Below are 281,067 nucleotides of genomic sequence, written 5' to 3'. Positions count from 1 at the left end.
TTTCATGGTTGAGGTTGATGTTGTTGAATATTTTGATGCTTTTCATTGCTGAGGTTGATGTTGTTGAATATTTTGACGCTTTTCATTGCTGAGGTTGATGTTGAATTTGGTTGTGCTTTTCTATATTGAGGTTGTTTATCGAATTTATTGGTGTTGTTTTTATCTTTTTTGTATTTTTCAAAGTTGAGGTTGTTGTTGAATTTTTTGGTGTTTTTCATTGCTTAGGTTTTTGTTGAATTTGTTGGTGTATTTGAAAGTTGAGGTTGCTGTTGAATTTTTTGGTGTTTTTCATTGTTGAGGTTGTTGTTGAATTTGTTGGAGTTTTTCAATGTTGAGGTTGTTGAATTTTTTGTTGTTTTTCAAAGTTGAGGTTGTTGTTGAATTTGTTGGTGTTTTTCAATGTTGAGGTTGTTGTTGAATTTGTTGGAGTTTTTCAATGTTGAGGTTGTTGTTGAATTTGTTGGTGTTTTCCAATGCTCAGGTTGTTACATTTGTTTCTGTTTTCCAAAGTTCAGGCTGATGTTGAATTTTTTGGTGTTTTTCATTGTTGATGTAATTGTTGAATTTGTTGGTGTTTTTGAATGTTGAGGTTGTTGTTGAATTTGTTGGTGATTTTCAATATTGAGGTTGTCGTTGAATTTGTTGCTTTTTTCAATGTTGGGGTTGTTGAATTTGTTGGTGTTTTTCAATATTGAGGTTGTTGTATTTGTTAGTGTTTTTCCAAGTTGAGGATGTTGTTGAATTTTTTGGTACTTTTCATTGTTGAGGTTTTTGTTGAATTTGTTGGTGTTTTGCAATGTTGAAGTTGTTGTTGAATTTGTTGGGTATATTCAATATTGAGGTTGTTGTTGAATTTGGTGTTGTTTTTCAAAGTTGAGGTTGTTGTTAAATTTTTTGGTCGTTTTCATTGTTGAGGTTTTTGTTGAATTTGTTGATGTGTTTCAATGTTGAGTTTGTTGATGAATTTTTTGGTGTTTTTCATTGTTGAGGTTTCTGTTGAATTTGATGGTGATTTTAAATGTTGAGTTTGTTGTTCAATATTTTGGTGTTTTTCATTGTTGTGGTTGTTGTTGAAATTGTTGCAGTTTTTCAATGTTGAGGTTCTTGTTGAATTTGTTGGTGTTTTTCAATGTTACGGTTGTTGAAATTGTTGGAGTTTTTCAAAGTTGAGGTTGTTGTTGAATTGTTTGGTGTTTTTCATAGTTGAGGTTGTTGTTGAAATTGTAGGAGTTTTTCAAAGTTGGGGTTGTTGTTGAAATTGTTGGTGATTTTCAATATTGAGGTTGTTGTTGAATTTATGGGTGTTATCAAAGTTTCTTTTAAATTTTTTTGTATTTTTCAAAGTTGAGTTTGCAGTTGAATTTGTTGGTGTTTTTCAATCTTGAGGATGTTGAATTTGATGCTGTTTTTTAAAGTTGAGGTTGTTGTTGAATTTTTTGGTGTTTTTCATTGTTGAGGTTGTTGTTGAATTTGTTGGTGTTTTGGAATGTTGAGGCTGTTGTTGAATTTTTTGCTGATTCACATTGTTGAGGTTTTGGTAGAATTTGATGGTGATTTTCAATGTTGAGTTTGTTGTTGAATTCTTTGGTGTTTTTCGTTGTTGCGGTTCTTGTTGAAATTGTCGGAGTTTTTCAATGTTGAGGTTGTTGTTGATTTTTTTGCTGTTTTTCATTGTTGAGGTTGTTGTTGAATTTTTGGGTGTTTTTCATTGTTGAGGTTGCTGTTGTTGAATATTTTGATGCTTTTCATTGCTAAGGTTGTTGTTGAATTTGGTTGTGCTTTTCTATATTGAGGTTGTTGTCGAATTTATTGGTGTTATCAATGGTTTTCTTTTGTCTTCTTTGTATTTTTCAAAGTTGATGTTGCAGTTGAATTTGTTGGTGTTTTTCAATGTTGAGGTTGTTGACTTTGTTGGTTTTTTTCAAATTTGAGTTTGCTGTTGAAACTTTTGGTGTTTTTCATTGTTGAGGTTGTTGTTGAAATTGTTGGAGTTTTTCAATGTTGAAGTTGTTGAATTTGTTGGTTGTTTCCAATGATGAGATTTTTGAATTTTTTGTTGTTTTTCAAAGTTGAGGTTGTTGTTGAATATGTTGTTGTTTTTCAATGTTGAGGTTGTTGTTGAATTTGTAGGAGTTTTTCAATGTTGAGGTTGTTTTTGAATTTGTTGGTGTTTTCCAATGCTGAGGTTGTTACATTTGTTTGTGTTTTCCAAAGTTCAGGTTGATGTTGAATTTTTTGGTGTTTTTCATTGTTGAGGTATTTGTTGAATTTGTTGGTGATTTAGAATGTTGAGGTTGTTGTTGAATTTGTTGGTGATTTTCAATGTTGAGGTTGTTGAATTTATTGCTGTTTTTCAAAGTTGAAATTGTTGTTGAATTTATTGGTGATTTTCAATATTGAGGTTGTACTTGAATTTGTTGCTTTGTTTCAATGTTGGGGTTGTTGAATTTTTTGATGTTTTTCATTGTTGAGGTTGTTGTTGTTGAATTTTTTGATGTTTTCCATTGTTGAGGTTGTTGTTGAAATTGTTGGAGTTTTTCAATGTTGAGGGTGTTGTTGAATTTTTTGGTGTTATTCATTGTTGAGGTCGTTGTTGTGGAATTTTTTGATGTTATTCATTGTTAATGTTGTTGATGAATTTGCTGGTGATTTTCAATATTGAGGTTGTTGTTGAATTTATTGGTGCTTTAAATGGTTGAGGTTTTTGTTGAATTTGTTGGTGTTTTTGAATGTTCAGGTTGTTGTTGAATTTTTTGGTGTTTTTCAATGATGAGGTTGTTGAATTTGTTGGTTTTTTTCAAAGTAAACGTTGTTGTTGAATTTTTTGGTGTTTTTCAATGTTGAGGTTTTAGTTGAATTTGTTGGTGTTTTTGAATGTTGAGGTTGTATTTGAATTTGTTGCTGTTTTTCAATGTTGATGTTGTTGAATTTGTTTGTGTTTTTCAAAGTTGGGTTGTTGTTGAATTTTTTGGTGTTTTTCGTTGTTGATGTTTTTCTTGTATTTGTTGGTGTTTTTCATTGTTGAGGTTCTTGTTGTTGAATTTTTAGATGTTATTCATTGTTGGGGTTGTTGTTGAATTTGTTGGTGTTTTTCATTGTTAAAGTTGTTGTTGAATTTGTTGGTGTTTTGCAATGTTGAGGTTGTTGTTGACTTTGTTGGTATTTTTCATTGTTGAGGTTGTTGTTGAATTTTTTGATGTTAGTCATTGTTGAGGTTGTTGGTGAATTTGTTGGTGATTTTCAATGTTGAGTTTGTTGTTGAATTTTTTGGTGTTTTTCATTGTGGTGGTTGTTTTTGAAATTGTTGGAAGTTTTCAATGTTGAGGTTGTTGTTGAATTTTTGGTGTTTTTCATTGTTGAGGTTGTTGTTGTTGAATTTTTTGATGTTTTTCATTGTTGAGGTTGTTGTTGAATTTGTTGGTGCTTTTCAATATTGAGGTTGTTGTTGAATTTATTGGTGTTATCAATGGTTTTTTTTGAACTTTTTTGTATTTTTCAAAGTTGAGTTTGCAGTTCAATTTGTTGGTGTTCTTCAATGTCGAGGTTGTTGAATTTGTTGGTGTTTTTCAAAGTTGAGGTTGTTGTTGAATGTTTTGGTGCCTTTCATTGTTGAGGTTTTTGTTGAATTTGTTGGTGTTGTGCAATGTTGAAGTTGTTGTTGAATTTGTTGGTGATTTTGAATATTGAGGTTGTTGTTGAATTTGTTGGTGTTATCAATGGTTTTTTTTGAACTTTTTTGAATTTTTGAAAGTTGTGATTGCAGTTGAATTTGTTGTTGTTTTTCAATGTTGAGGTTGTTGAATTTGTTGGTGTTTTTCAAAGTTGCAGTTGTAGTTGAATTTTTTGGTGTTTTTCATTGTTGAGGTTGTTGTTGAATTTCTTGGTGTTTTTCATTGTTGAGGTTGTTGTTGAATTTGTTGGTGTTTTTTATTGTTGAGGTTGTTGTTGAAATTGTTGGAGTTTTTCAATGTTGATGTTGTTGTTGAATTTTTTGGTGTTTTTCATTTATTAGTTTCTTGTTGTTGAATTTTTTGATGTTATTCATTGTTGAGGTTATTGGTGAATTTGTTGGTGATTTCCAATATTGAGTTTGTTGTTGAATTTTTTGGTGTTTTTCATTGTTGAGGTTGTTGTTGAAATATTTGATGTTTTACATTGTTGAGGTTGTTCTTGAACTTGTTGGTGATTTTCAATATTGAGGTTGTTGTTGAATTTATGGGTGTTATCAATGTTTCTTTTAAATTTTTTTGTCTTTTTCAAAGTTGAGTTTGCAGTTGAATTTTTTGCTGTTTTTCGTTGTTGAGGTTTTGGATGATTTTGATGGTGATTTTTAATGTTGAGTTTGTTGTTGAATTTTTTGGTATTTTTCATTGTTGAGGTTGTTGTTGAATTTGTTGGTGTTTTGGAATGTTGAGGTTGTTGTTGATTTTTTTGCTGTTTTACATTGTTGAGGTTTTTGTAGAATTTGATGGTGATTTTCAATGTTGAGTTAGTTGTTGAATTCTTTGGTGTTTTTCGTTGTTGCGGTTCTTCTTGAAATTGTAGGAGTTTTTCAATGTTGAGGTTGTTGTTGATTTTTTTCCTGTTTTTCATTGTTGAGGTTGTTGCTGAATTTTTGGGTGTTTTTCATTGTTGAGGTTGATGTTGTTGAATTTTTTGATGCTTTTCATTGCTAAGGTTGTTGTTGAATTTGGTTGTGTTTTTCTATATTGAGGTTGCTGTCGAATTTATTGGTGTTATCAATGGTTTTCTTTTGTCTTTTTTGTATTTTTCAAAGTTGATGTTGCAGTTGAATTTGTTGGTGTTTTTCAAAGTTGAGGTTGCTGTTGACATTTTAGGTGTTTTTCATTGTTGAGGTTGTTGTTGAAATTGTTGGAGTTTTTCAATGTTGAAGTTGTTGAATTTGTTGGTTGTTTCCAATGATGATATTTTTGAATTTTTTGTTGTTATTAAAAGTTGATGTTGTTGTTGAATATGTTGGTGTTTTTCAATGTTGAGGTTGTTGTTGAATTTGTTGGAGTTTTTCAATGTTGAGGTTGTTTTTGAATTTGTTGGTGTTTTCCAATGCTCAGGTTGTTACATTTGTTTGTGTTTTCCAAAGTTCAGGTTGATGTTGAATTTTTTGGTGTTTTTCATTGTTGAGGTATTTGTTGAATTTGTTGGTGATTTAGAATGTTGAGGTTGTTGTTGAATTTGTTGGTGATTTTCAATGTTGAGGTTGTTGAATTTATTGCTATTTTTCAAAGTTGAGATCGTTGTTGAATTTTTTGGTGATTTTCAATATTGAGGTTGTAGTTGAATTTGTTGCTTTTTTTCAATGTTGGGGTTGTTGAATTTGTTGTTGTTTTTCAAAGTTGAGTTTGTTGCTGAATATTTTGGTGTATTTCAATGTTGGGTTGTTGTTGATTTTTTTGGTGTTTTTCATTGTTGAAGTTGTTGTTGTTGAATTTTTTGATGTTTTCTATTGTTGAGGTTGTTGTTGAAATTGTTGGAGTTTTTCAATGTTGAGGTTGTTGTTGAATTTTTTGGTGTTTTTCATTGTTAATGTTGTTGATGAATTTGCTGGTGATTTTCTATATTGAGGTTGTTGTTGAATTTATTGGTGTTATCAATGTTTTTTTTAAAATTTTTTTTGTATTTTTTAAGGTTGAGTTTGCAGTTAAATTTGTTGGTCTTCTTCAGTGTTGAGGTTGTTGAATTTGTTGGTGTTTTTCAAAGTTGAGGCTGTTGTTGAATTTTTTGGTGTTTTTCATTGTTGAGTTTGTTGTTGAATTTTTTGCTGTTTTTCATTGTTGAGGTTTTGGTGGAATTTGATGGTGATTTTCAATGTTGAGTTTGTTGTTGAATTTTTTGGTGTTTTTCATTGTTGAGGTTGTTGTTGAATTTGTTGATGTTTTTGAATGTTGAGGTTGTTGTTGAATTTGTTGGTGATTTTCAATGTTGAGGTTGTTGAATTTATTGCTGTTTTTCAAAGTTGAGATTGTTGTTGAATTCGTTGGTGATTTTCAATATTGAGGTTGTCGTTGATTTTGTTGGTGTTCTTCAATGTCGAGGTTGTTGAATTTGTTGGTGTTTTTCAAAGTTGAGGTTGTTGTTGAATTTTTTGGTGTTTTTCATTGTTGAGGTTTTTGTTGAATCTGTTGGTGTTTTGCAATGTTGAAGTTGTTGTTGAATTTGTTTGTGATTTTCAATATTTCGGTGGTTGTAGAATTTATTGGTGTTATCAATGGTTTTTTTTTGAACTTTTTTGTAGTTTTCAAAGTTGAGGTTGCAGTTGAATTTCTGGTTGTTTTTCAATGTCGAGGTTGTTGAATTTGTTGGTGTTTTTCAAAGTTGAGGTTGTTGTTGAATTTTTTGGTGTTTTTCATTGTTGAGTTTGTTGTTGAATTTTTTGGTGTTTTTCATTGTTGAGGTTGTTGTTGAATTTGTTGGTGTTTTTCATTGTTGAGGTTGATGTTGAAATTGTTGGAGTTTTTCAATGTTGAGGTTGTTGTTGAATTTTTGGTGTTTTTCATTGTTGAGGTGTTGTTGAATTATTTGATGTTTTACATTGTTGAGGTTGTTCTTGAACTTGTTGGTGATTTTCATTTATTAGTTTCTTGTTGTTGAATTTTTTGATGTTATTCATTGTTGAGGTTATTGGTGAATTTGTTGGTGATTTCCAATATTGAGTTTGTTGTTGAATTTGTTGGTGTTTTTCATTGTTGAGGTTGTTGTTGAATTATTTGATGTTTTACATTGTTGAGGTTGTTCTTGAACTTGTTGGTGATTTTCATTTATTAGTTTCTTGTTGTTGAATTTTTTGATGTTATTCATTGTTGAGGTTATTGGTGAATTTGTTGGTGATTTCCAATATTGAGTTTGTTGTTGAATTTTTTGGTGTTTTTCATTGTTGAGGTTGTTGTTGAATTATTTGATGTTTTACATTGTTGAGGTTGTTCTTGAACTTGTTGGTGATTTTCAATATTGAGGTTGTTGTTGAATTTATGGGTGTTATCAATGTTTCTTTTAAATTTTTTTGTCTTTTTCAAAGTTGAGTTTGCAGTTGAATTTTTTGCTGTTTTTCATTGTTGAGGTTTTGGATGATTTTGATGGTGATTTTTAATGTTGAGTTTGTTGTTGAATTTTTTGGTATTTTTCATTGTTGAGGTTGTTGTTGAATTTGTTGGTGTTTTGGAATGTTGAGGTTGTTGTTGATTTTTTTGCTGTTTTACATTGTTGAGGTTTTTGTAGAATTTGATGGTGATTTTCAATGTTGAGTTAGTTGTTGAATTCTTTGGTGTTTTTCGTTGTTGCGGTTCTTCTTGAAATTGTAGGAGTTTTTCAATGTTGAGGTTGTTGTTGATTTTTTTCCTGTTTTTCATTGTTGAGGTTGTTGCTGAATTTTTGGGTGTTTTTCATTGTTGAGGTTGATGTTGTTGAATTTTTTGATGCTTTTCATTGCTAAGGTTGTTGTTGAATTTGGTTGTGTTTTTCTATATTGAGGTTGCTGTCGAATTTATTGGTGTTATCAATGGTTTTCTTTTGTCTTTTTTGTATTTTTCAAAGTTGATGTTGCAGTTGAATTTGTTGGTGTTTTTCAATGTTGAGGTTGTTGACTTTGTTGGTGTTTTTCAAAGTTGAGGTTGCTGTTGACATTTTAGGTGTTTTTCATTGTTGAGGTTGTTGTTGAAATTGTTGGAGTTTTTCAATGTTGAAGTTGTTGAATTTGTTGGTTGTTTCCAATGATGATATTTTTGAATTTTTTGTTGTTATTAAAAGTTGATGTTGTTGTTGAATATGTTGGTGTTTTTCAATGTTGAGGTTGTTGTTGAATTTGTTGGAGTTTTTCAATGTTGAGGTTGTTTTTGAATTTGTTGGTGTTTTCCAATGCTCAGGTTGTTACATTTGTTTGTGTTTTCCAAAGTTCAGGTTGATGTTGAATTTTTTGGTGTTTTTGATTGTTGAGGTTGTTGAATTTGTTGGTGTTTTTCAATATTGAGGTTGTTGTTGAATTTATTGGTGTTATCAATGTTTTTTTTAAATCTTTTTTGTATTTTTCAATGTAAAGGTTGCAGACGAATTTGTTGGTGTTTTTCAAAGTAGAGGTTGTTGTTGAATTTTTTGATGTTTTTCATTCTTGAAGTTGTTGAATTTGCTGCTCTTTTTCAATGTTGAGGTTTTTTAAGTTGTTGGTGTTATTCAAAGTTGAGGTTGTTGTTGAATTTGTTGGTGATAATCAATATTGAGGTTGTTGTTGAATTTGTTGGTGTTATCAATTTTTAATTTGTTGAACTTTTTTGTATGTTTAAAAGTTGTGGTTGATGTTGAATTTGTTGATGTTATTCAAAGCTGAGGATATTGAATTTGTTGGTGTTTTTCAAAGTTGAGTTTGTTGTTGAATATCTTGGTGTTTTTCAAGGTTGGTTTGTTGATGAATTTTTTGGTGTTTTTTATTGTTGAGGTTTTTGTTGTTGTTGTTGTTGTTGTTGAATTTTTTGATGATTTTCATTGTTGAGGTTGTTGTTGAATTTGTTGGAGATTTTCAATATTGAGGTGGTTGTTGAATTTTTTGGTGTTATGAATGGTTTTTTTTAACTTTTTTGTATTTATCAAAGTTGAGGTTGCAGTTGCATTTTTTTGTGTTTTTCAAAGTTGTGGTTGTTGTTCAATTATTTGGTGTTTTTCATTGTTGAGGCTTTTGATGAATTTGTTGGTGTTTTTGAATCTTGAGGTTCTTGTTGAATTTTTGATGTTTTTCATTGTTGATGTCGTTGTTGGTGAATTTTCTGATTTATTTCATTGTTGAGTTTGTTGATGAATTTGTTGGTGATTTTCAATATTGAGGCTGTTGTTGAATTTATTGGTGTAATCAATATATTGCTTAAAACATTTTTGTGTTTTTGAAAGTTGAGGTTGCAGTGGAATTTGTTGGTGTTTTTCAATGTTGAGGTTGTTGAATTTGTTGGTGATTTTCAATGTTGAATTTGTTGTTGAATTTTTTTGGTGTTATTCATTGTGCGGTTTTTGTTGAAATTGTTGCACTTTTTCAATGTTGACGTTGTTATTGATTTTTTGGGTGTTTTTCATTGTTGAGGTTGTTGTTGAATTTTTTTTCTTTTTCATCGTTGAGGTTGTTGCTGAATTTTTTGATGTTTTTCATTGCTGAGGTTGTTGTTGAATTTATTAGTGTTTTCAATGGTATTTTTTTAATTTTTTTGTATTTTTCAAAGTTGAGGTTGGAGTTGAAATTGTTGGTGTTTTTCAATGTTGAGGTGGTAAAATTCTTTGGTGTTTTTCAAAGTTGAGGTTTTTGTTGAATTTTTTGGTGTTTTTCATTGTTGGCGTTTTTGTTGAATTTGTTGTTGTTTTTGAATGTTGAGGTTGTTGTTGAATTTTTCTTCTTTTTCATCGTTGAGGTTGTTGTTGAATTTTTTATTTTTTTCATTGCTGATGTTGTTGTTGGATTTATTAGTGTTATCAATGGTATTTTTAAATTTTTTTTGTATTTTTCAAAGTTGAGGTTGCAGTTGAAATATTTGGTGTTTTTCAATGTTGAGGTTGTTGAATTCTTTGGTGTTTTTCAAAGTTGAGGTTTTTGTTGAATTTTTTGGTGTTTTTCATTGTCGGGGTTATTGTTGAATTTGTTATTGTTTTTGAATGTTGAGGTTGTTGTTGAATTTTTTGATGTTTTTCATTATCGAGGTTGTTGTTGAATTTGTTGGTGATTTTCAATGTTGAGTTTGTTGTTGAATTTTTGGGCGTCTTTCATTGTTGAGGTTGTTGTTGAAATTGTTGGAGTTTTTAAATGTTGAGGCTGTTGTTCAATTTTTACGTGTATTTCATTGTTGAGGTCGTTGTTGTTAAATTTTTTGATGTTTTTCTTTGTTGAGGTTGTTGATGAAATTTTGGGTGATTTTCAATATTGAAATTGTTGTTGAATTTATTGGTATTATCAACGGTTTTTTTAAAAAACTTTTTGTGTTTTTCAAAGTTGAGGTTGCAGTTGAATTTGTTGGTGTTTTTGAATGTTGAGGTTGTTGAATTTGTTGGTGTTTTTCAATATTGAGGTTGTTGTTGAATTTATTGGTGTTATCAATGTTTTTTTAAAATCTTTTTTGTATTTTTCAATGTAAAGGTTGCAGACGAATTTGTTGGTGTTTTTCAAAGTAGAGGTTGTTGTTGAATTTTTTGATGTTTTTCATTCTTGAAGTTGTTGAATTTGCTGCTCTTTTTCAATGTTGAGGTTTTTAAGTTGTTGGTGTTATTCAAAGTTGAGGTTGTTGTTGAATTTGTTGGTGATATTCAATATTGAGGTTGTTGTTGAATTTGTTGGTATTATCAATTTTTAATTTGTTGAACTTTTTTGTATGTTTAAAAGTTGTGGTTGATGTTGAATTTGTTGATTTTATTCAAAGCTGAGGATATTGAATCTGTTGGTGTTTTTCAAAGTTGAGTTTGTTGTTGAATATCTTGGTGTTTTTCAAGGTTGGTTTGTTGATGAATTTTTTGGTGTTTTTTATTGTTGAGGATTTTGTTGTTGTTGTTGAATTTTTTGATGATTTTCATTGTTGAGGTTGTTGTTGAATTTGTTGGAGATTTTCAATATTGAGGTGGTTGTTGAATTTTTTGGTGTTATGAATGGTTTTTTATTTAACTTTTTTGTATTTATCAAAGTTGAGGTTGCAGTTGCATTTTTTTGTGTTTTTCAAAGTTGTGGTTGTTGTTCAATTATTTGGTGTTTTTCAATGTTGAGGTTGTTGAATTTGTTGGTGATTTTCAATGTTGAATTTGTTGTTAAATTTTTTAGTGTTATTCATTGTGCGGTTTTTGTTGAAATTGTTGCACTTTTTCAATGTTGACGTTGTTATTCATTTGTTGGGTGTTTTTCATTGTTGAGGTTGTTGTTGAATTTTTTGGTCTTTTTCATCGTTGAGGTTGTTGTTGTATTTTTTGATGTTTTACATTGCTGAGGTTGTTGTTGAATTTATTAGTGTTATCAATGGTTTTTTTTAAATTTTTTTGTATTTTTCAAAGTTGAGGTTGCAGTTGAAATTGTTGGTGTTTTTCAATGTTGAGGTTGTTGAATTTTTTGGTGTTGTTCAAAGTTGAGGTTGTTGTTGAATTTTTTGGTGTTTTTCATTGTTGGGGTTTTTGTTGTATTTGTTGTTGTTTTTGAATGTTAAGGTTGTTGTTGAATTTTTTGATGTTTCTCATTATCGAGGTTGTTGTTGAATTTGTTGGTGATTTTCAATGTTGAGTTTGTTGTTTAATTTTTGGGCGTCTTTAATTGTTGAGGTTGCTGTTGAAAATGTTGGAGTTTTTAAATGTTGAGGTTGTTGTTGAATTTTTACGTGTTTTTCATTGTTGAGGTCGTTGTTGTTTAATTTTTTAATGTTTTTCTTTGTTGAGGTTGTTGATGAAATTGTGGGTGATTTTCAATATTGAGGTTGTTGTTGAATTTATTGGTGTTATCAATGGTTTTTTTAAAAAACTTTTTGTGTTTTTCAAAGTTGAGGTTGCATTTGAATTTGTTGGTGTTTTTGAATGTTGAGGTTGTTGAATTTGTTGGTGTTTTTCAATATTGAGGATGTTGTTGAATTTATTGTGTTATCAATGTTTTTTTAAAAACTTTTTTGTATTTTTCAAAGTAAAGGTTGCAGATTAATTTGTTGGTGTTTTTCAAAGTAGAGGTTGTTGTTGAATTTTTTGATGTTTTTCATTCTTGAAGTTGTTGAATTTGCTGCTCTTTTTCAATGTTGAGGTTTTTTAAGTTGTTGGTGTTATTCAAAGTTGAGGTTGTTGTTGAATTTGTTGGTGATATTCAATATTGAGGTTGTTGTTGAATTTGTTGGTGTTATCAATTTTTAATTTGTTGAACTTTTTTGTATTTTTAAAAGTTTAGGTTGATGTTGAATTTGTTGATGTTATTCAAAGCTGAGGATATTGAATTTGTTGGTGTTTTTCAAAGTTGAGTTTGTTGTTGAATATCTTGGTGTTTTTCAAGGTTGGTTTGTTGATGAATTATTTGGTGTTTTTTATTGTTGAGGTTTTTGTTGTTGTTGTTGTTGAATTTTTTGATGATTTTCATTGTTGAGGTTGTCGTTGTATTTGTTGGAGATTTTCAATACTGAGGTGGTTGTTGAATTTTTTGGTGTTATGAATGGTTTTTTTTTAACTTTTTTGCATTTTTCAAAGTTGAGGTTGCAGTTTCATTTTTTGGTGTTTTTCAAAGTTGTGGTTGTTGTTCAAATTTTTGGTGTTTTTCATTGTTGAGGCTTTTGTTGAATTTGTTGGTGTTTTTGAATGTTGAGGTTCTTGTTGAATTTTTGATGTTTTTCATTGTTGAGGTCGTTGTTGGTGAATTTTCTGATTTATTTCATTGTTGAGTTTGTTGATGAATTTGTTGGTGTTTTTCAATATTGAGGCTGTTGTTGAATTTATTGGTGTAATCAATATATTGTTGAAAGCTTTTTTGTGTTTTTGAAAGTTGAGGTTGCAGTTGAATTTGTTGGTGTTTTTCAATGTTGAGGTTGTTGAATTTGTTGGTGATTTTCAATGTTGAATTTGTTGTTGAATTTTTTAGTGTTATTCATTGTGCAGTTTTTGTTGAAATTGTTGCACTTTTTCAATGTTGACGTTGTTATTGATTTTTTGGGTGTTTTTCATTGTTGAAGTTGTTGTTGAATTTTTTGGTCTTTTTCATCGTTGAGGTTGTTGAATTTTGTGATGTTTTTCATTACTGAGGTTGTTGTTGAATTTATTAGTGTTATCAATGGTATTTTTTTTATTTTTTTTGTATTATTCAAAGTTGAGGTTGCAGTTGAAATTGTTGCTGTTTTTCAATGTTGAGGTTGTTGAATTTTTTGGTGTTTTTCATTGTTGGGCTTTTTGTTGAATTTATTGTTGTTTTTGAATGTTTAAGTTGTTGTTGAATTTTTCGATGTTTTTCATTATCGAGGTTGTTGTTGAATTTATTGGTGATTTTCAATGTTTAGTTTGTAGTTGAATTTATGGGCGTCTTTCATTGTTGAGGTTGTTGTTGAAGTTGTTGGAGTTTTTAAATGTTGAGGTTGTTGTTGAATTTTTACGTGTTTTTCATTGTTGAGGTCGTTGTTGTTAAATTTTTTGATGTTTTTCTTTTTTGAGGATGTTTTTGAAATTGTGGGTGATTTTCAATATTGAGGTTGTTGTTGAATTTATTGGTATTATCAATGGTTTTTTTTAAAAACTTTTTGTGTTTTTCAAAGTTGTGGTTGCAGTTGAATTTGTTGGTGTTTTTGAATCTTGAGGTTGTTGAATTTGTTGGTGTTTTTAAAGTTGAGGTTGTTGTTGAATTTTTTGTGTTTTTCATTGTTGAGGTTGTTGTTGAATTTGTTGGAGATTTTCAATATTGAGGTTGTTGTTGAATTTATTGGTGTTATCAAAGTTTTTTTAAAAAACTTTTTTGTATTTTTCAAAGTAAAGGTTGCAGATGAATTTGTTGGTGTTTTTTAAAGTAGAGGTTGTTGTTGAATTTTTTGATGTTTTTCATTCTTTAAGTTGTTGAATTTGCTGCTCTTTTTCAATGTGGAGGTTTTTTAAGTTGTTGGTGTTATTCAAAGTTGAGGTTGTTGTTGAATTTGTTGGTGATATTCAATATTGAGGTTGTTGTTGAATTTGTTGGTGTTATCAATTTTTAATTTGTTGAACTTTTTTGTATGTTTAAAAGTTGAGGTTGATGTTGAATTTGTTGATGTTATTCAAAGCTGAGGATATTGAATTTCTTGGTTTTTTTCAAAATTGAGTTTGTTCTTGAATATCTTGGTGTTTTTCAAGGTTGGTTTTTTGATGAATCTTTTGGTGTTTTTTATTGTTGAGGTTTTTGTTGTTGTTGTTGTTGAATTTTTTGATGATTTTCATTGTTGAGGTTGTTGTTGAATTTGTTGGTTATTTTCAATATTGAGGTGGTTGTTGATTTTTTTGGTGTTATGAATGGTTTTTTTTAATCTTTTTTGCATTTTTCAAAGTTGAGGTTGCAGTTGCATTTTTTGGTGTTTTTCAAAGTTGAGGTTGTTGTTCAATTTTTTGATGTTTTTTATTGTTGAGGTTTTTGTTGAATTTGTTGGTGTTTTTGAATGTTGAGGTTCTTTTTGAATTTTTGATGTTTTTCATTGTTGAGGTCGTTGTTGGTGAATTTTCTGATTTATTTCATTGTTGAGTTTGTTGATGAATTTGTTGGTGATTTTCAATATTGAGGATGTTGTTGAATTTATTGGTGTAATCAATATATTGTTTAAAACTTTTTTGTGTTTTTGAAAGTTGAGGTTGCAGTGGAATTTGTTGGTGTTTTTCAATGTTGAGGTTGTAGAATTTGTTGGTGATTTTCAATGTTGAATTTGTTGTTGAATTTTTTAGTGTTTTTCATTGTGCGGTTTATGTTGAAATTGTTGCACTTTTTCAATGTTGACGTTGTTATTGATTTTTTGGGTGTTTTTCATTGTTGAGGTTGTTGTTGAAATTGTTGGAGTTTTTAAATGTTGAGGTTGTTGTTGAATTTGTTGGTGATTTTCAATATTGAGGTTGTTGATGAATTTATTGGTGTTATCAATGTTTTTTAAAAAACTTTTTTGTATTTTTCAAAGTAAAGGTTGCAGATGAATTTGTTGGTGTTTTCAAAGTAGAGGTTGTTGTTGAATTTTTTGATGTTTTTCATTCTTAACGTTGTTGTTGTATTTGCTGCTCTTTTTCAATGTTGATGTTTTTTAAGTTGTTGGTGTTATTCTAAGTTGAGGTTATTGTTGAATTTGTTGGTGATATTCAATATTGAGGTTGTTGTTGAACTTGTTGGTGTTATCAATTTCTAATTTGTGGAACTTTTTTGTATGTTGGACAGTTGTGGTTGATGTTGAATATGTTGATGTTATTCAAAGCTGAGGATATTGAATTTGTTGGTGTTTTTCAAAGTTGAGTTTGTTGTTGAATATCTTGGTGTTTTTCAAGGTTGGTTTGATGATGAATTTTTTGGTGTTTTTTATTGTTGAGGTTTTTGTTGTTGTTGTTGTTGAATTTTTTGATGATTTTCATTGTTGAGGCTGTTGTTGAATTTGTTGGTGATTTTCAATATTGAGGTGGTTGTTGAATTTTTTGGTGTTATGAATGGTTTTTTTTTAACTTTTTTGCATTTTTCAAAGTTGAGGTTGCAGTTGCATTTTTTGGTACTTTTCAAAGTTGACGTTGTTGTTCAATTTTTTGATGTTTTTCATTGTTGAGGCTTTTGTTGAATTTGTTGGTGTTTTTGAATGTTGAGGTTCTTGTTGAATTTTTGATGTTTTTCATTGTTGAGGTCGTTGTTGGTGAATTTTCTGATTTATTTCATTGTTGAGTTTGTTGATGAATTTGTTGGTGTTTTTCAATATTGAGGCTGTTGTTGAATTTATTGGTGTAATCAATATATTGTTGAAAGCTTTTTTGTGTTTTTGAAAGTTGAGGTTGCAGTTGAATTTGTTGGTGTTTTTCAATGTTGAGGTTGTTGAATTTGTTGGTGATTTTCAATGTTGAATTTGTTGTTGAATTTTTTAGTGTTATTCATTGTGCAGTTTTTGTTGAAATTGTTGCACTTTTTCAATGTTGACGTTGTTATTGATTTTTTGGGTGTTTTTCATTGTTGAAGTTTTTGTTGAATTTTTTGGTCTTTTTCATCGTTGAGGTTGTTGAATTTTTTGATGTTTTTCATTACTGAGGTTGTTGTTGAATTTATTAGTGTTATCAATGTTATTTTTTAAATTTTTTTTGTATTTTTCAAAGTTGAGGTTGGAGTTGAAATTGTTGGTGTTTTTCAATGTTGAGGTGGTAAAATTCTTTGGTGTTTTTCAAAGTTGAGGTTTTTGTTGAATTTTTTGGTGTTTTTCATTGTTGGCGTTTTTGTTGAATTTGTTGTTGTTTTTGAATGTTGAGGTTGTTGTTGAATTTTTCTTCTTTTTCATCGTTGAGGTTGTTGTTGAATTTTTTATTTTTTTCATTGCTGATGTTGTTGTTGGATTTATTAGTGTTATCAATGGTATTTTTTAATTTTTTTTGTATTTTTCAAAGTTGAGGTTGCAGTTGAAATATTTGGTGTTTTTCAATGTTGAGGTTGTTGAATTCTTTGGTGTTTTTCAAAGTTGAGGTTTTTGTTGAATTTTTTGGTGTTTTTCATTGTCGGGGTTATTGTTGAATTTGTTATTGTTTTTGAATGTTGAGGTTGTTGTTGAATTTTTTGATGTTTTTCATTATCGAGGTTGTTGTTGAATTTGTTGGTGATTTTCAATGTTGAGTTTGTTGTTGAATTTTTGGGCGTCTTTCATTGTTGAGGTTGTTGTTGAAATTGTTGGAGTTTTTAAATGTTGAGGCTGTTGTTCAATTTTTACGTGTATTTCATTGTTGAGGTCGTTGTTGTTAAATTTTTTGATGTTTTTCTTTGTTGAGGTTGTTGATGAAATTTTGGGTGATTTTCAATATTGAAATTGTTGTTGAATTTATTGGTATTATCAACGGTTTTTTTAAAAAACTTTTTGTGTTTTTCAAAGTTGAGGTTGCAGTTGAATTTGTTGGTGTTTTTGAATGTTGAGGTTGTTGAATTTGTTGGTGTTTTTCAATATTGAGGTTGTTGTTGAATTTATTGGTGTTATCAATGTTTTTTTAAAATCTTTTTTGTATTTTTCAATGTAAAGGTTGCAGACGAATTTGTTGGTGTTTTTCAAAATAGAGGTTGTTGTTGAATTTTTTGATGTTTTTCATTCTTGAAGTTGTTGAATTTGCTGCTCTTTTTCAATGTTGAGGTTTTTAAGTTGTTGGTGTTATTCAAAGTTGAGGTTGTTGTTGAATTTGTTGGTGATATTCAATATTGAGGTTGTTGTTGAATTTGTTGGTGTTATCAATTTTTAATTTGTTGAACTTTTTTGTATGTTTAAAAGTTGTGGTTGATGTTGAATTTGTTGATTTTATTCAAAGCTGAGGATATTGAATTTGTTGGTGTTTTTCAAAGTTGAGTTTGTTGTTGAATATCTTGGTGTTTTTCAAGGTTGGTTTGTTGATGAATTTTTTGGTGTTTTTTATTGTTGAGGTTTTTGTTGTTGTTGTTGAATTTTTTGATGATTTTCATTGCTGAGGTTGTTGTTGAATTTGTTGGAGATTTTCAATATTGAGGTGGTTGTTGAATTTTTTGGTGTTATGAATGGTTTTTTTTTTAACTTTTTTGTATTTATCAAAGTTGAGGTTGCAGTTGTTTTTTTTTGTGTTTTTCAAAGTTGTGGTTGTTGTTCAATTATTTGGTGTTTTTCAATGTTGAGGTTGTTGAATTTGTTGGTGATTTTCAATGTTGAATTTGTTGTTAAATTTTTTAGTGTTATTCATTGTGCGGTTTTTGTTGAAATTGTTGCACTTTTTCAATGTTGACGTTGTTATTCATTTGTTGGGTGTTTTTCATTGTTGAGGTTGTTGTTGAATTTTTTGGTCTTTTTCATCGTTGAGGTTGTTGTTGTATTTTTTGATGTTTTACATTGCTGAGGTTGTTGTTGAATTTATTAGTGTTATCAATGGTTTTTTTTAAATTTTTTTGTATTTTTCAAAGTTGAGGTTGCAGTTGAAATTGTTGGTGTTTTTCAATGTTGAGGTTGTTGAATTTTTTGGTGTTGTTCAAAGTTGAGGTTGTTGTTGAATTTTTTGGTGTTTTTCATTGTTGGGGTTTTTGTTGTATTTGTTGTTGTTTTTGAATGTTAAGGTTGTTGTTGAATTTTTTGATGTTTCTCATTATCGAGGTTGTTGTTGAATTTGTTGGTGATTTTCAATGTTGAGTTTGTTGTTTAATTTTTGGGCGTCTTTAATTGTTGAGGTTGCTGTTGAAAATGTTGGAGTTTTTAAATGTTGAGGTTGTTGTTGAATTTTTACGTGTTTTTCATTGTTGAGGTCGTTGTTGTTTAATTTTTTAATGTTTTTCTTTGTTGAGGTTGTTGATGAAATTGTGGGTGATTTTCAATATTGAGGTTGTTGTTGAATTTATTGGTGTTATCAATGGTTTTTTTAAAAAACTTTTTGTGTTTTTCAAAGTTGAGGTTGCATTTGAATTTGTTGGTGTTTTTGAATGTTGAGGTTGTTGAATTTGTTGGTGTTTTTCAATATTGAGGATGTTGTTGAATTTATTGTGTTATCAATGTTTTTTTAAAAACTTTTTTGTATTTTTCAAAGTAAAGGTTGCAGATTAATTTGTTGGTGTTTTTCAAAGTAGAGGTTGTTGTTGAATTTTTTGATGTTTTTCATTCTTGAAGTTGTTGAATTTGCTGCTCTTTTTCAATGTTGAGGTTTTTTAAGTTGTTGGTGTTATTCAAAGTTGAGGTTGTTGTTGAATTTGTTGGTGATATTCAATATTGAGGTTGTTGTTGAATTTGTTGGTGTTATCAATTTTTAATTTGTTGAACTTTTTTGTATTTTTAAAAGTTTAGGTTGATGTTGAATTTGTTGATGTTATTCAAAGCTGAGGATATTGAATTTGTTGGTGTTTTTCAAAGTTGAGTTTGTTGTTGAATATCTTGGTGTTTTTCAAGGTTGGTTTGTTGATGAATTATTTGGTGTTTTTTATTGTTGAGGTTTTTGTTGTTGTTGTTGTTGAATTTTTTGATGATTTTCATTGTTGAGGTTGTCGTTGTATTTGTTGGAGATTTTCAATACTGAGGTGGTTGTTGAATTTTTTGGTGTTATGAATGGTTTTTTTTTAACTTTTTTGCATTTTTCAAAGTTGAGGTTGCAGTTTCATTTTTTGGTGTTTTTCAAAGTTGTGGTTGTTGTTCAAATTTTTGGTGTTTTTCATTGTTGAGGCTTTTGTTGAATTTGTTGGTGTTTTTGAATGTTGAGGTTCTTGTTGAATTTTTGATGTTTTTCATTGTTGAGGTCGTTGTTGGTGAATTTTCTGATTTATTTCATTGTTGAGTTTGTTGATGAATTTGTTGGTGTTTTTCAATATTGAGGCTGTTGTTGAATTTATTGGTGTAATCAATATATTGTTGAAAGCTTTTTTGTGTTTTTGAAAGTTGAGGTTGCAGTTGAATTTGTTGGTGTTTTTCAATGTTGAGGTTGTTGAATTTGTTGGTGATTTTCAATGTTGAATTTGTTGTTGAATTTTTTAGTGTTATTCATTGTGCAGTTTTTGTTGAAATTGTTGCACTTTTTCAATGTTGACGTTGTTATTGATTTTTTGGGTGTTTTTCATTGTTGAAGTTGTTGTTGAATTTTTTGGTCTTTTTCATCGTTGAGGTTGTTGAATTTTGTGATGTTTTTCATTACTGAGGTTGTTGTTGAATTTATTAGTGTTATCAATGGTATTTTTTTTATTTTTTTTGTATTATTCAAAGTTGAGGTTGCAGTTGAAATTGTTGCTGTTTTTCAATGTTGAGGTTGTTGAATTTTTTGGTGTTTTTCATTGTTGGGCTTTTTGTTGAATTTATTGTTGTTTTTGAATGTTTAAGTTGTTGTTGAATTTTTCGATGTTTTTCATTATCGAGGTTGTTGTTGAATTTATTGGTGATTTTCAATGTTTAGTTTGTAGTTGAATTTATGGGCGTCTTTCATTGTTGAGGTTGTTGTTGAAGTTGTTGGAGTTTTTAAATGTTGAGGTTGTTGTTGAATTTTTACGTGTTTTTCATTGTTGAGGTCGTTGTTGTTAAATTTTTTGATGTTTTTCTTTTTTGAGGATGTTTTTGAAATTGTGGGTGATTTTCAATATTGAGGTTGTTGTTGAATTTATTGGTATTATCAATGGTTTTTTTTAAAAACTTTTTGTGTTTTTCAAAGTTGTGGTTGCAGTTGAATTTGTTGGTGTTTTTGAATCTTGAGGTTGTTGAATTTGTTGGTGTTTTTAAAGTTGAGGTTGTTGTTGAATTTTTTGTGTTTTTCATTGTTGAGGTTGTTGTTGAATTTGTTGGAGATTTTCAATATTGAGGTTGTTGTTGAATTTATTGGTGTTATCAAAGTTTTTTTAAAAAACTTTTTTGTATTTTTCAAAGTAAAGGTTGCAGATGAATTTGTTGGTGTTTTTTAAAGTAGAGGTTGTTGTTGAATTTTTTGATGTTTTTCATTCTTTAAGTTGTTGAATTTGCTGCTCTTTTTCAATGTGGAGGTTTTTTAAGTTGTTGGTGTTATTCAAAGTTGAGGTTGTTGTTGAATTTGTTGGTGATATTCAATATTGAGGTTGTTGTTGAATTTGTTGGTGTTATCAATTTTTAATTTGTTGAACTTTTTTGTATGTTTAAAAGTTGAGGTTGATGTTGAATTTGTTGATGTTATTCAAAGCTGAGGATATTGAATTTCTTGGTTTTTTTCAAAATTGAGTTTGTTCTTGAATATCTTGGTGTTTTTCAAGATTGTTTTTTTGATGAATCTTTTGGTGTTTTTTATTGTTGAGGTTTTTGTTGTTGTTGTTGTTGAATTTTTTGATGATTTTCATTGTTGAGGTTGTTGTTGAATTTGTTGGTTATTTTCAATATTGAGGTGGTTGTTGATTTTTTTGGTGTTATGAATGGTTTTTTTTAATCTTTTTTGCATTTTTCAAAGTTGAGGTTGCAGTTGCATTTTTTGGTGTTTTTCAAAGTTGAGGTTGTTGTTCAATTTTTTGATGTTTTTTATTGTTGAGGTTTTTGTTGAATTTGTTGGTGTTTTTGAATGTTGAGGTTCTTTTTGAATTTTTGATGTTTTTCATTGTTGAGGTCGTTGTTGGTGAATTTTCTGATTTATTTCATTGTTGAGTTTGTTGATGAATTTGTTGGTGATTTTCAATATTGAGGATGTTGTTGAATTTATTGGTGTAATCAATATATTGTTTAAAACTTTTTTGTGTTTTTGAAAGTTGAGGTTGCAGTGGAATTTGTTGGTGTTTTTCAATGTTGAGGTTGTAGAATTTGTTGGTGATTTTCAATGTTGAATTTGTTGTTGAATTTTTTAGTGTTTTTCATTGTGCGGTTTATGTTGAAATTGTTGCACTTTTTCAATGTTGACGTTGTTATTGATTTTTTGGGTGTTTTTCATTGTTGAGGTTGTTGTTGAAATTGTTGGAGTTTTTAAATGTTGAGGTTGTTGTTGAATTTGTTGGTGATTTTCAATATTGAGGTTGTTGATGAATTTATTGGTGTTATCAATGTTTTTTAAAAAACTTTTTTGTATTTTTCAAAGTAAAGGTTGCAGATGAATTTGTTGGTGTTTTCAAAGTAGAGGTTGTTGTTGAATTTTTTGATGTTTTTCATTCTTAACGTTGTTGTTGTATTTGCTGCTCTTTTTCAATGTTGATGTTTTTTAAGTTGTTGGTGTTATTCTAAGTTGAGGTTATTGTTGAATTTGTTGGTGATATTCAATATTGAGGTTGTTGTTGAACTTGTTGGTGTTATCAATTTCTAATTTGTGGAACTTTTTTGTATGTTGGACAGTTGTGGTTGATGTTGAATATGTTGATGTTATTCAAAGCTGAGGATATTGAATTTGTTGGTGTTTTTCAAAGTTGAGTTTGTTGTTGAATATCTTGGTGTTTTTCAAGGTTGGTTTGATGATGAATTTTTTGGTGTTTTTTATTGTTGAGGTTTTTGTTGTTGTTGTTGTTGAATTTTTTGATGATTTTCATTGTTGAGGCTGTTGTTGAATTTGTTGGTGATTTTCAATATTGAGGTGGTTGTTGAATTTTTTGGTGTTATGAATGGTTTTTTTTTAACTTTTTTGCATTTTTCAAAGTTGAGGTTGCAGTTGCATTTTTTGGTACTTTTCAAAGTTGACGTTGTTGTTCAATTTTTTGATGTTTTTCATTGTTGAGGCTTTTGTTGAATTTGTTGGTGTTTTTGAATGTTGAGGTTCTTGTTGAATTTTTGATGTTTTTCATTGTTGAGGTCGTTGTTGGTGAATTTTCTGATTTATTTCATTGTTGAGTTTGTTGATGAATTTGTTGGTGTTTTTCAATATTGAGGCTGTTGTTGAATTTATTGGTGTAATCAATATATTGTTGAAAGCTTTTTTGTGTTTTTGAAAGTTGAGGTTGCAGTTGAATTTGTTGGTGTTTTTCAATGTTGAGGTTGTTGAATTTGTTGGTGATTTTCAATGTTGAATTTGTTGTTGAATTTTTTAGTGTTATTCATTGTGCAGTTTTTGTTGAAATTGTTGCACTTTTTCAATGTTGACGTTGTTATTGATTTTTTGGGTGTTTTTCATTGTTGAAGTTTTTGTTGAATTTTTTGGTCTTTTTCATCGTTGAGGTTGTTGAATTTTTTGATGTTTTTCATTACTGAGGTTGTTGTTGAATTTATTAGTGTTATCAATGTTATTTTTTTAATTTTTTTTGTATTTTTCAAAGTTGAGGTTGCAGTTGAAATTGCTGGTGTTTTTCAATGTTGAGGTGGTAAAATTCTTTGGTGTTTTTCAAAGTTGAGGTTTTTGTTGAATTTTTTGGTGTTTTTCATTGTTGGCGTTTTTGTTGAATTTGTTGTTGTTTTTGAATGTTGAGGTTGTTGCTGAATTTTTCTTCTTTTTCATCGTTGAGGTTGTTGTTGAATTTTTTATTTTTTTCATTGCTGAGGTTGTTGTTGAATTTGTTAGTGTTATCAATGGTATTTTTTAATTTTTTTTGTATTTTTCAAAGTTGAGGTTGCAGTTGAAATATTTGGTGTTTTGCAATGTTGAGGTTGTTGAATTCTTTGGTGTTTTTCAAAGTTGAGGTTTTTGTTGAATTTTTTGGTGTTTTTCATTGTCGGGGTTATTGTTGAATTTGTTATTGTTTTTGAATGTTGAGGTTGTTGTTGAATTTTTTGATGTTTTTCATTATCGAGGTTGTTGTTGAATTTGTTGGTGATTTTCAATGTTGAGTTTGTTGTTGAATTTTTGGGCGTCTTTCATTGTTGAGGTTGTTGTTGAAATTGTTGGAGTTTTTAAATGTTGAGGCTGTTGTTCAATTTTTACGTGTATTTCATTGTTGAGGTCGTTGTTGTTAAATTTTTTGATGTTTTTCTTTGTTGAGGTTGTTGATGAAATTTTGGGTGATTTTCAATATTGAAATTGTTGTTGAATTTATTGGTATTATCAACGGTTTTTTTAAAAAACTTTTTGTGTTTTTCAAAGTTGAGGTTGCAGTTGAATTTGTTGGTGTTTTTGAATGTTGAGGTTGTTGAATTTGTTGGTGTTTTTCAATATTGAGGTTGTTGTTGAATTTATTGGTGTTATCAATGTTTTTTTAAAATCTTTTTTGTATTTTTCAATGTAAAGGTTGCAGACGAATTTGTTGGTGTTTTTCAAAGTAGAGGTTGTTGTTGAATTTTTTGATGTTTTTCATTCTTGAAGTTGTTGAATTTGCTGCTCCTTTTCAATGTTGAGGTTTTTAAGTTGTTGGTGTTATTCAAAGTTGAGGTTGTTGTTGAATTTGTTGGTGATATTCAATATTGAGGTTGTTGTTGAATTTGTTGGTGTTATCAATTTTTAATTTGTTGAACTTTTTTGTATGTTTAAAAGTTGTGGTTGATGTTGAATTTGTTGATTTTATTCAAAGCTGAGGATATTGAATTTGTTGGTGTTTTTCAAAGTTGAGTTTGTTGTTGAATATCTTGGTGTTTTTCAAGGTTGGTTTGTTGATGAATTTTTTGGTGTTTTTTATTGTTGAGGTTTTTGTTGTTGTTGTTGAATTTTTTGATGATTTTCATTGTTGAGGTTGTTGTTGAATTTGTTGGAGATTTTCAATATTGAGGTGGTTGTTGAATTTTTTGGTGTTATGAATGGTTTTTTTTTTAACTTTTTTGTATTTATCAAAGTTGAGGTTGCAGTTGCATTTTTTTGTGTTTTTCAAAGTTGTGGTTGTTGTTCAATTATTTGGTGTTTTTCAATGTTGAGGTTGTTGAATTTGTTGGTGTTGTTCAAAGTTGAGGTTGTTGTTGAATTTTTTGGTGTTTTTCATTGTTGGGGTTTTTGTTGTATTTGTTGTTGTTTTTGAATGTTAAGGTTGTTGTTGAATTTTTTGATGTTTCTCATTATCGAGGTTGTTGTTGAATTTGTTGGTGATTTTCAAAGTTGAGTTTGTTGTTTAATTTTTGGGCGTCTTTAATTGTTGAGGTTGCTGTTGAAAATGTTGGAGTTTTTAAATGTTGAGGTTGTTGTTGAATTTTTACGTGTTTTTCATTGTTGAGGTCGTTGTTGTTTAATTTTTTGATGTTTTTCTTTGTTGAGGTTGTTGATGAAATTGTGGGTGATTTTCAATATTGAGGTTGTTGTTGAATTTATTGGTGTTTTTCATTGTTGAGGTTTTTGTTGAATATGTTGGTTTTTTTGAATGTTTTGGTTGTTGTTAAATTTTTTGATTTTTGTCATTGTTGAGATTGTTGTTGAATTTGTTGGTGATTTTCAATATTGAGGTTGTTGTTGAATTTATTGGTGTTATCAATGTTTATTTTAAAACCTTTTGTATTTTTCAAAGTTGAGGTTGCAGCTGAATTTGTTGGTGTTTTTCAGTGTTGAGGTTGCTGATTATGTTGGTGTTTTTCAAAGTTGAGGTTGTATTGAATTTGTTGTTGTTTTCAAAGTTGAGTTTGTTGTTGAATTTGTTGGTGTTTTTCAAAGTTGAGGTTGTAGTTGAATTTGTTGTTGTTTTCAAAGTTGAGGTTGTTGTTGAATTTGTTGGTGTTTTTCATTGATGAGGTTGTTGTTGAATTTGATGCTTATTTTCAATATTGAGGTTGTAGTTGAATTCGTTGGTGTTTTTCAAAATTGAGGTTGTTGAATTTTTTGGTGTTTTTCATTGTTGAGGTATTTGTTGAATTTTTTGGTGTTTTTGAATGTTGAGATTGTTGTTCAATGTTTTGGTGTTTTTCATTGTTGAGGTTGTGGTTGAATTTGTTGGTGATTTTCAATATTGAGGTTGTAGTTGAATTTGTTGGTGTATTTCAATGTTGAGGTTTTTGAATTTGTTGGTGTTTATCAAAGTTGAGGTTGTTGTTGCCTTTGTTGTTGATTTTCAAAATTGAGTTTGTTGTTGAATTTATTGGTGTATTAAATTTTTTTTTCATCTTTTTGTATTTTTCAAAGTTGAGGTTGTAGTTGAATTTGTTGCTGTTTTTCAATGTTGAGGATTTGCATTTGTTGGTATTTATCAAAGTTGATGTTGTTGTTGAATTTTTTGGTGTTTTTCATTGTTGAGGTTGTTGTTGAATTTGTTGCTGTTTTTGAATGTTGACGTTGTTGTTGAATTTGTTGATGATTTTTAATATTGAGGTTGTTGTTGAATTTCTTGCGGTTTTTCAATGTTGAGGTTTCTGAAATTGTAGGTGCTTTTCAAATTTGAGGATGTTGTTGAATTTTTTGGTGTTTTTCATTGTAGAGGTTTTTGTTGGATTTGTTGGTGTTTTTGAATGTTGAGGTTGTTGTATCTGTTGGTGTTTTTCAACGTTGAGGTTGTTGTTGAATTTTTTGGTGTTTTTCATTGTTGAGGTTTTTTTTGAATTTTTTCGTCTTTTTGAATGTTGAATTTGTTGGGTTTTTTGAATGTTATGGTTGTTTTTAAATTTTTTGGTGTTTTTCATAGTTGAGAATGTAGTTGAACTTGATGGTTATTTTCAATATTGAGGTTGTGGTTGAATTTGTTCGTGTATTTCAATGTTGAGGTTTTTGAATGTGTTGGTGTTTATCAAAGTTGAGGTTGTTTTTGAATTTGTTGTTGATTTTCAAAATTCAGTTTGTTGTTGAATTTATCGGTGTATTCAATGTTTTTTTTCATCTTTTTGTGATTTTCAATATTGAGGTTGTAGTTGAATTTCTTCGTGTTTTTCAATGTTGAGGTTTTTGAATTTTTTTGGTGTTTTTCATTGTTGAGGTTGTTGTTGAATTTGTTGCTGCTTTTGAATGTTGATGTTGTTGTTGAATTTGGTTATGATTTTTAATATTGAGGTTGTTGTTGAATTTCTTGCGGTTTTTCAATGTTGAGGTTGTTGAATTTGTTGGTGCTTTTCAAATTTGAGGATGTTGTTGAATTTTTTGGTGTTTTTCATTGTAGAGGTTTTTGTTGGATTTGTTGGTGTTTTTGAATGTTGAGGTTGTTGTATCTGTTGTTGTTTTTCAACGTTGAGGTTGTTGTTGAATTTTTTGGTGTTTTTCATTGTTGAGGGTTTTTTTGAATTTTTTCGTCTTTTTGAATGTTGAGGTTGTTGAAGCTGTTGCTGTTTTTCAACGTTGAGGTTGATGTTGAATTTTTTGGTGTTTTTCATTGTTGAGGTTTTTGTTGGATTTGTTGGTTTTTTGAATGTTATGGTTGTTGTTAAATTTTTTGATGTTTTTCATTGTTGAGGTTGTTGTTGAATTTGTTGGTGATTTTCAATCTTGAGGTTTTCGTTCAATTTGTTGGTGTTTTTGAATGTTGAGATTGTTGTTGAATTTTTTGGTGTCTTTCATTGTTGAGGTTGTTGTTGAATTTGTTGGCGATTTTCAATATTGAGGTTATAGTTGAATTTGTTGGTGTTTTTCAATGTTGAGGTTTTTGAATTTTTTGGTGTTTTTCATTGTTGAGGTTTTCCTTGAATTTGTTGGTGTTTTTAAATGTCGAGGTTTTTGTTCAATTTGTTGGTGTTTTTGAATTTTGATGTTGTTGTTGAATTTGTTGGTGTTTTTCATTCTTGAGGTTTTTGTTGAATTTGTTGGTGTTTTTCAAAGTTGAGGATGTTGTTTAATTTTTTGGTGTTTTCATTGTTGAGGTTTTTTTTGAATTTTTTCGTGTTTTTGAATGTTGAGGTTGGTGAATCTGTTGTTGTTTTTCAATGTTGAGGTTGTTGTTGAATTTTTTGGTGTTTTTCATTGTTGAGGTTTTTGTTGAATTTGTTGGTTTTTTTGAATGTTATGGTTGTTGTTACATTTTTTGATGTTTTTCATTGTTGAGGTTGTTGTTGATTTTGTTGGTGATTTTCAATCTTAAGTTTGTTGTTGAATTTTTTGGTGTTTGTCATTGTTGAGGTTGTTGTTGAATTTTTTGATGTTATACATTGTTGAGGTTGTTGTTGAATTTGTTGGTGTTTTTCAATGTTGAGGTTGTTGTTGGATTTTTTGGTGTTTTTCATTGTTTAGGTTTTTGTTGAATTTGTTGGAGTTTTTGAATGTTGAGATTGTTGTTGAATTTTTTGATGTTTTTCATTGTTGAGGTTGTTGTTGAATTTGTTGGTGCTTTTCATTGTTGTGGTTTTTGTTCAATTTGTTGGTGTTTTTGAATGTTGAGATTGTTGTTGAATTTTTTGGTGTTTTTCATTGTTGAGGTTGTTGTTGAATTTGTTGTTGATTTTCAATATTGAGGTTGTAGTTGATTTTCTTGGTGTTTTTCAATATTGAGGTTTTTGAATTTTTTGGCGTTTTTCATTGATGTGGTTTTTGTTGAATTTGTTGGTCTTATTAAACGTTGAGATTGTTGAATCTGTTGGTGTTTTTCCAAGTTGAGGGTGCAGCTGAAGTTGTTGGTGTTTTTCAGTGTTGAGGTTGTTGTTGAATTTTTTGATGTTATACATTGTTGAGATTTTTGTTGAATTTGTTGGTGATTTTTAATGTTGAGGTTGTTTAATTTGTTGCTGTTTTTCAAAGTTGAGCATGTTGGTCAATTTGTTGGTGTTTTTCATTGTTGTGGTTTTTGTTGAATTTGTTGGTGTCTTTCAAAGTTGAGGATGTTGTTGAATTTTTTGGTGTTTTTCATTGTTGAGGTTTTTTTTGAATTTTTTCGTGTTTTTGAATGTTGAGGTTGTTGAATCTGCTGGTGTTTTTCAACGTTGAGGTTGTTGTTGAATTTATTGGTGTTTTTCATTGTTGAGGTTGTTCTTGAATTTGTTGGTGTTTTATATTGTTGAGGTTTTTGTTCAATTTGTTGTTTTTTTGAATGTTGAGGTTGTTCTTGAATTTGTTGGTGTTTTTTATTGTTGAGGTTTTTGTTGAATTTGTAGTTGTTTTTGAATGTTGAGATTGTTGTTGAATTTGTTGGTGATTCTCAATATTGAGATTTTAGTTGAATTTGTTGTTGTTTTTTAATGTTGAGGTTTTTGAATTTGTTGGTGTTTTTGAATGTTGAGGTTGTTGTTGAATTCGTTGTTGATTTTCAATATTGAGTTTGTTGTTGAATTTATTGGTGTATTCAATGTTTTTTTTTCATATTTTTTTATTTTTCAATATTGAGGTTGTAGTTGAATTTGTTCGTGTATTTCAATGTTGAGGTTTTTGAATGCGTTGGTGTTTATCAAAGTTGAGGTTGTTTTTAAATTTGTTGTTGATTTTCAATATTGAGTTTGTTGTTGAATTTATTGGTGTATTCAATGTTTTTTTTCATCTTTTTGTGTTTTTCAAAGTTGAGGTTGTAGTTGAATTTGTTGCTGTTTTTCAATGTTGAGGATTTGCATTTGTTGGTATTTTTCAAAGTTGATGTTGTTGTTGAATTTTTTGGTGTTTTTCATTGTTGAGGTTGTTGTTGAATTTGTTGCTGTTTTTGAATGTTGACGTTGTTGTTGAATTTGGTGATGATTTTTAATATTGAGGTTGTTGTTGAATTTCTTGCGGTTTTTCAATGTTGAGGTTGTTGAATTTGTTGGTGCTTTTCAAATTTGAGGATGTTGTTGATGTTTTTGGGTGGTTATCATTGTAGAGGTTTTTGTTGGATTTGTTAGTGTTTTTGAATGTTGAGGTTGTTGTATCTGTTGGTGTTTTTCAACGTTGAGGTTGTTGTTGAATTTTTTGGTGTTTTTCATTGTTGAGTTTTTTTTTTGAAGTTTTCCGTCTTTTTGAATGTTGAGGTTGTTGAAGCTGTTGCTGTTTTTCAACGTTGAGTTTGTTGTTGAATTTTTTGGTGTTTTTCATTGTTGAGGTTTTTGTTCAATTTGTTGGTGTTTTTGAATGTTGAGATTGTTTGTTGAATTTTTTGGTGTTTTTCATTGTTGAGGTTGTTGTTGAATTTGTTGGCGATTTTCAATATTGAGGTTATAGTTGAATTTCTTGGTGTTTTTCAATGTTGAGGTTTTTGAATTTTTTGGTGTTTTTCATTGTTGAGGTTTTTGTTGAGTTTGTTGGTGTTTTTAAATGTTGAGGTTGTTGAATTTGTTGGTGTTTTTCAAAGTTGAGGATGTTGTTGAATTTGTTGGTGTTTTTCATTGTTTAGGTATTTATTGGATTTGTTGCTGTTTTTGAATGTTGATGTTGTTGTTGAATTTGTTGGTGTTTTTCATTGTTGAGGTTTTTGCTGAATCTGTTGGTGTTTTTCAATGTTGAGGATGTTGTTGAATTTTTTGGTGTTTTTCATTGTTTAGGTATTTATTGGATTTGTTGCTGTTTTTGAATGTTGATGTTGTTGTTGAATTTGTTGGTGTTTTTCATTGTTGAGGTTTTTGCTGAATCTGTTGGTGTTTTTCAATGTTGAGGTTGTTGTTACATTTTTTGATGTTTTTCATTGTTGAGGTTGTTGTTGATTTTGTTGGTGTTTTTCAAATTTGAGGTTGTTGTTGGATTTTTTGGTGTTGTTCATTGTTCAGGTTTTTGTTGAATTTGTTCGTGTTTTTGAATGTTGAGATTGTTGTTGAATTTTTGATGTTTTTCATTGTTGAGGTTGTTGTTGAATTTGTTGGTGCTTTTCATTGTTGTGGTTTTTGTTCAAATTGTTGGTGTTTTTGAATGTTGAGGTTGTTGTTGAATTTGTTGGTGTTTTTCATTGTTGAGGTTTTTGTTCAATTTGTTGTTGTTTTTGAATGTTGAGATGGTTGTTGAATTTTTTGGTGTTTTTCATTGTTGAGGTTGTTGTTGAATTTGTTGTTGATTTTCAATATTGAGGTTGTAGTTGATTTTCTTGGTGTTTTTCAATATTGAGGTTTTTGAATTTTTTGGTGTTTTTCATTGTTGTGGTTTTTTTTGAATTTGTTGGTGTTTTTGAATATTGAGGTTGCTGGTGAATTTTTTGATGTTATTCATTGTTGAGGTTGATGTTGAATTTGTTGGTGATTTTCAATATTGAGATTGTTGTTGAATTTATTGGTGTTATCAATGTTTATTTTAAAATATTTTGTTATTTTCAAAGTTGAGGTTGCAGCTGAAGTTGTTGGTATTTTTCAGTGTTGAGGTTGTTGAATTTGTTGGTGTTTTTCAAAGTTGAGGTTGTAGTTGAATTTGTTGTTGTTTTCAAAGTTGAGGTTGTTGTTGAATTTGTTGGTGTTTTTCAAAGTTGAGGATGTTGTTGAATTTTTTGGTGTTTTTGAATGTTGAGGTTGTTGAATCTGTTGGTGTTTTTCAACGTTGAGGTTGTTGAATTTTTTGCTGTTTTTCATTGTTGAGGTTTTGGTTGAATATGTTGGTTTTTTTGAATGTTATGGTTGTTGTTAAATTTTTTGATTTTTGTCATTGTTGAGGTTATTGTTGAATTTGTTGGTGATTTTCAATATTGAGGTTGTTGTTGAATTTATTGGTGTTATCAATGTTTATTTTAAAACCTTTTGTATTTTTCAAAGTGGAGGTTGCAGCTGAATTTGTTGGTTTTTTTCAGTGTTGAGGTTGTTGAATATGTTGGTGTTTTTGAAAGTTGAGGTTGTAGTTGAATTTGTTGTTGTTTTCAAAGTTGAGGTTGTTGTTGAATTTGTTGGTGTTTTTCATTGTTGAGGTTTTTTTTTAATTTTTTGGTGTTTTTGAATGTTGATGTTGTTGAATCTGTTGGTGTTTTTCAACGTTGAGGTTGTTGTTCAATTTTTTGGTGTTTTTCATTGTTGAGGTTTTTGTTGAATACATTGGGTTTTTCGAATGTTATGGTTGTTGTTAAATTTTTTGATGTTTTCCATTGTTGAGGTTGTTGTTGAATTTGTGGGTGATTTTCAATCTTGAGTTTGTTGTTGAATTTTTTGGTGATTTTCATTGTTGAGGTTGTTGTTGAATTTTTTGATGTTATACATTGTTGAGGTTTTTGTTGAATTTGTTGGTCATTTTTAATGTTGAGGTTGTTTAATTTGTTGCTGTTTTTCAAAGTTGAGCATGTTGGTCAATTTGTTGATGTTTTTCATTGTTGAGGTTTTTGTTGAATTGTTGGTGTCTTTCAAAGTTGAGGATGTTGTTGAATTTTTTGGTGCTTTTCATTGTTGAGGTTTTTTTGAAATTATTCGTGTTTTTGAATGTTGAGGTTGTTGAATCTGCAGGTATTTTTCAACGTTGAGGTTGTTGTTGAATTCATTGGTGTTGTTCATTGTTGAGGTTGTTGTTGAATTTGTTGGTGTTTTTCATTGTTGAGGTTTTTGTTCAATTTGTTGTTTCTTTGAATGTTGAGGTTGTTGTTGAATTTGTTGGTGTTTTTCATTGTTGAGGTTTTTGTTCAATTTGTTGGTGTCTTTCAAAGTTGATGTTGTTGTTGAATTTTTTGGTGTTTTTCATTGTTGAGGTTTTTGTTGATTTTGTTGGTTCTTTTGAATGTTATGGTTGTTGTTACATTTTTTGATGGTTTTCATTGTTGAGGTTGTTGTTGATTTTGTTGGTGATTTTCAATCTTAAGTTTGTTGTTGAATTTTTTGGTGTTTGTCATTGTTGAGGTTGTTGTTGTTGAATTTTTTGATGTTATACATTGTTGAGGTTGTTGTTGAATTTGTTGGTGTTTTTCAATGTTGAGGTTGTTGTTGGATTTTTTGGTGTTGTTCATTGTTTAGGTTTTTGTTGAATTTGTTGGTGTTTTTGAATGTTGAGATTGATGTTGAATTTTTGATGTTTTTCATTGTTGAGGTTGTTGTTGAATTTGTTGGTGCTTTTCATTGTTGTGGTTTTTGTTCAAATTGTTGGTGTTTTTGAATGTTGAGGTTGTTGTTGAATTTGTTGGTGTTTTTCATTGTTGAGGTTTTTGTTCAATTTGTTGTTGTTTTTGAATGTTGAGATGGTTGTTGAATTTTTTGGTGTTTTTCATTGTTGAGGTTGTTGTTGAATTTGTTGTTGATTTTCAATATTGAGGTTATAGTTGATTTTCTTGGTGTTTTTCAATATTGAGTTTTTTGAATTTGTTGGTGTTTTTCAAAGTTGAGGATGTTGTTGAATTTTTTGGTGTTTTTGAATGTTGAGGTTGTTGAATCTGTTGGTGTTTTTCAACGTTGAGGTTGTTGAATTTTTTGGTGTTTTTCATTGTTGAGGTTTTCGTTGAATATGTTGGTTTTTTTGAATGTTATGGTTGTTGTTAAATTTTTTGATTTTTGTCATTGTTGAGGTTGTTGTTGAATTTGTTGGTGATTTTCAATATTGAGGTTGTTGTTGAATTTATTGGTGTTATCAATGTTTATTTTAAAACCTTTTGTATTTTTCAAAGTGGAGGTTGCAGCTGAATTTGTTGGTTATTTTCAGTGTTGAGGTTGTTGAATATGTTGGTGTTTTTCAAAGTTGAGGTTGTAGTTGAATTTGTTATTGTTTTCAAAGTTGAGGTTGTTGTTGAATTTGTTGGTGTTTTCCATTGTTGAGGTTGTTGTTGAATTTGTGGGTGATTTTCAATCTTGAGTTTGTTGTTGAATTTTTTGGTGATTTTCATTGTTGAGGTTGTTGTTGAATTTTTTGATGTTATACATTGTTGAGGTTTTTGTTAAATTTGTTGGTCATTTTTAATGTTGAGGTTGTTTAATTTGTTGCTGTTTTTCAAAGTTGAGCATGTTGGTCAATTTGTTGGTGTTTTTCATTGTTGAGGTTTTTGTTGAATTGTTGGTGTCTTTCAAAGTTGAGGATGTTGTTGAATTTTTTGGTGCTTTTCATTGTTGAGGTTTTTTTGAAATAATTCGTGTTTTTGAATGTTGAGGTTGTTGAATCTGCAGGTATTTTTCAACGTTGAGGTTGTTGTTAAATTCATTGGTGTTGTTCATTGTTGAGGTTGTTGTTGAATTTGTTGGTGTTTTTCATTGTTGAGGTTTTTGTTCAATTTGTTGTTTTTTTGAATGTTGAGGTTGTTGTTGAATTTGTTGGTGTTTTTCATTGTTGAGGTTTTTGTTCAATTTGTTGGTGTCTTTCAAAGTTGAGGATGTTGTTGAATTTTTTGGTGTTTTTCATTGTTGAGGTTTTTGTTGATTTTGTTGGTTCTTTTGAATTATATGGTTGTTGTTACATTTTTTGATGGTTTTCATTGTTGAGGTTGTTGTTGATTTTGTTGGTGATTTTCAATCTTAAGTTTGTTGTTGAATTTTTTGGTGTTTGTCATTGTTGAGGTTGTTGTTGTTGAATTTTTTGATGGTATACATTGTTGAGGTTGTTGTTGAATTTGTTGGTGTTTTTCAATGTTGAGGTTGTTGTTGGATTTTTTGGTGTTGTTCATTGTTTAGGTTTTTGTTGAATTTGTTCGTGTTTTTGAATGTTGAGATTGTTGTTGAATTTTTGATGTTTTTCATTGTTGAGGTTGTTGTTGAATTTGTTGGTGCTTTTCATTGTTGTGGTTTTTGTTCAAATTGTTGGTGTTTTTGAATGTTGAGGTTGTTGTTGAATTTGTTGGTGTTTTTCATTGTTGAGGTTTTTGTTCAATTTGTTGTTGTTTTTGAATGTTGAGATGGTTGTTGAATTTTTTGGTGTTTTTCATTGTTGAGGTTGTTGTTGAATTTGTTGTTGATTTTCAATATTGAGGTTATAGTTGATTTTCTTGGTGTTTTTCAATATTGAGGTTTTTGAATTTTTTGGTGTTTTTCATTGTTGTGGTTTTTGTTGAATTTGTTGGAGTTAGTAAACGTTGAGATTGTTGAATCTGTTGGTTTTTTTCCAAAGTTGAGGTTGTTGTTGAATTTTTTGGTGTTTTTCATTTTTGAGGATTTTTTGAATTTGTTGGTGTTTTTGAATGTTGAGGTTGCTGGTGAATTTTTTGATGTTATTCATTGTTGAGGTTGATGTTGAATTTGTTGGTGATTTTCAATATTGAGGTTGTTGTTGAATTTATTGGTGTTATCAATGTTTATTTTAAAACCTTTTGTTATTTTCAAAGTTGAGGTTGCAGCTGAAGTTGTTGGTATTTTTCAGTGTTGAGGTTGTTGAATTTGTTGGTGTTTTTCAAAGTTGAGGTTGTAGTTGAATTTGTTGTTGTTTTCAAAGTTGAGGTTGTTGTTGAATTTGTTGGTGTTTTTCAAAGTTGAGGATGTTGTTGAATTTTTTGGTGTTTTTGAATGTTGAGGTTGTTGAATCTCTTGGTGTTTTTCAACGTTGAGGTTGTTGTTGAATTTTTTGGTGTTTTTCATTGTTGAGGTTTTTGTTGAATATGTTGGTTTTTTTGAATGTTATGGTTGTTGTTAAATATTTTGATTTTTGTCATTGTTGAGGTTGTTGTTGAATTTGTTGGTGATTTTCAATATTGAGGTTGTTGTTGAATTTATTGGTGTTATCAATGTTTATTTTAAAACCTTTTGTATTTTTCAAAGTGGAGGTTGCAGCTGAATTTGTTGGTTTTTTTCAGTGTTGAGGTTGTTGAATATGTTGGTGTTTTTGAAAGTTGAGGTTGTAGTTGAATTTGTTGTTGTTTTCAAAGTTGAGGTTGTTGTTGAATTTGTTTGTGTTTTTCAAAGTTGAGGTTGTAGTTGAATTTGTTGTTGTTTTCAAAGTTGAGGTTGTTGTTGAATTTGTTGGTGTTTTTCATTGTTGAGGTTTTTTTTGAATTTTTTGGTGTTTTTGAATGTTGAGGTTGTTGAATCTGTTGGTGTTTTTCAACGTTGAGGTTGTTGTTGAATTTTTTGGTGTTTTTCATTGTTGAGGTTTTTGTTGAATACATTGGGTTTTTCGAATGTTATGGTTGTTGTTAAATTTTTTGATGTTTTCCATTGTTGAGGTTGTTGTTGAATTTGTGGGTGATTTTCAATCTTGAGTTTGTTGTTGAATTTTTTGGTGATTTTCATTGTTGAGGTTGTTGTTGAATTTTTTGATGTTATACATTGTTGAGGTTTTTGTTGAATTTGTTGGTATTTTTCATTGTTGAGGTTTTTGTTGAATTTGTTGCTTTTTTTGAATGTTATGGTGGTTGTTACATTTTTTGATGTTTTTCATTGTTGAGGTTGTTGTTGATTTTGTTGGTGATTTTCAATCTTAAGTTTGTTGTTGAATTTTTTGGTGTTTGTCATTGTTGAGGTTGTTGTTGTTGAATTTTTTGATGTTATACATTGTTGAGGTTGTTGTTGAATTTGTTGGTGTTTTTCAATGTTGAGGTTGTTGTTGGATTTTTTGGTGTTTTTCATTGTTGAGGTTTTTGTTGAATTTGTTGGTGTTTTTGAATGTTGAGATTGTTGTTGAATTTTTGGATGTTTTTCATTGTTGAGGTTGTTGTTGAATTTGTTGGTGTTTTTGAATGTTGAGATTGTTGTTGAATTTTTGAATGATTTTCATTGTTGAGGTTGTTGTTGAATTTGTTGGTGTTTTTCATTGTTGAGGTTTTTGTTCAATTTGTTGGTGTTTTTGAATGTTGAGGTTGTTGTTGAATTTGTTGGTGTTTTTCATTGTTGAATATGTTGTTGAATTTTTTGGTGTTTTTCATTGTTGAGGTATTTTTTGAATTTTTTTCGTGTTTTTGAATGTTGAGGTTGTTGAAGCTGTTGGTGTTTTTCAACGTTGAGGTTGTTGTCGAATTTGTTGGTGTTTTTCATTGTTGAGCTTTTTGTTGAATTTGTTGTTGTTTTTGAATGTTGAGATTGTTGTTGAATTTGTAGGTGATTCTCAATATTGAGATTGTAGTTGAATTTCTTGTTGTTTTTTAATGTTGAGGTTTTTGAATTTGTTGGTGTTTTTCAAAGTTGGGGTTGTTGTTGAATTCGTTGTTGATTTTCAATATTGAGTTTGCTGTTGACTTTATTGGTGTATTCAATGTTTTTTTTAAAATCTTTTTGTATTTTTCAAATTTCAGGTTGTAGTTGAATCTGTTGCTGTTTTTCAATGTTGAGGTTGTTGAATTTGTTGGTGTTTTTGAATGTTGATGTTGTTGTTGAATTTGTTGGTGATTTTCAATATTGCGGTTGTTGTTGAATTTCTTGGGGTTTTTTGAATGTTGAGGTTGATGAATTTGTTAGTGTATTTCACAGTTTAGAATGTTGTTGAATTTTTTGTTGTTTTTCATTGTTTAGGTTTTTGTTGGATTTGATGGTGTTTTTGAATGTTGAGGTTGTTGAATCTGTTAGTGTTTTTCAAAGTTGAAGTTGTTGTTGAATTTTTTGGTGATTTTCATGGTTGAGGTTTTTGTTGAATTTGTTGGTGTTATTGAATGTTGAGATTGCAGTTGAATTTGTTGGTGTTTTTCAATGTTGAGGTTGTTGAATTTGTTGGAGTTTTCAAAGTTGAGGTTGTTGTTGAATTTTTTGATGTTTTTCATTGTTGAGGTTTTTGTTGAATTTGTTGGTGTTTTTGAATGTTGAGTTTGTTGTTGAATTTATTGGTGTATTCAATGTTTTTTTTTTCATATTTTTTTATTTTTCAATATTGAGGTTGTAGTTGAATTTGTTCGTGTATTTCAATGTTGAGGTTTTTGAATGCGTTGGTGTTTATCAAAGTTGAGGTTGTTTTTGAATTTGTTGTTGATTTTCAATATTGAGTTTGTTGTTGAATTTATTGGTGTATTCAATGTTTTTTTTCATCTTTTTGTGTTTTTCAAAGTTGAGGTTGTAGTTGAATTTGTTGCTGTTTTTCAATGTTGAGGATTTGCATTTGTTGGTATTTTTCAAAGTTGATGTTGTTGTTGAATTTTTTGGTGTTTTTCATTGTTGAGGTTGTTGTTGAATTTGTTGCTGTTTTTGAATGTTGACGTTGTTGTTGAATTTGGTGATGATTTTTAATATTGAGGTTGTTGTTGAATTTCTTGCGGTTTTTCAATGTTGAGGTTGTTGAATTTGTTGGTGCTTTTCAAATTTGAGGATGTTGTTGAGTTTTTTTGGTGGTTATCATTGTAGAGGTTTTTGTTGGATTTGTTAGTGTTTTTGAATGTTGAGGTTGTTGTATCTGTTGGTGTTTTTCAACGTTGAGGTTGTTGTTGAATTTTTTGGTGTTTTTCATTGTTGAGTTTTTTTTGAAGTTTTCCGTCTTTTTGAATGTTGAGGTTGTTGAAGCTGTTGCTGTTTTTCAACGTTGAGTTTGTTGTTGAATTTTTTGGTGTTTTTCATTGTTGAGGTTTTTGTTCAATTTGTTGGTGTTTTTGAATGTTGAGATTGTTTGTTGAATTTTTTGGTGTTTTTCATTGTTGAGGTTGTTGTTGAATTTGTTGGCGATTTTCAATATTGAGGTTATAGTTGAATTTCTTGGTGTTTTTCAATGTTGAGGTTTTTGAATTTTTTGGTGTTTTTCATTGTTGAGGTTTTTGTTGAGTTTGTTGGTGTTTTTAAATGTTGAGGTTGTTGAATTTGTTGGTGTTTTTCAAAGTTGAGGATGTTGTTGAATTTTTTGGTGTTTTTCATTGTTTAGGTATTTATTGGATTTGTTGCTGTTTTTGAATGTTGATGTTGTTGTTGAATTTGTTGGTGTTTTTCATTGTTGAGGTTTTTGCTGAATCTGTTGGTGTTTTTCAATGTTGAGGTTGTTGTTGAATTTTTTGGTGTTTTTCATTGTTGAGGTTTTTGTTGATTTTGTTGATTCTTTTGAATGTTATGCTTGTTGTTACATTTTTTGATGTTCTTCATTGTTGAGGTTGTTGTTGATTTTGTTGCTGATTTTCAATCTTAAGTTTGTTGTTGAATTTTTTGGTGTTTGTCATTGTTGAGGTTGTTGTTGTTGAATTTTTTGATGTTATACATTGTTGAGGTTGTTGTTGAATTTGTTGGTGTTTTTCAATGTTGAGGTTGTTGTTGGATTTTTTGGTGTTGTTCATTGTTTAGGTTTTTGTTGAATTTGCTCGCGTTTTTGAATGTTGAGATTGTTGTTGAATTTTTGAATGATTTTCATTGTTGAGGTTGTTGTTGAATTTGTTGGTGTTTTTCATTGTTGAGGTTTTTGTTCAATTTGTTGGTGTTTTTGAATGTTGAGGTTGTTGTTGAATTTGTTGGTGTTTTTCATTGTTGAATATGTTGTTGAATTTTTTGGTGTTTTTCATTGTTGAGGTATTTTTTGAATTTTTTTCGTGTTTTTGAATGTTGAGGTTGTTGAAGCTGTTGGTGTTTTTCAACGTTGAGGTTGTTGTCGAATTTGTTGGTGTTTTTCATTGTTGAGCTTTTTGTTGAATTTGTTGTTGTTTTTGAATGTTGAGATTGTTGTTGAATTTGTAGGTGATTCTCAATATTGAGATTGTAGTTGAATTTCTTGTTGTTTTTTAATGTTGAGGTTTTTGAATTTGTTGGTGTTTTTCAAAGTTGGGGTTGTTGTTGAATTCGTTGTTGATTTTCAATATTGAGTTTGCTGTTGACTTTATTGGTGTATTCAATGTTTTTTTTAAAATCTTTTTGTATTTTTCAAATTTCAGGTTGTAGTTGAATCTGTTGCTGTTTTTCAATGTTGAGGTTGTTGAATTTGTTGGTGTTTTTGAATGTTGATGTTGTTGTTGAATTTGTTGGTGATTTTCAATATTGCGGTTGTTGTTGAATTTCTTGGGGTTTTTTGAATGTTGAGGTTGATGAATTTGTTAGTGTATTTCACAGTTTAGAATGTTGTTGAATTTTTTGTTGTTTTTCATTGTTTAGGTTTTTGTTGGATTTGATGGTGTTTTTGAATGTTGAGGTTGTTGAATCTGTTAGTGTTTTTCAAAGTTGAAGTTGTTGTTGAATTTTTTGGTGATTTTCATGGTTGAGGTTTTTGTTGAATTTGTTGGTGTTATTGAATGTTGAGATTGCAGTTGAATTTGTTGGTGTTTTTCAATGTTGAGGTTGTTGAATTTGTTGGAGTTTTCAAAGTTGAGGTTGTTGTTGAATTTTTTGATGTTTTTCATTGTTGAGGTTTTTGTTGAATTTGTTGGTGTTTTTGAATGTTGAGTTTGTTGTTGAATTTATTGGTGTATTCAATGTTTTTTTTTTCATATTTTTTTATTTTTCAATATTGAGGTTGTAGTTGAATTTGTTCGTGTATTTCAATGTTGAGGTTTTTGAATGCGTTGGTGTTTATCAAAGTTGAGGTTGTTTTTGAATTTGTTGTTGATTTTCAATATTGAGTTTGTTGTTGAATTTATTGGTGTATTCAATGTTTTTTTTCATCTTTTTGTGTTTTTCAAAGTTGAGGTTGTAGTTGAATTTGTTGCTGTTTTTCAATGTTGAGGATTTGCATTTGTTGGTATTTTTCAAAGTTGATGTTGTTGTTGAATTTTTTGGTGTTTTTCATTGTTGAGGTTGTTGTTGAATTTGTTGCTGTTTTTGAATGTTGACGTTGTTGTTGAATTTGGTGATGATTTTTAATATTGAGGTTGTTGTTGAATTTCTTGCGGTTTTTCAATGTTGAGGTTGTTGAATTTGTTGGTGCTTTTCAAATTTGAGGATGTTGTTGATGTTTTTGGGTGGTTATCATTGTAGAGGTTTTTGTTGGATTTGTTAGTGTTTTTGAATGTTGAGGTTGTTGTATCTGTTGGTGTTTTTCAACGTTGAGGTTGTTGTTGAATTTTTTGGTGTTTTTCATTGTTGAGTTTTTTTTGAAGTTTTCCGTCTTTTTGAATGTTGAGGTTGTTGAAGCTGTTGCTGTTTTTCAACGTTGAGTTTGTTGTTGAATTTTTTGGTGTTTTTCATTGTTGAGGTTTTTGTTCAATTTGTTGGTGTTTTTGAATGTTGAGATTGTTTGTTGAATTTTTTGGTGTTTTTCATTGTTGAGGTTGTTGTTGAATTTGTTGGCGATTTTCAATATTGAGGTTATAGTTGAATTTCTTGGTGTTTTTCAATGTTGAGGTTTTTGAATTTTTTGGTGTTTTTCATTGTTGAGGTTTTTGTTGAGTTTGTTGGTGTTTTTAAATGTTGAGGTTGTTGAATTTGTTGGTGTTTTTCAAAGTTGAGGATGTTGTTGAATTTTTTGGTGTTTTTCATTGTTTAGGTATTTATTGGATTTGTTGCTGTTTTTGAATGTTGATGTTGTTGTTGAATTTGTTGGTGTTTTTCATTGTTGAGGTTTTTGCTGAATCTGTTGGTGTTTTTCAATGTTGAGGTTGTTGTTGAATTTTTTGGTGTTTTTCATTGTTGAGGTTTTTGTTGATTTTGTTGATTCTTTTGAATGTTATGCTTGTTGTTACATTTTTTGATGTTCTTCATTGTTGAGGTTGTTGTTGATTTTGTTGGTGATTTTCAATCTTAAGTTTGTTGTTGAATTTTTTGGTGTTTGTCATTGTTGAGGTTGTTGTTGTTGAATTTTTTGATGTTATACATTGTTGAGGTTGTTGTTGAATTTGTTGGTGTTTTTCAATGTTGAGGTTGTTGTTGGATTTTTTGGTGTTGTTCATTGTTTAGGTTTTTGTTGAATTTGCTCGCGTTTTTGAATGTTGAGATTGTTGTTGAATTTTTGATGTTTTTCATTGTTGAGGTTGTTGTTGAATTTGTTGGTGCTTTTCATTGTTGTGGTTTTTGTTCAAATTGTTGGTGTTTTTGAATGTTGAGGTTGTTGTTGAATTTGTTGGTGTTTTTCATTGTTGAGGTTTTTGTTCAATTTGTTGTTGTTTTTGAATGTTGAGATGGTTGTTGAATTTTTTGGTGTTTTTCATTGTTGAGGTTGTTGTTGAATTTGTTGTTGATTTTCAATATTGAGGTTGTAGTTGATTTTCTTGGTGTTTTTCAATATTGAGGTTTTTGAATTTTTTGGTGTTTTTCATTGTTGTGGTTTTTTTTGAATTTGTTGTTGTTTTTGAATGTTGAGGTTGCTGGTGAATTTTTTGATGTTATTCATTGTTGAGGTTGATGTTGAATTTGTTGGTGATTTTCAATATTGAGGTTGTTGTTGAATTTATTGGTGTTATCAATGTTTATTTTAAAACCTTTTGTTATTTTCAAAGTTGAGGTTGCAGCTGAAGTTGTTCGTATTTTTCAGTGTTGAGGTTGTTGAATTTGTTGGTGTTTTTCAAAGTTGAGGTTGTAGTTGAATTTGTTGTTGTTTTCAAAGTTGAGGTTGTTGTTGAATTTGTTGGTGTTTTTCAAAGTTGAGGATGTTGTTGAATTTTTTGGTGTTTTTGAATGTTGAGGTTGTTGAATCTGTTGGTGTTTTTCAACGATGAGGTTGTTGTTGAATTTTTTGGTGTTTTTCATTGTTGAGGTTTTGGTTGAATATGTTGGTTTTTTTGAATGTTACGGTTGTTGTTAAATATTTTGATTTTTGTCATTGTTGAGGTTGTTGTTGAATTTGTTGGTGATTTTCAATATTGAGGTTGTTGTTGAATTTATTGGTGTTATCAATGTTTATTTTAAAACCTTTTGTATTTTTCAAAGTGGAGGTTGCAGCTGAATTTGTTGTTTTTTTTCAGTGTTGAGGTTGTTGAATATGTTGGTGTTTTTGAAAGTTGAGGTTGTAGTTGAATTTGTTGTTGTTTTCAAAGTTGAGGTTGTTGTTGAATTTGTTTGTGTTTTTCAAAGTTGAGGTTGTAGTTGAATTTGTTGTTGTTTTCAAAGTTGAGGTTGTTGTTGAATTTGTTGGTGTTTTTCATTGTTGAGGTTTTTTTTGAATTTTTTGGTGTTTTTGAATGTTGAGGTTGTTGAATCTGTTGGTGTTTTTCAACGTTGAGGTTGTTGTTCAATTTTTTGGTGTTTTTCATTGTTGAGGTTTTTGTTGAATACATTGGGTTTTTCGAATGTTATGGTTGTTGTTAAATTTTTTGATGTTTTCCATTGTTGAGGTTGTTGTTGAATTTGTGGGTGATTTTCAATCTTGAGTTTGTTGTTGAATTTTTTGGTGATTTTCATTGTTGAGGTTGTTGTTGAATTTTTTGATGTTATACATTTTTGAGGTTTTTGTTGAATTTGTTGGTCATTTTTAATGTTGAGGTTGTTTAATTTGTTGCTGTTTTTCAAAGTTGAGCATGTTGGTCAATTTGTTGGTATTTTTCATTGTTGAGGTTTTTGTTGAATTGTTGGTGTCTTTCAAAGTTGAGGATGTTGTTGAATTTTTTGGTGCTTTTCATTGTTGAGGTTTTTTTGAAATAATTCGTGTTTTTGAATGTTGAGGTTGTTGAATCTGCAGGTATTTTTCAACGTTGAGGTTGTTGTTGAATTCATTGGTGTTGTTCGTTGTTGAGGTTGTTGTTGAATTTGTTGGTGTTTTTCATTGTTGAGGTTTTTGTTCAATTTGTTGTTTTTTTTGAATGTTGAGGTTGTTGTTGAATTTGTTGGTGTTTTTCATTGTTGAGGTTTTTGTTCAATTTGTTGGTGTCTTTCAAAGTTGAGGATGTTGTTGAATTTTTTGGTGTTTTTCATTGTTGAGGTTTTTGTTGATTTTGTTGGTTCTTTTGAATGTTATGGTTGTTGTTACATTTTTTGATGCTTTTCATTGTTGAGGTTGTTGTTGATTTTGTTGGTGATTTTCAATCTTAAGTTTGTTGTTGAATTTTTTGGTGTTTGTCATTGTTGAGGTTGTTGTTGTTTAATTTTTTGATGTTATACATTGTTGAGGTTGTTTTTGAATTTGTTGGTGTTTTTCAATGTTGAGGTTGTTGATGGATTTTTTGGTGTTTTTCATTGTTGAGGTTGTAGTTGAATTTGATGGTTATTTTCAGTATTGAGATTGTAGTTGAATTTGTTCGTGTATTTCAATGTTGAGGTTTTTGAATGCGTTGGTGTTTATCAAAGTTGAGTTTGTATTTGAATTTGTTTTTGATTTTCAATATTGAGTTTGTTGTTGAATTTATTGGTGTATTCAATGTTTTTTTCATCTGTTTGTGTTTTTCAAAGTTGAGGTTGTAGTTGAATTTGTTGCTCTTTTTCAATGTTGAGGATTTGCATTTGTTGGTATTTTTCAAAGTTGATGTTGTTGTTCAATTTTTTGGTGTTTTTCATTCTTGAGGTTGTTGTTGAATTTGTTGCTGTTTTTGAATGTTGATGTTGTTGTTGAATTTGGTGATGATTTTTAATATTGAGCTTGTTGTTGAATTTCTTGCGGTTTTTCAATGTTGAGGTTGTTGAATTTGTTGGTGCTTTTCAAATTTGAGGTTGTTGTTGAATTTTTTGGTGTTTTTCATTGTTGAGGTTTTTGTTGAATTTGTTGGTTTTTTTGAATGTTATGGTTGTTGTTACATTTTTTGATGTTTTTCATTGTTGAGGTTGTTGTTGATTTTGTTGGTGATTTTCAATCGTAAGTTTGTTGTTGAATTTTTTGGTGTTTGTCATTGTTGAGGTTGTTGTTGTTGAATTTTTTGATGTTATACATTGTTGAGGTTGTTGTTGAATTTGTTGGTGTTTTTCAATGTTGTGGTTGTTGTTGGATTTTTTGGTGTTGTTCATTGTTTTGGTTTTTGTTGAATTTGTTGGTGTTTTTGAATGTTGGGATCGTTGTTGAATTTTTTGATGTTTTTCATTGTTGAGGTTGTTGTTGAATTTGTTGGTGCTTTTCATTGTTGTGGTTTTTGTTCAATTTGTTGATTTTTTTGAATGTTGAGATTGTTGTTGATTTTTCTTGGTGTTTTTCAATATTGAGGTTTTTGAATTTTTAGGTGTTTTTCATTGTTGTGGTTTTTCTTGAATTTGTTGGTGTTATTAAACGTTGAGATTGTTGAATGTGTTGGTGTTTTTCCAAGTTGAGGTTGCAGCTGAAGTTGTTGGTGTTTTTCATTGTTTGAGGTTGTTGTTGAATTTGTTGGTGCTTTTCATTGTTGAGGTCGTAGTTGAATTTGTTGCTGATTTTCAATATTGAGGTTGTAGTTGATTTTCTTGGTGTTTTTCAATATTGAGGTTTTTGAATTTTTTGGTGTTTTTCATTGTTGTGGTTTTTCTTGAATTTGTTGGTGTTATTAAACGTTGAGATTGTTGAATCTGTTGGTGTTTTTCTTGAATTTGTTGGTGTTATTAAACGTTGAGATTGTTGAATCTGTTGGTGTTTTTCCAAGTTGAGGTTGCAGCTGAAGTTGTTGGTGTTTTTCAGTGTTGAGGTTGTTGTTGAATTTGTTGGTGTTTTTCATTGTTGAGGTTTTTGTTCAATTTGTTGTTTTTTTTGAATGTTGAGGTTGTTGTTGAATTTGTTGGTGTTTTTCATTGTTGAGGTTTTTGTTCAATTTGTTGGTGTCTTTCAAAGTTGAGGATGTTGTCTAATTTTTTGGTGTTTTTCATTGTTGAGGTTTTTTTTGAATTTTTTCGTGTTTTAGAATGTTGAGGTAGTTGAATCTGTAGGTGTTCTTCAACGTTGAGGTTCTTGTTGAATTTATTGGTGTTTTTCATTGTTGAGGTTTTTGTTGAATTTGTTGGTGTTTTTGAATGTTGAGATTGTTGTTGAATTTGTTGGTGTTTTTCATTGTTGATGTTTTTGTTCAATTTGTTGGTGATTTTGAATGTTGAGGTTGTTGTTGAATTTGTTGGTGTTTTTCATTGTTGAGGTTTTCGTTCAATTTGTTGGTGTTTTTCAAGGTTGATGTTGTTGTTGAATTTTTTGGTGTTTTTCATTGTTGAGGTTGTTGTTGAATTTGTTTTTGTTTTTGAATGTTGATGAAAATCGCAGCCAGTACACAATAAAAGTCACTTCATAGAGTGCCTGAATGTAGATGTAAATGTGACATTAGAAAGGAAACTGATCACATTTAAAACAAATCAAGCACAAATGATTTATTTTTTGTTTCACTGGTGCAATTCAGAATAAAATTTCCCAACATACTTTTCATTACTAATTAGATATTTTATTTGGTAGACAGTTGCATGGTAAACCTTTTCTGAAACTTTCCCAAAGTGGAAGTTGAGTATATTTTTTATTTAAACGAGGGCATGTTTGGCACTTTTATGTTGATATATCAATTTATGTTGAATTTTTTGGTGTTTTTCATTGTTGAGGTTTTTATTGAATTTTTTCGTGTTTTTGAATGTTGAGGTTGTTGAATCTGTTGGTGTTTTTCAACGTTGAGGTTGTTGTTGAATTTTTTGGTGTTTTTCATTGTTGAGGTATTTGTTCAATTTGTTGTTGTTTTTGAATGTTGAGATTGTTGTTGAATTTTTTGGTGTTTTTCATTGTTGAGGTTGTTGTTGAATTTGTTGGAGTTTTTCATTGTTGAGGTTTTTGTTCAATTTGTTGGTGTTTTTGAATGTTGAGGTTGTTGTTGAATTTGTTGGTGTTTTTCATTGTTGTGGTTTTTGTTCAATTTGTTGGTGTTTTTGAATGTTGAGATTGTTTTTGAATTTTTTGGTGTTTTTCATTGTTGAGGTTGTTGTTGGATTTGTTTTGTGATTTTCAATGTTGAGGTTGTTGTTGGATTTTTTGCTGTTGTTCATTGTAAAGGTTTTTGTTGAATTTGTTGGAGTTTTTGAATGTTGAGATTGTTGTTGAATTTTTTGATGTTTTTCATTGTTGAGGTTGTTTTTGAAATTGTTGATGATTTTCATTGTTGAGGTTTTTGTTCAATTTGTTGGTATTTTTGAATGTTGAGGTTGTTGTTGAATTTTTGGATGTTTTTCATTGTTGACGTTGTTGTCGGATTTGTTGGTGTTTTTGAATGTTGATGTTGTTTTTGAATTTGTTGGTGATTTTCAATATTGAGGTTGTTGTTTAATTTCTTGGTGTTTTTCAATGTTGAGGTTTTTGTTCAATTTGTTGGTGTCTTTCAACGTTGAGGATGTTGTTGAATTTTTTGATATTTTCATTGTTGAGGTTGTTGTTTATTTTGTTGTTGATTTTCAATGTTAAGTTTGTTGTTGAATTTTTTGGTGTCTTTCATTATTAAGGTTGTTGTTGAAATTGTTGGAGTTTTTCAATGTTCAGCTTCTTGAATTTATTAGTGTTTTTCAAAGTTGAGGATGTTGTTGAATTTTTTGGTGTTTTTCATTGTTGAGGTTTTCGTTGACTTTTTTGGTGTTTTTGAATGTTGAGGTTGTTGCATCTGTTGGTGTTTTTCAAAGTTTAGCTTGTTGTTGAATTTTTTGATATTTTTCATTGTTGAGGTTTTTGTTGTACTTGTTGGTGTTTTTGAATGTTATGGTTGTTGTTGAATATTTTGATGTTTTGCATTGTTGAGGTTGTTGCAGAATTTCTTGGTGAATTTCAATGTTGAGTTTGATGTTGAATTTTTTGGTATTTTTCAATGTTTAGGTTGTTGTTGTTGAATTTTTTGATGTTATAAATTTTTGAAGTTGTTGTTAAATTTGTAGGTGATTTTCAATATTGAGGTTGTTTTTGAATTTATTGCTGTTATCAAAGTTTTTTTAAAAACTTTTTTGTATTTTTCAAAGTTGAGATTGTTGATGAATTTTGTTGTGTTTTTCAATTTGTTGGTGTTTTTCAATGTTGTGGTTGTTGTTAAAATTTTTGGGGTTTTTGAATGTTGAGATTTTTGTTGAATTTTTTGATGTTTTTCATTGTTGAGGTTGTTGTTGAATTTGTGGGTGGTTTTCAATAATGAGGTTGTTGTTGAATTTATTGGTGATATCAATTATTTTTTTAAAAACTTTTTTCTATTTTTCAAAGTTGAGGTTGCAGTTGATTTTGTTGGTGTTTTTCAATTATGAGGTTGTTGAATTTGTTAGTGTTTTCAAAGTTGCGGTTGTTGATGAAATTTTTGGTGTTATTCATTGTTGAGGTTTCTGTTGAATTTGTTGGTGTTTTTAATTTTGAGATTGTTGTTGAACTTGTTGATGTTTTTCATTGTTGATGTTGCTGTTGAATTTGTTGGTGTTTTCGAATGTTGATGTTGTTGTTGAATTTGTTGATGATTTTCAATATTGAGGATGTTGTTGAATTTCATGGGGTTTTTCAATGCTGAGGTTGTTGAATTTGTTGGTGTTTCTCAAAGTTGAGGATGTTGTTGAATTTTTTCGTGCTTTTCATTGTTGAGGTTTTTGTTGGATTTGTTGGTGGTTTTGAATGTTGAGGTTGTTGTATTTGTTGGTGTTTTTCAAAGTTGAGGTTGTTGTTGAATTTGTTGGTGTTTTTCATTGTTGAGGGTTTTTTTGAATTTGTTGGTGTTTTTCAAAGTTGTGGAAGTTGTTGAATTTTTTGGTGTTTTTCATTGTTGAGGTATTTTTTTCAATTTTTTCGTGTTTTTGAATGTTGAGGTTGTTGAATCTGTTGGTGTTTTTCAACGTTGAGGTTGTTGTTGAATTTTTTGGTGCTTTTCATGGTTGAGGTTTTTGTTGAATATTTTGGATATTTTGAATGATATGGTTGTTGTTAAATTTTTTGATGTTTTTCATTATTGAGGTTGTTGTTGAATTTGTTGGTGATTTTCAATCTTGAGTTTGTTGTTGAATATTTTGGTGTTTTTCATTGTTGAGGTTGTTGTTGAATTTGTTGGTGATTTTCAATCTTGAGTTTGTTGTTGAATTTTTTGGTGTTTTTCAAAGTTGAGATTGATGTTGAGTTTGTTGTTGACTTTATTGGTGTATTCAATGTTATTTTTTAATCTATTTGTATTTTTCAAAGTTGAGGTTGTAGTTGTATTTGTTGCTGTTTTTCAATGTTGAGGTTGTTGCATTTTTTGGTGTTTTTCAAAGTTGATGTTGTTGTTGAATTTTTTGGTGTTTTTCATTGTTGAGTTTGTTGTTGAATTTGTTGGTGTTTTTGAATGTTGATGAAAGTCGCAGCGAATACACAAAAAAAGTCACTTCATAGAGTGCCTGAATGTAGATGTAAATGTGACATTAGAAAGGAAACTGATCAGATTTAAAACAAATCAAGCACAAATGATTTATTTTTTGTTTCACTGGTGCAATTCAGAATAAAATTTCCCAACATACTTTTCAATACTAATTAGATATTTTATTTGGTAGACAGTTGCATGGTAAACCTTTTCTGAAACTTTCCCAAAGTGGACTTTGAGTATATTTTTTATTTAAACGAGGGCAGGTTTGGCACTTTTATGTTGATATATCAATTTATGTTGAATTTATTGGTGTTTTTCATTGTTGAGGTTTTCATTGAATTTTTTTCTGTTTTTGAATGTTGAGGTTGTTGAATCTGTTGGTGTTTTTCAACGTTGAGGTTGTTGTTGAATTTTTTGGTGTTTTTCATTGTTGAGGTATTTGTTCAATTTGTTGTTGTTTTTGAATGTTGAGATTGTTGTTGAATTTTTTGGTGTTTTTCATTGTTGAGGTTGTTGTTGAATTTGTTGGTGTTTTTCATTGTTGAGGTTTTTGTTCAATTTGTTGGTGTTTTTGAATGTTGAGGTTGTTGTTGAATTTGTTGGTGTTTTTCATTGTTGTGGTTTTTGTTCAATTTGTTGGTGTTTTTGAATGTTGAGATTGTTTTTGAATTTTTTGGTGTTTTTCATTGTTGAGGTTGTTGTTGGATTTGTTTTGTGATTTTCAATGTTGAGGTTGTTGTTGGATTTTTTGCTGTTGTTCATTGTAAAGGTTTTTGTTGAATTTGTTGGTATTTTTGAATGTTGAGATTGTTGTTGAATTTTTTGATGTTTTTCATTGTTGAGGTTGTTTTTGAAATTGTTGATGATTTTCGTTGTTGAGGTTTTTGTTCAATTTGTTGGTATTTTTGAATGTTGAGGTTGTTGTTGAATTTTTGGATGTTTTTCATTGTTGACGTTGTTGTCGGATTTGTTGGTGTTTTTGAATGTTGATGTTGTTTTTGAATTTGTTGGTGATTTTCAATATTGAGGTTGTTGTTTAATTTCTTGGGGTTTTTCAATGTTGAGGTTGTTGAATTTGTTGGTGTTTTTCAAAGTTTAGGATGTTGTTGAATTTTTTATTGTTTTTCATTGTTGCGGTTTTTGTTGGATTTGTTGTTGTTTTTGAATGTTGAGGTTGTTGAATCAGTTGGTGTTTTTCAATGTTAAGGTTGTTGTTGAATTTGTTGGTGTTTTTCATTGTTGAGGTTTTTGTTGAATTTGTTGGTGTTTTTCATTGTTGAGGTCTTTGTTCAATTTGTTGGTATTTTTGAATGTTGAGTTTGTTGTTGAATTTGTTGGTGTTTTTCATTGTTGAGGTTTTTGTTCAATTTGTTGGTGTTTTTCAAAGTTGAGATTGTTGTTGAATTTGTTGCTGTTTTTCAATGTTGACGTTGTTGCATTTGTTGGTGTTTTTCAAAGTTGATGTTGTGGTTGAATTTTTTGGTGTTTTTCATTGTTGAGGTTTTTTTTGAATTTTTTCGTGTTTTTGAATGTTGAGGTTGTTGAATCTGTTGGTGTTTTTCAACGTTGAGGTTCTTGTTGAATTTGTTGGTGTTTTTCATTGTTGAGGATTTTGTTCAATTTGTTTGTGTTTTTGAATGTTGAGGTTGTTGTTGAATTTGTTGGTGTTTTTCATTGTTGAGGTTTTTGTTCAATTTGTTGGTGTTTTTGAATGTTGAGATTGTTGTTGAATTTTTTGGTGTTTTTCATTGCTGAGGTTGTTGTTGGATTTTTTTTGTGATTTTCAATGTTGAGTTTGTTGTTGGATTTTTTGCTGTTGTTCATTGTAAAGGTTTTTGTTGAATTTGTTGGTATTTTTGAATGTTGAGATTGTTGTTGAATTTTTTGATGTTTTTCATTGTTGAGGTTGTTTTTGAAATTGTTGATGATTTTCGTTGTTGAGGTTTTTGTTCAATTTGTTGGTATTTTTGAATGTTGAGGTTGTTGTTGAATTTTTGGATGTTTTTCATTGTTGACGTTGTTGTCGGATTTGTTGGTGTTTTTGAATGTTGATGTTGTTTTTGAATTTGTTGGTGATTTTCAATATTGAGGTTGTTGTTTAATTTCTTGGGGTTTTTCAATGTTGAGGTTGTTGAATTTGTTGGTGTTTTTCAAAGTTTAGGATGTTGTTGAATTTTTTATTGTTTTTCATTGTTGCGGTTTTTGTTGGATTTGTTGTTGTTTTTGAATGTTGAGGTTGTTGAATCAGTTGGTGTTTTTCAATGTTAAGGTTGTTGTTGAATTTGTTGGTGTTTTTCATTGTTGAGGTTTTTGTTGAATTTGTTGGTGTTTTTCATTGTTGAGGTCTTTGTTCAATTTGTTGGTATTTTTGAATGTTGAGTTTGTTGTTGAATTTGTTGGTGTTTTTCATTGTTGAGGTTTTTGTTCAATTTGTTGGTGTTTTTCAAAGTTGAGATTGTTGTTGAATTTGTTGCTGTTTTTCAATGTTGACGTTGTTGCATTTGTTGGTGTTTTTCAAAGTTGATGTTGTGGTTGAATTTTTTGGTGTTTTTCATTGTTGAGGTTTTTTTTGAATTTTTTCGTGTTTTTGAATGTTGAGGTTGTTGAATCTGTTGGTGTTTTTCAACGTTGAGGTTCTTGTTGAATTTGTTGGTGTTTTTCATTGTTGAGGATTTTGTTCAATTTGTTTGTGTTTTTGAATGTTGAGGTTGTTGTTGAATTTGTTGGTGTTTTTCATTGTTGAGGTTTTTGTTCAATTTGTTGGTGTTTTTGAATGTTGAGATTGTTGTTGAATTTTTTGGTGTTTTTCATTGCTGAGGTTGTTGTTGGATTTTTTTTGTGATTTTCAATGTTGAGTTTGTTGTTGAATTAGTTGTTGTTTTTCAAAATTAAGGTTGTTGAATTTGTTGGTGTTTTTTAATGTTGATGTTGTTGTTGAATTTGTTGGTGATTTTCAATATTGAGGTTGTTGTTGAATTTCTTGGTGTTTTTCAATCTTTCGGATGTTGTAAATTTTTTAATTGTTTTTCATTGTTGAGGTTTTTGTTGGATTTGTTGGTGTTTTTGAATGTTGAGGTTGTTGAATCAGTTGTTGTTTTTCAAAATTAAGGTTGTTGAATTTGTTGGTGTTTTTCTTTGTAGAGGTTTTTGTTCAATTTGTGGGTGTTTTTGAATGTTGAGGTTGTTGAATCTGTTGGTGTTTCTCAACGTTGAGGTTGTTGTTGAATTTCTTGGTGTTATTCATTGTTGAGGTTTTTGTTGAATATGTTGGATATTTTGAATGATATGGTTGTTGTTAAATTTTTTGATGTTTTTCATTGTTGAGGTTGTTGTTGAATTTGTTGGTCTTTTTGACTGTTGATGTTGTTGAATCTGTTGATGTTTTTCAAAGTTGAGATTGTTGTTGAATGTGTTGTTGATTTTCAATGTTGAGTTTGTTGTTGACTTTATTGGTGTATTCAATGTCATTTTTTAATCTATTTGTATTTTTCAAAGTTGAGGTTGTAGTTGTATTTGTTGCTGTTTTTCAATGTTGAGGTTGTTGCATTTGTTGCTGTTTTTCAAAGTTGATGTTGTTGTTGAATTGTTGGTGTTGTTCATTGTTGAGGTTTTTGTTCAATTTGTTGGTGTCTTTCAAAGTTGAGGATGTTGTTGGAATTTTTTGATATTTTCATTGTTGAGGTTGTTGTTTATTTTGTTGGTGATTTTCAATGTTAAGTTTGTTGTTGAATTTTTTGTTGTCTTTCATTATTAAGGTTGTTGTTGAAATTGTTGGAGTTTTTCATTGTTCAGCTTCTTGAATTTATTAGTGTTTTTCAAAGTTGAGGATGTTGTTGAATTTTTTGGTGTTTTTCATTGTTGAGGTTTTCGTTGACTTTTTTGGTGTTTTTGAATGTTGAGGTTGTTGCATCTGTTGGTGTTTTTCAAAGTTTAGGTTGTTGTTGAATTTTTTGATATTTTTCATTGCTGAGGTTTTTGTTGTATTTGTTGGTCTTTTTGAATGTTATGGTTGTTGTTGAATATTTTGATGTTTTGCATTGTTGAGGTTGTTGTAGAATTTCTTGGTGAATTTCAATGTTGAGTTTGATGTTGAATTTTTTGGTATTTTTCAATGTTTAGGTTGTTGTTGTTGAATTTTTCGATGTTATAAATTTTTGAGGTTGTTTTTAAATTTGTAGGTGATTTTCAATATTGAGGTTGTTTTTGAATTTATTGCTGTTATCAAAGTTTTTTTAAAAACTTTTTTGTATTTTTCAAAGTTGAGATTGTTGATGAATTTTGTTGTGTTTTTCAATTTGTTGGTGTTTTTCAATGTTGAGGTTGTTGTTAAATTTTTTGGGGTTTTTGAATGTTGAGATTTTTGTTGAATTTTTTGTTGTTTTTCATTGTTGAGGTTGTTGTTGAATTTGTGGGTGGTTTTCAATATTGGGGCTGTTGTTGAATTTATTGGTGATATCAATTATTTTTTTGAAAACTTTTTTCTATTTTTCAAAGTTGAGGTTGCAGTTGATTTTGTTGGTGTTTTTCAATGATGAGGTTGTTGAATTTGTTAGTGTTTTCAAAGTTGCGGTTGTTGTTGAAATTTTTGGTGTTTTTAATTGTTGAGGTTTCTGTTGAATTTGTTGGTGTTTTTTAATTTTGAGATTGTTGTTGAACTTGTTGATGTTTTTCATTGTTGATGTTGCTGTTGAATTTGTTGGTGTTTTCGAATGTTGATGTTGTTGTTGAATTTGTTGATGATTTTCAATATTGAGGTTGTTGTTGAATTTCATGGGGTCTTTCAATGCTGAGGTTGTTGAATTTGTTGGTGTTTCTCAAAGTTGAGGATGTTGTTGAATTTTTTCGTGCTTTTCATTGTTGAGGTTTTTGTCGGATTTGTTGGTGGTTTTGAATGTTGAGGTTGTTGTATTTGTTGGTGTTATTCAAAGTTGAGGTTGTTGTTGAATTTGTTGGTGTTTTTCATTGTTGAGGGTTTTTTTGAATTTGTTGGTGTTTTTCAACGTTGTGGAAGTTGTTGAATTTTTTGGTATTTTTCATTGTTGAGGTTTTTTTTGAATTTTTTCGTGTTTTTGAATGTTGAGGTTGTTGAATCTGTTGGTGTTTTTCAATGTTGAGGTTGTTGTTGAATTTTTTGGTGCTTTTCATTGTTGAGATTTTTGTTGAATATGTTGGATATTTTGAATGATATGGTTGTTGTTAAATTTTTTGATGTTTTTCATTGTTGAGGTTGTTGTTGAATTTTTTGCTGATTTTCAATCTTGAGTTTGTTGTTGAATTTTTTCGTGTTTTTCATTGTTGAGGTTGTTGTTGAATTTGTTGCTCTTTTTGAATGTTGATGTTGTTGAATCTGTTGGTGTTTTTCAAAGTTGAGATTGTTGTTGAATTTGTTGGTGATTTTCAATGTTGAGTTTGTTGTTGACTTTATTGGTGTATTCAATGTCATTTTTTAATCTATTTGTATTTTTCAAAGTTGAGGTTGTAGTTGTATTTGTTGCTGTTTTTCAATGTTGAGGTTGTTGCATTTGTTGGTGTTTTTCAAAGTTGATGTTGTTGTTGAATTTTTGGTGTTTTTCATTGTTGAGGTTGTTGTTGAATTTGTTGGTGTTTTTGAATGTTGATGAAAGTCGCAGCCAGTACACTATAAAAGTCACTTCATAGAGTGCCTGAATGTAGATGTAAATGTGACATTAGAAAGGAAACTGATCAGATTTAAAACAAATCAAGCACAAATGATTTATTTTTTGTTTCACTGGTGCAATTCAGAATAAAATTTCCCAACATACTTTTCAATACTAATTAGATATTTTATTTGGTAGACAGTTGCATGGTAAACCTTTTCTGAAACTTTCCCAAAGTGGAAGTTGAGTATATTTTTTACTTAAACGAGGGCAGGTTTGGCACTTTTATGTTGATATATCAATTTATGTTGAATTTTTTGGTGTTTTTCATTGTTGAGGTTTTTATTGAATTTTTTCGTGTTTTTGAATGTTGAGGTTGTTGAATCTGTTGGTGTTTTTCAACGTTGAGGTTGTTGTTGAATTTTTTGGTGTTTTTCATTGTTGAGGTTTTTGTTGGATTTGTTGGTATTTTTGAATGTTGAGGTTGTTGAATCAGTTGGTGTTTTTCAAAGTTGAGATTGTTGTTGAATTTGTTGCTGTTTTTCAATGTTGACGTTGTTGCATTTGTTGGTGTTTTTCAAAGTTGATGTTATGGTTGAATTTTTTGGTGTTTTTCATTGTTGAGGTTTTTTTTGAATTTTTTCGTGTTTTTGAATGTTGAGGTTGTTGAATCTGTTGGTGTTTTTCAACGTTGAGGTTCTTGTTGAATTTGTTGGTGTTTTTCATTGTTGAGGATTTTGTTCAATTTGTTTGTGTTTTTGAATGTTGAGGTTGTTGTTGAATTTGTTGGTGTTTTTCATTGTTGAGGTTTTTGTTCAATTTGTTGGTGTTTTTGAATGTTGAGATTGTTGTTGAATTTTTTGGTGTTTTTCATTGCTGAGGTTGTTGTTGGATTTTTTTTGTGATTTTCACTGTTGAGTTTGTTGTTGAATTAGTTGTTGTTTTTCAAAATTAAGGTTGTTGAATTTGTTGGTGTTTTTTAATGTTGATGTTGTTGTTGAATTTGTTGGTGATTTTCAATATTGAGGTTGTTGTTGAATTTCTTGGTGTTTTTCAATCTTTCGGATGTTGTAAATTTTTTTATTGTTTTTCATTGTTGAGGTTTTTGTTGGATTTGTTGTTGTTTTTGAATGTTGAGGTTGTTGAATCAGTTGTTGTTTTTCAAAATTAAGGTTGTTGAATTTGTTGGTGTTTTTCTTTGTAGAGGTTTTTGTTCAATTTGTGGGTGTTTTTGAATGTTGAGGTTGTTGAATCTGTTGGTGTTTTTCAACGTTGAGGTTGTTGTTGAATTTCTTGGTGTTATTCATTGTTGAGGTTTTTGTTGAATATGTTGGATATTTTGAATGATATGGTTGTTGTTAAATTTTTTGATGTTTTTCATTGTTGAGGTTGTTGTTGAATTTGTTGGTGATTTTCAATCTTGAGTTTGTTGATGAATTTTTTGGTGTTTTTCATTGTTGAGGTTGTTGTTGAATTTGTTGGTCTTTTTGACTGTTGATGTTGTTGAATCTGTTGGTGTTTTTCAAAGTTGAGATTGTTGTTGAATGTGTTATTGATTTTCAATGTTGAGTTTGTTGTTGACTTTATTGGTGTATTCAATGTTATTTTTTAATCTATTTGTATTTTTCAAAGTTGAGGTTGTAGTTGAATTTGTTGCTGTTTTTCAATATTGAGGTTGTTGTATTTGTTGGTGTTTTTCAAAGTTGATGTTGTTGTTGAATTTTTTGGTTTTTTTCATTGTTGAGGTTTTTTTTTGAATTTTTTCGTGTTTTAGAATGTTGAGGTAGTTGAATCTGTTGATGTTTTTCAACGTTGAGGTTGTTGTTGAATTTATTGGTGTTTTTCATTGTTGAGGTTTTTGTTCAATTTGTTGTTGTTTTTGAATGTTGAGGTTGTTGTTGAATTTGTTGGTGTTTTTCATTGTTGAGGTTTTTCTTCAATTTGTTGGTGTTTTTGAATGTTGAGATTGTTGTTGAATTTTTTGGTGTTTTTCATTGTTGAGGTTATTGAATTTGTTGGTGTTTATCAAAGTTGAGGTTGTTGTTGAATTTGTTGTTGATTTTCAATATTGAGTTTGTTGTTGAATTTATTGGTGTATTCAATGCTTTTTTTTCATCTTTTTTTATTTTTCAAAATTGAGGTTGGAGTTGAATTTGTTGCTTTTTTTCAATGTTGAGGTTGTTGCATTAGTTGGTGTTTTTCAAAGTTGATGTTGTTGTTGCTGAATTTATTGGTGTTTTTCATTGTTGAGGTTATTGTGGAATTTGTTGGTGTTTTTGAATGTTGATGTTGTTGTTGAATTTGTTGATGATTTTCAATATTGAGGTTGTTGTTGAATTCCTTGGGGTATTTCAATGTTTATGTTGTCGAATTTGTTGGTATTTTTCAAAGTTGAGGATGTTGTTGAATTTTTTGGTGTTTTTCATTGTTGAGGTTTTTGTTGGATTTGTTGGTTTTTTTGAATGTTGAGGTTGTTTAATTTGTTTGTGTTTTTGAAACTTGAGCTTGTTGGTCAATTTTGTGGTGTTTTTCATTGTTGAGGTTTTTGTTGAATTTGTTGGTGTCTTTCAAAGTTGAGGATGTTGTTGAATTTGTTGGTGTTTTTCATTTTTGAGGTTTTTGTTCAATTTGTTGGTGTTTTTGAATGTTGATGTTGTTGTTGAATTTGTTGGTGTTTTTCATTGTTGAGGTTTTTGTTCAATTTGTTGGTGTTTTTGAATGTTAAGGTTGTTGTTGAATTTGTTGGTGTTTTTCATTGTTGAGGTTTTTGCTCAATTTGTTGGTGTTTTTGAATGTTGAGATTGTTGTTGAATTTTTTGGTGTATTTAATTGTTGAGGTTGTTGTTGGATTTGTTTTGTGATTTTCAAAGTTGAGTTTGTTGTTAAATTTGTTGGTGTTTTTCAATGTTGAGGTTTTTGAATTTTTTGGTGTTTTTCAAAGTTGATGTTGTTGTTGCTGAATTTATTGGTGTTCTTCATTGTTGAGGTTTTTGTTGAATTTGTTGGTGTTTTTGAATGTTGATGTTGTTGTTGAATTTGTTGATGATTTTCAATATTGAGGTTGTTGTTGAATTCCTTGGAGTTTTTCAATGTTGAGGTTGTTGAATTTGTTGGCGTTTTTCAAACTTGAGGATGTTGTTGAATTTTTTGGTGTTTTTCATTGTTGTGGTTTTTGTTGGATTTGTTGGTGTTTTTGAATGTTGAGGTTGTTTAATTTGTTGGTGCTTTTCAATGTTGTGCTTGTTGGTCAATTTGTTGGTGTTTTTCATTGTTGAGGTTTTTGTTAAATTTGTTGGTGTCTTTCAAAGTTGAGGATGTTGTTGAATTTGTTGGTGTTTCTCATTGTTGAGGTTTTTTTTGAATTTTTTCATGTTTTTGAATGTTGAGGTTGTTGAATCTGTTGGTGCTTTTACAACGTTGAGATTGTTGTTGATTTTATTGGTGTTTTTCATTGTTGAGTTTATTTTTGAATTTGTTGTTTTTTTTTAATGTTATGGTTGTTGTAAAATTTTTTGATGTTTTTCATTGTTGAGGTTGTTGTTGAATTTGTTGGTGATTTTCAATCTTGAGTTTGTTGTTGAATTTTTTGGTGTTTGTCATTGTTGTGGTTGTTGTTGTTGTTGAATTTTTTGACGTTATACATTGTTGAGTTTGTTGTTGAATTTGTTGGTGTTTTTCAATGTTGAGGTTGTTGTTAGATTTTTTGCTTTTGTTTATTGTAGAGGTTTTTGTTCAATTTATTGGTATTTTTGAATGTTGAGAGTGTTGTTGAATTTTTTGATGTTTTTCATTGTTGAGGTTGTTTTTGAAATTGTTGATGATTTTCATTGTTGAGGTTTTTGTTCAATTTGTTGGTATTTTTGAATGTTGAGGTTGTTGTTGAATTTTTTGATATTTTCATTGTTGAGGTTGTTGTTGAATTTGTTGGTGATTTTCAATGTTGAGTTTGTTGTTGAATTTTTTGGTGTCTTTCATTGTTAAGGTTGTTCTTCAAATTTTTGGAGTTTTTCAATGTTCAGCTTGTTGAATTTATTAGTGTTTTTCAAAGTTGAGGATGTTGTTGAATTTTTTGGTGCTTTTCATTGTTGAGGTTTTTGTTGAATATGTTGGATATTTTGAATGATATGGTTGTTGTTAAATTTTTTGATGTTTTTCATTGTTGAATTTTTTGCTGATTTTCAATCTTGTGTTTGTTGTTGAATTTTTTGGTGTTTTTCATTGTTGAGGTTGTTGTTGAATTTGTTGGTCTTTTTTACTGTTGATGTTGTTGAATCTGTTGGTGTTTTTCAAAGTTGAGATTGTTGTTGAATTTGATGTTGATTTTCAATGTTGAGTTTGTTGTTGACTTTATTGGTGTTGAATTTGTCGGTGTTTAGGTTTTTGAATTTTTTGGTGTTTTTCAAAGTTGAGGTTGTTGTTGAAATTTTTGGCGTTTTTCATTGTTGAGGTTTTTGTTGAAATTGTTGGTGTTTTTGAATGTTGTGGTTGTTGTTAAATTTTTTGATGTTTTTCATTGTTGAGGTTGTTGTTGAATTTTTTGGTGATTTTCAAATTTGAGGTTGCTGTTGAATTTTTGGTGTTTTTCATTGTTGAGGTTGATGTTGTTGAATTTTATGATGTTACACATTGTTGAGGTTGTTGTTGAATTTTTTGGTGATTTTCAATATTGAGGTTGTTTTTGAGTTTATTGGTGTTATCAATGTTTTTTTAAAAACTTTTATATATTTTTCAAAGTTGAGATTGGTGATGAATTTTTTCGTGTTTTTCAATGTTGAGGTTATCAATTTGTTGGTGTGTTTGAATGTTGAGATTGTTGTTGAATTTTTTGGTGTTTTTGATTAGTGAGGTTGTTGTTGAATTTGTTGGTGATTTTGAATACTGAGGTTGTTGTTGAATTTTTTGGTGATTTTCAATATTGAGGTTGTTGTTGAATTTGCTAATGATTTTCAATATTGAGGTTGTAGTTGAATATGTTGGTGACTTTCAAAGTTGGGGTTGTTGTTAAATTTTTTGATGTTTTTTTTTAAATCTTTTTGTATTTTTCAAAGTTGAGGTTGTAGTTGAATAAGTTCCTGTTTTTGAATGTTGAGGTTGTGGCATTTGTTGGTGTTTTTCAAAGTTGAGGTTGTTGTTGAATTTTTTGGAATTTTTCAATGTTGAGGTTGATGTTGAATTTTTTGGTGTTTTTCAATGTTGAGGTTGTTGAAATTGTTCGTGTTTTTCAAAGTTGAGGTTGTTTTTGAATTTATTGGTGTTATGAATGATTATTTTAATAACTTTTTGTATTTTTCAAAGTTGAGGTTGCAGTTGAATTTGTTTGTGTTTTTCAATGTTGAGTTTGTTCAATTTGTTGGTGTTTTTCAATGTTGAGGTTGTTGTTTAATTTTTTGGTGTTTTTCATGGTTAAGGTTGTAGTTGAATTTGTTGTTGTTTTTCAATGTTGAGGTTTCTGAATTTGATGCTTTTTTTCAAAGTTGTTGCAGTTGTTGAATATTTTGGTGTTTTTAAATGTACACTTTGTTGGTGATTTTCAATATTGAGGTTGTTGTTGAATTTATTGGTGAATTCAATGTTGTTTTTGGATCTTTTTGCATTTTTCAATGTTGGGTTTGTCGTTGAATTTTTTGGTGTTTTTCATTGTTGAGGTTGTTGTTGAATTTCATGGGTTTTTCAATGTTGATGTTGTTGTTGAATTTATTGGTGTATTCAATGTTGTTTTTGAATCCTTTTGTATTTTACAAAGTTAAGCCTGTAGTTGATTTTGTTGCTGTTTTTCAATGTTGAGGTTGTTGCATTTGTTGGTGTTTTTAAAAGTTGAGGTTGTTGTTGAATTTTTTGGTGTTTTTCATTGTTGAGATTGTTGTTGAATTTGTTGTTGTTTTTGAATGTTGAGGTTGTTGTTGAATTTGTTGTTGATTTTCTATATTGAGGTTGTTGTTGAATTTGTTGGTGATTTTCAATGTTGAAGTTGTTGTTGAATTTGTTGGTGTTTTTCAAAGTTGAGGTTGTTGTTGAAATTTTTGGTGTTTTTCATTGTTGAGGTTGTTGTTGAATTTCTTGGGTTTTTCAATGTTGATGTTGTTGTTGAATTTATTGGTGTATTCAATGTTGTTTTTGAATACTTTTGTATTTTTCAAAGTTAAGCTTGTAGTTGAATTTGTTGCTGTTTTTCAATGTTGAGGTTGTTGCATTTGTTGGTGTTTTTAAAAGTTGAGTTTGTTGTTGAATTTGTTGGTGTTTTTCATTGTTGAGGTTGTTGTTGAATTTGTTGGTGTTTTTCAATGTTGGGGTTGTTGTTGAATTTTTTGTAGTTTTTCATTGTTGTGGTTGTTGTTGAATTTCTTGGGGTTTTTCATTGTTGAGGTTGTTGTTGAAATTTTTGGAGTTTTTCAACGTTGACCTTCTCGAATTTGTTCGTGTTTTTCAAAGTTGAGGTTGTTGTTGAATTTATTGGTGTAATCAATGCTTTTTTTTAAAACTTTTTTGTAATTTTCAAAGTTGAGGTTGCAGTTGAATTTGTTGCTGTTTTTCAATGTTCAGGTTTTTGAATTTTTTGGTGTTTTTAAAAGTTGAGGTTGTTGTTGAATTTTTTGGTGTTTTTCATTTTTGAGGTTTCTGTTGAATTTGTTGGTATTTTTGAATGTTGGCGTTGTTGTTGAATTTTTTGTTGTTTTTCATTGTTGTGGTTGTTGTTGAATGTCCTGGGGTTTTTCCATGTTGAGGTTGTTGAATTTGTTGGTGTTTTTCAAAGTTGAGGTTGTTGTTGAATTTTTTGGTGTTTTTCATTGTTGAGGTTGTTGTTGAAATTGTTGGAGTTTTTCAACGTTGACCTTCTCGAATTTGTACGTGTTTTTCAAAGTTGAGGTTGTTGTTGAATTTATTGGTTTAATCAATGCTTTTTTTAAAAACTTTTTATAATTTTCAAAGTTGAGGTTGTTGTTGAATTTATTGGTGTAATCAATGCTTTTTTTAAAAACTTTTTTATAATTTTCAAAGTTGAGGTTGCAGTTGAATTTGTTGCTGTTTTTCAATGTTCAGGTTTTTGAATTTTTGGTGTTTTTAAAAGTTGAGGTTGTTGTTGAATTTTTTGGTGTTTTTCATTTTTGAGGTTTCCGTTGAATTTGTTGGTGTTTTTGAAAGTTGAGATTGTTGATGAATTTTTTGGTGTTCATCACTGTTGAGGTTGTTGTTGAATTTGTCGGTGAATTTCAATATTCAGGTTTTAGCTGAATTTGTTGCTGTTTTTCAATGTTGAAGTTGTTGTTGAATTTGTTGGTGTTTTTCAAAGTTGAGGTTGTTGTTGAAATTTTTGGTCTTTTTCATTGTTGAGGTTTTTGTTGAATTTGTTGGTGTTTTTGAATGTTGTGGTTGTTGTTAAATTTTTTGATGTTTTTCATTGTTAAGGTTGTTGTTGAATTTGTTGGTGATTTTCAAATTTGAGTTTGTTGTTGAATTTTTTGGTTTTTATCATTGTTGAATTTGTTGGTGTTAGTAAATGTTGAGGTTGTTGAATCTGTTGGTGTTTTTCAAAGTTGAGGTTGTTGTTGAATTTGTTGGTGTTTTTGAATGTTGTATTTGTTGTTGAATTTTTTGATGTTTTTCATTGTTGAGGTTGATGTAGAATTTGTTGTTGATTTTCAATATTGAGGTTGTTGTTGAATTTATTGGTGTATTCAATGTTGTTTTTGAATCCTTTTGTATTTTGCAAAGTTAAGCTTGCAGTTGAGTTTGTTGCTGTTTTGCAATGTTGAGGTTGTTGCATTTGTTGGTGTTTTTAAAAGTTGAGGTTGTTGTTGAATTTTTTGGTGTTTTTCATTGTTGAGGTTGTTGTTGAATTTGTTGTTGTTTTTGAATGTTGAGGTTGTTGTTGAATTTGTTGGTGATTTTCTATATTGAGATTGTTGTTGAATTTGTTGGTGTTTTTCAATGTCGGGGTTTTTGTTGAATTTTTTGTTGTTTTTGAATGTTGAGGTTGTTGTTGAAGTTCTTGGGGTTTTTCAATGTTGAGGTTGTTGAATTTGTTGGTGTTTTTAACAGTTGAGGTTGTTGTTGAATTTTTTGGTTTTTTTCGTTGTTGAGGTTGTTGTTGAAATTGTTGGAGTTTTTCAACGTTGACCTTCTCGAATTTGTTCGTGTTTTTCAAAGTTGAGGTTGTTGTTGAATCTATTGGTGTAATCAATGCTTTTTTAAAAACTTTTTTGTAATTTTCAAAGTTGAGGTTGCAGTTGAATTTGTTGCTGTTTTTCAAAGTTTGGTGTTGAGGTTTTTGTTGAATTTGTTGGTGTTTTTGAATGTTGAGATTGTTGTGGAATGTTTTGGTGTTTTTCTTGGTTAAGGTTGTAGTTGAATTTGTTGTTGTTTTTCAATGTTGAGGTTTTTGAATTTGATGATTTTTTTCAAAGTTGTTGTTGTTGAATATTTTGGTGTTTTTAAATGTACAATTTGTTGGTGATTTTCAATATTGAGGTTGTTGTTGAATTTATTGGTGTATTCAATGTTGTTTTTGGATCTTTTTGCATTTTTCAATGTTGGGTTTGTCGTTGAATTTTTTGGTGTTTTTCATTGTTGAGGTTGTTGTTGAATTTCTTGGGTTTTTCAATGTTGAGGTTGTTGTTGAATTTATTGGTGTATTCAATGTTGTTTTTGAATACTTTTGTATTTTTCAAAGTTAAGCTTGTAGTTAAATTTGTTGCTGTTTTTCAATGTTGAGGTTGTTGCATTTGTTGGTGTTTTTAAAAGTTGAGTTTGTTGTTGAATTTTTTGGTGTTTTTCATTGTTCAGGTTGTTGTTGAATTTGTTGTTGTTTTTGAATATTGAGATTGTTGTTGAATTTGTTGGTGTTTTTCAATGTTGGGGTTGTTGTTGAATTTTTTGTTGTTTTTCATTGTTGTGGTTGTTGTTGAATTTCTTGGGGTTTTTCATTGTTGAGGTTGGTGAATTTTTTGGTGTTTTTCAAAGTTGAGGTTGTTGTTGAATTTTTTGCTGTTTTTCATTTTTGAGGTTTCTGTTGAATTTGTTGGTTTTTTTGAATGTTGAGATTGTTGATGAATTTTTTGGTGTTTATCATTGTTGAGGTTGTTGTTGAATTTGTCGGTGAATTTCAATATTGAGGCTTTAGCTGAATTTGTTGCTGGTTTTCAATGTTTAGGTTTTTGAATTTTTTGGTGTTTTTCAAAGTTGAGGTTGTTGTAGAAATTTTTGGTGTTTTTCATTGTTGAGGTTGTTGTTGAATTTGTTGGTGATTTTCTATATTGAGATTGTTGTTGAATTTGTTGGTGTTTTTCAATGTTGGGGTTGTTGTTGAATTTTTTCTTGTTTTTCATTGTTGTGGTTGTTGTTGAATGTCTTGGGGTTTTTCCATGTTGAGGTTGTTGAATTTGTTGGTGTTTTTAAAAGTTGAGGTTGTTGTTGAATTTTTTGGTGTTTTTCATTGTTGAGGTTGTTGTTGAAATTGTTGGAGTTTTTCAACGTTGCCCTTCTCGAATTTGTACGTGTTTTTCAAAGTTGAGGTTGTTGTTGAATTTATTGGTGTAATCAATGCTTTTTTTTAAAACTTTTTATAATTTTCAAAGTTGAGGTTGCAGTTGAATTTGTTGCTGTTTTTCAATGTTCAGGTTTTTGAATTTTTGGTGTTTTTAAAAGTTGAGGTTGTTGTTGAATTTTTTGGTGTTTTTCATTTTTGAGGTTTCTGTTGAATTTGTTGGTGTTTTTCAAAGTTGAGGTTGTTGTTGAAATTTTTGGTGTTTTTCATTGTTGAGGTTTTTGTTGAATTTGTTGGTGTTTTTGAATGTTGTGGTTGTTGTTAAATTTTTTGATGTTTTTCATTGTTAAGGTTGTTGTTGAATTTGTTGGTGATTTTCAAATTTGAGTTTGTTGTTGAATTTTTTGGTTTTTATCATTGTTGAATTTGTTGGTGTTAGTAAATGTTGAGGTTGTTGAATCTTTTGGTGTTTTTCAAAGTTGAGGTTGTTGTTGAATTTGTTGGTGTTTTTGAATGTTGTGTTTGTTGTTGAATTTTTTGATGTTTTTCATTGTTGAGGTTGATGTAGAATTTGTTGTTGATTTTCAATATTGAGGTTGTTGTTGAATTTATTGGTGTATTCAATGTTGTTTTTGAATCCTTTTGTATTTTTCAAAGTTAAGCTTGCAGTTGAATTTGTTGCTGTTTTTCAATGTTGAGGTTGTTGCATTTGTTGGTGTTTTTAAAAGTTGAGGTTGTTGTTGAATTTTTGGGGGTTTTTCATTGTTGAGGTTGTTGTTGAATTTGTTGTTGTTTTTGAATGTTGAGGTTGTTGTTGAATTTGTTGGTGATTTTCTATATTGAGATTGTTGTTGAATTTGTTGGTGTTTTTCAATGTTGGGGTTGTTGTTGAATTTTTTGTTGTTTTTCATTGTTGTGGTTGTTGTTGAAGTTCTTGGGGTTTTTCAATGTTGAGGTTGTTGAATTTGTTGGTGTTTTTAACAGTTGAGGTTGTTGTTGAATTTTTTGGTTTTTTTCGTTGTTGAGGTTGTTGTTGAAATTGTTGGAGTTTTTCAACGTTGACCTTCTCGAATTTGTTCGTGTTTTTCAAAGTTGAGGTTGTTGTTGAATTTATTGGTGTAATCAATGCTTTTTTTAAAAACTTTTTTGTAATTTTCAAAGTTGAGGTTGCAGTTGAATTTGTTGCTGTTTTTCAAAGTTTGGTGTTGAGGTTTTTGTTGAATTTGTTGGTGTTTTTGAATGTTGAGATTGTTGTGGAATGTTTTGGTGTTTTTCTTGGTTAAGGTTGTAGTTGAATTTGTTGTTGTTTTTCAATGTTGAGGTTGTTGTTGAATTTTTTGGTGTTTTTAAATGTACAATTTGTTGGTGATTTTCAATATTGAGGTTGTTGTTGAATTTATTGGTGTATTCAATGTTGTTTTTGGATCTTTTTGCATTTTTCAATGTTGGGTTTGTCATTGAATTTTTTGGTGTTTTTCATTGTTGAGGTTGTTGTTGAATTTCTTGGGTTTTTCAATGTTGAGGTTGTTGTTGAATTTATTGGTGTATTCAATGTTGTTTTTGAATACTTTTGTATTTTTCAAAGTTAAGCTTGTAGTTGTATTTGTTGCTGTTTTTCAATGTTGAGGTTGTTGCATTTGTTGGTGTTTTTAAAAGTTGAGGTTGTTGTTGAATTGTTTGGTGTTTTTCATTGTTGAGGTTGTTGTTGAATTTGTTGTTGTTTTTGAATGTTGAGGTTGCAGTTGAATTTGTTGCTGTTTTTCAATGTTCAGGTTTTTGAATTTGTTGGTGTTTTTCAAAGTTGAGGTTGTTGTTGAATTTTTTGTTGTTTTTCATTGTTGTGGTTGTTGTTGAATTTGTTGGTGTTTTTGAATGTTGTGGTTGTTGTTAAATGTTTTGATGTTTTTTTTGTTAAGGTTGTGTTGAATTTGTTGGTGATTTTCAAATTTGAGTTTGTTGTTGAATTTTTTGGTTTTTATCATTGTTGAGGTTGTTGTTGAATTTGTTGGTGTTATTAAATGTTGAGGTTGTTGAATCTGTTGGTGTTTTTCAAAGTTGAGGTTGTTGTTGAATTTTTTGGTGTTTTTCATTGTTGAGGTTTTTGTTGAATTTTTTGGTGATTTTCAATATTGAGGTTGTTGTTGAATTTATTGGTGAAATCAATGTTTTTTTAAACTTTATTGTAATTTTCAAAGTTGAGGTTGCAGTTGAATTTGTTGGTGTTTTTCAATGTTCAGGTTTTTGAATTTGTTCGTGTTTTTCAAAGTTGAGGATGTTGTTGAATTTTTAGGTGTTTTTCATTGTGGAGGTCTTTGTTGGATTTGTTGGTGTTTTTGAATGTTGAGGTTGTTGGATCTGTTGGTGTTTTTCATTGTTGATGTTGTTGTTGAATTTTTAGGTGTTTTTCATTGTTGAGGTTTTTGTTGAATTTGTTGCTGTTTTTGAATGTTGTGGTTGTTGTTGAATTTTTTGGTGTTTTTCATTGGTGAGGTTGTTGTTGAATTTGTTGTTGATTTTGAATACTGAGGTTGTTGTTGAAATTGTTGGTGATTTTCAATATTGAGGTTGCTGTTGATTTTAATGGTGTTTTTGAATGTTGTGGTTGTTGTTGAATTTGCTCATTATTTTCAATATTGAGGTTGTAGTTGAATATGTTGGTGTCTTTCAAAGTTGGGGTTGTTGTTGAATTTTTTGATATTTGTTTGAATCTTTTTGTATTTTTCAAAGTTGAGATTGTAGTTGAATTTGTTCCTGTTTTTCATTGTTGAGGTTGTGGCATTTGTTGGTGTTTTTCAAAGTTGAGGTTGTTGTTGAATTTGTTGGGATTTATCAATGTTGAGGTTGTGAAATTGTTGGTATTTTTCAAAGATTAGGATGCTGTTGAATTATTTGATCTTTTTCATTTTTGAGGTTGTTATTGAATTTGTTGGTCTTTTTGAGTTTTGAGGTTGTTGTTGAATTTGTTGGTGATTATCAATATTGAGATTGTTGTTTGAATTTGTTGGTGATTATCAATATTGAGATTGTTGTTGAATTTGTTGGTGTTTTTCAATGTTGAGGTTGTTGTTGAATGTTTTGGTGCTTTTCATTGTTGAGGTTTTTGTTGAATTTGTTGGTGTTTTTGAATGTTGAGGTTGTTGAATCTGTTGGTGTTTTTCAAAGTTGAGATTTTTGTTGAATTTGTTGGTGTTTATCATTGTTGAGGTTTTTGTTGTTTTTTAGGTGTTTTTCATTGTTTAGGTTGTGGTTGAATTTGTTGGTGATTTTCAATGTTGAGTTTGTTGTTGAGTTTTTTGGTCTTTTTCATTGTTGAGGCTGTTTTTGGATTTGTTGGTGATTTTCAATACTGAGGCTGTAGTTGAATTTGTTGTTGTTTTTCAATGTTGAGGTTTTTCAACTTGTTGGTGTTTTTCAATATTGAGGTTGTTGTTGAATTTGTTGGTGATTTTCAATATTGACGTTGTTGTTGAATTTATTGGTTTACTCAATGTTTTCTTTTGAATCTTTTTGTATTTTTCAAAGTTGAGGTTATAGTTGAATTTGTTCCTGTTTTTCAATGTTGAGGTTGTTGCATTTGGTGGTGCTTTTCAAAGTTGAGGTTGTTGTTGAATTTTTTGGTATTTTTCATTGTTGAGGTTGTTGTTGAATTTTTGGTGTTTTTGAATGTTGAGGTTGTTGTTGAATTTCATGGAGTTTTTCAATGTTGATGTTGTTGAATTTGTTGGTGTTATTCATTGTTGAGGTTGTTGTTGAATTTGTTGGTGTTTTTGAATGTTAAGGTTGTTGTTGAATTTGTTGGTGATTTTCAATATTGAGGTTGTTGTTGAATTTGTTGGTGTTTTTGAATGTTGATGTTGTTGTTGAATTGTTGGTGATTTTCAAAATTGAGGTCGTTGTTGAATTTGTTGGTGTTTTAAAACGTTGGGTTTGTTGTTGAATGTATTGGTGCTTTTCAGTGTTGAGGTCATTGAATTTATTGTTGTTTTTCGATGTTGAGGTAGTTGAGGTAGTTGTTGAAATTGTTGGTGATTTTCAATATTGAGGCTGTTGTTGAATTTGTTAGTGTTTTTCAATGTTGATGTTGTTGAATTTGTTGGTGTTATTCAAATTTGAGGTTGTTATTGAATTTGTTGGTGATTTTCAATATTGAGGTTGTTGAATTTGTTGGTGTTTTTCTAAGTTGAGGTTGTTGTTAAATATTTTGGTGTTTTTCAATGTTGAGGTTGTGGTTCAATTTGTTGGTGATTTTTAGTGATGAGTTTGTTGAATTTGTTGGGGATTTTCAACATTGAGGTTGTTTGTGGACTTTGTTGGTGTTCTCAATGGTCTTTTTTGAACTTTTTTGTATTTTTCAAATTGAGGTTGTTGTTGACTTTGTTGGTGTTTTTCAATGCTGAGGTTGTTGAAATTGTTGGTGTTTTCAAAGTTGAAGTTGTTGTTAAATTTTTTGATGTTTTTCATTGTTGAGGTTTTTGTTCAATTTGTTAGTTTTTTTCAAAGTTGAGGTTTTTGTTAAATATTTTGGTATTTTTAAATGTTGAGGTGGTTGTTGAATTTGTTCGTGTTTTTAGAATGTTGATGTTGTTGTTGAATTGTTGGTGATTTTCAATGTTGAGGTCGTCGTTGAATTTGTTGGTGTTTTTCAATGTTGAGGTCATTGAATTTATTGGTGATTTTCGATTTTGAGGTAGTTGTTGAAATTGTTGGTGATTTTCAATATTGAGGTTGTAGTTGAATTTGTTGGTGTTTTTCAATGTTGAGGTTGTTGAATTTGTTGGTGTTTTTCAAAGTTGAGGTTGTTGTTGAATATTTTGTAGTTTTTCAATGTTGAGGTTGTTGTTCAATTTGTTGGTGATTTTCAGTGATGAGTTTGTTGAATTTGTTGGGGATTTTCAACATTGAGTTTGTTGTGGAATTTGTTGGTGTTATCAATGGTCTTTTATGAACTTTTTTGTATTTTTCAAATTGAGGTTGTAGTTGACTTTGTTGGTGTTTTTCAGTGTTCAGGTTGTTGAAATTGTTGGTGTTTTTCAAAGTTGAGGTTGTTGTTGAATTTTTTGATGTTTTTCATTGTTGAGGTTTTTGTTGAATTTGTTTGTCTTTTTCAAAATTGAGGCACTTGTGGAATATTTCGGTATTTTTAAATGTTGTGGTTGTTGTTGATTTTTTTGGTGATTTTCAATATTGAGGTTGTTGTTGAATTGATTGGTGTTATCAATCTTTTTTTTCATCTTTTTGTATTTTTCAAAGTTGAGGTTCTCGTTGAATTTGTTGGTGTTCTTCAATGTTGAGGTTGTTAAATTTCTTGGTGTTTTTCAAATTTGAGGTTGTTGTTGAATTTGTTGGTGATTTTCAATATTGAGGTTTTAATTGAATTTGCTGGTGTTTTTCAATGTTGAGGTTGTTGAATTTGTTGGTGTTTTTTTAATTTTTAAGGTTGGTGTTGAATTTGTTGGTGATATTCAATATTGAGGTTTTAGTTGAATTTGTTGGTGTTTTTTAATTTTGAGGTTGTTGAATTTGTTGGTGTTTTTCAATGTTGAGGTGGTTGAATTTGTTGGTGTTTTTCAATGTTGAGGTTGTTGAATTTGTTGGTGTTAATTAATTTTGAGGTTGTTTAATTTGTTGGTCTTTTTCATTTTTGAGGTTATTGAATTTGCTGGTGTTTTTCAATGTTGAGGTTGTTGAATTTCTTGGCGTTTTTCAAATTTGATGTTGTGGTTGAATTTGTTGGTGATTTTCAATATTGAGGCTTTAGTTGAATTTGTTGGTGTTTTTCAATGTTGAGGTTGTTGAATTTGTTGGTGTTTTTTTAATTTTGAGGTTGGTGTTGAATTTGTTGGTGATTTTCAATATTGAGGTTTTAGTTGAATTTGTTGGTGTTTTTCAATGTTGAGGTCATTGAATTTATTGGTGATTTTCGATTTTGAGGTAGTTGTTGAAATTGTTGGTGATTTTCAATATTGAGGTTGTAGTTGAATTTGTTGGTGTTTTTCAATGTTGAGGTTGTTGAATTTGTTGGTGTTTTTCAAAGTTGAGGTTGTTGTTGAATATTTTGTAGTTTTTCAATGTTGAGGTTGTTGTTCAATTTGTTGGTGATTTTCAGTGATGAGTTTGTTGAATTTGTTGGGGATTTTCAACATTGAGTTTGTTGTGGAATTTGTTGGTGTTATCAGTGGTCTTTTTTGAACTTTTTTGTATTTTTCAAATTGAGGTTGTAGTTGACTTTGTTGGTGTTTTTCAGTGTTCAGGTTGTTGAAATTGTTGGTGTTTTTCAAAGTTGAGGTTGTTGTTGAATTTTTTGATGTTTTTCATTGTTGAGGTTTTTGTTGAATTTGTTTGTCTTCTTCAAAATTGAGGCACTTGTGGAATATTTCGGTATTTTTAAATGTTGTGGTTGTTGTTGATTTTTTTGGTGATTTTCAATATTGAGGTTGTTGTTGAATTGATTGGTGTTATCAATCTTTTTTTTCATCTTTTTGTATTTTTCAAAGTTGAGGTTCTCGTTGAATTTGTTGGTGTTCTTCAATGTTGAGGTTGTTGAATTTCTTGGAGTTTTTCAAATTTGAGGTTGTTGTTGAATTTGTTGGTGATTTTCAATATTGAGGTTTTAATTGAATTTGCTGGTGTTTTTCAATGTTGAGGTTGTTGAATTTGTTGGTGTTTTTTTAATTTTTAAGGTTGGTGTTGAATTTGTTGGTGATATTCAATATTGAGGTTTTAGTTGAATTTGTTGGTGTTTTTCAATGTTGAGGTTGTTGAATTTGTTGGTGTTTTTTAATTTTGAGGTTGTTGAATTTGTTGGTGTTTTTCAATGTTGAGGTGGTTGAATTTGTTGGTGTTTTTCAATGTTGAGGTTGTTGAATTTGTTGGTGTTAATTAATTTTGAGGTTGTTTAATTTGTTGGTCTTTTTCATTTTTGAGGTTATTGAATTTGCTGGTGTTTTTCAATGTTGAGGTTGTTGAATTTCTTGGCGTTTTTCAAATTTGATGTTGTGGTTGAATTTGTTGGTGATTTTCAATATTGAGGCTTTAGTTGAATTTGTTGGTGTTTTTCAATGTTGAGGTTGTTGAATTTGTTGGTGTTTTTTTAATTTTGAGGTTGGTGTTGAATTTGTTGGTGATTTTCAATATTGAGGTTTTAGTTGAATTTGTTGGTGTTTTTCAATGTTGAGTTTGTTGAATTTGTTGGTGTTTTTTAATTTTGAGGTTGTTGAATTTGTTGGTGTTTTTCAATGTTGAGGTGGTTGAATTTGTTGGTGTTTTTCATTGTTGAGGTTGTTGAATTTGTTGGTGTTAATTAATTTTGAGGTTGTTTAATTTATTGGTGTTATTCATTTTTGAGGTTATTGAACTTGCTGGTGTTTTTCAATGTTGAGGTTGTTGGATTTCTTGGTGTTTTTCAATTTTGAGGTTGTTGTTGAATATGTTGGTGATTTTCAATATTGAGGTTTTAGTTGAATTTGTTGGTGTTTTTCAATGTTGAGGTTGTTGAATTTGTTGGTGTTTTTTTAATTTTGAGGTTGGTGTTGAATTTGTTTTGATTTTCAATATTGAGGTTTTAGTTGAATTTGTTGGTGTTTTTCAATGTTGATTTTGTTGAATTTGTTGGTGTTTTTAATTTTGAGGTTGTTGAATTTGTTGGTGTTTTTCAATGTTGAGGTGGTTGAATTTGTTGGTGTTTTTCCATGTTGAGGTTGTTGAATTTGTTGGTGTTAATTAATTTTGAGGTTGTTTAATTTGTTGGTGTTTTTCAAATTTGAGGTTGTTGTTGAATTTTTTCGTGATTTTCAATATTGAGGTTTTAGTTCAATTTGTTGGTGTTTATCAATGCTGGGGTTGTTCAATTTGTTGGTGTTTTTCAATGTTGAGGTTGTTACTAAATTTTTTAGTGTTTTTCATGGTTGAGGTTTTTGTTGAACTTGTTGCTGTTTTTGAATGTTGATGTTGTTGAAATTGTTGGAGTTTTTCAATGTTGATGTTGTTGTTGAATTTGTTGGTGATTTTCAATGCTGAGGTTGTTGTTAAATTTGTTGGTGTTTATCAATGTTGAGGTTGTTGAATTGTTTGGTGTTTTCCAATTTTGAGGTTGTTGTTGAATTCGTTGGTGATTTTCCGTGAGGAGGTTGAATTTGTGGTTGATTTTCAATATTGAGTTTGTTGTGGAATTTGTTGTTGTTTTTTTCAAAGTTGAGATTGTTGTTGCATTTGTTGCTGTTTTTCATTGTTGAGGTTGTTGTTGAAATTGTTGGAGTTTTTCAATGTTGATGTTTACGCTGAATTTGTTGCTGTTTTTCAATACTGTGGTTGTTATTGAATTTGGTGGTGTTATCAATGTTTTTTTTTGAACTTTTTTGCATTATTCAAAGTTGAGGTTGTAGTTGCATTTGTTGGTGCTTTTCAATGTTCAGGTTGTTGAATTTGTTGGTGTTTTATAAAGTTGAGGATGTCGTTGAATTTTTTGGTGTTTTTCATTGTTGAGATTGTTGTTGAATATGTTGGTGTTTTTGAATGTTGAAGCTGTTGTTGAATTTGTTGGTGTTTTTGAATGTTGATGTTATTGAATTGTTGGTGATTTTCAAAATTGAGGTCGTCGTTGAATTTGTTGGTGTTTTTCAACGCTGGGTTTGTTTTTGAATGTATTGGTGTTTTTCAATGTTGAGGTCATTGAATTTATTGGTGTTTTTCGACGTTGAGGTAGTTGTTGAAATTGTTGGTGATTTTCAATATTGAGGTTGCAGTTGAATTTGTTGGTGTTTTTCAATGTTGAGGTTGTTGACTTTGTTGGTGTTTTTTAAATTTGAGGTTGTTGTTGAACTTGTTAGTGATTTTCAATATTGAGGTTTTAGTTCAATTTATTGGTGTTTTTCAATGTTGAGGTTGTTGAATTTGTTGGTGTTTTTTAATTTTGAGGTTGGTGTTGAATTTGTTGGTGATTTTCAAAATTGAGGTTTCAGTTGAATTTGTTGGTGTTTTTCAATGTTGAGGTTGTTGAATTTGTTGGTGTTTTTCAATGTTGAGGTTGTTGAATTTGTTGGTGCTTTTCAAATTTGAGGTTGTTGTTGAATTTGTTGGTGATTTTCAATATTGAGGTTTTAGTTCAATTTGTTGGTGTTTTTCAATGTTGAGGTTGTTGAATTTTTTAGTTTTTTTAATTTTGAGGTTGTTGTTGAATTTGTTGGTGATTTTCAATATTGAGATTTTAGTTGAATTTGTTGGTGTTTTTCAATGTTGAGGATGTTGAATTTGTTGGTGTATTTTAACTTTGAGGTTGTTGAATTTGTTGGTGTTTTTCAAATGTTGAGGATGTTCAATTTGTTGGTGTTTTTTAATGTTGAGGTTGTTGTTGAATTTTTTGGTAATTTTCAAAATTGAGGTTGTTGTTGAATTTATTGGTGTTATCAATGTATTCTTTTGAACTTTTTTGTATTTTTCAAAGTTGAGGTTGCAGTTGAATTTGTTGTTGTTTTTCAAAGTTGAGGTTGTTGTTGAATTTTTTAGTGTTTTTCATTGTTGAGTTTTTTGTTGAATTTGTTGGTGTTTTTGAATGTTGATGTTGTTGTTTAATTTTTTGATGTTTTCAATTGTTGAGGTTGTTTTTGAATTTGCTGGTGTTTTTCCATGTTGAGGTTCTTGTTGAATTGTTGGTTATTTTCAATGTTGGGTTTGTTGTTGAATTTTTTGGCGTTTTTCATTGTTGAGGTTGTTGTTGAAATTGTTGGAGTTTTTCAATGTTGATGTTGTTGAATTTATTGGTGATTTTCAATACTGAGGTTGTTGTTGAATTTGTTGGTGTTTATCAATGTTGAGGTTGTTGAATTTTTTGGTGATTTTCTATGTTGAGGTTGTTGTTGAATTTGTTGTTGATTTTCAATATTGAGTTTGTTGTGGATTTTGTTGGTGTTTTTCAATGTTGAAATTGTTGTTGAATATGTTGGTGTTTTTGAATGTTGAAGTTGTTGTTGAATTTGTTGGTGTTTTTGAATGTTGATGTTGTTGTTGAATTGTTGGTGATTTTCAAAATTGTGGTCGTCGTTGAATTTGTTGGTGTTTTTCAATGCTGAGGTCATTGAATTTATTGGTGATATTCGATTTTGAGGTAGTTGTTGAAATTGTTGGTGATTTTCAATATTGAGGTTGTAGTTGAATTTGTTGGTATTTTTCAATGTTGAGGTTGTTCAATTTGTTAGTGTTATTCAAATTTGAGGTTGTTGTTGAATTTGTTGTTGATTTTCAATATTGAGTTTGTTGTGGATTTTGTTGGTGTTTTTCAATGTTGAAATTGTTGTTGAATATGTTGGTGTTTTTGAATGTTGAAGTTGTTGTTGAATTTGTTGGTTTTTTTGAATGTTGATGTTGTTGTTGAATTGTTGGTGATTTTCAAAATTGTGGTCGTCGTTGAATTTGTTGGTGTTTTTCAATGCTGAGGTCATTGAATTTATTGGTGATTTTCGATTTTGAGGTAGTTGTTGAAATTGTTGGTGATTTTCAATATTGAGGTTGTAGTTGAATTTGTTGGTGTTTTTCAATGTTGAGGTTGTTCAATTTGTTAGTGTTATTCAAATTTGAAGTTGTTGTTGAATTTGTTGTTGATTTTCAATATTGAGGTTTTAGTTGAATTTGTTGGTGTTTTTCAATGTTGAGGTTGTTGAATTTGTTGGTGTTTTTCAAAGTTGAGGTTGTTGTTGAATATTTTGTAGTTTTTCAATGTTGAGGTTGTTGTTCAATTTGTTGGTGATTTTCAGTGATGAGTATGTTGAATTTGTTGGGGATTTTCAACATTGAGTTTGCTGTGGAATTTGTTGGTGTTATCAATGGTCTTTTTTGAACTTTTTTGTATTTTTCAAATTGAGGTTGTAGTTGACATTGTTGGTGTTTTTCAGTGTTCAGGTTGTTGAAATTGTTCGTGTTTTTCAATGTTGAGGTTGTTGAATTTGTTGGTGTTATTCAAATTTGAGGTTGTTATTGAATTTGTTGGTGATTTTCAATATTGAGGTTGTTGAATTTGTTGGTGTTTTTCTAAGTTGAGGTTGTTGTTAAATATTTTGGTGTTTTTCAATGTTGAGGTTGTGGTTCAATTTGTTGGTGATTTTCAGTGATGAGTTTGTTGAATTTGTTGGGGATTTTCAACATTGAGGTTGTTTGTGGACTTTGTTGGTGTTCTCAATGGTCTTTTTTGAACTTTTTTGTATTTTTCAAATTGAGGTTGTTGTTGACTTTGTTGGTGTTTTTCAATGCTGAGGTTGTTGAATTTCTTGGTGTTTTTCAAAGTTGAGGTTGTTGTTAAATTTTTTGATGTTTTTCATTGTTGAGGTTTTTGTTCAATTTGTTAGCTTTTTTCAAAGTTGAGGTTTTTGTTGAATATTTTGGTATTTTTAAATGTTGAGGTGGTTGTTGAATTTGATCGTGTTTTTGAATGTTGAAGCTGTTGTTGAATTTGTTGGTGTTTTTGAATGTTGATGTTGTTGTTGAATTGTTGGTGATTTTCAAAATTGAGGTCGTCGTTGAATTTGTTGGTGTTTTTCAATGTTGAGGTCATTGAATTTATTGGTGATTTTCGATTTTGAGGTAGTTGTTGAAATTGTTGGTGATTTTCAATATTGAGGTTGTAGTTGAATTTGTTGGTGTTTTTCAATGTTGAGGTTGTTCAATTTGTTGGTGTTTTTCAAATTTGAGGTTGTTGTTGAATTTGTTGTTGATTTTCAATATTGAGGTTTTAGTTGAACTTGTTTGTGTTTTTCAATGTTGCGGTTGTTGAATTTGTTGGTGTTTTTCAAAGTTGAGGTTGTTGTTGAATATTTTGTAGTTTTTCAATGTTGAGGTTGTTGTTCAATTTGTTGGTGATTTTCAGTGATGAGTTTGTTGAATTTGTTGGGGATTTTCAACATTGAGTTTGTTGTGGAATTTGTTGGTGTTATCAATGGTCTTTTATGAACTTTTTTGTATTTTTCAAATTGAGGTTGTAGTTGACTTTGTTGGTGTTTTTCAGTGTTCAGGTTGTTGAAATTGTTGGTGTTTTTCAAAGTTGAGGTTGTTGTTGAATTTTTTGATGTTTTTCATTGTTGAGGTTTTTGTTGAATTTGTTTGTCTTTTTCAAAATTGAGGCACTAGTGGAATATTTCGGTATTTTTAAATGTTGTGGTTGTTGTTGATTTTTTTGGTGATTTTCAATATTGAGGTTGTTGTTGAATTGATTGGTGTTATCAATCTTTTTTTTCATCTTTTTGTATTTTTCAAAGTTGAGGTTCTCGTTGAATTTGTTGGTGTTCTTCAATGTTGAGGTTGTTAAATTTCTTGGTGTTTTTCAAATTTGAGGTTGTTGTTGAATTTGTTGGTGATTTTCAATATTGAGGTTTTAATTGAATTTGCTGGTGTTTTTCAATGTTGAGGTTGTTGAATTTGTTGGTGTTTTTTTAATTTTTAAGGTTGGTGTTGAATTTGTTGGTGATATTCAATATTGAGGTTTTAGTTGAATTTGTTGGTGTTTTTTAATTTTGAGGTTGTTGAATTTGTTGGTGTTTTTCAATGTTGAGGTGGTTGAATTTGTTGGTGTTTTTCAATGTTGAGGTTGTTGAATTTGTTGGTGTTAATTAATTTTGAGGTTGTTTAATTTGTTGCTCTTTTTCATTTTTGAGGTTATTGAATTTGCTGGTGTTTTTCAATGTTGAGGTTGTTGAATTTCTTGGCGTTTTTCAAATTTGATGTTGTGGTTGAATTTGTTGGTGATTTTCAATATTGAGGCTTTAGTTGAATTTGTTGGTGTTTTTCAATGTTGAGGTTGTTGAATTTGTTGGTGTTTTTTTAATTTTGAGGTTGGTGTTGAATTTGTTGGTGATTTTCAATATTGAGGTTTTAGTTGAATTTGTTGGTGTTTTTCAATGTTGAGGTCATTGAATTTATTGGTGATTTTCGATTTTGAGGTAGTTGTTGAAATTGTTGGTGATTTTCAATATTGAGGTTGTAGTTGAATTTGTTGGTGTTTTTCAATGTTGAGGTTGTTGAATTTGTTGGTGTTTTTCAAAGTTGAGGTTGTTGTTGAATATTTTGTAGTTTTTCAATGTTGAGGTTGTTGTTCAATTTGTTGGTGATTTTCAGTGATGAGTTTGTTGAATTTGTTGGGGATTTTCAACATTGAGTTTGTTGTGGAATTTGTTGGTGTTATCAGTGGTCTTTTTTGAACTTTTTTGTATTTTTCAAATTGAGGTTGTAGTTGACTTTGTTGGTGTTTTTCAGTGTTCAGGTTGTTGAAATTGTTGGTGTTTTTCAAAGTTGAGGTTGTTGTTGAATTTTTTGATGTTTTTCATTGTTGAGGTTTTTGTTGAATTTGTTTGTCTTCTTCAAAATTGAGGCACTTGTGGAATATTTCGGTATTTTTAAATGTTGTGGTTGTTGTTGATTTTTTTGGTGATTTTCAATATTGAGGTTGTTGTTGAATTGATTGGTGTTATCAATCTTTTTTTTCATCTTTTTGTATTTTTCAAAGTTGAGGTTCTCGTTGAATTTGTTGGTGTTCTTCAATGTTGAGGTTGTTGAATTTCTTGGAGTTTTTCAAATTTGAGGTTGTTGTTGAATTTGTTGGTGATTTTCAATATTGAGGTTTTAATTGAATTTTCTGGTGTTTTTCAATGTTGAGGTTGTTGAATTTGTTGGTGTTTTTTTAATTTTTAAGGTTGGTGTTGAATTTGTTGGTGATATTCAATATTGAGGTTTTAGTTGAATTTGTTGGTGTTTTTCAATGTTGAGGTTGTTGAATTTGTTGGTGTTTTTTAATTTTGAGGTTGTTGAATTTGTTGGTGTTTTTCAATGTTGAGGTGGTTGAATTTGTTGGTGTTTTTCAATGTTGAGGTTGTTGAATTTGTTGGTGTTAATTAATTTTGAGGTTGTTTAATTTGTTGGTCTTTTTCATTTTTGAGGTTATTGAATTTGCTGGTGTTTTTCAATGTTGAGGTTGTTGAATTTCTTGGCGTTTTTCAAATTTGATGTTGTGGTTGAATTTGTTGGTGATTTTCAATATTGAGGCTTTAGTTGAATTTGTTGGTGTTTTTCAATGTTGAGGTTGTTGAATTTGTTGGTGTTTTTTTAATTTTGAGGTTGGTGTTGAATTTGTTGGTGATTTTCAATATTGAGGTTTTAGTTGAATTTGTTGGTGTTTTTCAATGTTGAGTTTGTTGAATTTGTTGGTGTTTTTTAATTTTGAGGTTGTTGAATTTGTTGGTGTTTTTCAATGTTGAGGTGGTTGAATTTGTTGGTGTTTTTCATTGTTGAGGTTGTTGAATTTGTTGGTGTTAATTAATTTTGAGGTTGTTTAATTTATTGGTGTTATTCATTTTTGAGGTTATTGAACTTGCTGGTGTTTTTCAATGTTGAGGTTGTTGGATTTCTTGGTGTTTTTCAATTTTGAGGTTGTTGTTGAATATGTTGGTGATTTTCAATATTGAGGTTTTAGTTGAATTTGTTGGTGTTTTTCAATGTTGAGGTTGTTGAATTTGTTGGTGTTTTTTTAATTTTGAGGTTGGTGTTGAATTTGTTTTGATTTTCAATATTGAGGTTTTAGTTGAATTTGTTGGTGTTTTTCAATGTTGATTTTGTTGAATTTGTTGGTGTTTTTAATTTTGAGGTTGTTGAATTTGTTGGTGTTTTTCAATGTTGAGGTGGTTGAATTTGTTGGTGTTTTTCCATGTTGAGGTTGTTGAATTTGTTGGTGTTAATTAATTTTGAGGTTGTTTAATTTGTTGGTGTTTTTCAAATTTGAGGTTGTTGTTGAATTTTTTCGTGATTTTCAATATTGAGGTTTTAGTTCAATTTGTTGGTGTTTATCAATGCTGGGGTTGTTCAATTTGTTGGTGTTTTTCAATGTTGAGGTTGTTACTAAATTTTTTAGTGTTTTTCATGGTTGAGGTTTTTGTTGAACTTGTTGCTGTTTTTGAATGTTGATGTTGTTGAAATTGTTGGAGTTTTTCAATGTTGATGTTGTTGTTGAATTTGTTGGTGATTTTCAATGCTGAGGTTGTTGTTAAATTTGTTGGTGTTTATCAATGTTGAGGTTGTTGAATTGTTTGGTGTTTTCCAATTTTGAGGTTGTTGTTGAATTCGTTGGTGATTTTCCGTGAGGAGGTTGAATTTGTGGTTGATTTTCAATATTGAGTTTGTTGTGGAATTTGTTGTTGTTTTTTTCAAAGTTGAGATTGTTGTTGCATTTGTTGCTGTTTTTCATTGTTGAGGTTGTTGTTGAAATTGTTGGAGTTTTTCAATGTTGATGTTTACGCTGAATTTGTTGCTGTTTTTCAATACTGTGGTTGTTATTGAATTTGGTGGTGTTATCAATGCTTTTTTTTGAACTTTTTTGCATTATTCAAAGTTGAGGTTGTAGTTGCATTTGTTGGTGCTTTTCAATGTTCAGGTTGTTGAATTTGTTGGTGTTTTATAAAGTTGAGGATGTCGTTGAATTTTTTGGTGTTTTTCATTGTTGAGATTGTTGTTGAATATGTTGGTGTTTTTGAATGTTGAAGCTGTTGTTGAATTTGTTGGTGTTTTTGAATGTTGATGTTATTGAATTGTTGGTGATTTTCAAAATTGAGGTCGTCGTTGAATTTGTTGGTGTTTTTCAACGCTGGGTTTGTTTTTGAATGTATTGGTGTTTTTCAATGTTGAGGTCATTGAATTTATTGGTGTTTTTCGACGTTGAGGTAGTTGTTGAAATTGTTGGTGATTTTCAATATTGAGGTTGCAGTTGAATTTGTTGGTGTTTTTCAATGTTGAGGTTGTTGACTTTGTTGGTGTTTTTTAAATTTGAGGTTGTTGTTGAACTTGTTAGTGATTTTCAATATTGAGGTTTTAGTTCAATTTATTGGTGTTTTTCAATGTTGAGGTTGTTGAATTTGTTGGTGTTTTTTAATTTTGAGGTTGGTGTTGAATTTGTTGGTGATTTTCAAAATTGAGGTTTCAGTTGAATTTGTTGGTGTTTTTCAATGTTGAGGTTGTTGAATTTGTTGGTGTTTTTCAATGTTGAGGTTGTTGAATTTGTTGGTGCTTTTCAAATTTGAGGTTGTTGTTGAATTTGTTGGTGATTTTCAATATTGAGGTTTTAGTTCAATTTGTTGGTGTTTTTCAATGTTGAGGTTGTTGAATTTTTTAGTTTTTTTAATTTTGAGGTTGTTGTTGAATTTGTTGGTGATTTTCAATATTGAGATTTTAGTTGAATTTGTTGGTGTTTTTCAATGTTGAGGATGTTGAATTTGTTGGTGTATTTTAACTTTGAGGTTGTTGAATTTGTTGGTGTTTTTCAAATGTTGAGGATGTTCAATTTGTTGGTGTTTTTTAATGTTGAGGTTGTTGTTGAATTTTTTGGTAATTTTCAAAATTGAGGTTGTTGTTGAATTTATTGGTGTTATCAATGTATTCTTTTGAACTTTTTTGTATTTTTCAAAGTTGAGGTTGCAGTTGAATTTGTTGTTGTTTTTCAAAGTTGAGGTTGTTGTTGAATTTTTTAGTGTTTTTCATTGTTGAGTTTTTTGTTGAATTTGTTGGTGTTTTTGAATGTTGATGTTGTTGTTTAATTTTTTGATGTTTTCAATTGTTGAGGTTGTTTTTGAATTTGCTGGTGTTTTTCCATGTTGAGGTTCTTGTTGAATTGTTGGTTATTTTCAATGTTGGGTTTGTTGTTGAATTTTTTGGCGTTTTTCATTGTTGAGGTTGTTGTTGAAATTGTTGGAGTTTTTCAATGTTGATGTTGTTGAATTTATTGGTGATTTTCAATACTGAGGTTGTTGTTGAATTTGTTGGTGTTTATCAATGTTGAGGTTGTTGAATTTTTTGGTGATTTTCTATGTTGAGGTTGTTGTTGAATTTGTTGTTGATTTTCAATATTGAGTTTGTTGTGGATTTTGTTGGTGTTTTTCAATGTTGAAATTGTTGTTGAATATGTTGGTGTTTTTGAATGTTGAAGTTGTTGTTGAATTTGTTGGTGTTTTTGAATGTTGATGTTGTTGTTGAATTGTTGGTGATTTTCAAAATTGTGGTCGTCGTTGAATTTGTTGGTGTTTTTCAATGCTGAGGTCATTGAATTTATTGGTGATATTCGATTTTGAGGTAGTTGTTGAAATTGTTGGTGATTTTCAATATTGAGGTTGTAGTTGAATTTGTTGGTATTTTTCAATGTTGAGGTTGTTCAATTTGTTAGTGTTATTCAAATTTGAGGTTGTTGTTGAATTTGTTGTTGATTTTCAATATTGAGTTTGTTGTGGATTTTGTTGGTGTTTTTCAATGTTGAAATTGTTGTTGAATATGTTGGTGTTTTTGAATGTTGAAGTTGTTGTTGAATTTGTTGGTGTTTTTGAATGTTGATGTTGTTGTTGAATTGTTGGTGATTTTCAAAATTGTGGTCGTCATTGAATTTGTTGGTGTTTTTCAATGCTGAGGTCATTGAATTTATTGGTGATTTTCGATTTTGAGGTAGTTGTTGAAATTGTTGGTGATTTTCAATATTGAGGTTGTAGTTGAATTTGTTGGTGTTTTTCAATGTTGAGGTTGTTCAATTTGTTAGTGTTATTCAAATTTGAGGTTGTTGTTGAATTTGTTGTTGATTTTCAATATTGTGGTTTTAGTTGAATTTGTTGGTGTTTTTCAATGTTGAGGTTGTTGAATTTGTTGGTGTTTTTCAAAGTTGAGGTTGTTGTTGAATATTTTGTAGTTTTTCAATGTTGAGGTTGTTGTTCAATTTGTTGGTGATTTTTATTGATGAGTATGTTGAATTTGTTGTGGATTTTCAACATTGAGTTTGCTGTGGAATTTGTTGGTGTTATCAATGGTCTTTTTTGAACTTTTTTGTATTTTTCAAATTGAGGTTGTAGTTGACATTGTTGGTGTTTTTCAGTGTTCAGGTTGTTGAAATTGTTAGTGTTTTTCAATGTTGAGGTTGTTGAATTTGTTGGTGTTATTCAAATTTGAGGTTGTTATTGAATTTTTTGGTGATTTTCAATATTGAGGTTGTTGAATTTGTTGGTGTTTTTCTAAGTTGAGGTTGTTGTTAAATATTTTGGTGTTTTTCAATGTTGAGGTTGTGGTTCAATTTGTTGGTGATTTTCAGTGATGAGTTTGTTGAATTTGTTGGGGATTTTCAACATTGAGGTTGTTTGTGGACTTTGTTGGTGTTCTCAATGGTCTTTTTTGAACTTTTTTGTATTTTTCAAATTGAGGTTGTTGTTGACTTTGTTGGTGTTTTTCAATGCTGAGGTTGTTGAAATTGTTGGTGTTTTTCAAAGTTGAGGTTGTTGTTAAATTTTTTGATGTTTTTCATTGTTGAGGTTTTTGTTCAATTTGTTAGCTTTTTTCAAAGTTGAGGTTTTTGTTGAATATTTTGGTATTTTTAAATGTTGAGGTGGTTGTTGAATTTGATCGTGTTTTTGAATGTTGAAGCTGTTGTTGAATTTGTTGGTGTTTTTGAATGTTGATGTTGTTGTTGAATTGTTGGTGATTTTCAAAATTGAGGTCGTCGTTGAATTTGTTGGTGTTTTTCAATGTTGAGGTCATTGAATTTATTGGTGATTTTCGATTTTGAGGTAGTTGTTGAAATTGTTGGTGATTTTCAATATTGAGGTTGTAGTTGAATTTGTTGGTGTTTTTCAATGTTGAGGTTGTTCAATTTGTTGGTGTTTTTCAAATTTGAGGTTGTTGTTGAATTTGTTGTTGATTTTCAATATTGAGGTTTTAGTTGAACTTGTTTGTGTTTTTCAATGTTGCGGTTGTTGAATTTGTTGGTGTTTTTCAAAGTTGAGGTTGTTGTTGAATATTTTGTAGTTTTTCAATGCTGAGGTTGTTGTTCAATTTGTTGGTGATTTTCAGTGATGAGTTTGTTGAATTTGTTGGGGATTTTCAACATTGAGTTTGTTGTGGAATTTGTTGGTGTTATCAATGGTCTTTTATGAACTTTTTTGTATTTTTCAAATTGAGGTTGTAGTTGACTTTGTTGGTGTTTTTCAGTGTTCAGGTTGTTGAAATTGTTGGTGTTTTTCAAAGTTGAGGTACTTGTGGAATATTTCGGTATTTTTAAATGTTGAGGTTGTGGTTGAATTTTTTGGTGATATTCAATAATGAGGTTGTTGTTGAATTGATTGGTGTTATCAATGTTTTTTTAAAATCTTTTTGTATTTTCCAAAGTTGAGGTTCTAGTTGAATTTGTTGGTGTTCTTCAATGTTGAGGTTGTTGAATTTGTTGGTGTTTTTTAAAGTTGAGGTTGTTGTTGAATTTTTTGGTGTTTTTCATTTTTGAGGTTATTGAATTTGCTGGTGTTTTTCAATGATGTGGTTGTTGAATTTCTTGGTGTTTTTCAAATTTGAGGTTGTTGTTGAATTCGTTGGTGGTATTCAATATTGAGGTTTTAGTTGAATTTGTTGGTGTTTTTCAATGTTGAGGTTGTTGAATTTGTTGGTGTTTTTTAATTTTGAGGTTGGTGTTGAAGTTGTTGCTGATTTTCAATATTGAGGTTTTAGTTGAATTTGTTGGTGTTTTTCAATGTTGAGTTTGTTGAATTTGTTGGTCTTTTTCAATGTTGAGGTTGTTGAATTTGTTGGTGTTTTTTAAAGTTGAGGTTGTTGTTGAATTTTTTGGTGTTTTTCATTTTTGAGGTTATTGAATTTGCTGGTGTTTTTCAATGATGAGGTTGTTGAATTTATTGGTGTTTTACAAATTTGAGGTTGTTGTTGAATTTGTTGGTGATTTTCAATATTGAGGTTTTAGTTGAATTTGTTGGTGTTTTTCAATGTTGAGGTTGTTGAATTTGTTGGTGTTTTTTTTAATTTTGAGGTTGGTGTGGAATTTGTTGCTGATTTTCAATATTGAGGTTTTAGTTGAATTTGTTGGTGTTTTTCAATGTTGAGTTTGTTGAATTTGTTGGTGTTTTTTAATTTTGAGGTTGTTGAATTTGTTGGTGTTTTTCAATGTTGAGGTGGTTGAATTTGTTGGTGTTTTTTAATTTTGAGGTTGGTGTTGAAGTTGTTGCTGTTTTTCAATGTTGAGGTTGTTGAATTTGTTGGTGTTTTTTTAATTTTGAGGTTGGTGTGGAATTTGTTGCTGATTTTCAATATTGAGGTTTTAGTTGAATTTGTTGGTGTTTTTCAATGTTGAGTTTGTTGAATTTGTTGGTGTTTTTCAATGTTGAGGTTGTTGAATTTGTTGGTGTTAATTAATTTTGAGGTTGTTTAATTTGTTGGTGTTTTTCAAATTTGAGGTTGTTGTTGAATTTTTTCGTGATTTTCAATATTGAGGTTTTAGTTCTATTTGTTGGTGTTTATCAATGCTGGGGTTGTTCAATTTGTTGGTGTTTTTCAATGTTGAGGTTGTTACTAAATTTTTTAGTGTTTTTCATTGTTGAGGTTGTTGTTGAAATTGTTGGAGTTTTTCAATGTTGATGTTTACGCTGAATTTGTTGCTGTTTTTCAATACTGTGGTTGTTATTGAATTTGGTGGTTTTATCAATGTTTTTTTTTTGAACTTTTTTGCATTATTCAAAGTTGAGGTTGTAGTTGCATTTGTTGGTGCTTTTCAATGTTCAGGTTGTTGAATTTGTTGGTGTTTTACAAAGTTGAGGATGTCGTTGAATTTTTTGGTGTTTTTCATTGTTGAGATTGTTGTTGAATATGTTGGTGTTTTTGAATGTTGAAGCTGTTGTTGAATTTGTTGGTGTTTTTGAATGTTGATGTTATTGAATTGTTGGTGATTTTCAAAATTGAGGTCGTCGTTGAATTTGTTGGTGTTTTTCAAAGCTGGGTTTGTTTTTGAATGTATTGGTGTTTTTCAATGTTGAGGTCATTGAATTTATTGGTGTTTTTCGATGTTGAGGTAGTTTTTGAAATTGTTGGTGATTTTCAATATTGAGGTTGCAGTTGAATTTGTTGGTGTTTTTCAATGTTGAGGTTGTTGAATTTGTTGGTGTTTTTTTAAATTTGAGGTTGTTGTTGAACTTGTTGGTGATTTTCAATGTTGAGGCTGTTGAATTTGTTGGTGTTTTTTATATTTGAGGTTGTTGTTGAACTTGTTGGTGATTTTCAATTTTGAGGTTTTAGTTCAATTTGTTGGTGTTTTTCAATGTCGAGGTTGTTGAATTTGTTGGTGTTTTTTAATTTTGAGGTTGGTGTTGAATTTGTTGGTGATTTTCAAAATTGAGGTTTTAGTTGAATTTGTTGGTGATTTTCAATGTTGAGGTTGTTGAATTTGTTGGTGTTTTTCAATGATGAGGTTGTTGAATTTGTTGGTGTTTTTCAAATTTGAGGTTGTTGTTGAATTTGTTGGTGATTTTCAGTATTGAGATTTTAGTTCAATTTGTTGGTTTTTTTCAATGTTGAGGTTGTTGAATTTTTTGGTGTTTTTTAATTTTGAGGTTGATGTTGAATTTGTTGGTGATTTTCAATATTGAGAATTTAGCTGAATTTGTTGGTGCTTTTCAATGTTGAGGTTGTTGAATTTGTTGGTGTTTTTTAACTTTGAGGTTGTTGAATTTGTTGGTGTTTTTCAAATGTTGAGGTTGTTCAATTTGTTGGTGTTTTTTAATGTTGAGGTTGTTGTTGAATTTTTTGGTAATTTTCAAAATTGAGGTTGTTGTTGAATTTATTGGTGTTATCAATGTTTTCTTTTGAACTTTTTTGTATTTTTCAAAGTTGAGGTTGCAGTTGAATTTGTTGTTGTTTTTCAAAGTTGAGGTTGTTGTTGAATTTTTTAGTGTTTTTCATTGTTGAGTTTTTTGTTGAATTTGTTGGTGTTTTTGAATGTTGATGTTGTTGTTTAATTTTTTGATGTTTTCAATTGTTGAGGTTGTTTTTGAATTTGCTGGTGTTTTTCCATGTTGAGGTTCTTGTTGAATTGTTGGTTATTTTCAATGTTGGGTTTGTTGTTGAATTTTTTGGCGTTTTTCATTGTTGAGCTTGTTGTTGAAATTGTTGGAGTTTTTCAATGTTGATGATGTTGAATTTATTGGTGATTTTCAATACTAAGGTTGTTGTTGAATTTGTTGGTGTTTATCAATGTTGAGGTTGTTGAATTTTTTGGTGATTTTCTATGTTGAGGTTGTTGTTGAATTTGTTGTTGATTTTCAATATTGAGTTTGTTGTGGATTTTGTTGGTGTTTTTCAATGTTGAAATTGTTGTTGAATATGTTGGTGTTTTTGAATGTTGAAGTTGTTGTTGAATTTGTTGGTGTTTTTGAATGTTGATGTTGTTGTTGAATTGTTGGTGATTTTCAAAATTGTGGTCGTCGTTGAATTTGTTGGTGTTTTTCAATGCTGAGGTCATTGAATTTATTGGTGATTTTCGATTTTGAGGTAGTTGTTGAAATTGTTGGTGATTTTCAATATTGAGGTTGTAGTTGAATTTGTTGGTGTTTTTCAATGTTGAGGTTGTTCAATTTGTTAGTGTTATTCAAATTTGAAGTTGTTGTTGAATTTGTTGTTGATTTTCAATATTGAGGTTTTAGTTGAATTTGTTGGTGTTTTTCAATGTTGAGGTTGTTGAATTTGTTGGTGTTTTTCAAAGTTGAGGTTGTTGTTGAATATTTTGTAGTTTTTCAATGTTGAGGTTGTTGTTCAATTTGTTGGTGATTTTCAGTGATGAGTATGTTGAATTTGTTGGGGATTTTCAACATTGAGTTTGCTGTGGAATTTGTTGGTGTTATCAATGGTCTTTTTTGAACTTTTTTGTATTTTTCAAATTGAGGTTGTAGTTGACATTGTTGGTGTTTTTCAGTGTTCAGGTTGTTGAAATTGTTCGTGTTTTTCAATGTTGAGGTTGTTGAATTTGTTGGTGTTATTCAAATTTGAGGTTGTTATTGAATTTGTTGGTGATTTTCAATATTGAGGTTGTTGAATTTGTTGGTGTTTTTCTAAGTTGAGGTTGTTGTTAAATATTTTGGTGTTTTTCAATGTTGAGGTTGTGGTTCAATTTGTTGGTGATTTTCAGTGATGAGTTTGTTGAATTTGTTGGGGATTTTCAACATTGAGGTTGTTTGTGGACTTTGTTGGTGTTCTCAATGGTCTTTTTTGAACTTTTTTGTATTTTTCAAATTGAGGTTGTTGTTGACTTTGTTGGTGTTTTTCAATGCTGAGGTTGTTGAATTTCTTGGTGTTTTTCAAAGTTGAGGTTGTTGTTAAATTTTTTGATGTTTTTCATTGTTGAGGTTTTTGTTCAATTTGTTAGTTTTTTTCAAAGTTGAGGTTTTTGTTGAATATTTTGGTATTTTTAAATGTTGAGGTGGTTGTTGAATTTGATCGTGTTTTTGAATGTTGAAGCTGTTGTTGAATTTGTTGGTGTTTTTGAATGTTGATGTTGTTGTTGAATTGTTGGTGATTTTCAAAATTGAGGTCGTCGTTGAATTTGTTGGTGTTTTTCAATGTTGAGGTCATTGAATTTATTGGTGATTTTCGATTTTGAGGTAGTTGTTGAAATTGTTGGTGATTTTCAATATTGAGGTTGTAGTTGAATTTGTTGGTGTTTTTCAATGTTGAGGTTGTTCAATTTGTTGGTGTTTTTCAAATTTGAGGTTGTTGTTGAATTTGTTGTTGATTTTCAATATTGAGGTTTTAGTTGAACTTGTTTGTGTTTTTCAATGTTGCGGTTGTTGAATTTGTTGGTGTTTTTCAAAGTTGAGGTTGTTGTTGAATATTTTGTAGTTTTTCAATGTTGAGGTTGTTGTTCAATTTGTTGGTGATTTTCAGTGATGAGTTTGTTGAATTTGTTGGGGATTTTCAACATTGAGTTTGTTGTGGAATTTGTTGGTGTTATCAATGGTCTTTTATGAACTTTTTTGTATTTTTCAAATTGAGGTTGTAGTTGACTTTGTTGGTGTTTTTCAGTGTTCAGGTTGTTGAAATTGTTGGTGTTTTTCAAAGTTGAGGTACTTGTGGAATATTTCGGTATTTTTAAATGTTGAGGTTGTGGTTGAATTTTTTGGTGATATTCAATAATGAGGTTGTTGTTGAATTGATTGGTGTTATCAATGTTTTTTTAAAATCTTTTTGTATTTTCCAAAGTTGAGGTTCTAGTTGAATTTGTTGGTGTTCTTCAATGTTGAGGTTGTTGAATTTGTTGGTGTTTTTTAAAGTTGAGGTTGTTGTTGAATTTTTTGGTGTTTTTCATTTTTGAGGTTATTGAATTTGCTGGTGTTTTTCAATGATGTGGTTGTTGAATTTCTTGGTGTTTTTCAAATTTGAGGTTGTTGTTGAATTCGTTGGTGGTATTCAATATTGAGGTTTTAGTTGAATTTGTTGGTGTTTTTCAATGTTGAGTTTGTTGAATTTGTTGGTGTTTTTTAATTTTGAGGTTGTTGAATTTGTTGGTGTTTTTCAATGTTGAGGTGGTTGAATTTGTTGGTGTTTTTTAATTTTGAGGTTGGTGTTGAAGTTGTTGCTGTTTTTCAATGTTGAGGTTGTTGAATTTGTTGGTGTTTTTTTAATTTTGAGGTTGGTGTGGAATTTGTTGCTGATTTTCAATATTGAGGTTTTAGTTGAATTTGTTGGTGTTTTTCAATGTTGAGTTTGTTGAATTTGTTGGTGTTTTTCAATGTTGAGGTTGTTGAATTTGTTGGTGTTAATTAATTTTGAGGTTGTTTAATTTGTTGGTGTTTTTCAAATTTGAGGTTGTTGTTGAATTTTTTCGTGATTTTCAATATTGAGGTTTTAGTTCTATTTGTTGGTGTTTATCAATGCTGGGGTTGTTCAATTTGTTGGTGTTTTTCAATGTTGAGGTTGTTACTAAATTTTTTAGTGTTTTTCATTGTTGAGGTTGTTGTTGAAATTGTTGGAGTTTTTCAATGTTGATGTTTACGCTGAATTTGTTGCTGTTTTTCAATACTGTGGTTGTTATTGAATTTGGTGGTTTTATCAATGTTTTTTTTTTGAACTTTTTTGCATTATTCAAAGTTGAGGTTGTAGTTGCATTTGTTGGTGCTTTTCAATGTTCAGGTTGTTGAATTTGTTGGTGTTTTACAAAGTTGAGGATGTCGTTGAATTTTTTGGTGTTTTTCATTGTTGAGATTGTTGTTGAATATGTTGGTGTTTTTGAATGTTGAAGCTGTTGTTGAATTTGTTGGTGTTTTTGAATGTTGATGTTATTGAATTGTTGGTGATTTTCAAAATTGAGGTCGTCGTTGAATTTGTTGGTGTTTTTCAAAGCTGGGTTTGTTTTTGAATGTATTGGTGTTTTTCAATGTTGAGGTCATTGAATTTATTGGTGTTTTTCGATGTTGAGGTAGTTTTTGAAATTGTTGGTGATTTTCAATATTGAGGTTGCAGTTGAATTTGTTGGTGTTTTTCAATGTTGAGGTTGTTGAATTTGTTGGTGTTTTTTTAAATTTGAGGTTGTTGTTGAACTTGTTGGTGATTTTCAATGTTGAGGCTGTTGAATTTGTTGGTGTTTTTTATATTTGAGGTTGTTGTTGAACTTGTTGGTGATTTTCAATTTTGAGGTTTTAGTTCAATTTGTTGGTGTTTTTCAATGTCGAGGTTGTTGAATTTGTTGGTGTTTTTTAATTTTGAGGTTGGTGTTGAATTTGTTGGTGATTTTCAAAATTGAGGTTTTAGTTGAATTTGTTGGTGATTTTCAATGTTGAGGTTGTTGAATTTGTTGGTGTTTTTCAATGATGAGGTTGTTGAATTTGTTGGTGTTTTTCAAATTTGAGGTTGTTGTTGAATTTGTTGGTGATTTTCAGTATTGAGATTTTAGTTCAATTTGTTGGTTTTTTTCAATGTTGAGGTTGTTGAATTTTTTGGTGTTTTTTAATTTTGAGGTTGATGTTGAATTTGTTGGTGATTTTCAATATTGAGAATTTAGCTGAATTTGTTGGTGCTTTTCAATGTTGAGGTTGTTGAATTTGTTGGTGTTTTTTAACTTTGAGGTTGTTGAATTTGTTGGTGTTTTTCAAATGTTGAGGTTGTTCAATTTGTTGGTGTTTTTTAATGTTGAGGTTGTTGTTGAATTTTTTGGTAATTTTCAAAATTGAGGTTGTTGTTGAATTTATTGGTGTTATCAATGTTTTCTTTTGAACTTTTTTGTATTTTTCAAAGTTGAGGTTGCAGTTGAATTTGTTGTTGTTTTTCAAAGTTGAGGTTGTTGTTGAATTTTTTAGTGTTTTTCATTGTTGAGTTTTTTGTTGAATTTGTTGGTGTTTTTGAATGTTGATGTTGTTGTTTAATTTTTTGATGTTTTCAATTGTTGAGGTTGTTTTTGAATTTGCTGGTGTTTTTCCATGTTGAGGTTCTTGTTGAATTGTTGGTTATTTTCAATGTTGGGTTTGTTGTTGAATTTTTTGGCGTTTTTCATTGTTGAGCTTGTTGTTGAAATTGTTGGAGTTTTTCAATGTTGATGATGTTGAATTTATTGGTGATTTTCAATACTAAGGTTGTTGTTGAATTTGTTGGTGTTTATCAATGTTGAGGTTGTTGAATTTTTTGGTGATTTTCTATGTTGAGGTTGTTGTTGAATTTGTTGTTGATTTTCAATATTGAGTTTGTTGTGGATTTTGTTGGTGTTTTTCAATGTTGAAATTGTTGTTGAATATGTTGGTGTTTTTGAATGTTGAAGTTGTTGTTGAATTTGTTGGTGTTTTTGAATGTTGATGTTGTTGTTGAATTGTTGGTGATTTTCAAAATTGTGGTCGTCGTTGAATTTGTTGGTGTTTTTCAATGCTGAGGTCATTGAATTTATTGGTGATTTTCGATTTTGAGGTAGTTGTTGAAATTGTTGGTGATTTTCAATATTGAGGTTGTAGTTGAATTTGTTGGTGTTTTTCAATGTTGAGGTTGTTCAATTTGTTAGTGTTATTCAAATTTGAAGTTGTTGTTGAATTTGTTGTTGATTTTCAATATTGAGGTTTTAGTTGAATTTGTTGGTGTTTTTCAATGTTGAGGTTGTTGAATTTGTTGGTGTTTTTCAAAGTTGAGGTTGTTGTTGAATATTTTGTAGTTTTTCAATGTTGAGGTTGTTGTTCAATTTGTTGGTGATTTTCAGTGATGAGTATGTTGAATTTGTTGGGGATTTTCAACATTGAGTTTGCTGTGGAATTTGTTGGTGTTATCAATGGTCTTTTTTGAACTTTTTTGTATTTTTCAAATTGAGGTTGTAGTTGACATTGTTGGTGTTTTTCAGTGTTCAGGTTGTTGAAATTGTTCGTGTTTTTCAATGTTGAGGTTGTTGAATTTGTTGGTGTTATTCAAATTTGAGGTTGTTATTGAATTTGTTGGTGATTTTCAATATTGAGGTTGTTGAATTTGTTGGTGTTTTTCTAAGTTGAGGTTGTTGTTAAATATTTTGGTGTTTTTCAATGTTGAGGTTGTGGTTCAATTTGTTGGTGATTTTCAGTGATGAGTTTGTTGAATTTGTTGGGGATTTTCAACATTGAGGTTGTTTGTGGACTTTGTTGGTGTTCTCAATGGTCTTTTTTGAACTTTTTTGTATTTTTCAAATTGAGGTTGTTGTTGACTTTGTTGGTGTTTTTCAATGCTGAGGTTGTTGAATTTCTTGGTGTTTTTCAAAGTTGAGGTTGTTGTTAAATTTTTTGATGTTTTTCATTGTTGAGGTTTTTGTTCAATTTGTTAGTTTTTTTCAAAGTTGAGGTTTTTGTTGAATATTTTGGTATTTTTAAATGTTGAGGTGGTTGTTGAATTTGATCGTGTTTTTGAATGTTGAAGCTGTTGTTGAATTTGTTGGTGTTTTTGAATGTTGATGTTGTTGTTGAATTGTTGGTGATTTTCAAAATTGAGGTCGTCGTTGAATTTGTTGGTGTTTTTCAATGTTGAGGTCATTGAATTTATTGGTGATTTTCGATTTTGAGGTAGTTGTTGAAATTGTTGGTGATTTTCAATATTGAGGTTGTAGTTGAATTTGTTGGTGTTTTTCAATGTTGAGGTTGTTCAATTTGTTGGTGTTTTTCAAATTTGAGGTTGTTGTTGAATTTGTTGTTGATTTTCAATATTGAGGTTTTAGTTGAACTTGTTTGTGTTTTTCAATGTTGCGGTTGTTGAATTTGTTGGTGTTTTTCAAAGTTGAGGTTGTTGTTGAATATTTTGTAGTTTTTCAATGTTGAGGTTGTTGTTCAATTTGTTGGTGATTTTCAGTGATGAGTTTGTTGAATTTGTTGGGGATTTTCAACATTGAGTTTGTTGTGGAATTTGTTGGTGTTATCAATGGTCTTTTATGAACTTTTTTGTATTTTTCAAATTGAGGTTGTAGTTGACTTTGTTGGTGTTTTTCAGTGTTCAGGTTGTTGAAATTGTTGGTGTTTTTCAAAGTTGAGGTACTTGTGGAATATTTCGGTATTTTTAAATGTTGAGGTTGTGGTTGAATTTTTTGGTGATATTCAATAATGAGGTTGTTGTTGAATTGATTGGTGTTATCAATGTTTTTTTAAAATCTTTTTGTATTTTCCAAAGTTGAGGTTCTAGTTGAATTTGTTGGTGTTCTTCAATGTTGAGGTTGTTGAATTTGTTGGTGTTTTTTAAAGTTGAGGTTGTTGTTGAATTTTTTGGTGTTTTTCATTTTTGAGGTTATTGAATTTGCTGGTGTTTTTCAATGATGTGGTTGTTGAATTTCTTGGTGTTTTTCAAATTTGAGGTTGTTGTTGAATTCGTTGGTGGTATTCAATATTGAGGTTTTAGTTGAATTTGTTGGTGTTTTTCAATGTTGAGTTTGTTGAATTTGTTGGTGTTTTTTAATTTTGAGGTTGTTGAATTTGTTGGTGTTTTTCAATGTTGAGGTGGTTGAATTTGTTGGTGTTTTTTAATTTTGAGGTTGGTGTTGAAGTTGTTGCTGTTTTTCAATGTTGAGGTTGTTGAATTTGTTGGTGTTTTTTTAATTTTGAGGTTGGTGTGGAATTTGTTGCTGATTTTCAATATTGAGGTTTTAGTTGAATTTGTTGGTGTTTTTCAATGTTGAGTTTGTTGAATTTGTTGGTGTTTTTCAATGTTGAGGTTGTTGAATTTGTTGGTGTTAATTAATTTTGAGGTTGTTTAATTTGTTGGTGTTTTTCAAATTTGAGGTTGTTGTTGAATTTTTTCGTGATTTTCAATATTGAGGTTTTAGTTCTATTTGTTGGTGTTTATCAATGCTGGGGTTGTTCAATTTGTTGGTGTTTTTCAATGTTGAGGTTGTTACTAAATTTTTTAGTGTTTTTCATTGTTGAGGTTGTTGTTGAAATTGTTGGAGTTTTTCAATGTTGATGTTTACGCTGAATTTGTTGCTGTTTTTCAATACTGTGGTTGTTATTGAATTTGGTGGTTTTATCAATGTTTTTTTTTTGAACTTTTTTGCATTATTCAAAGTTGAGGTTGTAGTTGCATTTGTTGGTGCTTTTCAATGTTCAGGTTGTTGAATTTGTTGGTGTTTTACAAAGTTGAGGATGTCGTTGAATTTTTTGGTGTTTTTCATTGTTGAGATTGTTGTTGAATATGTTGGTGTTTTTGAATGTTGAAGCTGTTGTTGAATTTGTTGGTGTTTTTGAATGTTGATGTTATTGAATTGTTGGTGATTTTCAAAATTGAGGTCGTCGTTGAATTTGTTGGTGTTTTTCAAAGCTGGGTTTGTTTTTGAATGTATTGGTGTTTTTCAATGTTGAGGTCATTGAATTTATTGGTGTTTTTCGATGTTGAGGTAGTTTTTGAAATTGTTGGTGATTTTCAATATTGAGGTTGCAGTTGAATTTGTTGGTGTTTTTCAATGTTGAGGTTGTTGAATTTGTTGGTGTTTTTTTAAATTTGAGGTTGTTGTTGAACTTGTTGGTGATTTTCAATGTTGAGGCTGTTGAATTTGTTGGTGTTTTTTATATTTGAGGTTGTTGTTGAACTTGTTGGTGATTTTCAATTTTGAGGTTTTAGTTCAATTTGTTGGTGTTTTTCAATGTCGAGGTTGTTGAATTTGTTGGTGTTTTTTAATTTTGAGGTTGGTGTTGAATTTGTTGGTGATTTTCAAAATTGAGGTTTTAGTTGAATTTGTTGGTGATTTTCAATGTTGAGGTTGTTGAATTTGTTGGTGTTTTTCAATGATGAGGTTGTTGAATTTGTTGGTGTTTTTCAAATTTGAGGTTGTTGTTGAATTTGTTGGTGATTTTCAGTATTGAGATTTTAGTTCAATTTGTTGGTTTTTTTCAATGTTGAGGTTGTTGAATTTTTTGGTGTTTTTTAATTTTGAGGTTGATGTTGAATTTGTTGGTGATTTTCAATATTGAGAATTTAGCTGAATTTGTTGGTGCTTTTCAATGTTGAGGTTGTTGAATTTGTTGGTGTTTTTTAACTTTGAGGTTGTTGAATTTGTTGGTGTTTTTCAAATGTTGAGGTTGTTCAATTTGTTGGTGTTTTTTAATGTTGAGGTTGTTGTTGAATTTTTTGGTAATTTTCAAAATTGAGGTTGTTGTTGAATTTATTGGTGTTATCAATGTTTTCTTTTGAACTTTTTTGTATTTTTCAAAGTTGAGGTTGCAGTTGAATTTGTTGTTGTTTTTCAAAGTTGAGGTTGTTGTTGAATTTTTTAGTGTTTTTCATTGTTGAGTTTTTTGTTGAATTTGTTGGTGTTTTTGAATGTTGATGTTGTTGTTTAATTTTTTGATGTTTTCAATTGTTGAGGTTGTTTTTGAATTTGCTGGTGTTTTTCCATGTTGAGGTTCTTGTTGAATTGTTGGTTATTTTCAATGTTGGGTTTGTTGTTGAATTTTTTGGCGTTTTTCATTGTTGAGCTTGTTGTTGAAATTGTTGGAGTTTTTCAATGTTGATGATGTTGAATTTATTGGTGATTTTCAATACTAAGGTTGTTGTTGAATTTGTTGGTGTTTATCAATGTTGAGGTTGTTGAATTTTTTGGTGATTTTCTATGTTGAGGTTGTTGTTGAATTTGTTGTTGATTTTCAATATTGAGTTTGTTGTGGATTTTGTTGGTGTTTTTCAATGTTGAAATTGTTGTTGAATATGTTGGTGTTTTTGAATGTTGAAGTTGTTGTTGAATTTGTTGGTGTTTTTGAATGTTGATGTTGTTGTTGAATTGTTGGTGATTTTCAAAATTGTGGTCGTCGTTGAATTTGTTGGTGTTTTTCAATGCTGAGGTCATTGAATTTATTGGTGATTTTCGATTTTGAGGTAGTTGTTGAAATTGTTGGTGATTTTCAATATTGAGGTTGTAGTTGAATTTGTTGGTGTTTTTCAATGTTGAGGTTGTTCAATTTGTTAGTGTTATTCAAATTTGAAGTTGTTGTTGAATTTGTTGTTGATTTTCAATATTGAGGTTTTAGTTGAATTTGTTGGTGTTTTTCAATGTTGAGGTTGTTGAATTTGTTGGTGTTTTTCAAAGTTGAGGTTGTTGTTGAATATTTTGTAGTTTTTCAATGTTGAGGTTGTTGTTCAATTTGTTGGTGATTTTCAGTGATGAGTATGTTGAATTTGTTGGGGATTTTCAACATTGAGTTTGCTGTGGAATTTGTTGGTGTTATCAATGGTCTTTTTTGAACTTTTTTGTATTTTTCAAATTGAGGTTGTAGTTGACATTGTTGGTGTTTTTCAGTGTTCAGGTTGTTGAAATTGTTCGTGTTTTTCAATGTTGAGGTTGTTGAATTTGTTGGTGTTATTCAAATTTGAGGTTGTTATTGAATTTGTTGGTGATTTTCAATATTGAGGTTGTTGAATTTGTTGGTGTTTTTCTAAGTTGAGGTTGTTGTTAAATATTTTGGTGTTTTTCAATGTTGAGGTTGTGGTTCAATTTGTTGGTGATTTTCAGTGATGAGTTTGTTGAATTTGTTGGGGATTTTCAACATTGAGGTTGTTTGTGGACTTTGTTGGTGTTCTCAATGGTCTTTTTTGAACTTTTTTGTATTTTTCAAATTGAGGTTGTTGTTGACTTTGTTGGTGTTTTTCAATGCTGAGGTTGTTGAATTTCTTGGTGTTTTTCAAAGTTGAGGTTGTTGTTAAATTTTTTGATGTTTTTCATTGTTGAGGTTTTTGTTCAATTTGTTAGTTTTTTTCAAAGTTGAGGTTTTTGTTGAATATTTTGGTATTTTTAAATGTTGAGGTGGTTGTTGAATTTGATCGTGTTTTTGAATGTTGAAGCTGTTGTTGAATTTGTTGGTGTTTTTGAATGTTGATGTTGTTGTTGAATTGTTGGTGATTTTCAAAATTGAGGTCGTCGTTGAATTTGTTGGTGTTTTTCAATGTTGAGGTCATTGAATTTATTGGTGATTTTCGATTTTGAGGTAGTTGTTGAAATTGTTGGTGATTTTCAATATTGAGGTTGTAGTTGAATTTGTTGGTGTTTTTCAATGTTGAGGTTGTTCAATTTGTTGGTGTTTTTCAAATTTGAGGTTGTTGTTGAATTTGTTGTTGATTTTCAATATTGAGGTTTTAGTTGAACTTGTTTGTGTTTTTCAATGTTGCGGTTGTTGAATTTGTTGGTGTTTTTCAAAGTTGAGGTTGTTGTTGAATATTTTGTAGTTTTTCAATGTTGAGGTTGTTGTTCAATTTGTTGGTGATTTTCAGTGATGAGTTTGTTGAATTTGTTGGGGATTTTCAACATTGAGTTTGTTGTGGAATTTGTTGGTGTTATCAATGGTCTTTTATGAACTTTTTTGTATTTTTCAAATTGAGGTTGTAGTTGACTTTGTTGGTGTTTTTCAGTGTTCAGGTTGTTGAAATTGTTGGTGTTTTTCAAAGTTGAGGTACTTGTGGAATATTTCGGTATTTTTAAATGTTGAGGTTGTGGTTGAATTTTTTGGTGATATTCAATAATGAGGTTGTTGTTGAATTGATTGGTGTTATCAATGTTTTTTTAAAATCTTTTTGTATTTTCCAAAGTTGAGGTTCTAGTTGAATTTGTTGGTGTTCTTCAATGTTGAGGTTGTTGAATTTGTTGGTGTTTTTTAAAGTTGAGGTTGTTGTTGAATTTTTTGGTGTTTTTCATTTTTGAGGTTATTGAATTTGCTGGTGTTTTTCAATGATGTGGTTGTTGAATTTCTTGGTGTTTTTCAAATTTGAGGTTGTTGTTGAATTCGTTGGTGGTATTCAATATTGAGGTTTTAGTTGAATTTGTTGGTGTTTTTCAATGTTGAGGTTGTTGAATTTGTTGGTGTTTTTTAATTTTGAGGTTGGTGTTGAAGTTGTTGCTGATTTTCAATATTGAGGTTTTAGTTGAATTTGTTGGTGTTTTTCAATGTTGAGTTTGTTGAATTTGTTGGTCTTTTTCAATGTTGAGGTTGTTGAATTTGTTGGTGTTTTTTAAAGTTGAGGTTGTTGTTGAATTTTTTGGTGTTTTTCATTTTTGAGGTTATTGAATTTGCTGGTGTTTTTCAATGATGAGGTTGTTGAATTTATTGGTGTTTTACAAATTTGAGGTTGTTGTTGAATTTGTTGGTGATTTTCAATATTGAGGTTTTAGTTGAATTTGTTGGTGTTTTTCAATGTTGAGGTTGTTGAATTTGTTGGTGTTTTTTTAATTTTGAGGTTGGTGTGGAATTTGTTGCTGATTTTCAATATTGAGGTTTTAGTTGAATTTGTTGGTGTTTTTCAATGTTGAGTTTGTTGAATTTGTTGGTGTTTTTTAATTTTGAGGTTGTTGAATTTGTTGGTGTTTTTCAATGTTGAGGTGGTTGAATTTGTTGGTGTTTTTTAATTTTGAGGTTGGTGTTGAAGTTGTTGCTGTTTTTCAATGTTGAGGTTGTTGAATTTGTTGGTGTTTTTTTAATTTTGAGGTTGGTGTGGAATTTGTTGCTGATTTTCAATATTGAGGTTTTAGTTGAATTTGTTGGTGTTTTTCAATGTTGAGTTTGTTGAATTTGTTGGTGTTTTTCAATGTTGAGGTTGTTGAATTTGTTGGTGTTAATTAATTTTGAGGTTGTTTAATTTGTTGGTGTTTTTCAAATTTGAGGTTGTTGTTGAATTTTTTCGTGATTTTCAATATTGAGGTTTTAGTTCTATTTGTTGGTGTTTATCAATGCTGGGGTTGTTCAATTTGTTGGTGTTTTTCAATGTTGAGGTTGTTACTAAATTTTTTAGTGTTTTTCATTGTTGAGGTTGTTGTTGAAATTGTTGGAGTTTTTCAATGTTGATGTTTACGCTGAATTTGTTGCTGTTTTTCAATACTGTGGTTGTTATTGAATTTGGTGGTTTTATCAATGTTTTTTTTTTGAACTTTTTTGCATTATTCAAAGTTGAGGTTGTAGTTGCATTTGTTGGTGCTTTTCAATGTTCAGGTTGTTGAATTTGTTGGTGTTTTACAAAGTTGAGGATGTCGTTGAATTTTTTGGTGTTTTTCATTGTTGAGATTGTTGTTGAATATGTTGGTGTTTTTGAATGTTGAAGCTGTTGTTGAATTTGTTGGTGTTTTTGAATGTTGATGTTATTGAATTGTTGGTGATTTTCAAAATTGAGGTCGTCGTTGAATTTGTTGGTGTTTTTCAAAGCTGGGTTTGTTTTTGAATGTATTGGTGTTTTTCAATGTTGAGGTCATTGAATTTATTGGTGTTTTTCGATGTTGAGGTAGTTTTTGAAATTGTTGGTGATTTTCAATATTGAGGTTGCAGTTGAATTTGTTGGTGTTTTTCAATGTTGAGGTTGTTGAATTTGTTGGTGTTTTTTTAAATTTGAGGTTGTTGTTGAACTTGTTGGTGATTTTCAATGTTGAGGCTGTTGAATTTGTTGGTGTTTTTTATATTTGAGGTTGTTGTTGAACTTGTTGGTGATTTTCAATTTTGAGGTTTTAGTTCAATTTGTTGGTGTTTTTCAATGTCGAGGTTGTTGAATTTGTTGGTGTTTTTTAATTTTGAGGTTGGTGTTGAATTTGTTGGTGATTTTCAAAATTGAGGTTTTAGTTGAATTTGTTGGTGATTTTCAATGTTGAGGTTGTTGAATTTGTTGGTGTTTTTCAATGATGAGGTTGTTGAATTTGTTGGTGTTTTTCAAATTTGAGGTTGTTGTTGAATTTGTTGGTGATTTTCAGTATTGAGATTTTAGTTCAATTTGTTGGTTTTTTTCAATGTTGAGGTTGTTGAATTTTTTGGTGTTTTTTAATTTTGAGGTTGATGTTGAATTTGTTGGTGATTTTCAATATTGAGAATTTAGCTGAATTTGTTGGTGCTTTTCAATGTTGAGGTTGTTGAATTTGTTGGTGTTTTTTAACTTTGAGGTTGTTGAATTTGTTGGTGTTTTTCAAATGTTGAGGTTGTTCAATTTGTTGGTGTTTTTTAATGTTGAGGTTGTTGTTGAATTTTTTGGTAATTTTCAAAATTGAGGTTGTTGTTGAATTTATTGGTGTTATCAATGTTTTCTTTTGAACTTTTTTGTATTTTTCAAAGTTGAGGTTGCAGTTGAATTTGTTGTTGTTTTTCAAAGTTGAGGTTGTTGTTGAATTTTTTAGTGTTTTTCATTGTTGAGTTTTTTGTTGAATTTGTTGGTGTTTTTGAATGTTGATGTTGTTGTTTAATTTTTTGATGTTTTCAATTGTTGAGGTTGTTTTTGAATTTGCTGGTGTTTTTCCATGTTGAGGTTCTTGTTGAATTGTTGGTTATTTTCAATGTTGGGTTTGTTGTTGAATTTTTTGGCGTTTTTCATTGTTGAGCTTGTTGTTGAAATTGTTGGAGTTTTTCAATGTTGATGATGTTGAATTTATTGGTGATTTTCAATACTAAGGTTGTTGTTGAATTTGTTGGTGTTTATCAATGTTGAGGTTGTTGAATTTTTTGGTGATTTTCTATGTTGAGGTTGTTGTTGAATTTGTTGTTGATTTTCAATATTGAGTTTGTTGTGGATTTTGTTGGTGTTTTTCAATGTTGAAATTGTTGTTGAATATGTTGGTGTTTTTGAATGTTGAAGTTGTTGTTGAATTTGTTGGTGTTTTTGAATGTTGATGTTGTTGTTGAATTGTTGGTGATTTTCAAAATTGTGGTCGTCGTTGAATTTGTTGGTGTTTTTCAATGCTGAGGTCATTGAATTTATTGGTGATTTTCGATTTTGAGGTAGTTGTTGAAATTGTTGGTGATTTTCAATATTGAGGTTGTAGTTGAATTTGTTGGTGTTTTTCAATGTTGAGGTTGTTCAATTTGTTAGTGTTATTCAAATTTGAAGTTGTTGTTGAATTTGTTGTTGATTTTCAATATTGAGGTTTTAGTTGAATTTGTTGGTGTTTTTCAATGTTGAGGTTGTTGAATTTGTTGGTGTTTTTCAAAGTTGAGGTTGTTGTTGAATATTTTGTAGTTTTTCAATGTTGAGGTTGTTGTTCAATTTGTTGGTGATTTTCAGTGATGAGTATGTTGAATTTGTTGGGGATTTTCAACATTGAGTTTGCTGTGGAATTTGTTGGTGTTATCAATGGTCTTTTTTGAACTTTTTTGTATTTTTCAAATTGAGGTTGTAGTTGACATTGTTGGTGTTTTTCAGTGTTCAGGTTGTTGAAATTGTTCGTGTTTTTCAATGTTGAGGTTGTTGAATTTGTTGGTGTTATTCAAATTTGAGGTTGTTATTGAATTTGTTGGTGATTTTCAATATTGAGGTTGTTGAATTTGTTGGTGTTTTTCTAAGTTGAGGTTGTTGTTAAATATTTTGGTGTTTTTCAATGTTGAGGTTGTGGTTCAATTTGTTGGTGATTTTCAGTGATGAGTTTGTTGAATTTGTTGGGGATTTTCAACATTGAGGTTGTTTGTGGACTTTGTTGGTGTTCTCAATGGTCTTTTTTGAACTTTTTTGTATTTTTCAAATTGAGGTTGTTGTTGACTTTGTTGGTGTTTTTCAATGCTGAGGTTGTTGAATTTCTTGGTGTTTTTCAAAGTTGAGGTTGTTGTTAAATTTTTTGATGTTTTTCATTGTTGAGGTTTTTGTTCAATTTGTTAGTTTTTTTCAAAGTTGAGGTTTTTGTTGAATATTTTGGTATTTTTAAATGTTGAGGTGGTTGTTGAATTTGATCGTGTTTTTGAATGTTGAAGCTGTTGTTGAATTTGTTGGTGTTTTTGAATGTTGATGTTGTTGTTGAATTGTTGGTGATTTTCAAAATTGAGGTCGTCGTTGAATTTGTTGGTGTTTTTCAATGTTGAGGTCATTGAATTTATTGGTGATTTTCGATTTTGAGGTAGTTGTTGAAATTGTTGGTGATTTTCAATATTGAGGTTGTAGTTGAATTTGTTGGTGTTTTTCAATGTTGAGGTTGTTCAATTTGTTGGTGTTTTTCAAATTTGAGGTTGTTGTTGAATTTGTTGTTGATTTTCAATATTGAGGTTTTAGTTGAACTTGTTTGTGTTTTTCAATGTTGCGGTTGTTGAATTTGTTGGTGTTTTTCAAAGTTGAGGTTGTTGTTGAATATTTTGTAGTTTTTCAATGTTGAGGTTGTTGTTCAATTTGTTGGTGATTTTCAGTGATGAGTTTGTTGAATTTGTTGGGGATTTTCAACATTGAGTTTGTTGTGGAATTTGTTGGTGTTATCAATGGTCTTTTATGAACTTTTTTGTATTTTTCAAATTGAGGTTGTAGTTGACTTTGTTGGTGTTTTTCAGTGTTCAGGTTGTTGAAATTGTTGGTGTTTTTCAAAGTTGAGGTACTTGTGGAATATTTCGGTATTTTTAAATGTTGAGGTTGTGGTTGAATTTTTTGGTGATATTCAATAATGAGGTTGTTGTTGAATTGATTGGTGTTATCAATGTTTTTTTAAAATCTTTTTGTATTTTCCAAAGTTGAGGTTCTAGTTGAATTTGTTGGTGTTCTTCAATGTTGAGGTTGTTGAATTTGTTGGTGTTTTTTAAAGTTGAGGTTGTTGTTGAATTTTTTGGTGTTTTTCATTTTTGAGGTTATTGAATTTGCTGGTGTTTTTCAATGATGTGGTTGTTGAATTTCTTGGTGTTTTTCAAATTTGAGGTTGTTGTTGAATTCGTTGGTGGTATTCAATATTGAGGTTTTAGTTGAATTTGTTGGTGTTTTTCAATGTTGAGGTTGTTGAATTTGTTGGTGTTTTTTAATTTTGAGGTTGGTGTTGAAGTTGTTGCTGATTTTCAATATTGAGGTTTTAGTTGAATTTGTTGGTGTTTTTCAATGTTGAGTTTGTTGAATTTGTTGGTCTTTTTCAATGTTGAGGTTGTTGAATTTGTTGGTGTTTTTTAAAGTTGAGGTTGTTGTTGAATTTTTTGGTGTTTTTCATTTTTGAGGTTATTGAATTTGCTGGTGTTTTTCAATGATGAGGTTGTTGAATTTATTGGTGTTTTACAAATTTGAGGTTGTTGTTGAATTTGTTGGTGATTTTCAATATTGAGGTTTTAGTTGAATTTGTTGGTGTTTTTCAATGTTGAGGTTGTTGAATTTGTTGGTGTTTTTTTAATTTTGAGGTTGGTGTGGAATTTGTTGCTGATTTTCAATATTGAGGTTTTAGTTGAATTTGTTGGTGTTTTTCAATGTTGAGTTTGTTGAATTTGTTGGTGTTTTTTAATTTTGAGGTTGTTGAATTTGTTGGTGTTTTTCAATGTTGAGGTGGTTGAATTTGTTGGTGTTTTTTAATTTTGAGGTTGGTGTTGAAGTTGTTGCTGTTTTTCAATGTTGAGGTTGTTGAATTTGTTGGTGTTTTTTTAATTTTGAGGTTGGTGTGGAATTTGTTGCTGATTTTCAATATTGAGGTTTTAGTTGAATTTGTTGGTGTTTTTCAATGTTGAGTTTGTTGAATTTGTTGGTGTTTTTCAATGTTGAGGTTGTTGAATTTGTTGGTGTTAATTAATTTTGAGGTTGTTTAATTTGTTGGTGTTTTTCAAATTTGAGGTTGTTGTTGAATTTTTTCGTGATTTTCAATATTGAGGTTTTAGTTCTATTTGTTGGTGTTTATCAATGCTGGGGTTGTTCAATTTGTTGGTGTTTTTCAATGTTGAGGTTGTTACTAAATTTTTTAGTGTTTTTCATTGTTGAGGTTGTTGTTGAAATTGTTGGAGTTTTTCAATGTTGATGTTTACGCTGAATTTGTTGCTGTTTTTCAATACTGTGGTTGTTATTGAATTTGGTGGTTTTATCAATGTTTTTTTTTTGAACTTTTTTGCATTATTCAAAGTTGAGGTTGTAGTTGCATTTGTTGGTGCTTTTCAATGTTCAGGTTGTTGAATTTGTTGGTGTTTTACAAAGTTGAGGATGTCGTTGAATTTTTTGGTGTTTTTCATTGTTGAGATTGTTGTTGAATATGTTGGTGTTTTTGAATGTTGAAGCTGTTGTTGAATTTGTTGGTGTTTTTGAATGTTGATGTTATTGAATTGTTGGTGATTTTCAAAATTGAGGTCGTCGTTGAATTTGTTGGTGTTTTTCAAAGCTGGGTTTGTTTTTGAATGTATTGGTGTTTTTCAATGTTGAGGTCATTGAATTTATTGGTGTTTTTCGATGTTGAGGTAGTTTTTGAAATTGTTGGTGATTTTCAATATTGAGGTTGCAGTTGAATTTGTTGGTGTTTTTCAATGTTGAGGTTGTTGAATTTGTTGGTGTTTTTTTAAATTTGAGGTTGTTGTTGAACTTGTTGGTGATTTTCAATGTTGAGGCTGTTGAATTTGTTGGTGTTTTTTATATTTGAGGTTGTTGTTGAACTTGTTGGTGATTTTCAATTTTGAGGTTTTAGTTCAATTTGTTGGTGTTTTTCAATGTCGAGGTTGTTGAATTTGTTGGTGTTTTTTAATTTTGAGGTTGGTGTTGAATTTGTTGGTGATTTTCAAAATTGAGGTTTTAGTTGAATTTGTTGGTGATTTTCAATGTTGAGGTTGTTGAATTTGTTGGTGTTTTTCAATGATGAGGTTGTTGAATTTGTTGGTGTTTTTCAAATTTGAGGTTGTTGTTGAATTTGTTGGTGATTTTCAGTATTGAGATTTTAGTTCAATTTGTTGGTTTTTTTCAATGTTGAGGTTGTTGAATTTTTTGGTGTTTTTTAATTTTGAGGTTGATGTTGAATTTGTTGGTGATTTTCAATATTGAGAATTTAGCTGAATTTGTTGGTGCTTTTCAATGTTGAGGTTGTTGAATTTGTTGGTGTTTTTTAACTTTGAGGTTGTTGAATTTGTTGGTGTTTTTCAAATGTTGAGGTTGTTCAATTTGTTGGTGTTTTTTAATGTTGAGGTTGTTGTTGAATTTTTTGGTAATTTTCAAAATTGAGGTTGTTGTTGAATTTATTGGTGTTATCAATGTTTTCTTTTGAACTTTTTTGTATTTTTCAAAGTTGAGGTTGCAGTTGAATTTGTTGTTGTTTTTCAAAGTTGAGGTTGTTGTTGAATTTTTTAGTGTTTTTCATTGTTGAGTTTTTTGTTGAATTTGTTGGTGTTTTTGAATGTTGATGTTGTTGTTTAATTTTTTGATGTTTTCAATTGTTGAGGTTGTTTTTGAATTTGCTGGTGTTTTTCCATGTTGAGGTTCTTGTTGAATTGTTGGTTATTTTCAATGTTGGGTTTGTTGTTGAATTTTTTGGCGTTTTTCATTGTTGAGCTTGTTGTTGAAATTGTTGGAGTTTTTCAATGTTGATGATGTTGAATTTATTGGTGATTTTCAATACTAAGGTTGTTGTTGAATTTGTTGGTGTTTATCAATGTTGAGGTTGTTGAATTTTTTGGTGATTTTCTATGTTGAGGTTGTTGTTGAATTTGTTGTTGATTTTCAATATTGAGTTTGTTGTGGATTTTGTTGGTGTTTTTCAATGTTGAAATTGTTGTTGAATATGTTGGTGTTTTTGAATGTTGAAGTTGTTGTTGAATTTGTTGGTGTTTTTGAATGTTGATGTTGTTGTTGAATTGTTGGTGATTTTCAAAATTGTGGTCGTCGTTGAATTTGTTGGAGTTTTTCAATGCTGAGGTCATTGAATTTATTGGTGATTTTCGATTTTGAGGTAGTTGTTGAAATTGTTGGTGATTTTCAATATTGAGGTTGTAGTTGAATTTGTTGGTGTTTTTCAATGTTGAGGTTGTTCAATTTGTTAGTGTTATTCAAATTTGAGATTGTTGTTGAATTTGTTGTTGATTTTCAATATTGAGGTTTTAGTTGAATTTGTTGGTGTTTTTCAATGTTGAGGTTGTTGAATTTGTTGGTGTTTTTCAAAGTTGAGGTTGTTGTTGAATATTTTGTAGTTTTTCAATGTTGAGGTTGTTGTTCAATTTGTTGGTGATTTTCAGTGATGAGTATGTTGAATTTGTTGGGGATTTTCAACATTGAGTTTGCTGTGGAATTTGTTGGTGTTATCAATGGTCTTTTTTGAACTTTTTTGTATTTTTCAAATTGAGGTTGTAGTTGACATTGTTGGTGTTTTTCAGTGTTCAGGTTGTTGAAATTGTTAGTGTTTTTCAATGTTGAGGTTGTTGAATTTGTTGGTGTTATTCAAATTTGAGGTTGTTATTGAATTTGTTGGTGATTTTCAATATTGAGGTTGTTGAATTTGTTGGTGTTTTTCTAAGTTGAGGTTGTTGTTAAATATTTTGGTGTTTTTCAATGTTGAGGTTGTGGTTCAATTTGTTGGTGATTTTCAGTGATGAGTTTGTTGAATTTGTTGGGGATTTTCAACATTGAGGTTGTTTGTGGACTTTGTTGGTGTTCTCAATGGTCTTTTTTGAACTTTTTTGTATTTTTCAAATTGAGGTTGTTGTTGACTTTGTTGGTGTTTTTCAATGCTGAGGTTGTTGAATTTCTTGGTGTTTTTCAAAGTTGAGGTTGTTGTTAAATTTTTTGATGTTTTTCATTGTTGAGGTTTTTGTTCAATTTGTTAGCTTTTTTCAAAGTTGAGGTTTTTGTTGAATATTTTGGTATTTTTAAATGTTGAGGTGGTTGTTGAATTTGATCGTGTTTTTGAATGTTGAAGCTGTTGTTGAATTTGTTGGTGTTTTTGAATGTTGATGTTGTTGTTGAATTGTTGGTGATTTTCAAAATTGAGGTCGTCGTTGAATTTGTTGGTGTTTTTCAATGTTGAGGTCATTGAATTTATTGGTGATTTTCGATTTTGAGGTAGTTGTTGAAATTGTTGGTGATTTTCAATATTGAGGTTGTAGTTGAATTTGTTGGTGTTTTTCAATGTTGAGGTTGTTCAATTTGTTGGTGTTTTTCAAATTTGAGGTTGTTGTTGAATTTGTTGTTGATTTTCAATATTGAGGTTTTAGTTGAACTTGTTTGTGTTTTTCAATGTTGCGGTTGTTGAATTTGTTGGTGTTTTTCAAAGTTGAGGTTGTTGTTGAATATTTTGTAGTTTTTCAATGTTGAGGTTGTTGTTCAATTTGTTGGTGATTTTCAGTGATGAGTTTGTTGAATTTGTTGGGGATTTTCAACATTGAGTTTGTTGTGGAATTTGTTGGTGTTATCAATGGTCTTTTATGAACTTTTTTGTATTTTTCAAATTGAGGTTGTAGTTGACTTTGTTGGTGTTTTTCAGTGTTCAGGTTGTTGAAATTGTTGGTGTTTTTCAAAGTTGAGGTACTTGTGGAATATTTCGGTATTTTTAAATGTTGAGGTTGTGGTTGAATTTTTTGGTGATATTCAATAATGAGGTTGTTGTTGAATTGATTGGTGTTATCAATGTTTTTTTAAAATCTTTTTGTATTTTCCAAAGTTGAGGTTCTAGTTGAATTTGTTGGTGTTCTTCAATGTTGAGGTTGTTGAATTTGTTGGTGTTTTTTAAAGTTGAGGTTGTTGTTGAATTTTTTGGTGTTTTTCATTTTTGAGGTTATTGAATTTGCTGGTGTTTTTCAATGATGTGGTTGTTGAATTTCTTGGTGTTTTTCAAATTTGAGGTTGTTGTTGAATTCGTTGGTGGTATTCAATATTGAGGTTTTAGTTGAATTTGTTGGTGTTTTTCAATGTTGAGGTTGTTGAATTTGTTGGTGTTTTTTAATTTTGAGGTTGGTGTTGAAGTTGTTGCTGATTTTCAATATTGAGGTTTTAGTTGAATTTGTTGGTGTTTTTCAATGTTGAGATTGTTGAATTTGTTGGTCTTTTTCAATGTTGAGGTTGTTGAATTTGTTGGTGTTTTTTAAAGTTGAGGTTGTTGTTGAATTTTTTGGTGTTTTTCATTTTTGAGGTTATTGAATTTGCTGGTGTTTTTCAATGATGAGGTTGTTGAATTTATTGGTGTTTTACAAATTTGAGGTTGTTGTTGAATTTGTTGGTGATTTTCAATATTGAGGTTTTAGTTGAATTTGTTGGTGTTTTTCAATGTTGAGGTTGTTGAATTTGTTGGTGTTTTTTTAATTTTGAGGTTGGTGAGGAATTTGTTGCTGATTTTCAATATTGAGGTTTTAGTTGAATTTGTTGGTGTTTTTCAATGTTGAGTTTGTTGAATTTGTTGGTGTTTTTTAATTTTGAGGTTGTTGAATTTGTTGGTGTTTTTCAATGTTGAGGTGGTTGAATTTGTTGGTGTTTTTCAATGTTGAGGTTGTTGAATTTGTTGGTGTTAATTAATTTTGAGGTTGTTTAATTTGTTGGTGTTTTTCAAATTTGAGGTTGTTGTTGAATTTTTTCGTGATTTTCAATATTGAGGTTTTAGTTCTATTTGTTGGTGTTTATCAATGCTGGGGTTGTTCAATTTGTTGGTGTTTTTCAATGTTGAGGTTGTTACTAAATTTTTTAGTGTTTTTCATTGTTGAGGTTGTTGTTGAAATTGTTGGAGTTTTTCAATGTTGATGTTTACGCTGAATTTGTTGCTGTTTTTCAATACTGTGGTTGTTATTGAATTTGGTGGTTTTATCAATGTTTTTTTTTGAACTTTTTTGCATTATTCAAAGTTGAGGTTGTAGTTGCATTTGTTGGTGCTTTTCAATGTTCAGGTTGTTGAATTTGTTGGTGTTTTACAAAGTTGAGGATGTCGTTGAATTTTTTGGTGTTTTTCATTGTTGAGATTGTTGTTGAATATGTTGGTGTTTTTGAATGTTGAAGCTGTTGTTGAATTTGTTGGTGTTTTTGAATGTTGATGTTATTGAATTGTTGGTGATTTTCAAAATTGAGGTCGTCGTTGAATTTGTTGGTGTTTTTCAAAGCTGGGTTTGTTTTTGAATGTATTGGTGTTTTTCAATGTTGAGGTCATTGAATTTATTGGTGTTTTTCGATGTTGAGGTAATTTTTGAAATTGTTGGTGATTTTCAATATTGAGGTTGCAGTTGAATTTGTTGGTGTTTTTCAATGTTGAGGTTGTTGAATTTGTTGGTGTTTTTTTAAATTTGAGGTTGTTGTTGAACTTGTTGGTGATTTTCAATGTTGAGGCTGTTGAATTTGTTGGTGTTTTTTATATCTGAGGTTGTTGTTGAACTTGTTGGTGATTTTCAATTTTGAGGTTTTAGTTCAATTTGTTGGTGTTTTTCAATGTCGAGTTGGTGAATTTGTTGGTGTTTTTTAATTTTGAGGTTGGTGTTGAATTTGTTGGTGATTTTCAAAATTGAGGTTTTAGTTGAATTTGTTGGTGTTTTTCAATGTTGAGGTTGTTGAATTTGTTGGTGTTTTTCAATGATGAGGTTGTTGAATTTGTTGGTGTTTTTCAAATTTGAGGTTGTTGTTGAATTTGTTGGTGATTTTCAGTATTGAGATTTTAGTTCAATTTGTTGGTTTTTTTCAATGTTGAGGTTGTTGAATTTTTTGGTGTTTTTTAATTTTGAGGTTGATGTTGAATTTGTTGGTGATTTTCAATATTGAGAATTTAGCTGAATTTGTTGGTGCTTTTCAATGTTGAGGTTGTTGAATTTGTTGGTGTTTTTTAACTTTGAGGTTGTTGAATTTGTGGGTGTTTTTCAAATGTTGAGGTTGTTCAATTTGTTGGTGTTTTTTAATGTTGAGGTTGTTGTTGAATTTTTTGGTAATTTTCAAAATTGAGGTTGTTGTTGAATTTATTGGTGTTATCAATGTTTTCTTTTGAACTTTTTTGTATTTTTCAAAGTTGAGGTTGCAGTTGAATTTGTTGTTGTTTTTCAAAGTTGAGGTTGTTGTTGAATTTTTTAGTGTTTTTCATTGTTGAGTTTTTTGTTGAATTTGTTGGTGTTTTTGAATGTTGATGTTGTTGTTTAATTTTTTGATGTTTTCAATTGTTGAGGTTGTTTTTGAATTTGCTGGTGTTTTTCCATGTTGAGGTTCTTGTTGAATTGTTGGTTATTTTCAATGTTGGGTTTGTTGTTGAATTTTTTGGCGTTTTTCATTGTTGAGCTTGTTGTTGAAATTGTTGGAGTTTTTCAATGTTGATGATGTTGAATTTATTGGTGATTTTCAATACTAAGGTTGTTGTTGAATTTGTTGGTGTTTATCAATGTTGAGGTTGTTGAATTTTTTGGTGATTTTCTATGTTGAGGTTGTTGTTGAATTTGTTGTTGATTTTCAATATTGAGTATGTTGTGGATTTTGTTGGTGTTTTTCAATGTTGAAATTGTTGTTGAATATGTTGGTGTTTTTGAATGTTGAAGTTGTTGTTGAATTTGTTGGTGTTTTTGAATGTTGATGTTGTTGTTGAATTGTTGGTGATTTTCAAAATTGTGGTCGTCGTTGAATTTGTTGGTGTTTTTCAATGCTGAGGTCATTGAATTTATTGGTGATTTTCGATTTTGAGGTAGTTGTTGAAATTGTTGGTGATTTTCAATATTGAGGTTGTAGTTGAATTTGTTGGTGTTTTTCAATGTTGAGGTTGTTCAATTTGTTAGTGTTATTCAAATTTGAAGTTGTTGTTGAATTTGTTGTTGATTTTCAATATTGAGGTTTTAGTTGAATTTGTTGGTGTTTTTCAATGTTGAGGTTGTTGAATTTGTTGGTGTTTTTCAAAGTTGAGGTTGTTGTTGAATATTTTGTAGTTTTTCAATGTTGAGGTTGTTGTTCAATTTGTTGGTGATTTTCAGTGATGAGTATGTTGAATTTGTTGGGGATTTTCAACATTGAGTTTGCTGTGGAATTTGTTGGTGTTATCAATGGTCTTTTTTGAACTTTTTTGTATTTTTCAAATTGAGGTTGTAGTTGACATTGTTGGTGTTTTTCAGTGTTCAGGTTGTTGAAATTGTTCGTGTTTTTCAATGTTGAGGTTGTTGAATTTGTTGGTGTTATTCAAATTTGAGGTTGTTATTGAATTTGTTGGTGATTTTCAATATTGAGGTTGTTGAATTTGTTGGTGTTTTTCTAAGTTGAGGTTGTTGTTAAATATTTTGGTGTTTTTCAATGTTGAGGTTGTGGTTCAATTTGTTGGTGATTTTCAGTGATGAGTTTGTTGAATTTGTTGGGGATTTTCAACATTGAGGTTGTTTGTGGACTTTGTTGGTGTTCTCAATGGTCTTTTTTGAACTTTTTTGTATTTTTCAAATTGAGGTTGTTGTTGACTTTGTTGGTGTTTTTCAATGCTGAGGTTGTTGAATTTCTTGGTGTTTTTCAAAGTTGAGGTTGTTGTTAAATTTTTTGATGTTTTTCATTGTTGAGGTTTTTGTTCAATTTGTTAGTTTTTTTCAAAGTTGAGGTTTTTGTTGAATATTTTGGTATTTTTAAATGTTGAGGTGGTTGTTGAATTTGATCGTGTTTTTGAATGTTGAAGCTGTTGTTGAATTTGTTGGTGTTTTTGAATGTTGATGTTGTTGTTGAATTGTTGGTGATTTTCAAAATTGAGGTCGTCGTTGAATTTGTTGGTGTTTTTCAATGTTGAGGTCATTGAATTTATTGGTGATTTTCGATTTTGAGGTAGTTGTTGAAATTGTTGGTGATTTTCAATATTGAGGTTGTAGTTGAATTTGTTGGTGTTTTTCAATGTTGAGGTTGTTCAATTTGTTGGTGTTTTTCAAATTTGAGGTTGTTGTTGAATTTGTTGTTGATTTTCAATATTGAGGTTTTAGTTGAACTTGTTTGTGTTTTTCAATGTTGCGGTTGTTGAATTTGTTGGTGTTTTTCAAAGTTGAGGTTGTTGTTGAATATTTTGTAGTTTTTCAATGTTGAGGTTGTTGTTCAATTTGTTGGTGATTTTCAGTGATGAGTTTGTTGAATTTGTTGGGGATTTTCAACATTGAGTTTGTTGTGGAATTTGTTGGTGTTATCAATGGTCTTTTATGAACTTTTTTGTATTTTTCAAATTGAGGTTGTAGTTGACTTTGTTGGTGTTTTTCAGTGTTCAGGTTGTTGAAATTGTTGGTGTTTTTCAAAGTTGAGGTACTTGTGGAATATTTCGGTATTTTTAAATGTTGAGGTTGTGGTTGAATTTTTTGGTGATATTCAATAATGAGGTTGTTGTTGAATTGATTGGTGTTATCAATGTTTTTTTAAAATCTTTTTGTATTTTCCAAAGTTGAGGTTCTAGTTGAATTTGTTGGTGTTCTTCAATGTTGAGGTTGTTGAATTTGTTGGTGTTTTTTAAAGTTGAGGTTGTTGTTGAATTTTTTGGTGTTTTTCATTTTTGAGGTTATTGAATTTGCTGGTGTTTTTCAATGATGTGGTTGTTGAATTTCTTGGTGTTTTTCAAATTTGAGGTTGTTGTTGAATTCGTTGGTGATATTCAATATTGAGGTTTTAGTTGAATTTGTTGGTGTTTTTCAATGTTGAGGTTGTTGAATTTGTTGGTGTTTTTTAATTTTGAGGTTGGTGTTGAAGTTGTTGCTGATTTTCAATATTGAGGTTTTAGTTGAATTTGTTGGTGTTTTTCAATGTTGAGTTTGTTGAATTTGTTGGTCTTTTTCAATGTTGAGGTTGTTGAATTTGTTGGTGTTTTTTAAAGTTGAGGTTGTTGTTGAATTTTTTGGTGTTTTTCATTTTTGAGGTTATTGAATTTGCTGGTGTTTTTCAATGATGAGGTTGTTGAATTTATTGGTGTTTTTCAAATTTGAGGTTGTTGTTGAATTTGTTGGTGATTTTCAATATTGAGGTTTTAGTTGAATTTGTTGGTGTTTTTCAATGTTGAGGTTGTTGAATTTGTTGGTGTTTTTTTAATTTTGAGGTTGGTGTGGAATTTGTTGCTGATTTTCAATATTGAGGTTTTAGTTGAATTTGTTGGTGTTTTTCAATGTTGAGTTTGTTGAATTTGTTGGTGTTTTTTAATTTTGAGGTTGTTGAATTTGTTGGTGTTTTTCAATGTTGAGGTGGTTGAATTTGTTGGTGTTTTTCAATGTTGAGGTTGTTGAATTTGTTTGTGTTAATTAATTTTGAGGTTGTTTAATTTGTTGGTGTTTTTCAAATTTGAGGTTGTTGTTGAATTTTTTCGTGATTTTCAATATTGAGGTTTTAGTTCTATTTGTTGGTGTTTATCAATGCTGGGGTTGTTCAATTTGTTGGTGTTTTTCAATGTTGAGGTTGTTACTAAATTTTTTAGTGTTTTTCATTGTTGAGGTTGTTGTTGAAATTGTTGGAGTTTTTCAATGTTGATGTTTACGCTGAATTTGTTGCTGTTTTTCAATACTGTGGTTGTTATTGAATTTGGTGGTTTTATCAATGTTTTTTTTTGAACTTTTTTGCATTATTCAAAGTTGAGGTTGTAGTTGCATTTGTTGGTGCTTTTCAATGTTCAGGTTGTTGAATTTGTTGGTGTTTTACAAAGTTGAGGATGTCGTTGAATTTTTTGGTGTTTTTCATTGTTGAGATTGTTGTTGAATATGTTGGTGTTTTTGAATGTTGAAGCTGTTGTTGAATTTGTTGGTGTTTTTGAATGTTGATGTTATTGAATTGTTGGTGATTTTCAAAATTGAGGTCGTCGTTGAATTTGTTGGTGTTTTTCAAAGCTGGGTTTGTTTTTGAATGTATTGGTGTTTTTCAATGTTGAGGTCATTGAATTTATTGGTGTTTTTCGATGTTGAGGTAGTTTTTGAAATTGTTGGTGATTTTCAATATTGAGGTTGCAGTTGAATTTGTTGGTGTTTTTCAATGTTGAGGTTGTTGAATTTGTTGGTGTTTTTTTAAATTTGAGGTTGTTGTTGAACTTGTTGGTGATTTTCAATGTTGAGGCTGTTGAATTTGTTGGTGTTTTTTATATTTGAGGTTGTTGTTGAACTTGTTGGTGATTTTCAATTTTGAGGTTTTAGTTCAATTTGTTGGTGTTTTTCAATGTCGAGGTTGTTGAATTTGTTGGTGTTTTTTAATTTTGAGGTTGGTGTTGAATTTGTTGGTGATTTTCAAAATTGAGGTTTTAGTTGAATTTGTTGGTGTTTTTCAATGTTGAGGTTGTTGAATTTGTTGGTGTTTTTCAATGATGAGGTTGTTGAATTTGTTGGTGTTTTTCAAATTTGAGGTAGTTGTTGAATTTGTTGGTGATTTTCAGTATTGAGATTTTAGTTCAATTTGTTGGTTTTTTTCAATGTTGAGGTTGTTGAATTTTTTGGTGTTTTTTAATTTTGAGGTTGATGTTGAATTTGTTGGTGATTTTCAATATTGAGAATTTAGCTGAATTTGTTGGTGCTTTTCAATGTTGAGGTTGTTGAATTTGTTGGTGTTTTTTAACTTTGAGGTTGTTGAATTTGTTGGTGTTTTTCAAATGTTGAGGTTGTTCAATTTGTTGGTGTTTTTTAATGTTGAGGTTGTTGTTGAATTTTTTGGTAATTTTCAAAATTGAGGTTGTTGTTGAATTTATTGGTGTTATCAATGTTTTCTTTTGAACTTTTTTGTATTTTTCAAAGTTGAGGTTGCAGTTGAATTTGTTGTTGTTTTTCAAAGTTGAGGTTGTTGTTGAATTTTTTAGTGTTTTTCATTGTTGAGTTTTTTGTTGAATTTGTTGGTGTTTTTGAATGTTGATGTTGTTGTTTAATTTTTTGATGTTTTCAATTGTTGAGGTTGTTTTTGAATTTGCTGGTGTTTTTCCATGTTGAGGTTCTTGTTGAATTGTTGGTTATTTTCAATGTTGGGTTTGTTGTTGAATTTTTTGGCGTTTTTCATTGTTGAGCTTGTTGTTGAAATTGTTGGAGTTTTTCAATGTTGATGATGTTGAATTTATTGGTGATTTTCAATACTAAGGTTGTTGTTGAATTTGTTGGTGTTTATCAATGTTGAGGTTGTTGAATTTTTTGGTGATTTTCTATGTTGAGGTTGTTGTTGAATTTGTTGTTGATTTTCAATATTGAGTTTGTTGTGGATTTTGTTGGTGTTTTTCAATGTTGAAATTGTTGTTGAATATGTTGGTGTTTTTGAATGTTGAAGTTGTTGTTGAATTTGTTGGTGTTTTTGAATGTTGATGTTGTTGTTGAATTGTTGGTGATTTTCAAAATTGTGGTCGTCGTTGAATTTGTTGGTGTTTTTCAATGCTGAGGTCATTGAATTTATTGGTGATTTTCGATTTTGAGGTAGTTGTTGAAATTGTTGGTGATTTTCAATATTGAGGTTGTAGTTGAATTTGTTGGTGTTTTTCAATGTTGAGGTTGTTCAATTTGTTAGTGTTATTCAAATTTGAAGTTGTTGTTGCATTTGTTGTTGATTTTCAATATTGAGGTTTTAGTTGAATTTGTTGGTGTTTTTCAAAGTTGAGGTTGTTGTTGAATATTTTGTAGTTTTTCAATGTTGAGGTTGTTGTTCAATTTGTTGGTGATTTTCAGTGATGAGTATGTTGAATTTGTTGGGGATTTTCAACATTGAGTTTGCTGTGGAATTTGTTGGTGTTATCAATGGTCTTTTTTGAACTTTTTTGTATTTTTCAAATTGAGGTTGTAGTTGACATTGTTGGTGTTTTTCAGTGTTCAGGTTGTTGAAATTGTTGGTGTTTTTCAAAGTTGAGGTTGTTGTTGAATTTTTTGATGTTTTTCATTGTTGAGGTTTTTGTTGAATTTGTTTGTCTTTTTCAAAATTGAGGTACTTGTGGAATATTTCGGTATTTTTAAATGTTGAGGTTGTTGTTGAATTTTTTGGTGATTTTCAATATTGAGGTTGTTGTTGAATTGATTGCTGTTATCAATGTTTTTTTTAAATCTTTTTGTATTTTTCAAAGTTGAGGTTCTAGTTGAATTTGTTGGTGTTCTTCAATGTTGAGGTTGTTGAATTTGTTGGTGTTTTTTAAAGTTGAGGTTGTTGTTGAATTTTTTGGTGTTTTTCATTTTTGAGGTTATTGAATTTGCTGGTGTTTTTCAATGATGAGGTTGTTGAATTTCTTGGTGTTTTTCAAATTTGAGGTTGTTGTTGAATTTGTTGGTGATTTTAAATATTGAGGTTTTAGTTGAATTTGTTGGTGATTTTCAATGTTGAGGTTGTTGAATTTGTTGGTGTTTTTTTAATTTTGAGGTTGGTGTTGAATTTGTTGCTGATTTTCAATATTGAGGTTTTAGTTGAATTTGTTGGTGTTTTTCAATGTTGAGTTTGTTGAATTTGTTGGTGTTTTTTAATTTTGAGGTTGTTGAATTTGTTGGTGTTTTTCAATGTTGAGGTGGTTGAATTTGTTGGTGTTTTTCAATGTTGAGGTTGTTGAATTTGTTGGTGTTAATTAATTTTGAGGTTGTTTAATTTGTTGGTGTTTTTCAAATTTGAGGTTGTTGTTGAATTTGTTGGTAATTTTCAATATTGAGGTTTTAGTTCAATTTGTTGGTGTTTATCAATGCTGGGGTTGTTCAATTTGTTGGTGTTTTTCAATGTTGAGGTTGTTACTAAATTTTTTAGTGTTTTTCATTGTTGAGGTTTTTGTTGAACTTGTTGCTGTTTTTGAATGTTGATGTTGTTGTTGAAATTGTTGGAGTTTTTCAATGTTGATGTTGTTGTTGAATTTGTTGGTGATTTTCAATGCTGAGGTTGTTGTTAAATTTGTTGGTGTTTATCAATGTTGAGGTTGTTGAATTTTTTGGTGTTTTCCAATGTTGAGGTTGTTGTTGAATTCGTTGTTGATTTTCCTTGAGGAGGTTGTTGAATTTGTGGTTGATTTTCAATATTGAGTTTGTTGTGGAATTTGTTGTTGTTTTTTTCAAAGTTGAGATTGTTGTTGCATTTGTTGCTATTTTTCATTGTTGAGGTTGTTGTTGAAATTGTTGGAGTTTTTCAATGTTGATGTTTACGCTGAATTTGTTGGTGTTTTTCAATACTGTGGTTGTTATTGAATTTGGTGGTGTTATCAATGTTTTTTTTTGAACTTTTTTGCATTATTCAAAGTTGAGGTTGTAGTTGCATTTGTTGGTGCTTTTCAATGTTCAGGTTGTTGAATTTGTTGGTGTTTTATAAAGTTGAGGATGTCGTTGAATTTTTTGGTGTTTTTCATTGTTGAGATTGTTGTTGAATATGTTGGTGTTTTTGAATGTTGATGTTGTTGAATTGTTGGTGATTTTCAAAATTGAGGTCGTCGTTGAATTTGTTGGTGTTTTTCAACGCTGGGTTTGTTTCTGAATGTATTGGTGTTTTTCAATGTTGAGGTTGTTGAACTTATTGGTGTTTTTCGACGTTGAGGTAGTTCTTGAAATTGTTGGTGATTTTCAATATTGAGGTTTTAGTTCAATTTGTTGGTGTTTTTCAATGTTGAGGTTGTTGAATTTGTTGGTGTTTTTTAAATTTGAGGTTGTTGTTTAACTTGTTGGTGATTTTCAATATTGAGGTTTTAGTTGAATTTGTTGGAGTTTTTCAATGTTGATGTTGTTGTTGAATTTGTTGGTGATTTTCAATGCTGAGGTTGTTGTTAAATTTGTTGGTGTTTATCAATGTTGAGGTTGTTGAATTTTTTGGTGTTTCCCAATGTTGAGGTTGTTGTTGAATTCGTTGGTGATTTTCCGTGAGGAGGTTGTTCAATTTGTGGTTGATTTTCAATATTGAGTTTGTTGTGGAATTTGTTCTTGTTTTTTTCAATGTTGAGATTGTTGTTGCATTTGTTGCTGTTTTTCATTGTTGAGGTTGTTGTTGAAATTGTTGGAGTTTTTCAATGTTGATGTTTACGCTGAATTTGTTGGTGTTTTTCAATACTGTGGTTGTTATTGAATTTGGTGGTCTTATCAATGTTTTTTTTTGAACTTTTCTGCATTATTCAAAGTTGAGGTTGTAGTTGCATTTGTTGGTGCTTTTCAATGTTCAGTTTGTTGAATTTGTTGGTGTTTTATAAAGTTGAGGATGTCGTTGAATTTTTTGGTGTTTTTCATTGTTGAGATTGTTGTTGAATATGTTGGTGTTTTTGAATGTTGAAGCTGTTGTTGAATTTGTTGGTGTTTTTGAATGTTGATGTTGTTGAATTGTTGGTGATTTTCAAAATTGAGGTCGTCGTTGAATTTGTTGGTGTTTTTCAACGCTGGGTTTGTTTTTGAATGTATTGGTCTTTTTCAATGTTGAGGTCATTGAATTTATTGGTGTTTTTCGATGTTGAGGTAGTTGTTGAAATTGTTGGTGATTTTGAATATTGAGGTTGCAGTTGAATTTGTTGGTGTTTTTCAATGTTGAGGTTGTTGAATTTGTTGGTGTTTTTTTTAAACTTGAGGTTGTTGTTGAACTTGTTGGTGATTTTCAATGTTGAGGTTGTTGAATTTGTTGGTGTTTTTTAAATTTGAGGTTGTTGTTGAACTTGTTGGTGATTTTCAATAATGAGGTTTTAGTTCAATTTGTTGGTGTTTTTCAATGTTGAGGTTGTTGAATTTGTTGGTGTTTTTTAATTTTGAGGTTGGTGTTGAATTTGTTGGTGATTTTCAATATTGAGATTTTAGTTGAATTTGTTGGTGTTTTTCAATGTTGAGGTTGTTGAATTTGTTGGTGTTTTTTAACTTTGAGGTTGTTGAATTTGTTGGTGTTTTTCAAATGTTGAGGTTGTTCAATTTGTTGGTGTTTTTTAATGTTGAGGTTGTTGTTGAATTTATTGGTAATTTTCAAAATTGAGGTTGTTGTTGAATTTATTGGTGTTATCAATGTTTTCTTTTGAACTTTTTTGTATTTTTCAAAGTTGAGGTTGCAGTTGAATTTGTTGGTGTTTTTCAAAGTTGAGGTTGTTGTTGAATTTTTTGTGTTTTTCATTGTTGAGGTTTTTGTTGAATTTGTTGGTGTTTTTGAATGTTGATGTTGTTGTTTAATTTTTTGATGTTTTCAATTGTTGAGGTTGTTTTTGAATTTGCTGGTGTTTTTCCATGTTGAGGTTCTTGTTGAATTGTTGGTTATTTTCAATGTTGGGTTTGTTGTTGAATTTTTTTGGTGTTTTTCATTGTTGAGGTTGTTGTTGAAATTGCTGGAGTTTTTCAATGTTGATGTTGTTGAATTTATTGTTGATTTTCAATACTGAGGTTGTTGTTGAATTTGTTGGTGTTTATCAATGTTGAGGTTGTTGAATTTTTTGGTGTTTTTCAATGTTGAGGTTGTTGTTGAATTTGTTGTTGATTTTCAATACTGAGTTTGTTGTGTATTTTGTTGGTGTTTTTCAATGTTGAAATTGTTGTTGAATATGCTGGTGTTTTTGAATGTTGAAGTTGTTGTTGAATTTGTTGGTGTTTTTGAATGTTGATGTTGTTGTTGAATTGTTGGTGATTTTCAAAATTGAGGTCGTTGTTGAATTTGTTGGTGTTTTAAAACGTTGGGTTTGTTGTTGAATGTATTGGTACTTTTCAGTGTTGAGGTCATTGAATTTATTGGTGTTTTTCGACGTTGAGGTAGTTGAGGTAGTTGTTGAAATTGTTGGTGATTTTCAATATTGAGGCTGTTGTTGAATTTGTTAGTGTTTTTCAATGTTGAGGTTGTTGAATTTGTTGGTGTTATTCAAATTTGAGGTTGTTATTGAATTTGTTGGTGATTTTCAATATTGAGGTTGTTGAATTTGTTGGTGTTTTTCTAAGTTGAGGTTGTTGTTAAATATTTTGGTGTTTTTCAATGTTGAGGTTGTTGTTCAATTTGTTGGTGATTTTCAGTGATGAGTTTGTTGAATTTGTTGGGGATTTTCAACATTTTGGTTGTTTGTGGACTTTGTTGGTGTTCTCAATGGTCTTTTTTGAACTTTTTTGTATTTTTCAAATTGAGGTTGTTGTTGACTTTGTTGGTGTTTTTCAGTGCTGAGGTTGTTGAAATTGTTGGTGTTTTTCAAAGTTGAGGTTGCTGTTAAATTTTTTGATGTTTTTCATTGTTGAGGTTTTTGTTCAATGTGTTAGTTTTTTTCAAAGTTGAAGTTTTTGTTGAATATTTTGGTATTTTTAAATGTTGAGGTGGTTGTTGAAATTGTTTGTGTTTTTGAATGTTGAAGCTGTTGTTGAATTTGTTGGTGTTTTTGAATGTTGATGTTGTTGTTGAATTGTTGGTGATTTTCAAAATTGTGGTCGTCGTTGAATTTGTTGGTGTTTTTCAATGCTGAGGTCATTGAATTTATTGGTGATTTTCGATTTTGAGGTAGTTGTTGAAATTGCTGGTGATTTTCAATATTGAGGTTGTAGTTGAATTTGTTGGTGTTTTTCAATGTTGAGGTTGTTCAATTTGTTGGTGTTATTCAAATTTGAGGTTGTTGTTGAATTTGTTGTTGATTTTCAATATTGAGGTTTTAATTGAATTTGTTGGTGTTTTTCAATGTTGAGGTTGTTGAATTAGTTGGTGTTTTTCAAAGTTGAGGTTGTTGTTGAATTTGTTGTTGATTTTCAATATTGAGGTTTTAGTTGAATTTGCTGGTGTTTTTCAATGTTGAGGTTCTTGAATTAGTTGGTGTTTTTCAAAGTTGAGGTTGTTGTTGAATATTTTGTAGTTTTTCAATGTTGAGGTTGTTGTTCAATTTGTTGGTGATTTTCAGTGATGAGTTTGTTGAATTTGTTGGGGATTTTCAACATTGAGTTTGCTGTGGAATTTGTTGGTGTTATCAATGGTCTTTTTTGGACTTTTTTGTATTTTTCAAATTGAGGTTGTCGTTGACTTTGTTGGTGTTTTTCACTGTTCTGGTTGTTGAAATTGATTGTGTTTTTCAAAGTTGAGGTTGTTGTTGAATTTTTTGATGTTTTTCATTGTTGAGGTTTTTGTTGAATTTGTTTGTCTTTTTCAAAGTTGAGGTACTTGTGGAATATTTCGGTATTTTTAAATGTTGAGGTTGTTGTTGAATTTTTTGTTGATTTTCAATATTGAGGTTGTTGTTGAATTGATTGTTGTTATCAATGTTTTTTTTAAATCTTTTTGTATTTTTCAAAGTTGAGGTTCTATTTGAATTTGTTGGTGTTCTTCAATGTTGAGGTTGTTGAATTTGTTGGTGTTTTTTAAAGTTGAGGTTGTTGTTGAATTTTTTGGTGTTTTTCATTTTTGAGGTTATTGAATTTGCTGGTGTTTTTCAATATTGAGGTTTTAGTTGAATTTGTTGGTGTTTTTCAATGTTGAGGTTGTTGAATTTGTTGGTGTTTTTTTAATTTTGAGGTTGGTGTTGAATTTGTTGCTGATTTTCAATATTGAGGTTTTAGTTGAATTTGTTGGTGTTTTTCAATGTTGAGTTTGTTGAATTTGTTGGTGTTTTTTAATTTTAAGGTTGTTGAATTTGTTGGTGTTTTTCAATGTTGAGGTGGTTGAATTTGTTGGTGTTTTTCAATGTTGAGGTTGTTGAATTTGTTGGTGTTAATTAATTTTGTGGTTGTTTAATTTGTTGGTGTTTTTCAAATTTGAGGTTGTTGTTGAATTTTTTCATGATTTTCAATATTGAGGTTTTAGTTCAATTTGTTGCTGTTTATCAATGCTGGGGTTGTTCAATTTGTTGGTGTTTTTCAAAGTTGAGGTTTTTGTTTAATATTTTGTAGTTTTTCAATGTTGAGGTTGTTGTTCAATTTGTTGGTGCTTTTCACTGATGAGTTTGTTGAATTTGTTGGGGATTTTCAACATTGACTTTGATGTGGACTTTGTTCATTTTATCAATGGTCTTTTTTGAACTGTTTTGTATATTTCAAATTGAGGTTGCAGTTGACTTTGTTGGTGTTTTTCAATGTTGAGATTGTTGTTGAATTTGTTCGTGTTTTTCAATGTTGAGCTTGTTGAAATTGTTGGTATTTTTCAAAGTGGAGGTTGTTGTTGAATTTTTTGATTTTTTTCATTGTTTAGGTTTTTGTTCAATAGGTTAGTATTTTTCAAAGTTGAGGTTCTTGTTGAAAATTTTGGTATTTTTAAATGAGGTTGTTGTTGAATTTGTTGTTGATTTTCAATATTGAGTTTGTTGTGTAATTTGCTGGTGTTTTTCAATGTTGAGATTGTTGTTGAAATTGTTGGAGTTTTTCAATGTTGATGTGTTTGCTGAATTTGTTGGTGTTTTTCAATACTGTGGTTGTTGTTTACTTTGTTGGAGTTATCAATGATTTTTTTGAACTTTTTTGCATTATTGAAAGTTGAGGTTGTAGTTGCATTTGTTTGGTGTTATTCAATGTTCAGGTTGTTGAATTTGTTGGTGTTTTTCAAAGTTGAGGTTGTTGTTGAATTTTTGGTGTTTTTCATTGTTGAGGTTGTTGTTGAATATGTTGGTGTGTTTGAATATTGAAGTTGTTGTTGAATTTGTTGGTGTGTTCGAATGTTGATGTTGTTGTTGAATTGTTGGTGATTTTCAAAATTGAGGTCGCTGTTGAATTTGTTGGTGTTTTAAAACGTTGGGTTTGTTGATCAATGTATTGGTACGTTTCAATGTTGAGGTCATTGAATTTATTGGTGTTTTTCGATGTTGAGGTTGTTGTTGAATTTGTTGGCGATTTTCAATATTGAGGTTGTAGTTGAGTTTGTTGGTGTTTTTCAATGTTGAGGTTGTTGAATTTGTTGGTGTTTTTCAATATTGAGGTTGTTATTGAATTTGTTGGTGATTTTCAATATTGAGGTTGTTGAATGTGTTGGTGTTTTTCAAAGTTGAGGTTGTTGTTGAATATTTCGGTGTTTTTCAATGTTGAGGTTGTTGTTCAATTTGTTGGTGATTTTCAGTGATGAGTTTGTTGTATTTGTTGGGGATTTTAAATGTTGAGGTTGTTGTTGAATTTGTTGGTGTTTTTCAATGATGGGTTGTTGTTGAATTTTTTGATGTTTTTCATTGTTGAGGTTTTTTTTGAATATTTTGGTATTTTTAAATGTTGAGGTTGTTGTTGAATTTTTATATGATTTCAGTATTGAGGTTGTTGAATTGATTGGTGTTATCAATGTTTTTTTTTAAATCTTATTGTATTTTTCAAAGTTGAGGTTGCAGTTGAATTTGTTGGTGTTTTTCAATGTTGAGGTCATTGAATTTGTTGGTGTTTTTCAAAGTTGATATTGTTGTTGATTATTTTGGTTTTTTTCAATGTTGAGGTTGTTGTTCTATTTTTTGGTGTTTTTGAATGTTGAGGTGGTTGTTGAATTTGTTGGTGTTTTTCAATGTTGGGTTCTTGTGGAATTTGTTGTGTTTTTCAATGTTGAGATTGTTGTTGAATTTTTTGATGTTTTTCATTGTTGATGTTTTTGTTGATAAGTTTGGTATTTGTAAATGTTAAGGTTGATGTTGAATTTTTTGGTGATTTTCAATATTGTGGTTGTTGATGAATTGATTGTTGTTATCAATGTTCTTTTTTAAAATCTTTTTGTATTTTTCAAAGTTGAGGTTGTAGTTGAATTTTTTGGTGTTTTTCAATGCTGAGGTTGTTGAATTTGTTGGTGTTTTTTAAAGTTGAGATTCTTGTTGAATTTTTTGTTGTTTTTCATTGTTGAGGTTATTCAATTTGTTGGTGTTTATCAATGTTGAGGTTGTTGAATTTGTTGGTCTCATTAAAATTTGAGGTTATTGTTGAATTTGTGGGTGATTTTCAATATTGAGGTTTTACTTCAATTTGTTGGTGTTTTTCAAAGTTGAGGTTGTTGTTGAATTTTTTGTGTTTTTCATTGTTGAGGTTTTTGTTGAATTTGTTGGTGTTTTTGAATGTTGATGTTGTTGTTTAATTTTTTGATGTTTTCAATTGTTGAGGTTGTTTTTGAATTTGCTGGTGTTTTTCCATGTTGAGGTTCTTGTTGAATTGTTGGTTATTTTCAATGTTGGGTTTGTTGTTGAATTTTTTTGGTGTTTTTCATTGTTGAGGTTGTTGTTGAAATTGCTGGAGTTTTTCAATGTTGATGTTGTTGAATTTATTGTTGATTTTCAATACTGAGGTTGTTGTTGAATTTGTTGGTGTTTATCAATGTTGAGGTTGTTGAATTTTTTGGTGTTTTTCAATGTTGAGGTTGTTGTTGAATTTGTTGTTGATTTTCAATACTGAGTTTGTTGTGTATTTTGTTGGTGTTTTTCAATGTTGAAATTGTTGTTGAATATGCTGGTGTTTTTGAATGTTGAAGTTGTTGTTGAATTTGTTGGTGTTTTTGAATGTTGATGTTGTTGTTGAATTGTTGGTGATTTTCAAAATTGAGGTCGTTGTTGAATTTGTTGGTGTTTTAAAACGTTGGGTTTGTTGTTGAATGTATTGGTACTTTTCAGTGTTGAGGTCATTGAATTTATTGGTGTTTTTCGACGTTGAGGTAGTTGAGGTAGTTGTTGAAATTGTTGGTGATTTTCAATATTGAGGCTGTTGTTGAATTTGTTAGTGTTTTTCAATGTTGAGGTTGTTGAATTTGTTGGTGTTATTCAAATTTGAGGTTGTTATTGAATTTGTTGGTGATTTTCAATATTGAGGTTGTTGAATTTGTTGGTGTTTTTCTAAGTTGAGGTTGTTGTTAAATATTTTGGTGTTTTTCAATGTTGAGGTTGTTGTTCAATTTGTTGGTGATTTTCAGTGATGAGTTTGTTGAATTTGTTGGGGATTTTCAACATTTTGGTTGTTTGTGGACTTTGTTGGTGTTCTCAATGGTCTTTTTTGAACTTTTTTGTATTTTTCAAATTGAGGTTGTTGTTGACTTTGTTGGTGTTTTTCAATGCTGAGGTTGTTGAAATTGTTGGTGTTTTTCAAAGTTGAGGTTGCTGTTAAATTTTTTGATGTTTTTCATTGTTGAGGTTTTTGTTCAATGTGTTAGTTTTTTTCAAAGTTGAAGTTTTTGTTGAATATTTTGGTATTTTTAAATGTTGAGGTGGTTGTTGAAATTGTTTGTGTTTTTGAATGTTGAAGCTGTTGTTGAATTTGTTGGTGTTTTTGAATGTTGATGTTGTTGTTGAATTGTTGGTGATTTTCAAAATTGTGGTCGTCGTTGAATTTGTTGGTGTTTTTCAATGCTGAGGTCATTGAATTTATTGGTGATTTTCGATTTTGAGGTAGTTGTTGAAATTGTTGGTGATTTTCAATATTGAGGTTGTAGTTGAATTTGTTGGTGTTTTTCAATGTTGAGGTTGTTCAATTTGTTGGTGTTATTCAAATTTGAGGTTGTTGTTGAATTTGTTGTTGATTTTCAATATTGAGGTTTTAATTGAATTTGTTGGTGTTTTTCAATGTTGAGGTTGTTGAATTAGTTGGTGTTTTTCAAAGTTGAGGTTGTTGTTGAATTTGTTGTTGATTTTCAATATTGAGGTTTTAGTTGAATTTGTTGGTGTTTTTCAATGTTGAGGTTCTTGAATTAGTTGGTGTTTTTCGAAGTTGAGGTTGTTGTTGAATATTTTGTAGTTTTTCAATGTTGAGGTTGTTGTTCAATTTGTTGGTGATTTTCAGTGATGAGTTTGTTGAATTTGTTGGGGATTTTCAACATTGAGTTTGCTGTGGAATTTGTTGGTGTTATCAATGGTCTTTTTTGGACATTTTTGTATTTTTCAAATTGAGGTTGTCGTTGACTTTGTTGGTGTTTTTCACTGTTCTGGTTGTTGAAATTGATTGTGTTTTTCAAAGTTGAGGTTGTTGTTGAATTTTTTGATGTTTTTCATTGTTGAGGTTTTTGTTGAATTTGTTTGTCTTTTTCAAAGTTGAGGTACTTGTGGAATATTTCGGTATTTTTAAATGTTGAGGTTGTTGTTGAATTTTTTGTTGATTTTCAATATTGAGGTTGTTGTTGAATTGATTGTTGTTATCAATGTTTTTTTTAAATCTTTTTGTATTTTTCAAAGTTGAGGTTCTATTTGAATTTGTTGGTGTTCTTCAATGTTGAGGTTGTTGAATTTGTTGGTGTTTTTTAAAGTTGAGGTTGTTGTTGAATTTTTTGGTGTTTTTCATTTTTGAGGTTATTGAATTTGCTGGTGTTTTTCAATATTGAGGTTTTAGTTGAATTTGTTGTTGTTTTTCAATGTTGAGGTTGTTGAATTTGTTGGTGTTTTTTTAATTTTGAGGTTGGTGTTGAATTTGTTGCTGATTTTCAATATTGAGGTTTTAGTTGAATTTGTTGCTGTTTTTCAATGTTGAGTTTGTTGAATTTGTTGGTGTTTTTTAATTTTAAGGTTGTTGAATTTGTTGGTGTTTTTCAATGTTGAGGTGGTTGAATTTGTTGGTGTTTTTCAATGTTGAGGTTGTTGAATTTGTTGGTGTTAATTAATTTTGTGGTTGTTTAATTTGTTGGTGTTTTTCAAATTTGAGGTTGTTGTTGAATTTTTTCATGATTTTCAATATTGAGGTTTTAGTTCAATTTGTTGCTGTTTATCAATGCTGGGGTTGTTCAATTTGTTGGTGTTTTTCAAAGTTGAGGTTTTTGTTTAATATTTTGTAGTTTTTCAATGTTGAGGTTGTTGTTCAATTTGTTGGTGATTTTCACTGATGAGTTTGTTGAATTTGTTGGGGATTTTCAACATTGACTTTGATGTGGACTTTGTTCATTTTATCAATGGTCTTTTTTGAACTGTTTTGTATATTTCAAATTGAGGTTGCAGTTGACTTTGTTGGTGTTTTTCAATGTTGAGATTGTTGTTGAATTTGTTCGTGTTTTTCAATGTTGAGCTTGTTGAAATTGTTGGTATTTTTCAAAGTGGAGGTTGTTGTTGAATTTTTTGATTTTTTTCATTGTTTAGGTTTTTGTTCAATAGGTTAGTATTTTTCAAAGTTGAGGTTCTTGTTGAAAATTTTGGTATTTTTAAATGAGGTTGTTGTTGAATTTGTTGTTGATTTTCAATATTGAGTTTGTTGTGTAATTTGCTGGTGTTTTTCAATGTTGAGATTGTTGTTGAAATTGTTGGAGTTTTTCAATGTTGATGTGTTTGCTGAATTTGTTGGTGTTTTTCAATACTGTGGTTGTTGTTTACTTTGTTGGAGTTATCAATGATTTTTTTGAACTTTTTTGCATTATTGAAAGTTGAGGTTGTAGTTGCATTTGTTTGGTGTTATTCAATGTTCAGGTTGTTGAATTTGTTGGTGTTTTTCAAAGTTGAGGTTGTTGTTGAATTTTTGGTGTTTTTCATTGTTGAGGTTGTTGTTGAATATGTTGGTGTGTTTGAATATTGAAGTTGTTGTTGAATTTGTTGGTGTGTTCGAATGTTGATGTTGTTGTTGAATTGTTGGTGATTTTCAAAATTGAGGTCGCTGTTGAATTTGTTGGTGTTTTAAAACGTTGGGTTTGTTGATCAATGTATTGGTACGTTTCAATGTTGAGGTCATTGAATTTATTGGTGTTTTTCGATGTTGAGGTTGTTGTTGAATTTGTTGGCGATTTTCAATATTGAGGTTGTAGTTGAGTTTGTTGGTGTTTTTCAATGTTGAGGTTGTTGAATTTGTTGGTGTTTTTCAATATTGAGGTTGTTATTGAATTTGTTGGTGATTTTCAATATTGAGGTTGTTGAATGTGTTGGTGTTTTTCAAAGTTGAGGTTGTTGTTGAATATTTCGGTGTTTTTCAATGTTGAGGTTGTTGTTCAATTTGTTGGTGATTTTCAGTGATGAGTTTGTTGTATTTGTTGGGGATTTTAAATGTTGAGGTTGTTGTTGAATTTGTTGGTGTTTTTCAATGATGGGTTGTTGTTGAATTTTTTGATGTTTTTCATTGTTGAGGTTTTTTTTGAATATTTTGGTATTTTTAAATGTTGAGGTTGTTGTTGAATTTTTATATGATTTCAGTATTGAGGTTGTTGAATTGATTGGTGTTATCAATGTTTTTTTTTTAAATCTTATTGTATTTTTCAAAGTTGAGGTTGCAGTTGAATTTGTTGGTGTTTTTCAATGTTGAGGTCATTGAATTTGTTGGTGTTTTTCAAAGTTGATATTGTTGTTGATTATTTTGGTTTTTTTCAATGTTGAGGTTGTTGTTCTATTTTTTGGTGTTTTTGAATGTTGAGGTGGTTGTTGAATTTGTTGGTGTTTTTCAATGTTGGGTTCTTGTGGAATTTGTTGTGTTTTTCAATGTTGAGATTGTTGTTGAATTTTTTGATGTTTTTCATTGTTGATGTTTTTGTTGATAAGTTTGGTATTTGTAAATGTTAAGGTTGATGTTGAATTTTTTGGTGATTTTCAATATTGTGGTTGTTGTTGAATTGATTGTTGTTATCAATGTTCTTTTTTAAAATCTTTTTGTATTTTTCAAAGTTGAGGTTGTAGTTGAATTTTTTGGTGTTTTTCAATGCTGAGGTTGTTGAATTTGTTGGTGTTTTTTAAAGTTGAGATTCTTGTTGAATTTTTTGTTGTTTTTCATTGTTGAGGTTATTCAATTTGTTGGTGTTTATCAATGTTGAGGTTGTTGAATTTGTTGGTCTCATTAAAATTTGAGGTTATTGTTGAATTTGTGGGTGATTTTCAATATTGAGGTTTTACTTCAATTTGTTGGTGTTTTTCAATGTTGAGGTTGTTGAATTTGCTGGTGTTTTTAAATTTTGAGGTTTGGTGTTGATAAATTTTTTGGTGTTTTTTAATGTTGAGGTTGTTGTTTGAATTTTTTGGTAATTTTCAATATTGAGGTTGTTGTTGAATTTGTTGGTGATTTTCAATATTTTGGTTTTAGTTGAATTTGTTGGTGTTTTTCAATGTTGAGGTTATTGAATTTGTTGCTGTTTTATTAATTTTGAGGTTGTTGTTGAATTTGTTGGTGATATTCCATATTGAGCTTTTAGTTGAATTTCTTGGTGATTTTCAATGTTGAGTTGTTGCATTTGTTGGTGTTATTTAATTTTTTGGTTGTTGAATTTGTTGGTGTTTTTCAATTTTGAGGTTGTTGAATTTGTTGGTGTTTTTTAATGTTGAGGTTGTTGATGAATTTTTTGGTAATTTTCAATATTGAGGTTGTTGCTGAATTTGTAGGTGTTATCAGTGTTTTCTTTTGAACATTTTTGTATTTTTCAAAGTTGAGGTTGTAGTTGAATTTGTTGGTCTTTTTCAATGTTGAGGTTGTTCAATTTGTTGGTGCGTTTCAAAGTTGAGGTTGTTGTTGAATTTTTTAGTGTTATTCATTGTTGAGATTTTTGTTGAATTTGTTGGTGTTTTTGAATGTTGATGTTGTTGTTTAATTTTTTGATGTTTTCAATTGTTGAGGTTGTTTTTGAATTTGCTGGTGTTTTCCCATGTTGAGGTTGTTGTTGAATTGTTGGTGATTTTCTATGTTGGGTTTGTTGTTGAATTTTTTGGTGTTTTTCATTGTTGATGTTGTTGTTGAAATTGTTGGAGTTTTTCAATGTTGATGTTGTTGTTGAATTTGTCGGTGATTTTCAATACTAAGGTTGTTGTTGAATCTGTTGGTGTTTATCAATGTTGAGGTTGTTGAACTTTTGGTGTTTTTCAATGTTGAGGTTGTTGCTGAATTTGTTGGTGATTTTCAGTGATGAGTTTGTTGAATTTGTTGTTGCTTTTCAATATTGAGTTTTTTTTGGAATTTGTTCGTGTTTTTCAATGTTGGGATTGTTGTTGAAATTGTTGGAGTTTTTCAATGTTGATGTTTTTGCTGAATTTGTTGTTGTTATTCAATACTGTGGTTGTTGTAGACTTTGCTGGTGTTATCAATGTTTTTTTTTGAACTTTTTTGCATTATTCAAAGTTGAGGTTGTAGTTGCATTTGTTGGTGTTATTCAATGTTCAGGTTGTTGAATTTGTTGGTGTTTTACAAAGTTGAGGTTGTAGTTGAATTTTTTGGTTTTTTTCAATGCTGAGGTTGTTGAATTGATGGTGTTTTTTAAAGTTGAGATTCTTGTTGAATTTTATGTTGTTTTTCATTGTTGAGGTTATTCAATTTGTTGGTGTTTATCAATGTTGAGGTTGTTGAATTTGTTGCTCTCATTAAAATTTGAGGTTATTATTGAATTTGTGGGTGATTTTCAATATTGAGGTTTTACTTCAATTTGTTGGTGTTTTTCAATGTTGAGGTTGTTGAATTTGCTGGTGTTTTTAAATTTTGAGGTTGGTGTTGATAAATTTTTTGGTGTTTTTTAATGTTGAGGTTGTTGTTTGAATTTTTTGGTAATTTTCAATATTGAGGTTGTTGTTGAATTTGTTGGTGATTTTCAATATTTTGGTTTTAGTTGAATTTGTTGGTGTTTTTCAATGTTGAGGTTGTTGAATTTGTTGGTGTTTTTTTAATTTTGAGGTTGTTGTTGAATTTGTTGGTGATATTCAATATTGAGCTTTTAGTTGAATTTCTTGGTGATTTTCAATGTTGAGTTGTTGCATTTGTTGGTGTTATTTAATTTTTAGGTTGTTGAATTTGTTGGTGTTTTTGAATGTTGATGTTGTTGTTTAATTTTTTGATGTTTTCAATTGTTGAGGTTGTTTTTGAATTTGCTGGTGTTTTTCCATGTTGAGGTTGTTGTTGAATTGTTGGTGATTTTCTACGTTGGGTTTGTTGTTGAATTTTTTGGTGTTTTTCATTGTTGAGGTTGTTGTTGAAATTGTTGGAGTTTTTCAATGTTGATGTTGTTGTTGAATTTGTCGGTGATTTTCAATACTAAGGTTGTTGTTGAATCTGTTGGTGTTTATCAATGTTGAGGTTGTGGAACTTTTGGTGTTTTTAAATGTTGAGGTTGTTGTTGAATTTGTTGGTGATTTTCAGTGATGAGTTTGTTGAATTTGTTGTTGCTTTTCAATATTGAGTTTTTTTTGGAATTTGTTCGTGTTTTTCAATGTTGGGATTGTTGTTGAAATTGTTGGAGTTTTTCAATGTTGATGTTTTTGCTGAATTTGTTGGTGTTTTTCAATACTGTGGTTGTTGTAGACTTTGTTGGTGTTATCAATGTTTTTTTTTGAACTTTTTTGCATTATTCAAAGTTGAGGTTGTAGTTGCATTTGTTGGTGTTATTCAATGTTCAGGTTGTTGAATTTGTTGGTGTTTTACAAAGTTGAGGATGTTGTTGAATTTTTTGGTGTTTTTCATTGTTGAGATTGTTGTTGAATATGGTGGTGTTTTTGAATTTTGAAGTAGTTGTTGAATTTGTTGGTGTTTTTAAATGTTGATGTTGTTGTTGAATTGTTGGTGATTTTCAAAATTGAAGTCGTTGTTGAATTTGTTGGTGTTTTTCAACGCTGGGTTTGTTGTTGAATGTATTGGTACTTTTCAATGTTGAGGTCATTGAATTTATTGGTGTTTTTCGATGTTGCGGTAGTTGTTGAAATTGTTGGTAATTTTCAATATTGAGGCTGTTGTTGAATTTGTTAGTGTTTTTCAATGTTGAGGTTGGTGTTGAATTTGTTGGTGTTTTTCAATGTTGAGGTTATTGAATTTGTTGGTGTTTTTCAAATTTGAGGTTGTTATTGAATTTGTTGGTGATTTTCAATATTGAGGTTGTGGAATTTGTTGGTGTTTTTCAAAGTTGAGGTTATTGTTGAATATTTTGGTGTTTTTCAATGTTGAGGTTGTTGTTCAACTTGTTAGTGATTTTCAGTGATGAGTTTGTTGAATTTGTTGGGGATTTTCAACATTGAGTTTGTTGTGGGCTTTGTTGATGTTATCAATGGTCTTTTTTGAACTTTTTTGTATATTTCAAATTGAGGTTACAGTTGACTTTGTTGGTTTTTTTCAATGTTGAGGTTGTTGTTGAATTTCTGGGTGTTTTTGAATTTTGAGGTTGTTGTTGAATTTGTTGGTGTTTTTCAATTCTTGAGGTTTTTGTTGAATTTGTTAGTGTTTTTCAAAGTTGAGGTTTCTTTTGAATATTTTGCTATTTTTAAATGTTGAGGTTGTTGTTGAATTTCTTGGTGTTTTTGAATTTTGAGGTTGTTGTTGAAATTGTTGGTGATTTTCAATATTGAGGCTGTTGTTGAATTTGTTGGTGTTTTTCAAAGTTGAGATTGTTGTTGAATATTTTGGTGTTTTTCAATGTTAATGTTGTTGTTGACTTTGTATGTGTTTTTGAATGTTGAGGTGGTTGTTGAATTTGTTGTTGTTTTTCAATGTTGGTTTGTTGTGGAATTTGTTGGTGTTTTTCAAAGTTGAGGTTGTTGTTGAATTTTTTGATGTTTTTCATTGTTGCGGTTTTTGTTGAATTTGTTAGTCTTTTTCAAAGTTGAGGTTCTTGTTGAAAATTTTGGTATTTTTATATGTTGAGGTTGTTGTTGAATCTTTTGGTGATTTTCAATATCGTGGTTGTTGTTGAATTGATTGGTGTTATCAAAGTTCTATTTTTAAATCTTTTTGTATTTTTCAAAGTTGAGTTTGTAGTTGAATTTGTTGGTGTTTTTCAATGTTGAGGCTGTTGAATTTGTAGGTGTTTTTCAATGTTGAGGTTGTTGAATTTGTTGGTGTTTTTTAAAGTTGAGTTTGTTGTTGAATTTTTTGGTAATTTTCAAAATTGAGGTTGTTGTTGAATTTATTGTTGTTATCAATGTTTTCTTTTGAACATTTTTGTATTTTTCAAAGTTGAGGTTGTAGTTGAACTTGTTGGTGTTTTTCAATGTTGAGGTTGTTGAATTAGTTGGTGTTTTTCAAAGTTGAGGTTTTTGTTGAATTTGTTAGTGTTTTTGAATGTTGATGTTGTTGTATAATTTTTTTGATGTTTTCATTTGTTGAGGTTGTTTTTGAATTTGCTGGTGTGTTTCCATGTTGAGGTTGTTGTTGAATTGTTGGTGATTTTCAATGTAGGGTTGTTGTTGAATTTTTTAGTGTTTTTCATTGTTGAGGTTGTTGTTGAAATTGTTGGAGTTATTCAATGTTGAAGTTGTTGTTGTTTTTGTTGGTGTTTTTCAATGTTGAGATCGTTGAATTTGTAACTGTTTTTCAAAGTTGAGGTTGTTGTTGAATATATTGGTGTTTTTCAATGTTGAGGTTGTTGTTGAATTAGTTGTTGATTTTGAATGTTGAGGTGGTTGTTGAATTTGTTCTTGTTTTTCAATTTTGGGTTGTTATGGAATTTGTTGTGTTTTTCAATGTTGAGAATATATTTGAATTTGTTGGTGTTTTTCAAAGTTCAGTTTGCAGTTGAGTTTGTTCGTCTTCTTCAATGTTGAGTTTGTTGAATTTGTTGGTGTTTTTCAAAGTTGAGGTTTTTGTTGAATATGTTTGTGATATTCAATATTGAGGTTGTTGTTGAATTTGTTGGTGTTATCAATGTTTATTTTGCTGAACTTTATTGTATTTTTAATAGTTGAGGTTGTTGTTGAAATTGTTGGTGATTTTCAAAGTTGAGATTGTTGTTGAATATTTTGGTGTTTTTCAATGCTAAGGTTGTTGTTGAATTTGTTGGTGATTTTCAGTGATGAGTTTGTTGAATTTGTTGGGGATTTTCAACATTGAGTTTGTTGTGGGCTTTGTTGATGTTATCAATGGTCTTTTTTGAACTTTTTTGTATATTTCAAATTGAGGTTGCAGTTGACTTTGTTGGTTTTTTTCAATGTTGAGGTTGTTGTTAATTTTCTTGGTGTTTTTGAATTTTGAGGTTGTTGTTGAATTTGTTGGTGTTTTTCAATTCTTGAGGTTTTTGTTGAATTTGTTAGTGTTTTACAAAGTTGAGGTTTTTATTGAATATTTTGCTATTTTTAAATGTTGAGGTTGTTGTTGAATTTGTTAGTCTTTTTCAAAGTTGAGGTTCTTGTTGAAAATTTTGGTATTTTTAAATGTTGAGGTTGTTGTTGTATTTTTTGGTGATTTTCAATATCGTGGTTGTTGTTGAATTGATTGGTGTTATCAATGTTCTATTTTTAAATCTTTTTGTATTTTTCAAAGTTGAGTTTGTAGTTGAATTTGTTGGTGCTTTTCAATGTTGAGGTTGTTGAATTTGTTGGTGTTTTTCAATGTTGAGGTTGTTGAATTTGTTGGTGTTTTTTAAAGTTGAGTTTGTTGTTGAATTTTTTGGTAATTTTCAAAATTGAGGTTGTTGTTGAATTTGTTGGTGTTATCAATGTTTTCTTTTGAACATTTTTGTATTTTTCAAAGTTGAGGTTGTAGTTGAACTTGTTGGTGTTTTTCAATGTTGAGGTTGTTGAATTAGTTGGTGTTTTTCAAAGTTGAGGTTTTTGTTGAATTTGTTAGTGTTTTTGAATGTTGATGTTGTTGTATAATTTTTTTGATGTTTTCATTTGTTGAGGTTGTTTTTGAATTTGCTGGTGTGTTTCCATGTTGAGGTTGTTGTTGAATTGTTGGTGATTTTTAATGTAGGGTTTGTTGTTGAATTTTTTGGTGTTTTTCATTGTTGAGGTTGTTGTTGAAATTGTTGGAGTTATTCAATGTTGAAGTTGTTGTTGAATTTGTTGGTGTTTTTCAATGTTGAGATCGTTGAATTTGTAACTGTTTTTCAAAGTTGAGGTTGTTGTTGAATATATTGGTGTTTTTCAATGTTGAGGTTGTTGTTGAATTAGTTGTTGATTTTGAATGTTGAGGTGGTTGTTGAATTTGTTCTTGTTTTTCAATTTTGGGTTGTTATGGAATTTGTTGTGTTTTTCAATGTTGAGAATATATTTGAATTTGTTGGTGTTTTTCAAAGTTCAGTTTGCAGTTGAGTTTGTTCGTCTTCTTCAATGTTGAGTTTGTTGAATTTGTTGGTGTTTTTCAAAGTTGAGGTTTTTGTTGAATATGTTTGTGATATTCAATATTGAGGTTGTTGTTGAATTTGTTGGTGTTATCAATGTTTATTTTGCTGAACTTTATTGTATTTTTAATAGTTGAGGTTGTTGTTGAAATTGTTGGTATTTTTCAATGTTGATGTTGTTGTTGAATTTGTTGGTGATTTTCAATACTGAGGTTGTTGTTGAATTTGTTGGTGTTTTTCAATGTTGAGGTCATTGAATTTATTGGTATTTTTCGATGTTGAGGTCGTTGTTGAAATTGTTGGTGATCTTCAATATTGAGGCTGTTGTTGAATTTGTTGGTGTTTTTCAAAGTTGAGATTGTTGTTGAATATTTTGTTGTTTTTCAATGTTAAGGTTGTTGTTGATTTTGTTGGTATTTTTGAATGTTGAGGTGGTTGTTGAATTTGTTGTTGTTTTTCAATGTTGGTTTGTTGTGGAATTTGTTGGTGATTATCAATATTGAGGTTGTTGTTGAATTTTTTGGTGTTATCAAAGTTATTTTTTAAACTTTTTTGTATTATACAAAGTTGAGTTTGCACTTGATTTTGTTGATTTATTTCAATGTTGAGTTTGTTGAATTTGTTGGTGTTTTTCAAAGTTGAGGTTCTTGTTGAATTTGTTTGTGATATTCAATATTGAGGTTGTTGTTGAATTTGTTGGTGTTATCAAAGTGTATTTTGTTGAACTTTTTAAAGTTGAGGTTGTTGAATTCGTTGGTTTTTTTCAATGTTGAGGTTGGTGTTGAATTTGTTGGTGATTTTCAATGTTGAGGTTCTTGGATTTGTTCGTGTTTTTCAAAGTTGACGTTGTTGTTAAATTTGTTGGTGATTTTCAGTGATGAGTTTGTTGAATTCAATGGTGATTTTCAATATTGGGTCTGTTGTGAAATTTTCGCTGTTATCAATGGTTTTTTATGAACTTTTTTGTATTTTTCAAAGTTGAGGTTGTTGTTGAATTTGTTGGTGTTTTTCAATGTTGAGGCTGGCGTTGAATTTGTTCATGATTTTCAATAGGTTGTAGTTGAATTCAATAGTTTGTATTTTTATCAATGCTTTTTTAAACAATCATTTTGTATTTGTCAAAGTTGAGGTTGAAGTTGAATTTGTTGGTGTTTTTCAATGTTGAGGTTGTTGAATTTGTTGGTGTTTTTCAAAGTTGAGGTTGTTGTTGAATTTTTTGATGTTTTTCATTGTTGAGGTTTTTGTTGAATTTGTTTGTCTTTTTCAATGTTGAGGTTGTTGAATTCGTTGGTGTTTTTCAAAGTTGAGGTTGCTGTTGAATATTTTGGTGTTTTTCAATGTTGAGGTTGTTGTTGAAATTTTGGCTGATTTTCAATATTGAGGTTGTTGTACAATTTATTGGTGTTATCAATGTTTTCTTTTGAACTTTATTGTATTTTTCAATATTGAGGTTGTTATTGAATTTGTTGGTGATTTTCAATATTGAGGTTGTTGAATGTGTTGGTGTTTTTCAAAGTTGAGATTGTTGTTGAATATTTCGGTGTTTTTCAATGTTGAGGTTGTTGTTCAATTTGTTGGTGATTTTCAGTGAAGAGTTTGTTGTATTTTTTGGGGATTTTAAATGTTGAGGTTGTTGTTGAATTTGTTGGTGTTTTTCAATGATGTGTTGTTGTTGAATTTTTTGATGTTTTTCATTGTTGAGGTTTTTGTTGAATATTTTGGTATTTTTAAATGTTGAGGTTGTTGTTGAATTTTTATATGATTTTCAATATTGAGGTTGTTGTTGAATTGATTGGTGTTATCAATGTTTTTTTTTTAAATCTTTTTGTATTTTTCCAAGTTGAGGTTGCAGTTGAATTTGTTGGTGTTTTTCAATGTTGCGGTTGTTGAATTTCTTGGTGTTATTTATAGTTGTGGTTGTTGTTGAATTTGTTGGTGATTTTCAATGTTGAGGTTGTTGAATGTGTTGGTGTTTTTCAAAGTTGAGGTTGTTGTTGAATTTGGTGGTGGTTTTAAATATTGAGGTTGTCGTTGCATTTGTTGGTGTTTTTCAATGTTGAGGTCATTGAATTTGTTGGTGTTTTTCAAAGTTGATATTGTTGTTGATTATTTTGGTTTTTTTCAATGTTGAGGTTGTTGTTCTATTTTTTGGTGTTTTTGAATGTTGAGGTGGTTGTTGAATTTGTTGGTGTTTTTCAATGTTGGGTTCTTGTGGAATTTGTTGTGTTTTTCAATGTTGAGATTGTTGTTGAATTTTTTGATGTTTTTCATTGTTGATGTTTTTGTTGATAAGTTTGGTATTTGTAAATGTTAAGGTTGATGTTGAATTTTTTGGTGATTTTCAATATTGTGGTTGTTGTTGAATTGATTGTTGTTATCAATGTTCTTTTTTAAAATCTTTTTGTATTTTTCAAAGTTGAGGTTGTAGTTGAATTTTTTGGTGTTTTTCAATGCTGAGGTTGTTGAATTGATGGTGTTTTTTAAAGTTGAGATTCTTGTTGAATTTTTTGTTGTTTTTCATTGTTGAGGTTGTTCAATTTGTTGGTGTTTATCAATGTTGAGGTTGTTGAATTTGTTGGTCTCATTAAAATTTAAGGTTATTGTTGAATTTGTGGGTGATTTTCAATATTGAGGTTTTACTTCAATTTGTTGGTGATTTTCAATGTTGAGGTTGTTGAATTTGCAGGTGTTTTTAAATTTTGAGGTTGGTGTTGATAAATTTTTTGGTGTTTTTTAATGTTGAGGTTGTTGTTTGAATTTTTTGGTAATTTTCAATATTGAGGTTGTTGTTGAATTTGTTGGTGATTTTCAATATTGAGGTTGTTGCTGAATTTGTAGGTGTTATCAGCGTTTTCTTTTGAACATTTTTGTATTTTTCAAAGTTGAGGTTGTAGTTGAATTTGTTGGTCTTTTTCAATGTTAAGGTTGTTCAATTTGTTGGTGCGTTTCAAAGTTGAGGTTGTTGTTGAATTTTTTATTGTTTTTCATTGTTGAGATTTTTGTTGAATTTGTTGGTTTTTTTGAATGTTGATGTTGTTGTTTAATTTTTTGATGTTTTCAATTGTTGAGGTTGTTTTTGAATTTGCTGGTGTTTTTCCATGTTGAGGTTGTTGTTGAATTGTTGGTGATTTTCTATGTTGGGTTTGTTGTTGAATTTTTTGGCGTTTTTCATTGTTGAGGTTGTTGTTGAAATTGTTGGACTTTTTCAATGTTGATGCTGTTGTTGAATTTGTCGGTGATTTTCAATACTAAGGTTGTTGTTGAATCTGTTGGTGTTTATCAATGTTGAGGTTGTTGAACTTTTGGTGTTTTTCAATGTTGAGGTTGTTGTTGAATTTGTTGGTGATTTTCAGTGATGAGTTTGTTGAATTTGTTGTTGCTTTTCAATATTGAGTTTTTTTTGGAATTTGTTCGTGTTTTTCAATGTTGGGATTGTTGTTGAAATTGTTGGAGTTTTTCAATGTTGATGTTTTTGCTGAATTTGTTGGTGTTTTTCAATACTGTGGTTGTTGTAGACTTTGTTGGTGTTATCAATGTTTTTTTTTTGAACTTTTTTGCATTATTCAAAGTTGAGGTTGTAGTTGCATTTGTTGGTGTTATTCAATGTTCAGGTTGTTGAATTTGTTGGTGTTTTACAAAGTTGAGGTTGTTGTTGAATTTTTTGGTGTTTTTCATTGTTGAGATTGTTGTTGAATATGGTGGTGTTTTTAAATTTTGAAGTAGCTGTTGAATTTGTTGGTGTTTTTAAATGTTGATGTTGTTGTTGAATTGTTGGTGATTTTCAACGCTGGGTTTGTTGTTGAATGTATTGGTACTTTTCAATGTTGAGGTCATTGAATTTATTGGTGTTTTTCGATGTTGCGGTAGTTGTTGAAATTGTTGGTAATTTTCAATATTGAGGCTGTTGTTGAATTTGTTAGTGTTTATCAATGTTGAGGTTGGTGTTGAATTTGTTGGTGTTTTTCAATGTTGAGGTTATTGAATTTGTTGGTGTTTTTCAATTTTGAGGTTGTTATTGAATTTGTTGGTGATTTTCAATATTGAGGTTGTGGAATTTGTTGGTGTTTTTCAAAGTTAAGGTTATTGCTGAATATTTTGGTGTTGTTCAATGTTGAGGTTGTTGTTCAACTTGTTAGTGATTTTCAGTGATGAGTTTGTTGAATTTGTTGGGGATTTTCAACATTGAGTTTCTTGTGGGCTTTGTTGATGTTATCAATGGTCTTTTTTGAACTTTTCTGTATATTTCAAATTGAGGTTACAGTTGACTTTGTTGGTTTTTTTCAATGTTGAGGTTATTGAATTTGTTGGTGTTTTTCAAATTTGAGGTTGTTATTGAATTTGTTGGTGATTTTCAATATTGAGGTTGTTGAATTTGTTGGTGTTTTTCAAAGTTGAGGTTTTTGTTGAATATGTTTGTGATATTCAATATTGAGGTTGTTGTTGAATTTGTTGGTGTTATCAATGTTTATTTTGCTGAACTTTATTGTATTTTTAATAGTTGAGGTTGTTGTTGAAATTGTTGGTGACTTTCAAAGCTGAGATTGTTGTTGAATATTTTGGTGTTTTTCAATGCTAAGGTTGTTGTTGAATTTGTTGGTGATTTTCAGTGATGAGTTTGTTGAATTTGTTGGGGATTTTCAACATTGAGTTTGTTGTGGGCTTTGTTGATGTTATCAATGGTCTTTTTTGAACTTTATTGTATATTTCAAATTGAGGTTGCAGTTGACTTTGTTGGTTTTTTTCAATGTTGAGGTTGTTGTTAACTTTCTTGGTGTTTTTGAATTTTGAGGTTGTTGTTGAATTTGTTGGTGTTTTTCAATTCTTGAGGTTTTTGTTGAATTTGTTAGTGTTTTTCAAAGTTGAGGTTTTTATTGAATATTTTGCTATTTTTAAATGTTGAGGTTGTTGTTGAATTTCTTGGTGTTTTTGAATTTTGAGGTTGTTGTTGAAATTGTTGGTTATTTTCAATATTGAGGCTGTTGTTGAATTTGTTGGTGTTTTTCAAAGTTGAGACTGTTGTTGAATATTTTGGTGTTTTTCAATGTTAAGGTTGTTGTTGACTTTGTAGGTGTTTTTGAATGTTGAGGTGGTTGTTGAATTTGTTGTTGTTTTTCAATGTTGGTTTGTTGTGGAATTTGTTGGTGATTATCAATATTGAGGTTGTTGTTGAATTTTTTGGTGTTATCAAAGTTATTTTTTAAACTTTTTTGTATTATACAAAGTTGAGTTTGCACTTGATTTTGTTGATCTATTTCAATGTTGAGTTTGTTGAATTTGTTGGTGTTTTTCAAAGTTGAGGTTCTTGTTGAATTTGTTTGTGATATTCAATATTGAGGTTGTTGTTGAATTTGTTGGTGTTTTTAAATGTTGATGTTGTTGTTGAATTGTTGGTGATTTTCAACGCTGGGTTTGTTGTTGAATGTATTGGTACTTTTCAATGTTGAGGTCATTGAATTTATTGGTGTTTTTCGATGTTGCGGTAGTTGTTGAAATTGTTGGTAATTTTCAATATTGAGGCTGTTGTTGAATTTGTTAGTGTTTATCAATGTTGAGGTTGGTGTTGAATTTGTTGGTGTTTTTCAATGTTGAGGTTATTGAATTTGTTGGTGTTTTTCAATTTTGAGGTTGTTATTGAATTTGTTGGTGATTTTCAATATTGAGGTTGTGGAATTTGTTGGTGTTTTTCAAAGTTAAGGTTATTGCTGAATATTTTGGTGTTGTTCAATGTTGAGGTTGTTGTTCAACTTGTTAGTGATTTTCAGTGATGAGTTTGTTGAATTTGTTGGGGATTTTCAACATTGAGTTTGTTGTGGGCTTTGTTGATGTTATCAATGGTCTTTTTTGAACTTTTTTGTATATTTCAAATTGAGGTTACAGTTGACTTTGTTGGTTTTTTTCAATGTTGAGGTTATTGAATTTGTTGGTGTTTTTCAAATTTGAGGTTGTTATTGAATTTGTTGGTGATTTTCAATATTGAGGTTGTTGAATTTGTTGGTGTTTTTCAAAGTTGAGGTTTTTGTTGAATATGTTTGTGATATTCAATATTGAGGTTGTTGTTGAATTTGTTGGTGTTATCAATGTTTATTTTGCTGAACTTTATTGTATTTTTAATAGTTGAGGTTGTTGTTGAAATTGTTGGTGACTTTCAAAGCTGAGATTGTTGTTGAATATTTTGGTGTTTTTCAATGCTAAGGTTGTTGTTGAATTTGTTGGTGATTTTCAGTGATGAGTTTGTTGAATTTGTTGGGGATTTTCAACATTGAGTTTGTTGTGGGCTTTGTTGATGTTATCAATGGTCTTTTTTGAACTTTATTGTATATTTCAAATTGAGGTTGCAGTTGACTTTGTTGGTTTTTTTCAATGTTGAGGTTGTTGTTAACTTTCTTGGTGTTTTTGAATTTTGAGGTTGTTGTTGAATTTGTTGGTGTTTTTCAATTCTTGAGGTTTTTGTTGAATTTGTTAGTGTTTTTCAAAGTTGAGGTTTTTATTGAATATTTTGCTATTTTTAAATGTTGAGGTTGTTGTTGAATTTCTTGGTGTTTTTGAATTTTGAGGTTGTTGTTGAAATTGTTGGTTATTTTCAATATTGAGGCTGTTGTTGAATTTGTTGGTGTTTTTCAAAGTTGAGACTGTTGTTGAATATTTTGGTGTTTTTCAATGTTAAGGTTGTTGTTGACTTTGTAGGTGTTTTTGAATGTTGAGGTGGTTGTTGAATTTGTTGTTGTTTTTCAATGTTGGTTTGTTGTGGAATTTGTTGGTGATTATCAATATTGAGGTTGTTGTTGAATTTTTTGGTGTTATCAAAGTTATTTTTTAAACTTTTTTGTATTATACAAAGTTGAGTTTGCACTTGATTTTGTTGATCTATTTCAATGTTGAGTTTGTTGAATTTGTTGGTGTTTTTCAAAGTTGAGGTTCTTGTTGAATTTGTTTGTGATATTCAATATTGAGGTTGTTGTTGAATTTGTTGGTGTTATCAAAGTGTATTTTGTTGAACTTTTTAAAGTTGAGGTTGTTGTTGAATTCGTTGGTTTTTTTCAATGTTGAGGTTGGTGTTGAATTTGTTGGTGATTTTCAATGTTGAGGTTCTTGGATTTGTTCGTGTTTTTCAAAGTTGACGTTGTTGTTAAATTTGTTGGTGATTTTCAGTGATGAGTTTGTTGAATTCAATGGTGATTTTCAATATTGGGTCTGTTGTGAAATTTTCGCTGTTATCAATGGTTTTTTATGAACTTTTTTGTATTTTTCAAAGTTGAGGTTGTTGTTGAATTTGTTGGTGTTTTTCAATGTTGAGGCTGGCGTTGAATTTGTTCATGATTTTCAATAGGTTGTAGTTGAATTCAATAGTTTGTATTTTTATCAATGCTTTTTTAAAAAATCATTTTGTATTTGTCAAAGTTGAGGTTGAAGTTGAATTTGTTGGTGTTTTTCAATGTTGAGGTTGTTGAATTTGTTGGTGTTTTTCAAAGTTGAGGTTGTTGTTGAATTTTTTGATGTTTTTCATTGTTGAGGTTTTTGTTGAATTTGTTTGTCTTTTTCAATGTTGAGGTTGTTGAATTCGTTGGTGTTTTTCAAAGTTGAGGTTGCTGTTGAATATTTTGGTGTTTTTCAATGTTGAGGTTGTTGTTGAAATTTTGGCTGATTTTCAATATTGAGGTTGTTGTACAATTTATTGGTGTTATCAATGTTTTCTTTTGAACTTTATTGTATTTTTCAATATTGAGGTTGTTATTGAATTTGTTGGTGATTTTCAATATTGAGGTTGTTGAATGTGTTGGTGTTTTTCAAAGTTGAGGTTGTTGTTGAATATTTCGGTGTTTTTCAATGTTGAGGTTGTTGTTCAATTTGTTGGTGATTTTCAGTGATGAGTTTGTTGTATTTTTTGGGGATTTTAAATGTTGAGGTTGTTGTTGAATTTGTTGGTGTTTTTCAATGATGGGTTGTTGTTGAATTTTTTGATGTTTTTCATTGTTGAGGTTTTTGTTGAATATTTTGGTATTTTTAAATGTTGAGGTTGTTGTTGAATTTTTATATGATTTTCAATATTGAGGTTGTTGTTGAATTGATTGGTGTTATCAATGTTTTTTTTTAAAATCTTTTTGTATTTTTCCAAGTTGAGGTTGCAGTTGAATTTGTTGGTGTTTTTCAATGTTGCGGTTGTTGAATTTCTTGGTGTTATTTATAGTTGTGGTTGTTGTTGAATTTGTTGGTGATTTTCAATGTTGAGGTTGTTGAATGTGTTGGTGTTTTTCAAAGTTGAGGTTGTTGTTGAATTTGGTGGTGGTTTTAAATATTGAGGTTGTCGTTGCATTTGTTGGTGTTTTTCAATGTTGAGGTCATTGAATTTGTTGGTGTTTTTCAAAGTTGATATTGTTGTTGATTATTTTGGTTTTTTTCAATGTTGAGGTTGTTGTTCTATTTTTTGGTGTTTTTGAATGTTGAGGTGGTTGTTGAATTTGTTGGTGTTTTTCAATGTTGGGTTCTTGTGGAATTTGTTGTGTTTTTCAATGTTGAGATTGTTGTTGAATTTTTTGATGTTTTTCATTGTTGATGTTTTTGTTGATAAGTTTGGTATTTGTAAATGTTAAGGTTGATGTTGAATTTTTTGGTGATTTTCAATATTGTGGTTGTTGTTGAATTGATTGTTGTTATCAATGTTCTTTTTTAAAATCTTTTTGTATTTTTCAAAGTTGAGGTTGTAGTTGAATTTTTTGGTGTTTTTCAATGCTGAGGTTGTTGAATTGATGGTGTTTTTTAAAGTTGAGATTCTTGTTGAATTTTTTGTTGTTTTTCATTGTTGAGGTTATTCAATTTGTTGGTGTTTATCAATGTTGAGGTAGTTGAATTTGTTGGTCTCATTAAAATTTAAGGTTATTGTTGAATTTGTGGGTGATTTTCAATATTGAGGTTTTACTTCAATTTGTTGGTGATTTTCAATGTTGAGGTTGTTGAATTTGCAGGTGTTTTTAAATTTTGAGGTTGGTGTTGATAAATTTTTTGGTGTTTTTTAATGTTGAGGTTGTTGTTTGAATTTTTTGGTAATTTTCAATATTGAGGTTGTTGTTGAATTTGTTGGTGATTTTCAATATTGAGGTTGTTGCTGAATTTGTAGGTGTTATCAGCGTTTTCTTTTGAACATTTTTGTATTTTTCAAAGTTGAGGTTGTAGTTGAATTTGTTGGTCTTTTTCAATGTTAAGGTTGTTCAATTTGTTGGTGCGTTTCAAAGTTGAGGTTGTTGTTGAATTTTTTATTGTTTTTCATTGTTGAGATTTTTGTTGAATTTGTTGGTTTTTTTGAATGTTGATGTTGTTGTTTAATTTTTTGATGTTTTCAATTGTTGAGGTTGTTTTTGAATTTGCTGGTGTTTTTCCATGTTGAGGTTGTTGTTGAATTGTTGGTGATTTTCTATGTTGGGTTTGTTGTTGAATTTTTTGGCGTTTTTCATTGTTGAGGTTGTTGTTGAATTTGTCGGTGATTTTCAATACTAAGGTTGTTGTTGAATCTGTTGGTGTTTATCAATGTTGAGGTTGTTGAACTTTTGGTGTTTTTCAATGTTGAGGTTGTTGTTGAATTTGTTGGTGATTTTCAGTGATGAGTTTGTTGAATTTGTTGTTGCTTTTCAATATTGAGTTTTTTTTGGAATTTGTTCGTGTTTTTCAATGTTGGGATTGTTGTTGAAATTGTTGGAGTTTTTCAATGTTGATGTTTTTGCTGAATTTGTTGGTGTTTTTCAATACTGTGGTTGTTGTAGACTTTGTTGGTGTTATCAATGTTTTTTTTTTGAACTTTTTTGCATTATTCAAAGTTGAGGTTGTAGTTGCATTTGTTGGTGTTATTCAATGTTCAGGTTGTTGAATTTGTTGGTGTTTTACAAAGTTGAGGTTGTTGTTGAATTTTTTGGTGTTTTTCATTGTTGAGATTGTTGTTGAATATGGTGGTGTTTTTAAATTTTGAAGTAGCTGTTGAATTTGTTGGTGTTTTTAAATGTTGATGTTGTTGTTGAATTGTTGGTGATTTTCAACGCTGGGTTTGTTGTTGAATGTATTGGTACTTTTCAATGTTGAGGTCATTGAATTTATTGGTGTTTTTCGATGTTGCGGTAGTTGTTGAAATTGTTGGTAATTTTCAATATTGAGGCTGTTGTTGAATTTGTTAGTGTTTATCAATGTTGAGGTTGGTGTTGAATTTGTTGGTGTTTTTCAATGTTGAGGTTATTGAATTTGTTGGTGTTTTTCAATTTTGAGGTTGTTATTGAATTTGTTGGTGATTTTCAATATTGAGGTTGTGGAATTTGTTGGTGTTTTTCAAAGTTAAGGTTATTGCTGAATATTTTGGTGTTGTTCAATGTTGAGGTTGTTGTTCAACTTGTTAGTGATTTTCAGTGATGAGTTTGTTGAATTTGTTGGGGATTTTCAACATTGAGTTTGTTGTGGGCTTTGTTGATGTTATCAATGGTCTTTTTTGAACTTTTTTGTATATTTCAAATTGAGGTTACAGTTGACTTTGTTGGTTTTTTTCAATGTTGAGGTTGTTGTTGAATTTCTGGGTGTTTTTGAATTTTGAGGTTGTTGTTGAATTTGTTGGTGTTTTTCAATTCTTGAGGTTTTTGTTGAATTTGTTAGTGTTTTTCAAAGTTGAGGTTTCTTTTGAATATTTTGCTATTTTTAAATGTTGAGGTTGTTGTTGAATTTCTTGGTGTTTTTGAATTTTGAGGTTGTTGTTGAAATTGTTGGTGATTTTCAATATTGAGGCTGTTGTTGAATTTGTTGGTGTTTTTCAAAGTTGAGATTGTTGTTGAATATTTTGGTGTTTTTCAATGTTAAGGTTGTTGTTGACTTTGTAGGTGTTTTTGAATGTTGAGGTGGTTGTTGAATTTGTTGGTGTTTTTCAATGTTGGTTTGTTGTGGAAATTGTTGGTGTTTTTCAAAGTTGAGGTTGTTGATGAATTTTTTGATGTTTTTCATTGTTGAGGTTTTTGTTGAATTTGTTAGTCTTTTTCAAAGTTGAGGTTCTTGTTGAAAATTTTGGTATTTTTAAATGTTGAGGTTGTTGTTGAATTTTTTGGTGATTTTCAATATCGTGGTTGTTGTTGAATTGATTGGTGTTATCAAAGTTCTATTTATAAATCTTTTTGTATTTTTCAAAGTTGAGTTTGTAGTTGAATTTGTTGGTGTTTTTCAATGTTGAGGCTGTTGAATTTGTTGGTGTTTTTCAATGTTGAGGTTGTTGAATTTGTTGGTGTTTTTTAAAGTTGAGTTTGTTGTTGAATTTTTTGGTAATTTTCAAAATTGAGGTTGTTGTTGAATTTATTGTTGTTATCAATGTTTTCTTTTGAACATTTTTGTATTTTTCAAAGTTGAGGTTGTAGTTGAACTTGTTGGTGTTTTTCAATGTTGAGGTTGTTGAATTAGTTGGTGTTTTTCAAAGTTGAGGTTTTTGTTGAATTTGTTAGTGTTTTTGAATGTTGATGTTGTTGTTTAATTTTTTTGATGTTTTCATTTCTTGAGGTTGTTTTTGAATTTGCTGGTGTGTTTCCATGTTGAGGTTGTTGTTGAATTGTTGGTGATTTTCAATGTAGGGTTGTTGTTGAATTTTTTGGTGTTTTTCATTGTTGAGGTTGTTGTTGAAATTGTTGGAGTTATTCAATGTTGAAGTTGTTGTTGAATTTGTTGGTGTTTTTCAATGTTGAGATCGTTGAATTTGTAACTGTTTTTCAAAGTTGAGGTTGTTGTTGAATATATTGGTGTTTTTCAATGTTGAGGTTGTTGTTGAATTAGTTGTTGATTTTGAATGTTGAGGTGGTTGTTGAATTTGTTCTTGTTTTTCAATTTTGGGTTGTTATGGAATTTGTTGTGTTTTTCAATGTTGAGAATATATTTGAATTTGTTGGTGTTTATCAAAGTTCAGTTTGCAGTTGAGTTTGTTCGTCTTCTTCAATGTTGAGTTTGTTGAATTTGTTGGTGTTTTTCAAAGTTGAGGTTTTTGTTGAATATGTTTGTGATATTCAATATTGAGGTTGTTGTTGAATTTGTTGGTGTTATCAATGTTTATTTTGCTGAACTTTATTGTATTTGTAATAGTTGAGGTTGTTGTTGAAATTGTTGGTATTTTTCAATGTTGATGTTGTTGTTGAATTTGTTGGTGATTTTCAATACTGAGGTTGTTGTTGAATTTGTTGGTGTTTTTCAATGTTGAGGTCATTGAATTTATTGGTATTTTTCGATGTTGAGGTCGTTGTTGAAATTGTTGGTGATCTTCAATATTGAGGCTGTTGTTGAATTTGTTGGTGTTTTTCAAAGTTGAGATTGTTGTTGAATATTTTGGTGTTTTTCAATGTTAAGGTTGTTCTTGAATTTGTTGGTGTTTTTGAATGTTGAGGTGGTTGTTGAATTTGTTGTTGTTTTTCAATGTTGGTTTGTTGTGGAATTTGTTGGTGATTATCAATATTGAGGTTGTTGTTGAATTTTTTGGTGTTATCAAAGTTATTTTTTAAACTTTTTTGTATTATACAAAGTTGAGTTTGCACTTGATTTTGTTGATCTATTTCAATGTTGAGTTTGTTGAATTTGTTGGTGTTTTTCAAAGTTGAGGTTCTTGTTGAATTTGTTTGTGATATTCAATATTGAGGTTGTTGTTGAATTTGTTGGTGTTATCAAAGTGTATTTTGTTGAACTTTTTAAAGTTGAGGTTGTTGTTGAATTCGTTGGTTTTTTTCAATGTTGAGGTTGGTGTTGAATTTGTTGGTGATTTTCAATGTTGAGGTTCTTGGATTTGTTCGTGTTTTTCAAAGTTGACGTTGTTGTTAAATTTGTTGGTGATTTTCAGTGATGAGTTTGTTGAATTCAATGGTGATTTTCAATATTGGGTCTGTTGTGAAATTTTCGCTGTTATCAATGGTTTTTTATGAACTTTTTTGTATTTTTCAAAGTTGAGGTTGTTGTTGAATTTGTTGGTGTTTTTCAATGTTGAGGCTGGTGTTGAATTTGTTCATGATTTTCAATAGGTTGTAGTTGAATTCAATAGTTTGTATTTTTATCAATGCTTTTTTAAAAAAATCATTTTGTATTTGTCAAAGTTGAGGTTGAAGTTGAATTTGTTGGTGTTTTTCAATGTTGAGGTTGTTGAATTTGTTGGTGTTTTTCAAAGTTGAGGTTGTTGTTGAATTTTTTGATGTTTTTCATTGTTGAGGTTTTTGTTGAATTTGTTTGTCTTTTTCAATGTTGAGGTTGTTGAATTCGTTGGTGTTTTTCAAAGTTGAGGTTGCTGTTGAATATTTTGGTGTTTTTCAATGTTGAGGTTGTTGTTGAAATTTTGGCTGATTTTCAATATTGAGGTTGTTGTACAATTTATTGGTGTTATCAATGTTTTCTTTTGAACTTTATTGTATTTTTCAATATTGAGGTTGTTATTGAATTTGTTGGTGATTTTCAATATTGAGGTTGTTGAATGTGTTGGTGTTTTTCAAAGTTGAGGTTGTTGTTGAATATTTCGGTGTTTTTCAATGTTGAGGTTGTTGTTCAATTTGTTGGTGATTTTCAGTGATGAGTTTGTTGTATTTTTTGGGGATTTTAAATGTTGAGGTTGTTGTTGAATTTGTTGGTGTTTTTCAATGATGGGTTGTTGTTGAATTTTTTGATGTTTTTCATTGTTGAGGTTTTTGTTGAATATTTTGGTATTTTTAAATGTTGAGGTTGTTGTTGAATTTTTATATGATTTTCAATATTGAGGTTGTTGTTGAATTGATTGGTGTTATCAATGTTTTTTTTTTAAATCTTTTTGTATTTTTCCAAGTTGAGGTTGCAGTTGAATTTGTTGGTGTTTTTCAATGTTGCGGTTGTTGAATTTCTTGGTGTTATTTATAGTTGTGGTTGTTGTTGAATTTGTTGGTGATTTTCAATGTTGAGGTTGTTGAATGTGTTGGTGTTTTTCAAAGTTGAGGTTGTTGTTGAATTTGGTGGTGGTTTTAAATATTGAGGTTGTCGTTGCATTTGTTGGTGTTTTTCAATGTTGAGGTCATTGAATTTGTTGGTGTTTTTCAAAGTTGATATTGTTGTTGATTATTTTGGTTTTTTTCAATGTTGAGGTTGTTGTTCTATTTTTTGGTGTTTTTGAATGTTGAGGTGGTTGTTGAATTTGTTGGTGTTTTTCAATGTTGGGTTCTTGTGGAATTTGTTGTGTTTTTCAATGTTGAGATTGTTGTTGAATTTTTTGATGTTTTTCATTGTTGATGTTTTTGTTGATAAGTTTGGTATTTGTAAATGTTAAGGTTGATGTTGAATTTTTTGGTGATTTTCAATATTGTGGTTGTTGTTGAATTGATTGTTGTTATCGATGTTCTTTTTTAAAATCTTTTTGTATTTTTCAAAGTTGAGGTTGTAGTTGAATTTTTTGGTGTTTTTCAACGCTGAGGTTGTTGAATTGATGGTGTTTTTTAAAGTTGAGATTCTTGTTGAATTTTTTGTTGTTTTTCATTGTTGAGGTTATTCAATTTGTTGGTGTTTATCAATGTTGAGGTTGTTGAATTTGTTGGTCTCATTAAAATTTAAGGTTATTGTTGAATTTGTGGGTGATTTTCAATATTGAGGTTTTACTTCAATTTGTTGGTGATTTTCAATGTTGAGGTTGTTGAATTTGCAGGTGTTTTTAAATTTTGAGGTTGGTGTTGATATATTTTTTGGTGTTTTTTAATGTTGAGGTTGTTGTTGAATTTGATGGTAATTTTCAATATTGAGGTTGTTGCTGAATTTGTAGGTGTTATCAGCGTTTTCTTTTGAACATTTTTGTATTTTTCAAAGTTGAGGTTGTAGTTGAATTTGTTGGTCTTTTTCAATGTTAAGGTTGTTCAATTTGTTGGTGCGTTTCAAAGTTGAGGTTGTTGTTGAATTTTTTAGTGTTTTTCATTGTTGAGATTTTTGTTGAATTTGTTGGTTTTTTTGAATGTTGATGTTGTTGTTTAATTTTTTGATGTTTTCAATTGTTGAGGTTGTTTTTGAATTTGCTGGTGTTTTTCCATGTTGAGGTTGTTGTTGAATTGTTGGTGATTTTCTATGTTGGGTTTGTTGTTCAATTTTTTGGCGTTTTTCATTGTTGAGGTTGTTGTTGAAATTGTTGGACTTTTTCAATGTTGATGTTGTTGTTGAATTTGTCGGTGATTTTCAATACTAAGGTTGTTGTTGAATCTGTTGGTGTTTATCAATGTTGAGGTTGTTGAACTTTTGGTGTTTTTCAATGTTGAGGTTGTTGTTGAATTTGTTGGTGATTTTCAGTGATGAGTTTGTTGAATTTGTTGTTGCTTTTCAATATTGAGTTTTTTTTGGAATTTGTTCGTGTTTTTCAATGTTGGGATTGTTGTTGAAATTGTTGGAGTTTTTCAATGTTGATGTTTTTGCTGAATTTGTTGGTGTTTTTAAATACTGTGGTTGTTGTAGACTTTGTTGGTGTTATCAATGTTTTTTTTTTGAACTTTATTGCATTATTCAAAGTTGAGGTTGTAGTTGCATTTGTTGGTGTTATTCAATGTTCAGGTTGTTGAATTTGTTGGTGTTTTACAAAGTTGAGGTTGTTGTTGAACTTTCTGGTGTTTTTCATTGTTGAGATTGTTGTTGAATATGGTGGTGTTTTTAAATTTTGAAGTAGCTGTTGAATTTGTTGGTGTTTTTAAATGTTGATGTTGTTGTTGAATTGTTGGTGATTTTCAACGCTAGGTTTGTTGTTGAATGTATTGGTACTTTTCAATGTTGAGGTCATTGAATTTATTGGTGTTTTTCGATGTTGCGGTAGTTGTTGAAATTGTTGGTAATTTTCAATATTGAGGCTGTTGTTGAATTTGTTAGTGTTTTTCAATGTTGAGGTTGGTGTTGAATTTGTTGGTGTTTTTCAATGTTGAGGTTATTGAATTTGTTGGTGTTTTTCAAATTTGAGGTTGTTATTGAATTTGTTGGTGATTTTCAATATTGAGGTTGTTGAATTTGTTGGTGTTTTTCAAAGTTGAGGTTTTTGTTGAATATGTTTGTGATATTCAATATTGAGGTTGTTGTTGAATTTGTTGGTGTTATCAATGTTTATTTTGCTGAACTTTATTGTATTTTTAATAGTTGAGGTTGTTGTTGAAATTGTTGGTGACTTTCAAAGCTGAGATTGTTGTTGAATATTTTGGTGTTTTTCAATGCTAAGGTTGTTGTTGAATTTGTTGGTGATTTTCAGTGATGAGTTTGTTGAATTTGTTGGGGATTTTCAACATTGAGTTTGTTGTGGGCTTTGTTGATGTTATCAATGGTCTTTTTTGAACTTTTTTGTATATTTCAAATTGAGGTTGCAGTTGACTTTGTTGGTTTTTTTCAATGTTGAGGTTGTTGTTAACTTTCTTGGTGTTTTTGAATTTTGAGGTTGTTGTTGAATTTGTTGGTGTTTTTCAATTCTTGAGGTTTTTGTTGAATTTGTTAGTGTTTTTCAAAGTTGAGGTTTTTATTGAATATTTTGCTATTTTTAAATGTTGAGGTTGTTGTTGAATTTCTTGGTGTTTTTGAATTTTGAGGTTGTTGTTGAAATTGTTGGTTATTTTCAATATTGAGGCTGTTGTTGAATTTGTTGGTGTTTTTCAAAGTTGAGACTGTTGTTGAATATTTTGGTGTTTTTCAATGTTAAGGTTGTTGTTGACTTTGTAGGTGTTTTTGAATGTTGAGGTGGTTGTTGAATTTGTTGTTGTTTTTCAATGTTGGTTTGTTGTGGAATTTGTTGGTGATTATCAATATTGAGGTTGTTGTTGAATTTTTTGGTGTTATCAAAGTTATTTTTTAAACTTTTTTGTATTATACAAAGTTGAGTTTGCACTTGATTTTGTTGATCTATTTCAATGTTGAGTTTGTTGAATTTGTTGGTGTTTTTCAAAGTTGAGGTTCTTGTTGAATTTGTTTGTGATATTCAATATTGAGGTTGTTGTTGAATTTGTTGGTGTTTTTAAATGTTGATGTTGTTGTTGAATTGTTGGTGATTTTCAACGCTGGGTTTGTTGTTGAATGTATTGGTACTTTTCAATGTTGAGGTCATTGAATTTATTGGTGTTTTTCGATGTTGCGGTAGTTGTTGAAATTGTTGGTAATTTTCAATATTGAGGCTGTTGTTGAATTTGTTAGTGTTTATCAATGTTGAGGTTGGTGTTGAATTTGTTGGTGTTTTTCAATGTTGAGGTTATTGAATTTGTTGGTGTTTTTCAATTTTGAGGTTGTTATTGAATTTGTTGGTGATTTTCAATATTGAGGTTGTGGAATTTGTTGGTGTTTTTCAAAGTTAAGGTTATTGCTGAATATTTTGGTGTTGTTCAATGTTGAGGTTGTTGTTCAACTTGTTAGTGATTTTCAGTGATGAGTTTGTTGAATTTGTTGGGGATTTTCAACATTGAGTTTGTTGTGGGCTTTGTTGATGTTATCAATGGTCTTTTTTGAACTTTTTTGTATATTTCAAATTGAGGTTACAGTTGACTTTGTTGGTTTTTTTCAATGTTGAGGTTGTTGTTGAATTTCTGGGTGTTTTTGAATTTTGAGGTTGTTGTGGAATTTGTTGGTGTTTTTCAATGTTGAGGTTGTTGTTGAAATTTTGGCTGATTTTCAATATTGAGGTTGTTGTACAATTTATTGGTGTTATCAATGTTTTCTTTTGAACTTTATTGTATTTTTCAATATTGAGGTTGTTATTGAATTTGTTGGTGATTTTCAATATTGAGGTTGTTGAATGTGTTGGTGTTTTTCAAAGTTGAGGTTGTTGTTGAATATTTCGGTGTTTTTCAATGTTGAGGTTGTTGTTCAATTTGCTGGTGATTTTCAGTGATGAGTTTGTTGTATTTTTTGGGGATTTTAAATGTTGAGGTTGTTGTTGAATTTCTTGGTGTTTTTGAATTTTGAGGTTGTTGTTGAAATTGTTGGTGATTTTCAATATTGAGGCTGTTGTTGAATTTGTTGGTGTTTTTCAAAGTTGAGATTGTTGTTGAATATTTTGGTGTTTTTCAATGTTAATGTTGTTGTTGACTTTGTATGTGTTTTTGAATGTTGAGGTGGTTGTTGAATTTGTTGGTGTTTTTCAATGTTGGTTTGTTGTGGAATTTGTTGTTGTTTTTCAAAGTTGAGGTTGTTGTTGAATTTTTTGATGTTTTTCATTGTTGAGGTTTTTGTTGAATTTGTTAGTCTTTTTCAAAGTTGAGGTTCTTGTTGAAAATTTTGGTATTTTTATATGTTGAGGTTGTTGTTGAATCTTTTGGTGATTTTCAATATCGTGGTTGTTGTTGAATTGATTGGTGTTATCAAAGTTCTATTTTTAAATCTTTTTGTATTTTTCAAAGTTGAGTTTGTAGTTGAATTTGTTGGTGTTTTTCAATGTTGAGGTTGTTGAATTTGTTGGTGTTTTTCAATGTTGAGGTTGTTGAATTTGTTGGTGTTTTTTAAAGTTGAGTTTGTTGTTGAATTTTTTGGTAATTTTCAAAATTGAGGTTGTTGTTGAATTTATTGTTGTTATCAATGTTTTCTTTTGAACATTTTTGTATTTTTCAAAGTTGAGGTTGTAGTTGAACTTGTTGGTGTTTTTCAATGTTGAGGTTGTTGAATTGGTTGGTGTTTTTCAAAGTTGAGGTTTTTGTTGAATTTGTTAGTGTTTTTGAATGTTGATGTTGTTGTATAATTTTTTTGATGTTTTCATTTGTTGAGGTTGTTTTTGAATTTGCTGGTGTGTTTCCATGTTGAGGTTGTTGTTGAATTGTTGGTGATTTTCAATGTAGGGTTGTTGTTGAATTGTTTGGTGTTTTTCATTGTTGAGGTTGTTGTTGAAATTGTTGGAGTTATTCAATGTTGAAGTTGTTGTTGAATTTGTTGGTGTTTTTCAATGTTGAGATCGTTGAATTTGTAACTGTTTTTCAAAGTTGAGGTTGTTGTTGAATATATTGGTGTTTTTCAATGTTGAGGTTGTTGTTGAATTAGTTGTTGATTTTGAATGTTGAGGTGGTTGTTGAATTTGTTTTTGTTTTTCAATTTTGGGTTGTTATGGAATTTGTTGTGTTTTTCAATGTTGAGAATATATTTGAATTTGTTGTTGTTTTTCAAAGTTCAGTTTGCAGTTGAGTTTGTTCGTCTTCTTCAATGTTGAGTTTGTTGAATTTGTTGGTGTTTTTCAAAGTTGAGGTTTTTGTTGAATATGTTTGTGATATTCAATATTGAGGTTGTTGTTGAATTTGTTGGTGTTATCAATGTTTATTTTGCTGAACTTTATTGTATTTTTAATAGTTGAGGTTGTTGTTGAAATTGTTGGTGATTTTCAAAGTTGAGATTGTTGTTGAATATTTTGGTGTTTTTCAATGCGAAGGTTGTTGTTGAATTTGTTGGTGATTTTCAGTGATGAGTTTGTTGAATTTGTTGGGGATTTTCAACATTGAGTTTGTTGTGGGCTTTGTTGATGTTATCAATGATCTTTTTTGAACTTTTTTGTATATTTCAAATTGAGGTTGCAGTTGACTTTGTTGGTTTTTTTCAATGTTGAGTTTGTTGTTAACTTTCTTGGTGTTTTTGAATTTTGAGGTTGTTGTTGAATTTGTTGGTGTTTTTCAATTCTTGAGGTTTTTGTTGAATTTGTTAGTGTTTTTCAAAGTTGAGGTTTTTATTGAATATTTTGCTATTTTTAAATGTTGACGTTGTTGTTGAATTTCTTGGTGTTTTTGAATTTTGAGGTTGTTGTTGAAATTGTTGGTTATTTTCAATATTGAGGCTGTTGTTGAATTTGTTGGTGTTTTTCAAAGTTGAGATTGTTGTTGAATATTTTGGTGTTTTTCAATGTTAAGGTTGTTGTTGACTTTGTAGGTGTTTTTGAATGTTGAGGTGGTCGTTGAATTTGTTGGTGTTTTTCAATGTTGGTTTGTTGTGGAATTTGTTGGTGTTTTTCATTGTTGAGGTTTTTGTTGAATTTGTTAGTCTTTTTCAAATGTGAGGTTCTTGTTGAAAATTTTGGTATTTTTAAATGTTGAGGTTGTTGTTGTATTTTTTGGTGATTTTCAATATCGTGGTTGTTGTTGAATTGATTGGTGTTATCAATGTTCTATTTTTAAATCTTTCTGTATTTTTCAAAGTTGTGTTTGTAGTTGAATTTGTTGGTGTTTTTCAATGTTGAGGTTGTTGAATTTGTTGGTGTTTTTCAATGTTGAGGTTGTTGAATTTGTTGGTGTTTTTTAAATTTGAGTTTGTTGTTGAATTTTTTGGTAATTTTCAATATTGAGGTTGTTGTTGAATTTATTGGTGTTATCAATGTTTTCTTTTGAACATTTTTGTATTTTTCAAAGTTGAGGTTGTAGTTGAACTTGTTGGTGTTTTTCAATGTTGAGGTTGTTGAATTAGTTGTTGTTTTTCAAAGTTGAGGTTTTTCTTGAATTTGTTAGTGTTTTTGAATGTTGATGTTGTTGTATAATTTTTTTGATGTTTTCATTTGTTGAGGTTGTTTTTGAATTTGCTGGTGTGTTTCCATGTTGAGGTTGTTGTTGAATTGTTGGTGATTTTTAATGTAGGGGTTGTTGTTGAATTGTTTGGTGTTTTTCATTGTTGAGGTTGTTGTTGAAATTGTTGGAGTTATTCAATGTTGATGTTGTTGTTGAATTTGTTGGTGCTTTTCAATGTTGAGATCGTTGAATTTGTAACTGTTTTTCAAAGTTGAGGCTGTTGTTCAATTAGTTGTTGATTTTGAATGTTGAGGTGGTTGTTGAATTTGTTCTTGTTTTTCAATTTTGGGTTGTTATGGAATTTGTTGTGTTTTTCAATGTTGAGAATATATTTGAATTTGTTGGTGTTTTTCAAAGATCAGTTTGCAGTTGAGTTTGTTCGTCTTTTTCAATGTTGAGTTTGTTGAATTTGTTGGTGTTATCAATGTTTATTTTGTTGAACTTTATTGTATTTGTAATAGTTGAGGTTGTTGTTGAAATTGTTGGTATTTTTCAATGTTGATGTTGTTGTTGAATTTGTTGGTGATTTTCAATACTGAGGTTGTTGTTGAATTTGTTGGTGTTTTTCAATGTTGAGGTCATTGAATTTATTGGTATTTTTCGATGTTGAGGTCGTTGTTGAAATTGTTGGTGATCTTCAATATTGAGGCTGTTGTTGAATTTGTTGGTGTTTTTCAAAGTTGAGATTGTTGTTGAATATTTTGGTGTTTTTCAATGTTAAGGTTGTTGTTGAATTTGTTGGTGTTTTTGAATGTTGAGGTGGTTGTTGAATTTGTTGTTGTTTTTCAATGTTGGTTTGTTGTGGAATTTGTTGGTGATTATCAATATTGAGGTTGTTGTTGAATTTTTTGGTGTTATCAAAGTTATTTTTTAAACTTTTTTGTATTATACAAAGTTGAGTTTGCACTTGATTTTGTTGATCTATTTCAATGTTGAGTTTGTTGAATTTGTTGGTGTTTTTCAAAGTTGAGGTTCTTGTTGAATTTGTTTGTGATATTCAATATTGAGGTTGTTGTTGAATTTGTTGGTGTTATCAAAGTGTATTTTGTTGAACTTTTTAAAGTTGAGGTTGTTGTTGAATTCGTTGGTTTTTTTCAATGTTGAGGTTGGTGTTGAATTTGTTGGTGATTTTCAATGTTGAGGTTCTTGGATTTGTTCGTGTTTTTCAAAGTTGACGTTGTTGTTAAATTTGTTGGTGATTTTCAGTGATGAGTTTGTTGAATTCAATGGTGATTTTCAATATTGGGTCTGTTGTGAAATTTTCGCTGTTATCAATGGTTTTTTATGAACTTTTTTGTATTTTTCAAAGTTGAGGTTGTTGTTGAATTTGTTGGTGTTTTTCAATGTTGAGGCTGGTGTTGAATTTGTTCATGATTTTCAATAGGTTGTAGTTGAATTCAATAGTTTGTATTTTTATCAATGCTTTTTTAAAAAAATCATTTTGTATTTGTCAAAGTTGAGGTTGAAGTTGAATTTGTTGGTGTTTTTCAATGTTGAGGTTGTTGAATTTGTTGGTGTTTTTCAAAGTTGAGGTTGTTGTTGAATTTTTTGATGTTTTTCATTGTTGAGGTTTTTGTTGAATTTGTTTGTCTTTTTCAATGTTGAGGTTGTTGAATTCGTTGGTGTTTTTCAAAGTTGAGGTTGCTGTTGAATATTTTGGTGTTTTTCAATGTTGAGGTTGTTGTTGAAATTTTGGCTGATTTTCAATATTGAGGTTGTTGTACAATTTATTGGTGTTATCAATGTTTTCTTTTGAACTTTATTGTATTTTTCAATATTGAGGTTGTTATTGAATTTGTTGGTGATTTTCAATATTGAGGTTGTTGAATGTGTTGGTGTTTTTCAAAGTTGAGGTTGTTGTTGAATATTTCGGTGTTTTTCAATGTTGAGGTTGTTGTTCAATTTGTTGGTGATTTTCAGTGATGAGTTTGTTGTATTTTTTGGGGATTTTAAATGTTGAGGTTGTTGTTGAATTTGTTGGTGTTTTTCAATGATGTGTTGTTGTTGAATTTTTTGATGTTTTTCATTATTGAGGTTTTTGTTGAATATTTTGGTATTTTTAAATGTTGAGGTTGTTGTTGAATTTTTATATGATTTTCAATATTGAGGTTGTTGTTGAATTGATTGGTGTTATCAATGTTTTTTTTTAAATCTTTTTGTATTTTTCCAAGTTGAGGTTGCAGTTGAATTTGTTGGTGTTTTTCAATGTTGCGGTTGTTGAATTTCTTGGTGTTATTTATAGTTGTGGTTGTTGTTGAATTTGTTGGTGATTTTCAATGTTGAGGTTGTTGAATGTGTTGGTGTTTTTCAAAGTTGAGGTTGTTGTTGAATTTGGTGGTGGTTTTAAATATTGAGGTTGTCGTTGCATTTGTTGGTGTTTTTCAATGTTGAGGTCATTGAATTTGTTGGTGTTTTTCAAAGTTGATATTGTTGTTGATTATTTTGGTTTTTTTCAATGTTGAGGTTGTTGTTCTATTTTTTGGTGTTTTTGAATGTTGAGGTGGTTGTTGAATTTGTTGGTGTTTTTCAATGTTGGGTTCTTGTGGAATTTGTTGTGTTTTTCAATGTTGAGATTGTTGTTGAATTTTTTGATGTTTTTCATTGTTGATGTTTTTGTTGATAAGTTTGGTATTTGTAAATGTTAAGGTTGATGTTGAATTTTTTGGTGATTTTCAATATTGTGGTTGTTGTTGAATTGATTGTTGTTATCAATGTTCTTTTTTAAAATCTTTTTGTATTTTTCAAAGTTGAGGTTGTAGTTGAATTTTTTGGTGTTTTTCAATGCTGAGGTTGTTGAATTTGTTGGTGTTTTTTAAAGTTGAGATTCTTGTTGAATTTTTTGTTGTTTTTCATTGTTGAGGTTATTCAATTTGTTGGTGTTTATCAATGTTGAGGTTGTAGAATTTGTTGGTCTCATTAAAATTTGAGGTTATTGTTGAATTTGTGGGTGATTTTCAATATTGAGTTTTACTTCAATTTGTTGGTGTTTTTCAATGTTGAGGTTGTTGAATTTGCAGGTGTTTTTAAATTTTGAGGTTGGTGTTGATAAATTTTTTGGTGTTTTTTAATGTTGAGGTTGTTGTTTGAATTTTTTGGTAATTTTCAATATTGAGGTTGTTGTTGAATTTGTTGGTGATTTTCAATATTGAGGTTGTTGCTGAATTTGTAGGTGTTATCAGCGTTTTCTTTTGAACATTTTTGTATTTTTCAAAGTTGAGGTTGTAGTTGAATTTGTTGGTCTTTTTCAATGTTAAGGTTGTTCAATTTGTTGGTGCGTTTCAAAGTTGAGGTTGTTGTTGAATTTTTTAGTGTTTTTCATTGTTGAGATTTTTGTTGAATTTGTTGGTTTTTTTGAATGTTGATGTTGTTGTTTAATTTTTTGATGTTTTCAATTGTTGAGGTTGTTTTTGAATTTGCTGGTGTTTTTCCATGTTGAGGTTGTTGTTGAATTGTTGGTGATTTTCTATGTTGGGTTTGTTGTTCAATTTTTTGGCGTTTTTCATTGTTGAGGTTGTTGTTGAAATTGTTGGACTTTTTCAATGTTGATGTTGTTGTTGAATTTGTCGGTGATTTTCAATACTAAGGTTGTTGTTGAATCTGTTGGTGTTTATCAATGTTGAGGTTGTTGAACTTTTGGTGTTTTTCAATGTTGAGGTTGTTGTTGAATTTGTTGGTGATTTTCAGTGATGAGTTTGTTGAATTTGTTGTTGCTTTTCAATATTGAGTTTTTTTTGGAATTTGTTCGTGTTTTTCAATGTTGGGATTGTTGTTGAAATTGTTGGAGTTTTTCAATGTTGATGTTTTTGCTGAATTTGTTGGTGTTTTTCAATACTGTGGTTGTTGTAGACTTTGTTGGTGTTATCAATGTTTTTTTTTTGAACTTTTTTGCATTATTCAAAGTTGAGGTTGTAGTTGCATTTGTTGGTGTTATTCAATGTTCAGGTTGTTGAATTTGTTGGTGTTTTACAAAGTTGAGGTTGTTGTTGAATTTTTTGGTGTTTTTCATTGTTGAGATTGTTGTTGAATATGGTGGTGTTTTTAAATTTTGAAGTAGCTGTTGAATTTGTTGGTGTTTTTAAATGTTGATGTTGTTGTTGAATTGTTGGTGATTTTCAACGCTGGGTTTGTTGTTGAATGTATTGGTACTTTTCAATGTTGAGGTCATTGAATTTATTGGTGTTTTTCGATGTTGCGGTAGTTGTTGAAATTGTTGGTAATTTTCAATATTGAGGCTGTTGTTGAATTTGTTAGTGTTTATCAATGTTGAGGTTGGTGTTGAATTTGTTGGTGTTTTTCAATGTTGAGGTTATTGAATTTGTTGGTGTTTTTCAATTTTGAGGTTGTTATTGAATTTGTTGGTGATTTTCAATATTGAGGTTGTGGAATTTGTTGGTGTTTTTCAAAGTTAAGGTTATTGCTGAATATTTTGGTGTTGTTCAATGTTGAGGTTGTTGTTCAACTTGTTAGTGATTTTCAGTTATGAGTTTGTTGAATTTGTTGGGGATTTTCAACATTGAGTTTGTTGTGGGCTTTGTTGATGTTATCAATGGTCTTTTTTGAACTTTTTTGTATATTTCAAATTGAGGTTACAGTTGACTTTGTTGGTTTTTTTCAATGTTGAGGTTGTTGTTGAATTTCTGGGTGTTTTTGAATTTTGAGGTTGTTGTTGAATTTGTTGGTGTTTTTCAATTCTTGAGGTTTTTGTTGAATTTGTTAGTGTTTTTCAAAGTTGAGGTTTCTTTTGAATATTTTGCTATTTTTAAATGTTGAGGTTGTTGTTGAATTTCTTGGTGTTTTTGAATTTGAGGTTGTTGTTGAAATTGTTGGTGATTTTCAATATTGAGGCTGTTGTTGAATTTGTTGGTGTTTTTCAAAGTTGAGATTGTTGTTGAATATTTTGGTGTTTTTCAATGTTAAGGTTGTTGTTGACTTTGTAGGTGTTTTTGAATGTTGAGGTGGTTGTTGAATTTGTTGGTGTTTTTCAATGTTGGTTTGTTGTGGAATTTGTTGGTGTTTTTCAAAGTTGAGGTTGTTGTTGAATTTTTTGATGTTTTTCATTGTTGAGGTTTTTGTTGAATTTGTTAGTCTTTTTCAAAGTTGAGGTTCTTGTTGAAAATTTTGGTATTTTTAAATGTTGAGGTTGTTGTTGAATTTTTTGTTGATTTTCAATATCGTGGTTGTTGTTGAATTGATTGGTGTTATCAAAGTTCTATTTATAAATCTTTTTGTATTTTTCAAAGTTGAGTTTGTAGTTGAATTTGTTGGTGTTTTTCAATGTTGAGGTTGTTGAATTTGTTGGTGTTTTTCAATGTTGAGGTTGTTGAATTTGTTGGTGTTTTTTAAAGTTGAGTTTGTTGTTGAATTTTTTGGCAATTTTCAAAATTGAGGTTGTTGTTGAATTTATTGTTGTTATCAATGTTTTCTTTTGAACATTTTTGTATTTTTCAAAGTTGAGGTTGTAGTTGAACTTGTTGGTGTTTTTCAATGTTGAGGTTGTTGAATTAGTTGGTGTTTTTCAAAGTTGAGGTTTTTGTTGAATTTGTTAGTGTTTTTGAATGTTGATGTTGTTGTATAATTTTTTTGATGTTTTCATTTGTTGAGGTTGTTTTTGAATTTGCTGGTGTGTTTCCATGTTGAGGTTGTTGTTGAATTGTTGGTGATTTTCAATGTAGGGTTGTTGTTGAATTTTTTGGTGTTTTTCATTGTTGAGGTTGTTGTTGAAATTGTTGGAGTTATTCAATGTTGAAGTTGTTGTTGAATTTGTTGGTGTCTTTCAATGTTGAGATCGTTGAATTTGTAACTGTTTTTCAAAGTTGAGGTTGTTGTTGAATATATTGGTGTTTTTCCATGTTGAGGTTGTTGTTGAATTAGTTGTTGATTTTGAATGTTGAGGTGGTTGTTGAATTTGTTCTTGTTTTTCAATTTTGGGTTGTTATGGAATTTGTTGTGTTTTTCAATGTTGAGAATATATTTGAATTTGTTGGTGTTTTTCAAAGTTCAGTTTGCAGTTGAGTTTGTTCGTCTTCTTCAATGTTGAGTTTGTTGAATTTGTTGGTGTTTTTCAAAGTTGAGGTTTTTGTTGAATATGTTTGTGATATTCAATATTGAGGTTGTTGTTGAATTTGTTGGTGTTATCAATGTTTATTTTGCTGAACTTTATTGTATTTTTAATAGTTGAGGTTGTTGTTGAAATTGTTGGTATTTTTCAATGTTGATGTTGTTGTTGAATTTGTTGGTGATTTTCAATACTGAGGTTGTTGTTGAATTTGTTGGTGTTTTTCAATGTTGAGGTCATTGAATTTATTGGTATTTTTCGATGTTGAGGTCGTTGTTGAAATTGTTGGTGATCTTCAATATTGAGGCTGTTGTTGAATTTGTTGGTGTTTTTCAAAGTTGAGATTGTTGTTGAATATTTTGGTGTTTTTCAATGTTAAGGTTGTTGTTGAATTTGTTGGTGTTTTTGAATGTTGAGGTGGTTGTTGAATTTGTTGTTGTTTTTCAATGTTGGTTTGTTGTGGAATTTGTTGGTGATTATCAATATTGAGGTTGTTGTTGAATTTTTTGGTGTTATCAAAGTTATTTTTTAAACTTTTTTGTATTATACAAAGTTGAGTTTGCACTTGATTTTGTTGATCTATTTCAATGTTGAGTTTGTTGAATTTGTTGGTGTTTTTCAAAGTTGAGGTTCTTGTTGAATTTGTTTGTGATATTCAATATTGAGGTTGTTGTTGAATTTGTTGGTGTTATCAAAGTGTATTTTGTTGAACTTTTTAAAGTTGAGGTTGTTGTTGAATTCGTTGGTTTTTTTCAATGTTGAGGTTGGTGTTGAATTTGTTGGTGATTTTCAATGTTGAGGTTCTTGGATTTGTTCGTGTTTTTCAAAGTTGACGTTGTTGTTAAATTTGTTGGTGATTTTCAGTGATGAGTTTGTTGAATTCAATGGTGATTTTCAATATTGGGTCTGTTGTGAAATTTTCGCTGTTATCAATGGTTTTTTATGAACTTTTTTGTATTTTTCAAAGTTGAGGTTGTTGTTGAATTTGTTGGTGTTTTTCAATGTTGAGGCTGGTGTTGAATTTGTTCATGATTTTCAATAGGTTGTAGTTGAATTCAATAGTTTGTATTTTTATCAATGCTTTTTTAAAAAATCATTTTGTATTTGTCAAAGTTGAGGTTGAAGTTGAATTTGTTGGTGTTTTTCAATGTTGAGGTTGTTGAATTTGTTGGTGTTTTTCAAAGTTGAGGTTGTTGTTGAATTTTTTGATGTTTTTCATTGTTGAGGTTTTTGTTGAATTTGTTTGTCTTTTTCAATGTTGAGGTTGTTGAATTCGTTGGTGTTTTTCAAAGTTGAGGTTGCTGTTGAATATTTTGGTGTTTTTCAATGTTGAGGTTGTTGTTGAAATTTTGGCTGATTTTCAATATTGAGGTTGTTGTACAATTTATTGGTGTTATCAATGTTTTCTTTTGAACTTTATTGTATTTTTCAATATTGAGGTTGTTATTGAATTTGTTGGTGATTTTCAATATTGAGGTTGTTGAATGTGTTGGTGTTTTTCAAAGTTGAGGTTGTTGTTGAATATTTCGGTGTTTTTCAATGTTGAGGTTGTTGTTCAATTTGCTGGTGATTTTCAGTGATGAGTTTGTTGTATTTTTTGGGGATTTTAAATGTTGAGGTTGTTGTTGAATTTGTTGGTGTTTTTCAATGATGGGTTGTTGTTGAATTTTTTGATGTTTTTCATTGTTGAGGTTTTTGTTGAATATTTTGGTATTTTTAAATGTTGAGGTTGTTGTTGAATTTTTATATGATTTTCAATATTGAGGTTGTTGTTGAATTGATTGGTGTTATCAATGTTTTTTTTTAAAATCTTTTTGTATTTTTCCAAGTTGAGGTTGCAGTTGAATTTGTTGGTGTTTTTCAATGTTGCGGTTGTTGAATTTCTTGGTGTTATTTATAGTTGTGGTTGTTGTTGAATTTGTTGGTGATTTTCAATGTTGAGGTTGTTGAATGTGTTGGTGTTTTTCAAAGTTGAGGTTGTTGTTGAATTTGGTGGTGGTTTTAAATATTGAGGTTGTCGTTGCATTTGTTGGTGTTTTTCAATGTTGAGGTCATTGAATTTGTTGGTGTTTTTCAAAGTTGATATTGTTGTTGATTATTTTGGTTTTTTTCAATGTTGAGGTTGTTGTTCTATTTTTTGGTGTTTTTGAATGTTGAGGTGGTTGTTGAATTTGTTGGTGTTTTTCAATGTTGGGTTCTTGTGGAATTTGTTGTGTTTTTCAATGTTGAGATTGTTGTTGAATTTTTTGATGTTTTTCATTGTTGATGTTTTTGTTGATAAGTTTGGTATTTGTAAATGTTAAGGTTGATGTTGAATTTTTTGGTGATTTTCAATATTGTGGTTGTTGTTGAATTGATTGTTGTTATCGATGTTCTTTTTTAAAATCTTTTTGTATTTTTCAAAGTTGAGGTTGTAGTTGAATTTTTTGGTGTTTTTCAACGCTGAGGTTGTTGAATTGATGGTGTTTTTTAAAGTTGAGATTCTTGTTGAATTTTTTGTTGTTTTTCATTGTTGAGGTTGTTCAATTTGTTGGTGTTTATCAATGTTGAGGTTGTTGAATTTGTTGGTCTCATTAAAATTTAAGGTTATTGTTGAATTTGTGGGTGATTTTCAATATTGAGGTTTTACTTCAATTTGTTGGTGATTTTCAATGTTGAGGTTGTTGAATTTGCAGGTGTTTTTAAATTTTGAGGTTGGTGTTGATAAATTTTTTGGTGTTTTTTAATGTTGAGGTTGTTGTTGAATTTTTTGGTAATTTTCAATATTGAGGTTGTTGTTGAATTTGTAGGTGTTATCAGTGTTTTCTTTTGAACATTTTTGTATTTTTCAAAGTTGAGGTTGTAGTTGAATTTGTTGGTCTTTTTCAATGTTGAGGTTGTTCAATTTGTTGGTGCGTTTCAAAGTTGAGGTTGTTGTTGAATTTTTTAGTGTTTTTCATTGTTGAGATTTTTGTTGAATTTGTTGGTGTTTTTGAATGTTGATGTTGTTGTTTAATTTTTTGATGTTTTCAATTGTTGAGGTTGTTTTTGAATTTGCTGGTGTTTTTCCATGTTGAGGTTGTTGTTGAATTGTTGGTGATTTTCTATGTTGGGTTTGTTGTTGAATTTTTTGGTGTTTTTCATTGTTGAGGTTGTTGTTGAAATTGTTGGAGTTTTTCAAAGTTGATGCTGTTGTTGAATTTGTCGGTGATTTTCAATACTAAGGTTGTTGTTGAATCTGTTGGTGTTTTTCAATGTTGAGGTTGTTGAACTTTTGGTGTTTTTCAATGTTGAGGTTGTTGTTGAATTTGTTGGTGATTTTCAGTGATGAGTTTGTTGAATTTGTTGTTGCTTTTCAATATTGAGTTTTTTTTGGAATTTGTTCGTGTTTTTCAATGTTGGGATTGTTGTTGAAATTGTTGGAGTTTTTCAATGTTGATGTTTTTGCTGAATTTGTTGGTGTTTTTCAATACTGTGGTTGTTGTAGACTTTGTTGGTGTTATCAATGTTTTTTTTTTGAACTTTTTTGCATTATTCAAAGTTGAGGTTGTAGTTGCATTTGTTGGTGTTATTCAATGTTCAGGTTGTTGAATTTGTTGGTGTTTTACAAAGTTGAGGTTGTTGTTGAATTTTTTGGTGTTTTTCATTGTTGAGATTGTTGTTGAATATGGTGGTGTTTTTAAATTTTGAAGTAGCTGTTGAATTTGTTGGTGTTTTTAAATGTTGATGTTGTTGTTGAATTGTTGGTGATTTTCAACGCTGGGTTTGTTGTTGAATGTATTGGTACTTTTCAATGTTGAGGTCATTGAATTTATTGGTGTTTTTCGATGTTGCGGTAGTTGTTGAAATTGTTGGTAATTTTCAATATTGAGGCTGTTGTTGAATTTGTTAGTGTTTTTCAATGTTGAGGTTGGTGTTGAATTTGTTGGTGTTTTTCAATGTTGAGGTTATTGAATTTGTTGGTGTTTTTCAAATTTGAGGTTGTTATTGAATTTGTTGGTGATTTTCAATATTGAGGTTGTGGAATTTGTTGGTGTTTTTCAAAGTTGAGGTTATTGTTGAATATTTTGGTGTTTTTCAATGTTGAGGTTGTTGTTCAACTTGTTAGTGATTTTCAGTGATGAGTTTGTTGAATTTGTTGGGGATTTTCAACATTGAGTTTGTTGTGGGCTTTGTTGATGTTATCAATGGTCTTTTTTGAACTTTTTTGTATATTTCAAATTGAGGTTACAGTTGACTTTGTTGGTTTTTTTCAATGTTGAGGTTGTTGTTGAATTTCTGGGTGTTTTTGAATTTTGAGGTTGTTGTTGAATTTGTTGGTGTTTTTCAATTCTTGAGGTTTTTGTTGAATTTGTTAGTGTTTTTCAAAGTTGAGGTTTCTTTTGAATATTTTGCTATTTTTAAATGTTGAGGTTGTTGTTGAATTTCTTGGTGTTTTTGAATTTTGAGGTTGTTGTTGAAATTGTTGGTGATTTTCAATATTGAGGCTGTTGTTGAATTTGTTGGTGTTTTTCAAAGTTGAGATTGTTGTTGAATATTTTGGTGTTTTTCAATGTTAATGTTGTTGTTGACTTTGTATGTGTTTTTGAATGTTGAGGTGGTTGTTGAATTTGTTGGTGTTTTTCAATGTTGGTTTGTTGTGGAATTTGTTGTTGTTTTTCAAAGTTGAGGTTGTTGTTGAATTTTTTGATGTTTTTCATTGTTGAGGTTTTTGTTGAATTTGTTAGTCTTTTTCAAAGTTGAGGTTCTTGTTGAAAATTTTGGTATTTTTATATGTTGAGGTTGTTGTTGAATCTTTTGGTGATTTTCAATATCGTGGTTGTTGTTGAATTGATTGGTGTTATCAAAGTTCTATTTTTAAATCTTTTTGTATTTTTCAAAGTTGAGTTTGTAGTTGAATTTGTTGGTGTTTTTCAATGTTGAGGTTGTTGAATTTGTTGGTGTTTTTCAATGTTGAGGTTGTTGAATTTGTTGGTGTTTTTTAAAGTTGAGTTTGTTGTTGAATTTTTTGGTAATTTTCAAAATTGAGGTTGTTGTTGAATTTATTGTTGTTATCAATGTTTTCTTTTGAACATTTTTGTATTTTTCAAAGTTGAGGTTGTAGTTGAACTTGTTGGTGTTTTTCAATGTTGAGGTTGTTGAATTGGTTGGTGTTTTTCAAAGTTGAGGTTTTTGTTGAATTTGTTAGTGTTTTTGAATGTTGATGTTGTTGTATAATTTTTTTGATGTTTTCATTTGTTGAGGTTGTTTTTGAATTTGCTGGTGTGTTTCCATGTTGAGGTTGTTGTTGAATTGTTGGTGATTTTCAATGTAGGGTTGTTGTTGAATTTTTTGGTGTTTTTCATTGTTGAGGTTGTTGTTGAAATTGTTGGAGTTATTCAATGTTGAAGTTGTTGTTGAATTTGTTGGTGTTTTTCAATGTTGAGATCGTTGAATTTGTAACTGTTTTTCAAAGTTGAGGTTGTTGTTGAATATATTGGTGTTTTTCAATGTTGAGGTTGTTGTTGAATTAGTTGTTGATTTTGAATGTTGAGGTGGTTGTTGAATTTGTTCTTGTTTTTCAATTTTGGGTTGTTATGGAATTTGTTGTGTTTTTCAATGTTGAGAATATATTTGAATTTGTTGGTGTTTTTCAAAGTTCAGTTTGCAGTTGAGTTTGTTCGTCTTCTTCAATGTTGAGTTTGTTGAATTTGTTGGTGTTTTTCAAATTTGAGGTTGTTGTTGAATTTGTTGGTGATTTTCAATATTGAGGTTGTAGTTGAATTTTTTGGCGTTTTTGAAAGTTGATGTTGTTGAATTTGTTGGTGTTTTTCAAAGTTGAGGTTGTTGTTGAATATTTTGGTGTTTTTCAATGTTGAGGTTTTTGTTGAGTTTGTTTGTGATATTCAATATTGAGGTTGTTGTTGAATTTGTTGATGTTATCAATGTTTATTTTGCTGAACTTTATTGTATTTTTAATAGTTGAGGTTGTTGTTGAAATTGTTGGTATTTTTCAATGTTGATGTTGTTGTTGAATTTGTTGCTGATTTTCAATACTAAGGTTGTTGTTGAATTTGTTGGTGTTTATCAATATTGAGGTTGTTGAATTTTTTGGTGTTTTTCAATGTTGAGGTCATTGAATCTAATAGTGTTTTTCGATGTTGAGGTAGTTGTTGAAATTGTTTTGTGATTTTCAATATTGAGGCTGTTGTTGAATTTGTTGGTGTTTTTCAAAGTTGAGATTGTTGTTGAATATTTTGGTGTTTTTCAATGTTGGGTTGTTGTTGAATTTTTTGATGTTTTTCAATGCTGTGGTTCTTAGTGAATTTGTTGGTGATTTTCAGTGAGGAGTTAGTTGAATTTGTTGGTGATTTTATATGTTGAGTCTGTTGTGGAATTTGTTGGTTGTTATCAATGGGTTTTTTTGAACATTTTTGTATTTTTCAAAGTTGAGGCTGTAGTTGAATTTGTTGATGTTTTTGGATGTTGCGGTTGTTGTTGAATTTGTTGGTGTTTTTCAATGTTGAGGTTGTTGAATTTGTTGATGTTTTTCAAAGTTGAGGTTGTTATTGAATATTTTGGTGTTTTTCAATATTGAGGTTGTTGTTGAATTTGTTGGTGATTTTTAATATTGAGGTTGTTGTTGATTTTATTAGTGTTATAAATGTTTTTTTAGAACATTTTTGTATTTTTCAAAGTTGAGGTTGTAGTTGACTGTGTTGGTGTTTTTGAATGTTGAGATTGTTGTTGAATTTGCTGGTGTTTTTCAAGATTGGGTTGTTGTTGAATTTTTAGGTGATTTTCAATATTGAGGTTGTTGTGGAATTTGTTGGTGTTGATCAATGTTGAGGTTGTTGAATTTTTCGGTGTTTTTCAATGTTGAGGTCATTGAATCTATTAATGTTTTTCGATGTTGAGGTAGTTGTTGAAATTGTTTTGTGATTTTCAATATTGAGGCTGTTGTTGAATTTGTTGGTGTTTTTCAAAGTTGTGGTTGTTGATGAATATTTTGGTGTTTTTAATGTTAAGGTTGTTGTTCAATTTTTTGGTGTTTTTGAATGTTGAGGTGGGTGTTGAATTTGTTGGTGTTTTTCAATGTTGGGTTGTTGTGGAATTTGTTGGTGATTTTCATTATTGAGCTTGTTGTTGAATTCTTTGGTGTTTTTGAATGTTGAGTTTGTTGTTGAATTTGTATGTCTTTTTCAATGCTGAGGTTGTTGAATTGATGGTGTTTTTCAAAGTTGAGGTTTTTGTTGAATTTGTTAGTGTTTTTGAATGTTGATGTTGTTGTATAATTTTTTTGATGTTTTCATTTGTTGAGGTTGTTTTTGAATTTGCTGGTTTGTTTCCATGTTGAGGTTGTTGTTGAATTGTTGGTGATTTTCAATGTAGGGTTGTTGTTGAATTTTTTGGTGTTTTTCATTGTTGAGGTTGTTGTTGAAATTGTTGGAGTTATTCAATGTTGAAGTTGTTGTTGAATTTGTTGGTGTTTTTCAATGTTGAGATCGTTGAATTTGTAACTGTTTTTCAAAGTTGAGGTTGTTGTTGAATATATTGGTGTTTTTCAATGTTGAGGTTGTTGTTGAATTAGTTGTTGATTTTGAATGTTGAGGTGGTTGTTGAATTTGTTCTTGTTTTTCAATTTTGGGTTGTTATGGAATTTGTTGTGTTTTTCAATGTTGAGAATATATTTGAATTTGTTGGTGTTTTTCAAAGTTTAGTTTGCAGTTGAGTTTGTTCGTCTTTTTCAATGTTGAGTTTGTTGAATTTGTTGGTGTTTTTCAAAGTTGAGGTTTTTGTTGAATATGTTTGTGATATTCAATATTGAGGTTGTTGTTGAATTTGTTGGTGTTATCAATGTTTATTTTGCTGAACTTTATTGTATTTTTAATAGTTGAGGTTGTTGTTGAAATTGTTGGTGATTTTCAAAGTTGAGATTGTTGTTGAATATTTTGGTGTTTTTAAATGCTAAGGTTGTTGTTGAATTTGTTGGTGATTTTCAGTGATGAGTTTGTTGAATTTGTTGGGGATTTTCAACATTGAGTTTGTTGTGGGCTTTGTTGATGTTATCAATGGTCTTTTTTGAACTTTTTGTATATTTCAAATTGAGGTTGCAGTTGACTTTGTTGGTTTTTTTCAATGTTGAGTATGTTGTTAACTTTCTTGGTGTTTTTGAATTTTGAGGTTGTTGTTGAATTTGTTGGTGTTTTTCAATTCTTGAGGTTTTTGTTGAATTTGTTAGTGTTTTTCAAAGTTGAGGTTTTTATTGAATATTTTGCTATTTTTAAATGTTGAGGTTGTTGTTGAATATCTTGGTGTTTTTGAATTTTGAGGTTGTTGTTGAAATTGTTGGTTATTTTCAATATTGAGGCTGTTGTTGAATTTGTTGGTGTTTTTCAAAGTTGAGGTTGTTGTTGAATTTTTTGATGTTTTTCATTGTTGAGGTTTTTGTTGAATTTGTTAGTCTATTTCAAAGTTGAGGTTCTTGTTGAAAATTTTGGTATTTTTAAATGTTGAGGTTGTTGTTGTATTTTTTGGTGATTTTCAATATCGTGGTTGTTGTTGAATTGATTGGTGTTATCAATGTTCTATTTTTAAATCTTTTTGTATTTTTCAAAGTTGAGTTTGTAGTTGAATTTGTTGGTGTTTTTCAATGTTGAGGTTGTTGAATTTGTTGGTGTTTTTCAATGTTGAGGTTGTTGAATTTGTTCGTGTTTTTTAAAGTTGAGTTTGTTGTTGAATTTTTTGGTAATTTTCAATATTGAGGTTGTTGTTGAATTTATTGGTGTTATCAATGTTTTCTTTTGAACATTTTTGTATTTTTCAAAGTTGAGGTTGTAGTTGAACTTGTTGGTGTTTTTCAATGTTGAGGTTGTTGAATTAGTTGTTGTTTTTCAAAGTTGAGGTTTTTCTTGAATTTGTTAGTGTTTTTGAATGTTGATGTTGTTGTATAATTTTTTTGATGTTTTCATTTGTTGAGGTTGTTTTTGAATTTGCTGGTGTGTTTCCATGTTGAGGTTGTTGTTGAATTGTTGGTGATTTTTAATGTAGGGGTTGTTGTTGAATTGTTTGGTGTTTTTCATTGTTGAGGTTGTTGTTGAAATTGTTGGAGTTATTCAATGTTGATGTTGTTGTTGAATTTGTTGGTGTTTTTCAATGTTGAGATCGTTGAATTTGTAACTGTTTTACAAAGTTGAGGCTGTTGTTCAGTTAGTTGTTGATTTTGAATGTTGAGGTGGTTGTTGAATTTGTTCTTGTTTTTCAATTTTGGGTTGTTATGGAATTTGTTGTGTTTTTCAATGTTGAGAATATATTTGAATTTGTTGGTGTTTTTCAAAGTTCAGTTTGCAGTTGAGTTTGTTCGTCTTCTTCAATGTTGGGTTTGTTGAATTTGTTGGTGTTTTTCAAAGTTGAGGTTTTTGTTGAATATGTTTGTGATATTCAATATTGAGGTTGTTGTTGAATTTGTTGGTGTTATCAATGTTTATTTTGCTGAACTTTATTGTATTTTTAATAGTTGAGGTTGTTGTTGAAATTGTTGGTATTTTTCAATGTTGATGTTGTTGTTGAATTTGTTGGTGATTTTCAATACTGAGGTTGTTGTTGAATTTGTTGGTGTTTTTCAATGTTGAGGTCATTGAATTTATTGGTATTTTTCGATGTTGAGGTCGTTGTTGAAATTGTTGGTGATCTTCAATATTGAGGCTGTTGTTGAATTTGTTGGTGTTTTTCAAAGTTGAGATTGTTGTTGAATATTTTGGTGTTTTTCAATGTTAAGGTTGTTGTTGAATTTGTTGGTGTTTTTGAATGTTGAGGTGGTTGTTGAATTTGTTGTTGTTTTTCAATGTTGGTTTGTTGTGGAATTTGTTGGTGATTATCAATATTGAGGTTGTTGTTGAATTTTTTGGTGTTATCAAAGTTATTTTTTAAACTTTTTTGTATTATACAAAGTTGAGTTTGCACTTGATTTTGTTGATCTATTTCAATGTTGAGTTTGTTGAATTTGTTGGTGTTTTTCAAAGTTGAGGTTCTTGTTGAATTTGTTTGTGATATTCAATATTGAGGTTGTTGTTGAATTTGTTGGTGTTATCAAAGTGTATTTTGTTGAACTTTTTAAAGTTGAGGTTGTTGTTGAATTCGTTGGTTTTTTTTCAATGTTGAGGTTGGTGCTGAATTTGTTGGTGATTTTCAATGTTGAGGTTCTTGGATTTGTTCGTGTTTTTCCAAGTTGACGTTGTTGTTAAATTTGTTGGTGATTTTCAGTGATGAGTTTGTTGAATTCAATGGTGATTTTCAATATTGGGTCTGTTGTGAAATTTCCGCTGTTATCAATGGTTTTTTATGAACTTTTTTGTATTTTTCAAAGTTGAGGTTGTTGTTGAATTTGTTGGTGTTTTTCAATGTTGAGGCTGGTGTTGAATTTGTTCATGATTTTCAATAGGTTGTAGTTGAATTCAATAGTTTGTATTTTTATCAATGCTTTTTTAAAAAATCATTTTGTATTTGTCAAAGTTGAGGTTGAAGTTGAATTTGTTGGTGTTTTTCAATGTTGAGGTTGTTGAATTTGTTGGTGTTTTTCAAAGTTGAGGTTGTTGTTGAATTTTTTGATGTTTTTCATTGTTGAGGTTTTTGTTGAATTTGTTTGTCTTTTTCAATGTTGAGGTTGTTGAATTCGTTGGTGTTTTTCAAAGTTGAGGTTGCTGTTGAATATTTTGGTGTTTTTCAATGTTGAGGTTGTTGTTGAAATTTTGGCTGATTTTCAATATTGAGGTTGTTGTACAATTTATTGGTGTTATCAATGTTTTCTTTTGAACTTTATTGTATTTTTCAATATTGAGGTTGTTATTGAATTTGTTGGTGATTTTCAATATTGAGGTTGTTGAATTTGTTGGTGTTTTTCAATGATGGGTTGTTGTTGAATTTTTTGATGTTTTTCATTGTTGAGGTTTTTGTTGAATATTTTGGTATTTTTAAATGTTGAGGTTGTTGTTGAATTTTTATATGATTTTCAATATTGAGGTTGTTGTTGAATTGATTGGTGTTATCAATGTTTTTTTTTAAAATCTTTTTGTATTTTTCCAAGTTGAGGTTGCAGTTGAATTTGTTGGTGTTTTTCAATGTTGCGGTTGTTGAATTTCTTGGTGTTATTTATAGTTGTGGTTGTTGTTGAATTTGTTGGTGATTTTCAATGTTGAGGTTGTTGAATGTGTTGGTGTTTTTCAAAGTTGAGGTTGTTGTTGAATTTGGTGGTGGTTTTAAATATTGAGGTTGTCGTTGCATTTGTTGGTGTTTTTCAATGTTGAGGTCATTGAATTTGTTGGTGTTTTTCAAAGTTGATATTGTTGTTGATTATTTTGGTTTTTTTCAATGTTGAGGTTGTTGTTCTATTTTTTGGTGTTTTTGAATGTTGAGGTGGTTGTTGAATTTGTTGGTGTTTTTCAATGTTGGGTTCTTGTGGAATTTGTTGTGTTTTTCAATGTTGAGATTGTTGTTGAATTTTTTGATGTTTTTCATTGTTGATGTTTTTGTTGATAAGTTTGGTATTTGTAAATGTTAAGGTTGATGTTGAATTTTTTGGTGATTTTCAATATTGTGGTTGTTGTTGAATTGATTGTTGTTATCGATGTTCTTTTTTAAAATCTTTTTGTATTTTTCAAAGTTGAGGTTGTAGTTGAATTTTTTGTTGTTTTTCATTGTTGAGGTTATTCAATTTGTTGGTGTTTATCAATGTTGAGGTTGTTGAATTTGTTGGTCTCATTAAAATTTGAGGTTATTGTTGAATTTGTGGGTGATTTTCAATATTGAGGTTTTACTTCAATTTGTTGGTGATTTTCAATGTTGAGGTTGTTGAATTTGCAGGTGTTTTTAAATTTTGAGGTTGGTGTTGATAAATTTTTTGGTGTTTTTTAATGTTGAGGTTGTTGTTTGAATTTTTTGGTAATTTTCAATATTGAGGTTGTTGTTGAATTTGTTGGTGATTTTCAATATTGAGGTTGTTGCTGAATTTGTAGGTGTTATCAGCGTTTTCTTTTGAACATTTTTGTATTTTTCAAAGTTGAGGTTGTAGTTGAATTTGTTGGTCTTTTTCAATGTTAAGGTTGTTCAATTTGTTGGTGCGTTTCAAAGTTGAGGTTGTTGTTGAATTTTTTAGTGTTTTTCATTGTTGAGATTTTTGTTGAATTTGTTGGTTTTTTTGAATGTTGATGTTGTTGTTTAATTTTTTGATGTTTTCAATTGTTGAGGTTGTTTTTGAATTTGCTGGTGTTTTTCCATGTTGAGGTTGTTGTTGAATTGTTGGTGATTTTCTATGTTGGGTTTGTTGTTGAATTTTTTGGCGTTTTTCATTGTTGAGGTTGTGGTTGAAATTGTTGGACTTTTTCAATGTTGATGTTGTTGTTGAATTTTTCGGTGATTTTCAATACTAAGGTTGTTGTTGAATCTGTTGGTGTTTATCAATGTTGAGGTTGTTGAACTTTTGGTGTTTTTCAATGTTGAGGTTGTTGTTGAATTTGTTGGTGATTTTCAGTGATGAGTTTGTTGAATTTGTTGTTGCTTTTCAATATTGAGTTTTTTTTTGGAATTTGTTCGTGTTTTTCAATGTTGGGATTGTTGTTGAAATTGTTGGAGTTTTTCAATGTTGATGTTTTTGCTGAATTTGTTGGTGTTTTTCAATACTGTGGTTGTTGTAGACTTTGTTGGTGTTATCAATGTTTTTTTTTTGAACTTTTTTGCATTATTCAAAATTGAGGTTGTAGTTGCATTTGTTGGTGTTATTCAATGTTCAGGTTGTTGAATTTGTTGGTGTTTTACAAAGTTGAGGTTGTTGTTGAATTTTTTGGTGTTTTTCATTGTTGAGATTGTTGTTGAATATGGTGGTGTTTTTAAATTTTGAAGTAGCTGTTGAATTTGTTGGTGTTTTTAAATGTTGATGTTGTTGTTGAATTGTTGGTGATTTTCAACGCTGGGTTTGTTGTTGAATGTATTGGTACTTTTCAATGTTGAGGTCATTGAATTTATTGGTGTTTTTCGATGTTGCGGTAGTTGTTGAAATTGTTGGTAATTTTCAATATTGAGGCTGTTGTTGAATTTGTTAGTGTTTATCAATGTTGAGGTTGGTGTTGAATTTGTTGGTGTTTTTCAATGTTGAGGTTATTGAATTTGTTGGTGTTTTTCAAATTTGAGGTTGTTATTGAATTTGTTGGTGATTTTCAATATTGAGGTTGTGGAATTTGTTGGTGTTTTTCAAAGTTGAGGTTATTGTTGAATATTTTGGTGTTTTTCAATGTTGAGGTTGTTGTTCAACTTGTTAGTGATTTTCAGTGATGAGTTTGTTGAATTTGTTGGGGATTTTCAACATTGAGTTTGTTGTGGGCTTTGTTGATGTTATCAATGGTCTTTTTTGATCTTTTTTGTATATTTCAAATTGAGGTTACAGTTAACTTTGTTGGTTTTTTTCAATGTTGAGGTTGTTGTTGAATTTCTGGGTGTTTTTGAATTTTGAGGTTGTTGTTGAATTTGTTGGTGTTTTTCAATTCTTGAGGTTTTTGTTGAATTTGTTAGTGTTTTTCAAAGTTGAGGTTTCTTTTGAATATTTTGCTATTTTTAAATGTTGAGGTTGTTGTTGAATTTCTTGGTGTTTTTGAATTTTGAGGTTGTTGTTGAAATTGTTGGTGATTTTCAATATTGAGGCTGTTGTTGAATTTGTTGGTGTTTTTCAAAGTTGAGATTGTTGTTGAATATTTTGGTGTTTTTCAATGTTAATGTTGTTGTTGACTTTGTATGTGTTTTTGAATGTTGAGGTGGTTGTTGAATTTGTTGGTGTTTTTCAATGTTGGTTTGTTGTGGAAATTGTTGGTGTTTTTCAAAGTTGAGGTTGTTGTTGAATTTTTTGATGTTTTTCATTGTTGAGGTTTTTGTTGAATTTGTTAGTCTTTTTCAAAGTTGAGGTTCTTGTTGAAAATTTTGGTATTTTTAAATGTTGAGGTTGTTGTTGAATTTTTTGGTGATTTTCAATATCGTGGTTGTTGTTGAATTGATTGGTGTTATCAAAGTTCTATTTATAAATCTTTTTGTATTTTTCAAAGTTGAGTTTGTAGTTGAATTTGTTGGTGTTTTTCAATGTTGAGGCTGTTGAATTTGTTGGTGTTTTTCAATGTTGAGGTTGTTGAATTTGTTGGTGTTTTTTAAAGTTGAGTTTGTTGTTGAATTTTTTGGTAATTTTCAAAATTGAGGTTGTTGTTGAATTTATTGTTGTTATCAATGTTTTCTTTTGAACATTTTTGTATTTTTCAAAGTTGAGGTTGTAGTTGAACTTGTTGGTGTTTTTCAATGTTGAGGTTGTTGAATTAGTTGGTGTTTTTCAAAGTTGAGGTTTTTGTTGAATTTGTTAGTGTTTTTGAATGTTGATGTTGTTGTATAATTTTTTTGATGTTTTCATTTGTTGAGGTTGTTTTTGAATTTGCTGGTGTGTTTCCATGTTGAGGTTGTTGTTGAATTGTTGGTGATTTTCAATGTAGGGTTGTTGTTGAATTTTTTGGTGTTTTTCATTGTTGAGGTTGTTGTTGAAATTGTTGGAGTTATTCAATGTTGAAGTTGTTGTTGAATTTGTTGGTGTTTTTCAATGTTGAGATCGTTGAATTTGTAACTGTTTTTCAAAGTTGAGGTTGTTGTTGAATATATTGGTGTTTTTCCATGTTGAGGTTGTTGTTGAATTAGTTGTTGATTTTGAATGTTGAGGTGGTTGTTGAATTTGTTCTTGTTTTTCAATTTTGGGTTGTTATGGAATTTGTTGTGTTTTTCAATGTTGAGAATATATTTGAATTTGTTGGTGTTTTTCAAAGTTCAGTTTGCAGTTGAGTTTGTTCGTCTTTTTCAATGTTGAGTTTGTTGAATTTGTTGGTGTTTTTCAAAGTTGAGGTTTTTGTTGAATATGTTTGTGATATTCAATATTGAGGTTGTTGTTGAATTTGTTGGTGTTATCAATGTTTATTTTGCTGAACTTTATTGTATTTGTAATAGTTGAGGTTGTTGTTGAAATTGTTGGTATTTTTCAATGTTGATGTTGTTGTTGAATTTGTTGGTGATTTTCAATACTGAGGTTGTTGTTGAATTTGTTGGTGTTTTTCAATGTTGAGGTCATTGAATTTATTGGTATTTTTCGATGTTGAGGTCGTTGTTGAAATTGTTGGTGATCTTCAATATTGAGGCTGTTGTTGAATTTGTTGGTGTTTTTCAAAGTTGAGATTGTTGTTGAATATTTTGGTGTTTTTCAATGTTAAGGTTGTTGTTGAATTTGTTGGTGTTTTTGAATGTTGAGGTGGTTGTTGAATTTGTTGTTGTTTTTCAATGTTGGTTTGTTGTGGAATTTGTTGGTGATTATCAATATTGAGGTTGTTGTTGAATTTTTTGGTGTTATCAAAGTTATTTTTTAAACTTTTTTGTATTATACAAAGTTGAGTTTGCACTTGATTTTGTTGATCTATTTCAATGTTGAGTTTGTTGAATTTGTTGGTGTTTTTCAAAGTTGAGGTTCTTGTTGAATTTGTTTGTGATATTCAATATTGAGGTTGTTGTTGAATTTGTTGGTGTTATCAAAGTGTATTTTGTTGAACTTTTTAAAGTTGAGGTTGTTGTTGAATTCGTTGGTTTTTTTCAATGTTGAGGTTGGTGTTGAATTTGTTGGTGATTTTCAATGTTGAGGTTCTTGGATTTGTTCGTGTTTTTCAAAGTTGACGTTGTTGTTAAATTTGTTGGTGATTTTCAGTGATGAGTTTGTTGAATTCAATGGTGATTTTCAATATTGGGTCTGTTGTGAAATTTTCGCTGTTATCAATGGTTTTTTATGAACTTTTTTGTATTTTTCAAAGTTGAGGTTGTTGTTGAATTTGTTGGTGTTTTTCAATGTTGAGGCTGGTGTTGAATTTGTTCATGATTTTCAATAGGTTGTAGTTGAATTCAATAGTTTGTATTTTTATCAATGCTTTTTTAAAAAATCATTTTGTATTTGTCAAAGTTGAGGTTGAAGTTGAATTTGTTGGTGTTTTTCAATGTTGAGGTTGTTGAATTTGTTGGTGTTTTTCAAAGTTGAGGTTGTTGTTGAATTTTTTGATGTTTTTCATTGTTGAGGTTTTTGTTGAATTTGTTTGTCTTTTTCAATGTTGAGGTTGTTGAATTCGTTGGTGTTTTTCAAAGTTGAGGTTGCTGTTGAATATTTTGGTGTTTTTCAATGTTGAGGTTGTTGTTGAAATTTTGGCTGATTTTCAATATTGAGGTTGTTGTACAATTTATTGGTGTTATCAATGTTTTCTTTTGAACTTTATTGTATTTTTCAATATTGAGGTTGTTATTGAATTTGTTGGTGATTTTCAATATTGAGGTTGTTGAATGTGTTGGTGTTTTTCAAAGTTGAGGTTGTTGTTGAATATTTCGGTGTTTTTCAATGTTGAGGTTGTTGTTCAATTTGCTGGTGATTTTCAGTGATGAGTTTGTTGTATTTTTTGGGGATTTTAAATGTTGAGGTTGTTGTTGAATTTGTTGGTGTTTTTCAATGATGGGTTGTTGTTGAATTTTTTGATGTTTTTCATTGTTGAGGTTTTTGTTGAATATTTTGGTATTTTTAAATGTTGAGGTTGTTGTTGAATTTTTATATGATTTTCAATATTGAGGTTGTTGTTGAATTGATTGGTGTTATCAATGTTTTTTTTTAAAATCTTTTTGTATTTTTCCAAGTTGAGGTTGCAGTTGAATTTGTTGGTGTTTTTCAATGTTGCGGTTGTTGAATTTCTTGGTGTTATTTATAGTTGTGGTTGTTGTTGAATTTGTTGGTGATTTTCAATGTTGAGGTTGTTGAATGTGTTGGTGTTTTTCAAAGTTGAGGTTGTTGTTGAATTTGGTGGTGGTTTTAAATATTGAGGTTGTCGTTGCATTTGTTGGTGTTTTTCAATGTTGAGGTCATTGAATTTGTTGGTGTTTTTCAAAGTTGATATTGTTGTTGATTATTTTGGTTTTTTTCAATGTTGAGGTTGTTGTTCTATTTTTTGGTGTTTTTGAATGTTGAGGTGGTTGTTGAATTTGTTGGTGTTTTTCAATGTTGGGTTCTTGTGGAATTTGTTGTGTTTTTCAATGTTGAGATTGTTGTTGAATTTTTTGATGTTTTTCATTGTTGATGTTTTTGTTGATAAGTTTGGTATTTGTAAATGTTAAGGTTGATGTTGAATTTTTTGGTGATTTTCAATATTGTGGTTGTTGTTGAATTGATTGTTGTTATCGATGTTCTTTTTTAAAATCTTTTTGTATTTTTCAAAGTTGAGGTTGTAGTTGAATTTTTTGGTGTTTTTCAATGCTGAGCTTGTTGAATTGATGGTGCTTTTTTAAAGTTGAGATTCTTGTTGAATTTTTTGTTGTTTTTCATTGTTGAGGTTATTCAATTTGTTGGTGTTTATCAATGTTGAGGTTGTTGAATTTGTTGGTCTCATTAAAATTTAAGGTTATTGTTGAATTTGTGGGTGATTTTCAATATTGAGGTTTTACTTCAATTTGTTGGTGATTTTCAATGTTGAGGTTGTTGAATTTGCAGGTGTTTTTAAATTTTGAGGTTGGTGTTGATAACTTTTTTGGTGTTTTTTAATGTTGAGGTTGTTGTTGAATTTTTTGGTAATTTTCAATATTGAGGTTGTTGTTGAATTTGTAGGTGTTATCAGTGTTTTCTTTTGAACATTTTTGTATTTTTCAAAGTTGAGGTTGTAGTTGAATTTGTTGGTCTTTTTCAATGTTGAGGTTGTTCAATTTGTTGGTGCGTTTCAAAGTTGAGGTTGTTGTTGAATTTTTTAGTGTTTTTCATTGTTGAGATTTTTGTTGAATTTGTTGGTGTTTTTGAATGTTGATGTTGTTGTTTAATTTTTTGATGTTTTCAATTGTTGAGGTTGTTTTTGAATTTGCTGGTGTTTTTCCATGTTGAGGTTGTTGTTGAATTGTTGGTGATTTTCTATGTTGGGTTTGTTGTTGAATTTTTTGGTGTTTTTCATTGTTGAGGTTGTTGTTGAAATTGTTGGAGTTTTTCAAAGTTGATGCTGTTGTTGAATTTGTCGGTGATTTTCAATACTAAGGTTGTTGTTGAATCTGTTGGTGTTTTTCAATGTTGAGGTTGTTGAACTTTTGGTGTTTTTCAATGTTGAGGTTGTTGTTGAATTTGTTGGTGATTTTCAGTGATGAGTTTGTTGAATTTGTTGTTGCTTTTCAATATTGAGTTTTTTTTGGAATTTGTTCGTGTTTTTCAATGTTGGGATTGTTGTTGAAATTGTTGGAGTTTTTCAATGTTGATGTTTTTGCTGAATTTGTTGGTGTTTTTCAATACTGTGGTTGTTGTAGACTTTGTTGGTGTTATCAATGTTTTTTTATGAACTTTTTTGCATTATTCAAAGTTGAGGTTGTAGTTGCATTTGTTGGTGTTATTCAATGTTCAGGTTGTTGAATTTGTTGGTGTTTTACAAAGTTGAGGTTGTTGTTGAACTTTCTGGTGTTTTTCATTGTTGAGATTGTTGTTGAATATGGTGGTGTTTTTAAATGTTGATGTTGTTGTTGAATTGTTGGTGATTTTCAAAATTGAAGTCGTTGTTGAATTTGTTGGTGTTTTTCAACGCTGGGTTTGTTGTTGAATGTATTGGTACTTTTCAATGTTGAGGTCATTGAATTTATTGGTGTTTTTCGATGTTGCGGTAGTTGTTGAAATTGTTGGTAATTTTCAATATTGAGGCTGTTGTTGAATTTGTTAGTGTTTTTCAATGTTGAGGTTGGTGTTGAATTTGTTGGTGTTTTTCAATGTTGAGGTTATTGAATTTGTTGGTGTTTTTCAAATTTGAGGTTGTTATTGAATTTGTTGGTGATTTTCAATATTGAGGTTGTGGAATTTGTTGGTGTTTTTCAAAGTTGAGGTTATTGTTGAATATTTTGGTGTTTTTCAATGTTGAGGTTGTTGTTCAACTTGTTAGTGATTTTCAGTGATGAGTTTGTTGAATTTGTTGGGGATTTTCAACATTGAGTTTGTTGTGGGCTTTGTTGATGTTATCAATGGTCTTTTTTGAACTTTTTTGTATATTTCAAATTGAGGTTACAGTTGACTTTGTTGGTTTTTTTCAATGTTGAGGTTGTTGTTGAATTTCTGGGTGTTTTTGAATTTTGAGGTTGTTGTTGAATTTGTTGGTGTTTTTCAATTCTTGAGGTTTTTGTTGAATTTGTTAGTGTTTTTCAAAGTTGAGGTTTCTTTTGAATATTTTGCTATTTTTAAATGTTGAGGTTGTTGTTGAATTTCTTGGTGTTTTTGAATTTTGAGGTTGTTGTTGAAATTGTTGGTGATTTTCAATATTGAGGCTGTTGTTGAATATTTTGGTGTTTTTCAATGTTAATGTTGTTGTTGACTTTGTATGTGTTTTTGAATGTTGAGGTGGTTGTTGAATTTGTTGGTGTTTTTCAATGTTGGTTTGTTGTGGAATTTGTTGTTGTTTTTCAAAGTTGAGGTTGTTGTTGAATTTTTTGATGTTTTTCATTGTTGAGGTTTTTGTTGAATTTGTTAGTCTTTTTCAAAGTTGAGGTTCTTGTTGAAAATTTTGGTATTTTTATATGTTGAGGTTGTTGTTGAATCTTTTGGTGATTTTCAATATCGTGGTTGTTGTTGAATTGATTGGTGTTATCAAAGTTCTATTTTTAAATCTTTTTGTATTTTTCAAAGTTGAGTTTGTAGTTGAATTTGTTGGTGTTTTTCAATGTTGAGGTTGTTGAATTTGTTGGTGTTTTTCAATGTTGAGGTTGTTGAATTTGTTGGTGTTTTTTAAAGTTGAGTTTGTTGTTGAATTTTTTGGTAATTTTCAAAATTGAGGTTGTTGTTGAATTTATTGTTGTTATCAATGTTTTCTTTTGAACATTTTTGTATTTTTCAAAGTTGAGGTTGTAGTTGAACTTGTTGGTGTTTTTCAATGTTGAGGTTGTTGAATTGGTTGGTGTTTTTCAAAGTTGAGGTTTTTGTTGAATTTGTTAGTGTTTTTGAATGTTGATGTTGTTGTATAATTTTTTTGATGTTTTCATTTGTTGAGGTTGTTTTTGAATTTGCTGGTGTGTTTCCATGTTGAGGTTGTTGTTGAATTGTTGGTGATTTTCAATGTAGGGTTGTTGTTGAATTTTTTGGTGTTTTTCATTGTTGAGGTTGTTGTTGAAATTGTTGGAGTTATTCAATGTTGAAGTTGTTGTTGAATTTGTTGGTGTTTTTCAATGTTGAGATCGTTGAATTTGTAACTGTTTTTCAAAGTTGAGGTTGTTGTTGAATATATTGGTGTTTTTCAATGTTGAGGTTGTTGTTGAATTAGTTGTTGATTTTGAATGTTGAGGTGGTTGTTGAATTTGTTCTTGTTTTTCAATTTTGGGTTGTTATGGAATTTGTTGTGTTTTTCAATGTTGAGAATATATTTGAATTTGTTGTTGTTTTTCAAAGTTCAGTTTGCAGTTGAGTTTGTTCGTCTTCTTCAATGTTGAGTTTGTTGAATTTGTTGGTGTTTTTCAAATTTGAGGTTGTTGTTGAATTTGTTGGTGATTTTCAATATTGAGGTTGTAGTTGAATTTGTTGGCGTTTTTGAAAGTTGATGTTGTTGAATTTGTTGGTGTTTTTCAAAGTTGAGGTTGTTGTTGAGTTTGTTTGTGATATTCAATATTGAGGTTGTTGTTGAATTTGTTGATGTTATCAATGTTTATTTTGCTGAACTTTATTGTATTTTTAATAGTTGAGGTTGTTGTTGAAATTGTTGGTATTTTTCAATGTTGATGTTGTTGTTGAATTTGTTGCTGATTTTCAATACTAAGGTTGTTGTTGAATTTGTTGGTGTTTATCAATATTGAGGTTGTTGAATTTTTTGGTGTTTTTCAATGTTGAGGTCATTGAATCTAATAGTGTTTTTCGATGTTGAGGTAGTTGTTGAAATTGTTTTGTGATTTTCAATATTGAGGTTGTTGTTGAATTTATTGGTGTTATAAATGTTTTTTTAGAACATTTTTGTATTTTTCAAAGTTGAGGTTGTAGTTGACTTTGTTGGTGTTTTTGAATGTTCTGATTGCTGTTGAATTTGCTGGTGTTTTTCAGTATTGGGTTGTTGTTGAATTTTTAGGTGATTTTCAATATTGAGGTTGTTGTGGAATTTGTTGGTGTTTTTCAATGCTGAGATTGTTGTTGAATTTGTTGGTGTTTATCAATGTTGAGGTTGTTGAATTTTTCGGTGTTTTTCAATGTTGAGGTCATTGAATCTATTAATGTTTTTCGATGTTGTGGTAGTTGTTGAAATTGTTTTGTGATTTTCAATATTGAGGCTGTTGTTGAATTTGTTGGTGTTTTTCAAAGTTGAGCTTGTAGTTGAATATTTTGGTGTTTTTAATGTTAAGGTTGTTGTTGAATTTTTTGGTGTTTTTGAATGTTGAGGGGGTTGTTGAATTTGTTGGTGTTTTTCAATGTTGGGTTGTTGTGGAATTTGTTGGTGATTTTCAATATTGAGGTTGTTGTTGAATTTTTTGGTGTTTTTGAATGTTGAGGTGGTTGTTGAATATGTTGGTCTTTTTCAATGTTGAGGTTGTTGAATTTGTTGGTGTTTTTCAATGTTGAGGTTGGTGTTCAATTTGTTGGTGATTTTCAATATTGAGGTTGTTGTTGAATTTGTTGGTGTTTTTCAATGTTGAGGTTGTTGAATTTGCTGTTGTTTTTCAATGTTGAGTATGTTTTTGAATTTGTGGGTGATTTTCAATATTGAGTTTGTTGTGGAATTTTTTGGTGTTTTTCAATGTTGAGTCTGTTGTTGCATTTGTTGGTGTTTTTCAAAGTTGATGTTGTTGTTGAAATTGTTGGTGATATTCAATATTGGGTTGTTGTTGAATGTTTAGGTGATTTTCAATATTGAGGTTGTTGTGGAATTTGTTGGTGTTTTTCAATACTGAGGTTGTTGTTGAATTTGTTGATGTTATCAATGTTTATTTTGCTGAACTTTATTGTGTTTTTAATAGTTGAGGTTGTTGTTGAAATTGTTGGTATTTTTCAATGTTGATGTTGTTGTTGAATTTGTTGCTGATTTTCAATACTAGGGTTGTTGTTGAATTTGTTGGTGTTTATCAATATTGAGGTTGTTGAATTTTTTGGTGTTTTTCAATGTTGAGGTCATTGAATCTATTAGTGTTTTTCGATGTTGAGGTAGTTGTAGAAATTGTTTTGTGATTTTCAATATTGAGGCTGTTGTTGAATTTGTTGGTGTTTTTCAAAGTTGAGATTGTTGTTGAATATTTTGGTGTTTTTCAATGTTGGGTTGTTGTTGAATTTTTTGATGTTTTTCAATGCTGTGGTTCTTAGTGAATTTGTTGGTGATTTTCAGTGAGGAGTTAGTTGAATTTGTTGGTGATTTTATATGTTGAGTCTGTTGTGGAAATTGATGGTGTTATCACTGGTTTTTTTTGAACATTTTTGCATTTTTCAAAGTTGAGGCTGTAGTTGAATTTGTTGATGTTTTTGGATGTTGCGCTTGTTGTTGAATTTGTTGGTGTTTTTCAATGTTGAGGTTGTTGAATTTGTTGATGTTTTTCAAAGTTGAGGTTGTTATTGAATATTTTGGTGTTTTTCAATATTGAGGTTGTTGTTGAATTTGTTGGTGATTTTCAATATTGAGGTTGTTGTTGAATTTATTGGTGTTATAAATGATTTTTTAGAACATTTTTGTATTTTTCAAAGTTGAGGTTGTAGTTGACTTTGTTGGTGTTTTTGAATGTTCTGATTGTTGTTGAATTTGCTGGTGTTTTTCAGTATTGGGTTGTTGAATTTTTAGGTGATTTTCAATATTGAGGTTGTTGTGGAATTTGTTGGTGTTTTTCAATGCTGAGATTGTTGTTGAATTTGTTGGTGTTTATCAATGTTGAGGTTGTTGAATTTTTCGGTGTTTTTCAATGTTGAGGTCATTGAATCTATTAATGTTTTTCGATGTTGTGGTAGTTGTTGAAATTGTTTTGTGATTTTCAATATTGAGGCTGTTGTTGAATTTGTTGGTGTTTTTCAAAGTTGAGCTTGTTGTTGAATATTTTGGTGTTTTTAATGTTAAGGTTGTTGTTGATTTTTTTGGTGTTTTTGAATGTTGAGGTGGTTGTTGAATTTGTTGGTGTTTTTCAATGTTGGGTTGTTGTGGAATTTGTTGGTGATTTTCAATATTGAGGTTGTTGTGGAATTTTTTGGTGTTTTTCAATGTTGAGTCTGTTGTTGCATTTGTTGGTGTTTTTCAAAGTTGATGTTGTTGTTGAAATTGTTGGTGATATTCAATATTGGGTTGTTGTTGAATTTTTAGGTGATTTTCAATATTGAGGTTGTTGTGGAATTTGTTGGTGTTTTTCAATACTGAGGTTGTTGTTGAATTTGTTGGTGTTTATCATTGTTGAGGTTGTTGAATTTTTTGGTGTTTTTCAATGTTGAGGTTGTTGTTGAATTTGTTGGTGATATTCAGTGACGAGTTTGTTGAATTTCTTGTTGATTTTCAATATTGAGTTTGTTGTGGAATTTGTTGGTGTTTTTCAAAGTTGAGGTTGTTGTTGAATTTTTTGGTGTTTTTCATTGTTGAGGTTTTTGTTGAATTTGTTGGTGCTTTTGAATGTTGATGTTGTTGTTGAATTTGTTGGTGATTTTCAATGTTGGATTTGTTGTTGAATTTTTTGGTGTTTTTCATTGTTGAGGTTGTTGTTGAAATTGGAGGAGTTTTTCAATGTTGATGTTGTTGTTGAATTTGCTGGTGATTTTCAATACTGCGGTTGTTGTTGAATTTGTTGGTGTTTATCAATGTTGAGGTTGTTGTTGAATTTGTTGGTGATATTCAGTGATGAGTAGGTTGAATTTCTTGTTGATTTTCAATATTGAGTTTGTTGTGGAATTTGTTGGTGTTTATCAATGTTGAGATTGTTGTTGCATTTGTTGCTGTTTTTCATTGTTGAGGTTGTTGTTGAAATTGTTGGAGTTTTTCAATGTTGATGTTTTTGGTGAATTTGTTGGTGTTTTTCAATACTGAGGTTGTTGTTGAATTTGTTGTTGTTATCCATGTTTTTTTTTTAACTTTTTTGCATTATTCAAAGTTGAGGTTGTAGTTGAATTTGTTCATGTTTTTCAATGTTCAGGTTTTTGAATATGTTGCTGTTTTTCAAAGTGGAGGTTGATGTTGAATTTTTTGGTGTTTTTGAATGTTGAGGACATTGAATTTATTGTCCTTTTTCGATGCTGAGGTCGTTGTTGAAATTGTTGGTGATATTCAATATTGAGGTTGTAGTTGAATTTTTTGTGTTTTTTAATGTTGAGGTTGTTGAATTTGTTGGTGTTTTTCAAAGTTGAGGTTGTTGTTGAATATTTTGGTGTTTTTCAATGTTTAGGTTGTTGAATTTGTTGGCGGTTTTCAAAGTTGAGGTTGTTGTTGAATATTTTGGTATTTTTCAATGTTGAGGTTTTTGTTGAATTTGTTGGTGTTTTTCAATGTTGAGGTTGTTGTTGAATTTGTTGGTGATTTTCAATGTTGAGGTTGTTCAATTTGTTCGTTTTTTTCAAAGTTGAGGTTGTTGTTGAATTTGTTCGTGATTTTAAATATTGAGGTGGTAGTTGAATTTGTTGGTGTTTTTCAATGCTGAGGTCGTTGAATTTGTAATTGTTATTCAAAGTTGAGGTTGTTTTTGAATATTTTGGTGTTTTCAATGTTGAGGTTGTTGTTGAATTTGTTGTTGTTTTTGAATGTTGAGGTGGTTGTTGAATTTGTTGTTGTTTTTCAATGTTTGGTTCTTGTGGAATTTGTTGCGTTTTTCAATGTTGAGATTGTTGTTGAATTTGTTGGTGTTTTTCAAAGTTGAGTTTGCAGTTGAATTTGTTCGTCTTTTTCAATGTTGAGTTTGTTGAATTTGTTGGTGTTTTTCAATGTTGAGGTTTTTGTTGAGTTTGTTTGTGATATTCAATATTGAGGTTGTTGTTGAATTTGTTGATGTTATCAATGTTTATTTTGCTGAACTTTATTGTATTTTTAATAGTTGAGGTTGTTGTTGAAATTGTTGGTATTTTTCAATGTTGATGTGGTTGTTGAATTTGTTGCTGATTTTCAATACTAAGGTTGTTGTTGAATTTGTTGGTGTTTATCAATATTGAGGTTGTTGAATTTTTTGGTGTTTTTCAATGTTGAGGTCATTGAATCTATTAGTGTTTTTCGATGTTGAGGTAGTTGTTGAAATTGTTTTGTGATTTTCAATATTGAGGCTGTTGTTGAATTTGTTGGTGTTTTTCAAAGTTGAGATTGTTGTTGAATATTTTGGTGTTTTTCAATGTTGGGTTGTTGTTGAATTTTTTGATGTTTTTCAATGCTGTGGTTCTTAGTGAATTTGTTGGTGATTTTCAGTGAGGAGTTAGTTGAATTTGTTGGTGATTTTATATGTTGAGTCTGTTGTGGATTTGTTGGTGTTATCACTGGTTTTTTTTGAACATTTTTGCATTTTTCAAAGTTGAGGCTGTAGTTGGATTTGTTGATGTTTTTGGATGTTGCGCTTGTTGTTGAATTTGTTGGTGTTTTTCAATGTTGAGGTTGTTGAATTTGTTGATGTTTTTCAAAGTTGAGGTTGTTATTGAATATTTTGGTGTTTTTCAATATTGAGGTTGTTGTTGAATTTGTTGGTGATTTTCAATATTGAGGTTGTTGTTGAATTTATTGGTGTTATAAATGTTTTTTTAGAACATTTTTGTATTTTTCAAAGTTGAGGTTGTAGTTGACTTTGTTGGTGTTTTTGAATGTTCTGATTGCTGTTGAATTTGCTGATGTTTGTCAGTATTGGGTTGTTGTTGAATTTTTAGGTGATTTTCAATATTGAGGTTGTTGTGGATTTTGTTGGTGATTTCAATGCTGAGATTGTTGTTGAATTTGTTGGTGTTTATCAATGTTGAGGTTGTTGAATTTTTCGGTGTTTTTCAATGTTGAGGTCATTGAATCTATTAATGTTTTTCGATGTTGAGGTAGTTGTTGAAATTGTTTTGTGATTTTCAATATTGAGGCTGTTGTTGAATTTGTTGGTGTTATTCAAAGTTGAGGTTGTTGTTGAATATTTTGGTGTTTTTAATGTTAAGGTTGTTGTTGAATTTTTTGGTGTTTTTGAATGTTGAGGTGGTTGTTGAATTTGTTGGTGTTTTTCAATGTTGGGTTGTTGTGGAATTTGTTGGTGATTTTCAATATTGAGGTTGTTGTTGAATTTTTTGGTGTTTTTGAATGTTGAGGTGGTTGTTGAATATGTTGGTCTTTTTCAATGTTGAGGTTGTTGAATTTGTTGGGTGTTTTTCAATGTTGAGGTTGGTGTTCAATTTGTTGGTGATTTTCAATATTGAGGTTGTTGTTGAATTTGTTGGTGTTTTTCAATGTTGAGGTTTTTGTTGAGTTTGTTTGTGATATTCAATATTGAGGTTGTTGTTGAATTTGTTGATGTTATCAATGTTTATTTTGCTGAACTTTATTGTATTTTTAATAGTTGAGGCTGTTGTTGAAATTGTTGGTATTTTTCAATGTTGATGTTGTTGTTGAATTTGTTGCTGATTTTCAATACTAAGGTTGTTGTTGAATTTGTTGGTGTTTATCAATATTGAGATTGTTGAATTTTTTGGTGTTTTTCAATGTTGAGGTCATTGAATCTATTAGTGTTTTTCGATGTTGAGGTAGTTGTTGAAATTGTTTTGTGATTTTCAATATTGAGGCTGTTGTTGAATTTGTTGGTGTTTTTCAAAGTTGAGATTGTTGTTGAATATTTTGGTGTTTTTCAATGTTGGGTTGTTGTTGAATTTTTTGATGTTTTTCAATGCTGTGGTTCTTAGTGAATTTGTTGGTGATTTTCAGTGAGGAGTTAGTTGAATTTGTTGGTGATTTTATATGTTGAGTCTGTTGTGGAATTTGTTGGTGTTATCACTGGTTTTTTTTGAACATTTTTGCATTTTTCAAAGTTGAGGCTGTAGTTGAATTTGTTGATGTTTTTGGATGTTGCGCTTGTTGTTGAATTTGTTGGTGTTTTTCAATGTTGAGGTTGTTGAATTTGTTGATGATTTTCAAAGTTGAGGTTGTTATTGAATATTTTGGTGTTTTTCAATATTGAGGTTGTTGTTGAATTTGTTGGTGATTTTTAATATTGAGGTTGTTGTTGATTTTATTAGTGTTATAAATGTTTTTTTAGAACATTTTTGAATTTTTCAAAGTTGAGGTTGTAGTTGACTTTGTTGGTGTTTTTGAATGTTGAGATTGTTGTTGAATTTGCTGGTGTTTTTCAGTACTGGGTTGTTGTTGAATTTTTAGGTGATTTTCAATATTGAGGTTGTTGTGGAATTTGTTGGTGTTTTTCAATGCTGAGATTGTTGTTGAATTTGTTGGTGTTTATCAATGTTGAGGTTGTTGAATTTTTCGGTGTTTTTCAATGTTGAGGTCATTGAATCTATTAATGTTTTTCGATGTTGAGGTAGTTGTTGAAATTGTTTTGTGATTTTCAATATTGAGGCTTTTGTTGAATTTGTTGGTGTTTTTCAAAGTTGAGGATGTGGTTGAATATTTTGGTGTTTTTAATGTTAAGGTTGTTGTTGAATTTTTTTGGTGTTTTTGAATGTTGAAGTGGTTGTTGAATATGTTGGTCTTTTTCAATGTTGAGGTTGTTGAATTTGTTGGTGTTTTTCAATGTTGAGGTTGGTGTTCAATTTGTTGGTGATTTTCAATATTGAGGTTGTTGTTGAATTTGTTGGTGTTTTTCAATGTTGAGGTTGTTGAATTTGCTGTTGTTTTTCAATGTTGAGTTTGTTTTTGAATTTGTGGGTGATTTTCAATATTGAGTTTGTTGTGGAATTTTTTGGTGTTTTTCAATGTTGAGTCTGTTGTTGCATTTGTTGGTGTTTTTCAAAGTTGATGTTGTTGTTGAAATTGTTGGTGATATTCAATATTGGGTTGTTGTGGAATTTTTAGGTGATTTTCAATATTGAGGTTCTTGTGGAATTTGTTGGTGTTTTTCAATACTGAGGTTGTTGTTGAATTTGTTGGTGTTTATCATTGTTGAGGTTGTTGAATTTTTTGGTGTTTTTCAATGTTGAGGTTGTTGTTGAATTTGTTGGTGATATTCAGTGACGAGTTTGTTGAATTTCTTGTTGATTTTCAATATTGAGTTTGTTGTGGAATTTGTTGGTGTTTTTCAAAGTTGAGGTTGTTGTTGAATTTTTTGGTGTTTTTCATTGTTGAGGTTTTTGTTGAATTTGTTGGTGCTTTTGAATGTTGATGTTGTTGTTGAATTTGTTGGTGATTTTCAATGTTGGATTTGTTGTTGAAATTTTTGGTGTTTTTCATTGTTGAGGTTGTTGTTGAAATTGGAGGAGTTTTTCAATGTTGATGTTGTTGTTGAATTTGCTGGTGATTTTCAATACTGCGGTTGTTGTTGAATTTGTTGGTGTTTATCAATGTTGAGGTTGTTGTTGAATTTGTTGGTGATATTCAGTGATGAGTAGGTTGAATTTCTTGTTGATTTTCAATATTGAGTTTGTTGTGGAATTTGTTGGTGTTTATCAATGTTGAGATTGTTGTTGCATTTGTTGCTGTTTTTCATTGTTGAGGTTGTTGTTGAAATTGTTGGAGTTTTTCAATGTTGATGTTTTTGGTGAATTTGTTGGTGTTTTTCAATACTAAGGTTGTTGTTGAATTTGTTGTTGTTATCCATGTTTTTTTTTGAACTTTTTTGCATTATTCAAAGTTGAGGTTGTAGTTGAATTTGTTCATGTTTTTCAATGTTCAGGTTTTTGAATATGTTGCTGTTTTTCAAAGTGGAGGTTGATGTTGAATTTTTTGGTGTTTTTGAATGTTGAGGACTTTGAATTTATTGTCCTTTTTCGATGTTGAGGTCGTTGTTGAAATTGTTGATGATATTCAATGTTGAGGTTGTTGAATTTGTTGGTATTTTTCAAAGTTGACGTTGTTGTTGAATTTTATGGTGTATTTCATTGTTGAGGTTGTTGTTGAATTTGTTGTTGTTTTTCAATGTTGAGGTTGTTGAATTTGTTGGTATTTTTCAAAGTTGACGTTGTTGTTGAATTTTATGGTGTATTTAATTGTTGATGTTTTTGTTGAATTTGTTGGTGTTTTTGAATGTTGAGGTTGTTGCTGAATTTTTTGGTGTTTTTCATTGATGAGGGTGTTGTTGAATTTGTTGGTGTTTTTGAATGTTGCGGTTGTTGTTGAATTGTTTGCTGTTTTTCATTCTTGTGGTTGTTGTTGTTGAATTTTTTGATGTTTTTCATTGTTGAGGTTGTTGTTAAATTTGTTGGTGATTTTCAATATTGAGGTTGTTGTTGAATTTATTGGTGTTATCAATTTTTACTTTGTTGAAATTTTTTGTATTTTTAAAAGTTGAGTTTGTTTTTGAATTTGCTGGTGTTTTTCAAAGTTGAGGTTGCTGTTGAATTTTATGGTGATTTTCAATATTGAGGTTGTTGTTGAATTTATTGGTGTATTCAATGTTTTTATTTGAATCTTTATGTATTTTTCAAAGTTGAGGTTGCAGTTGAATTTGTTGCTGTTTCTCAATGTTGAGGTTGTTGTTGAATTTTTTGGTATTTTTGAATGTTGAGGTTGTTGATGAATTTTTTGGTGTGTTTCATTGTTGAGGTTTTTGTTGAATTTGTTGATGATTTTCAATGTTGAGTTTTTTGCTGAATTTTATTGGTGTATTAAATGTTTTTATTTGAATCTTTTTGTATTTTTCAAAGTTGAGGTGGCAGTTGAATTTGTTGCTGTTTCTCAATGCTGATGTTGTTGTATATTTTGGTGTTATTCAACGTTGAGGTTGTTGTTGAATTTTTTGATGTTTTTCATTGCTGAGGTTGTTGTTGAATTGGTGGGTGATTTTCAATGTTGAGGTGCTTGAATTTATTGGTGTTATCAATGGTTTTTATTATCTTTTTTGTATTTTTCAAAGTTGGGGTTGCAGTTGAATTTGTTGGTCTTTTTCAATGATGAACTTCTTGAAGTTGTTGGTGTTTTTCAAAGTTGAGGTTGTTGTTGAATTTTTTGGTGTTTTTCATTGTTGAGGTTTCTGTTGAATTTGTTGGTATTTTAGAATGTTGAGGTTGTTGATGAATATTTTGGTGTATTTCATTGTTGAGGTTTTTGTTGAATTTGTTGATGTTTGTCATTGTTGAGGTTGTTGTTGAATTTGTTGGTGATTTTCGATGTTGATGTTGTGGTTGAATTTGTTGGTGTTTTTCCATGTTGAGGTTTTTGAATTTGTTGGTGTTTTTCAAAGTTGAGGCTGTTGTTGAACTTGTTGGTGATTTTCAATGTTGAGTTTGTTGTTGTATTTGTTGCTGTTTCTCAATGTTGAGGTTGTTGAATTTTTTGATGTTTTTCATTGTTGACGTTTTTGTTGAATTTGTTGGTGATTTTCAATGTTGCGGTTGTTGTTGAATTTTTTGGTGTTTTTCATTGTTGAGGTTTTTGTTCAATTTTTTGGTGTTTTTGATTGTTGAGGTTGTTGATGAAATTTTTTGGTGTTTACCATTGCTGAGGTTTTTGTTGAATTTGCTGGTGTTTTTCATTGTCGAGGTTGTTGTTCAAATAGCTGGTGATATTCAATGTTAAGGTTGTGGATGAATTTGTTGGTCTTTTTCCATGTTGAGGTTTTTGAAATTGTTGGCGTTTTTCATAGTTGAGGTTGTTGTTGAATTTGTTGGTGATTTTAAATGTTGAGTTAGTTGTTGAATTTGTTGTTATTTTTCAATGTTGAGGTTGTTGAATTTGTTGGTATTTTTCAAAGGTGACGTTGTTGTTGTATTTTATGGTGTTTTTAATTGTTGATGTTTTTGTTGAATATGATGGTATTTTTGAATGTTGAGGTTGTTGATGAATTTTTTGGTGTTTTTCATTGTTGAGGGTGTTGTTGAAATTCTTGGTGTTTTTGAATGTTGAAGTTGTTGTTTAATTGTTTGGTGTTTTTCATTGCTGTGGTCGTTGTTGAATTTTTGATGTTTTTCATTGCTGAGGTTGTTGTTGAATTTGTGGGTGATTTTCAATGTTCAGGTTGTTGAATTTATTGGTGTTATCAATGATTTTTTTTGATCTTTTTTGTATTTTTCAAAATTGATGTTGCAGAGGAATTTGTTGGTGTTTTTGAATGTTGAGCTTGTTGGTGAATTTTTTGGTGTTTTTCATTGATGAGGTTGTTGTTGAATTTGTTGGTGTTTTTGAATGTAGAGGTTGTTGATGAATTTTTAGGTGTTTTTCATTGTTGAGGTTTTTGTTCAATTTGTTGGTGTCTTTCATTGTTGAGGTTGTTGTTGAATTTGTTGTTGTTTTTCAATGTTGAGGTTGTTGAACTTGTTGGTATTTTTCAAAGTTGACGTTGTTGTTGAATTTTATTGTGTTTTTAATTGTTGATGTTTTTGTTGAATTTGTTGGTGTTTTTGAATGTTGCGGTTGTTGTTGAATTGTTTGGTGTTTTTCATTGTTGTGGTTGTTGTTGTTGAATTTTTTGATGTTTTTCATTGTTGAGGTTGTTGTTAAATTTGTTGGTGATTTTCAATATTGAGGTTGTTGTTGAATTTATTGGTGTTATCAATTTTTACTTTGTTGAAATTTTTTGTATTTTTAAAAGTTGAGTTTGTTGTTGAATTTGTTGGTGCTTTTCAAAGTTGAGGTTGCTGTTGAATTTTATGGTGATTTTCAATATTGAGGTTGTTGTTGAATTTATTGGTGTATTCAATGTTTTTATTTGAATCTTTATGTATTTTTCAAAGTTGAGGATGCAGTTGAATTTGTTGCTGTTTCTCAATGTTGAGGTTGTTGTTGAATTTTTTCATGTTTTTCATTGCTGAGGTTCTTGTTGAATTTGTTGGTGATTTTCAATGTTGAGGTTGTTGAATTTATTGGTGTTATCAATGGTTTTTTTTGATCTTTTTTGTATTTTTCAAAGTTGAGGTTGCAGTTGAATTTGTTGGTGTTTTTCAATGTTGAGGTCGTTGCTGAATTTGTTGGTGTTTTTGAATGTAAGATTGTTGTTGAATTTTTTGGTGTTTTTCAATATTGGGTTGTTGTTGAATTTTTAAGTGATTTTCAATATTGAGGTTGTTGTGGAATTTGTTGGTATTTTTCAATACTTAGGTTGTTGTTGAATTTGTTGGTGTTTATCAATGTTGAGGTTGTTGAATTTTTTGGTGTTTTTCAATGTTGAGGTTCTTGTTGAATTTGTTGGTGATATTCAGTGATGAGTTTGTTGAATTTCTTGTTGATTTTCAATATTGAGTTTGTTGTGGAATTTGTTGGTGTTTTTCAAAGTTGAGGTTGTTGTTGAATTTTTTGGTGTTTTTCATTGTTGAGGTTTTTGTTGAATTTGTTGGTGCTTTTGAATGATGATGTTGTTGTTGAATTTGTTGGTGATTTTCAATGTTGGGTTTGTTATTGAATTTGTTGGTGTTTTTCAAAGTTGAGGTTGTTGTTGAAATTGGTGGAGTTTTTCAATGTTGATGTTGTTGTTGAATTTGCTGGTGATTTTCAATACTGAGGTTGTTGTTTAATTTGTTGTTATTTATCAATGTTGAGGTTTTTGAATTTTTTGGTGTTTTTCAATGTTGAGGTTGTTGTTGAATTTGTTGGTGATATTCAGTAATGAGTTTGTTGAATTTCTTGTTGATTTTCAATATTCAGTTTGTTGTGGAATTTGTTGGTGTTTATCAATGTTGAGATTGTTGTTGCATTTGTTGCTGTTTTTCATTGTTGAGGTTGTTGTTGAAATTGTTGGAGTTTTTCAATGTTGATGTTTTTGGTGAATTTGTTGGTGTTTTTCAATACTGAGGTTGTTGTCGAATTTGTTGTAGTTATCAATGCTTTTTTTAATCTTTTTTGCGTTATTCAAAGTTGAGGTTGTAGTTGAATTTGTTCATGTTTTTCAATGTTCAGGTTGTTGAATATGTTGCTGTTTTTCAAAGTGGGGGTTGATGTTGAATTTTTTGGGGTTTTTGAATGTTGAGGACATTGGATTTATTGTCCTTTTTCGATGTTGAGGTCGTTGTTGAAATTGTTGGTGATATTCAATATTGAGGTTGTAGTTGAATTTTTTGTGTCTTTTAATGTTGAGGTTGTTGAATTTGTTGGTGTTTTTCAAAGTTGAGGTTGTTGTTGAATATTTTGGTGTTTTTCAATGTTTAGGTTGTTGAATTTGTTGGCGGTTTTCAAAGTTGAGGTTGTTGTTGAATATTTTGGTATTTTTCAATGTTGAGGTTTTTGTTGAATTTGTTGGTGTTTTTCAATGTTGAGGTTGTTGTTGAATTTGTTGGTGATTTTCAATGTTGAGGTTGTTCAATTTGTTCGTTTTTTTCAAAGTTGAGGTTGTTGTTGAATTTGTTCGTGATTTTAAATATTGAGGTAGTAGTTGAATTTGTTAGTGTTTTTCAATGTTGAGGTCGTTGAATTTGTAATTGTTATTCAAAGTTGAGGTTGTTTTTGAATATTTTGGTGTTTTCAATGTTGAGGTTGTTGTTGAATTTGTTGTTGTTTTTGAATGTTGAGGTGGTTGTTGAATTTGTTGTTGTTTTTCAATGTTTGGTTCTTGTGGAATTTGTTGCGTTTTTCAATGTTGAGATTGTTGTTGAATTTGTTGGTGTTTTTCAAAGTTGAGTTTGCAGTTGAATTTGTTCGCCTTTTTCAATGTTGAGTTTGTTGAATTTGTTGGTGTTTTTCAATGTTGAGGTTTTTGTTGAGTTTGTTTGTGATATTCAATATTGAGGTTGTTGTTGAATTTGTTGATGTTATCAATGTTTATTTTGCTGAACTTTATTGTATTTTTAATAGTTGAGGTTGTTGTTGAAATTGTTGGTATTTTTCAATGTTGATGTTGTTGTTGAATTTGTTGGTGATTTTCAATACTGAGGTTGTTGTTGAATTTGTTGGTGTTTATCATTGTTGAGGTTGTTGAATTTTTTGGTGTTTTTCAATGTTGAGGTTGTTGTTGAATTTGTTGGTGATATTCAGTGACGAGTTTGTTGAATTTCTTGTTGATTTTCAATATTGAGTTTGTTGTGGAATTTGTTGGTGTTTTTCAAAGTTGAGGTTGTTGTTGAATTTTTTGGTGTTTTCATTGTTGAGGTTTTTGTTGAATTTGTTGGTGCTTTTGAATGTTGATGTTGTTGTTGAATTTGTTGGTGATTTTCAATGTTGGATTTGTTGTTGAATTTTTTGGTGTTTTTCATTGTTGAGGTTGTTGTTGAAATTGGAGGAGTTTTTCAATGTTGATGTTGTTGTTGAATTTGCTGGTGATTTTCAATACTGAGGTTGTGGTTGAATTTGTTGGTGTTTATCAATGTTGAGGTTGTTGTTGAATTTGTTGGTGATATTCAGTGATGAGTAGGTTGAATTTCTTGTTGAATTTCAACATTGAGTTTGTTGTGGAATTTGTTGGTTTTTATCAATGTTGAGATTGTTGTTGCATTTGTTGCTGTTTTTCATTGTTGAGGTTGTTGTTGAAATTGTTGGAGTTTTTCAATGTTGATGTTTTTGGTGAATTTGTTGGTGTTTTTCAATACTGAGGTTGTTGTTGAATTTGTTGTTGTTATCCATGTTTTTTTTTGAACTTTTTTGCATTATTCAAAGTTGAGGTTGTAGTTGAATTTGTTCATGTTTTTCAATGTTCAGGTTTTTGAATATGTTGCTGTTTTTCAAAGTGGAGGTTGATGTTGAATTTTTTGGTGTTTTTGAATGTTGAGGACTTTGAATTTATTGTCCTTTTTCGATGTTGAGGTCGTTGTTGAAATTGTTGGTGATATTCAATATTGAGGTTGTAGTTGAATTTTTTGTGTTTTTTTATGTTGAGGTTGTTGAATTTGTTGGTGTTTTTCAAAGTTGAGGTTGTTGTTGAATATTTTGGTGTTTTTCAATGTTTAGGTTGTTGAATTTGTTGGCGGTTTTCAAAGTTGAGGTTGTTGTTGAATATTTTGGTATTTTTCAATGTTGAGGTTTTTGTTGAATTTGTTGGTGTTTTTCAATGTTGAGGTTGTTGTTGAATTTGTTGGTGATTTTCAATGTTGAGGTTGTTCAATTTGTTCGTTTTTTTCAAAGTTGAGGTTGTTGTTGAATTTGTTCGTGATTTTAAATATTGAGGTAGTAGTTGAATTTGTTAGTGTTTTTCAATGTTGAGGTCGTTGAATTTGTAATTGTTATTCAAAGTTGAGGTTGTTTTTTAATATATTGGTGTTTTCAATGTTGAGGTTGTTGTTGAATTTGTTGTTGTTTTTGAATGTTGAGGTGGTTGTTGAATTTGTTGTTGTTTTCCAATGTTTGGTTCTTGTGGAATTTGTTGCGTTTTTCAATGTTGAGATTGTTGTTGAATTTGTTGGTGTTTTTCAAAGTTGAGCTTGCAGTTGAATTTGTTCGTCTTTTTCAATGTTGAGTTTGTTGAATTTGTTGATGTTTTTCAATGTTGAGGTTTTTGTTGAGTTTGTTTGTGATATTCAATATTGAGGTTGTTGTTGAATTTGTTGATGTTATCAATGTTTATTTTGCTGAACTTTATTGTATTTTTAATAGTTGAGGTTGTTGTTGAAATTGTTGGTATTTTTCAATGTTGATGTGGTTGTTGAATTTGTTGCTGATTTTCAATACTAAGGTTGTTGTTGAATTTGTTGGTGTTTATCAATATTGAGGTTGTTGAATTTTTTGGTGTTTTTCAATGTTGAGGTCATTGAATCTATTAGTGTTTTTCGATGTTGAGGTAGTTGTTGAAATTGTTTTGTGATTTTCAATATTGAGGCTGTTGTTGAATTTGTTGGTGTTTTTCAAAGTTGAGATTGTTGTTGAATATTTTGGTGTTTTTCAATGTTGGGTTGTTGTTGAATTTTTTGATGTTTTTCAATGCTGTGGTTCTTAGTGAATTTGTTGGTGATTTTCAGTGAGGAGTTAGTTGAATTTGTTGGTGATTTTATATGTTGAGTCTGTTGTGGAATTTGTTGGTGTTATCACTGGTTTTTTTTGAACATTTTTGCATTTTTCAAAGTTGAGGCTGTAGTTGAATTTGTTGATGTTTTTGGATGTTGCACTTGTTGTTGAATTTGTTGGTGTTTTTCAATGTTGAGGTTGTTGAATTTGTTGATGTTTTTCAAAGTTGAGGTTGTTATTGAATATTTTGGTGTTTTTCAATATTGAGGTTGTTGTTGAATTTGTTGGTGATTTTCAATATTGAGGTTGTTTTTGAATTTATTGGTGTTATAAATGTTTTTTTAGAACATTTTTGTATTTTTCAAAGTTGAGGTTGTAGTTGACTTTGTTGGTGTTTTTGAATGTTCTGATTGCTGTTGAATTTGCTGGTGTTTTTCAGTATTGGGTTGTTGTTGAATTTTTAGGTGATTTTCAATATTGAGGTTGTTGTGGAATTTGTTGGTGTTTTTCAATGCTGAGATTGTTGTTGAATTTGTTGGTGTTTATCAATGTTGAGGTTGTTGAATTTTTCGGTGTTTTTCAATGTTGAGGTCATTGAATCTATTAATGTTTTTCGATGTTGAGGTAGTTGTTGAAATTGTTTTGTGATTTTCAATATTGAGGCTGTTGTTGAATTTGTTGGTGTTATTCAAAGTTGAGGTTGTTGTTGAATATTTTGGTGTTTTTAATGTTAAGGTTGTTGTTGAATTTTTTGGTGTTTTTGAATGTTGAGGTGGTTGTCGAATTTGTTGGTGTTTTTCAATGTTGGGTTGTTGTGGAATTTGTTGGTGATTTTCAATATTGAGGTTGTTGTTGAATTTTTTGGTGTTTTTGAATGTTGAGGTGGTTGTTGAATATGTTGGTCTTTTTCAATGTTGAGGTTGTTGAATTTGTTGGTGTTTTTCAATGTTGAGGTTGGTGTTCAATTTGTTGGTGATTTTCAATATTGAGGTTGTTGTTGAATTTGTTGGTGTTTTTCAATGTTGAGGTTGTTGAATTTGCTGTTGTTTTTCAATGTTGAGTTTGTTTTTGAATTTGTGGGTGATTTTCAATATTGAGTTTGTTGTGGAATTTTTTGGTGTTTTTCAATGTTGAGTCTGTTGTTGCATTTGTTGGTGTTTTTCAAAGTTGATGTTGTTGTTGAAATTGTTGGTGATATTCAATATTGGGTTGTTGTGGAATTTTTAGGTGATTTTCAATATTGAGGTTGTTGTGGAATTTGTTGGTGTTTTTCAATACTGAGGTTGTTGTTGAATTTGTTGGTGTTTATCATTGTTGAGGTTGTTGAATTTTTTGGTGTTTTTCAATGTTGAGGTTGTTGTTGAATTTGTTGGTGATATTCAGTGACGAGTTTGTTGAATTTCTTGTTGATTTTCAATATTGAGTTTGTTGTGGAATTTGTTGGTGTTTTTCAAAGTTGAGGTTGTTGTTGAATTTTTTGGTGTTTTTCATTGTTGAGGTTTTTGTTGAATTTGTTGGTGCTTTTGAATGTTGATGTTGTTGTTGAATTTGTTGGTGATTTTCAATGTTGGATTTGTTGTTGAATTTTTTGGTGTTTTTCATTGTTGAGGTTGTTGTTGAAATTGGAGGAGTTTTTCAATGTTGATGTTGTTGTTGAATTTGCTGGTGATTTTCAATACTGCGGTTGTTGTTGAATTTGTTGGTGTTTATCAATGTTGAGGTTGTTGTTGAATTTGTTGGTGATATTCAGTGATGAGTAGGTTGAATTTCTTGTTGATTTTCAATATTGAGTTTGTTGTGGAATTTGTTGGTGTTTATCAATGTTGAGATTGTTGTTGCATTTGTTGCTGTTTTTCATTGTTGAGGTTGTTGTTGAAATTGTTGGATTTTTTCAATGTTGATGTTTTTGGTGAATTTGTTGGTGTTTTTCAATACTAAGGTTGTTGTTGAATTTGTTGTTGTTATCCATGTTTTTTTTTGAACTTTTTTGCATTATTCAAAGTTGAGGTTGTAGTTGAATTTGTTCATGTTTTTCAATGTTCAGGTTTTTGAATATGTTGCTGTTTTTCAAAGTGGAGGTTGATGTTGAATTTTTTGGTGTTTTTGAATGTTGAGGACTTTGAATTTATTGTCCTTTTTCGATGTTGAGGTCGTTGTTGAAATTGTTGGTGATATTCAATATTGAGGTTGTAGTTGAATTTTTTGTGTTTTTTTATGTTGAGGTTGTTGAATTTGTTGGTGTTTTTCAAAGTTGAGGTTGTTGTTGAATATTTTGGTGTTTTTCAATGTTTAGGTTGTTGAATTTGTTGGCGGTTTTCAAAGTTGAGGTTGTTGTTGAATATTTTGGTATTTTTCAATGTTGAGGTTTTTGTTGAATTTGTTGGTGTTTTTCAATGTTGAGGTTGTTGTTGAATTTGTTGGTGATTTTCAATGTTGAGGTTGTTCAATTTGTTCGTTTTTTTCAAAGTTGAGGTTGTTGTTGAATTTGTTCGTGATTTTAAATATTGAGGTAGTAGTTGAATTTGTTAGTGTTTTTCAATGTTGAGGTCGTTGAATTTGTAATTGTTATTCAAAGTTGAGGTTGTTTTTTAATATATTGGTGTTTTCAATGTTGAGGTTGTTGTTGAATTTGTTGTTGTTTTTGAATGTTGAGGTGGTTGTTGAATCTGTTGTTGTTTTCCAATGTTTGGTTCTTGTGGAATTTGTTGCGTTTTTCAATGTTGAGATTGTTGTTGAATTTGTTGGTGTTTTTCAAAGTTGAGCTTGCAGTTGAATTTGTTCGTCTTTTTCAATGTTGAGTTTGTTGAATTTGTTGGTGTTTTTCAATGTTGAGGTTTTTGTTGAGTTTGTTTGTGATATTCAATATTGAGGTTGTTGTTGAATTTGTTGATGTTATCAATGTTTATTTTGCTGAACTTTATTGTATTTTTAATAGTTGAGGTTGTTGTTGAAATTGTTGGTATTTTTCAATGTTGATGTGGTTGTTGAATTTGTTGCTGATTTTCAATACTAAGGTTGTTGTTGAATTTGTTGGTGTTTATCAATATTGAGGTTGTTGAATTTTTTGGTGTTTTTCAATGTTGAGGTCATTGAATCTATTAGTGTTTTTCGATGTTGAGGTAGTTGTTGAAATTGTTTTGTGATTTTCAATATTGAGGCTGTTGTTGAATTTGTTGGTGTTTTTCAAAGTTGAGATTGTTGTTGAATATTTTGGTGTTTTTCAATGTTGGGTTGTTGTTGAATTTTTTGATGTTTTTCAATGCTGTGGTTCTTAGTGAATTTGTTGGTGATTTTCAGTGAGGAGTTAGTTGAATTTGTTGGTGATTTTATATGTTGAGTCTGTTGTGGAATTTGTTGGTGTTATCACTGGATTTTTTTGAACATTTTTGCATTTTTCAAAGTTGAGGCTGTAGTTGAATTTGTTGATGTTTTTGGATGTTGCACTTGTTGTTGAATTTGTTGGTGTTTTTCAATGTTGAGGTTGTTGAATTTGTTGATGTTTTTCAAAGTTGAGGTTGTTATTGAATATTTTGGTGTTTTTCAATATTGAGGTTGTTGTTGAATTTGTTGGTGATTTTCAATATTGAGGTTGTTTTTGAATTTATTGGTGTTATAAATGTTTTTTTAGAACATTTTTGTATTTTTCAAAGTTGAGGTTGTAGTTGACTTTGTTGGTGTTTTTGAATGTTCTGATTGCTGTTGAATTTGTTGGTGTTTTTCAGTATTGGGTTGTTGTTGAATTTTTAGGTGATTTTCAATATTGAGGTTGTTGTGGAATTTGTTGGTGTTTTTCAATGCTGAGATTGTTGTTGAATTTGTTGGTGTTTATCAATGTTGAGGTTGTTGAATTTTTCGGTGTTTTTCAATGTTGAGGTCATTGAATCTATTAATGTTTTTCGATGTTGAGGTAGTTGTTGAAATTGTTTTGTGATTTTCAATATTGAGGCTGTTGTTGAATTTGTTGGTGTTATTCAAAGTTGAGGTTGTTGTTGAATATTTTGGTGTTTTTAATGTTAAGGTTGTTGTTGAATTTTTTGGTGTTTTTGAATGTTGAGGTGGTTGTTGAATTTGTTGGTGTTTTTCAATGTTGGGTTGTTGTGGAATTTGTTGGTGATTTTCAATATTGAGGTTGTTGTTGAATTTTTTGGTGTTTTTGAATGTTGAGGTGGTTGTTGAATATGTTGGTCTTTTTCAATGTTGAGGTTGTTGAATTTGTTGGTGTTTTTCAATGTTGAGGTTGTTGTTGAATTTGTTGGTGATTTTCAATGTTGAGGTTGTTCAATTTGTTCGTTTTTTTCAAAGTTGAGGTTGTTGTTGAATTTGTTCGTGATTTTAAATATTGAGGTAGTAGTTGAATTTGTTAGTGTTTTTCAATGTTGAGGTCGTTGAATTTGTAATTGTTATTCAAAGTTGAGGTTGTTTTTTAATATATTGGTGTTTTCAATGTTGAGGTTGTTGTTGAATTTGTTGTTGTTTTTGAATGTTGAGGTGGTTGTTGAATCTGTTGTTGTTTTCAAATGTTTGGTTCTTGTGGAATTTGTTGCGTTTTTCAATGTTGAGATTGTTGTTGAATTTGTTGGTGTTTTTCAAAGTTGAGCTTGCAGTTGAATTTGTTCGTCTTTTTCAATGTTGAGTTTGTTGAATTTGTTGGTGTTTTTCAATGTTGAGGTTTTTGTTGAGTTTGTTTGTGATATTCAATATTGAGGTTGTTGTTGAATTTGTTGATGTTATCAATGTTTATTTTGCTGAACTTTATTGTATTTTTAATAGTTGAGGTTGTTGTTGAAATTGTTGGTATTTTTCAATGTTGATGTGGTTGTTGAATTTGTTGCTGATTTTCAATACTAAGGTTGTTGTTGAATTTGTTGGTGTTTATCAATATTGAGGTTGTTGAATTTTTTGGTGTTTTTCAATGTTGAGGTCATTGAATCTATTAGTGTTTTTCGATGTTGAGGTAGTTGTTGAAATTGTTTTGTGATTTTCAATATTGAGGCTGTTGTTGAATTTGTTGGTGTTTTTCAAAGTTGAGATTGTTGTTGAATATTTTGGTGTTTTTCAATGTTGGGTTGTTGTTGAATTTTTTGATGTTTTTCAATGCTGTGGTTCTTAGTGAATTTGTTGGTGATTTTCAGTGAGGAGTTAGTTGAATTTGTTGGTGATTTTATATGTTGAGTCTGTTGTGGAATTTGTTGGTGTTATCACTGGATTTTTTTGAACATTTTTGCATTTTTCAAAGTTGAGGCTGTAGTTGAATTTGTTGATGTTTTTGGATGTTGCACTTGTTGTTGAATTTGTTGGTGTTTTTCAATGTTGAGGTTGTTGAATTTGTTGATGTTTTTCAAAGTTGAGGTTGTTATTGAATATTTTGGTGTTTTTCAATATTGAGGTTGTTGTTGAATTTGTTGGTGATTTTCAATATTGAGGTTGTTTTTGAATTTATTGGTGTTATAAATGTTTTTTTAGAACATTTTTGTATTTTTCAAAGTTGAGGTTGTAGTTGACTTTGTTGGTGTTTTTGAATGTTCTGATTGCTGTTGAATTTGCTGGTGTTTTTCAGTATTGGGTTGTTGTTGAATTTTTAGGTGATTTTCAATATTGAGGTTGTTGTGGAATTTGTTGGTGTTTTTCAATGCTGAGATTGTTGTTGAATTTGTTGGTGTTTATCAATGTTGAGGTTGTTGAATTTTTCGGTGTTTTTCAATGTTGAGGTCATTGAATCTATTAATGTTTTTCGATGTTGAGGTAGTTGTTGAAATTGTTTTGTGATTTTCAATATTGAGGCTGTTGTTGAATTTGTTGGTGTTATTCAAAGTTGAGGTTGTTGTTGAATATTTTGGTGTTTTTAATGTTAAGGTTGTTGTTGAATTTTTTGGTGTTTTTGAATGTTGAGGTGGTTGTCGAATTTGTTGGTGTTTTTCAATGTTGGGTTGTTGTGGAATTTGTTGGTGATTTTCAATATTGAGGTTGTTGTTGAATTTTTTGGTGTTTTTGAATGTTGAGGTGGTTGTTGAATATGTTGGTCTTTTTCAATGTTGAGGTTGTTGAATTTGTTGGTGTTTTTCAATGTTGAGGTTGGTGTTCAATTTGTTGGTGATTTTCAATATTGAGGTTGTTGTTGAATTTGTTGGTGTTTTTCAATGTTGAGGTTGTTGAATTTGCTGTTGTTTTTCAATGTTGAGTTTGTTTTTGAATTTGTGGGTGATTTTCAATATTGAGTTTGTTGTGGAATTTTTTGGTGTTTTTCAATGTTGAGTCTGTTGTTGCATTTGTTGGTGTTTTTCAAAGTTGATGTTGTTGTTGAAATTGTTGGTGATATTCAATATTGGGTTGTTGTGGAATTTTTAGGTGATTTTCAATATTGAGGTTGTTGTGGAATTTGTTGGTGTTTTTCAATACTGAGGTTGTTGTTGAATTTGTTGGTGTTTATCATTGTTGAGGTTGTTGAATTTTTTGGTGTTTTTCAATGTTGAGGTTGTTGTTGAATTTGTTGGTGATATTCAGTGACGAGTTTGTTGAATTTCTTGTTGATTTTCAATATTGAGTTTGTTGTGGAATTTGTTGGTGTTTTTCAAAGTTGAGGTTGTTGTTGAATTTTTTGGTGTTTTTCATTGTTGAGGTTTTTGTTGAATTTGTTGGTGCTTTTGAATGTTGATGTTGTTGTTGAATTTGTTGGTGATTTTCAATGTTGGATTTGTTGTTGAATTTTTTGGTGTTTTTCATTGTTGAGGTTGTTGTTGAAATTGGAGGAGTTTTTCAATGTTGATGTTGTTGTTGAATTTGCTGGTGATTTTCAATACTGCGGTTGTTGTTGAATTTGTTGGTGTTTATCAATGTTGAGGTTGTTGTTGAATTTGTTGGTGATATTCAGTGATGAGTAGGTTGAATTTCTTGTTGATTTTCAATATTGAGTTTGTTGTGGAATTTGTTGGTGTTTATCAATGTTGAGATTGTTGTTGCATTTGTTGCTGTTTTTCATTGTTGAGGTTGTTGTTGAAATTGTTGGATTTTTTCAATGTTGATGTTTTTGGTGAATTTGTTGGTGTTTTTCAATACTAAGGTTGTTGTTGAATTTGTTGTTGTTATCCATGTTTTTTTTTGAACTTTTTTGCATTATTCAAAGTTGAGGTTGTAGTTGAATTTGTTCATGTTTTTCAATGTTCAGGTTTTTGAATATGTTGCTGTTTTTCAAAGTGGAGGTTGATGTTGAATTTTTTGGTGTTTTTGAATGTTGAGGACTTTGAATTTATTGTCCTTTTTCGATGTTGAGGTCGTTGTTGAAATTGTTGGTGATATTCAATATTGAGGTTGTAGTTGAATTTTTTGTGTTTTTTTATGTTGAGGTTGTTGAATTTGTTGGTGTTTTTCAAAGTTGAGGTTGTTGTTGAATATTTTGGTGTTTTTCAATGTTTAGGTTGTTGAATTTGTTGGCGGTTTTCAAAGTTGAGGTTGTTGTTGAATATTTTGGTATTTTTCAATGTTGAGGTTTTTGTTGAATTTGTTGGTGTTTTTCAATGTTGAGGTTGTTGTTGAATTTGTTGGTGATTTTCAATGTTGAGGTTGTTCAATTTGTTCGTTTTTTTCAAAGTTGAGGTTGTTGTTGAATTTGTTCGTGATTTTAAATATTGAGGTAGTAGTTGAATTTGTTAGTGTTTTTCAATGTTGAGGTCGTTGAATTTGTAATTGTTATTCAAAGTTGAGGTTGTTTTTTAATATATTGGTGTTTTCAATGTTGAGGTTGTTGTTGAATTTGTTGTTGTTTTTGAATGTTGAGGTGGTTGTTGAATCTGTTGTTGTTTTCCAATGTTTGGTTCTTGTGGAATTTGTTGCGTTTTTCAATGTTGAGATTGTTGTTGAATTTGTTGGTGTTTTTCAAAGTTGAGCTTGCAGTTGAATTTGTTCGTCTTTTTCAATGTTGAGTTTGTTGAATTTGTTGGTGTTTTTCAATGTTGAGGTTTTTGTTGAGTTTGTTTGTGATATTCAATATTGAGGTTGTTGTTGAATTTGTTGATGTTATCAATGTTTATTTTGCTGAACTTTATTGTATTTTTAATAGTTGAGGTTGTTGTTGAAATTGTTGGTATTTTTCAATGTTGATGTGGTTGTTGAATTTGTTGCTGATTTTCAATACTAAGGTTGTTGTTGAATTTGTTGGTGTTTATCAATATTGAGGTTGTTGAATTTTTTGGTGTTTTTCAATGTTGAGGTCATTGAATCTATTAGTGTTTTTCGATGTTGAGGTAGTTGTTGAAATTGTTTTGTGATTTTCAATATTGAGGCTGTTGTTGAATTTGTTGGTGTTTTTCAAAGTTGAGATTGTTGTTGAATATTTTGGTGTTTTTCAATGTTGGGTTGTTGTTGAATTTTTTGATGTTTTTCAATGCTGTGGTTCTTAGTGAATTTGTTGGTGATTTTCAGTGAGGAGTTAGTTGAATTTGTTGGTGATTTTATATGTTGAGTCTGTTGTGGAATTTGTTGGTGTTATCACTGGATTTTTTTGAACATTTTTGCATTTTTCAAAGTTGAGGCTGTAGTTGAATTTGTTGATGTTTTTGGATGTTGCACTTGTTGTTGAATTTGTTGGTGTTTTTCAATGTTGAGGTTGTTGAATTTGTTGATGTTTTTCAAAGTTGAGGTTGTTATTGAATATTTTGGTGTTTTTCAATATTGAGGTTGTTGTTGAATTTGTTGGTGATTTTCAATATTGAGGTTGTTTTTGAATTTATTGGTGTTATAAATGTTTTTTTAGAACATTTTTGTATTTTTCAAAGTTGAGGTTGTAGTTGACTTTGTTGGTGTTTTTGAATGTTCTGATTGCTGTTGAATTTGCTGGTGTTTTTCAGTATTGGGTTGTTGTTGAATTTTTAGGTGATTTTCAATATTGAGGTTGTTGTGGAATTTGTTGGTGTTTTTCAATGCTGAGATTGTTGTTGAATTTGTTGGTGTTTATCAATGTTGAGGTTGTTGAATTTTTCGGTGTTTTTCAATGTTGAGGTCATTGAATCTATTAATGTTTTTCGATGTTGAGGTAGTTGTTGAAATTGTTTTGTGATTTTCAATATTGAGGCTGTTGTTGAATTTGTTGGTGTTATTCAAAGTTGAGGTTGTTGTTGAATATTTTGGTGTTTTTAATGTTAAGGTTGTTGTTGAATTTTTTGGTGTTTTTGAATGTTGAGGTGGTTGTCGAATTTGTTGGTGTTTTTCAATGTTGGGTTGTTGTGGAATTTGTTGGTGATTTTCAATATTGAGGTTGTTGTTGAATTTTTTGGTGTTTTTGAATGTTGAGGTGGTTGTTGAATATGTTGGTCTTTTTCAATGTTGAGGTTGTTGAATTTGTTGGTGTTTTTCAATGTTGAGGTTGGTGTTCAATTTGTTGGTGATTTTCAATATTGAGGTTGTTGTTGAATTTGTTGGTGTTTTTCAATGTTGAGGTTGTTGAATTTGCTGTTGTTTTTCAATGTTGAGTTTGTTTTTGAATTTGTGGGTGATTTTCAATATTGAGTTTGTTGTGGAATTTTTTGGTGTTTTTCAATGTTGAGTCTGTTGTTGCATTTGTTGGTGTTTTTCAAAGTTGATGTTGTTGTTGAAATTGTTGGTGATATTCAATATTGGGTTGTTGTGGAATTTTTAGGTGATTTTCAATATTGAGGTTGTTGTGGAATTTGTTGGTGTTTTTCAATACTGAGGTTGTTGTTGAATTTGTTGGTGTTTATCATTGTTGAGGTTGTTGAATTTTTTGGTGTTTTTCAATGTTGAGGTTGTTGTTGAATTTGTTGGTGATATTCAGTGACGAGTTTGTTGAATTTCTTGTTGATTTTCAATATTGAGTTTGTTGTGGAATTTGTTGGTGTTTTTCAAAGTTGAGGTTGTTGTTGAATTTTTTGGTGTTTTTCATTGTTGAGGTTTTTGTTGAATTTGTTGGTGCTTTTGAATGTTGATGTTGTTGTTGAATTTGTTGGTGATTTTCAATGTTGGATTTGTTGTTGAATTTTTTGGTGTTTTTCATTGTTGAGGTTGTTGTTGAAATTGGAGGAGTTTTTCAATGTTGATGTTGTTGTTGAATTTGCTGGTGATTTTCAATACTGCGGTTGTTGTTGAATTTGTTGGTGTTTATCAATGTTGAGGTTGTTGTTGAATTTGTTGGTGATATTCAGTGATGAGTAGGTTGAATTTCTTGTTGATTTTCAATATTGAGTTTGTTGTGGAATTTGTTGGTGTTTATCAATGTTGAGATTGTTGTTGCATTTGTTGCTGTTTTTCATTGTTGAGGTTGTTGTTGAAATTGTTGGATTTTTTCAATGTTGATGTTTTTGGTGAATTTGTTGGTGTTTTTCAATACTAAGGTTGTTGTTGAATTTGTTGTTGTTATCCATGTTTTTTTTTGAACTTTTTTGCATTATTCAAAGTTGAGGTTGTAGTTGAATTTGTTCATGTTTTTCAATGTTCAGGTTTTTGAATATGTTGCTGTTTTTCAAAGTGGAGGTTGATGTTGAATTTTTTGGTGTTTTTGAATGTTGAGGACTTTGAATTTATTGTCCTTTTTCGATGTTGAGGTCGTTGTTGAAATTGTTGATGATATTCAATGTTGAGGTTGTTGATGAATATTTTGGTGTATTTCATTGTTGAGGTTGTTGTTGAATTTGTTGTTGTTTTTCAATGTTGAGGTTGTTGAATTTGTTGGTATTTTTCAAAGTTGACGTTGTTGTTGAATTTTATGGTGTTTTTAATTGTTGATGTTTTTGTTGAATTTGTTGGTGTTTTTGAATGTTGAGGTTGTTGCTGAATTTTTTGGTGTTTTTCATTGTTGAGGTTGTTGTTGAATTTGTTGGTGTTTTTGAATGTTGCGGTTGTTGTTGAATTGTTTGGTGTTTTTCATTGTTGTGGTTGTTGTTGAATTTTTTGATGTTTTTCATTGTTGAGGTTGTTGTTAAATTTGTTGGTGATTTTCAATATTGAGGTTGTTGTTGAATTTATTGGTGTTATCAATTTTTACTTTGTTGAAATTTTTTGTATTTTTAAAAGTTGAGTTTGTTTTTGAATTTGTTGGTGTTTTTCAAAGTTGAGGTTGCTGTTGAATTTTATGGTGATTTTCAATATTGAGGTTGTTGTTGAATTTATTGGTGTATTCAATGTTTTTATTTGAATCTTTATGTATTTTTCAAAGTTGAGGTTGCAGTTGAATTTGTTGCTGTTTCTCAATGTTGAGGTTGTTGTTGAATTTTTTGGTATTTTTGAATGTTGGGGTTGTTGATGAATTTTTTGGTGTTTTTCATTGTTGAGGTTTTTGTTGAATTTGTTGATGATTTTCAATGTTGAGTTTTTTGCTGAATTTTATTGGTGTATTAAATGTTTTTATTTGAATCTTTTTGTATTTTTCAAAGTTGAGGTGGCAGTTGAATTTGTTGCTGTTTCTCAATGCTGATGTTGTTGTATTTTTAGGTGTTATTCAACGTTGAGGTTGTTGTTGAATTTTTTGATGTTTTTCATTGCTGAGGTTGTTGTTGAATTGGTGGGTGATTTTCAATGTTGAGGTGCTTGAATTTATTGGTGTTATCAATGGTTTTTATTATCTTTTTTGTATTTTTCAAAGTTGGGGTTGCAGTTGAATTTGTTGGTCTATTTCAATGATGAACTTCTTGAAGTTGTTGGTGTTTTTCAAAGTTGAGGTTGTTGTTGAATTTTTTGGTGTTTTTCATTGCTGAGGTTTCTGTTGAATTTGTTGGTATTTTAGAATGTTGAGGTTGTTGATGAATATTTTGGTGTATTTCATTGTTGAGGTTTTTGTTGAATTTGTTGGTGTTTGTCATTGTTGAGGTTGTTGTTGAATTTGTTGGTGATTTTCAGTGTTGAGGTTTTTGTTGAATTTGTTGGTGTTTTTCCATGTTGAGGTTGTTGTTGAATTTGTTGGTGATTTTCAATGTTGGATTTGTTGTTGAATTTTTTGGTGTTTTTCATTGTTGAGGTTGTTGTTGAAATTGGAGGAGTTTTTCAATGTTGATGTTGTTGTTGAATTTGCTGGTGATTTTCAATACTGCGGTTGTTGTTGAATTTGTTGGTGTTTATCAATGTTGAGGTTGTTGTTGAATTTGTTGGTGATATTCAGTGATGAGTAGGTTGAATTTCTTGTTGATTTTCAATATTGAGTTTGTTGTGGAATTTGTTGGTGTTTATCAATGTTGAGATTGTTGTTGCATTTGTTGCTGTTTTTCATTGTTGAGGTTGTTGTTGAAATTGTTGGAGTTTTTCAATGTTGATGTTTTTGGTGAATTTGTTGGTGTTTTTCAATACTAAGGTTGTTGTTGAATTTGTTGTTGTTATCCATGTTTTTTTTTGAACTTTTTTGCATTATTCAAAGTTGAGGTTGTAGTTGAATTTGATCATGTTTTTCAATGTTCAGGTTTTTGAATATGTTGCTGTTTTTCAAAGTGGAGGTTGATGTTGAATTTTTTGGTGTTTTTGAATGTTGAGGACTTTGAATTTATTGTCCTTTTTCGATGTTGAGGTCGTTGTTGAAATTGTTGATGATATTCAATGTTGAGGTTGTTGATGAATATTTTGGTGTATTTCATTGTTGAGGTTGTTGTTGAATTTGTTGTTGTTTTTCAATGTTGAGGTTGTTGAATTTGTTGGTATTTTTCAAAGTTGACGTTGTTGTTGAATTTTATGGTGTTTTTCATTGTTGAGGGTGTTGTTGAATTTGTTGGTGTTTTTGAATGTTGCGGTTGTTGTTGAATTGTTTGGTGTTTTTCATTCTTGTGGTTGTTGTTGTTGAATTTTTTGATGTTTTTCATTGTTGAGGTTGTTGTTAAATTTGTTGGTGATTTTCAATATTGAGGTTGTTGTTGAATTTATTGGTGTTATCAATTTTTACTTTGTTGAAATTTTTTGTATTTTTAAAAGTTGAGTTTGTTTTTGAATTTGTTGGTGTTTTTCAAAGTTGAGGTTGCTGTTGAATTTTATGGTGATTTTCAATATTGAGGTTGTTGTTGAATTTATTGGTGTATTCAATGTTTTTATTTGAATCTTTATGTATTTTTCAAAGTTGAGGTTGCAGTTGAATTTGTTGCTGTTTCTCAATGTTGAGGTTGTTGTTGAATTTTTTGGTATTTTTGAATGTTGGGGTTGTTGATGAATTTTTTGGTGTTTTTCATTGCTGAGGTTGTTGTTGAATTGGTGGGTGATTTTCAATGTTGAGGTGCTTGAATTTATTGGTGTTATCAATGGTTTTTATTATCTTTTTTGTATTTTTCAAAGTTGGGGTTGCAGTTGAATTTGTTGGTCTATTTCAATGATGAACTTCTTGAAGTTGTTGGTGTTTTTCAAAGTTGAGGTTGTTGTTGAATTTTTTGGTGTTTTTCATTGCTGAGGTTTCTGTTGAATTTGTTGGTATTTTAGAATGTTGAGGTTGTTGATGAATATTTTGGTGTATTTCATTGTTGAGGTTTTTGTTGAATTTGTTGGTGTTTGTCATTGTTGAGGTTGTTGTTGAATTTGTTGGTGATTTTCAGTGTTGAGGTTTTTGTTGAATTTGTTGGTGTTTTTCCATGTTGAGGTTGTTGTTGAATTTGTTGGTGATTTTCAATGTTGGATTTGTTGTTGAATTTTTTGGTGTTTTTCATTGTTGAGGTTGTTGTTGAAATTGGAGGAGTTTTTCAATGTTGATGTTGTTGTTGAATTTGCTGGTGATTTTCAATACTGCGGTTGTTGTTGAATTTGTTGGTGTTTATCAATGTTGAGGTTGTTGTTGAATTTGTTGGTGTTTATCAATGTTGAGATTGTTGTTGCATTTGTTGCTGTTTTTCATTGTTGAGGTTGTTGTTGAAATTGTTGGATTTTTTCAATGTTGATGTTTTTGGTGAATTTGTTGGTGTTTTTCAATACTAAGGTTGTTGTTGAATTTGTTGTTGTTATCCATGTTTTTTTTTGAACTTTTTTGCATTATTCAAAGTTGAGGTTGTAGTTGAATTTGTTCATGTTTTTCAATGTTCAGGTTTTTGAATATGTTGCTGTTTTTCAAAGTGGAGGTTGATGTTGAATTTTTTGGTGTTTTTGAATGTTGAGGACTTTGAATTTATTGTCCTTTTTCGATGTTGAGGTCGTTGTTGAAATTGTTGGTGATATTCAATATTGAGGTTGTAGTTGAATTTTTTGTGTTTTTTTTATGTTGAGGTTGTTGAATTTGTTGGTGTTTTTCAAAGTTGAGGTTGTTGTTGAATATTTTGGTGTTTTTCAATGTTTAGGTTGTTGAATTTGTTGGCGGTTTTCAAAGTTGAGGTTGTTGTTGAATATTTTGGTATTTTTCAATGTTGAGGTTTTTGTTGAATTTGTTGGTGTTTTTCAATGTTGAGGTTGTTGTTGAATTTGTTGGTGATTTTCAATGTTGAGGTTGTTCAATTTGTTCGTTTTTTTCAAAGTTGAGGTTGTTGTTGAATTTGTTCGTGATTTTAAATATTGAGGTAGTAGTTGAATTTGTTAGTGTTTTTCAATGTTGAGGTCGTTGAATTTGTAATTGTTATTCAAAGTTGAGGTTGTTTTTTAATATATTGGTGTTTTCAATGTTGAGGTTGTTGTTGAATTTGTTGTTGTTTTTGAATGTTGAGGTGGTTGTTGAATCTGTTGTTGTTTTCAAATGTTTGGTTCTTGTGGAATTTGTTGCGTTTTTCAATGTTGAGATTGTTGTTGAATTTGTTGGTGTTTTTCAAAGTTGAGCTTGCAGTTGAATTTGTTCGTCTTTTTCAATGTTGAGTTTGTTGAATTTGTTGGTGTTTTTCAATGTTGAGGTTTTTGTTGAGTTTGTTTGTGATATTCAATATTGAGGTTGTTGTTGAATTTGTTGATGTTATCAATGTTTATTTTGCTGAACTTTATTGTATTTTTAATAGTTGAGGTTGTTGTTGAAATTGTTGGTATTTTTCAATGTTGATGTGGTTGTTGAATTTGTTGCTGATTTTCAATACTAAGGTTGTTGTTGAATTTGTTGGTGTTTATCAATATTGAGGTTGTTGAATTTTTTGGTGTTTTTCAATGTTGAGGTCATTGAATCTATTAGTGTTTTTCGATGTTGAGGTAGTTGTTGAAATTGTTTTGTGATTTTCAATATTGAGGCTGTTGTTGAATTTGTTGGTGTTTTTCAAAGTTGAGATTGTTGTTGAATATTTTGGTGTTTTTCAATGTTGGGTTGTTGTTGAATTTTTTGATGTTTTTCAATGCTGTGGTTCTTAGTGAATTTGTTGGTGATTTTCAGTGAGGAGTTAGTTGAATTTGTTGGTGATTTTATATGTTGAGTCTGTTGTGGAATTTGTTGGTGTTATCACTGGTTTTTTTTGAACATTTTTGCATTTTTCAAAGTTGAGGCTGTAGTTGAATTTGTTGATGTTTTTGGATGTTGCACTTTTTGTTGAATTTGTTGGTGTTTTTCAATGTTGAGGTTGTTGAATTTGTTGATGTTTTTCAAAGTTGAGGTTGTTATTGAATATTTTGGTGTTTTTCAATATTGAGGTTGTTGTTGAATTTGTTGGTGATTTTCAATATTGAGGTTGTTTTTGAATTTATTGGTGTTATAAATGTTTTTTTAGAACATTTTTGTATTTTTCAAAGTTGAGGTTGTAGTTGACTTTGTTGGTGTTTTTGAATGTTCTGATTGCTGTTGAATTTGCTGGTGTTTTTCAGTATTGGGTTGTTGTTGAATTTTTAGGTGATTTTCAATATTGAGGTTGTTGTGGAATTTGTTGGTGTTTTTCAATGCTGAGATTGTTGTTGAATTTGTTGGTGTTTATCAATGTTGAGGTTGTTGAATTTTTCGGTGTTTTTCAATGTTGAGGTCATTGAATCTATTAATGTTTTTCGATGTTGAGGTAGTTGTTGAAATTGTTTTGTGATTTTCAATATTGAGGCTGTTGTTGAATTTGTTGGTGTTATTCAAAGTTGAGGTTGTTGTTGAATATTTTGGTGTTTTTAATGTTAAGGTTGTTGTTGAATTTTTTGGTGTTTTTGAATGTTGAGGTGGTTGTTGAATTTGTTGGTGTTTTTCAATGTTGGGTTGTTGTGGAATTTGTTGGTGATTTTCAATATTGAGGTTGTTGTTGAATTTTTTGGTGTTTTTGAATGTTGAGGTGGTTGTTGAATATGTTGGTCTTTTTCAATGTTGAGGTTGTTGAATTTGTTGGTGTTTTTCAATGTTGAGGTTGGTGTTCAATTTGTTGGTGATTTTCAATATTGAGGTTGTTGTTGAATTTGTTGGTGTTTTTCAATGTTGAGGTTGTTGAATTTGCTGTTGTTTTTCAATGTTGAGTTTGTTTTTGAATTTGTGGGTGATTTTCAATATTGAGTTTGTTGTGGAATTTTTTGGTGTTTTTCAATGTTGAGTCTGTTGTTGCATTTGTTGGTGTTTTTCAAAGTTGATGTTGTTGTTGAAATTGTTGGTGATATTCAATATTGGGTTGTTGTGGAATTTTTAGGTGATTTTCAATATTGAGGTTGTTGTGGAATTTGTTGGTGTTTTTCAATACTGAGGTTGTTGTTGAATTTGTTGGTGTTTATCATTGTTGAGGTTGTTGAATTTTTTGGTGTTTTTCAATGTTGAGGTTGTTGTTGAATTTGTTGGTGATATTCAGTGACGAGTTTGTTGAATTTCTTGTTGATTTCCAATATTGAGTTTGTTGTGGAATTTGTTGGTGTTTTTCAAAGTTGAGGTTGTTGTTGAATTTTTTGGTGTTTTTCATTGTTGAGGTTTTTGTTGAATTTGTTGGTGCTTTTGAATGTTGATGTTGTTGTTGAATTTGTTGGTGATTTTCAATGTTGGATTTGTTGTTGAATTTTTTGGTGTTTTTCATTGTTGAGGTTGTTGTTGAAATTGGAGGAGTTTTTCAATGTTGATGTTGTTGTTGAATTTGCTGGTGATTTTCAATACTGCGGTTGTTGTTGAATTTGTTGGTGTTTATCAATGTTGAGGTTGTTGTTGAATTTGTTGGTGATATTCAGTGATGAGTAGGTTGAATTTCTTGTTGATTTTCAATATTGAGTTTGTTGTGGAATTTGTTGGTGTTTATCAATGTTGAGATTGTTGTTGCATTTGTTGCTGTTTTTCATTGTTGAGGTTGTTGTTGAAATTGTTGGAGTTTTTCAATGTTGATGTTTTTGGTGAATTTGTTGGTGTTTTTCAATACTAAGGTTGTTGTTGAATTTGTTGTTGTTATCCATGTTTTTTTTTGAACTTTTTTGCATTATTCAAAGTTGAGGTTGTAGTTGAATTTGTTCATGTTTTTCAATGTTCAGGTTTTTGAATATGTTGCTGTTTTTCAAAGTGGAGGTTGATGTTGAATTTTTTGGTGTTTTTGAATGTTGAGGACTTTGAATTTATTGTCCTTTTTCGATGTTGAGGTCGTTGTTGAAATTGTTGATGATATTCAATGTTGAGGTTGTTGATGAATATTTTGGTGTATTTCATTGTTGAGGTTGTTGTTGAATTTGTTGTTGTTTTTCAATGTTGAGGTTGTTGAATTTGTTGGTATTTTTCAAAGTTGACGTTGTTGTTGAATTTTATGGTGTTTTTAATTGTTGATGTTTTTGTTGAATTTGTTGGTGTTTTTGAATGTTGAGGTTGTTGCTGAATTTTTTGGTGTTTTTCATTGTTGAGGTTGTTGTTGAATTTGTTGGTGTTTTTGAATGTTGCGGTTGTTGTTGAATTGTTTGGTGTTTTTCATTGTTGTGGTTGTTGTTGAATTTTTTGATGTTTTTCATTGTTGAGGTTGTTGTTAAATTTGTTGGTGATTTTCAATATTGAGGTTGTTGTTGAATTTATTGGTGTTATCAATTTTTACTTTGTTGAAATTTTTTGTATTTTTAAAAGTTGAGTTTGTTTTTGAATTTGTTGGTGTTTTTCAAAGTTGAGGTTGCTGTTGAATTTTATGGTGATTTTCAATATTGAGGTTGTTGTTGAATTTATTGGTGTATTCAATGTTTTTATTTGAATCTTTATGTATTTTTCAAAGTTGAGGTTGCAGTTGAATTTGTTGCTGTTTCTCAATGTTGAGGTTGTTGTTGAATTTTTTGGTATTTTTGAATGTTGGGGTTGTTGATGAATTTTTTGGTGTGTTTCATTGTTGAGGTTTTTGTTGAATTTGTTGATGATTTTCAATGTTGAGTTTTTTGCTGAATTTTATTGGTGTATTAAATGTTTTTATTTGAATCTTTTTGTATTTTTCAAAGTTGAGGTGGCAGTTGAATTTGTTGCTGTTTCTCAATGCTGATGTTGTTGTATTTTTTGGTGTTATTCAACGTTGAGGTTGTTGTTGAATTTTTTGATGTTTTTCATTGCTGAGGTTGTTGTTGAATTGGTGGGTGATTTTCAATGTTGAGGTGCTTGAATTTATTGGTGTTATCAATGGTTTTTATTATCTTTTTTGTATTTTTCAAAGTTGGGGTTGCAGTTGAATTTGTTGGTCTATTTCAATGATGAACTTCTTGAAGTTGTTGGTGTTTTTCAAAGTTGAGGTTGTTGTTGAATTTTTTGGTGTTTTTCATTGCTGAGGTTTCTGTTGAATTTGTTGGTATTTTAGAATGTTGAGGTTGTTGATGAATATTTTGGTGTATTTCATTGTTGAGGTTTTTGTTGAATTTGTTGGTGTTTGTCATTGTTGAGGTTGTTGTTGAATTTGTTGGTGATTTTCAGTGTTGAGGTTTTTGTTGAATTTGTTGGTGTTTTTCCATGTTGAGGTTGTTGTTGAATTTGTTGGTGATTTTCAATGTTGGATTTGTTGTTGAATTTTTTGGTGTTTTTCATTGTTGAGGTTGTTGTTGAAATTGGAGGAGTTTTTCAATGTTGATGTTGTTGTTGAATTTGCTGGTGATTTTCAATACTGCGGTTGTTGTTGAATTTGTTGGTGTTTATCAATGTTGAGGTTGTTGTTGAATTTGTTGGTGATATTCAGTGATGAGTAGGTTGAATTTCTTGTTGATTTTCAATATTGAGTTTGTTGTGGAATTTGTTGGTGTTTATCAATGTTGAGATTGTTGTTGCATTTGTTGCTGTTTTTCATTGTTGAGGTTGTTGTTGAAATTGTTGGAGTTTTTCAATGTTGATGTTTTTGGTGAATTTGTTGGTGTTTTTCAATACTAAGGTTGTTGTTGAATTTGTTGTTGTTATCCATGTTTTTTTTTGAACTTTTTTGCATTATTCAAAGTTGAGGTTGTAGTTGAATTTGATCATGTTTTTCAATGTTCAGGTTTTTGAATATGTTGCTGTTTTTCAAAGTGGAGGTTGATGTTGAATTTTTTGGTGTTTTTGAATGTTGAGGACTTTGAATTTATTGTCCTTTTTCGATGTTGAGGTCGTTGTTGAAATTGTTGATGATATTCAATGTTGAGGTTGTTGATGAATATTTTGGTGTATTTCATTGTTGAGGTTGTTGTTGAATTTGTTGTTGTTTTTCAATGTTGAGGTTGTTGAATTTGTTGGTATTTTTCAAAGTTGACGTTGTTGTTGAATTTTATGGTGTTTTTCATTGTTGAGGGTGTTGTTGAATTTGTTGGTGTTTTTGAATGTTGCGGTTGTTGTTGAATTGTTTGGTGTTTTTCATTCTTGTGGTTGTTGTTGTTGAATTTTTTGATGTTTTTCATTGTTGAGGTTGTTGTTAAATTTGTTGGTGATTTTCAATATTGAGGTTGTTGTTGAATTTATTGGTGTTATCAATTTTTACTTTGTTGAAATTTTTTGTATTTTTAAAAGTTGAGTTTGTTTTTGAATTTGTTGGTGTTTTTCAAAGTTGAGGTTGCTGTTGAATTTTATGGTGATTTTCAATATTGAGGTTGTTGTTGAATTTATTGGTGTATTCAATGTTTTTATTTGAATCTTTATGTATTTTTCAAAGTTGAGGTTGCAGTTGAATTTGTTGCTGTTTCTCAATGTTGAGGTCGTTGTTGAATTTTTTGGTATTTTTGAATGTTGGGGTTGTTGATGAATTTTTTGGTGTGTTTCATTGTTGAGGTTTTTGTTGAATTTGTTGATGATTTTCAATGTTGAGTTTTTTGCTGAATTTTATTGGTGTATTAAATGTTTTTATTTGAATCTTTTTGTATTTTTCAAAGTTGAGGTGGCAGTTGAATTTGTTGCTGTTTCTCAATGCTGATGTTGTTGTATTTTTTGGTGTTATTCAACGTTGAGGTTGTTGTTGAATTTTTTGATGTTTTTCATTGCTGAGGTTGTTGTTGAATTGGTGGGTGATTTTCAATGTTGAGGTGCTTGAATTTATTGGTGTTATCAATGGTTTTTTATTATCTTTTTTGTATTTTTCAAAGTTGGGGTTGCAGTTGAATTTGTTGGTCTTTTTCAATGATGAACTTCTTGAAGTTGTTGGTGTTTTTCAAAATTGAGGTTGTTGTTGAATTTTTTGGTGTTTTTCATTGTTGAGGTTTCTGTTGAATTTGTTGGTATTTTAGAATGTTGAGGTTGTTGATGAATATTTTGGTGTATTTCATTGTTGAGGTTTTTGTTGAATTTGTTGGTGTTTGTCATTGTTGAGGTTGTTGTTGAATTTGTTGGTGATTTTCAATGTTGAGGTTGTGGTTGAATTTGTTGGTGTTTTTCCATGTTGAGGTTTTTGAATTTGTTGGTGTTTTTCAAAGTTGAGGCTGTTGTTGAACTTGTTGGTGATTTTCAATGTTGAGTTTGTTGTTGAATTTGTTGCTGTTTCTCAATGTTGAGGTTGTTGAATTTTTTGATGTTTTTCATTGTTGACGTTTTTGTTGAATTTGTTGGTGATTTTCAATGTTGCGGTTGTTGTTGAATTTTTTGGTGTTTTTCATTGTTGAGGTTTTTGTTCAATTTTTTGGTGTTTTTGATTGTTGAGGTTGTTGATGAAATTTTTTGGTGTTTACCATTGCTGAGGTTTTTGTTGAATTTGCTGGTGTTTTTCATTGTCGAGGTTGTTGTTCAAATAGCTGGTGATATTCAATGTTAAGGTTGTGGATGAATTTGTTGGTCTTTTTCCATGTTGAGGTTTTTGAAATTGTTGGCGTTTTTCATAGTTGAGGTTGTTGTTGAATTTGTTGGTGATTTTAAATGTTGAGTTAGTTGTTGAATTTGTTGTTATTTTTCAATGTTGAGGTTGTTGAATTTGTTGGTATTTTTCAAAGGTGACGTTGTTGTTGTATTTTATGGTGTTTTTAATTGTTGATGTTTTTGTTGAATATGTTGGTATTTTTGAATGTTGAGGTTGTTGATGAATTTTTTGGTGTTTTTCATTGTTGAGGGTGTTGTTGAAATTCTTGGTGTTTTTGAATGTTGAAGTTGTTGTTTAATTGTTTGGTGTTTTTCATTGCTGTGGTCGTTGTTGAATTTTTGATGTTTTTCATTGCTGAGGTTGTTGTTGAATTTGTGGGTGATTTTCAATGTTCAGGTTGTTGAATTTATTGGTGTTATCAATGATTTTTTTTGATCTTTTTTGTATTTTTCAAAATTGATGTTGCAGAGGAATTTGTTGGTGTTTTTGAATGTTGAGCTTGTTGGTGAATTTTTTGGTGTTTTTCATTGATGAGGTTGTTGTTGAATTTGTTGGTGTTTTTGAATGTAGAGGTTGTTGATGAATTTTTAGGTGTTTTTCATTGTTGAGGTTTTTGTTGAATTTGTTGGTGTCTTTCATTGTTGAGGTTGTTGTTGAATTTGTTGTTGTTTTTCAATGTTGAGGTTGTTGAACTTGTTGGTATTTTTCAAAGTTGACGTTGTTGTTGAATTTTATTGTGTTTTTAATTGTTGATGTTTTTGTTGAATTTGTTGGTGTTTTTGAATGTTGAGGTTGTTGATGAATTTTTTGGTGTTATTCATTGTTGAGGGTGTTGTTGAATTTGTTGGTGTTTTTGAATGTTGCGGTTGTTGTTGAATTGTTTGGTGTTTTTCATTGTTGTGGTTGTTGTTGTTGAATTTTTTGATGTTTTTCATTGTTGAGGTTGTTGTTAAATTTGTTGGTGATTTTCAATATTGAGGTTGTTGTTGAATTTATTGATGTTATCAATTTTTACTTTGTTGAAATTTTTTGTATTTTTAAAAGTTAAGTTTGTTGTTGAATTTGTTGGTGCTTTTCAAAGTTGAGGTTGCTGTTGAATTTTATGGTGATTTTCAATATTGAGGTTGTTGTTGAATTTATTGGTGTATTCAATGTTTTTATTTGAATCTTTATGTATTTTTCAAAGTTGAGGATGCAGTTGAATTTGTTGCTGTTTCTCAATGTTGAGGTTGTTGTTGAATTTTTTCATGTTTTTCATTGCTGAGGTTCTTGTTGAATTTGTTGGTGATTTTCAATGTTGAGGTTGTTGAATTTATTGGTGTTATCAATGGTTTTTTTTGATCTTTTTTGTATTTTTCAAAGTTGAGGTTGCAGTTGAATTTGTTGGTGTTTTTCAATGTTGAGGTTGTTGAAGTTGTTGGTGTTTTTCAATGCTGAGGTTGTAGTTGAATTTTTTGGTGTGTTTCATTGTTGAGGTTTTTGTTGAATTTGTTGATGATTTTCAATGTTGAGGTTTTTGTTGAATTTTATTGGTGTATTAAATGTTTTTATTTGAATCTTTTTGTATTTTTCAAAGTTGAGGTGGCAGTTGAATTTGTTGCTGTTTCTCAATGCTGATGTTGTTGTAATTTTTGGTGTTATTCAACGTTGAGGTTGTCGTTGAATTTTTTGATGTTTTTCATTGCTGAGGTTGTTGTTGAATTGGTGGGTGATTTTCAATGTTGAGGTGCTTGAATTTATTGGTGTTATCAATGGTTTTTTATTATCTTTTTTGTATTTTTCAAAGTTGGGGTTGCAGTTGAATTTGTTGGTCTTTTTCAATGATGAACTTCTTGAAGTTGTTGGTGTTTTTCAAAGTTGAGGTTGTTGTTGAATTTTTTGGTGTTTTTCATTGTTGAGGCTTTTGTTGATTTTGTTGGTGTTTGTCATTGTTGAGGTTGTTGTTGAATTTGTTGGTGATTTTCAATGTTGAGGTTGTGGTTGAATTTGTTGGTGTTTTTCCATGTTGTGGTTTTTGAATTTGTTGGTGTTTTTCAAAGTTGAGGTTGTTGTTGAACTTGTTGGTTATTTTCAATGTTGAGTTTGTTGTTGAATTTGTTGCTGTTTCTCAATGTTGAGGTTGTTGAATTTTTTGATGTTTTTCATTGTTGAGGTTGTTGTTGAAATTGGAGGAGTTTTTCAATGTTGATGTTGTTGTTGAATTTGCTGGTGATTTTCAATACTGCGGTTGTTGTTGAATTTGTTGGTGTTTATCAATGTTGAGGTTGTTGTTGAATTTGTTGGTGATATTCAGTGATGAGTAGGTTGAATTTCTTGTTGATTTTCAATATTGAGTTTGTTGTGGAATTTGTTGGTGTTTATCAATGTTGAGATTGTTGTTGCATTTGTTGCTGTTTTTCATTGTTGAGGTTGTTGTTGAAATTGTTGGAGTTTTTCAATGTTGATGTTTTTGGTGAATTTGTTGGTGTTTTTCAATACTAAGGTTGTTGTTGAATTTGTTGTTGTTATCCATGTTTTTTTTTGAACTTTTTTGCATTATTCAAAGTTGAGGTTGTAGTTGAATTTGTTCATGTTTTTCAATGTTCAGGTTTTTGAATATGTTGCTGTTTTTCAAAGTGGAGGTTGATGTTGAATTTTTTGGTGTTTTTGAATGTTGAGGACTTTGAATTTATTGTCCTTTTTCGATGTTGAGGTCGTTGTTGAAATTGTTGATGATATTCAATGTTGAGGTTGTTGATGAATATTTTGGTGTATTTCATTGTTGAGGTTGTTGTTGAATTTGTTGTTGTTTTTCAATGTTGAGGTTGTTGAATTTGTTGGTATTTTTCAAAGTTGACGTTGTTGTTGAATTTTATGGTGTTTTTAATTGTTGATGTTTTTGTTGAATTTGTTGGTGTTTTTGAATGTTGAGGTTGTTGCTGAATTTTTTGGTGTTTTTCATTGTTGAGGTTGTTGTTGAATTTGTTGGTGTTTTTGAATGTTGCGGTTGTTGTTGAATTGTTTGGTGTTTTTCATTGTTGTGGTTGTTGTTGAATTTTTTGATGTTTTTCATTGTTGAGGTTGTTGTTAAATTTGTTGGTGATTTTCAATATTGAGGTTGTTGTTGAATTTATTGGTGTTATCAATTTTTACTTTGTTGAAATTTTTTGTATTTTTAAAAGTTGAGTTTGTTTTTGAATTTGTTGGTGTTTTTCAAAGTTGAGGTTGCTGTTGAATTTTATGGTGATTTTCAATATTGAGGTTGTTGTTGAATTTATTGGTGTATTCAATGTTTTTATTTGAATCTTTATGTATTTTTCAAAGTTGAGGTTGCAGTTGAATTTGTTGCTGTTTCTCAATGTTGAGGTTGTTGTTGAATTTTTTGGTATTTTTGAATGTTGGGGTTGTTGATGAATTTTTTGGTGTGTTTCATTGTTGAGGTTTTTGTTGAATTTGTTGATGATTTTCAATGTTGAGTTTTTTGCTGAATTTTATTGGTGTATTAAATGTTTTTATTTGAATCTTTTTGTATTTTTCAAAGTTGAGGTGGCAGTTGAATTTGTTGCTGTTTCTCAATGCTGATGTTGTTGTATTTTTTGGTGTTATTCAACGTTGAGGTTGTTGTTGAATTTTTTGATGTTTTTCATTGCTGAGGTTGTTGTTGAATTGGTGGGTGATTTTCAATGTTGAGGTGCTTGAATTTATTGGTGTTATCAATGGTTTTTATTATCTTTTTTGTATTTTTCAAAGTTGGGGTTGCAGTTGAATTTGTTGGTCTATTTCAATGATGAACTTCTTGAAGTTGTTGGTGTTTTTCAAAGTTGAGGTTGTTGTTGAATTTTTTGGTGTTTTTCATTGTTGAGGTTTCTGTTGAATTTGTTGGTATTTTAGAATGTTGAGGTTGTTGATGAATATTTTGGTGTATTTCATTGTTGAGGTTTTTGTTGAATTTGTTGGTGTTTGTCATTGTTGAGGTTGTTGTTGAATTTGTTGGTGATTTTCAGTGTTGAGGTTTTTGTTGAATTTGTTGGTGTTTTTCCATGTTGAGGTTGTTGTTGAATTTGTTGGTGATTTTCAATGTTGGATTTGTTGTTGAATTTTTTGGTGTTTTTCATTGTTGAGGTTGTTGTTGAAATTGGAGGAGTTTTTCAATGTTGATGTTGTTGTTGAATTTGCTGGTGATTTTCAATACTGCGGTTGTTGTTGAATTTGTTGGTGTTTATCAATGTTGAGGTTGTTGTTGAATTTGTTGGTGATATTCAGTGATGAGTAGGTTGAATTTCTTGTTGATTTTCAATATTGAGTTTGTTGTGGAATTTGTTGGTGTTTATCAATGTTGAGATTGTTGTTGCATTTGTTGCTGTTTTTCATTGTTGAGGTTGTTGTTGAAATTGTTGGAGTTTTTCAATGTTGATGTTTTTGGTGAATTTGTTGGTGTTTTTCAATACTAAGGTTGTTGTTGAATTTGTTGTTGTTATCCATGTTTTTTTTTGAACTTTTTTGCATTATTCAAAGTTGAGGTTGTAGTTGAATTTGATCATGTTTTTCAATGTTCAGGTTTTTGAATATGTTGCTGTTTTTCAAAGTGGAGGTTGATGTTGAATTTTTTGGTGTTTTTGAATGTTGAGGACTTTGAATTTATTGTCCTTTTTCGATGTTGAGGTCGTTGTTGAAATTGTTGATGATATTCAATGTTGAGGTTGTTGATGAATATTTTGGTGTATTTCATTGTTGAGGTTGTTGTTGAATTTGTTGTTGTTTTTCAATGTTGAGGTTGTTGAATTTGTTGGTATTTTTCAAAGTTGACGTTGTTGTTGAATTTTATGGTGTTTTTCATTGTTGAGGGTGTTGTTGAATTTGTTGGTGTTTTTGAATGTTGCGGTTGTTGTTGAATTGTTTGGTGTTTTTCATTCTTGTGGTTGTTGTTGTTGAATTTTTTGATGTTTTTCATTGTTGAGGTTGTTGTTAAATTTGTTGGTGATTTTCAATATTGAGGTTGTTGTTGAATTTATTGGTGTTATCAATTTTTACTTTGTTGAAATTTTTTGTATTTTTAAAAGTTGAGTTTGTTTTTGAATTTGTTGGTGTTTTTCAAAGTTGAGGTTGCTGTTGAATTTTATGGTGATTTTCAATATTGAGGTTGTTGTTGAATTTATTGGTGTATTCAATGTTTTTATTTGAATCTTTATGTATTTTTCAAAGTTGAGGTTGCAGTTGAATTTGTTGCTGTTTCTCAATGTTGAGGTCGTTGTTGAATTTTTTGGTATTTTTGAATGTTGGGGTTGTTGATGAATTTTTTGGTGTGTTTCATTGTTGAGGTTTTTGTTGAATTTGTTGATGATTTTCAATGTTGAGTTTTTTGCTGAATTTTATTGGTGTATTAAATGTTTTTATTTGAATCTTTTTGTATTTTTCAAAGTTGAGGTGGCAGTTGAATTTGTTGCTGTTTCTCAATGCTGATGTTGTTGTATTTTTTGGTGTTATTCAACGTTGAGGTTGTTGTTGAATTTTTTGATGTTTTTCATTGCTGAGGTTGTTGTTGAATTGGTGGGTGATTTTCAATGTTGAGGTGCTTGAATTTATTGGTGTTATCAATGGTTTTTTATTATCTTTTTTGTATTTTTCAAAGTTGGGGTTGCAGTTGAATTTGTTGGTCTTTTTCAATGATGAACTTCTTGAAGTTGTTGGTGTTTTTCAAAATTGAGGTTGTTGTTGAATTTTTTGGTGTTTTTCATTGTTGAGGTTTCTGTTGAATTTGTTGGTATTTTAGAATGTTGAGGTTGTTGATGAATATTTTGGTGTATTTCATTGTTGAGGTTTTTGTTGAATTTGTTGGTGTTTGTCATTGTTGAGGTTGTTGTTGAATTTGTTGGTGATTTTCAATGTTGAGGTTGTGGTTGAATTTGTTGGTGTTTTTCCATGTTGAGGTTTTTGAATTTGTTGGTGTTTTTCAAAGTTGAGGCTGTTGTTGAACTTGTTGGTGATTTTCAATGTTGAGTTTGTTGTTGAATTTGTTGCTGTTTCTCAATGTTGAGGTTGTTGAATTTTTTGATGTTTTTCATTGTTGACGTTTTTGTTGAATTTGTTGGTGATTTTCAATGTTGCGGTTGTTGTTGAATTTTTTGGTGTTTTTCATTGTTGAGGTTTTTGTTCAATTTTTTGGTGTTTTTGATTGTTGAGGTTGTTGATGAAATTTTTTGGTGTTTACCATTGCTGAGGTTTTTGTTGAATTTGCTGGTGTTTTTCATTGTCGAGGTTGTTGTTCAAATAGCTCGTGATATTCAATGTTAAGGTTGTGGATGAATTTGTTGGTCTTTTTCCATGTTGAGGTTTTTGAAATTGTTGGCGTTTTTCATAGTTGAGGTTGTTGTTGAATTTGTTGGTGATTTTAAATGTTGAGTTAGTTGTTGAATTTGTTGTTATTTTTCAATGTTGAGGTTGTTGAATTTGTTGGTATTTTTCAAAGGTGACGTTGTTGTTGTATTTTATGGTGTTTTTAATTGTTGATGTTTTTGTTGAATATGTTGGTATTTTTGAATGTTGAGGTTGTTGATGAATTTTTTGGTGTTTTTCATTGTTGAGGGTGTTGTTGAAATTCTTGGTGTTTTTGAATGTTGAAGTTGTTGTTTAATTGTTTGGTGTTTTTCATTGCTGTGGTCGTTGTTGAATTTTTGATGTTTTTCATTGCTGAGGTTGTTGTTGAATTTGTGGGTGATTTTCAATGTTCAGGTTGTTGAATTTATTGGTGTTATCAATGATTTTTTTTGATCTTTTTTGTATTTTTCAAAATTGATGTTGCAGAGGAATTTGTTGGTGTTTTTGAATGTTGAGCTTGTTGGTGAATTTTTTGGTGTTTTTCATTGATGAGGTTGTTGTTGAATTTGTTGGTGTTTTTGAATGTAGAGGTTGTTGATGAATTTTTAGGTGTTTTTCATTGTTGAGGTTTTTGTTGAATTTGTTGGTGTCTTTCATTGTTGAGGTTGTTGTTGAATTTGTTGTTGTTTTTCAATGTTGAGGTTGTTGAACTTGTTGGTATTTTTCAAAGTTGACGTTGTTGTTGAATTTTATTGTGTTTTTAATTGTTGATGTTTTTGTTGAATTTGTTGGTGTTTTTGAATGTTGAGGTTGTTGATGAATTTTTTGGTGTTATTCATTGTTGAGGGTGTTGTTGAATTTGTTGGTGTTTTTGAATGTTGCGGTTGTTGTTGAATTGTTTGGTGTTTTTCATTGTTGTGGTTGTTGTTGTTGAATTTTTTGATGTTTTTCATTGTTGAGGTTGTTGTTAAATTTGTTGGTGATTTTCAATATTGAGGTTGTTGTTGAATTTATTGGTGTTATCAATTTTTACTTTGTTGAAATTTTTTGTATTTTTAAAAGTTAAGTTTGTTGTTGAATTTGTTGGTGCTTTTCAAAGTTGAGGTTGCTGTTGAATTTTATGGTGATTTTCAATATTGAGGTTGTTGTTGAATTTATTGGTGTATTCAATGTTTTTATTTGAATCTTTATGTATTTTTCAAAGTTGAGGATGCAGTTGAATTTGTTGCTGTTTCTCAATGTTGAGGTTGTTGTTGAATTTTTTCATGTTTTTCATTGCTGAGGTTCTTGTTGAATTTGTTGGTGATTTTCAATGTTGAGGTTGTTGAATTTATTGGTGTTATCAATGGTTTTTTTTGATCTTTTTTGTATTTTTCAAAGTTGAGGTTGCAGTTGAATTTGTTGGTGTTTTTCAATGTTGAGGTTGTTGAAGTTGTTGGTGTTTTTCAATGCTGAGGTTGTAGTTGAATTTTTTGGTGTGTTTCATTGTTGAGGTTTTTGTTGAATTTGTTGATGATTTTCAATGTTGAGGTTTTTGTTGAATTTTATTGGTGTATTAAATGTTTTTATTTGAATCTTTTTGTATTTTTCAAAGTTGAGGTGGCAGTTGAATTTGTTGCTGTTTCTCAATGCTGATGTTGTTGTATTTTTTGGTGTTATTCAACGTTGAGGTTGTCGTTGAATTTTTTGATGTTTTTCATTGCTGAGGTTGTTGTTGAATTGGTGGGTGATTTTCAATGTTGAGGTGCTTGAATTTATTGGTGTTATCAATGGTTTTTTATTATCTTTTTTGTATTTTTCAAAGTTGGGGTTGCAGTTGAATTTGTTGGTCTTTTTCAATGATGAACTTCTTGAAGTTGTTGGTGTTTTTCAAAGTTGAGGTTGTTGTTGAATTTTTTGGTGTTTTTCATTGTTGAGGCTTTTGTTGATTTTGTTGGTGTTTGTCATTGTTGAGGTTGTTGTTGAATTTGTTGGTGATTTTCAATGTTGAGGTTGTGGTTGAATTTGTTGGTGTTTTTCCATGTTGTGGTTTTTGAATTTGTTGGTGTTTTTCAAAGTTGAGGTTGTTGTTGAACTTGTTGGTTATTTTCAATGTTGAGTTTGTTGTTGAATTTGTTAGTGTTTTTCAATGTTGAGGTTGTTGAATTTGTTGGTGTTTTTCAAAGCAGATTTTGTTGTTGAATTTGTTGGTGTATTTGAATGTTGTGGTTGTTAAATCTGTTGGTGTTTTTCACATTGAGGTTGTTGTTGAATTTTTTGGTGTTTTTACTTGTTGAGGTTTTTGTTGAATTTGCTGGTGTTTTTCATTGTTGATTTTGTTGTTGCATTTGTTGGTGATTTTCAATATTGAGGTGGTTGTTGAATTTATTGGTGTATTCAATGTTTTTTTTTTAATCTTTTTGTATTTTTCAAAGTAGAGGTTGCAGTTGAATTTGTTGCTGTTTCTCAATGTTCAGGTTGTTGAATTTTTTGGTGTTTTTCAAAGTTGAGGTTGTTGTTGAATTTTTTTATGTTTTTCATTTCTGAGGTTGTTGTCCAATTTGTTGGCGATTTTCAGTGTTGAGGTTGTTGAATTTATTGGTGTTATCAATGGTTTTTTTTTATCTTTTTTGTATTTTTCAAAGTTGAGGTTGCAGTTGAATTTGTTGGTGTTTTTCATTGTTGAAGTTGTTGTTGAATTTGTTGGTGATTTTCAATGCTGAGGTTGTGGCTGAATTTGTTGGTGTTTTTCCATGTTGAGGTTTTTGAATTTGTTGGTGTATTTCAAAGTTGAGGTTGTTGTTGAACTTGTTGGTGATTTTCAATGTTGAGTTTGTTGTTGAATTTGTTGCTGTTTCTCAATGTTGAGGTTGTTGAATTTTTTGGTGTAATTTAAAGTTGAGGTTGTTGTTGAATTTTTTGATGTTTTTCATTGTTGAGGTTTTTGTTGAATATTTTGGTATTTTTGAATGTTGAGGTTGTTTATGAATTTTTTTGTGTTTTTCATTGCTGAGGTTTTTGTTGAATTTGTTGCTGATTATCAATGTTGCGGTTGTTGTTGAATTTTTTGGTGTTTTTCATTGTTGAGGTTTCTGTTGAAATTGTTGGTGTTATTGAATGTTGAGGTTGTTGATGAAATTTTTTGGTGTTTTTCATTGTTGAGGTTTTTGTTGAATTTGTTGGTGTTTGTCATTTTCGAGGTTGTTGTTGAATTTGCTGGTGATAATCAATGTTAAGGTTGTGGCTGAATTTGTTGGTCTTTTTCCATGTTGAGGTTTTTGAAATTGTTGGCGTTTTTCAAAGTTGAGGTTGTTGTTGAATTTGTTGGTGATTTTCAATGTTGAGTTTGTTGTTGAATTTTTTGGTGTTTTTCATGTTGATGTTGTTGTTGAAATAGTTTGAGTTTTTCAATGTTGAGTTTGTTGTTGAATTTTTTGGTGTTTTTCAATGTTGAGGTAATTGTTGAATTTGTTGGTGTTTTTGAATGTTGAGGTTGTTGATGAATTTTTAGGTGTTTTTCATTGTTGAGGTTTTTTTTGAATTTGTTGGTGTCTTTGATTGTTGAGGTTGTTGTTGAATTTGTTGTTGTTTTTCAATGTTGAGGTTGTTGAATTTGTTGGTATTTTTCAAAGTTGACGTTGTTGTTGAATTTTATGGTGTTTTTAATTGTTGATGTTTTTGTTGAATTTGTTGGTGTTTTTGAATGTTGAGGTTGTTGATGAATTTTTTGGTGTTTTTCATTGTTGAGGGTGTTGTTGAATTTGTTGGTGTTTTTGAATATTGCGGTTGTTGTTGAATTGATTGGTGTTTTTCATTGTTGTGGTTGTTGTTGTTGAATTATTGATGTTTTTCATTGTTGAGGTTGTTGTTAAATTTGTTGGTGATTTTCAATATTGAGGTTGTTGTTGAATTTGTTGGTGTTATCAATTTTTATTTTGTTGAAATTTTTTGTATTTTTAAAAGTTGAGTTTGTTGTTGAATTTGTTAGTGTTTTTCAATGTTGAGGTTGTTGAATTTCTTGCTGTTTTTCAAAGCAGATTTTGTTGTTGAATTTGTTGGTGTATTTGAATGTTGTGGTTGTTAAATCTGTTGGTGTTTTTCACATTGAGGTTGTTGTTGAATTTTTTGGTGTTTTTCCTTGTTGAGGTATTTGTTGAATTTACTGGTGTTTTTCATTGTTGATTTTGTTGTTGCATTTGTTGGTGATTTTCAATATTGAGGTGGTTGTTGAATTTATTGGTGTATTCAATGTTTTTTTTTTAATCTTTTTGTATTTTTCAAAGTAGAGGTTGCAGTTGAATTTGTTGCTGTTTCTCAATGTTCAGGTTGTTGAATTTTTTGGTGTTTTTCAAAGTTGAGGTTGTTGTTGAATTTTTTTATGTTTTTCATTTCTGAGGTTGTTGTCCAATTTGTAGGCGATTTTCAGTGTTGAGGTTGTTGAATTTATTGGTGTTATCAATGGTTTTTTTTGATCTTTTTTGTATTTTTCAAAGTTGAGGTTGCAGTTGAATTTGTTGGTGTTTTTCAATGTTGAGGTTGTTGAAGTTGTTGGTGTTTTTCAAAGTTGAGATTGTTGATGGAATTTTTTGCTGTTTTTCATTGTTGAGGTTTCTGTTGAATTTGTTGGTGTTTTTTAATGTTGAGCGTGTTGATGAAATCTTTTGGTGTTTTTCATTGTTGAGGTTTTTGTTGAATTTGTTGGTGATTTTCAATGTAGAGGTTGTTGTTGAATTTTTTGGTGTTTTTCGTTGTTGAGGTTTCTGTTGAATTTGTTGGTGTTTTTGAATGTTGAGGTTGTTGATGAAATTTTTTGGTGTTTTTCATTGTTGAGGTTTTTGTTGAATTTGTTGGTGTTTTTCATTGTCAAGGTTCTTGTTGAATTTGTTGGTGATATTCAATGTTGAGGTTGTGGTTGAATTTGTTGGTGTTTTTCCATGTTGATGATTTTGAATTTGTTGGTGTTTTTCAAAGTTGAGGTTGTTGTTGAATTTGTTGGTGATTTTCAATGTTGAGTTTGTTGTTGAATTTTTTGGTGTTTTTCATTGTTGATGTTGTTGTTGAATATGATGGAGTTTTTCAATGTTGTGGTTGTTGCTTAAATTTTTTGGTGATTTTCAATGTTGAGTTTGTTGTTGAATTTGTTGGTATTTTTCAAAGTTGACATTGTTGTTGAATTTTTTGGTGTTTTTAATTGTTGAGGTTTTTGTTGAATTTGTTGGTGTTTTTGAATGTTGAGTTTGTTGATGAATTTTTTGGTGTTTTTCATTGTTGAGATTGTTGTTGGATTTGTTGGTGTTTTTGAATGTTGAGGTTGTTGTTGAATTGTTTGCTGTTTTTCATTGTTGTGGTTGTTGTTGAATTTTTGATGTTTTTCATTGTTCAGGTTGTTGTTGAATTTGTTGGTGATTTTCAATATTGAGGTTGTTGTTGATTTTGTTGGTGTTATCAATTTTTATTTTGTTGAACCTTTTTGCATTTTTAAAAGTTGAGGTTGTTGTTGAATTTGTTGGTGTATTTGAACGTAGAGGTTGTTAAATCTGTTGGTGTTTTTCAAAATGAGGTTGTTGTTGAATTTTTTGGTGTTTTTCATTGTTGAGGTTTTTGTTGAATTTGTTGGTGTTTTTCATTGTTGAGGTTGCTTTTGAATTTGTTGGTGATTTTTAATATTGAGGTTGTAGTTGAATTTGTTGGTGTTTTTCTATGTTGAGGTTTTTGAATTTGTTGGTGTTTTTCAAAGTTGAGGTTGTTGTTGAAATTGTTGGAGTTTTTCAATGTTGAGGTTGTTGTTGAATTTTTTGGTGATTTTCAATGTTGAGTTTGTTGTTGAATTTGTTGGTGTTTTTCAATGCTGAGGCTGTTGATGAATTTTTTGTTGTTTTTCATTGTTGAGGTTTTTGTTGAATTTTTTGTTGTTTTTGAATGTTGAGGTTGTTGATCAATTTTTTGGTGTTTTTCATTGTTGAGGTTTTTGTTGAATTTGTTGGTGATTTTCAATGTTGAGGTTGTTGTTGAATTTTTTGGTGTTTTTGATTGTTGAGGTTTCTGTTGAATGTATTGGTGTTTTTGAATGTTGAGGTTGTTGTTGAATTGTTTGGTGTTTTTCAGTGTTGTGGTTGTTGTTGTTGAATTTTTGATGTTTTTAATTGTTGAGGTTTTTGTTACATTTGTTGGTGATTTTCAATATTGAGGTTGTTGTTGAACTTGTTGGTGTTATCAATTTTTATTTTGTTGAACCTTTTTGTATTTTTTAAAGTTGAGGATATTGTTGAATTTGTCGTTGTTTTTCAATGTTTAGGTTGGTTAATTTGTTCATCTTTTTCAAAGCTGAGTTTGTTGTTGAATTTGTTGGTGTATTTGAATGTTGAGGTTGTTAAATCTGTTCGTGTTTTTCAAATTGCGATTGTTGTTGAATTTTTTGGTGTTTTTCATTGTTGAGGTTTCTGTTGAATTTGATGGTATTTTTGAATGTGGAGGTTGTTGATGACTATTTTGGTGTATTTCATTGTTGAGGTTTTTGTTGAATTTGTTAGTGTTTTTCATTGTTGAGGTTGTTGTTGAATTTGTTGGTGTTATTCCATGTTGAGGTTGTGGTTGAATTTGTTGGTGTTTTTCCATGTTGAGGTTGTTGAATTTGTTGCTGTTTTTCAAAGCTGAGTTTGTTGTTGAATTTGTTGGTGTATTTGAATGTTGAGGTTGTTAAATCTGTTGGTGTTTTTCAAATTGAGGTTGTTGTTGATTTTTTTGGTGTTTTTCATTGTTGAGGTTTTTGTTGAATTTGTTGGTGTTTTTCATTGTTGAGGTTGTTGTTGAATTTTTTGATGTTTTTCATTGCTGAGGTTGTTGTTGAATTTGTGGGTGATTTTCAATATTGAAGTTGTTGAATTTATTGGTGTTATCAATGATTTTTTTTGATCTTTTTTGTATTTTTCAAAATTGAGGTTGCAGTTGAATTTGTTGGTGTTTTTGAATGTAGAGGTTGTTGATGAATTTTTAGGTGTTTTTCATTGTTGAGGTTTTTGTTGAATTTGTTGGTGGTTTTGAATGTTGAGGTAGTTGAATTTGTTGGTATTTTTCAAAGTTGACGGTGTTGTTGAATTTTATGGTGTTTTTAATTGTTGATGTTTTTGTTGAATTTGTTGGTGGTTTTGAATGTTGAGGTTGTTGATGAATTTTTTGGTGTTTTTCATTGTTGAGGGTGTTGTTGAATTTGTTGGTGTTTTTGAATATTGCGGTTGTTGTTGAATTGATTGGTGTTTTTCATTGTTGTGGTTGTTGTTGTTGAATTATTGATGTTTTTCATTGTTGAGGTTGTTGTTAAATTTGTTGGTGATTTTCAATATTGAGGTTGTTGTTGAATTTGTTGGTGTTATCAATTTTTATTTTGTTGAAATTTTTTGTATTTTTAAAAGTTGAGTTTGTTGTTGAATTTGTTAGTGTTTTTCAATGTTGAGGTTGTTGAATTTGTTGGTGTTTTTCAAAGCAGATTTTGTTGTTGAATTTGTTGGTGTATTTGAATGTTGTGGTTGTTAAATCTGTTGGTGTTTTTCACATTGAGGTTGTTGTTGAATTTTTTGGTGTTTTTACTTGTTGAGGTTTTTGTTGAATTTGCTGGTGTTTTTCATTGTTGATTTTGTTGTTGCATTTGTTGGTGATTTTCAATATTGAGGTGGTTGTTGAATTTATTGGTGTATTCAATGTTTTTTTTTTAATCTTTTTGTATTTTTCAAAGTAGAGGTTGCAGTTGAATTTGTTGCTGTTTCTCAATGTTCAGGTTGTTGAATTTTTTGGTGTTTTTCAAAGTTGAGGTTGTTGTTGAATTTTTTTATGTTTTTCATTTCTGAGGTTGTTGCCCAATTTGTTGGCGATTTTCAGTGTTTAGGTTGTTGTATTTATTGGTGTTATCAATGGTTTTTTTTTATCTTTTTTGTATTTTTCAAAGTTGAGGTTGCAGTTGAATTTGTTGGTGTTTTTCAATGTTGAGGTGGTTGAAGTTGTTGGTGTTTTTCAAAGTTGAGATTGTTGATGGAATGTTTTGCTGTTTTTCATTGTTGAGGTTTCTGTTGAATTTGTTGGTGTTTTTTAATGTTGAGCGTGTTGATGAAATTTTTTGGTGTTTTTCATTGTTGAGGTTTTTGTTGAATTTGTTGGTGATTTTCAATGTTGCGGTTGTTGTTGAATTTTTTGGTGTTTTTCATTGTTGAGGTTTCTGTTGAATTTGTTGGTGTTTTTGAATGTTGAGGTTGTTGATGAAATTTTTTGGTGTTTTTCATTGTTGAGGTTTTTGTTGAATTTGTTGGTGTTTTTCATTGTCGAGGTTGTTGTTGAATTTGTTGGTGATTTTCAATGTTGAGGTTGTGGTTGAATTTGTTGGTATTTTTCCATGTTGATGATTTTGAATTTGTTGGTGTTTTTCATTGTTGTGGTTGTTGTTGAATTTGTTGGTGATTTTCAATGTTGTGTTTGTTGTTGAATTTTTTGGTGTTTTTCATTGTTGATGTTGTTGTTGAAATTGATGGAGTTTTTCAATGTTGAGGTTGTTGCTGAAATTTTTTGGAGATTTTCAATGTTGAGTTTGTTGTTGAATTTGTTGGTATTTTTCAAAATTGACATTGTTGTTGAATTTTTTGGTGTTTTTAATTGTTGAGGTTTTTGTTGTATTTGTTGGTGTTTTTGAATGTTGAGTTTGTTGATGAATTTTTTGGTGTTTTTCATTGTTGAGATTGTTGTTGGATTTGTTGGTGTTTTTGAATGTTGAGGTTGTTGTTGAATTGTTTGCTGTTTTTCATTGTTGTGGTTGTTGTTGAATTTTTGATGTTTTTCATTGTTCAGGTTGTTGTTGAATTTGTTGGTGATTTTCAATATTGAGGTTGTTGTTGATTTTGTTGGTGTTATCAATTTTTATTTTGTTGAACCTTTTTGCATTTTTAAAAGTTGAGGTTGTTGTTGTATTTGTTGGTGTATTTGAACGTAGAGGTTGTTAAATCTGTTGGTGTTTTTCAAAATGAGGTTGTTGTTGAATTTTTTGGTGTTTTTCATTGTTGAGGTTTTTGTTGAATTTGTTGGTGTTTTTCATTGTTGAGGTTGCTTTTGAATTTGTTGGTGATTTTTAATATTGAGGTTGTAGTTGAATTTGTTGGTGTTTTTCTATGTTGAGGTTTTTGAATTTGTTGGTGTTTTTCAAAGTTGAGGATGTTGTTGAAATTGTTGGAGTTTTTCAATGTTGAGGTTGTTGTTGAATTTGTTGGTGTTTTTCAATGCTGAGGCTGTTGATGAATTTTTTGTTGTTTTTCATTGTTGAGGTTTTTGTTGAATTTGTTGGTGATTTTCAATGTTGAGGTTGTTGTTGAATTTTTTGGTGTTTTTGATTGTTGAGGTTTCTGTTGAATGTATTGGTGTTTTTGAATGTTGAGGTTGTTGTTGAATTGTTTGGTGTTTTTCAGTGTTGTGGTTGTTGTTGTTGAATTTTTGATGTTTTTAATTGTTGAGGTTGTTGTTACATTTGTTGGTGATTTTCAATATTGAGGTTGTTGTTGAACTTGTTGGTGTTATCAATTTTTATTTTGTTGAACCTTTTTGTATTTTTTAAAGTTGAGGATATTGTTGAATTTGTCGTTGTTTTTCAATGTTTAGGTTGGTTAATTTGTTCATCTTTTTCAAAGCTGAGTTTGTTGTTGAATTTGTTGGTGTATTTGAATGTTGAGGTTGTTAAATCTGTTCGTGTTTTTCAAATTGAGATTGTTGTTGAATTTTTTGGTGTTTTTCATTGTTGAGGTTTCTGTTGAATTTGATGGTATTTTTGAGTGTGGAGGTTGTTGATGACTATTTTGGTGTATTTCATTGTTGAGGTTTTTGTTGAATTTGTTAGTGTTTTTCATTGTTGAGGTTGTTGTTGAATTTGTTGGTGATTTTCAATGTTGAGGTTGTGGTTGAATTTGTTGGTGTTTTTCCATGTTGAGGTTGTTGAATTTGTTGCTGTTTTTCAAAGCTGAGTTTGTTGTTGAATTTGTTGGTGTATTTGAATGTTGAGGTTGTTAAATCTGTTGGTGTTTTTCAAATTGAGGTTGTTGTTGATTTTTTTGGTGTTTTTCATTGTTGAGGTGTTTGTTGAATTTGTTGGTGTTTTTCATTGTTGAGGTTGTTGTTGAATTTGTTGGTGATTTTCAATATTGATGTTGTTGAATTTGTTGCTGTTTTTCAAAGCTGAGTTTGTTGTTGAATTTGTTGGTGTATTTGAATGTTGAGGTTGTTAAATCTGTTGGTGTTTTTCAAATTGAGGTTGTTGTTGATTTTTTTGGTGTTTTTCATTGTTGAGGTTTTTGTTGAATTTGTTGGTGTTTTTCATTGTTGAGGTTGTTGTTGAATTTGTTGGTGATTTTCAATATTGATGTTGTTGATGAATTTGTTGGTGTTATTCCATGTTGAGGTTTTTGAATTTGTTGGTGTTTTTCAAAGTTGAGGTTGCTGTTGAATTTTTTGTTGATTTTCAATATTGAGGTTGTTGTTGAATTTATTGGTGTATTCAATGTTTATTCTTGAATCTTTTTGTATTTTTCAAAATTGAGGTTGCAGTTGAATTTGTTGCTGTTTCTCAATGTTGAGGTTGTTGAATTTTTTGGTGTTTCTCAAAGTTGAGGTTGTTGTTGAATTTTTTGATGTTTTTCATTGCTGAGGTTGTTGTTGAATTTGTGGGTGATTTTCAATATTGAGGTTGTTGAATTTATTGGTGTTATCAATGATTTTTTTTGATCTTTTTTGTATTTTTCAAAATTGAGGTTGCAGTTGAATTTGTTGGTGTTTTTGAATGTAGAGGTTGTTGATGAATTTTTAGGTGTTTTTCATTGTTGAGGTTTTTGTTGAATTTGTTGGTGGTTTTGAATGTTGAGGTAGTTGAATTTGTTGGTATTTTTCAAAGTTGACGTTGTTGTTGAATTTTATGGTGTTTTTAATTGTTGATGTTTTTGTTGAATTTGTTGGTGGTTTTGAATGTTGAGGTTGTTGATGAATTTTTTGGTGTTTTTCATTGTTGAGGGTGTTGTTGAATTTGTTGGTGTTTTTGAATATTGCGGTTGTTGATGAATTTTTAGGTGTTTTTCATTGTTGTGGTTGTTGTTGTTGAATTATTGATGTTTTTCATTGTTGAGGTTGTTGTTAAATTTGTTGGTGATTTTCAATATTGCGGTTGTTGTTGAATTTGTTGGTGTTATCAATTTTTATTTTGTTGAAATTTTTTGTATTTTTAAAAGTTGAGTTTGTTGTTGAATTTGTTAGTGTTTTTCAATGTTGAGGTTGTTGAATTTGTTGGTGTTTTTCAAAGCAGATTTTGTTGTTGAATTTGTTGGTGTATTTGAATGTTGTGGTTGTTAAATCTGTTGGTGTTTTTCACATTGAGGTTGTTGTTGAATTTTTTGGTGTTTTTACTTGTTGAGGTATTTGTTGAATTTGCTGGTGTTTTTCATTGTTGATTTTGTTGTTGCATTTGTTGGTGATTTTCAATATTGAGGTGGTTGTTGAATTTATTGGTGTATTCAATGTTTTTTTTAATCTTTTTGTATTTTTCAAAGTAGAGGTTGCAGTTGAATTTGTTGCTGTTTCTCAATGTTCAGGTTGTTGAATTTTTTGGTGTTTTTCAAAGTTGAGGTTGTTGTTGAATTTTTTTATGTTTTTCATTTCTGAGGTTGTTGTCCAATTTGTTGGCGATTTTCAGTGTTGAGGTTGTTGAATTTATTGGTGTTATCAATGGTTTTTTTTGATCTTTTTTGTATTTTTCAAAGTTGAGGTTGCAGTTGAATTTGTTGGTGTTTTTGAATGTTGAGGTTGTTGAAGTTGTTGGTGTTTTTCAAAGTTGAGATTGTTGATGGAATTTTTTGCTGTTTTTCATTGTTGAGGTTTCTGTTGAATTTGTTGGTGTTTTTAATGTTGAGCGTGTTGATGAAATTTTTTGGTGTTTTTCATTGTTGAGGTTTTTGTTGAATTTGTTGGTGATTTTCAATGTTGCGGTTGTTGTTGAATTTTTTGGTGTTTTTCATTGCTGAGGTTTCTGTTGAATTTGTTGGTGTTTTTGAATGTTGAGGTTGTTGATGAAATTTTTTGGTGTTTTTCATTGTTGAGGTTTTTGTTGAATTTGTTGGTGTTTTTCATTGTCGAGGTTGTTGTTGAATTTGTTGGTGATTTTCAATGTTGAGGTCCTGGTTGAATTTCTTGGTGTTTTTCCATGTTGATGATTTTGAATTTGTTGGTGTTTTTCATTGTTGTGGTTGTTGTTGAATTTGTTGGTGATTTTCAATGTTGAGTTTGTTGTTGAATTTTTTGGTGTTTTTCATTGTTGATGTTGTTGTTGAAATTGATGGAGTTTTTCAATGTTGTGGTTGTTGCTGAAATTTTTTGGAGATTTTCAATGTTGAGTTTGTTGTTGAATTTGTTGGTATTTTTCAAAGTTGACATTGTTGTTGAATTTTTTGGTGTTTTTAATTGTTGAGGTTTTTGTTGAATTTGTTGGTGTTTTTGAATGTTGAGTTTGTTGATGAATTTTTTGGTGTTTTTCATTGTTGAGATTGTTGTTGGAATTGTTGGTGTTTTTTAATGTTGAGGTTGTTGTTGAATTGTTTGCTGTTTTTCATTGTTGTGGTTGTTGTTGAATTTTTGATGTTTTTCATTGTTCAGGTTGTTGTTGAATTTGTTGGTGATTTTCAATATTGAGGTTGTTGTTGATTTTGTTGGTGTTATCAATTTTTATTTTGTTGAACCTTTTTGCATTTTTAAAAGTTGAGGTTGTTGTTGAATTTGTTGGTGTATGTGAACGTAGAGGTTGTTAAATCTGTTGGTGTTTTTCAAAATGAGGTTGTTGTTGAATTTTTTGGTGTTTTTCATTGTTGAGGTTTTCGTTGAATTTGTTGGTGTTTTTCATTGTATAGGTTGCTTTTGAATTTGTTGGTCATTTTTAATATTGAGGTTGTAGTTGAATTTGTTGGTGTTTTTCTATGTTGTGGTTTTTGAATTTGTTGGTGTTTTTCAAAGTTGAGGTTGTTGTTGAAATTGTTGGAGTTTTTCAATGTTGAAGTTGTTGTTGAATTTTTTGGTGATTTTCAATGTTGAGTTTGTTGTTGAATTTGTTGATGTTTTTCAATGTTGAGGCTGTTGATGAATTTTTTGTTGTTTTTCATTGTTGAGGTTTTTGTTGAATTTTTTGTTGTTTTTGAATGTTGAGGTTGTTGATCAATTTTTTGGTGTTTTTAATTGTTGATGTTTTTGTTGAATTTGTTGGTGATTTTCAATGTTGAGGTTGTTGTTGAATTTTTTGGTGTTTTTGATTGTTGAGGTTTCTGTTGAATGTGTTGGTGTTTTTGAATGTTGAGGTTGTTGTTGAATTGTTTGGTGTTTTTCAGTGTTGTGGTTGTTGTTGTTGAATTTTTGATGTTTTTAATTGTTGAGGTTGTTGTTAAATTTGTTGGTGATTTTCAATATTGAGGTTGTTGTTGAACTTGTTGGTGTTATCAATTTTTATTTTGTTGAACCTTTTTGTATTTTTTAAAAGTGAGGATGTTGTTGAATTTGTCGTTGTTTTTCAATGTTTAGTTTGGTTAATTTGTTCGTCTTTTTCAAAGCTGAGTTTGTTGTTGAATTTGTTGGTGTATTTGAATGTTGAGGTTGTTAAATCTGTTCGTGTTTTTCAAATTGAGATTGTTGATGAATTTTTTGGTGTTTTTCATTGTTGAGGTTTCTGTTGAATTTGATGGTATTTTTGAATGTTGAGGTAGTTGATGAATATTTTGGTGTATTTCATTGCTGAGGTTTTTGTTGAATTTGTTAGTGTTTTTCATTGTTGAGGTTGTTGTTGAATTTGTTGGTGATTTTCAATGTTGAGGTTCTGGTTGAATTTGTTGGTGTTTTTCCATGTTGAGGTTGTTGAATTGGTTGCTGTTTTTCAAAGCTGAGTTTGTTGTTGAATTTGTTGGTGTATTTGAATGTTGAGGTTGTTAAATCTGTTGGTGTTTTTCAAATTGAGGTTGTTGTTGAATTTTTTGGTGTTTTTCATTGTTGAGGTTTTTGTTGAATTTGTTGGTGTTTTTCATTGTTGTGGTTGTTGTTGAATTTGTTGGTGATTTTCAATATTGATGTTGTTGTTGAATTTGATGGTGTTATTCCATGTTGAGGTTTTTGAATTTGTTGGTGTTTTTCAAACTTGAGGTTGCTGTTGAATTTTTTGTTGATTTTCAATATTGAGGTTGTTGTTGAATTTATTGGTGTATTCAATGTTTTTTTTTGAATCTTTTTGTATTTTTCAAAATTGAGGTTGCAGTTGAATTTGTTGCTGCTCCTCAATGTTGAGGTTGTTGAATTTTTTGGTGTTTCTCAAAGTTGAGGTTGTTGTTGAATTTTTTGATGTTTTTCATTGCTGAGGTTGTTGTTGAATTTGTGGGTGATTTTCAATGTTGAGGTTGTTTAATTTATTGGTGTTATCAATGTTTTTTTTTATCTTTTTTGTATTTTTCAAATTTGAGGTTGCAGTTGAATTTGTTGGTGTTTTTGAATGTAGAGGTTGTTGATGAATTTTTAGGTGTTTTTCATTGTTGAGGTTTTTGTTGAATTTGTTGGTGTTTTTCATTGTTGAGGTTGTTGTTGAATTTGTTGTTGCTTTTCAATGTTGAGGTTGTTGAATTTGTTGGTATTTTTCAAAGTTGACGTTGTTGTTGAATTTTATGGTGTTTTTAATTGTTGATGTTTTTGTTGAATTTGTTGGTGGTTTTGAATGTTGAGGTTGTTGATGAATTTTTTGGTGTTCTTCATTGTTGAGGGTGTTGTTGAATTTGTTGGTGTTTTTGAATGTTGCGGTTGTTGTTGAATTGTTTGGTGTTTTTCATTGTTGTGGTTGTTGTTGTTGAATTTTTTAATGTTTTTCATTGTTGAGGTTGTTGTTAAATTTGTTGGTGATTTTCAATATTGAGGTTGTTGTTGAATTTGTTGGTGTTATCAATTTTTACTTTGTTGAAATTTTTTGTATTTTTAAAAGTTGAGTTTGTTGTTGAATTTGTTGGTGTTTTTCAAAGTTGAGGTTGCTGTTGAATTTTATGGTGATTTTCAGTATTGAGGTTGTTGTTGAATTTATTGTTGTATTCAATGTTTTTATTTGAATCTTTATGTATTTTTCAAAGTTGAGGTGGCAGTTGAATTTGTTGCTGTTTCTCAATGCTGATGTTGTTGTATTTTTTGGTGTTATTCAACGTTGAGGTTGTTGTTGAATTTTTTGATGTTTTTCATTGCTGAGGTTGTTGTTGAATTGGTGGGTGATTTTCAATGTTGAGGTGCTTGAATTTATTGGTGTTATCAATGGTTTTTTATTATCTTTTTTGTATTTTTCAAAGTTGGGGTTGCAGTTGAATTTGTTGGTCTTTTTCAATGATGAACTTCTTGAAGTTGTTGGTGTTTTTCAAAGTTGAGGTTGTTGTTGAATTTTTTGGTGTTTTTCATTGTTGAGGTTGTTGTTGAATTTGTTGGTATTTTTGAATGTTGAGGTTGTTGATGAATATTTTGGTGTATTTCATTGTTGAGGTTTTTGTTGAATTTGTTGGTGTTTGTCATTGTTGAGGTTGTTGTTGAATTTCGATGTTGAGGTTGTGGTTGAATTTGTTGGTGTTTTTCCATGTTGAGGTTGTTGAATTTGTTGGTGTTTTTCAAAGATGAGGTTGCTGTTGAACTTGTTGGTGATTTTCAATGTTGAGGTTGTTGTTGAATTTTTTGGTGTTTTTGATTGTTGAGGTTTCTGTTGAATGTGTTGGTGTTTTTGAATGTTGAGGTTGTTGTTGAATTGTTTGGTGTTTTTCAGTGTTGTGGTTGTTGTTGTTGAATTTTTGATGTTTTTAATTGTTGAGGTTGTTGTTAAATTTGTTGGTGATTTTCAATATTGAGGTTGTTGTTGAACTTGTTGGTGTTATCAATTTTTATTTTGTTGAACCTTTTTGTATTTTTTAAAAGTGAGGATGTTGTTGAATTTGTCGTTGTTTTTCAATGTTTAGTTTGGTTAATTTGTTCGTCTTTTTCAAAGCTGAGTTTGTTGTTGAATTTGTTGGTGTATTTGAATGTTGAGGTTGTTAAATCTGTTCGTGTTTTTCAAATTGAGATTGTTGATGAATTTTTTGGTGTTTTTCATTGTTGAGGTTTCTGTTGAATTTGATGGTATTTTTGAATGTTGAGGTTGTTGATGAATATTTTGGTGTATTTCATTGCTGAGGTTTTTGTTGAATTTGTTAGTGTTTTTCATTGTTGAGGTTGTTGTTGAATTTGTTGGTGATTTTCAATGTTGAGGTTCTGGTTGAATTTGTTGGTGTTTTTCCATGTTGAGGTTGTTGAATTGGTTGCTGTTTTTCAAAGCTGAGTTTGTTGTTGAATTTGTTGGTGTATTTGAATGTTGAGGTTGTTAAATCTGTTGGTGTTTTTCAAATTGAGGTGGTTGTTGAATTTTTTGGTGTTTTTCATTGTTGAGGTTTTTGTTGAATTTGTTGGTGTTTTTCATTGTTGTGGTTGTTGTTGAATTTGTTGGTGATTTTCAATATTGATGTTGTTGTTGAATTTGATGGTGTTATTCCATGTTGAGGTTTTTGAATTTGTTGGTGTTTTTCAAACTTGAGGTTGCTGTTGAATTTTTTGTTGATTTTCAATATTGAGGTTGTTGTTGAATTTATTGGTGTATTCAATGTTTTTTTTTGAATCTTTTTGTATTTTTCAAAATTGAGGTTGCAGTTGAATTTGTTGCTGCTCCTCAATGTTGAGGTTGTTGAATTTTTTGGTGTTTCTCAAAGTTGAGGTTGTTGTTGAATTTTTTGATGTTTTTCATTGCTGAGGTTGTTGTTGAATTTGTGGGTGATTTTCAATGTTGAGGTTGTTTAATTTATTGGTGTTATCAATGTTTTTTTTTATCTTTTTTGTATTTTTCAAATTTGAGGTTGCAGTTGAATTTGTTGGTGTTTTTGAATGTAGAGGTTGTTGATGAATTTTTAGGTGTTTTTCATTGTTGAGGTTTTTGTTGAATTTGTTGGTGTTTTTCATTGTTGAGGTTGTTGTTGAATTTGTTGTTGCTTTTCAATGTTGAGGTTGTTGAATTTGTTGGTATTTTTCAAAGTTGACGTTGTTGTTGAATTTTATGGTGTTTTTAATTGTTGATGTTTTTGTTGAATTTGTTGGTGGTTTTGAATGTTGAGGTTGTTGATGAATTTTTTGGTGTTCTTCATTGTTGAGGGTGTTGTTGAATTTGTTGGTGTTTTTGAATGTTGCGGTTGTTGTTGAATTGTTTGGTGTTTTTCATTGTTGTGGTTGTTGTTGTTGAATTTTTTAATGTTTTTCATTGTTGAGGTTGTTGTTAAATTTGTTGGTGATTTTCAATATTGAGGTTGTTGTTGAATTTGTTGGTGTTATCAATTTTTACTTTGTTGAAATTTTTTGTATTTTTAAAAGTTGAGTTTGTTGTTGAATTTGTTGGTGTTTTTCAAAGTTGAGGTTGCTGTTGAATTTTATGGTGATTTTCAGTATTGAGGTTGTTGTTGAATTTATTGTTGTATTCAATGTTTTTATTTGAATCTTTATGTATTTTTCAAAGTTGAGGTGGCAGTTGAATTTGTTGCTGTTTCTCAATGCTGATGTTGTTGTATTTTTTGGTGTTATTCAACGTTGAGGTTGTTGTTGAATTTTTTGATGTTTTTCATTGCTGAGGTTGTTGTTGAATTGGTGGGTGATTTTCAATGTTGAGGTGCTTGAATTTATTGGTGTTATCAATGGTTTTTTATTATCTTTTTTGTATTTTTCAAAGTTGGGGTTGCAGTTGAATTTGTTGGTCTTTTTCAATGATGAACTTCTTGAAGTTGTTGGTGTTTTTCAAAGTTGAGGTTGTTGTTGAATTTTTTGGTGTTTTTCATTGTTGAGGTTTCTGTTGAATTTGTTGGTATTTTTGAATGTTGAGGTTGTTGATGAATATTTTGGTGTATTTCATTGTTGAGGTTTTTGTTGAATTTGTTGGTGTTTGTCATTGTTGAGGTTGTTGTTGAATTTCGATGTTGAGGTTGTGGTTGAATTTGTTGGTGTTTTTCCATGTTGAGGTTTTTGAATTTGTTGGTGTTTTTCAAAGATGAGGTTGCTGTTGAACTTGTTGGTGATTTTCAATGTTGAGGTTGTTGTTGATTTTGTTGGTGTTATCAATTTTTATTTTGTTGAACCTTTTTGCATTTTTAAAAGTTGAGGTTGTTGTTGAATCTGTTGGTGTATTTGAACGTAGAGGTTGTTAAATCTGTTGGTGTTTTTCAAAATGATGTTGTTGTTGAATTTTTTGGTGTTTTTCATTGTTGAGGTTTTTGTTGAATTTGTTGGTGTTTTTAATAGTTGAGGTTGCTTTTGAATTTGTTGGTGATTTTCAATATTGAGGTTGTAGTTGAATTTGTTGGTGTTTTTCAAAGTTGAGGTTGTTGTTGAAATTGTTGGAGTTTTTCAAAGTTGAGGTTGTTGTTGAATTTTTTGATGTTTTTCATTGTTGAGGTTTTTGTTGAATTTTTTGGTATTTTTGAATGTTGAGGTTGTTTATGAATTTTTTTGTATTTTTCATTGTTGAGGTTTTTGTTGAATTTGTTGGTGATTTTCAATGTTGCGGTTGTTGTTGAATTTTTTGGTGTTTTTCATTGTTGAGGTTTCTGTTGAATTTGTTGGTGTTATTGAATGTTGAGGTTGTTGATGAAATTTTTTGGTGTTTTTCATTGTTGAGGTTTTTGTTGAATTTGTTGGTGTTTTTCATTTTCGAGGTTGTTGTTGAATTTGCTGGTGATAATCAATGTTAAGGTTGTGGTTGAATTTCTTGGTCTTTTTCCATGTTGAGGTTTTTGAAATTGTTGGCGTTTTTCAATGTTGAGTTTGTTGTTGAATTTGTTGGTGATTTTCAATGTCGAGTTTGTTGTTGAATTTTTTGGTGTTTTTCATTGTTGATGTTGTTGTTGAAATAGTTGGAGTTTTTCAATGTTGAGGTTGTTGTTGAATTTTTTGGTGATTTTCAATGTTGAGTTTGTTGTTGAATTTGTTGGTGTTTTTCAATTTAGAGGATGTTGAATTTGTTGGCATTTTTCAAAGTTGACATTGTTGTTGTATTTTTTGCTGTTTTTAATTGATGAGGTTTTTGTTGAATTTGTTGGTGTTTTTGAATGTTGAGGTTGTTGATGAATTTTTTGGTGTTTTTCAATGTTGAGGTAATTGTTGAATTTGTTGGTGTTTTTGAATGTTGAGGTTGTTGATGAATTTTTAGGTGTTTTTCATTGTTGAGGTTTTTGTTGAATTTGTTGGTGTCTTTCATTGTTGAGGTTGTTGTTGAATTTGTTGTTGTTTTTCAATGTTGAGGTTGTTGAATTTGTTGGTATTTTTCAAAGTTGACGTTGTTGTTGAATTTTATGGTGTTTTTAATTGTTGATGTTTTTGTTGAATTTGTTGGTGTTTTTGAATGTTGAGGTTGTTGATGAATTTTTTGGTGTTTTTCATTGTTGAGGGTGTTGTTGAATTTGTTGTTGTTTTTGAATGTTGAGGTTGTTGAATTTGTTGGTATTTTTCAAAGTTGACGTTGTTGTTGAATTTTATGGTGTTTTTAATTGTTGATGTTTTTGTTGAATTTGTTGGTGGTTTTGAATGTTGAGGTTGCTGATGAATTTTTTGGTGTTTTTCATTGTTGAGGGTGTTGTTGAATTTGTTGGTGTTTTTGAATGTTGCGGTTGTTGTTGAATTGTTTGGTGTTTTTCATTGTGTGGTTGTTGTTGAATTTTTTGATGTTTTTCATTGTTGAGGTTGTTGTTAAATTTGTTGGTGATTTTCAATATTGAGGTTGTTGTTGAATTTGTTGGTGTTATCAATTTTTATTTTGTTGAAATTTTTTGTATTTTTAAAAGTTGAGTTTGTTGTTGAATTTGTTAGTGTTTTTCAATGTTGAGGTTGTTGAATTTGTTGGTGTTTTTCAAAGCAGATTTTGTTGTTGAATTTGTTGGTGTATTTGAATGTTGTGGTTGTTAAATCTGTTGGTGTTTTTCACATTGAGGTTGTTGTTGAATTTTTTGGTGTTTTTCCTTGTTGAGGTTTTTGTTGAATTTGCTGGTGTTTTTCATTGTTGATTTTGTTGTTGCATTTGTTGGTGATTTTCAATATTGAGGTGGTTGTTGAATTTATTGGTGCATTCAATGTTTTTTTTTTAATCTTTTTGTATTTTTCAAAGTAGAAGTTGCAGTTGAATTTGTTGCTGTTTCTCAATGTTCAGGTTGTTGAATTTTTTGGTGTTTTTCATTTCTGAGGTTGTTGTCCAATTTGTTGGCGATTTTCAGTGTTGAGGTTGTTGAATTTATTGGTGTTATCAATGTTTTTTTTTTATCTTTTTTGTATTTTTCAAAGTTGAGGTTGCAGTTGAATTTGTTGGTGTTTTCATTGTTGAGGTTTCTGTTGAATTTGATGGTATTTTTGAATGTTGAGGTTGTTGATGAATATTTTGGTGTATTTCATTGTTGAGGTTTTTGTTGAATTTGTTAGTGTTTTTCATTGTTGAGGTTGTTGTTGAATTTGTTGTTGTTTTTCAATGTTGAGGTTGTTGAATTTGTTGGTATTTTTCAAAGTTGACGTTGTTGTTGAATTTTATGGTGTTTTTAATTGTTGATGTTTTTGTTGAATTTGTTGGTGTTTTTGAATGTTGAGGTTGTTGATGAATTGTTTGGTGTTTTTCATTGTTGAGGGTGTTGTTGAATTTGTTGTTGTTTTTGAATGTTGAGGTTGTTGAATTTGTTGGTATTTTTCAAAGTTGACGTTGTTGTTGAATTTTATGGTGTTTTTAATTGTTGATGTTTTTGTTGAATTTGTTGGTGGTTTTGAATGTTGAGGTTGCTGATGAATTTTTTGGTGTTTTTCATTGTTGAGGGTGTTGTTGAATTTGTTGGTGTTTTTGAATGTTGCGGTTGTTGTTGAATTGTTTGGTGTTTTTCATTGTGTGGTTGTTGTTGAATTTTTTGATGTTTTTCATTGTTGAGGTTGTTGTTAAATTTGTTGGTGATTTTCAATATTGAGGTTGTTGTTGAATTTGTTGGTGTTATCAATTTTTATTTTGTTGAAATTTTTTGTATTTTTAAAAGTTGAGTTTGTTGTTGAATTTGTTAGTGTTTTTCAATGTTGAGGTTGTTGAATTTGTTGGTGTTTTTCAAAGCAGATTTTGTTGTTGAATTTGTTGGTGTATTTGAATGTTGTGGTTGTTAAATCTGTTGGTGTTTTTCACATTGAGGTTGTTGTTGAATTTTTTGGTGTTTTTCCTTGTTGAGGTTTTTGTTGAATTTGCTGGTGTTTTTCATTGTTGAGGTTTTTGTTGAATTTGCTGGTGTTTTTCATTGTTGATTTTGTTGTTGCATTTGTTGGTGATTTTCAATATTGAGGTGGTTGTTGAATTTATTGGTGCATTCAATGTTTTTTTTTTAATCTTTTTGTATTTTTCAAAGTAGAAGTTGCAGTTGAATTTGTTGCTGTTTCTCAATGTTCAGGTTGTTGAATTTTTTGGTGTTTTTCATTTCTGAGGTTGTTATCCAATTTGTTGGCGATTTTCAGTGTTGAGGTTGTTGAATTTATTGGTGTTATCAATGTTTTTTTTTTATCTTTTTTGTATTTTTCAAAGTTGAGGTTGCAGTTGAATTTGTTGGTGTTTTCATTGTTGAGGTTTCTGTTGAATTTGATGGTATTTTTGAATGTTGAGGTTGTTGATGAATATTTTGGTGTATTTCATTGTTGAGGTTTTTGTTGAATTTGTTAGTGTTTTTCATTGTTGAGGTTGTTGTTGAATTTGTTGTTGTTTTTCAATGTTGAGGTTGTTGAATTTGTTGGTATTTTTCAAAGTTGACGTTGTTGTTGAATTTTATGGTGTTTTTAATTGTTGATGTTTTTGTTGAATTTGTTGGTGTTTTTGAATGTTGAGGTTGTTGATGAATTTTTTGGTGTTTTTCATTGTTGAGGGTGTTGTTGAATTTGTTGTTGTTTTTGAATGTTGAGGTTGTTGAATTTGTTGGTATTTTTCAAAGTTGACGTTGTTGTTGAATTTTATGGTGTTTTTAATTGTTGATGTTTTTGTTGAATTTGTTGGTGGTTTTGAATGTTGAGGTTGCTGATGAATTTTTTGGTGTTTTTCATTGTTGAGGGTGTTGTTGAATTTGTTGGTGTTTTTGAATGTTGCGGTTGTTGTTGAATTGTTTGGTGTTTTTCATTGTGTGGTTGTTGTTGAATTTTTTGATGTTTTTCATTGTTGAGGTTGTTGTTAAATTTGTTGGTGATTTTCAATATTGAGGTTGTTGTTGAATTTTTTGGTGTTTTTCCTTGTTGAGGTTTTTGTTGAATTTGCTGGTGTTTTTCATTGTTGATTTTGTTGTTGCATTTGTTGGTGATTTTCAATATTGAGGTGGTTGTTGAATTTATTGGTGCATTCAATGTTTTTTTTTTAATCTTTTTGTATTTTTCAAAGTAGAAGTTGCAGTTGAATTTGTTGCTGTTTCTCAATGTTCAGGTTGTTGAATTTTTTGGTGTTTTTCATTTCTGAGGTTGTTATCCAATTTGTTGGCGATTTTCAGTGTTGAGGTTGTTGAATTTATTGGTGTTATCAATGTTTTTTTTTTATCTTTTTTGTATTTTTCAAAGTTGAGGTTGCAGTTGAATTTGTTGGTGTTTTCATTGTTGAGGTTTCTGTTGAATTTGATGGTATTTTTGAATGTTGAGGTTGTTGATGAATATTTTGGTGTATTTCATTGTTGAGGTTTTTGTTGAATTTGTTAGTGTTTTTCATTGTTGAGGTTGTTGTTGAATTTGTTGTTGTTTTTCAATGTTGAGGTTGTTGAATTTGTTGGTATTTTTCAAAGTTGACGTTGTTGTTGAATTTTATGGTGTTTTTAATTGTTGATGTTTTTGTTGAATTTGTTGGTGTTTTTGAATGTTGAGGTTGTTGATGAATTTTTTGGTGTTTTTCATTGTTGAGGGTGTTGTTGAATTTGTTGTTGTTTTTGAATGTTGAGGTTGTTGAATTTGTTGGTATTTTTCAAAGTTGACGTTGTTGTTGAATTTTATGGTGTTTTTAATTGTTGATGTTTTTGTTGAATTTGTTGGTGGTTTTGAATGTTGAGGTTGCTGATGAATTTTTTGGTGTTTTTCATTGTTGAGGGTGTTGTTGAATTTGTTGGTGTTTTTGAATGTTGCGGTTGTTGTTGAATTGTTTGGTGTTTTTCATTGTGTGGTTGTTGTTGAATTTTTTGATGTTTTTCATTGTTGAGGTTGTTGTTAAATTTGTTGGTGATTTTCAATATTGAGGTTGTTGTTGAATTTGTTGGTGTTATCAATTTTTATTTTGTTGAAATTTTTTGTATTTTTAAAAGTTGAGTTTGTTGTTGAATTTGTTAGTGTTTTTCAATGTTGAGGTTGTTGAATTTGTTGGTGTTTTTCAAAGCAGATTTTGTTGTTGAATTTGTTGGTGTATTTGAATGTTGTGGTTGTTAAATCTGTTGGTGTTTTTCACATTGAGGTTGTTGTTGAATTTTTTGGTGTTTTTCCTTGTTGAGGTTTTTGTTGAATTTGCTGGTGTTTTTCATTGTTGATTTTGTTGTTGCATTTGTTGGTGATTTTCAATATTGAGGTGGTTGTTGAATTTATTGGTGCATTCAATGTTTTTTTTTTAATCTTTTTGTATTTTTCAAAGTAGAAGTTGCAGTTGAATTTGTTGCTGTTTCTCAATGTTCAGGTTGTTGAATTTTTTGGTGTTTTTCATTTCTGAGGTTGTTGTCCAATTTGTTGGCGATTTTCAGTGTTGAGGTTGTTGAATTTATTGGTGTTATCAATGTTTTTTTTTTATCTTTTTTGTATTTTTCAAAGTTGAGGTTGCAGTTGAATTTGTTGGTGTTTTTCATTTTCGAGGTTGTTGTTGAATTTGCTGGTGATAATCAATGTTAAGGTTGTGGTTGAATTTCTTGGTCTTTTTCCATGTTGAGGTTTTTGAAATTGTTGGCGTTTTTCAATGTTGAGTTTGTTGTTGAATTTGTTGGTGATTTTCAATGTCGAGTTTGTTGTTGAATTTTTTGGTGTTTTTCATTGTTGATGTTGTTGTTGAAATAGTTGGAGTTTTTCAATGTTGAGGTTGTTGTTGAATTTTTTGGTGATTTTCAATGTTGAGTTTGTTGTTGAATTTGTTGGTGTTTTTCAATTTAGAGGATGTTGAATTTGTTGGCATTTTTCAAAGTTGACATTGTTGTTGTATTTTTTGCTGTTTTTAATTGATGAGGTTTTTGTTGAATTTGTTGGTGTTTTTGAATGTTGAGGTTGTTGATGAATTTTTTGGTGTTTTTCAATGTTGAGGTAATTGTTGAATTTGTTGGTGTTTTTGAATGTTGAGGTTGTTGATGAATTTTTAGGTGTTTTTCATTGTTGAGGTTTTTGTTGAATTTGTTGGTGTCTTTCATTGTTGAGGTTGTTGTTGAATTTGTTGTTGTTTTTCAATGTTGAGGTTGTTGAATTTGTTGGTATTTTTCAAAGTTGACGTTGTTGTTGAATTTTATGGTGTTTTTAATTGTTGATGTTTTTGTTGAATTTGTTGGTGTTTTTGAATGTTGAGGTTGTTGATGAATTTTTTGGTGTTTTTCATTGTTGAGGGTGTTGTTGAATTTGTTGTTGTTTTTGAATGTTGAGGTTGTTGAATTTGTTGGTATTTTTCAAAGTTGACGTTGTTGTTGAATTTTATGGTGTTTTTAATTGTTGATGTTTTTGTTGAATTTGTTGGTGGTTTTGAATGTTGAGGTTGCTGATGAAATTTTTGGTGTTTTTCATTGTTGAGGGTGTTGTTGAATTTGTTGGTGTTTTTGAATGTTGCGGTTGTTGTTGAATTGTTTGGTGTTTTTCATTGTGTGGTTGTTGTTGAATTTTTTGATGTTTTTCATTGTTGAGGTTGTTGTTAAATTTGTTGGTGATTTTCAATATTGAGGTTGTTGTTGAATTTGTTGGTGTTATCAATTTTTATTTTGTTGAAATTTTTTGTATTTTTAAAAGTTGAGTTTGTTGTTGAATTTGTTAGTGTTTTTCAATGTTGAGGTTGTTGAATTTGTTGGTGTTTTTCAAAGCAGATTTTGTTGTTGAATTTGTTGGTGTATTTGAATGTTGTGGTTGTTAAATCTGTTGGTGTTTTTCACATTGAGGTTGTTGTTGAATTTTTTGGTGTTTTTCCTTGTTGAGGTTTTTGTTGAATTTGCTGGTGTTTTTCATTGTTGATTTTGTTGTTGCATTTGTTGGTGATTTTCAATATTGAGGTGGTTGTTGAATTTATTGGTGCATTCAATGTTTTTTTTTTAATCTTTTTGTATTTTTCAAAGTAGAAGTTGCAGTTGAATTTGTTGCTGTTTCTCAATGTTCAGGTTGTTGAATTTTTTGGTGTTTTTCATTTCTGAGGTTGTTGTCCAATTTGTTGGCGATTTTCAGTGTTGAGGTTGTTGAATTTATTGGTGTTATCAATGTTTTTTTTTATCTTTTTTGTATTTTTCAAAGTTGAGGTTGCAGTTGAATTTGTTGGTGTTTTCATTGTTGAGGTTTCTGTTGAATTTGATGGTATTTTTGAATGTTGAGGTTGTTGATGAATATTTTGGTGTATTTCATTGTTGAGGTTTTTGTTGAATTTGTTAGTGTTTTTCATTGTTGAGGTTGTTGTTGAATTTGTTGTTGTTTTTCAATGTTGAGGTTGTTGAATTTGTTGGTATTTTTCAAAGTTGACGTTGTTGTTGAATTTTATGGTGTTTTTAATTGTTGATGTTTTTGTTGAATTTGTTGGTGTTTTTGAATGTTGAGGTTGTTGATGAATTTTTTGGTGTTTTTCATTGTTGAGGGTGTTGTTGAATTTGTTGTTGTTTTTGAATGTTGAGGTTGTTGAATTTGTTGGTATTTTTCAAAGTTGACGTTGTTGTTGAATTTTATGGTGTTTTTAATTGTTGATGTTTTTGTTGAATTTGTTGGTGGTTTTGAATGTTGAGGTTGCTGATGAATTTTTTGGTGTTTTTCATTGTTGAGGGTGTTGTTGAATTTGTTGGTGTTTTTGAATGTTGCGGTTGTTGTTGAATTGTTTGGTGTTTTTCATTGTGTGGTTGTTGTTGAATTTTTTGATGTTTTTCATTGTTGAGGTTGTTGTTAAATTTGTTGGTGATTTTCAATATTGAGGTTGTTGTTGAATTTGTTGGTGTTATCAATTTTTATTTTGTTGAAATTTTTTGTATTTTTAAAAGTTGAGTTTGTTGTTGAATTTGTTAGTGTTTTTCAATGTTGAGGTTGTTGAATTTGTTGGTGTTTTTCAAAGCAGATTTTGTTGTTGAATTTGTTGGTGTATTTGAATGTTGTGGTTGTTAAATCTGTTGGTGTTTTTCACATTGAGGTTGTTGTTGAATTTTTTGGTGTTTTTCCTTGTTGAGGTTTTTGTTGAATTTGCTGGTGTTTTTCATTGTTGATTTTGTTGTTGCATTTGTTGGTGATTTTCAATATTGAGGTGGTTGTTGAATTTATTGGTGCATTCAATGTTTTTTTTTTAATCTTTTTGTATTTTTCAAAGTAGAAGTTGCAGTTGAATTTGTTGCTGTTTCTCAATGTTCAGGTTGTTGAATTTTTTGGTGTTTTTCATTTCTGAGGTTGTTGTCCAATTTGTTGGCGATTTTCAGTGTTGAGGTTGTTGAATTTATTGGTGTTATCAATGTTTTTTTTTTATCTTTTTTGTATTTTTCAAAGTTGAGGATGCAGTTGAATTTGTTGGTGTTTTCATTGTTGAGGTTTCTGTTGAATTTGATGGTATTTTTGAATGTTGAGGTTGTTGATGAATATTTTGGTGTATTTCATTGTTGAGGTTTTTGTTGAATTTGTTAGTGTTTTTCATTGTTGAGGTTGTTGTTGAATTTGTTGGTGATTTTCAATGTTGAGGTTCTGGTTGAATTTGTTGGTGATTTTCAATGTTGCAGTTGTTGTTGAATTTTTTTGTGTTTTTCATTGTTGAGGTTTTTGTTTAATTTGTAGGTGTTTTTCATTGTTGAGGTTGTTGTTGAATTTGTTGGTGATTTTCAATATTGATGTTGTTCTTGAATTTGTTGGTTTATTCCATGTTGAGGTTTTTGAATTTGTTGGTGTTTTTCAAACTTGAGGTTGCTGTTGAATTTTTTGTTGATTTTCAATATTGAGGTTGTTGTTGAATTTATTGGTGTATTCAATGTTTTTTTTTGAATCTTTTTGTATTTTTCAAAACTGAGGTTGCAGTTGAATTTGTTGCTGTTTCTCAATGTTGAGGTTGTTGAATTTTTTGGTGTTTCTCAAAGTTGAGGTTGTTGTTGAATTTTTTGATGTTTTTCATTGCTGAGGTTGTTGTTGAATTTGTGGGTGATTTTCAATGTTGAGGTTGTTGAATTTATTGGTGTTATCAATGTTGTTTTTTTTATCTTTTTTGTATTTTTCAAAATTGAGGTTGCAGTTGAATTTGTTGGTGTTTTTGAATGTAGAGGTTGTTGATGAATTTTTAGGTGTTTTTCATTGTTGAGGTTTTTGTTGAATTTGTTGGTGTCTTTCATTGTTGAGGTTGTTGTTGAATTTGTTGTTGTTTTTCAATGTTGAGGTTGTTGAATTTGTTGGTATTTTTCAAAGTTGACGTTGTTGTTGAATTTTATGGTGTTTTTAATTGTTGATGTTTTTGTTGAATTTGTTGGTGGTTTTGAATGTTGAGGTTGTTGATGAATTTTTTGGTGTTTTTCATTGTTGAGGGTGTTGTTGAATTTGTTGGTGTTTTTCAATGTTGAGGTTCTGGTTGAATTTGTTGGTGTTTTTCCATGTTGAGGTTGTTGAATTTGTTGCTGTTTTTCAAAGCTGAGTTTGTTGTTGAATTTGTTGGTGTATTTGAATGTTGAGGTTGTTAAATCTGTTGGTGTTTTTCAAATTGAGGTTGTTGTTGAATTTTTTGGTGTTTTTCATTGTTGAGGTTTTTGTTGAATTTGTTGGTGTTTTTCATTGTTGTGGTTGTTGTTGAATTTGTTGGTGATTTTCAATATTGATGTTGTTGTTGAATTTGTTGGTGTTATTCCATGTTGTGGTTTTTGAATTTGTTGGTGTTTTTCAAACTTGAGGTTGCTGTTGAATTTTTTGTTGATTTTCAATATTGAGGTTGTTGTTGAATTTATTGGTGTATTCAATGTTTTTTTTTGAATCTTTTTGTATTTTTCAAAATTGAGGTTTCAGTTGAATTTGTTGCTGTTTCTCAATGTTGAGGTTGTTGAATTTTTTGGTGTTTCTCAAAGTTGAGGTTGTTGTTGAATTTTTTGATGTTTTTCATTGCTGAGGTTGTTGTTGAATTTGTGGGTGATTTTCAATGTTGAGGTTGTTGAATTTATTGGTGTTTTTCCATGTTGAGGTTGTTGAATTGGTTGCTGTTTTTCAAAGCTGAGTTTGTTGTTGAATTTGTTGGTGTATTTGAATGTTGAGGTTGTTAAATCTGTTGGTGTTTTTCAAATTGAGGTTGTTGTTGAATTTTTTGGTGTTTTTCATTGTTGAGGTTTTTGTTGAATTTGTTGGTGTTATTCATTGTTGTGGTTGTTGTTGAATTTGTTGGTGATTTTCAATATTGATGTTGTTGTTGAATTTGATGGTGTTATTCCATGTTGAGGTTTTTGAATTTGTTGGTGTTTTTCAAACTTGAGGTTGCTGTTGAATTTTTTGTTGATTTTCAATATTGAGGTTGTTGTTGAATTTATTGGTGTATTCAATGTTTTTTTTTGAATCTTTTTGTATTTTTCAAAATTGAGGTTGCAGTTGAATTTGTTGCTGTTTCTCAATGTTGAGGTTGTTGAATTTTTTGGTGTTTCTCAAAGTTGAGGTTGTTGTTGAATTTTTTGATGTTTTTCATTGCTGAGGTTGTTGTTGAATTTGTGGGTGATTTTCAATGTTGAGGTTGTTGAATTTATTGGTGTTATCAATGCTTTTTTTTATCTTTTTTGTATTTTTCAAATTTGAGGTTGCAGTTGAATTTGTTGGTGTTTTTGAATGTAGAGGTTGTTGATGAATTTTTAGGTGTTTTTCATTGTTGAGGTTTTTGTTGAATTTGTTGGTGTTTTTCATTGTTGAGGTTGTTGTTGAATTTGTTGTTGTTTTTCAATGTTGAGGTTGTTGAATTTGTTGGTATTTTTCAAAGTTGACGTTGTTGTTGAATTTTATGGTGTTTTTAATTGTTGATGTTTTTGTTGAATTTGTTGGTGGTTTTGAATGTTGAGGTTGTTGATGAATTTTTTGGTGTTCTTCATTGTTGAGGGTGTTGTTGAATTTGTTGGTGTTTTTGAATGTTGCGGTTGTTGTTGAATTGTTTGGTGTTTTTCATTGTTGTGGTTGTTGTTGTTGAATTTTTTAATGTTTTTCATTGTTGAGGTTGTTGTTAAATTTGTTGGTGATTTTCAATATTGAGGTTGTTGTTGAATTTGTTGGTGTTATCAATTTTTACTTTGTTGAAATTTTTTGTATTTTTAAAAGTTGAGTTTGTTGTTGAATTTGTTGGTGTTTTTCAAAGTTGAGGTTGCTGTTGAATTTTATGGTGATTTTCAGTATTGAGGTTGTTGTTGAATTTATTGTTGTATTCAATGTTTTTATTTGAATCTTTATGTATTTTTCAAAGTTGAGGTGGCAGTTGAATTTGTTGCTGTTTCTCAATGCTGATGTTGTTGTATTTTTTGGTGTTATTCAACGTTGAGGTTGTTGTTGAATTTTTTGATGTTTTTCATTGCTGAGGTTGTTGTTGAATTGGTGGGTGATTTTCAATGTTGAGGTGCTTGAATTTATTGGTGTTATCAATGGTTTTTTATTATCTTTTTTGTATTTTTCAAAGTTGGGGTTGCAGTTGAATTTGTTGGTCTTTTTCAATGATGAACTTCTTGAAGTTGTTGGTGTTTTTCAAAGTTGAGGTTGTTGTTGAATTTTTTGGTGTTTTTCATTGTTGAGGTTTCTGTTGAATTTGTTGGTATTTTTGAATGTTGAGGTTGTTGATGAATATTTTGGTGTATTTCATTGTTGAGGTTTTTGTTGAATTTGTTGGTGTTTGTCATTGTTGAGGTTGTTGTTGAATTTCGATGTTGAGGTTGTGGTTGAATTTGTTGGTGTTTTTCCATGTTGAGGTTTTTGAATTTGTTGGTGTTTTTCAAAGATGAGGTTGCTGTTGAACTTGTTGGTGATTTTCAATGTTGAGGTTGTTGTTGATTTTGTTGGTGTTATCAATTTTTATTTTGTTGAACCTTTTTGCATTTTTAAAAGTTGAGGTTGTTGTTGAATTTGTTGGTGTATTTGAACGTAGAGGTTGTTAAATCTGTTGGTGTTTTTCAAAATGATGTTGTTGTTGAATTTTTTGGTGTTTTTCATTGTTGAGGTTTTTGTTGAATTTGTTGGTGTTTTTAATAGTTGAGGTTGCTTTTGAATTTGTTGGTGATTTTCAATATTGAGGTTGTAGTTGAATTTGTTGGTGTTTTTCAAAGTTGAGGTTGTTGTTGAAATTGTTGGAGTTTTTCAAAGTTGAGGTTGTTGTTGAATTTTTTGATGTTTTTCATTGTTGAGGTTTTTGTTGAATTTTTTGGTATTTTTGAATGTTGAGGTTGTTTATGAATTTTTTTGTATTTTTCATTGTTGAGGTTTTTGTTGAATTTGTTGGTGTTATTGAATGTTGAGGTTGTTGATTAAATTTTTTGGTGTTTTTCATTGTTGAGGTTTTTGTTGAATTTGTTGGTGTTTTTCATTTTCGAGGTTGTTGTTGAATTTGCTGGTGATAATCAATGTTAAGGTTGTGGTTGAATTTCTTGGTCTTTTTCCATGTTGAGGTTTTTGAAATTGTTGGCGTTTTTCAATGTTGAGTTTGTTGTTGAATTTGTTGGTGATTTTCAATGTTGAGTTTGTTGTTGAATTTTTTGGTGTTTTTCATTGTTGATGTTGTTGTTGAAATAGTTGGAGTTTTTCAATGTTGAGGTTGTTGTTGAATTTTTTGGTGATTTTCAATGTTGAGTTTGTTGTTGAATTTGTTGGTGTTTTTCAATTTAGAGGATGTTGAATTTGTTGGCATTTTTCAAAGTTGACGTTGTTGTTGTATTTTTTGCTGTTTTTAATTGATGAGGTTTTTGTTGAATTTGTTGGTGTTTTTGAATGTTGAGGTTGTTGATGAATTTTTTGGTGTTTTTCAATGTTGAGGTAATTGTTGAATTTGTTGGTGTTTTTGAATGTTGAGGTTGTTGATGAATTTTTAGGTGTTTTTCATTGTTGAGGTTTTTGTTGAATTTGTTGGTGTCTTTCATTGTTGAGGTTGTTGTTGAATTTGTTGTTGTTTTTCAATGTTGAGGTTGTTGAATTTGTTGGTATTTTTCAAAGTTGACGTTGTTGTTGAATTTTATGGTGTTTTTAATTGTTGATGTTTTTGTTGAATTTGTTGGTGTTTTTGAATGTTGAGGTTGTTGATGAATTTTTTGGTGTTTTTCATTGTTGAGGGTGTTGTTGAATTTGTTGTTGTTTTTGAATGTTGAGGTTGTTGAATTTGTTGGTATTTTTCAAAGTTGACGTTGTTGTTGAATTTTATGGTGTTTTTAATTGTTGATGTTTTTGTTGAATTTGTTGGTGGTTTTGAATGTTGAGGTTGCTGATGAATTTTTTGGTGTTTTTCATTGTTGAGGGTGTTGTTGAATTTGTTGGTGTTTTTCAATGTTGAGGTTCTGGTTGAATTTGTTGGTGTTTTTCCATGTTGAGGTTGTTGAATTTGTTGCTGTTTTTCAAAGCTGAGTTTGTTGTTGAATTTGTTGGTGTATTTGAATGTTGAGGTTGTTAAATCTGTTGGTGTTTTTCAAATTGAGGTTGTTGTTGAATTTTTTGGTGTTTTTCATTGTTGTGGTTGTTGTTGAATTTGTTGGTGATTTTCAATATTGATGTTGTTGTTGAATTTGTTGGTGTTATTCCATGTTGTGGTTTTTGAATTTGTTGGTGTTTTTCAAACTTGAGGTTGCTGTTGAATTTTTTGTTGATTTTCAATATTGAGGTTGTTGTTGAATTTATTGGTGTATTCAATGTTTTTTTTTGAATCTTTTTGTATTTTTCAAAATTGAGGTTGCAGTTGAATTTGTTGCTGTTTCTCAATGTTGAGGTTGTTGAATTTTTTGGTGTTTCTCAAAGTTGAGGTTGTTGTTGAATTTTTTGATGTTTTTCATTGCTGAGGTTGTTGTTGAATTTGTGGGTGATTTTCAATGTTGAGGTTGTTGAATTTATTGGTGTTATCAATGTTTTTTTTTAATCTTTTTTGTATTTTTCAAATTTGAGGTTGCAGTTGAATTTGTTGGTGTTTTTGAATGTAGAGGTTGTTGATGAATTTTTAGGTGTTTTTCATTGTTGAGGTTTTTGTTGAATTTGTTGGTGTCTTTCATTGTTGAGGTTGTTGTTGAATTTGTTGTTGTTTTTCAATGTTGAGGTTGTTGAATTTGTTGGTATTTTTCAAAGTTGACGTTGTTGTTGAATTTTATGGTGTTTTTAATTGTTGATGTTTTTGTTGAATTTGTTGGTGGTTTTGAATGTTGAGGTTGTTGATGAATTTTTTGGTGTTCTTCATTGTTGAGGGTGTTGTTGAATTTGTTGGTGTTTTTGAATGTTGCGGTTGTTGTTGAATTGTTTGGTGTTTTTCATTGTTGTGGTTGTTGTTGTTGAATTTTTTAATGTTTTTCATTGATGAGGTTGTTGTTAAATTTGTTGGTGATTTTCAATATTGAGGTTGTTGTTGAATTTGTTGGTGTTATCAATTTTTACTTTGTTGAAATTTTTTGTATTTTTAAAAGTTGAGTTTGTTGTTGAATTTGTTGGTGTTTTTCAAAGTTGAGGTTGCTGTTGATTTTTATGGTGATTTTCAGTATTGAGGTTGTTGTTGAATTTATTGTTGTATTCAATGTTTTTATTTGAATCTTTATGTATTTTTCAAAGTTGAGGTGGCAGTTGAATTTGTTGCTGTTTCTCAATGCTGATGTTGTTCTATTTTTTGGTGTTATTCAACGTTGAGGTTGTTGTTGAATTTTTTGATGTTTTTCATTGCTGAGGTTGTTGTTGAATTGGTGGGTGATTTTCAATGTTGAGGTGCTTGAATTTATTGGTGTTATCAATGGTTTTTTATTATCTTTTTTGTATTTTTCAAAGTTGGGGTTGCAGTTGAATTTGTTGGTCTTTTTCAATGATGAACTTCTTGAAGTTGTTGGTGTTTTTCAAAGTTGAGGTTGTTGTTGAATGGTTTGGTGTTTTTCATTGTTGAGGTTTCTGTTGAATTTGTTGGTATTTTTGAATGTTGAGGTTGTTGATGAATATTTTGGTGTATTTCATTGTTGAGGTTTTTGTTGAATTTGTTGGTGTTTGTCATTGTTGAGGTTGTTGTTGAATTTGTTGGTGATTTTCGATGTTGAGGTTGTGGTTGAATTTGTTGGTGTTTTTCCATGTTGAGGTTTTTGAATTTGTTGGTGTTTTTCAAAGATGAGGTTGCTGTTGAACTTGTTGGTGATTTTCAATGTTGAGGTTATTGTTGATTTTGTTGGTGTTATCAATTTTTATTTTGTTGAACCTTTTTGCATTTTTAAAAGTTGAGGTTGTTGTTGAATTTGTTGGTGTATTTGAACGTAGAGGTTGTTAAATCTGTTGGTGTTTTTCAAAATGATGTTGTTGTTGAATTTTTTGGTGTTTTTCATTGTTGAGGTTTTTGTTGAATTTGTTGGTGTTTTTCATAGTTGAAGTTGCTTTTGAATTTGTTGGTGATTTTCAATATTGAGGTTGTAGTTGAATTTGTTGGTGTTTTTCAAAGTTGAGGTTGTTGTTGAAATTGTTGGAGTTTTTCAAAGTTGAGGTTGTTGTTGAATTTTTTGATGTTTTTCATTGTTGAGGTTTTTGTTGAATTTTTTGGTATTTTTGAATGTTGAGGTTGTTTATGAATTTTTTTGTATTTTTCATTGTTGAGGTTTTTGTTGAATTTGTTGGTGATTTTCAATGTTGCGGTTGTTGTTGAATTTTTTGGTGTTTTTCATTGTTGAGGTTTCTGTTGAATTTGTTGGTGTTATTGAATGTTGAGGTTGTTGATGAAATTTTTTGGTGTTTTTCATTGTTGAGGTTTTTGTTGAATTTGTTGGTGTTTTTCATTTTCGAGGTTGTTGTTGAATTTGCTGGTGATAATCAATGTTAAGGTTGTGGTTGAATTTCTTGGTCTTATTCCATGTTGAGGTTTTTGAAATTGTTGGCGTTTTTCAATGTTGAGTATGTTGCTGAATTTGTTGGTGATTTTCAATGCTGAGTTTGTTGTTGAATTTTTTGGTGTTTTTCATTGTTGATCTTGTTGTTGAAAAAGTTGGAGTTTTTCAATGTTGAGGTTGTTGTTGAATTTTTTGGTGATTTTCAATGTTGAGTTTGTTGTTGAATTTGTTGGTGTTTTTCAATTTAGAGGATGTTGAATTTGTTGGCATTTTTCAAAGTTGACGTTGTTGTTGTATTTTTTGCTGTTTTTAATTGATGAGGTTTTTGTTGAATTTGTTGGTGTTTTTGAATGTTGAGGTTGTTGATGAATTTTTTGGTGTTTTTCAATGTTGAGGTAATTGTTGAATTTGTTGGTGTTTTTGAATGTTGAGGTTGTTGATGAATTTTTAGGTGTTTTTCATTGTTGAGGTTTTTGTTGAATTTGTTGGTGTCTTTCATTGTTGAGGTTGTTGTTGAATTTGTTGTTGTTTTTCAATGTTGATGTTGTTGAATTTGTTGGTATTTTTCAAAGTTGACGTTGTTGTTGAATTTTATGGTGTTTTTAATTGTTGATGTTTTTGTTGAATTTGTTGGTGTTTTTGAATGTTGAGGTTGTTGATGAATTTTTTGGTGTTTTTCATTGTTGAGGGTGTTGTTGAATTTGTTGGTGTTTTTGAATGTTGCGGTTGTTGTTGAATTGTTTGGTGTTTTTCATTGTGTGGTTGTTGTTGAATTTTTTGATGTTTTTCATTGTTGAGGTTGTTGTTAAATTTGTTGGTGATTTTCAATATTGAGGTTGTTGTTGAATTTGTTGGTGTTATCAATTTTTATTTTGTTGAAATTTTTTGTATTTTTAAAAGTTGAGTTTGTTGTTGAATTTGTTAGTGTTTTTCAATGTTGAGGTTGTTGAATTTGTTGGTGTTTTTCAAAGCAGATTTTGTTGTTGAATTTGTTGGTGTATTTGAATGTTGTGGTTGTTAAATCTGTTGGTGTTTTTCAAATTGAGGTTGTTGTTGAATTTTTTGCTGTTTTTCCTTGTTGAGGTTTTTGTTGAATTTGCTGGTGTTTTTCATTGTTGATTTTGTTGTAGCATTTGTTGGTGATTTTCAATATTGAGGTGGTTGTTGAATTTATTGGTGCATTCAATGTTTTCTTTTTAATCTTTTTGTATTTTTCGAAGTGGAAGTTGCAGTTGAATTTGTTGCTGTTTCTCAATGTTCAGGTTGTTGAATTTTTTGGTGTTTTTCATTTCTGAGGTTGTTGTCCAATTTGTTGGCGATTTTCAGTGTTGAGGTTGTTGAATTTATTGGTGTTATCAATGGTTTTTTTTGATCTTTTTTGTATTTTTCAAAGTTGAGGTTGCAGTTGAATTTGTTGGTGTTTTTCAATGTTGAGGTTGTTGAAGTTGTTGGTGTTTTTCAAAGTTGAGATTGTTGATGGAATTTTTTGCTGTTTTTCATTGTTGAGGTTTCTGTTGAATTTGTTGGTGTTTTTTAATGTTGAGCGTGTTGATGAAATTTTTTGGTGTTTTTCATTGTTGAGGTTTTTGTTGAATTTGTTGGTGATTTTCAATGTTGCGGTTGTTGTTGAATTTTTTGGTGTTTTTCATTGTTGAGGTTTCTGTTGAATTTGTTGGTGTTTTTGAATGTTGAGGTTGTTGATGAAATTTTTTGGTGTTTTTCATTGTTGAGGTTTTTGTTGAATTTGTTGGTGTTTTTCATTGTCGAGGTTGTTGTTGAATTTGTTGGTGATTTTCAATGTTGAGGTTGTGGTTGAATTTGTTGGTGTTTTTCCATGTTGATGATTTTGAATTTGTTGGTGTTTTTCAAAGTTGAGGTTGTTGTTGAATTTGTTGGTGATTTTCAATGTTGAGTTTGTTGTTGAATTTTTTGGTGTTTTTCATTGTTGATGTTGTTGTTGAAATTGATGGAGTTTTTCAATGTTGAGGTTGTTGCTGAAATTTTTTGGTGATTTTCAATGTTGAGTTTGTTTTTGAATTTGTTGGTATTTTTCAAAGTTGACATTGTTGTTGAATTTTTTGGTGTTTTTAATTGTTGAGGTTTTTGTTGAATTTGTTGGTGTTTTTGAATGTTGAGTTTGTTGATGAATTTTTTGGTGTTTTTCATTGTTGAGATTGTTGTTGGATTTGTTGGTGTTTTTGAATGTTGAGGTTGTTGTTGAATTGTTTGCTGTTTTTCATTGTTGTGGTTGTTGTTGAATTTTTGATGTTTTTCATTGTTCAGGTTGTTGTTGAATTTGTTGGTGATTTTCAATATTGAGGTTGTTGTTGATTTTGTTGGTGTTATCAATTTTTATTTTGTTGAACCTTTTTGCATTTTTAAAAGTTGAGGTTGTTGTTGAATTTGTTGGTGTATTTGAACGTAGAGGTTGTTAAATCTGTTGGTGTTTTTCAAAATGAGGTTGTTGTTGAATTTTTTGGTGTTTTTCATTGTTGAGGTTTTTGTTGAATTTGTTGGTGTTTTTCATTGTTGAGGTTGCTTTTGAATTTGTTGGTGATTTTTAATATTGAGGTTGTAGTTGAATTTGTTGGTGTTTTTCTATGTTGAGGTTTTTGAATTTGTTGGTGTTTTTCAAAGTTGAGGTTGTTGTTGAAATTGTTGGAGTTTTTCAATGTTGAGGTTGTTGTTGAATTTTTTGGTGATTTTCAATGTTGAGTTTGTTGTTGAATTTGTTGGTGTTTTTCAATGTTGAGGCTGTTGATGAATTTTTTGATATTTTTCATTGTTGAGGTTTTTGTTGAATTTTTTGGTGTTTTTGAATGTTGAGGTTGTTGATCAATTTTTTGGTGTTTTTCATTGTTGAGGTTTTTGTTGAATTTGTTGGTGATTTTCAATGTTGAGGTTGTTGTTGAATTTTTTGGTGTTTTTGATTGTTGAGGTTTCTGTTGAATGTGTTGGTGTTTTTGAATGTTGAGGTTGTTGTTGAATTGTTTGGTGTTTTTCAGTGTTGTGGTTGTTGTTGTTGAATTTTTGATGTTTTTAATTGTTGAGGTTGTTGTTAAATTTGTTGGTGATTTTCAATATTGAGGTTGTTGTTGAACTTGTTGGTGTTATCAATTTTTATTTTGTTGAACCTTTTTGTATTTTTTAAAGTTGAGGATATTGTTAAATTTGTCGTTGTTTTTCAATGTTTAGGTTGGTTAATTTGTTCGTCTTTTTCAAAGCTGAGTTTGTTGTTGAATTTGTTGGTGTATTTGAATGTTGAGGTTGTTAAATCTGTTCGTGTTTTTCAAATTGAGATTGTTGATGAATTTTTTGGTGTTTTTCATTGTTGAGGTTTCTGTTGAATTTGATAGTATTTTTGAATGTTGAGGTTGTTGATGAATATTTTGGTGTATTTCATTGTTGAGGTTTTTGTTGAATTTGTTAGTGTTTTTCATTGTTGAGGTTGTTGTTGAATTTGTTGGTGATTTTCAATGTTGAGGTTGTGGTTGAATTTGTTGGTGTTTTTCCATGTTGAGGTTGTTGAATTTGTTGCTGTTTTTCAAAGCTGAGTTTGTTGTTGAATTTGTTGGTGTATTTGAATGTTGAGGTTGTTAAATCTGTTGGTGTTTTTCAAATTGAGGTTGTTGTTGAATTTTTTGGTGATTTTCAATGTTGAGTATGTTGTTGAATTTGTTGGTGTTTTTCATTGTTGAGGTTTTTGATGAATTTGTTGGAGTTTGTCCTTGTTGAGGATGTTGTTGAATTTGTTGGTGATTTTCATTGTTGAGGTTTCTGTTGAATTTGATGGTATTTTTGAATGTTGAGGTTGTTGATGAATATTTTGGTGTATTTCATTGTTGAGGTTTTTGTTGAATTTGTTAGTGTTTTTCATTGTTGAGGTTGTTGTTGAATTTGTTGGTGATTTTCAATGTTGAGGTTGTGGTTGAATTTGTTGGTGATTTTCAATGTTGCAGTTGTTGTTGAATTTTTTTGTGTTTTTCATTGTTGAGGTTTTTGTTTAATTTGTTGGTGTTTTTCATTGTTGAGGTTGTTGTTGAATTTGTTGGTGATTTTCAATATTGATGTTGTTGTTGAATTTGTTGGTGTTATTCCATGTTGAGGTTTTTGAATTTGTTGGTGTTTTTCAAAGTTGAGGTTGCTGTTGAATTTTTTGTTGATTTTCAATATTGAGGTTGTTGTTGAATTTATTGGTGTATTCAATGTTTTTTTTTGAATCTTTTTGTATTTTTCAAAATTGAGGTTGCAGTTGAATTTGTTGCTGTTTCTCAATGTTGAGGTTGTTGAATTTTTTGGTGTTTCTCAAAGTTGAGGTTGTTGTTGAATTTTTTGATGTTTTTCATTGCTGAGGTTGTTGTTGAATTTGTGGGTGATTTTCAATGTTGAGGTTGTTGAATTTATTGGTGTAATCAATGTTTTTTTTTTATCTTTTTTGTATTTTTCAAAATTGAGGTTGCAGTTGAATTTGTTGGTGTTTTTGAATGTAGAGGTTGTTGATGAATTTTTAGGTGTTTTTCATTGTTGAGGTTTTTGTTGAATTTGTTGGTGTCTTTCATTATTGAGGTTGTTGTTGAATTTGTTGTTGTTTTTCAATGTTGAGGTTCTTGAATTTGTTGGTATTTTTCAAAGTTGACGTTGTTGTTGAATTTTATGGTGTTTTTAATTGTTGATGTTTTTGTTGAATTTGTTGGTGGTTTTGAATGTTGAGGTTGTTGATGAATTTTTTGGTGTTTTTCATTGTTGAGGGTGTTGTTGAATTTGTTGGTGTTTTTCAATGTTGAGGTTCTGGTTGAATTTGTTGGTGTTTTTCCATGTTGAAGTTGTTGAATTTGTTGCTGTTTTTCAAAGCTGAGTTTGTTGTTGAATTTGTTGGTGTATTTGAATGTTGAGGTTGTTAAATCTGTTGGTGTTTTTCAAATTGAGGTTGTTGTTGAATTTTTTGGTGTTTTTCATTGTTGAGGTTTTTGTTGAATTTGTTGGTGATTTTCATTGTTGTGGTTGTTGTTGAATTTGTTGGTGATTTTCAATATTGATGTTGTTGTTGAATTTGTTGGTGTTATTCCATGTTGTGGTTTTTGAATTTGTTGGTGTTTTTCAAAGTTGAGGTTGCTGTTGAATTTTTTGTTGATTTTCAATATTGAGGTTGTTGTTGAATTTATTGGTGTATTCAATGTTTTTTTTTGAATCTTTTTGTATTTTTCAAAATTGAGGTTTCAGTTGAATTTGTTGCTGTTTCTCAATGTTGAGGTTGTTGAATTTTTTGGTGTTTCTCAAAGTTGAGGTTGTTGTTGAATTTTTTGATGTTTTTCATTGCTGAGGTTGTTGTTGAATTTGTGGGTGATTTTCAATGTTGAGGTTGTTGAATTTATTGGTGTTATCAATGTTTTTTTTTAATCTTTTTTGTATTTTTCAAATTTGAGGTTGCAGTTGAATTTGTTGGTGTTTTTGAATGTAGAGGTTGTTGATGAATTTTTAGGTGTTTTTCATTGTTGAGGTTTTTGTTGAATTTGTTGGTGTCTTTCATTGTTGAGGTTGTTGTTGAATTTGTTGTTGTTTTTCAATGTTGAGGTTGTTGAATTTGTTGATATTTTTCAAAGTTGACGTTGTTGAATTTTACGGTGTTTTTAATTGTTGATGTTTTTGTTGAATTTGTTGGTGGTTTTGAATGTTGAGGTTGTTGATGAATTTTTTGGTGTTCTTCATTGTTGAGGGTGTTGTTGAATTTGTTGGTGTTTTTGAATGTTGCGGTTGTTGTTGAATTGTTTGGTGTTTTTCATTGTTGTGGTTGTTGTTGTTGAATTTTTTAATGTTTTTCATTGTTGAGGTTGTTGTTGAATTTGTTGGTGATTTTCAATATTGAGGTTGTTGTTGAATTTGTTGGTGTTATCAATTTTTACTTTGTTGAAATTTTTTGTATTTTTAAAAGTTGAGTTTGTTGTTGAATTTGTTGGTGTTTTTCAAAGTTGAGGTTGCTGTTGAATTTTATGGTGATTTTCAGTATTGAGGTTGTTGTTGAATTTATTGTTGTATTCAATGTTTTTATTTGAATCTTTATGTATTTTTCAAAGTTGAGGTGGCAGTTGAATTTGTTGCTGTTTCTCAATGCTGATGTTGTTGTATTTTTTGGTGTTATTCAACGTTGAGGTTGTTGTTGAATTTTTTGATGTTTTTCATTGCTGAGGTTGTTGTTGAATTGGTGGGTGATTTTCAATGTTGAGGTGCTTGAATTTATTGGTGTTATCAATGGTTTTTTATTATCTTTTTTGTATTTTTCAAAGTTGGGGTTGCAGTTGAATTTGTTGGTCTTTTTCAATGATGAACTTCTTGAAGTTGTTGGTGTTTTTCAAAGTTGAGGTTGTTGTTGAATGGTTTGGTGTTTTTCATTGTTGAGGTTTCTGTTGAATTTGTTGGTATTTTTGAATGTTGAGGTTGTTGATGAATATTTTGGTGTATTTCATTGTTGAGGTTTTTGTTGAATTTGTTGGTGTTTGTCATTGTTGAGGTTGTTGTTGAATTTGTTGGTGATTTTCGATGTTGATGTTGTGGTTGAATTTGTTGGTGTTTTTCCATGTTGAGGTTTTTGAATTTGTTGGTGTTTTTCAAAGATGAGGTTGTTGTTGAACTTGTTGGTGATTTTCAATGTTGAGGTTGTTGTTGATTTTGTTGGTGTTATCAATTTTTATTTTGTTGAACCTTTTTGCATTTTTAAAAGTTGAGGTTGTTGTTGAATTTGTTGGTGTATTTGAACGTAGAGGTTGTTAAATCTGTTGGTGTTTTTCAAAATGATGTTGTTGTTGAATTTTTTGGTGTTTTTCATTGTTGAGGTTTTTGTTGAATTTGTTGGTGTTTTTCATAGTTGAGGTTGCTTTTGAATTTGTTGGTGATTTTCAATATTGAGGTTGTAGTTGAATTTGTTGGTGTTTTTCAAAGTTGAGGTTGTTGTTGAAATTGTTGGAGTTTTTCAAAGTTGAGGTTGTTGTTGAATTTTTTGATGTTTTTCATTGTTGAGGTTTTTGTTGAATTTTTTGGTATTTTTGAATGTTGAGGTTGTTTATGAATTTTTTTGTATTTTTCATTGTTGAGGTTTTTGTTGAATTTGTTGGTGATTTTCAATGTTGCGGTTGTTGTTGAATTTTTTGGTGTTTTTCATTGTTGAGGTTTCTGTTGAATTTGTTGGTGTTATTGAATGTTGAGGTTGTTGATGAAATTTTTTGGTGTTTTTCATTGTTGAGGTTTTTGTTGAATTTGTTGGTGTTTTTCATTTTCGAGGTTGTTGTTGAATTTGCTGGTGATAATCAATGTTAAGGTTGTGGTTGAATTTCTTGGTCTTTTTCCATGTTGAGGTTTTTGAAATTGTTGGCGTTTTTCAATGTTGAGTTTGTTGTTGAATTTGTTGGTGATTTTCAATGTTGAGTTTGTTGTTGAATTTTTTGGTGTTTTTCATTGTTGATGTTGTTGTTGAAATAGTTGGAGTTTTTCAATGTTGAGTTTGTTGTTGAATTTGTTGGTGTTTTTCAATTTAGAGGATGTTGAATTTGTTGGCATTTTTCAAAGTTGCCGTTGTTGTTGTATTTTTTGCTGTTTTTAATTGATGAGGTTTTTGTTGAATTTGTTGGTGTTTTTGAATGTTGAGGTTGTTGATGAATTTTTTGGTGTTTTTCAATGTTGAGGTAATTGTTGTATTTGTTGGTGTTTTTGAATGTTGAGGTTGTTGATGAATTTTTAGGTGTTTTTCATTGTTGAGGTTTTTGTTGAATTTGTTGGTGTCTTTGATTGTTGAGGTTGTTGTTGAATTTGTTGTTGTTTTTCAATGTTGAGGTTGTTGAATTTGTTGGTATAATTCAAAGTTGACGTTGTTGTTGAATTTTATGGTGTTTTTAATTGTTGATGTTTTTGTTGAATTTGTTGGTGTTTTTGAATGTTGAGGTTGTTGATGAATTTTTTGGTGTTTTTCATTGCTGAGGGTGTTGTTGAATTTGTTGTTGTTTTTGAATGTTGAGGTTGTTGAATTTGTTGGTATTTTTCAAAGTTGACGTTGTTGTTGAATTTTATGGTGTTTTTAATTGTTGATGTTTTTGTTGAATTTGTTGGTGTTTTTGAATGTTGAGGTTGTTGATGAATTTTTTGGTGTTTTTCATTGTTGAGGGTGTTGTTGAATTTGTTGGTGTTTTTGAATGTTGCGGTTGTTGTTGAATTGTTTGGTGTTTTTCATTGTGTGGTTGTTGTTGAATTTTTTGATGTTTTTCATTGTTGAGGTTGTTGTTAAATTTGTTGGTGATTTTCAATATTGAGGTTGTTGTTGAATTTGTTGGTGTTATCAATTTTTATTTTGTTGAAATTTTCAGTATTTTTAAAAGTTGAGTTTGTTGTTGAATTTGTTAGTGTTTTTCAATGTTGAGGTTGTTGAATTTGTTGGTGTTTTTCAAAGCAGATTTTGTTGTTGAATTTGTTGGTGTTTTTGAATGTTGTGGTTGTTAAATCTGTTGGTGTTTTTCAAATTGAGGTTGTTGTTGAATTTTTTGCTGTTTTTCCTTGTTGAGGTTTTTGTTGAATTTGCTGGTGTTTTTCATTGTTGATTTTGTTGTTGCATTTGTTGGTGATTTTCAATATTGAGGTGGTTGTTGAATTTATTGGTGCATTCAATGTTTTCTTTTTAATCTTTTTGTATTTTTCGAAGTGGAAGTTGCAGTTGAATTTGTTGCTGTTTCTCAATGTTCAGGTTGTTGAATTTTTTGGTGTTTTTCATTTCTGAGGTTGTTGTCCAATTTGTTGGCGATTTTCAGTGTTGAGGTTGTTGAATTTATTGGTGTTATCAATGGTTTTTTTTGATCTTTTTTGTATTTTTCAAAGTTGAGGTTGCAGTTGAATTTGTTGGTGTTTTTCAATGTTGAGGTTGTTGAAGTTGTTGGTGTTTTTCAAAGTTGAGATTGTTGATGGAATTTTTTGCTGTTTTTCATTGTTGAGGTTTCTGTTGAATTTGTTGGTGTTTTTTAATGTTGAGCGTGTTGATGAAATTTTTTGGTGTTTTTCATTGTTGAGGTTTTTGTTGAATTTGTTGGTGATTTTCAATGTTGCGGTTGTTGTTGAATTTTTTGGTGTTTTTCATTGTTGAGGTTTCTGTTGAATTTGTTGGTGTTTTTGAATGTTGAGGTTGTTGATGAAATTTTTTGGTGTTTTTCATTGTTGAGGTTTTTGTTGAATTTGTTGGTGTTTTTCATTGTCGAGGTTGTTGTTGAATTTGTTGGTGATTTTCAATGTTGAGGTTGTGGTTGAATTTGTTGGTGTTTTTCCATGTTGATGATTTTGAATTTGTTGGTGTTTTTCAAAGTTGAGGTTGTTGTTGAATTTGTTGGTGATTTTCAATGTTGAGTTTGTTGTTGAATTTTTTGGTGTTTTTCATTGTTGATGTTGTTGTTGAAATTGATGGAGTTTTTCAATGTTGAGGTTGTTGCTGAAATTTTTTGGTGATTTTCAATGTTGAGTTTGTTTTTGAATTTGTTGGTATTTTTCAAAGTTGACATTGTTGTTGAATTTTTTGGTGTTTTTAATTGTTGAGGTTTTTGTTGAATTTGTTGGTGTTTTTGAATGTTGAGTTTGTTGATGAATTTTTTGGTGTTTTTCATTGTTGAGATTGTTGTTGGATATGTTGGTGTTTTTGAATGTTGAGGTTGTTGTTGAATTGTTTGCTGTTTTTCATTGTTGTGGTTGTTGTTGAATTTTTGATGTTTTTCATTGTTCAGGTTGTTGTTGAATTTGTTGGTGATTTTCAATATTGAGGTTGTTGTTGATTTTGTTGGTGTTATCAATTTTTATTTTGTTGAACCTTTTTGCATTTTTAAAAGTTGAGGTTGTTGTTGAATTTGTTGGTGTATTTGAACGTAGAGGTTGTTAAATCTGTTGGTGTTTTTCAAAATGAGGTTGTTGTTGAATTTTTTGGTGTTTTTCATTGTTGAGGTTTTTGTTGAATTTGTTGGTGTTTTTCATTGTTGAGGTTGCTTTTGAATTTGTTGGTGATTTTTAATATTGAGGTTGTAGTTGAATTTGTTGGTGTTTTTCTATGTTGAGGTTTTTGAATTTGTTGGTGTTTTTCAAAGTTGAGGTTGTTGTTGAAATTGTTGGAGTTTTTCAATGTTGAGGTTGTTGTTGAATTTTTTGGTGATTTTCAATGTTGAGTTTGTTGTTGAATTTGTTGGTGTTTTTCAATGTTGAGGCTGTTGATGAATTTTTTGATATTTTTCATTGTTGAGGTTTTTGTTGAATTTTTTGGTGTTTTTGAATGTTGAGGTTGTTGATCAATTTTTTGGTGTTTTTCATTGTTGAGGTTTTTGTTGAATTTGTTGGTGATTTTCAATGTTGAGGTTGTTGTTGAATTTTTTGGTGTTTTTGATTGTTGAGGTTTCTGTTGAATGTGTTGGTGTTTTTGAATGTTGAGGTTGTTGTTGAATTGTTTGGTGTTTTTCAGTGTTGTGGTTGTTGTTGTTGAATTTTTGATGTTTTTAATTGTTGAGGTTGTTGTTAAATTTGTTGGTGATTTTCAATATTGAGGTTGTTGTTGAACTTGTTGGTGTTATCAATTTTTATTTTGTTGAACCTTTTTGTATTTTTTAAAGTTGAGGATATTGTTAAATTTGTCGTTGTTTTTCAATGTTTAGGTTGGTTAATTTGTTCGTCTTTTTCAAAGCTGAGTTTGTTGTTGAATTTGTTGGTGTATTTGAATGTTGAGGTTGTTAAATCTGTTCGTGTTTTTCAAATTGAGATTGTTGATGAATTTTTTGGTGTTTTTCATTGTTGAGGTTTCTGTTGAATTTGATAGTATTTTTGAATGTTGAGGTTGTTGATGAATATTTTGGTGTATTTCATTGTTGAGGTTTTTGTTGAATTTGTTAGTGTTTTTCATTGTTGAGGTTGTTATTGAATTTGTTGGTGATTTTCAATGTTGAGGTTGTGGTTGAATTTGTTGGTGTTTTTCCATGTTGAGGTTGTTGAATTTGTTGCTGTTTTTCAAAGCTGAGTTTGTTGTTGAATTTGTTGGTGTATTTGAATGTTGAGGTTGTTAAATCTGTTGGTGTTTTTCAAATTGAGGTTGTTGTTGAATTTTTTGGTGATTTTCAATGTTGAGTATGTTGTTGAATTTGTTGGTGTTTTTCATTGTTGAGGTTTTTGGTGAATTTGTTGGAGTTTGTCCTTGTTGAGGATGTTGTTGAATTTGTTGGTGATTTTCATTGTTGAGGTTTCTGTTGAATTTGATGGTATTTTTGAATGTTGAGGTTGTTGATGAATATTTTGGTGTATTTCATTGTTGAGGTTTTTGTTGAATTTGTTAGTGTTTTTCATTGTTGAGGTTGTTGTTGAATTTGTTGGTGATTTTCAATGTTGAGGTTGTGGTTGAATTTGTTGGTGATTTTCAATGTTGCAGTTGTTGTTGAATTTTTTTGTGTTTTTCATTGTTGAGGTTTTTGTTTAATTTGTTGGTGTTTTTCATTGTTGAGGTTGTTGTTGAATTTGTTGGTGATTTTCAATATTGATGTTGTTGTTGAATTTGTTGGTGTTATTCCATGTTGAGGTTTTTGAATTTGTTGGTGTTTTTCAAAGTTGAGGTTGCTGTTGAATTTTTTGTTGATTTTCAATATTGAGGTTGTTGTTGAATTTATTGGTGTATTCAATGTTTTTTTTTGAATCTTTTGTATTTTTCAAAATTGAGGTTGCAGTTGAATTTGTTGCTGTTTCTCAATGTTGAGGTTGTTGAATTTTTTGGTGTTTCTCAAAGTTGAGGTTGTTTTTGAATTTTTTGATGTTTTTCATTGCTGAGGTTGTTGTTGAATTTGTGGGTGATTTTCAATGTTGAGGTTGTTGAATTTATTGGTGTTATCAATGTTGTTTTTTTTATCATTTTTGTATTTTTCAAAATTGAGGTTGCAGTTGAATTTGTTGGTGTTTTTGAATGTAGAGGTTGTTGATGAATTTTTAGGTGTTTTTCATTGTTGAGGTTTTTGTTGAATTTGTTGGTGTCTTTCATTATTGAGGTTGTTTTTGAATTTGTTGTTGTTTTTCAATGTTGAGGTTGTTGAATTTGTTGGTATTTTTCAAAGTTGACGTTGTTGTTGAATTTTATGGTGTTTTTAATTGTTGATGTTTTTGTTGAATTTGTTGGTGGTTTTGAATGCTGAGGTTGTTGATGAATTTTTTGGTGTTTTTCATTGTTGAGGGTGTTGTTGAATTTGTTGGTGTTTTTCAATGTTGAGGTTCTGGTTGAATTTGTTGGTGTTTTTCCATGTTGAAGTTGTTGAATTTGTTGCTGTTTTTCAAAGCTGAGTTTGTTGTTGAATTTGTTGGTGTATTTGAATGTTGAGGTTGTTAAATCTGTTGGTGTTTTTCAAATTGAGGTTGTTGTTGAATTTTTTGGTGTTTTTCATTGTTGAGGTTTCTGTTGAATTTGTTGGTGTTATTGAATGTTGAGGTTGTTGATGAAATTTTTTGGTGTTTTTCATTGTTGAGGTTTTTGTTGAATTTGTTGGTGTTTTTCATTTTCGAGGTTGCTGTTGAATTTGCTGGTGATAATCAATGTTAAGGTTGTGGTTGAATTTCTTGGTCTTTTTCCATGTTGAGGTTTTTGAAATTGTTGGCGTTTTTCAATGTTGAGTTTGTTGTTGAATTTGTTGGTGATTTTCAATGTTGAGTTTGTTGTTGAATTTTTTGGTGTTTTTCATTGTTGATGTTGTTGTTGAAATAGTTGGAGTTTTTCAATGTTGAGGTTGTTGTTGAATTTTTTGGTGATTTTCAATGTTGAGTTTGTTGTTGAATTTGTTGGTGTTTTTCAATTTAGAGGATGTTGAATTTGTTGGCATTTTTCAAAGTTGACGTTGTTGTTGTATTTTTTGCTGTTTTTAATTGATGAGGTTTTTGTTGAATTTGTTGGTGTTTTTGAATGTTGAGGTTGTTGATGAATTTTTTGGTGTTTTTCAATGTTGAGGTAATTGTTGAATTTGTTGGTGTTTTTGAATGTTGAGGTTGTTGATGAATTTTTAGGTGTTTTTCATTGTTGAGGTTTTTGTTGAATTTGTTGGTGTCTTTCATTGTTGAGGTTGTTGTTGAATTTGTTGTTGTTTTTCAATGTTGAGGTTGTTGAATTTGTTGGTATTTTTCAAAGTTGACGTTGTTGTTGAATTTTATGGTGTTTTTAATTGTTGATGTTTTTGTTGAATTTGTTGGTATTTTTGAATGTTGAGGTTGTTGATGAATTTTTTGGTGTTTTTCATTGTTGAGGGTGTTGTTGAATTTGTTGTTGTTTTTGAATGTTGAGGTTGTTGAATTTGTTGGTATTTTTCAAAGTTGACGTTGTTGTTGAATTTTATGGTGTTTTCAATTGTTGATGTTTTTGTTGAATTTGTTGGTGGTTTTGAATGTTGAGGTTGCTGATGAATTTTTTGGTGTTTTTCATTGTTGAGGGTGTTGTTGAATTTGTTGGTGTTTTTGAATGTTGCGGTTGTTGTTGAATTGTTTGGTGTTTTTGATTGTGTGGTTGTTGTTGAATTTTTTGATGTTTTTCATTGTTGAGGTTGTTGTTAAATTTGTTGGTGATTTTCAATATTGAGGTTGTTGTTGAATTTGTTGGTGTTATCAATTTTTATTTTGTTGAAATTTTTTGTATTTTTAAAAGTTGAGTTTGTTGTTGAATTTGTTAGTGTTTTTCAATGTTGAGGTTGTTGAATTTGTTGGTGTTTTTCAAAGCAGATTTTGTTGTTGAATTTGTTGGTGTATTTGAATGTTGTGGTTGTTAAATCTGTTGGTGTTTTTCAAATTGAGGTTGTTGTTGAATTTTTTGCTGTTTTTCCTTGTTGAGGTTTTTGTTGAATTTGCTGGTGTTTTTCATTGTTGATTTTGTTGTTGCATTTGTTGGTGATTTTCAATATTGAGGTGGTTGTTGAATTTATTGGTGCATTCAATGTTTTTTTTTTAATCTTTTTGTATTTTTCAAAGTAGAAGTTGCAGTTGAATTTGTTGCTGTTTCTCAATGTTCAGGTTGTTGAATTTTTTGGTGTTTTTCATTTCTGAGGTTGTTGTCCAATTTGTTGGCGATTTTCAGTGTTGAGGTTGTTGAATTTATTGGTGTTATCAATGGTTTTTTTTGATCTTTTTTGTATTTTTCAAAGTTGAGGTTGCAGTTGAATTTGTTGGTGTTTTTCAATGTTGAGGTTGTTGAAGTTGTTGGTGTTTTTCAAAGTTGAGATTGTTGATGGAATTTTTTGCTGTTTTTCATTGTTGAGGTTTCTGTTGAATTTGTTGGTGTTTTTCATTGTTGAGGTTTTTGTTGAATTTGTTGGTGTTTTTCATTGTCGAGGTTGTTGTTGAATTTGTTGGTGATTTTCAATGTTGAGGTTGTGGTTGAATTTGTTGGTGTTTTTCCATGTTGATGATTTTGAATTTGTTGGTGTTTTTCAAAGTTGAGGTTGTTGTTGAATTTGTTGTTGATTTTCAATGTTGAGTTTGTTGTTGAATTTTTTGGTGTTTTTCATTGTTGATGTTGTTGTTGAAATTGATGGAGTTTTTCAATGTTGAGGTTGTTGCTGAAATTTTTTGGTGATTTTCAATGTTGAGTTTGTGGTTGAATTTGTTGGTATTTTTCAAAGTTGACATTGTTGTTGAATTTTTTGGTGTTTTTAATTGTTGAGGTTTTTGTTGAATTTGTTGGTGTTTTTGAATGTTGAGTTTGTTGATGAATTTTTTGGTGTTTTTCATTGTTGAGATTGTTGTTGGATTTGTTGGTGTTTTTGAATGTTGAGGTTGTTGTTGAATTGTTTGCTGTTTTTCATTGTTGTGGTTGTTGTTGAATTTTTGATGTTTTTCATTGTTCAGGTTGTTGTTGAATTTGTTGGTGATTTTCAATATTGAGGTTGTTGTTGATTTTGTTGGTGTTATCAATTTTTATTTTGTTGAACCTTTTTGCATTTTTAAAAGTTGAGGTTGTTGTTGAATTTGTTGGTGTATTTGAACGTAGAGGTTGTTAAATCTGTTGGTGTTTTTCAAAATGAGGTTGTTGTTGAATTTTTTGGTGTTTTTCATTGTTGAGGTTTTTGTTGAATTTGTTGGTGTTTTTCATTGTTGAGGTTGCTTTTGAATTTGTTGGTGATTTTTAATATTGAGGTTGTAGTTGAATTTGTTGGTGTTTTTCTATGTTGAGGTTTTTGAATTTGTTGGTGTTTTTCAAAGTTGAGGTTGTTGTTGAAATTGTTGGAGTTTTTCAATGTTGAGATTGTTGTTGAATTTGTTGGTGATTTTCAATGTTGAGTTTGTTGTTGAATTTGTTGGTGTTTTTCAATGCTGAGGCTGTTGATGAATTTTTTGATATTTTTCATTGTTGAGGTTTTTGTTGAATTTTTTGGTGTTTTTGAATGTTGAGGTTGTTGATCAATTTTTTGGTGTTTTTCATTGTTGAGGTTTTTGTTGAATTTGTTGGTGATTTTCAATGTTGAGGTTGTTGTTGAATTTTTTGGTGTTTTTGATTGTTGAGGTTTCTGTTGAATGTGTTGGTGTTTTTGAATGTTGAGGTTGTTGTTGAATTGTTTGGTGTTTTTCAGTGTTGTGGTTGTTGTTGTTGAATTTTTGATGTTTTTAATTGTTGAGGTTGTTGTTAAATTTGTTGGTGATTTTCAATATTGAGGTTGTTGTTGAACTTGTTGGTGTTATCAATTTTTATTTTGTTGAACCTTTTTGTATTTTTTAAAGTTGAGGATATTGTTGAATTTGTCGTTGTTTTTCAATGTTTAGGATGGTTAATTTGTTCGTCTTTTTCAAAGCTGAGTTTGTTGTTGAATTTGTTGGTGTATTTGAATGTTGAGGTTGTTAAATCTGTTCGTGTTTTTCAAATTGAGATTGTTGATGAATTTTTTGGTGTTTTTCATTGTTGAGGTTTCTGTTGAATTTGATAGTATTTTTGAATGTTGAGGTTGTTGATGAATATTTTGGTGTATTTCATTGTTGAGGTTTTAGTTGAATTTGTTAGTGTTTTTCATTGTTGAGGTTGTTGTTGAATTTGTTGGTGATTTTCAATGTTGAGGTTGTGGTTGAATTTGTTGGTGTTTTTCCATGTTGATGATTCTGAATTTGTTGGTGTTATTCAAAGTTGAGGTTGTTGTTGAATTTGTTGGTGATTTTCAATGTTGAGTTTGTTGTTGAATTTTTTGGTGTTTTTCATTGTTGATGTTGTTGTTGAAATTGATGGAGTTTTTCAATGTTGAGGTTGTTGCTGAAATTTTTTGGTGATTTTCAATGTTGAGTTTGTTGTTGAATTTGTTGGTATTTTTCAAAGTTGACATTGTTGTTGAATTTTTTGGTGTTTTTAATTGTTGAGGTTTTTGTTGAATTTGTTGGTGTTTTTGAATGTTGAGTTTGTTGATGAATTTTTTGGTGTTTCTCATTGTTGAGATTGTTGTTGGATTTGTTGGTGTTTTTGAATGTTGAGGTTGTTGTTGAATTGTTTGCTGTTTTTCATTGTTGTGGTTGTTGTTGAATTTTTGATGTTTTTCATTGTTCAGGTTGTTGTTGAATTTGTTGGTGATTTTCAATATTGAGGTTGTTGTTGATTTTGTTGGTGTTATCAATTTTTATTTTGTTGAACCTTTTTGCATTTTTAAAAGTTGAGGTTGTTGTTGAATTTGCTGGTGTATTTGAACGTAGAGGTTGTTAAATCTGTTGCTGTTTTTCAAATTGAGATTGTTGATGAATTTTTTGGTGTTTTTCATTGTTGAGGTTTCTGTTGAATTTGATAGTATTTTTGAATGTTGAGGTTGTTGATGAATATTTTGGTGTATTTCATTGTTGAGGTTTTTGTTGAATTTGTTAGTGTTTTTCATTGTTGAGGTTGTTGTTGAATTTGTTGGTGATTTTCAATGTTGAGGTTGTGGTTGAATTTGTTGGTGTTTTTCCATGTTGAGGTTGTTGAATTTGTTGCTGTTTTTCAAAGCTGAGTTTGTTGTTGAATTTGTTGGTGTATTTGAATGTTGAGGTTGTTAAATCTGTTGGTGTTTTTCAAATTGAGGTTGTTGTTGAATTTTTTGGTGATTTTCAATGTTGAGTATGTTGTTGAATTTGTTGGTGTTTTTCATTGTTGAGGTTTTTGATGAATTTGTTGGAGTTTGTCCTTGTTGAGGATGTTGTTGAATTTGTTGGTGATTTTCATTGTTGAGGTTTCTGTTGAATTTGATGGTATTTTTGAATGTTGAGGTTGTTGATGAATATTTTGGTGTATTTCATTGTTGAGGTTTTTGTTGAATTTGTTAGTGTTTTTCATTGTTGAGGTTGTTGTTGAATTTGTTGGTGATTTTCAATGTTGAGGTTGTGGTTGAATTTGTTGGTGATTTTCAATGTTGCAGTTGTTGTTGAATTTTTTTGTGTTTTTCATTGTTGAGGTTTTTGTTTAATTTGTTGGTGTTTTTCATTGTTGAGGTTGTTGTTGAATTTGTTGGTGATTTTCAATATTGATGTTGTTGTTGAATTTGTTGGTGTTATTCCATGTTGAGGTTTTTGAATTTGTTGGTGTTTTTCAAAGTTGAGGTTGCTGTTGAATTTTTTGTTGATTTTCAATATTGAGGTTGTTGTTGAATTTATTGGTGTATTCAATGTTTTTTTTTGAATCTTTTTGTATTTTTCAAAATTGAGGTTGCAGTTGAATTTGTTGCTGTTTCTCAATGTTGAGGTTGTTGAATTTTTTGGTGTTTCTCAAAGTTGAGGTTGTTGTTGAATTTTTTGATGTTTTTCATTGCTGAGGTTGTTGTTGAATTTGTGGGTGATTTTCAATGTTGAGGTTGTTGAATTTATTGGTGTTATCAATGTTGTTTTTTTTATCTTTTTTGTATTTTTCAAAATTGAGGTTGCAGTTGAATTTGTTGGTGTTTTTGAATGTAGAGGTTGTTGATGAATTTTTAGGTGTTTTTCATTGTTGAGGTTTTTGTTGAATTTGTTGGTGTCTTTCATTGTTGAGGTTGTTGTTGAATTTGTTGTTGTTTTTCAATGTTGAGGTTGTTGAATTTGTTGGTATTTTTCAAAGTTGACGTTGTTGTTGAATTTTATGGTCTTTTTAATTGTTGATGTTTTTGTTGAATTTGTTGGTGGTTTTGAATGTTGAGGTTGTTGATGAATTTTTTGGTGTTTTTCATTGTTGAGGGTGTTGTTGAATTTGTTGGTATTTTTGAATGTTGCGGTTGTTGTTGAATTGTTTGGTGTTTTTCATTGTTGTGGTTGTTGTTGTTGAATTTTTTGATGTTTTTCATTGTTGAGTTTGTTGTTAAATTTGTTGGTGATTTTCAGTATTGAGGTTGTTGTTGAATTTATTGTTGAATTCAATGTTTTTATTTGAATCTTTATGTATTTTTCAAAGTTGAGGTTGCAGTTGAATTTGTTGCTGTTTCTCAATGTTGAGGTTGTTGTTGAATTTTTTGATGTTTTTCATTGCTGAGGTTGTTGTTGAATTTGTTGGTGATTTTCAATGTTGAGGTTGTTGAATTTATTGGTGTTATCAATGGTTTTTTTTTATCTTTTTTGTATTTTTCAAAGTTGAGGTTGCAGTTGAATTTGTTGGTGTTTTTCAATGTTGAGGTTTCTTTTGAATTTGTTGGTATTTTTGAATGTTGAGGTTGTTGATGAATATTTTGGTGTATTTCATTGTTGAGGTTTTTGTTGAATTTGTTGGTGTTTGTCATTGTTGAGGTTGTTGTTGAATTTGTTGGTGATTTTCAATGTTGAGGTTTGTGGTTGAATTTGTTTGTGTTTTTCCATGTTGAGGTTTTTGAATTTGTTGGTGTTTTTCAAAGATGAGGTTGTTGTAGAACTTGTTGGTGATTTTCAATGTTGAGGTTGTTGTTGATTTTGTTGGTGTTATCAATTTTTATTTTGTTGAACCTTTTTGCATTTTTAAAAGTTGAGGTTGTTGTTGAATTTGTTGGTGTATTTGAACGTAGAGGTTGTTAAATCTGTTGGTGTTTTTCAAAATGATGTTGTTGTTGAATTTTTTGGTGTTTTTCATTGTTGAGGTTTTTGTTGAATTTGTTGGTGTTTTTCATAGTTGAGGTTGCTTTTGAATTTGTTGGTGATTTTCAATATTGAGGTTGTAGTTGAATTTGTTGGTGTTTTTCAAAGTTGAGGTTGTTGTTGAAATTGTTGGAGTTTTTCAAAGTTGAGGTTGTTGTTGAATTTTTTGATGTTTTCATTGTTGAGGTTTTTGTTGAATTTTTTGGTATTTTTGAATGTTGAGGTTGTTTATGAATTTTTTTGTATTTTTCATTGTTGAGGTTTTTGTTGAATTTGTTGGTGATTTTCAATGTTGCGGTTGTTGTTGAATTTTTTGGTGTTTTTCATTGTTGAGGTTTCTGTTGAATTTGTTGGTGTTATTGAATGTTGAGGTTGTTGATGAAATTTTTTGGTGTTTCTCATTGTTGAGGTTTTTGTTGAATTTGTTGGTGTTTTTCATTTTCGAGGTTGTTGTTGAATTTGCTGGTGATAATCAATGTTAAGGTTGTGGTTGAATTTGTTGGTCTTTTTCCATGTTGAGGTATTGGAAATTGTTGGCGTTTTTCAATGTTGAGTTTGTTGTTGAATTTGTTGGTGATTTTCAATGTTGAGTTTGTTGTTGAATTTTTTGGTGTTTTTCATTGTTGATGTTGTTGTTGAATTTTTTGGTGATTTTCAATGTTGAGTTTGTTGTTGAATTTGTTGGTGTTTTTCAATGTAGAGGATGTTGAATTTGTTGGCATTTTTCAAAGTTGACGTTGTTGTTGAATTTTTTGCTGTTTTTAATTGATGAGGTTTTTGTTGAATTTGTTGGTGTTTTTGAATGTTGAGGTAATTGTTGAATTTGTTGGTGTTTTTGAATGTTGACGTTGTTGTTGAATTTTATGGTGTTTTTCATTGTTGAGGTTTTTGTTGAATTTGTTGGTGTCTTTCATTGTTGAGGTTGTTGTTGAATTTGTTGTTGTTTTTCAATGTTGAGGTTGTTGAATTTGTTGGTATTTTTCAAAGTTGACGTTGTTGTTCAATTTTATGGTGTTTTTAATTGTTGATGTTATTGTTGAATTTGTTGGTGTTTTTGAATGTTGAGGTTGTTGATGAATTTTTTGGTGTTTTTCATTGTTGAGGGTGTTGTTGAATTTTTTGGTGTTTTTGAATGTTGAGGTTGTTGAATTTGTTGGTATTTTTCAAAGTTGACGTTGTTGTTGAATTTTATGGTGTTTTTAATTGTTGATGTTTTTGTTGAATTTGTTGGTTGTTTTGAATGCTGAGGTTGCTGATGAATTTTTTGATGTTTTTCATTGTTGAGGGTGTTGTTGAATTTGTTGATGTTTTTGAATGTTGCGGTTGTTGTTGAATTGTTTGGTGTTTTTCATTGTGTGGTTGTTGTTGAATTTGTTGGTGTTATCAATTTTTATTTTGTTGAAATTTTTTGTATTTTTAAAAGTTGAGTTTGTTGTTGAATTTGTTAGTGTTTTTCAATGTTGAGGTTGTTGAATTTGTTGGTGTTTTTCAAAGCAGATTTTGTTGTTGAATTTGTTGGTGTATTTGAATGTTGTGGTTGTTAAATCTGTTGGTGTTTTTCAAATTGAGGTTGTTGTTGAATTTTTTGGTGTTTTTCCTTGTTGAGGTTTTTGTTGAATTTGCTGGTGTTTTTCATTGTTGATTTTGTTGTTTCATTTGTTGGTGATTTTCAATATTGAGGTGGTTGTTGAATTTATTGGTGTATTCAATGTTTTTTTTTTAATGTTTTTGTATTTTTCAAAGTAGAGGTTGCAGTTGAATTTGTTGCTGTTTCTCAATGTTCAGGTTGTTGAATTTTTTGGTGTTTTTCAAAGTTGAGGTTGTTGTTGAATTTTTTTATGTTTTTCATTTCTGAGGTTGTTGTCCAATTTTTTGGCGATTTTCAGTGTTGAGGTTGTTGAATTTATTGCTGTTATCAATGGTTTTTTTTTATTTTTTTGTATTTTTCAAAGTTGAGGTTGCAGTTGAATTTGTTGGTGTTCTCAATGTTGAGGTTGTTGAAGTTGTTGGTGTTTTTCAAAGTTGAGATTGTTGATGGAATTTTTTGCTGTTTTTCATTGTTGAGGTTTCTGTTGAATTTGTTGGTGTTTTTTAATGTTGAGCGTGTTGATGAAATTTTTTGGTGTTTTTCATTGTTGAGGTTTTTGTTGAATTTGTTGGTGATTTTCAATGTTGCGGTTGTTGTTGAATTTTTTGGTGTTTTTCATTGTTGAGGTTTCTGTTGAATTTGTTGGTGTTTTTGAATGTTGAGGTTGTTGATGAAATTTTTTGGTGTTTTTCATTGTTGAGGTTTTTGTTGAATTTGTTGGTGTTTTTCATTGTCGAGGTTGTTGTTGAATTTGTTGGTGATTTTCAATGTTGAGGTTGTGGTTGAATTTGTTGGTGTTTTTCCATGTTGATGATTTTGAATTTGTTGGTGTTTTTCAAAGTTGAGGTTGTTGTTGAATTTGTTGGTGATTTTCAATGTTGAGTTTGTTGTTGAATTTTTTGGTGTTTTTCATTGTTGATGTTGTTGTTGAAATTGATGGAGTTTTTCAATGTTGAGGTTGTTGCTGAAATTTTTTGGTGATTTTCAATGTTGAGTTTGTTTTTGAATTTGTTGGTATTTTTCAAAGTTGACATTGTTGTTGAATTTTTTGGTGTTTTTAATTGTTGAGGTTTTTGTTGAATTTGTTGGTGTTTTTGAATGTTGAGTTTGTTGATGAATTTTTTGGTGTTTTTCATTGTTGAGATTGTTGTTGGATTTGTTGGTGTTTTTGAATGTTGAGGTTGTTGTTGAATTGTTTGCTGTTTTTCATTGTTGTGGTTGTTGTTGAATTTTTGATGTTTTTCATTGTTCAGGTTGTTGTTGAATTTGTTGGTGATTTTCAACATTGAGGTTGTTGTTGATTTTGTTGGTGTTATCAATTTTTATTTTGTTGAACCTTTTTGCATTTTTAAAAGTTGAGGTTGTTGTTGAATTTGTTGGTGTATTTGAACGTAGAGGTTGTTAAATCTGTTGGTGTTTTTCAAAATGAGGTTGTTGTTGAATTTTTTGGTGTTTTTCATTGTTGAGGTTTTTGTTGAATTTGTTGGTGTTTTTCATTGTTGAGGTTGCTTTTGAATTTGTTGGTGATTTTTAATATTGAGGTTGTAGTTGAATTTGTTGGTGTTTTTCTATGTTGAGGTTTTTGAATTTGTTGGTGTTTTTCAAAGTTGAGGTTGTTGTTGAAATTGTTGGAGTTTTTCAATGTTGAGGTTGTTGTTGAATTTTTTGGTGATTTTCAATGTTGAGTTTGTTGTTGAATTTGTTGGTGTTTTTCAATGTTGAGGCTGTTGATGAATTTTTTGATATTTTTCATTGTTGAGGTTTTTGTTGAATTTTTTGGTGTTTTTGAATGTTGAGGTTGTTGATCAATTTTTTGGTGTTTTTCATTGTTGAGGTTTTTGTTGAATTTGTTGGTGATTTTCAATGTTGAGGTTGTTGTTGAATTTTTTGGTGTTTTTGATTGTTGAGGTTTCTGTTGAATGTGTTGGTGTTTTTGAATGTTGAGGTTGTTGTTGAATTGTTTGGTGTTTTTCAGTGTTGTGGTTGTTGTTGTTGAATTTTTGATGTTTTTAATTGTTGAGGTTGTTGTTAAATTTGTTGGTGATTTTCAATATTGAGGTTGTTGTTGAACTTGTTGGTGTTATCAATTTTTATTTTGTTGAACCTTTTTGTATTTTTTAAAGTTGAGGATACTGTTAAATTTGTCGTTGTTTTTCAATGTTTAGGTTGGTTAATTTGTTCGTCTTTTTCAAAGCTGAGTTTGTTGTTGAATTTGTTGGTGTATTTGAATGTTGAGGTTGTTAAATCTGTTCGTGTTTTTCAAATTGAGATTGTTGATGAATTTTTTGGTGTTTTTCATTGTTGAGGTTTCTGTTGAATTTGATAGTATTTTTGAATGTTGAGGTTGTTGATGAATATTTTGGTGTATTTCATTGTTGAGGTTTTTGTTGAATTTGTTAGTGTTTTTCATTGTTGAGGTTGTTGTTGAATTTGTTGGTGATTTTCAATGTTGAGGTTGTGGTTGAATTTGTTGGTGTTTTTCCATGTTGAGGTTGTTGAATTTGTTGCTGTTTTTCAAAGCTGAGTTTGTTGTTGAATTTGTTGGTGTATTTGAATGTTGAGGTTGTTAAATCTGTTGGTGTTTTTCAAATTGAGGTTGTTGTTGAATTTTTTGGTGATTTTCAATGTTGAGTATGTTGTTGAATTTGTTGGTGTTTTTTAATGTTGAGCGTGTTGATGAAATTTTTTGTTGTTTTTCATTGTTGAGGTTTTTGTTGAATTTATTGGTGATTTTCAATGTTGCGGTTGTTGTTGAATTTTTTGGTGTTTTTCATTGTTGAGGTTTCTGTTGAATTTGTTGGTGTTTTTGAATGTTGAGGTTGTTGATGAAATTTTTTGGTATTTATCATTGTTGAGGTGTTTGTTGAATTTGTTGGTGTTTTTCATTGTCGAGGTTGTTGTTGAATTTGTTGGTGATTTTCAATGTTAAGGTTGTGGTTGAATTTGTTGGTCTTTTTCCATGTTGAGGTTTTTGAAATTGTTGGTGTTTTTCAAAGTTGAGGTTGTTGTTGAATTTGTTGGTGATTTTCAATGTTGAGTTTGTTGTTGAATTTCTTGGTGTTTTTCATTGTTGATGTTGTTGTTGAAATTGTTGGATTTTTTCAAAGTTGACGTTGTTGTTGAATTTTTTGGTGTTTTTAATTGTTGAGGTTTTTGTTGAATTTGATGTTGTTTTTGAATGTTGAGGTTGTTGATGAATTTTTTGTGTTTTTCATTGTTGAGGTTGTTGTTGAATTTGTTCGTGTTTTTGAATGTTGAGGTTGTTGAATTTGTTGGTATTTTTCAAAGTTGACGTTGGTGTTGAATTTTATGGTGTTTTTAATTGTTGATGTTTTTGTTGAATTTGTTGGTGTTTTTGAATGTTGAGGTTGTTGATGAATTTTTCGGTGTTTTTCATTGTTGAGGGTGTTGTTGAATTTGTTGGTGCTTTTGAATGTTGCGGTTGTTGTTGAATTGTTTGGTGTTTTTCATTGCTGTGGTTGTTGTTGTTGAATTTTTTGGTGTTTTTCATTGATGAGGTTTTTGTTGAATTTTTTGGTGTTTTTGAATGTTGAGGTTGTTGATGAATATTTTGGTGTATTTCATTGTTGAGGTTTTTGTTGAATTTGTTGGTGATTTTCAATGTTGAGGTTGTTGTTGAATTTATTGGTGTATTCAACGTTTTTATTTGAATCTTTTTGTATTGTTCAAAGTTGAGGTTGCAGTTGAATTTGTTGCTGTTTCTCAATGTTGAGGTTGTTGAATTTTTTGTTGTTTTTCAAAGTTGAGGTTGTTGTTGAATTTTTTGGTGTTTTTCATTGTTGACGTTTTTGTTGTATTTTTTGGTGATTTTCAATGTTGAGGTTGTTGAATTTATTGGTGTTTTTCATTGTTGACGATTTTGTTGAAATTGTTGATGATTTTCAATGTTGAGGTTGTTGTTGAAGTTTTTGGTGTTTTTCATTGTTGAGGATTCTATTGAATTTGTTGGTGTTTTTCAATGTTGAGGTTGTTGATGAATTTTTAGGTGTTTTTCTTTGTTGGGGTTTTTGTTGAATTTGTTGGTGATTTTCAATTTTGAGGTTTTGGTTGAATTTGTTGTTCTTTTTCCATGTTGAGGTTTTTGAATTTGTTGGTTTTATTTCAAAGTTAAGGTTGTTGTTGAATTTGTTGGGGATTTTCAGCTTTGAGTTTGTTGTTGAATTTTTTGGTGTTTTTCATTGTTGAGGTTGTTGCTGAAATTGTTGGAGTTTTCAATGTTGAGGTTGTTGTTTAATTTTTTGGTATTTTTCAATGTTGAGTTTGTTGTTGAATTTGTTGGTGTTTTTCAATTTGAGGTTGTTGAATTTGTTGGTATTTTAAAAAGTTGACGTTGTTGTTGAATTTTTTGGTGTTTTTAATTGTTGAGGTTTTTGTTGAATTTGTTGGTGCTTTT

This window comes from Cetorhinus maximus, chromosome 31 (assembly GCF_964194155.1).
Source record: "Cetorhinus maximus chromosome 31, sCetMax3.hap1.1, whole genome shotgun sequence".
In the NCBI taxonomy this organism is placed as follows: Eukaryota; Metazoa; Chordata; class Chondrichthyes; order Lamniformes; family Cetorhinidae; genus Cetorhinus; species Cetorhinus maximus.
The sequence above is the reverse complement of the archived record's forward strand: the minus strand, read 5'-3'. Positions refer to the sequence as shown.